General features: G+C 51.9%; 1 protein-coding gene across 1 annotated transcript; it reads left to right on the plus strand.

Annotated features, from left to right (window-relative positions):
- The first annotated feature begins 74,212 nt into the window (after positions 1-74,212).
- On the plus strand, positions 74,213-203,261 carry LOC140395236 (procathepsin L-like). Its single transcript, XM_072482788.1, has 7 exons — positions 74,213-74,350; positions 77,130-77,252; positions 127,898-128,134; positions 144,019-144,243; positions 186,293-186,452; positions 201,337-201,442; positions 202,887-203,261. Exons 1-7 carry the CDS (start codon positions 74,219-74,221, stop codon positions 202,984-202,986), a joined length of 1,083 nt encoding a protein of 360 aa, XP_072338889.1. The 5' UTR covers positions 74,213-74,218; the 3' UTR covers positions 202,987-203,261.
- The last annotated feature ends 11,477 nt before the right edge of the window (positions 203,262-214,738 follow it).

The raw sequence follows: 214,738 nt of genomic DNA on the forward strand, positions 1-214,738 counted from the left end.
GGCATTCAAGTCAAACATTAAAGGTGATATAGTTGGGTACTTCGAGAAACTCAAGGTAATCAGGGAGAATCAGCATGGTTTTGCAAAAAGGAAATTATTTGCAAAAAGGAGTTATTTGAAGGAGTAACCTGTATTGTGGATAAAGGGGAACTTGTGGATGTACTGTACTTGGGTTTCCAGGAGGCATTTGATAAGGTGCTGCATTAAAGGTAATTGCAGAAAATAAAAGCTCATGGGTGTAGGAGTAACATATTAGCATGGATTAGCTGGATGGAAGAAAATGGTGAGTATGCTTAAATGGGTCACTGCCTGATTGGCAGGCTGTGATGCACTAAATGCAGGCATGAGGGTGACCTGACCCTCTAACCCAGCCCCCATCAGACCCCCAACAGAGACCCCTGCCTTCAGGCTTCCCACCAGACCCCCATCAGACACCACTCATCAGACCCCTCTATCAGACCCCAACAAACACCCATATCAGAGAACCCCATCTCGGAGACTCCCAAATAGGATACCCCATATCAAAGACCCCCATAATACCCCATCATCAGGCCGCCCCATCAAACCCCCATATCAAAGACTGCCCCATCAGAGACACCCATATCAGAGGCCCACCACCAGAGAACCGCCCCCCACTAGAGACCCCCATATCAGACCCCCTTATCAGTTACCTGCATATCCGAGATCCCCATACCAAAGAACCCCCCCACCCCCATCAGTCACCACTTCCTGGAAACTAAAGAGCAGCGCAGGCAAATAAATTGCTGCTTTTTCACTTATCAGCCCCTTACCCCTGCTGCCTCAGACAGAAGTGTTGAAAGCAGCAGCCGTTACTTCATAAAAAGCCAAAACACATCACAAAACTTTAAACCTCCTCAGGCCATTTGATCTGTGAGGCTTCTATTCACTTTGAAAGAGAACAAAACAAAGAATAAAGAACAAAGAAAAGTACAGCACAGGAACATGCCCTTCAGCCCTCCAAGCCTGTGCCGAACATTCTGCCCATCTAAACTAAAATCTTCTGCACTTCCGGGGTCTGTACCCCTCTATTCCCATACTATTCATGTATTTGTCAAGATGCCCCTTAAACGTCACTATCGTCCCTGCTTCCACCACCTCTTCCGGCAGCGAGTTCCAGGCACCCACTACCCTCTGTGTAAAAGACTTGAGTGGTACATTTCCTCTAAACCTTGCCCCTCGCACCTTAAACCTATGCCCCCTCTATCATGGGAAAAAGCCTCCGACTATCCACTCTGTCTATGCCCCTCATAATTTTGTAGACCTCTATCAGGTCGCCCCTCAATCTCCGTCGTTCCAGTGAGAGCAAACCGAGTTTATTCAACCTCTCCTCATAGCTAATGCCCTCCATACCAGGCAACATCTTGGTAAATCTCTTCTGCACCCTCTCCAAAGCCTCCACATCCCTCTGGTAGTGTGGCGACCAGAATTGAACACTATACTCCAAGTGTGGCCTAACTAAGGTTCTATACAGCTGCAACATGACTTGCCAATTCTTATACTCAATACCCCGGCCAATGAAGGCAAGCATGCCTTATGCCTTCTTGACTACCTTCTCCACCTGTGTTGCCCCTTTCAGTGACCTGTGGACCTGTACACCTAGATCTGTCTGACTGTCAATACTCTTGAGGGTTCTACCGTTCACTGTATATTCCCTATCTGCATTAGACCTTCCAAAATGCATTACCTCACATTTGTCCGAATTAAACTCCATCTGCCATCTCTCCGCCCAAGACTCCAAACAATCTAAATCCTGCTGTATCCTCCGACAGTCCTCATCGCTATCCGCAATTCCACCAACCTTTGTGTCGTCTGCAAACTTACTAATCAGAAATATCTTTTAGTAGGCTGTAACTGACAGGGTAATAACTTCCAGATAGCCAGGGGTCCAGTTTGTTTATTTTTATCTGGCTTTACACTTGAATGTATCTCAAGCACCCTGCTGTGAAGCTAACCACAATGTTTACAAACATCTGGGAGGTAAGTGCTTTCACTTCCTATTTTTCTCAGCAGAAAGCGCTTGACTTCTTTTGATGTGGTGAGGACCTGGCAGTCATAGCTAGATGTGTATAAACATGTGGCTAACGTCAAAGCAGGTACTTGAAATGCTTTAAATAATGAAGGGAAATTAAAATAAACAATCCAGACAGCTGGCTGTCTAAAAGCTATTGCCTTGTCAGATACAGCCTACTAAAAATATTTATCTTTCAAAGTGGTGAGAAACCTCGCAGATCATAGATTCTGAGGGGGTTTAAACCGCAGTTAACACTGCAGAGTTCAGATAATTGCACAGGGCTAAAGTAAGTTTGGCTGAGGAGATCTGAATCTCAATATCAATCAAGGGGATTAATATCTTCCCCATAATAAAAAATCACCACTAAATAAGGATTTAGAATGAGGAGGGCAACTCAAATGCTGAAAGCAGAATTATTTCATTGCTATGGAAGGAAGGGTTTCAGCCATTAACAGGCAGTGGGAGGAGCTGCAGAGAACATCAATGTAAACAGATTAGAGTCAGTATAAGTTCTCAAAGTTGGAAGAAGTTCAGTGAAACTCACTACAATTTCCATAAGGTCTGGTTTAGCACAGTGGGCAAAACAGCTGACTTGTAATGCAGAACCAGGCCAGCAGCGCGAGTTGAATTCCCATAGCAGCCTCCCTGAATAGGCGCCGGAATGCAACGACGAGGGGCTTTTCACAGTAACTTCATTGAAGCCTACTTGTGACAATAAGCGATTATTATTATGGTAACAATCCTGCCCTTGCCTCTTGCTTACAACAACACTACCCAACCTCACTACTCCCATGATTCCCCTTTCCCCATGATCCACCATTCTCCTAGAACTGTCCATAGGACAGTTACAGTGCAGAAAGAGGCCATTCAGCCCATCGTGTCTGCACTGGCTAGAAAGAGAAAAATGAAACCAGCCACTCATTTCAATCCCATTTTCCAGCACCTTGCAGGTTTCAGCACTGACAGGGTAGACAGTGAATTCCAGACACCCACCACCCAGTGGGTGAAGAAGATTTTTCTCACGCCCCTCTTATCCATCTACCAATCACCATAAATTTATGCTTCCTGGTAATTCATCCCTCAGCTAGGGGAAACCAGTCTTTCCTGTCTACCCTGCCTAGGCCCCTCATACTTTCATTTACCTCAATTAAGTCACCCCTTACCCTCCTCCGTTCTAAGGAAAACAATCTTAGCTTATCCAATCTCTCCTCAGATTTGCAAGTTTTGAGCCCTGGCAACATTCATGGAAATCTCCTCTGCACTCTCTACAGAGCACATATGTCTTTCCTGTAAAGTGGTGATGAGAACTTGTTGTGGAAATTATAATTAAGGCAAATTCTTCGAGGTACGATTTAAGGAAATTTATTTTCACAAATATTTGCGGAGAGAGGAGTGGTCTGGCTGCATAGCTATGCCACAGCACTCTGATTATACACTTGAAAACCATTATATTTATAGTGCGAATTAAACAACGTTGAAGAGATAAACCTTGAGAACATATGCAAGTGGAAATACGAATGTTTTGACCTTGGTTACAAACAATTCTCGAGGACGCATTTTGTTGTCCTTCAGAAGAACAACTTCTCATAATAAGGCCGAGTCCAAAATATTAAGCAGTATTTTGTTTACGTTACCTGACCTACTTATTTTTGTTCAAAAGCAGTGTTAAACTGTAGTCAAGCATTTCCCAGCATGCTTCTAAGTGGGCAACTCATTAATTTCCCTTCCACAGTTCCCTCCTTGTTGATCTTTTGATCAATACCTTTTAGTACCTTATCATGTCCTCCATAGAGAAGGGTGGTTTATAATATAAGGGGAACAAACGTATGACAGTTCCCTGCATGCTATGAGGTTGGTACCAAGGAGGCAATGCAGCTAGGGCTGTTCCCATGTTTGTACAATACCCTGTGCACCATTTAAACAGAGACCATACGACAATTAAGATTATAATGGCGATTATAATCCAGAACACAATCTTCTGTCCTAACGATCCTAACCACCCAAAGACAAAGTCCCATCCCTCATTTTCATGTAACCTTGTTACCTCTCTACGAATGTGATCCACCAGATTATCAATTTTTTCTGAGTTATCAGGGATGTATTTGCAACAGTCACTTCCAATCAGGGCACAGGTACCTCCCTTTTCAGCTAACAAAAATCAAGGGCCATTCTATTCTGCAGGGCAACTGCTGTTACAGCAACCATCTCAGTTTCTATTTGGTTAACAGCTTCTGCAGTATCATTAGCTACCTGCTCAAGGATGTCTTGTAGTTCACGTAGTTCGTATGCATTAGTGGCTATTCCTAATGGTGGTATCATTATTCCCAGCATTTGTGCCCATGTCACAATACTTTGTGTCGTCCTGTGATGAGGATGGTCCTGCAATTGCTGAATGTGATGCACAAAAGGGACTGCATAGCCCAAATAGCAGGAGCCTTCCCAATTTTCTGGTAACCAACCTTATGGCCACAGATAAAATATGTGCCGTTATATGCCATCAGGTTTCCTTTACTATTAGTCATCATTATTCTAATTGGATCCCCTTCCCAGGAGCCTCCACTAGTTCGATTTTCAACTTCTGACCAATCAAAGATGAATAATCCTTTAACTGTAAGGTGAAATATAGGGGGTTGTCAATTCAAGGTCTGGTCACACTGACTCGTGCCGACTAAGTGGTTCCCATATGTTTAATGTTTCTTGAAGCACATACTTCATTTTGGGACTCCAGTATAATTGGGAAGGATCAAACAGGGCGGTTGACGTGTTACATTAAACCTAGGCCACCATCATGCCTCAAACCTATTCATATCGTATCCAGCTGATCTCCAATCTCACATATTCTGTGTACCTTCACCACGTCCTGTACTATTTCATCTTAGGGCCCATTCTGCTATCTCTTTACTGGTGAATGGGATGGGTCGCACAGGGATACCCTCCCCCGAGCATCTGGGAATTTGTGTACAAACCCAACAAATGGATTTATTTACCCTCTCTGCGTTCGAGTGAATCATGTATATTAAGGTGTTAGTATGCAGTTTACCCTCTACATGATGTTGGATTTATATGATAATACATAAGAACAGTAGCGCTGTCATTCTCTTCAGGTCAGCTTTTCACTAGTACTCTCAAAGTTCCGTATGATGTAGTTTACACTGAGTGGCATGGATCCCATCTGACTTTTCTTTTACTTTAACGGCTGTTCGAGTTGTTAGCAGCACTTGGTAGGGTCCTTCCCACCTAGGAGAAAAATAATCTTGGTTTAGTGCTTTCACATGTACTTGATCTCCAGGCTAAAAGGGTGTGTGTGTCCCTCTTTTGGTTGCACCTTTTCATGTATTTTGCCAGCGGTTTCACACATGGCCTGGGCATATTTTAGTGATGCCTCATCTGCCCAGATTAAGGCTATTGCCGCTGGAGTCATTGGGGGTTTTGTTCCAGTTGTCATGGGACGTCCCATTAATATTTCATGCGGGGCTAAGCCCGTATTACGATTTCTCTAATTTCTCAGGGCATACATTACTATGGGTATGTCATCTGGCCATAGCCGCCCATTTTTGTTGACACACTTTTGTAACTGCAGTTTTAATTATTCCATTCGCCCTTTCCACCATTTTTGAGGATTGTGGCTGATATGGTATATGCAATAGAAGACAAAATGATATTTGTGTCCGGCACCAATGGAGCAATAGTGATAACAATTTTATTGATGGCTCTGAGATCTTGCACAAACTACCACCCGTTGGGTCTTCCTATCTTTGGAATGGGGAGTATAGGGGTGTTACAGGGGCTTTGTGTTCTCTTCAGCACCCCTTGCTGTAATAGTGCACTGATCACTCCCTCTATCCCTTTTTCTGCTTCCAGTGCCAACCAGTATAGTTTTAAGCAGGGCAGGGCAATGTTCTTCTGTAACTGCACCCTATGCGCTGTGGCAGAATGTACTTTTCCAACCTGATTTTTATGTTGGGCCCATAGATGTGCCAGTACCTGAGCCAGGATTGAAGAGAGTAAATGATAAAGGCTATGGTCTTTGAAATGTAGCGGGCCATTGCTCCTCTTTCCAGGTCACTCTGCCCTCCTGTTTGCCATAAAATTCTATCAGGCAATTTTGTCCATCTATTTCAATCTCAATCCCATGTATTATTTTTTTCCTTTGGCCTCTTTGGTCAGTTCTATTTGCTTTGCCTTAGCAGGATGTCTTACAGCAAATGTTAAATGGGGTTCTGAAGCTAAACCCATTCTAAAGAGGTCCCTCTGACTATGGGTCAACTGTACTAACATTCCTAATCCCACAGTACCGAAAAAGAAAAAGGAGTGACATGCAATGATGCCTGCTTTCCTAAGTGACATTGCGCTTGTAAATTGTATGTGTGCTCAACCCCACAAGCATACCAAGCCATGCAATGGGTCACTATATTCTCTCGGCTGGACTCTATCACGTGTTTTAATAGCTGTGCCCAAGGGTCATTAACCTTTTGTAAAACTTCCTTCAGTTTTTTTTTTAAGTGATATTGGAAGGGTTAACATTCAGCTGCCAGACTCAGAGTGGGTGCAGACTCAGAAGTTATTGAATTTAGCTCGTATTTGAGGCAGTTCTATAAACATTCCATTATCAGTGCAATGTATTACCGCTCCTAATTAGCAGAGTGTCTGTCTGCCTAATAGGGGAAGGTGTCGCTAGGTGGGGTACATCCTTCCTGGGGGTTAAATGCTCCTTGGCTCCTTGCATGATAGCCTCTTTCCCTCTATTTGCTAACCAGTGTTCGAGGGACTCATTTCCTTCATTCATATGATTATCAATATTTATATCCCCCATTTATGCCGGGTGGGACTGCAATTCCATCCTTCAAAGCTGGCCAAGATGCACCATAGGAGTATTTTAGAAGCAGCAAAACATCCCCTGGGAGGGGGCTATAAATACCACACATTTAAGTCAATTTCCAATGATTGATTTTACAGGCATTAGCTATTCTTAGAGACGTATATTTTTCTTTGTCAATTCAGAAAAGATCAACTGTCTGCTGCAGAACCTAAGGGGGCGGAGAGTGTGCAGAGAACTTGGAATGGTGCCATTTGCATCTCTTCACTTGATCTAAAAACTTATTTTGTTCAATTACTTTTATTCAAGGCATTTTCCTTCTTTTAAACTGATTTGAATTTCCAATGTTCCAGTGCTTTCGAGAAATCTCAACACAAATCACTAAAGTTATAATCTCGGACTCACAATATCAAATTACAAAAATACAACCCACTTAGCACTTCATGCTTTGACTAAAATTAATTGGTGAAACGAAACACACAGATTCTCACAGCTCGCAAATATCACAGTTAACTCACGGCTACAGACAAATCTGAATTCCCTCTTAGACAGGAACCCATCTGTTACATTTTTACCTTAATCTTCTATTTACTTTTACTCCCCTGTTTTTTTTTCGAGAGGGGGTCAGCTTCATTAGATTCCTATGCGGGACATATAGGTTTTCCTACCTCATTCCGTTGCTTTATGATTGTTTCTTTTCATTTTCTTACTCATTTTGATTCCCTTATCTGTCTTCTTTAAGGAGTTCACCTTCTTTCTCGCTCCGGATGTCTTTACCGAGACTTCGGGACGACCTGTGAGGAGATGGTGAGTTTATTGCTCAGCGTTCCTTCTGCAAAATACTTTAGAACATATATATAACAATAGCAACGACCGCGGAAATCATTTACAAGTACTATAGGGAACTCACCCCGGTGTTTATCCTTTCACGAACCTCAAAGTCTCAAAGTTTTTAAAAATCTCTCAGGCACCTTTTTTCTTCCCATGTAGCTATTGTTAATTTATTAATTAAGATAACTCATCCAAGCATGAGTCACCGGCCAGTAATTAAGGCTGCCAAGCGCCGCCTCCTACTTTCAGCTGGTGTCGCGCTATGGCTCTCTCTCTTTCAGCTGAGAGAGTCCTATTTAGAATGTCTTTTCAGTGTTCATGTCTCGTTAAATTAGGGAAACTGCAACGACGACACCAATTTGTTATGGAAATTATAATTAAGGCAAATTCTTCGAGGTTTGATTTAAGGAAATTTATTTTCACAAATATTTGCGGAGAGAGGAGTGGTCTGGCTGCATAGCTATTCCACAGCACTCTGATTATACACTTGAAAACCATTATATTTATAGTGCGAATTAAACAACTTTCAAGAGATAAACCTTGAGAACATACGCAAGTGGAAATACGAAAGTTTTACTTTGGTTTAAAAGCAATTCTCGAGAACGCATTTTGTTGTCCTTCAGAAGAACAACTTCTCATAATAAGGCCGAGTCCAAAATATTAAGCAGTATTTTGTTTACGTTACCTGACCTACTTATTTTCGTTCAAAAGCAGTGTTAAACTGTAATCAAGCATTTCCCAGCATGCTTCTAAGTGGGCAACTTATTAATTTCTCTTTCACAGAACTTGTGGCCAGCTAAAATGGTTTGCTCCAAAGTGTGATGGGAAATGTGGTCAGGCGTGGACACAGACAAACTACAGTTTGTATATTTGCAAACAGCAGCCCAGACTTATGCAGGAATACACACCTGCAAATGGGCCACTTAAAGGTGATTAAAGTAACAATGGGACAATCAGGTCCATCACCTCATCTTCCAGACAAAACAGCACTAAGCTCTTGCTCGGAGCTCTCCCAGGATTGGCCACTGAGTGCCCACCCCAAAAGTGATGTAGCAGCCCCTGAATGGATGTGACTGATCAGAGGATGGAGCCGTGAGGAATTGATTGACAGTGACCCAGAAACCACCCACAAAAGGGGCAGGAGAAACTCAAGCCGGTTAAAAGATAGTGCAGCCATCGTTTCTGTCTCAGTTGGACCGGCTCTACACCTGACCCCTGATCGTAGCTCAGCTCCTGACATCAGCCAAGTTCAAGGACCCACGACAGAAAGATGACCATCAAGCACAACCTACTCGACCTCCAGCCGGCACTCGTGAGGAAACAGATAAGGCCATATCTACCCTGCACTGAGCCGATCATTTGGAAGTCAAGTCAAGGGTGTTTAAATTCATAGTTATAGTCTTAGTGTGCATGAACGCGTGATTACTTAAGTATATAACCTTGTGTCCAATAAATAAACTGATTGAACTGAAATACCTGTGTGATCATTTGTCCTATATACGGGGTACGCTCACATACTTTGGATATTAAAAGAGCAACAAATTGTACACTAAACTCCATCTGTGGCCTAACCAGTGTTATATACAGTTCAACTTACATATCTGCTTTTGCATTGAACACCTCACCCAATAAAGACAAGCTTCCACATGCTTTCTTGACCACATTGTCCACCTATCCTGCCACCTTGAAGGACCTATACACATGCATTCCAATGCCTCTCACTTCCTCAACCTCTCTCAATATTTTCCCATTTATTGGGCATTCCTTTGTTTTGTTACCCTTCCCAAATGCATAAATTAGATCTAATTTGCCATTCATTTTCTGAGTTGAATTCCACTTGCCACTTCTCTGCCCACTCAACCAAACAATTGATATCATTCTGGAGTTGACAGCTTTCCATTTCACCATCAACTACACGGCTGATTTGATTGATTGGTTTATTGTCACATGGACCAAAGTACCGTGAAAATAATTTTTCTGCAGCCAAGGGAGCGTACACAATACGTACATAGTAGACAAAAGAATAATCAACAGAGTACTTTGGCAAATGGTGATTGGAGAGCAGCATAGGGCGTCATGAATAGTGTTCTTATAGGGAACAGATCAGTCTGAGGGGGAGTCGTTGAAGAGTCTAGTAGCTGTGGGGAAGAAGCTATTCCTATGTCTGGATGTGCGGGTCTCCAGACTTCTTTATCTTCTGCCTGATGGAAGGGTCTTGAAGAGGTAAAAGCCTGGGTGTGAGAGGTCTCTGACAATGCTGTTTGCCTTCCTGAGGCAGCAGGAGGTGTAGACAGAATCAATGGGAGAGCTTGTGTGATGCGTTGGGCTGAATTCAACACGCTCTGCAGTTTCTTGCGATCTTGGGCCGAGCAGTTGCCTTACCAAACTGTGATGTGGGTGGATGGGATGCTCTCTATAGCACACGTGTGGATGTTTGTGAGAGTCGATGCAGACATGCTTAATTTCTTTAGCTTCCGTAGGAAGTAGAGATGTTGTTGGGTTTTCTTGACTGTTGCATCAACGTGAGTGGACCAGGACAGACTGTTGGTGATGGTGACCCCCAGGAACTTCAAGCTGTTCACCATTTCCACTTTGGAGCCATTGATGTAGACAGGGGTGTGTGTCATGCTATGCTTCCTGAAGTCTATGATCAGTTCCTTGGTCTTGCTAGCATTTAGAGAGAGGTTGTTTTCGGTACACCATGCAACCAAGTGATCTATCTCCCTTCTGTAGTCTGATTCATCATTGTTTGAGATACGACCCACCACAGTCCTATCATCCGCAAATTTATAGATCGAATTGGAGTTAAATCTTGCCACACAGTCGTGTGTGTATAGGGAGTACAGTAGAGGACTGAGCATGCATCCTTGCGGGGCCCCGGTGTTGAGGACTATTGTGGAGGAGGTGCTGTTACCTATCCTGACAGATTGTGGTCTGTTGGTGAGGAAGTCAAGGATCCAGCTACACAGGGAGGGGTCAAGTCCAAGATTGCAGAGGTTGGTTATTAGTCTTGTTGGGATAATGGCATTGAAGGTGGAGCATGATGGCATGATTTTCATGCCATCTGCAAATGTCCCAATCATGCCACATGCATTCAATATATAAAAGGTAAGAGAAAGGCAAAAATAGACATTGGACCACTGGAAAATGTGGCTGGAGAAGTAATAATAGGAAACAAAGAAATGGCAGATGAACTGAATAGTTACTTTGCATCAGTCTTCATGGTGGAAGACATCAGTGGGATGCCAGAGCTCCAGGAAGCAGAGGTGAATACAGAGGCCGTCACTAAGGAGAAGGTTCTGGGGAAACTGAAAGGTCTGAAGGTGGATAAGTCATCTAGACCGGATGGACTACACCCCAGGGCCCTAAAAGAGATAGCTGAGGAAATTGTGGTGGCATTGGTGATGATATTTCAGGAATCACTGGAGGCAGGAAGGGTCCCTGAGGACTGGCATGTGGTTAATGTAACACCACTGTTTAAGAAGGGAGGGAGGCAGAAAATGGGAAAATATGGTCTGGTTAGCCTGACTTCGGTCATTGGTAAGGCTTTCAAGTCTGTTATTAAAGATGAGATCGCTGAGTACTTGGAAGTGCATGGTAAAACTGGACTGAGTCAGCACGGCTTCGTCAAAGGGAGGTCATGTCTGACAAATCTGTTAGAATTCTTTGAAGAGGTAACAAGGAAGTTAGACAAAGGAGAACCAGTGGACGTGGTTTATTTATGATTTCCAGAAGGCCTTTGACAAGGTGCCGCATAGGAGATTGTTAAATAAGTTAAGAGCCCACGGTGTTAAGGGTAAGATCTCTGCATGGATAGAGGATTGACGGACTGGCAGAAGGCAGAGAGTGGGAATAAAGGGGTCTTTTTCAGCATGGCAGCCGGTGACTAATGGTGTGCCTCAGGGGTCTGTGCTGGGACCACAACTTTATACAATATACATTAACGATCTGGAAGAAGGAACTGAAGGCGCTGTTGCTAAGTTTGCAGATGGTACAAAGATCTGTAGAGGAAGCAAGGGGGCTGCAGAAGGATTTGGACAAGCTAGGAGAGTGGGCAGTGAAGTGGCAAATGAAATACAATGTGGAAAAGTGTGAGGTTATGCACATTGGAAGGAGAAATTTAGGCAAAGACTATTTTCTAAATGGGGAAATGCTTAGGAAATCAGCACAAAGGGACTTGAGAGTCCTTGTTCACGATTCTCTTAAGGTGAACGTGCAGGTTCAGTCGGCAGTTGAGAAGGCAAATGCAATGTTAGCATTCATGTCAAGAAGGCTAGAATACAAGACCAGGGATGTATGTCTGAGGCTGTATAAGGCTCTGGTCAGACCCCATTTGGAGTATTGTGAGCAGTTTTGGGCCCCGTATCTAAGGAAGGATGTGCTGGCCTTGGAAAGGGCCAGAGGAGTTTCACAAGAATGATCCCTGGAAAGAAAAACTTGTTGTATGAGGAACGGTTGAGGACTGTGGGTCTGTACTCGTTGGAGTTTAGAAGGATGAGGGGGGATCTTATTGAAACTTACAGGATCCATCTGCATAGAGTGGACTTGGAGAAGATGTTTCCACTTGTAGGAAAAACTAGAACCAGAGGACACCATCTCAGACAAAAAGGATGATACTTTAAAACAGAGATGAGGAGGAATTCTTTCAGCCAGAGTGTGGTGAATCTGTGGAACTCTTTGCCGCAGAAGGTTGTGGAGGCCACATCACTTTAAGACAGAGATAGATATGTTCTTGATTAATAAGGGGCTCACATGTTATGGGGAGAAGGCAGGTGAATGGGGATGAGAAAATATCAGCCATGATTGAATGGCGGAGCAGACTCGATAGCCCGAGTGGCCTAATTCTGCTCCAATGTCTTATGGTCTCATTTAACTCTAAATCATTAATATACATGCAACAGGGGCCCAACACTAAGCCCTGTGGAACATGAATGGAAGCTGTTTTTCATTTGCGTAAACATTCATCCATCACTATCCATTATTTCTAAGTGTCAGTTTATCCTGTCTCTCAGAATTATTTCCAATAATTTTCCCACCACTGAAGCCAGACTGACAGGCCTATAGTTTTCTGGCCTATCCCTGGCACCCTTTTTCAGTAATGGTACAATGTTCACAGACTTTCAAACCTCTGATATCTCACCTGTGTCTAGTGAAGATTGGAAAATGATCCTCAGAGCATCTGTTATTTCCAATCTGGCTTCCTTCAACAGCCTGGGATACAATCCATCTGATTCTGGTGATTTATCCACTTTCATGGATGCCAGTGACTCAAGTAGTTCCTCTCTTGCTATGCTTATTGTATCTAATATTTCACACTCCTCTTTAAGTGGAATATCTGTATCATCCTTCTCCTTGGTGAAGACAGAGATGAAGCACTCATTGAGAGTCTATTCCTTGGATTGTCACCTTGCCATGGCAGAGAGGGTTGAACATTCTGTTGATCCCGAGAGCAATGTCATCGGCAGTCTTAGCTCCTGGCAGGGTCACCCATGACGGTAAGGTCGGAGGGGAGGAACTAGACAACGTGCAATCCAAAACAAGTCCTCAGTGGCGAATCGGGGGAAGATACCCGTAAAGTATCAATCGCTGTGATGATGGATGAAGGTTGCAGCAGGAGGGAGATCCCCGGTCATCGAGGTTCTCTTGCCACAGGAACTGGACGTACCCTCCTATCAAGGACCGTGTGTGTGCTGATATGCAATGGCATACCCACATTAAAAGATGTCCCACACCAGTGTTGACCGAGAGGAAACCAGCACAACCCGCACACAGACATTCCCTGTGGTGATCGGCAAGAGGTGACGGGGACAGGACCATGAGATCTGGAAGTCCCCAGCTTTAGACGGGCACATCGGTGGTGAAGTCACACAAAGTTTTTCAGTGGACAATTATATTCATGAGCAAGTGATCACCGAAGAAGAAGAAGACTCATTGAGAACCCTGTGCGCATCTTCTGAATGAATCCACAAGTTATCATGTACATCTGTTCTAGACCCTACTTTTAGGGGTGGCACGGTGCCACAGTGGTTAGCACTGCTGCCTCACAGCGCCAGGGCCCCGGATTCGGTTCTGACCTTGGGTCACTGTCTGTGCGGAGTCTGCATGTTCTCCCTGTGACTGTGTGGGTTTCCTCTGGTTTCTCTGGTTTCCTGCCACAGCCCAAAGATGTGCAGTTGAGGTGGATTGGCCATGCTAAATTGTCCCTGCAAGGGTCCTTCCTCTTTATTCCCTTATTTTCCCTTTCTTTTATTTTGCCGTTATTATTTTGATCCATGGGTGATTAATGGGCATGTATCTTTAAGTCAAGCAGCAGGGAGAATGAGGAAGTTACGGGAGAGAATATGCTGCTATTCTTCGCTGTTTTGAACAGGAATTTCAGTCTGTTAGGCACCAGAGAGAGAGAGAGAGAGATAGGGTGGGATTTGGTTTGACTGATTGGCTGGTGGCCAATGAATTACCCAGTAACAGATGGTGACTGGATCTTATTCTAGTTGGATGGTTCTCACAGACCTGAGGGAGCCGCTGAGAGCGAGACACAGAAAATCAAGGATCTGGGGCGGGATTCTCCGACCCCTGCCGTCGGAGAATCGCCGGGGGCTGGCGTTAATCCCGCCCCCGCCGTGTCCCGAAGTCTCCGCCACCAGAGATTCGGCGGGGGCGGGAATCGCGCCTCACCGGTTGGTGGGGGCAGGAATCGCGCCGCGCCAGTCGGCGGACTCACTCCCGCCGATTCTCCGGCCGGCGATGGGCCGAAGTCCCGCTGCTGGAATGCCTGTTCCGCCAGCGTGGATTAAACCACCTTTTGAACGGCGGGACAAGGCGGCGCGGGCGGGCTCCGGGGTCCTGGGGGGGGGCGATCTGGCCCCGGGGGGTGCCCCCACGGTGGCCTGGCTCGCGATCGGGCCCCACCGATCCGCGGGCGGGCCTGTGTCGTGGGGGCACTCTTTTTCTTCCGCCTTCGCCATGGACTTCACTATGGCGGAGGCGGAAGAGACCCCCTCCCCTGCGCATGCGCGGAGATGACGTCAGCAGCCGCTGATGCTCCCGCGCCTGCGCGGACCAGCGAAGACCTTTCGGCCCCGGCTGGCGTGGCGCCAAAGGCCTTTCCCGCCTGCTGGTGGAGCGGAAACCGCTGCGGCGTGGGCCTAGCCGCTCAAGGTGAGGGTTTGGGCCCTAAAGGTGCGGAGACCTCCGCACCTTTGGGGCGGCCCGACGCCGGAGTGGTTCCCGCCACTCCATCAGGCCGGGACCCCTCGCCCGGCCGGGTAGGGGAGAATCCCACCCCTGCTTTCTCGCCCTTTCCAGAAAGGCTGTGATTTCTGTATTCTTGAATCTGCACAAAACCTTAATGAATGAATGAATGAATGAATCTACAGAGGAACCATTGCAGGCTGCAAACAAAGACAAGAACCTGCCCTCTTTTTTTCCAGAAAGTCTGCGAGTGCTGAAACTACAAAGACCTGAATGAATCTACTGTAAAGCCTCAAACGTAAAGCAACGTTTGAAGAGGAGTTAGGTGCTAAAAACCACCACCTGAAACAAATATTCTTTTTCTCTTTCCCTTATGATTTTTTTTTACCCCTTTCATCCCCTCTGTGTTTGCTTGTCTTGTGTGTGTGTGTGTGTGTGTGTGTGTGTAGGGTGGGTGGGGGGCAAGTTAAAGAGTAGAATTGGGAATTATATAATAGTTGATTCATGAGATGAGTAATGTTTATTAATATATTGAGTTAATAAGTCTTTGTAGCATTCATTGAGTTAAAGGGTTTTGTAAGGGCCACGAAGAATCCAGCACGAGTTTTAAGGATACAAAGTAATAACATTTATTCACTATAACATATATACATAACAGTAGCAGTAACTTCCCTTGCTACATATTCCTTCCTCCTGGTTCCTGAACTGGCCAGCTTATTTATACTAGGAGCTTACTAGTAGTTTCTCCGCCCCCCTCATTGGGGAAGCTCATACACCCACAGGATTGTGGGATAGTCATTAGTCCCCAGCCAATGGTAAGTATGCAGGTTATAACATCCCTCCCCCCCCAAAGTCCAAGGAATCCACCGAAGACCCTGGCGAAGGAGGGCGTCGGACTCGTTTGGCCGCAGGCCGGATGCCATTTGCACGCGGCGCTGGATCAGGCGGCGTGTAACGAGACGGAGACCAGCGCTTCCGTGATGAACGGCGCGGTTGTACATCCACGGCCCGTGGACCCGAGGATTCCCCCTCTTATGCATCCTGTGTCGCCATCTCGGAGTCAGAGTCTGCTGCCTCTGTCATGTCAGTGTCTCTATCTCCATTCGGTCCCGTAACGACCTGCGCAGGCTTCGAGTGAGGCACCAGTGGAAGGTTGTGAGGACTACCTTCCCTTGTCTCTGGTCTCTGCGGCTGTTGAAATGAGCTCCGGGGGCGGGGAATCTTTTGAGGGGATGATCTTCTGGACCGAACGTGGTCTACATGTTTTCGCTGGAGACGACCCTGGGCTTGCACTTGGTAAGATATAGGGCCCGTTTGGCGAAAGATTACACCAGGAACCCATTGGGCACCACCAGCAAAATTCCGAACGAATACTGGGTCACCGGGCGCAAACTGCCGAATCAGACAATGCCGAGAAAATCCCTGTCCCTGCCGTTCTTGTGTGCGGCGTACTTTTGTGCCAATGTCCGGGAAAACCATACTAAGGCGGGTGCGAAGTCTCCGGCCCATTAGGAGTTCTGCGGGAGCTACCCCAGTCACTGCATGGGGGGTGGTCCTGTACGTAAACAAAAAGCGAGCCAGTCTCGTGTCCATTGATCCGGAAGACTGCTTCTTTAGGCCTCTTTTGAACGTCTGCACTGCACGCTCTGCCAACCCATTTGAAGCCGGGTGGTAAGGGGCAGTGCGGATATGGCGGATGCCATTCATCTTTGTGAACCTAGCAAACTCCTCACTCGTAAATGGAGTGCCATTATCCGTGACCAGCACCTCGGGGAGGCCATGCGTATTAAACGATAAACGCATCTTTTCAATTGTTGCGCAGGACGTTGTCCCCTGCATCTTATGCACCTCTAGCCATTTGGCCTGGGCGTCAATTAGTAGAAGGAACATGGATCCTTGAAAAAGGCCTGCGAAATCTGTATGCAAGCGTGCCCAAGGCCGCCCTGGCCATTCCCAGTGATGTAGGGGCGCGGCCGGCAGAAGCTTCTGATGCTCCTGGCAAATGGAGCAGTTTTGGGCCACCTTCTCAATGTCGGTGTCGAGGCCTGGCCACCAGACATAACTCCGGGCCAACATTTTCATTTTGGTCATGCCTGGATGCCCATTGTGCAAGTCTGATAGTATCAGCTCCTGGCCTTCTTCCGGGACAATCACACGCGTCCCCCACAAGAGGATGCCGTCTTCCACGCTGAATTCTGACTGCTTGGAGGAAAATGCCCGCAACTCGCCTGGGAGCTGTCTATGCTGTCCACCAGGACTATGTGCCGAACCTTTGACAGGACTGGCTCCATCTGGGTCCACCCACGGATCTGTGATGCCGTGACAGGCAAGGTGTCCATAAAATTTAGGGTTGCAACCACCTCACCTGTCGTGGGGGTCGACATGGGGCCGGTCGATAAAGGCAATCGGCTCAGTGCGTCGGCATTTGCTATCTGCGTACCTGGTTTGTGCTCCAGAGAATACTCGTATGCAGCAAGCAACAAAGCCCAACGCTGGATCCGTGCAGAAGCAATGGGCGGTATTGGCTTGTCAATTCTGAAAAGTCCCAGCATCGGCTTATGATCAGTCACGATAGTGAAATGGCGGCCGTACACGTACTGGTGGAAGCGTTTCACCTCAAAAACCACTGCCAGGCCCTCCTTCTCGATCTGCGCGTACTTTTTCTCCGCTGCAGTCAATGTGCGGGAGGCGAAAGCTATCGGTCGCTCGGCCCCGTTCTCCATCTTGTGGGACAGGACGGCCCCAATACCATACGGGGATGCATCACATGTGACGAGCAAAGGCTTTCCAGGATCATAGTGGGTTAGTAACCCAGACGACGACAATTGTTGCTTTCCCGCCGGATAGCGGTTTCTTGCGGCTGACCCCAAACCCAGGTGTGATTTTTCTTTAGCAGAAGGTGCAAAGGGGCCAGCATAGTTGCCAGATTGGGGAGGAACTTCCCGTAATAGTTTATGAGACCGAGAAAAGAACGAAGATGCGAAGTGTCAGTCGGGGCGGGGGCATGTTGAATTGCACGCACCTTCTCTGCGACGGGGTGCAGACCTTCGCGGTCCACCCGATAACCTAGGTAGACTACTTCCTTTGCCTGAAATACGCACTTTGTGCGACGTAAACGGACTCCAGCCTCCGAAAGGCGTCTAAGGACAGCCTCCAGATTTTCCAAATGTTCTTGCTCCGACGTCCCTGTAATCAAAACGTCATCTAGGTAGGCAGCCACACGTGGTAAACCTCTCAAAATGCCCTCCATAACACGTTGAAAAATTGCGCAGGCAGAGGATACTCCAAAGGGCAACCGTGTATATTCATACAGGCCCCGGTGTGTATTAATCGTTACATATGGTCGGGAGGCAGGGTTCAGCTCCAACTGCAGGTAGGCGTGACTCATATCTAATTTTGTGAACGAGAGTCCACCTGCAAGTTTCGCGTAGAGATCCTCTATGCGAGGCATTGGATATCGGTCGAGTCGGGAAACGGTATTCACTGTAAGTTTATAGTCGCCACACAAGCGAACTGTGGCATCTGGCTTCGTTACAGGTACAATTGGTGCTGCCCAGTCAGCAAAACGGACGGGCCTGATAATACCCAAACTCTCCAAACGAGTGAGCTCCCCTTCTACCTTCTCGAGCAAGGCGTAAGGCACTGGGCACGCCCGGAAATAGCGCGGCGTGGCTCCTGGTTCAACTTGCATACGGGCTACGGCCCCTTTTATTTTCCCCAAACCAGGCTGGAATACATCTGGGTATCGTCCTAGCACCTCAGTCAAACCTTCAGAAACTGTTTGGAGGATGTGCTGCCATTGCAACCGCAAATGGCACAACCAGTCCCGACCCAACAGGCTGGGCCCATGGCCACGCACCACGATAAGTGGGAAACGCACCCCCTGGCGTCCATAGACAACAGGGGTCATTGTAGTTCCTGCAATGTCCAGTGGTTCCCCCGTGTAGGTGGCCAACCTGGCCAGTGAGTCGGTTAATGTAAGGGTCTGTATACCCTGCTTGATGCGGTCGAATGTCCTCTGGGCGATCACGGAGACCGCTGCGCCAGTATCCAACTCCATCTCAAGCGGGTGGCCATTGACCCGTACTGTCACCTTATTGGGGGCCACACGGGGAGCTGCCACACAATGCAGCTGCAGGCAGTCGTCCTCCGTCTCCACGTCCTCAGGAGTAGTCGCCGCAGGTTCATCCACATGGAAGGTACGGCCTCTGGGCTGGTCCCAGTTACGGCCCCTGGGCTGGTCCCAGTTTCGGTCGGAACGACGGCGCCTCTGGCGTCCCCAGGACCGCCGTCCGCGACGGGGTCGCGCCTACATGTCTGACACGGACATGGCTCCTCATCCATTGGCTCTGGAGAAGGCTCCCTTCGGGGAGGAATGTCCGATGGCCACTGGCGTCGGTCCGGACGTTGCCTCACCCAAGGTACCGCAGGAGTGCGGGGGACGTTTTTGGACGGAAAGGGTTGCGCCCCAAGGCATGCACTTCCATTCCCTGTAGCTCCTGTACTCCTCGCTTTGCGCTCTCTCGGGACAATACTATTTGAATGGCCTGTTGAAAAGTCAATGTTGGCTCCGCTAACAACTTTCTCTGGGTGGCTGCATTGTTAATACCGCAAACCAAACGGTCGCGTAACATTTCTGACAAGGTCTCACCATAGTCACAGTACTCCGCAATCCTGCGTAGCCTGGATAGAAAATCGGCAAGGGATTCTCCAGGGGTCCTCTCAGCGGTATTAAACCGGTAACGCTGGACTATCGTGGACGGGGTTGGGTTAAAGTGTTGCCCCACTATATTCACAAGTTCATCAAACATTTTGGTGTCCGGCGCAGCTGGGTACGTAAGGCTCCTAATCACCCCAAACGTATGCGGCCCGCAGGCGGTGAGCAATATGACCATCTGGCGCTCGTTTTCGGTGATATTGTTTGCCCGGAAATAGTAACGCATCCGTTGTGTGTACTGGTTCCAGCTTTCCAGCGCAGCATCAAAAACATCCAAACGTCCGTACAGAGGCATGGTATGATAGAAAACAACTTCCAACCTGTATCCAACAAAAATCCAGGGAGGTGGCTTCAGCAGTGTAGACAGCTATTCACTTTTACCTTCGTCGCCAGTTTTGTAAGGGCCACGAAGAATCCAGCAAGAGTTTTAAGGATACAAAGTAATAACATTTATTTACTATAACATATACACATATCAGTAGCAGTAACTTCCCTTGCTACATACTCCTTCCTCCTGGTTCCTGAACTGGCCAGCTTTATTTATACTAGGAGTTTACTAGTGGTTTCTCCGCCCCCCTCATTGGGGAAGTTCATACTCCCACAGGATTGTGGGATAGTCATTAATCCCCAGCCAATGGTAAGTAGGCAGGTTATAACAAAGGGTTAAATTACATTTATTGAGTTTAAAGTCTGTGTGACATTTCAATATAAATAACGAGTCCTTAAGTGAATCTTATTAGTTTTGTACAGTTTGTGTGATTTATCAGTTGTGAACCCTCAAGCAGTAAGGTGCAACAAATGCCACCCACTATTTGACACAGACTTTCCTTTTAATTGTTGTATCCAGTCCACACTTGCCAACTAACCTTTCAGGTTTGTAAAATGTTTCTACCCCCAATTTCAAACTTTTACTTCTGTTCTATCCTTGTCCTTTTCCATATTACGATGAATATAACTATATTATGGTCACCATCTTCAAAATGGTTCCCCACTGCTAATTCATCCATTTGCCTAGCTTCACTTCTTAATAGTAAATCTAGAATTGCGCCCCATCTTGTTGGGTTTGTTATGTGCTGACTAAAGAAAGTTCCCCTGAATGCAGCTCAAGAATTTTTCACTCTCTGTACCCTTCAGATTTTTCATATTGCAATTAATATTAGGGTGGTTGAAGCCCCCAGTGTTTCGATCCGATGGTGTGTCAGTAATAAAAATTCGAAAGCCTTGACTTCTTCAATTCCGATTATAATGTGTTCTGCTATCACTTCTCATCCAATACACAGTGTCACCTGCCTCCCCTTTATATATGTTCAGTCTATTAACCAATCAGTGTGGCCTATTAAACAACTGAAGTTCCCATTCTGATTTAAGATTTGGGGAACATTAATTATTTTCAAACACCCAACGATTACTGCCCTTATTGTTTTTGCAATCAGAAATCTGTCGACATATGTGTTTACAATCACTCTTACATATTATGGTTCTGCTTTCTCCTCCATGTGCACATTGAGCACTCTTCCAAATTCTAGTGGTTGATACAAAAACTCAACCTTTGTCCCATCATTTGCGATGCGTGCAGACTTCATGCTGCTGTTGATTTAAATTATAATAATGTGCAGCCCACTGCTAAATGTGCTGCTGAGTGTCTGTATACTTCAGCAGGGAGTCCACAAGACTGGAATTGGCTGCAAGAAACATTCTAAGGGAAGGAGAGTGAAAATGGTGCAACTTGGCAAAAAATGTGCCATTATTCTCCGACTCAGTATTGGAGGTTTTGGTGAAGGGAGAGGTTCAACAGGGAATGTAATGTCCCTACGAAAAATATCAGAAACTGTTTAAATCAAATCTTATAGTTTTGCTTATTTAAAAAGTGGGCAATGCTGAGCCAAAAGACGGCTGCCACAGATCCATGATTCTCAAGTTGGCCATGTTTTCTAGAAATCTGCAACAGCAGTTACATGACAAAAACTCAACCCTCTCCTTGTGGAATCTCTCATTATTAGGACAAATTACAATTAACAAAACCAGATACCAGCAGGCGATCTGTCTCTCCAGCCAGGTCCTACAATGGGAGACAATTTAAACTTGTTATACCAGCAGAGGCATTAAAAGTCACCGTCTATCTCCTGTTGTGAACAATGTATTCGACTGGAGCCGTGGAAACTGCTTTTAGCCTGCAATTGATACATTAATGAGCAACATAACATGACCTAAGCGTCATGCTCAAATTAATATTACATTTCTCGAATTGCAACCCAGTCTGCTGTTTAAACACCTGCCTGTAAACATCAAAGCAGGACTCTAGACTGATCAACTTCCTGTATCTAGTCTAACGTTTCTCAGAGTTTGTTTCCCTGGAGGATTCCTACCATTACCTGCCAAACAGACCCACACATCATCTTGCCGTGCCACCATCAACTTTAAAGGAATTCTGCAAATCCTGCTTCAGCTATCGGAACACCCTGAACTGTAACTCCTCCCTGAAGGAAACCTCTCTGGACTCTGACTTTCTGGGCTTCGGAAATCATGTGAACTGCTATCCATGGCCGGGATTCTCCAATCTCACGGCCAAGTTCTGACGCCGGCGTGAAAAGTGGCGGGAGCCACTCCAGCCGGAGTGGTCCCCGCTGCTCCGGTGCCCGAAACCAGGCGCGCCGCGGCAGGCACGGGTTTGCGCCTGCGTGTGGGTTCCCGTCTCTGCGCCGGCCCCCGGGCAATATGGCGGAGCCCTACCAGGGCCCGGCGCGGAGGAAAATAGGCCCCCCACAGAACTAACCCACCTGCCGATCGGTAGGCCCCCCCCCTCCCGGTATAGGATCCCCCCGTCCCCCCACCAGGACGGCCCCCGCAGCCAGAACTCCGAGGTCCCGCCGTGTAGGACCATATGTAACCTACGCCAGCTGGACTCGGCCGAACTCGGCGGGCACTCGGACTGTCGAGGCCCAGAGAATCACCGGGGGTGGGGGGGGCGCTTTCAACGGCCCCCGACTGGCGCGGCGGCGATCCCACGGGCGCACGAGAATCGGCGCCGGAGAATCGGCGGGCCTGCGTGTGAGCCGGCGCAGGGTCGGAGAATACCGCCCATGTCTATGGTGGGTCTTTTTCTTTTAAGGAATTCATTCATATTTGTAAAAACTCTCTTTATTCCTTTCTTCTTATTGCATGCTTGTTTGTGTGTATGCAGTTGTAACCTGGGCCAGGGTTTGAATGTATGAATAAACTATGCTTCTGATGTAACCCTAATGAGAGTTTGTTGTGAGTTCCTTCAAAAATGATATCACAAACAGAGGACGTGGAAAAGACAGCACAGCCTATTCCAAAAATTAAACACATCTGCTTGTGGACAGATGGGGAGAAAAATAAAGGAGTTCAGTTTTGCTTCCCTCCTTTGTCTGTGACAGGGGCAAATGTCCTCAGACAAATACTGAAGATGCTGATTGCTCACTCTCAATGCGAGCAGTTTTGATAAAGCGCAGAAAGAATTTTAATGACTAGAATCCATGCAATCCCCGAAGTGCAGAAGGAGGCCATTTGACCATATATACGGCACCGACCCTCTGAAAGAGCACCCTACCTAGGCCCACTCCCTCGGCCTGGCCTCATAATCTCACCTAACCTATACATTTTTGGACAAAAGAGTCCATTTAAAATGGCCAATCCACCAAACCTGCATGTCTTAGGACTGTGGGGGGAAACCGGACAACCCAGAGGAAACCCATAGAGACACGGGGAGAAAGTGCAAACACCACACAGTCACCCAAGGCCGGAGTTGAACCCTGGTCCCTTGTGCTGTGAGACAACAGTGCTAACCACTGTGCCACCATGCCTCCTCACCCTCACACACGTAGCAGAGCTGCAACTCTTATCACCACCTCTCTCAGCGTTCACAGACTGCTACTATTCAACTATGACAGGTACATCACCCAAACACATGGCAGCATACTCACAGACACACGGCTTTCTCTCTTTCAGGTGAAGTTGGTGAATAATCACACTCAGCAACATGTAACTGGCAGGGGACAGACATGACTGTATGTTCTCATCCCCATGGAGAAGACGGTGCTGGTTAACACTGGAGCAGCCATGACTGTGATCATGGATTGCTGCACAACCTATTGGTTTGATCTCCTTCGGAATCTCTTAATGTGGTAAGTACAGCCGGGAGAAGACTGTGCTATGGATAGAATGTTGAAAAATGATACACAGAGGTACAAGGATCTTGATTGGTTGGTTGCGTTGCGGGAGCAACCAGAGATAGGTCATCTGTGATGTACCCACTGGGATGGGAGACCCAAGCCTCCAATTCAGCTGACCACACGTGGACAATAGCCTTTGGAAAGAAGCTATTGTGACAGCAGGAAAAGAGGGAATAGTGGCAATGTCCAACAGTAAAAATAATGGAGCAGTATGGAATGAAGGGGCAGATGGTGTTAAATCCTCAGTTTCTTTACCCGTCAGTCTGGCCTCAATAAAAGTCGAGATGGATTTGCAGGTACAACATTAGTTATTTTATTCAGCTTGCAAGCTTTCTCAGTTCACAGTAGTACAGAATGCGTCTCGCTCTCTGTACCTCCAGAATCAAGTGCCTTTATCAAACAAAGAGCTCTGTACTGATACATTCAAATGGAATCAAGTTTCACATACTCGACGCCCATAGGTCATCCTATGTCCCTCCTGACCTGTTTGATCTATTCTGATTGGCTCACTTCCAATCCCTTCCTCTGGCCCCTATTATTCAGCATCACTCTCGTAGACACACCTCTTCCTGCTTTTCCATGCGGTCTGCAATCCTTTGTCTGTGAACTAACCAGAATCAAAGTGGCCTATTTTCTACATTACATTAACTAATATCTCTAAAGTAACTATTTTATATCACATTCGTCAATGGTAAAAATAAAAGTTCAGTCAGCAAGGAGATTGTCTGAATTTGTGCTGTAATTTAGTCCTAATAAATTAAATGAGAGAGTAAAAGTGTTGGAGGAATAGCTTAGAAAACAGTAGCTGCAAATTAGAGAAGTCAGAGGGGTAAAGATAAGTGTAATATCGCCATCTCGTGGTCATTTGCATATATTCATTTATGGAAAATTCCTGAATTCACTGGTTTCCTCTAACAGACTGCTATGGTGTGCAGGTGTGATTTTAATAATAATAATAGTCGCTTATTGTCACAACTAGGCTTCAATGGACCGTCAGGAAAGCTGAACAGTTCTGGTAACGAGAAACATTTTAGATTGAAAGAGCTTCCAACTAAACTGAAGGAATTGTGAGTTACTGTTCGTTGAGAAAATGGTTTAAAATCCAGGTCAGAGAGGTGGATTGACTGACAATAAGTGGCTGCAGCTACAGAACTGATCAAGTGACTGGATGGGTACCGTGATCGCAGGTCTGTCGGTACATACAAACAGAGGGACAGTGGATATAGAAGATATATTTCATTCACAGTGCTCAAAGATTCTGAGAATCCAGCTGTCAAACCAGATAGTGTGGGAGAGGGAAAGGCTGACATTTTTGACTGAAGCTGGTCTGCATGCGAATGAGATGTTCAAACAATTTGCTCAGCCCAGCAAAGCAAGAGGACACGCCAATGGAGGACATTTTGATTAAGCCTGAACAACACTGAAGTCTCAAACCCTTAGAGATTGCAGAAAGCTATTGTTTGGATCAAGGAATTAGCTGTACATAGAACATTGGGGAACCTATTGTGGCTTTGAAAAAGCTGTCATTCATCACAATGTTGGGGAATTTCAAGAGAGTGCATTGTGTGACAGATTTATTTGTGGCTTAAGAAATGGGCGCTTTTGCAGTAAATTTCTGTCATTGCCAAAGTTGACTTTTGACATACCTGGGGCGGTATTCTACAACCCCCTGCCCCGCTGGGTAGGGGACAATCCCGCCCCTTGTGTAAGGGCCTTCCTTTTGATTCCCTTATTTCCCATTTCTTTTACTTTGTCCTTATCAATTTCGATCCATGGATGTTTAGTGGTCATGTACCTTTGAATTGAGCAGAGGAAGTGTGGAACTCAAAAGTTGAAAATAGTACACTGTGCTATGGAGATTTAGATTTTTAATAGAAGAACTCAGACTTTCTGGCACCTGAGAGATCAGAAGGATACGGTTCGATTGGTTGGCTGGTGGCCAATGGATTGGCCAAAGACCACATTCTGCCCAGCGACAGACAGTGATTGGGTTCAGCCAGACGGGGGTTTTCAGACAGTGTTGTTGGAGCTGCACTCACCCAGACACTTGTGGCTTGTAGATGGTGGACAGGCTTTGACGGGGGGGGGGGGGGGGAGGGGGGGGGGGGCGTCAGGATGTGAGTTACTCGCTGTCAGATTCCTAGCCTTTGACCTGCCCTGGTAGCCATAGTATTTATATGGCTAGTCCAGTTCAATTTCTGATCAATGGTAACCCCCAGGATGTTGATTGTGGGAGATTCACTGATGGTAATGCCATTGAATGTCAAGGGGAGATGGTTAGATCCTCTCTTGTAGGAGATGGTCATTGCCTGGTACTTATGTGGCGTGAATGTAACCTGCCACTTGTCAGCCCAAGCCTGGATGTTGTCCAGATCTTGGTGCATTTGGACATGGACGGTTCATTTACTGAGGAGTCGTGAATGGTGCTGAACATTATGCAGTCATCCGCAAACATCCCCACTTCTGACCTAATGATGGAAGGGAAGTCATTGATGAAGCTGCTGAAGGTGGTTGGACCTAGGACACTACCCTGAGGAACCCCTGCAGTGATGTCCTGGAGCTGATATGATTGACCTCCAACCAACTGTGTATATCTATGTATATCAACCAAACTGTGTATAACAGCCAAATTAAATTAAACTGGTTTCCTTCTTGCAGCAGACTTCATGTTGCACACAACGAGTGCTTTTGTTCTGTGAAAAGTATCGCATTCAACTGGTTCTCAAAGGCAAATAGGGATGAGCAACAAAGCCAGTCCTCATCAGTGAGTCTCAAATCCTTGAAAGAATAACAAAGTACTTGAAGAGTTGAATAGGTTATTCCTGTCCCTATGTTACCATGGAGTTCCTCAGTTGTGCTGTAGCTGCACAGTGACTATTTAAGATGATAAAATCCCTGACCTGCTCTTGCCTCCATCCTGTCTCCCTGCTCTACATGATGTCCCTTGCCACTTTTCCCTCATTTCACCTCTCTGTCCTTGCGGTGGGCACCAGTCTACCTTGATGAAAGATTGTATGTCAGTTCCCTGAAGGAAGCCAGCACCCTTTTGGCAGACTGCTGGTGCCTGAAATCTAGCCCCTATTCCCTCCCGATGAATCCCGGAAAATTCAAATAAGGGTGGCACAGTAGCACAGGTTAGCACTGTTGCTTCACAGCGTCGGGGACCCGGGTTCGATTCCAGGCTTGGGTCATTGTCTGTGCGGAGTCTGCATGTTCTCCCCATGTCTGCGTGGGTTTCCTCCGGGTGCTCCGGTTTCCTCCCAAAAGTCCCGAAAGACGTGCTTATTAGGTGAATTTGCCAATCTGAATTCTCCCTCTGTGTACCCGAACAAGCACTGGAGTGTGGCAACTGGGGGGATTTTTACAGTGAGTTCATTGCAGTGTTAATGTAAGCCTACTTGTGACACTAATAATAAAGATCATCAAAGCATGATGTAAATATTCAAAGGAGCTAAATTTGTAAGGATTAAAGTATTGACTACCATATGATGATTCCTGATCTAACAGCCATTACAGAGACACGGCAACACAATGACAGAGATTGGGACTTAAACATTGACAGGTTGAGGAAAGGTTGAGGGAGCTAGGGATTTTCTCTTTGGAGCAGAGGAGGATGAGAGGCGACTTAATAGAGGTTTATAAGATGATGAGGGGGATAGATAGAGCGGACGTTCAGAGACTATTTCCTCGGGTGGATGTAGCTGTTACAAGGGGGCATCACTATAAGGTTCAGGGTGGGAGATATAGGAGGGCTGTCCGAGGTAGGTTCTTTACTCAGAGAGTGGTTAGGGTGTGGAATAGACTGCCTGCTGTGATAGTGGACTCGGACACTTTAGGAACTTTCAAGCGGTTATTGGATAGGCACATGGAGCACACCAGAATGACAGGGAGTGGGATAGCTTGATCTTGGTTTCGGACAATGCTCGGCACAACATCGAGGGCCGAAGGGCCAGTTCTGTGCTGTACTGTTCTATGTTCTATGTATGTGACCTTTAGGAAGGACAGGAAGTTAGAAAAAGGTGGAGGGATGATTCTGTTAATTAAAGATGACATTAGCATAATAGTGAGTTTAATAGTCTTCATTCAGGAAACCAGGATATTTGCAATACAAAGACTCTCAGAGTGATTGCTGACAGTGTTTATTATATTGATTGACATTACCAGTACATGCAGCCCATTGTCTCAATGGCGTAGAATGAATCAGCAGCCCTAGAAATAGTAGCTGACCTCTTATACCCAGTGCTGGTTAACGCACAGTCCAGTCACCATTAGGGAACAATTATCCCCAGCTGGATGACTCCCATGCAGGGTTATAACAGTCAAGTTCAAACAGAGGTCATTGCTAACATAACAGCCAGAAACTGAAGAAGGGGTACTAATGGAGTCAAGGCTGGCAGTAAATCTGGGGTACTGACTGGGCCTGGCAGGGGTGGGGGTGGGGGGGTGGGGGGGGCAGAGGATGTTTAATAGTTACGCCATCTCCCCCACAGCCCTTACCCAGCATCTTCCCCTTCAACTATTAGCATCCAGGCGAATAGCCAATGTTGTTCCTCTGTTTAAGAAGGGTGGCAGGGATAATCCCGGGAACTACAGGCCGGTGAGCCTTACTTCAGTGGTAGGGAAATTACTGGAGAGAATTCTTCGAGACAGGATCTACTCCCATTTGGAAGCAAATGGACGTATTAGTGAGAGGCAGCACGGTTTTGTGAAGGGGAGGTCGTGTCTCACTAACTTGATAGAGTTTTTCGAGGAGGTCACTAAGATGATTGATGCAGGTAGGGCAGTAGATGTTGTCTATATGGACTTCAGTAAGGCCTTTGACAAGGTCCCTCATGGTAGACTAGTACAAAAGGTGAAGTCACACGGGATCAGGGGTGAACTGGCAAGGTGGATACAGAACTGGCTAGGCCATAGAAGGCAGAGGGTAGCAATGGAGGGATGCTTTTCTAATTGGAGGGCTGTGACCAGTGGTGTTCCATAGGGATCAGTGCTGGGACCTTTGCTCTTTGTAGTATATATAAATGATTTGGAGGAAAATGTAACTGGTCTGATTAGTAAGTTTGCAGACGACACAAAGGTTGGTGGAATTGCGGATAGCGATGAGGACTGTCTGAGGATACAGCAGGATTTAGATTGTCTGGAGACTTGGGCGGAGAGATGGCAGATGGAGTTTAACCTGGACAAATGTGAGGTAATGCATTTTGGAAGGGCTAATGCAGGTAGGGAATATACAGTGAATGGTAGAACCCTCAAGAGTATTGAAAGTCAAAGAGATCTAGGAGTACAGGTCCACAGATCACTGAAAGGGGCTACACAGGTGGAGAAGGTAGTCAAGAAGGCATACGGCATGCTTGCCTTCATTGGCCGGGGCATTGAGTATAAGAATTGGCAAGACATGTTGCAGCTGTATAGAACCTTAGTTAGGCCACACTTGGAGTATAGTGTTCAATTCTGGTCGCCACACTACCAGAAGGATGTGGAGGCTTTAGAGAGGGTGCAGAAGAGATTTACCAGAATGTTGCCTGGTATGGAGGGCATAAGCTATGAGGAGCGATTGAATAAACTCGGTTTGTTCTCACTGGAACGAAGGAGGTTGAGGGGCGACCTGATAGAGGTATACAAAATTATGAGGGGCATAGACAGAGTGGATAGTCAGAGGCTTTTCCCCAGGGTAGAGGGGTCAATTACTAGGGGGCATAGGTTTAAGGTGAGAGGGGCAAGGTTTAGAGTAGATGTACGAGGCATGTTTTTTACACAGAGGGTAGTGGGTGCCTGGAACTCACTACCGGAGGAGGTAGTGGAGGCAGGGACGATAGGGACATTTAAGGGGCATCTTGACAAATATATGAATAGGATGGGAATAGAAGGATACGGACCCAGGAAGTGTAGAAGATTGTAGTTTAGTCGGGCAGTATGGTCGGCACGGGCTTGGAGGGCCGAAGGGCCTGTTCCTGTGCTGTACATTTCTTTGTTCTTTGTTCTTTGTAATTGCTCACCTAAGTATCACCTTGTGTAAAACAGTGGGCAGAATGGGATGAGCCACATAGGTGGCCAATTTGGGCCTCAATAGGTGCAAAGGTGAGTGGGCTGCCTGACTCTTCCACCATTCCCCATAACATGGGAGATAGGTCGGGGATTGGTGGGTAGATGATGAACCGACACAGACTACATTTTTATGATCCCCACTATCTTCAAACCCGCTGGTGGTGTCTGTTTATATTTCACCCATAAAGTTAGATAAAGTGCCAGGAAGTACTTCACTGTGACCTCTGACATAAGTTGCCAGTCTGGACGTTGAGTGTGGATTCACTGAAAACGTCAAAATGGATTTAGTGGAGATCCTGTGAGTGGAGAGATCTCCAGCTACCGTAGGTAGATGGATAGCACAGATAGTGAGATCAGCTACTGTTGCCTCCTGCAGATCGCCTGCATGTTGAGTAGTAGGGTTTGGAAGGGTTAATGTGTGGGGCTGTGTAAATAACATCTTCCAAACTGATGATGTAAGAGAACACATGACTAGGAGAGGAGGGGGAGAATGTTCATGGCGTCAGTAGCGTAACATCGAGTCAACATCTCAGTAATCATTCTGAAGCTAGACCAACCAGAATACGACATGGTGGCAATGGGGACGGACCCCTGAAAACTTTAAAGAAGATTAAACGTCGGACATGTGAATGTTGAATGTGGCACCAAAGCTGCAGAACTCTGTAAGACGCGGTTAAAGAGCTCCAAAGCTTCTCTGTAGAAACAGTGATGGCTGTAGAATCAGAAAATCATCTTTCAAGGTTATTCAGCATCACAGTGCGTGGTAGTCTGTGAATAAAATCCTGATCCAGTGATCGTAGGCTTTGAGTGGGTGAGCCCAGCATCATCACCGAATTGGTCAACAACCCTTAGAAAGAGTAAAATAATTGCATGGTCGGCACCACCTCCTGCTGTAACACACAGCTGAACTCCTCCAACTGCGCCTGCAGGTGCTGGATGCTCGCCGACAAGCCCTCATGTAGCCCTTGGCTCTGCGACTGCATCTCAGATGGAACTGTCCATTCCAGAAGCCCGAACTCTGTCTGGGTGGCAGCTAGTCCCTGGGGTTGGCTCGCCCTCCGGCCATCCACCCCCTCGGGAGTTCCTACCTCCACCTGCTGTACTGCAGCATGTCCAACTGAGGTGAGTGTCTCTGGGATGCTGGAGGGTATTGGAGACAGCTATGACGGGAATTCTGTGTCATTCCCGGACTCGGGTTCTGGGGTGTCCTGGGATTCAGGATGAGGGCTCCCGCTTGTCAGTGTCGTTTTCGTCCCTGGTTGACACCTGGGGTTCTGGCTCTGGCTGTGGCTGGAGCCGGGGGACACCTGAAGGGCTCGCTCCAACAGCAGCAGCTCTTGCAAGGCACAAGACAAGGCGTTGTTTGCATCGCGGGACGGTGGGGGAGGGGGGGGAATGGTGGAGTGTGTTGGGGAGGAGGGAGGGGTGTGTAGGGCTGGTGGTGGTGGTGGAGCAGGAGCACGGGGGTGGTGTTGGTGTGAGGGTGGTGTGGGTGTGAGGGTGGTGTAGGGGTTGTATGGATGTGAGGGTGTTGAGGTGGTGGGTGTGAGGGTGGTGTGGATGTGAGAGTGTTGTGGTGGTGGGGGTGAGGCTGGTGTGGGGGTGGGGGTTGGGGGCAGGGTGACACACTGCCATTGGGAACTGCAACTCAGTGGGGTCTCACTGCCTCACCCAATGCCAGCCTTCACCCCGGTGATTGCCCTTTCTTCGGGCCCGCCGACTACGTCCACGGTCCTCTGCTCTGCTGTGGTGAGGGGCCACAGGCCCGGCGGTCCCCCTCAAGTCTTTTCCCATTCCCGGCAGTAATGAGTGGCCTTCTCCGTGAGGGGAGGGAAATTAGAAAATGCACAGTGTTAGACAGTCCGACGCATGGCGCCCTGAGGTGGGGAGCTGGTGGCTTCAGTGGCCGGTGCACCCAGCCATGGCGGCCGGTATGGGTGCTGGCATGTGGTGCAGGGTGGGGGGGGGGGGAGGGTGGTAGGTAACAAGTGTGTGGGACAGAGGTTGGTGCCAGGGGCACAATGCTGCCTACTCACCCTGGCCACCCTGTGGAGGATGTGCAGTTTTGCCTGGCGCTGCAGGCTGGTCTGGACGTTGCGCATGGCGCTGACCATCTATGCCACCTCACCTGCATCCTAGCCTGGCGAATGGCAATGGCTGGCAGCCTCCTTCCCACCCCGGGGTACAGGGTCGCCTGCCTCTCCTCGCGGTGTTCAACAGGGTCTCCAGTTCGCATCTGTGAATCTAGGTGCCAGGTATCTTGCTGCCATCTTGTTGGCTGGGATGGTGTGTGTGTGGAGTGAAGTGTGTACATGCAGCTGCAGCTTGTCAGCCTCCTCAATCATGAGTGTCAATCATGGACCCGGCGACTCCCGCACCGTTTCTCATTCAAATTGATAGTGTTCCACGTGGCGCCGGTGCTAACCCCTCAGCGGTCGCTGAATCAGCCTAATGAGACGCCGGTTTTGCTGTCGTAGAATCCCACGAATCCTGCCCGGCATCAACACTCTCAGGAATGGAGAATCCGACGGCTGATCTTCCAAATCTGACAGGAATACGATCGTGGAGAGTCGTGAAGCCTCCCTGATGCACGATCAATTGCACAAAGATGAGAGTTGAATACAACTGAGGCTTTATTGCTCTAGGATGTGTGGCCTCCCACAGCAGCTGGCGAAATGGCTGCTGCATGGAGGACACGCATATTTATACTCCGCCTACTGGGCGGAGCCAGCAGGCAGGGACTACCGCCGTACCTGCAGTACAGGTCCTACCATCCATCACCTAATATAAGTGCAACAGTGGTTTACCACACTCCCCAGAAGGAAAAACAGTAAAACAGTTAAAACGGGATAATGAGAATGCTGGTCTGAACTGTATTTTCCTTCTGTGTCGTGACAGATTGAAGCTGTGGGGTGAGAGATTTGGCTGGAGACGCAGTATGCGTAAATATGAATGTAAAAATATGAATGTAAAAGTATAACTGGAAGAAGACTTGGAGGGAGATGTAGTATTCGGGTTTATCGGAGTTCATACGTGGGACTGTGTGAATAATGATGATGTAAGAGAATGCATGATGGGGAGAGGAGAGAGAGAATGTTCACGGTTTCAGCAGTGTGAACCCCCGGTCATGGAGAGCTTTACGTTCTTCACTTGTAGAAAATAAACAATTGTTTGAACATACCAACATCTCCGTAATCATTCTGAAGCCTCGCACAGGAGATTGTGTGACTGCAGAGGGTGGGGTGATTGAGTGTGCAAATTACTTCCAAATATTACTGCCCCATCCAATGCTTACACAACCCACCTCACTAAACTATCCTGCCGCCCCATTAAACACCGATGTAATCCATCTTATCCAAACATTCTACCACATGTTCCAAAACTGATACCACCTCAACCAAATCTGTCAATCTTCATGTTGTTTATTCGACCAATGAAAAGAACTGCTGCCGCAGTGTTCAGTGCTTGAATACCAGCCCGAGGACCATCAGTAATGCCAGTCCGGGTGTAGGCTGCAGTTTTTAAACTCCTGCTGAATGGTTCCTATTGGCCAAGCCTCCGCCTGCTCGATAGAGGAACTCGTATTCCACAGACCCCACGGGGAGACCTGTCGACCATTCCCCATGGACCTTCATTGTCATCATAACATCCCTCCCCCCTCCAGGTGCTTCCATGTCGAGGAGGCCTCTTCAATTCCTTCACACTCATCTTGAGTCTGCAGTAGGTGGAGCCGGATCAGGAGGTGCGGTACGTGTCTCCAGGGAGCGCCTTGGGGTCACCAAAGTGGGTTTTTCTTTGGCATTGGCTGTTGGGGGAATACCTGTCTTCACAATCCGGGGAGATAGACATCGGGTCCTCTATGTGCGGTAACCCTGCACCAGTAATGGCCACTACTGGAGATGGAAGCGACGCCTCAACGGGGGCAGGTTCCCTACTTCTGAGTGGTCCAGGTGCTTCCTCAGAGCTTTTCCTTGGACCATAACCTGATAGGATACGGCCCTGTTTTCTCTAATATGACTCCAGGGACAAAACTGGAACCATCTCCAAACTTCTCTATGTAGGCTGGGGCACCAGTCTTGAACACTCTCTCGGATCTTATGACCTCATAATTTATTTTTTGACTTTTCTGTGGTGATATGTCTATTGGCTATTTCATAGTTGGAAGGTGTGCGACCTCAAACCAGCAGGTGGTGGTACAGACACACCATGCGCTCTCTAGACTAAGGTCATGTCACCTGTAACTCCGATATAAAGGGAGACACAGCCGGCCATGTGTAGAATAAGATTGCTAGCGTAATAAGATGGACAGGTGAATGGTCAGTGCTAAGTGCAAGTTCTAGAGGAGTAGTTAGCAGAACTCCATGATAATGTGCTCTGTATCAGATTGCTATCTTACCACATGAGACTCAATAAAAGATTCTGGTTTGGACAAGTCGAAATGTTTGGTGAGTTCCTTCGTAAAGTACAAATTGTTGTGTTGGGTGTTCTGGTTCACAAACAAGCCAACAATGCTGGAAGGGCTGTAACGCTATTTTATTAACTGTTCAATTATGCTAACATACTATAAACGTGGGTATAAGCAATACCAGCTTAACTGTGGACCCTTTCCTATCCCTAGCTATGGTGAGGCACTCAGCACATGGTGAATGTCTGTGTTGCAGGCTGTGGGCTCTGTGCTCTGAGCTGGCTGCTGCTAGAATGAACGGGAACTCTCTTGTCCCCTGTCTTTATAGTGCTTGTGCTCTCACTGGTGATTGGCTGCGGTGTTATGTATGCTGGTTGGTCCTACTGCATGTCCATCAGTGTGTGTGTGTGATTGTACCATAATGTATTATGACACAAATGACCAAACACAATATTTTCTATTGGGAGTCCACCCTTCCTGCCAAGTTTGAAAATAACAAATTTAACCTGATGATAAGCTGTCGTCCCATCAATAGTTCTGCTAAGGCGACTCCTGTCATGGTATGGGGAATGGTCTTATCATCAACTATGACCCGTGCAAACCTAATCTCTATAGAAGCTGCCCGTTATTTTTTTCATGCCGCGCTTGAAGGTCTGCACTGCTCACTCTGCCAGTCCATTGAATGATGAGTGATATGGTGCCGTCTTAATGTGCTGGATGCCATTTGATTTCATGAAGGCCTGGGACCACACTGGTGCCCAGCTGTGCCATAGTTGGAGACTAAGACCTCTGGTATGCCGTATGTGCTAAAACTTTGTTGAAGTTTCCCAATAGTGTAGGCGGTCACAGAGGCTATACGATGTACCTGCATCCACTTGGAATGTGCATCCACCATGATCAGGAACATATCCCCCAAGAAAGACCCAGTGAAGTCTGCATGCACCCACACCCATGGCCTGCCTGGCCACCCCCATGGGTGTAAGGAGGCCGAAGGAGGGACATTCTGGTTTTCCTGGTCTAAGTTTTATCAGATCCGCGATGTCCGTGTCGGTCCCTGGCCATAAAACATAGGTCCTGGCAAGCATCTTTGTTTTGGAAACCCCAGGGTGGCCGTTATGTAATTTCATCAGGATTGGGCACCACACTGAACAATCACCCGGGATCGCCACAAGATTATATCCCCCTCGACACTGAGTTCTTCTCTCTTAATTAGGTTTGGTTTCATGTCATCAGAGGGTTGTCCTCGGGTCCCACCGTTCAGGATCATGTGTTTTAGCTTTGATAATGTGGGATCCTTCTGTCTCCAAGCCTTGATTTGCTTTGTCAATACCGGGAGAGTTTCTGAGAAATTCAAGGACATTGTGACTTCTTCGAACGCAGGCAATGGAATCAGGCTTGTGGGCAGCGGGGGATGGCTCAAAGCATCAGCGTTGGCGACTCGTATTCCAGGGCGATGCTCTAAGGAATTTCTGTGGGATGTCAGTAACAAGGCCCAACGCTGTATCAGAGCAGAGGAGATGGGAGGGATTGCCCTATCTTCTTTACAAAGGACCAATAAAGGCGTGTGATCTGTCACTATCACAAAATGCCCTCGATAGACATACTGGTGAAGCTGGGGAAGCTTTCCCTCTCAATTAGTGAGTAGCGACGCTCTGCATCCACAAGAGCCCTGGACACATAGGCTGTCTTTCAAATGATGCGAGAGGAAAGGCCAACTCCATAAGGAGATGTGTTGCAAGTCAATATGAGCTCCTTCTTGGGATCCACAATGGGCCAATAAATTAGACGATAATAGTTGCCATTTGACTCTTTGAAAGGCCTCTTCTTATGGCACCTCCCAGGACCATTTCAGGTATTTCCTCAATAGTAGATGCCATGGTGACAGCAAGGAGGCCAGGTTCGGGATCAATTTTCCATAATAATTGACTAGTCCCAGGAAGGATTTCAATTCCATGGCATTTTGTAGGATTGGCGCTTCCTGAATGGATTTGACCTTGCCCTCAATGGGGTGTAGGACTTTTTTGTCCCCTCTGTAGCCTACATAGGTAATTACTTGCTTGGAAAATGAGCTCAGATTTGCTCCAGTGTATCAGACTGTACCCTTGCTTTTGAAAAGTGTTGCAGGATCTCGCCTAGACTTACTAGGTGCTCCTGCTCAGTAGTCCCTGTGAGCAGAACGTCATCCAGGTACACCACCACCTTAGGTAACCCTTGGAGTATATTCTCCATAACCTGCTGAAATCTGGCACACGCTGATGCGACCCTGAAGGGAAGAATGGTATACTTGTGCAAGCCCTTGTGTCTTAATTGTGGCATATTTATGGGAGGGAACATCCAGTCCGAGTAGAAACTAGGCGTGGCTCATGTCTAATTTTGTGAATGACTGGCCACCTGCCAGTTTGGAGTCCAAGTCCTCTATGCATGGCATGGCACACCTGTCCAATGTTGAGACCTGATTAACTGAGTTTATAATCCCCGCAACGGTGGAGTGATTTGTCAGGTTTGAGGACGGATATGGCGGGTGCAACCCATTCCATGAATTGCATTGGTCTTATTATCCCCAGGCTTTCCAGATACCCAAACTCAGTTTCTACTTTCTCTAGAAACAAGTATGGTGCCGGTTGTGACCTGAAGTGTTTTGGCATGGCTTTGATGTCGACATTGATTCTGGCTCTGACTCCTTTCATTTTTCCAAGCCCCTCTTGGAAGACTTCAGGGTATTTACTGATAATTTTGTATGGTCCTCCAAAGCCCAATGTGAAAATTTTCAGTCAATTCAGTCTGATACATTGGAGCCAATCTCTGCCCATAAGACTCGATCCCTGTCCTCACACGACAATGAGTAGACGTCAGGCTGACTGTTGTCTGTAGGTCATTGGGGTCAAACGTTAAAGGGTTTTCATGGTCTTCACGTCGCAAATGATTGACTTGCCAGCTGATTCACTGGGACCACGCCCGGCAGCTCCCTGAAACCGATCCCGCAAAGCTAAACCCACACTGCCATGCCACCGAGCAGACCAGCCTCATGATTCAGGGATGCTGATCTGGCAAGCCTGTTGGCCGTGGTCGAGACCAGATGTCCAGTTCCCCTGAGGGCCTTGTAGGGTCAGCCACAGGGAAGCCAGTGTCACCTGGGAGGAAGTGTCAGCGGCTGTCAGCTCAGGGAGCGTCACCAGGAGGACTGGCACCCAATGCCATAAGAAGATCAACCACCTCCACCGGGCCACACAGGAGAGTTGGCACCGGCCTCCGGCACTTGTTCTGCATGCCCTCCCCGCCCCCAACAACCATGCCCCGGCACCGCCCCAACCAGTACCATACTGTGTCCAGCCCACCCAAGTCCAGCAGTGCTGCCCATGCCTGCCTCCAACCCCAGTTCCACCCCCTCCACCCCCAGCGATGCACAAAGTGTGTGGCCCACAATGCCCTCTCCGTGTCCCCACAGGAGAAGTTGGCCCACAGCAGCTGGGAGAGGGCCCAGACAGGCGGTAGGGCGCCGGATATCAGAGTCCTCACCCCTGTAAGGAATGGGCCCTGGTGGTCGCGAGGGTGGCCAAGGACAGATCGGTCATCAACGTAGAGGTTGGCGGATGGCGCAAAGGTGAGGATCCACTGACCCCCATATCACCTGTCACACGTGAGTTGTTAATGCCATACAGACCGACCTATCCCTCCCACTGACAACATGGCCATTATCCAGCAGATCTCCATCTGGTGATGCCGGCCAATTCAGGGTGGTCCTTCCCCCTGCCTCTCGTGAGGGGAGCTCCGAGGAGACCACCATTGATACGTCACAGCTGTCAACCCCACTATCCACCAGTGCTGAGACACACACCTTACTGGATAAAGTTATTGGACAGGCTTCTACGGCACAATCTTCTGAGCACCACACAGTTGCTGATGCACATCAAGTCAAGGCAGGAACGTCTGGGGCCCAGTCAGATGCTGAGCCTCTGGACCAGGTTTACCCAATGCTGATGGGGCATGGCATGAGATTCAGAGGGGGATGTCAGCAACACACAAGTGGGTCCATAGCTCATTGGACAAGTCCCAAAAGCTATTTGTGCAATATAAGGTGCAGGCAATGCTTGGCACCGAGGCCAACACTGCTAGAGTGGCGACCGCAATGGCGAGCCTGGAGCACAATGTCAGTTCCATGAGTTGTGGTGTCCAAGGCCATTGCTCAGACAGTAATGGCAATGCTTGAGGGCCTCAACAGCATGTCCCTGTCACTGGGGGACGTGTCCCAGACACAGGTGGGCCTTGCTGAGATGCTCCAGGGCATGTTCCAGTTTTTGAGGACCATGTCCCAGGTGCAGGTGCAGATTGGCGAGGCACTGCAGAACATGGCCCAGGCACAGAAGGGTATCAGTGAGGGCATCAACACCATGGTGCAGGCAACGGGGAGCCGTCAGACCTGGCAGAGCCTGATGACGCAAGGGCCTCTGAAGTTCAATCCAGCTGCCCTTCCATCCAAACGGGTGGCACGGTAGCATAGTGGTTAGCATTGTTGCTTCACAGAGCCAGGGTCCCATGTTCGATTCCCACTTGGATCACTGTATGTGCCGAGACTGCACGTTCTCTCCGTGTCTGCGTGCGTTTTGTCCAAGTGCTCCAGTTTCTTCCCACAGTCCAAAGATTTGCAGGTTAGGTGGATTGACCATTCTAATTGCCCTTTGTGTCCAAAAAAAAGGTTAATTGGGGTTACGGAGGTATGGGGATATGGGGATATGGGTGGAGTTGTAGGCTAAGGTAGGGTGCTCTTTCCAAGGACCAGTGAAGACTTGACTGGCTGAATGGTCTCCTTCTGCACTGTAAATTCTATGGTTCTATTATTTTATGATCCCAAGGTGACTCCCAGGACCCTACGGACATTGACCGGGAGGACGGAGCACTGGAAGTCAACCCGGTGGTCACCAGCTCTCCTGAGTGTGTGTGTCCTGTCCCCCCCACTCGTGCCAACAGCATGTCTTGGGGTCAGTGGACGGGACAGCGTGGCATGGCGAGACATGTGCCACCGGCAAGTCGGCCTGGTCCATCAGTTCCCAGACCCTCCAGAGGACGGTTGCCAGGGGCATAAAAGGCCACAGGAGGCAGCGGTAAGCAGCAGGCTGCCTCCCCTCTGATGTGCATCCTGGGGACATACCTAGATATTTTGGCTAAGCACAGAAGGCTAAGAGGATGGAGAATCACTGTGAGGTTTGGTGGTGGGGGGGGGGGGGGTGGGGTGGGGACCATCGCTCGCTGGAGATAGTGAGGGTCACTATTGTACACCATTAAAATACGTTACACCCGAGACGTGTGAAGCTTCTGTCACGTAATTCTGCACTGTGGGCCAGCCTGCATCCTTTGCCCTCTCCCTGTCCCCCCCCCCCCACATCCCCAGGCACTAGAGTCCTTGATCTGCACCCCCCCCCACCCCCGCCATGGCATACCACATGTAGGTGATTGGTATGAGTGTGCTGGCATCATTGGAGTCAGACTATGGCACAGATTGAGGAGCACCAGAGCTCAGCTCACAGCAGGTTATCGTCACCCTGCTGCCTTGAATATTGACCAACTGACAGTCCCAACACAGGCCCATCACCCTCGAATGATGTAGTACAGACATTGGGAGGGTTGAACAAGGCGATCGGAAGTTGGGTGGGGTGGGGGGGGAAATGTTTTTTCGGGGGGGGGGCAGTGAGAGGTGGGATAATATTGCAATTGATGAACTGGATAGTGGAGTAACTAAACCTGAGGGCAGAGATCGGTATTTAGCATTTAGTTTTACAGTAAAAATTTAGCGTCAGGGTCAGATAGTTAATTGTAACTCAATCTAACAATAATTCAAGTGTTTATTTTAAATTAATTAACTAGTGCTTAAATGTCACTCAGGGGGGTGCAGTGCTCCAACTGTGAGATGTGGCAGATCTGTGACGCTTCCAGCGTTCAGGTCGACTACATCTGCAGCAAGTGTAACCAATGGCAGCTCCTCACAGACCGCGTGGTTCGCTTGGAGCAGCAATTGGATGCACTTAGGAGCATGCAGGTGGCAGAAAGCATCATAGATAGGAGTTATAGAGATGTGGTCACACCCAAGGTGCAGGCAGAGAGATGGGTGACCACCAGAAGGGACAGGCAGTCAGTGCAGGAATCCCCTGTGTTTGTCCCACTCTCAAACAGGTATACCGCTTTGGATACTGTTGGGGGGAATAGCCTATCAGGGGAAAACAGCAGCAGCCAGAGCAGTGGCACCACGGCTGGCTCAGATGTTCAGCAGGGAGGGTCAAAGCGCAGGAGAGCAATTGTCACAGGGGACTCTATATTCAGTGGCACAGATAGGCGCTTCTGTGGACGTGAAAGAGACTCCAGAATAGTATGTTGCCTCCCTGGTGCCAGGGTCCAGGATGTCTCAGACGGGTAGCGGACATCCTGAAGGGGGAGGGCAAACCTGGGGTCGTGGTACATATTGGTACTAACGACATAGACAGGAAGGGGGATGAGATCCTGCAGCAGGAGTTCAGGGAGCTAGGCAGAAAGTTAAAAGACAGGACCTCTAGGATTGTAATCTCGGGATTACACCCTGTGCCACATGCCAGTGAGGCTAGAAATAGGAATATAGAGCAGCTAAACACGTCGCTAAACAGCTGGTGTAGGAGGGAGGGTTTCAGTTATCTGGACCACTGGGAGCTCTTCCGGGGCAGGTGTGACCTGTATAAGAAGGACGGGCTGCATCTAAACAGGAGAGGCATAAATATTCTGGCCGCAAGGTTTGCTAGTGTCACACGGGAGGGTTTAAACTAGTATGGCAGGGGGGTGGGTACCGGAACAATAGGTCAGAAGGTGAAAAAATTGAGGGAGAACGAGGGAATAGGGCCAGTATGGCTCTGAGGAAGAGCCGGCAGGGAGATGTTGCTGAAAACAGCAGGACTGGTGGCCTGAAGTGCATATGTTTTAATGCAAGTATAACGGGTAAGGCAGATGAACTGAGAGCTTGGATTAGTACTTAGTACTATGATGTTGTTGCCATTACAGAGACCTGGTTGAGGGAAGGACAGGAATGGCAGCTAAACGTTCCAGAATTTAGATATTTCAGGCGGGACAGCGAGGGATGTAAAAAGGGTGGAGGAGTTGCGCTAATGGTTAGGGAGAATATCACAGCCGTACTGCGGGAGGACATCTCAGAGGGCAGCGAGGCTATATGGGTAAAGATCAGGAATAAGAAGGGTGCAGTCACAATGTTGGGGGTTTACTACAGGCCATCCAACAGCCAGCGGGAGATAGAGGAGCAGATAGGTAGACAGATTTTGGAAAAGAGTAAAAGCACCAGGGTTGTTGTGATGGGAGACTTTAACTTCCCCAATATTGATTGGGACTCACTTAGTGCTAGGGGCTTGGACGGGGCAGAGTTTGTAAGGAGCATCCGGGAGGGCTTCTTAAAACAATATGTAGATAGTCCAACTAGGGAAGGAGCTGTACTGGACCTGGTATTGGAGAATGATCCCGGCCAAGTGGTAGAAGTTTCAGTCGGAGAGCATTTCGGGAACAGTGACCACAATTCAGTAAGTTTTAAAGTGCTGGTGGACAAGGATAAGAGTGGTCCAAGGGTAAATGTGCTAAATTGGGGGAAGGCTAACTATAACAATATTAGGCAGGAACTGAAGAACCTAAATTGGGGGCGGATGTTTGAGAGTAAATCAACATCTGACATATGGGAGACTTTCAAATGTCAGTTGAAAGGAATTCAGGACCTGTGAGGAAGAAGGATAAATACGGCAAATTTCGGGAACCTTGGATAACGAGAGATATTGTAGGCCTCGTCAAAAAGAAAAAGGAGGCATTTGTCAGGGCTAGAAGGCTGGGAACAGACAAAGCCTGTGTGGAATATCAGGAAAGTAGGAAAAAACTTAAGCAAGGAGTCAGGAGGGCTAAAAGGGGTCATGAAAAGTCATTGGCAAATAGGGTTAAGGAAAATCACAAGGCTTTTTACATGTACATAAAAAGCAAGAGGGTAGCCAGGGAAAGAGTTGGTCCACTGAAGGACAGGGGAGGGAATCTATGTGTGGAGCCAGAGGAAATGGGTGAGGTATTCACCAAAGAGAAAGAATTGGTGGATGTTGAGTCTGGAGAAGGGTGTGTAGATAGCCTGGGTCACATTGAGATCCAAAAAGACGAGGTGTTGAGTGTCTTGAAAAATATTAAGGTATATAAGTCCCCAGGTCCTGATGGGATCTACCCCAGAATATTGAAGGAGGCAAGAGTGGAAATTGCTGAGGCCTTGAAAGAAATCTTTGGATCCTTACTGTCTTTAGGTAATGTCCCGGGGGACTGGAGAATAGCCAATGTTGCTCCTCTGTTTAAGAAGGTTAGCAAGGATAGTCCAGGGAGCTACAGGCCGGTGAGCCTTACGTCAGTGGTGGGAAAATTACTGGAGAGAATTCTTCGAGATAGGATCTACTCCCATTTGGAAGCAAATGGACGTATTAGCGAGAGGCAGCACGGTTTTGTGAAAGGGAGGTTGTGTCTCACTAACTTGAAAGAGTTTTTCGAGGAGGTCACAAAGATGATTGATGCAGGTAGGGCAGTGGATGTTGTCTGTACGGACTTCAGTAAGGCCTTTGACAAGGTCCCTCATGGCAGACTGGTACAAAAGGTGAAGTCACACGGGATCAGAGGTGAGCTGGCAAGATGGATACAGAACTGGCTTGGTCACAGAAGGTCGAGAGTAGCAATGGAAGGGTGCTTTTCTGATTGGAGGGCTGTGACTAGTGGTGTTCCGCAGGGATCAGTGCTGGGACCTTTGCTGTTCGTAGTATATAGCAATGATTTGGAGGAAAATGTAACTGGTCTGATTAGTAAGTTTGCGGATGACACAAAAGTTGGTGGAATTGCGGATAATGATGAGGACTGTCAGAGGATACAGCAGGATTTAGATCGTTTGGAGGCTTGGGCGGAGAGATGGCAGATGGAGTTTAATCCGGACAAATGTGAGGTAATGCATTTTGGAAGGTCTAATGCAGGTAGGAAATATACAGTGAATGGTAGAACCCTCAAGAATATTGACAGTCAGAGAGATCTAGGTGTACAGGTCCACAGGTCACTGAAAGGGGCAACACAGGTGGAGAAGGCAGTCAAGAAGGCATATGGCATGCTTGCCTTCATTGGCCGGGGCAATGAGCATAAAAATTGGCAAGTCGTGTTGCAGCTGTATAGAACCTTAGTTAGGCCACACTTGGAGTATAGTGTTCAATTCTGGTCGCCACATTGCCAGAAGGATGTGGAGGCTTTAGAGAGGCTGCAGAAGAGATTTACTAGAATGTTGCCTGGTATGGAGGGCATTAGCTATGAGGAGAGGTTGAATAAACTTTGTTTGTTCTCACTGGAACGACGATGGTTGAGGGGCGACCTGACAGAGGCCTACAAAATTATGAGGGGCATAGATAGGGTGGATAGTCAGAGACTTTTTCCCAGGGTAGAGGGGTCAATTACTAGGGGGCATAGGTTTAAGGTGCGAGGGTCAAGGTTTAGAGGAGATGTACAAGGCAAGTTTTTTACACAGAGGGTAGTGGGTACCTGGAATTCGCTGCCGGAGGAGGTGGTGGAAGCAGGGACGATAGTGACATTTAAGGGGCATCTTGACAAACACATGAATAGGATGGGAATAGAGGGATACAGACCCCGGAAGTGTAGAAGATTTTAGTTTAGACGGGCAGCATGGTCGGCACAGGCTTGGAGGGCCGAAGGGCCTGTTCCTGTGCTGTACTTTTCTTTGTTCTTTGTTCTTTGAGAGGTGGACTGGAAGGCTGGGGAGGGGGAAGTGGGTGGGGCGGGACAGTGGGTGGGGAGGGGAGGGAGGGTGAGATGATGGACGGAGCCCCATCCTATGAGAAACCGGTGAGGATGAAGGCCTCCCCTAGCCCTCCAGGCATGTTGGATCCTCACCGCCCCCTATCCTACATTCTCTGGCTGCTCCCACGGGTCTTCCCCGGGCTTGTCTTCCTACCCCTCCTGGTCCAGATGCTCCTTGTCCTCCTCCTCTGGCGAGCAGCATGTTCCTCCTCCTCCGCCTCCAGCACATTGCCCCGATTCTGTGTCAGGTTGTAGAGGGCACAGCAGACCATAACAAATCTGGCGACTCTCTGGGGGGTGTACTGCGGTGTGCACCAGAACGGTTGAGGCATCGGAACCGCATTTTCAGCAGTCCGATGCAACACTCAATAACAGCCCGGGTGGCCACATGAACCTCGTTATATTGGGTCTCTGCATTGGTCTTCGACCTCCACACTGGAGTCATGACCCAGGATCAAAGTGGCTGCCCCCTATCCCCCAAGAGCCAACTGGTCATCCTGGGCTGCACCTCAAAGACGCTGTGGACCTCCCACTGCCCCAGGATGTAGTTGCCATGCACACTCGTGGGGAAGCATGCACACACATGCATTATCTTCATGTGGTGGTCGCATTCAGCCTTGCCAGTTCCATTATGTGATTGGCACAGTTGGGAGCCAGCTGCAAGGCTGCCCCAATTTGAAATGTTGGCAGAGCTGCCTCCAAATTTTTTAGCGTGGCTGCCAACCCTGGATTTGGTGAATATTTCGTCAGCGACGCCAGAAGTGATGCCGTTACCAAAGCTCCCAAGCTCGGCTCCTAAACTGATTCAGATTCCTTCCGTACCCAGTGGGCCATTGGGACCCCGCACCACCCCAGCACCTTCTCCGCGTTAGCCGGCCAATGGTAATATAACAAATTTGGCAGCATGAGGCCCCCTCCCCACCTGTCTCTCTCTCTGAAGCACTCCCCTTTCAATCCTCGGGACCTTGCCCACCCAGATAAATCTAGCAGTAAGCCGGTCCACCTCTTTAAAACATGATTTGGGCAGAAATACCAGGAGGCACTGGAATAGGAATAGGAATCTAGGCAATATATTCATTGCAACCGACTGAACTCGGCCTGCCAGCGATAGCGGGAGATTGTCCCACCTCTACAGGCCTGCCTTGACCCACCCCGCCAAGATCACATAATTCAGCTTCTGTAGCCGTCCCCATCCTGCCAATCGAAACGGCAACCCCCTCAGTTTAGTTCCCTCTACACCTGCCCCAATACAAAATAGTTACTTTTCCCTTTACTCTGCTTATACCCAGAGAAAGCTCCAAATTGCCAAGATGTTCCCAATAGGTGTCTTTGGATCCCTTACATATAACATCAAATCGTTATCATATAATGATACCCTGTGCTCCAAACCCCCCTCCCATTCCATTCCTTTGAGGCACTCAACGCCATGGCCAATGGCTCAGTTGCCATTCCAAACAGCAAAGGAGATAGTGGCTATCCTTGCTTCGTGCCCCGATCTAACCGAATGGTCTCAGAGGTCATAATATTAGTACAAACACTACAAACAGGCCACATACAGCAGTCATAACCAGGGCACAAATCCCAGGCTCAGCCCAAATACCACTCCTTGGGGTCTTTGTCTTTTTTCAAAATCAGCGAGATGGACGTCTGCCCCAATGTCCCCGGAAGAGCTCACCGCTGCAAGGAGTCCCTAAACATGCCCGCAACAATAGACCCAACTAATCAATGAATGTTTCATAGAACTCCACCAAGAACCCACCCGGGCCCGGTGCCTTCCGTGATTGCATCTGCTTCAATATACCCTGGAACTCCTCCAACCAAAGCGGGGCCTCCATCCCCTCCTGCAGCTCCTCCCCCACCTTGGGAAACTCCAGATTCCCCAAAACCTCTCCCCTGGATGTGCGAATTAGATATAGGCTGGGATTCTCCAAAACCCCGGCTAAGTGTTTCACGGCGGCATCAACGGGACTCTTGGCCCAGCGATTCAGTGGCCGGCCCACAGGGGGCCAGCACGGTGGCCTCTTTCAATGGCCCCTGACCGGCGGCGGGTCGACCGCGTGCGCATGACTGGCGCCGAATCTCCAGTCGCCAGAGAATCGCGTCCCGGCATCGGAGCGACGTGGCGGGAATTTTCAGCGTCAATGGCGCTTCTCCGACCCGGCGCAGGCTCGGAGAATCCTGGAAATAGTTTCCGGGGCTAAAGGGATCCAAGGGTATGGGGGGAGAACACGGGAACAGGTTACTGAGTTGGATGATCAGCCATGATCATAATGAATATAGGAGCAGGCTCAAAGAGCCTCCTCTTTCTCCTATTTTCTATTCCCCAGTGTCTCAGAAAATCCTCTGCTGAAAATGTGAATAAAATAGTTAATTTGGTAAATTGAACCAGATCATCTCCAACTCTGCTCAGTTACTGAAGTTCCAGGACTGGTTAACCTTCAGAGTCAATCACGACCGGCAATAACCAATTGTGTAATTGGATGAACAAGACAATTTTGATCAACTTTCAGCGTAGGAATGCTGTATTACCAAGAAACAGTCAATAATTGTGCAGATAACTCAATAAGTGCTCAATATATTTTGCTGCAATTGTTGTGCTGATTTTCAATCTGTATTTCTATCCGGTTATGGGAAACGGCTACACAAAACAGTGGCAGAAAGTGCAGATTGGACAACGGGTCTATTTCTTAATCCAAAGCTGGTTTCAACCACACATTTAAGATAAAGTGGTAGATGAACTGAAGTAGACAATGACTATTCCCAAGAGGGCCATCTGGATCTCGGGTGGCTCTTTCCTGAAGAAGGTTGTGAAAAAGACACCGTTGCAGCAATGAGTGATCTATTGGAAGGTGAGGGGTGGGATTCTCCGATGGCTGACATCGGGAAACACGATTGGGCGGAAAATAGGTTCCAACGCTGGAATCACGGCGGGCGCGATTTGATACCAAATCGCAATTCTCTGTCACCTTGACAGCGCCGTCCATGCGTTCCAGAACGCATGTACAGTAAACACCGTTTGCATGTCATTTGCGGGCCTAACCCGGTTTTCTTCGGGACCTCTGTGATTTTCCGCCTCCGATGGGCCGACTCCCGACGGCGTGATTCCCTTGTGCTTTTACAAGTTGTGAAACTGGCGCCGTGGCTGATGAGGGAGAGAGAGGAGGGAGGACATGGAGAGGCGCAACTGTGGGCTTCCGGGCCAGACACTGGGCTGGCTGAGGTGGGGTGGGGGGGAGGCGGTGGGGGGGAGTGGGGGGGGGGAACGGGCCGAGTGGCTGGCTTGCCTCTCCCCCATGGGACGAGAGCCGTGTCCATTGCTGCGGCCTGCTGGGCAGTCACCTTGCTGTGCATCCCACTGACCACCCACCTTGGCCCCTGGTTCTGCAGAGTGACATCGGCTGTATGGGTGCCCTCACCCCCCACCCGCACCACACCCTCTGCCATTCTCCCCCCCCCGAACATCACCTGCCAGCAGGGCATCAGGCAGCCCACCATGGGCAACGGCCACTGTGACCCCTACAGGGGTGCTGGACGGGGGCTGCAGAGAGTACCGCTGGCATGGGCAGCGCCAGCCAAGGGTACCCCTGACGCAAGGATGGGCACCTGGGCCTGAGTCCCCACTGTGACGGGCAATGACGGGGCCAGAGGTGCGGTGATGAGGGGGGCGAACATGCCGGGGAAGAGCCTGCAGTGCTAACCGGGGCCAGCATGCAGCCCGTGGGCCTGGTTGTGCACGGGGGTACGCACCATGCTAACATATCAGCCTTTAACCCACTGCAGACAATGGATATTGGAATTTAACCAGCAATGGTGGCCTTCCTGCTAGTCACCGCAGCCCTGGGGGATGCCCTGCGGCTCTACGAGCTGGAACTGCTCGAGGAGGAGGAAGCTGCAGCAGTGACGCATGAAACAGTGCAGCGTGCAGCAGCAGAGTGTGCCTCAGAGCAACAGGAGGCAATGACCAGGTTGGAGAGCCGGCCGCCAAACAGGCCAAGGAGGAGGAGGTGCCAAGAAGGTGCCACATGAGGCCTCGTGTGTACCGGTAGCACTTATCATTCGAGGATCTGCTGGTCCGGGCATTCTGTCGAAGACTCCGGCTGAGCAGGGGGACAGTGCAACATATCTGCCAGATCATGGCGCACCTGGCACCGCGGGGGTATGGGGGAGATCACCCGCTCCCAGTGGCCATTAATGTGACGTCGCCCTGAACATTTACGTGATGGGGTCTTTCCAGGTGCTGGGTGGGGACCTGTCCGGGATCTCACAGAGCTCGGTGCACTGGTCCATCCACGCCGTCACGGAGGCCCAATATGCCCAGTTCAGCTCAATACATCCATTTCAATGTGGACTGAGCCCACCAGGATGAGCGAGCAGCGGGGTTCGTTGCCATTTCTGACATATCCTGGGTCCAGGGGGTGATCGACGCCACCACCGGACTCGTGGTGCACCTAATCGGCGGGAGCAGCAGCGGTGCTGTCACCAGCGCTCCCAGACTCATGCCCACACAGGACGCCATCTCCAGCCTCTTCCACGCCGCCCCCTCCCCCTCCATTACCCATTTGCGTAGCATTGCCACATTCGCAGCTCAGTAATACCCACACAGATTAGGTAACGCTAACCTTACTCTGTCCCTACTCCACTCCAGAAACACCCTTCTCACCCTCAGGGTCTTTTTCACCCACACGAATCCCATGATGCTCCTACTGACCCGCTTAAAAAAAGCCTTAGGGTTCAGGATGGGGAGGCACTGGAATATAAAAAGGAACCTCGGGAGCACCGTCATCTTCACCGACTGTACCCTACCCGCCAGGGAGAGTGGCAGCATATCCAACCTTTTAAACTCCTCCTCCATCTGCTCCACCAGCCTCATCAAGTTGAGCTTGTGTAGGGCCCCCCAGCTCCTGGCTACCTGGTTCCCTAAGTACCGAAAACTCCTTTCCGCCCACTTCAGTGCAAGCTCGTCGATCCCCCTTCCCTGGTCCCCTGGGTGTACCACGAAGAGCTCACCCTTCCCCACGTTGAGCTTATACCCGGAAAAGTCCCCAAACTCCCTGAGGATCTGCATCACCTCCGGCATCCCCCCCACTGGGTCCGCCACATACGGTAACAGGTTATCGGCATACAAAGATACCCGGTGTTCCTCCACGCCCCGGACCAGCCCCCTCCAGCACCCTTAGAGCCATAGCCAAAGGCTCAATTGCCAATGCAAATAGCAAGGGGGATAGGGGGCACCTCTGCCTCGTCCCCCGGTACAGCCGAAAGTATTCCGACCTCCTCCGATTCGGGGCCACGCTCGCCACCGGGGCTGGTTAGGCTCAGACCTATACAGCCCCTCATAAAAGTGTCTAAATACTCCATTTATTCCCACCGCATTCCGCACTGTGTTCCCCCCTTTGTCCCTAACTCCCCCAATCTCCCTTGCTGCCTCCCGCTTCCGAAGCTGGTGTGCCAGCATCCGGCTGCCTTCTCCCCATATTCGTACACCACCCCTTGCGCTTTCCTCCACTGCACCTCTGCCTTCTTGGTGGTCAACAGGTCAAACTCGGCCTGGAGGCTTCGTCGCTCCTTGAGTAGTCCCTCCTCGGGGACCTCTGCATACCTCCTATCCACCCTTAAAATCTCCCCCACCAATCTCTCCCTCTCTCTCCTCTCCTTCTTCTCCATGTGGGCCCTAGTGGAGATTAGCTCTCCCCTAATCACCGCCTTCAGCGCCTCCCAGACCACCCCCACCTGCACCTCCCCATTATCGTTAGCCTCTAGATAGCTTTCAATGCACCCCCGGATCCGCCCGCTCACCCCCTCATCCGCCAGCAAACCCACATCCAGGCACCACAGCGGGCGCTGGTCCCTCTCCTCCACTAGCTCCAGCTCCACCCAATGCGGGGCATGGCCTGAGATGGCTATGGCCGAATACTCCGTGTCCTCCACCCTCGGGGTTAGTGCCCTGCTCATAACGAAGAAGTCTATCCGGGAGTAGGCTTTATGTACGTGGGAAAAAAAAGAAAATTCCCTGGCCCCCGGCCTGACAAACCTCCACGGGTCCACTCTTCCCATCTGGTCCATAAACCCCCTCAGCACATTGGCCGCTGCCGGCCTCTTACCCGTCCTGGACCTGGAGCGTTCCAATGCTGGATCCAGTATCGTGTTGAAGTCCCCCCCCATTATCAAGCTCCCTGCTTCCAGGTCCGGAATCCGGCCCAACATGCACCACATAAATCCGTAATCGTCCCAATTCGGGGCATATACATTCACTAATACCACACGCACCCCCTACAGCTTACCACACACCATCACATACCTACTTCCATTGTCTGCCACGATGTTTAGCGCCTCAAACGACACCCGCTTCCCCACCAATATCGGCACCCCTCGATTCTTTGCGTCCAACCCCAAGTGGAAAATCTGCCCTACCCACCCCTTTCTCAGGCTAACCTGATCTGCCACCCGCAAATGCGTCTCCTGGAGCATAACCACATCTGCCTTCAGTCCCTTCAGGTGCGCCAACACACGGGCCCTCTTGACCGGCCCATTCAGGCCTCTCACATTCCAAGTTATCAGCCGGATCAGGGGGCTTCCCGCTGCCTCCCCTGCCGATTAGCCATCCCCTTTTCAAGGCCAGACACGTGCCCGCGCCTCCCGCACTCTCCATTCCCCCCAACGGCAGACCCCCGCCCCGACTCTCTCCCCGAGTTCCAGCTCCCCTTTGGGCAATGCAGCAGCAACCCAGTCTCCCCACCCCCCTCCCACCCAGCTAGGTCCCCCTTAGCTTCATTGCTCCCCCCATAGCACTCACGTAAGTCAGCTGACTCCTGCTGACCCTGGCCACACCCGCCACTCCATCGACCCCCAGTGTGGTAGTTTCCCCCCCACCCACCCCTCCTGTCCATCAGCGGGCGCTCCTTTCCAACACCGCCCTTCCCTCTTGGCCCCGCCCCCTTCATTCCCTAGCGCAGGAAAAAGCCCGCGCTTTCCATCAAACCGGCCCCGCCCTCTCTGGCGCAGCTCCCTTTTGTGGCCTCATCCCAGCTCCCCCACCTCGGGCCTCCCATCTCCCCTTCCCCCAACGGGGCCCAGTCCTTCCAACCACCGGCGCCCACACTCTCACAAAATCCCCACTTCGAACCATTTCACCCTATCCCACCCAGCACCCAAGGAAACAATACAGAACAGAACAGAACATCCCCCAAAGCACAGTAATCACAGTAGCCCCCCGCGACCTCCCCTCTCAACCGACCCTCAGTCCGTGTCCAACTTTTCGGCCTGAATAAAGGTCCACGCCTCCTCCGGCGTCTCAAAGTAATGGTGCCGGTCCTTAAACGTGACCCACAGTCGCGCCGGCTGCAGCATCCCGAATTTCACCCCTTCCGATGCAGAACCGCCTTAGCCCGATTGTACCCGGCCCTCTTCTTGGCCACCTCCGCGTTCCAATCCTGGTATATACGGACTTCTGCATTCTCCCACCTGCTGCTCCGCTCCTTTTTTGCCCATCTTAGGACACACTCCTTGTCCACCAAGTGGTGCAATGGCACCAATACCGCCCGCGGCGGCTCGTTAGACTTGGGTCTCCTCGCCAGGACTCGGTGGGCCCCATCCAGCTCCAGGGGCCTCGGGAAGGCACCCGCGCCCATCAACGTGTTCAGCATCGTGACCACATATGCTGCAGTATCCGACCCCTCCACTCCCTCCAGGAGACCCAGAATCCACAGGTTCTTCCTCCTCGACCGATTCTCCATGTCCTCAAACTTCTCCTGCCATTTCTCATGCAGCGCCTTGTGCGCCTCCACCTTCACCGCCAGGCCCAATATCTCGTCCTCATTCTCCGTGGCCTTCTGCCGCAACTCCCGGATCGCCGCCCCTTGGGCCTTCTGGGTCTCGACCAGCTTGTCGATCGAAGCCTTCATCGGCTCCAGCAGCTCTGCTTTCAATTCCGTGAAGCAGCGCTTGAGAAACGCCTGCCGCTCTTGCGACCACTGCGCCCATGCTGCCTAGTCTCCACCCGCCGCCATCTTGGCTTTCCTCCCTCGTACTTTTCGCTGCACCAGAATTACTTTTTCCACCACTCCACTCCTGGTCCAATCCATACAGTGCCGGGGAAATCGTACTGTCACCTTCCCACACTGCGAACCGTCGAACAAATGCCGCTGGGGCCCCTAAAAAGAGCCTAAAAGTCCGTTTCTGGCAGGAGCTGCCGAACGTGCGACTTAGCTCAGCATAGCCGCAACCGGAAGTCTCCTGGTTTCTTTATCATCAACTCATCAGACCATTCTGGATCACAAGGCAAAGAATAATGACATATTACCACAAAGTGTAATATAACAATGGTATGTTGGCCTTCATTGCGAGCGGTTTCAAGTACAGGAGCCGGAATGTGTTGTTGCAATTATACAGGGCCTTGGTGAGGCCACATCTAGAATATTGTGTGCAGTTTTGGTCTCCTTTTCTGTGGAAGGATGTTCTTGCTCTCGAGGGAGTGCAGCGAAGGATTACCAGGGATGGTGGAACTGTCATATGAGGAAAGATTTACTAGGTTGGGATTGTTCTCGCTGGAGTTCAGAAGAATGAGGGGGGATCTCATAGGGACTTATAAAATTCTAACAGGACTAGACAGGGTAGATGCAGGGAAGATGTTCCCAATGTTGGTGTGTCCAGAACCAAGGTTCACAGTTTGAGGATTCAGGGTAAATCATTTGGGACAGAGGTGAGGAGAAATTTCTTCACCCAAAGAGTGGTGAGCCTGTGGAATTCCTGATCAAGGAAGTAGTTGGTGCTAAAACATTGAATATATTCAACAGGCGGCTGGATATAGCACTTGGGGCGAATGGGAACAAAGGCTATAGGGAGAAAGCAGGATTAGGCTTTTGAGTTGGATGATCAGCCATGATCATGATAAATGGCGGAGCAGGCTCGAAGGGCCAAAAGGCCTCCTTCTGCACCTATCTTCTATGTATGCATGTATCTATGTCCTGCGATCCAGCAGACCTCCGACTGCTGACTCCCTTGGATATACCTGCCTCCACCGGATGTGAATCAGCAACTGTGTGATGCTGACCAGATTGTGCCCTGAAGCCTGTCCACTACTGTTGCCCACCGAGGGGTGTGTCTCTGTGCTGGTGGATTGTGGGGATGACAACCATGACGCATCGATGGTGGCATCCTCAGAGAGATCATGCGGGAGAATGGACATTGGTCAGTGAGAGGGAAAGATTGTCTGACATGAACAACTCATTTGCAACAGGTCACCTGGGTGGGGGTGCGCTGGATACTCACCTCTGCAGCGCAGGCCAACCTCGCTGTTGCCGACCGATCTGTCCTCGGCCACCCCAGCGATCTCCAGGGCCCGTTCCTCAGAGGGAGCGAGGACTCTGATATCCGGCTCCCAGCCCCTGTCTGGACCTTTTCCCACCTGTTATGCACCAACTTCTCTTGTGGGGACAAAGAGAGGGCATTGTGGACCGCACAGTTCAAGCTTCATGGGGCAGGGGGGCATGGTGGGTGCCAGGCGTGGGCACCACTGCTGGGCATGGGTAGGCTATGCTGGTGGATGCCAGGGTGTGCTGGAACACAGGTGTGATATTGTGCTGTAGGGGGGAGAGGCGTGTGATGTGTTGGGTAGGCTGGGTCGGTGTGGACTGCACTTGATGCAGTGTAGCGAGAGACAGACCTCCAACACTTGATAAGATGCAACACAATTTTATTTAACATCTAAACTATTATACATGTTCAACTGTGGGCTGACACTATGCTGACCTGACTGGAGACCTGATACTAGCCTAACCAGACTTACTAGCTATCACATGGTGTTTGCACTGGCCAGCTCAATAACTCTGACTGTCTCAGAGGCTGGGTCCCGAAAGAGAGCGAGAAAACTGGTGCCCTCTGGCTTTATAGTGGTTGTGTCCTGTCTGGTGATTGGCTGCTCTGTTCTGTGTGGTTACTGGTCATCCTGTGTGTCACTCACTCCCTGTCTGCACTCCACTATACACATAGATGTATATTATGACATCTCCCTTTTCTTTTGTATTGTGTGTGTTGAGATAATAAATGTTAAGGTGCATGAGCGTGTGGATGAGTATATGTGCGTGACTATATAAAGAATGTGCTAACATGACCTTATGTACACAGGAGGGTGTCGATAGTGCAGACATAGGGCAGATGAAATGGTAAAAAACAATATTTACAGAGGTCAAAACGATAAGGTAACACAGTTGTGCAAAAGTTCAGTCTATAAGTTTACTCTCTGCGGCGGGTGACAAATTCTGGTTGACCGCCTCAAGGGTGGATCAGGGGCCGCCTGCACTTGGATAGGCAGGACCGCTGCCAATGCGGTGGTCGCAGAGGTCGGCAGGATTGCTGGTAGATCAGTGGCCGCGTGGTAGGGCACGTCTGGAGGAAGCATTGTGTGAGGCGGGACATCATGGTTAGCTGGCGGGCGTGGAACTCTGCGCAGCGCCCGTCTGTTGCGTCGTAGGAAGGAGCCATCAGCCATGTGGACGAGGAATGATCTCAGGGCCACTTGCTTGACCACCACAGCTGTGGCGGACCAGCCGCCGTCAGGCAACTGCACACGAACACGATCAGTTGGGACCAGCTCGGGGAGGTCCATGGCATGAGCATCGTATGCTGATTTCTGTTGGGCCCGAGACTGCTGCATCTTTTGTATGACCGTGAGGTGGTCAAGGTCTGGAACATCGATGGCTGGAACCGTGGTTCGCAGAGTGCGATTCATGAGCATCTGCGCGGGAGACAACCCAGTGGACAGCGGGGATGCTCTGTATGCCAGCAGCGCTGAAGTCGGAGCCTGTGTCTGTAGCCTTGCATAGTAATCTCTTGACGATATAGACCCCTTTTTCGGCCTTCCCGTTTGACTGCGGGTAGTGGGGGCTGGAGGTTACGTGACAAAAGTTGTATAGGCGGCCAAATTAGACCATTCCTGGCTGTAAAAACAGGGACCGTTGTCACTCATCACCGTGAGCGGTATCCCATGCCTGGCAAACGTTTCTTTGCATGCTTTAATCACCACCTTCGACGTGAGGTCGGACTGTTTCACCACTTCTGGGTAATTGGAGAAGTAGTCGACCAAGAGGATATAGTCACGCCCCTTGGCATGGAAAAGGTCAACACCAACTTTGGACCATGGGGAGGTCACTATCTCATGTTACTGCAGAGTTTCTTTGGGTTGAGCTGGCTGAAATTTCTGACATGTGGGGCAGTTGAGGACCGTGTTGGCAATGTCCTGGCTGATGCCCGGCCAATAGACTGCCTCTCGAGCTCTGTGTCGACATTTCTCGACCCCCAGGTGACCCTCATGGAGTTGGCCAAGCACCATAGCTCGCATGCTCTGCGGAATCACAATCCTATCGAGCTTCATGAGGATGCCGTCCACCACCATCAGGTCGTCCTTGACGTTGTAAAACTGGGGACACTGTCCCTTCTGCGAGCCATTTGTGAGGTGCTGCATCACACGCTGTAGCAGAGGAGCTGTGGCCATTTCCGCACAAATTTGAATGACCCTCTCATCAGTGGCTGGAAGGTTGGAGGCACAAAATTGCACCTGCACATCAATTTGGCAGACAAAGTCAGTTTGTTCACACGGTGTGGTGATAGACCTGGAAAGGGCATCTGCAACAATGAGTTCTTTGCCTGGCGTGTCGACAAGCTCAAAGTCATAGCTGCGTAGCTTGAGAAGGATTTGTTGTAACCGAGCCGTCATGTCATTCAAATCCTTCTCAATTATGTGGACTAGTGGCCTGTGGTCCATCTCAACCGTGAATTTTGGGAGGCCATACAGATAATCGTGAACTTTGTCGATTCCCGTTAGGAGGCCCAGGCATTCCTTCTCGATCTGAGCGTACCGCTGCTCAGTGGGCGTCATGGCTCTGGAGGCATACGCAACTGGGGCCCATGAGGAGGAGTCATCCCGTTGGAGGAGCACCGCCCCTATACCGTCCTGGCTCACGTCAGTGGATACTTTGGTCTCTTTGGTAGGGTCGAAGAACGCCAGAACCGGGGCTGTGGTGAGTTTTGCCCTCAGCTCACGCCATTCGTTCTCATGAGTGGGCAGCCACTGGAATTCCGTCGACTTTTTGACGAGATGGCGGAGGGCTGTGGTGTGTGCCGCCATGTTGGGAATGTCCTCTGGGGTCAATCTGGCATTGATCGCTGAGACCTTGTCAGCATCTGGCCGCACGCCTTGCTGCGAGATGTCATCACCAAGGAGTTTGGTTTCTGATTGACCGAACGAGCACTTGGCTCTGTTGAGTCCGAGGCCATTCTCATGGATTCTGTGGAATACCTGCTTGAGGCGATCGATGTGTTCTTGAGGAGTTGAGGACCAGATTATGACATTGTCAACATACACGCGCACCCCCTCGATACCCTCCATCATCTGTTCCATGATGCGGTGAAATACCTCTGAGGCAGAGATGATGCCAAAAGGCATCCGGTTGTAGCAGTAGCGACCGAACGGGGTACTGAATGTGCACAGCTTGCAACTGGATGCATCCAGCTGTATTTGCCAGAACCCCTTGGAGGCGTCCAGCTTCGTAAAGAGTTTGGCATGAGCCATCTCGCTGGTCAACTCTTCTCATTTTGGTATCGGGTAATGTTCCCTCATGATGTTGCGGTTTAAATCCTTGGGGTCGATGCAGATTCGAAGCTCCCCTGACGGCTTCTTGACGCAGACCATGGAGCTGACCCAGTCTGTTTGTTCTGTGACCTTTGATATGATGCTCTGGTCCTGGAGGTCCTGTAACTGCTGCTTGAGGCGGTCCTTGAGGGGTGCCGGCACCCGACGTGGTGCGTGGATCACAGGGGTGGCGTTTGGTTTGAGCAGGATTTTGTATCGATATGGGAGTGTGCCCATTCCGTCGAACACGCTTTGGAACTGCATGATGATGTCATCAATTTCAGCCTGGAAGTTCTCATCAGGTGAGGCTGTCGCCTGTGAGGACGACATGATGTGGACTTGCTGAACCAAGTTCAGGAGTTTGCAGGCCCGGGCACCGAGCAGGGATGCTCTGTCAGGTCCCATGATCTCAAATCGCAGTGTCGCTTTAAATGACTTATTGGAAACTCCGGGTTGGCATGAGCCACTTGCAGCTATGGCATTGCCATTGTAGTCAAGGAGCTGGAAGGCCGGTGGAAGAATGCCTGGTCTGACGCGGATGGTGTCGAGATCGGATTTGGAGATGAGGTTCGCCAATGCGCCGGTGTCCAGTTTGAACCGGATGCGAGCCTTGTTAACTGTGAGGACAGCACACCACCCGTCGACGAGATCCACACTGAGGATCGGGAGGTGCTTCGCTGTCTTAGAGAAAGGCAGCACATGCTTTGTAATGATGCCCACCCAGTATTGAGATTTGAGGCACGCAGCATCAGGATCTGTTGGGCTGTTGGGGTCAGAGTCTGGCATGGCCTGCTGTATTGAACGGACACTTCTGCGCCGCGGCTGGGATTGCTGGATGCTGGGCAATGGAGCAGATCTGCAAAGGGCTGCGTAGTGGCCAAGCTTGCCACACTTTAGACACGGTCGTGATTTTGCCGGACATTGCCGCTTTAAATGGGCGGAGCCACAATTCGGACATGTCATGACGCCAACGTCAGTACGTTCCGTGCGCCATCGCGCATGCGCAGTGTGGTCGAACGACGTATGCACCTGCACAGTCTGGTTGTCGGTCTCACCATCCCCTCGGTCGTGGCGCGCATGCGCAGGGACCCGGGAAAAGGGCGTGGAATGGCCACTCTCGTCGATACTTAGGCCCTGCATTTGTGCGATGGCCTGCACCCGTTCCGCCTCGTGGGAGGTTACCTTTGCCGTTTCTGCCGCCTGATGTGGGAGTACCGATTGTTAGCATGTTCGTGGAGAACATCGATGGCGATGGTGAGGGTGAGCTGCTTGACTTTCAGGAGCTGCTGGCGAAGGGAATCGGAGTGGACCCCGAAAACGATCTGATCCCAGATCATGGAATCAGTGGTCGAGTCATAGTTACATGACTGCGCGAGGATGCGGAGATGGGTCAGAAAGGATTGAAAAGGTTCATCCTTACCCTGAAGCCTCTGCTGGAAAACGTACCGTTCAAAGCTCTCATTCACCTCAATGTCGCAGTGGCTGTCGAACTTCAGTAGGACTGTTTTAAATTTCTTCGCCTTCAGCGAATGTAAGGGAGTTGTAGATGTGGATGGCGTGGTCCCCGGCTGTGGAGAGGAAGAGTGCGATCTTCCTGGCGTCCGATGCGGCCTCGAGGTCGGTGGCTTCTAGATAGAGTTGGAACTTTTGTTTGAAGATCTTCCAATTTGCACCGAGGTTGCCGGCGATGCGAGCTGCAGAGGAGGGCGGTCGTTTTCCATGTCGCCGGATGGCTGTTTGCTGGTCAACGCTGATTCACTCAAGGTAGGTCCGTCAATTTTCAGCATCACTCACTGGTACCATGATGTGCTGGGTAGGCTGGGTCGATGTGGACTGCACTTGATGCAGTGTAGCGAGAGACAGACCTCCAACATTTGACAAGATGCAGCACAATTTTATTTAACATCTAAACTATGATACATGTTCAACTGTGGGTTGGAACTATGCTGACTAGACTAGAGACCTGGGGCGAGATTCTCCGACCCCCCGCCGGGTCGGGGAATCGCCGGGGGCTGGCGTGAATCCCGCCCCCGCCGGTTGCCGAATTCTCCGGCACCAGAGATTCGGCGGGGGCGGGAATCGCGCCGCGCCGGTTGGCGGGCCACCCCCCCCCGGCGATTCTCCGGCCCGGATGGGCCGAAGTCCCGCTGCTAGAATGCCTGTCCCGCGGCGTGGATTAAACCACCTCTCTTACCGGCGGGACAAGGCGGCGCGGGCGGGCTCCGTGGTCCTGGGGGAGGGGCGCGGAGCGATCTGGCCCGCGATCGGGGCCCACTGATCCGCGGGCGGGCCTGTGCCGTGGGGGCACTCTTTCCCTTCCGCCTTCGCCACGGTCTCCACCATGGCGGAGGCGGAAGAGACCCCCTCCACTGCGCATGCGCGGGGATGCCGTGAGCGGCCGCTGACGCTCCCGCGCATGCGCCGCCCGGCAATGTCATTTCTGTGCCAGCTGGCGGGGCACCAAAGGCCTTTCCCGACAGCTGGTGGGGCGGAAATCAATCCGGCGCGGGCCTAGCCCCTCAAGGTTAGGGCTCGGCCGCTCAAGATGCGGAGGATTCCGCACCTTTGGGGCGGCGCGATGCCGGACTGATTTGCGCTGTTTTTGGCGCCGGTCGGCGGACATGGCGCCGATTACGGAGAATTTCGCCCCTGATACTAGCCTAACCAGACTTACTAGCTACCACATGGTGTTTGTACTGGCCAGCTCACTAATCCTGACTGTCCCAGAGGCTGGGTCCCAAGAGAACAGGAAAACTGGTGCCCTCTGGCTTTATAGTGGTCGTGTCCTGTCTGGTGATTGGCTGCTCTGTTCTGTGTGCTTACTGGTCATCCTGTGTATCACTCACTGCCTGGCTGCACTCCATTATATACATAAATGTATATTATGACAGCGTGTGCGGTGACAGCCGCCAATTCGGTTGGGGATCAGGAGGGCAGGTGCGGGAGTGGCATCTGGGTCCGGTGCCACAGGGCCGATGCCAAGTCACCCATGCAGCCTGATGGAACTCGTTGAGCTTCGTACGACATTGAAACACTCCCCTACCTGACACCACTGCCTCCCAGGTGCCACTGGCTGACCTGTGGCGGACCCTCCGACCCCGTTGGGGGAACAGGGTGTCCAGTTTCATCTCCACCGCATCCAACAGTCTGACCAGGTTGGTACCTCCGAAACGTGGGGCAGGCCTGCGTGGTGGCATGGCTACGTGCTGTCTGGGGTTTGCTTGGAGGGCACAGTTTATGTGCCGCTTCCCCTTGTTACCATGGAGCCGCCGGGCACGGTCCAGGCAAATCAGCTAGTGGGACAGCCATTGCTGCCGTGAAGGATCATTACCAGTCTAATTGATGTTAGATATCGGTTGCGGTCCCACCTGATCGGCTACTGGGAAGCACTCGGCAAGTCGTGTTCGCCACCACACTTAGTGCTACTCCTGTTAGATCTGCTGACATGGGGAGGCTCCTAGATGCAGTGGAGACCAGGAGCTCTGTGTCCCCGAGGGTCCCGGAGGGTGAGCCACAAGGCAGTCAGTTATGCCTGGGATGAGGTGGCGGCAGCTGTCTGCCTGGAGAGTACACCTTCAGGGCAAGAAGAAGGTCAATGGCCGACACTGGGCAGCATGAGTGAGTAGACACCAATGCCACCCCCCACCCCTCCCAAGAGAACATCCATCCCCCAATGCACCAAGTGACCCCCCCAGCTCTACTTCCATCCCCCCTTCACCCCTCTACCAACCCCTCCTTCACACCCTCTCTCAGCAAAAGCTCTCTCATAATCATTGGGAGAGGGCCAAGACCGGCGGTGGGGTGCCAGACATAAGAATCCTCACTTCCTTCAAGGAGTGGACCCTGAAGGTAACGGGTGGCCGAGTACTGATCGGTCACCCACACGGAGGCTGGTGGACGCCACAGAGGTGAGGAACCACCAGGCTCCACCTGGGTGACCTGTCCAATATGAATTGTTACTGCCTTACTGACTGACCCATCCCTCCCACTGACCACATGTCCATTCTCCCACAGGTCCTCTAACCGACAGCACCTGCCCATCCTGGGTGGCCCCTATCCTTACTCCGAGGAGAACACAGCTGTCATCCCCAGCGCGGATACTCACACCTCGGTAGCACATGCTAGTGGACAGGCTTCTGGGGCACAATCTGGTGAGCACTACAATGCTGATGATGCACATCAGATGAAGGCAGGAGCCCCCAGGCGAGGTAGCGGTCGGGGGTCTGCTGCATCTCAGGACAGGTGCCAGGTGCCAAGCCGGACCCTTCCCATGGAGTGGTGACGGTGGCCACCAGCTTCCCCGAGCTCCACCCCTCTGGTGAGATGGTGTCTTGCAGTCAGCACATGGGGCAGGGCGGCAGGGCATGTGCCGCCTGTAGTGGTATGCCTCTGAATAATATTGTACATAGTTACCAATGTTGCCTCCAACCAGTTGGTGGCTTCAGACATCGGTCATGTGCCATCCGACTCATGCAGTTGGCAGTAAGGCGTACAACAGGACAGTCGCACATAGGGTAGTTCCAGGAGAGTTCACGGAATTCAAATAGTAACTGAGTCTATATAGGATTATGTCTGTTATCTTTCCATGTGTTCACCAGTAAATGATCATTCTAGTTGAGCCACCAGCAGTACTGTGTGCATCATTGAAATGGCAAGGTCACAGAACACAACACCGCCACCAAGTAAGCCGGGGCCCTCCAGCCCCAGAACCCCCAGAGGACACCCGCCAGGGGCATCGAAGGCCACGGGACAAGGTAAGCAGCTGGCTGCCTCCATCTCTGATGTGTATCCCGGGGAAACACGAAGACGTAGTGGTAGAGCTAGGGGGGCAGAGCATGTCGAGGATCACTGAGAGCACTGGGGGAAGGCGAGGGGGTGGGGAGAGGGAACTGGGAGGGGGGGGCGCGGCACCACCAGGAGTGGGGTTTGTACAACACATTAAACACCTTTTCGCAAAATCATTATGATGTCTCTGTCACTTTCTCATACAATGACCTTTGCCCATCTCTCCAGGCATCCCCCGCCCCTCTTCCATGGTGTTCACCCACCCTCCAGCCATAGACAGGTCCCCGGAGCTGTGTCCCAACCTCTGGGTGTTCGGATGTTGCATGTGTGGTGTTACCTCCCGCAGTGTTCAAGCACAGTGTCCATGCATCAAGGTGTGGTTGGGATGCTATCAATGACTCACACATGCTACATGGTCCGCCCATCCAATGGAATCCACTTGGCATCTGTGAAATGCTCACTTAACCACGATTTCCAATTCCCTATTAGCGATAGCCTTCAGCCACGCAACCAGAGGTCTCGACAGTTGGGGGGGGTTATGGGTGGTCATTGGGGCAGACAGGCAGGGGCAAGGGTTGCCCCCGGAATGGGTAAATGATCCAGGGGTTGGCATGGTGTAGCCACGAGTGGTTGCCCCCCCTGTCGCCCCTCCCCCCCCCAGCAACCCCCCCCCCCACATCCCCATGGCAGCCCACCCCTGCAGAAGGTCCCCCACCCCCAGCTGAGGGTCCACCAACCCCCCACTGGGGTGGCAAGCCCAGTGTCCCCGGGCTCTTTGCCCGTGAGCAAAGATGGATACTCATCTCCTCGGCTCTCCATCGAAGCCCTTCCGCCAGGTTAACGTTTTTCAAAAGGAGAACTAATCGGTGCCAGCGTGAGCACTTGCTGGGGTGGCAGCTGAAAGATGGGAGGCCGTTGAGTATGGGTCGCTCTCATTAATTGTATGGAAATGGGGCTTGAGTGGTGATAATTGGTTTCTCGTCACGCTAAGGCAGGATCCCGATTTCACCTGTGGGACCATGCTGGCTGTATCGCAAACTGTTTGGCACCTGGTGCGGATCCTCTCCCACTATTCACCGGCCTCGTTACGCTTGAGCGAGAGCTTAACAAGGCCGGAGAATTGGGCCCTTGAAGTTCTTTGGTTGAATTCCACCCTAGAATATGAGAGGAAGCTAAACATAGAAATAAGATTGGATAGCAGAGATTCTACAGGTATTTATAAAAGAAAAGAGAAAGTATAATCAGTTGTGATCTGTAGATAGTGACAATGGAGAGTTAATATTCTACTAGGGGTTGGTTAGCACAGTTGGCTGGACGGCTGTTTCGTGATGCAGAGCAAGGCAAACAGTGCAGATTCAATTCCTGTACCGGCTGAGGTTATTCTGAAGACCCCCACCTTCTCAACCTTGCCCCTTGCCTGAGGTGTGGTGACCATCAGGTTAAATCACCACCAGTCAGCTCTCTCTCAAAAGGGGAAAACAGCCTGAGCGGGATTCTCTGCTGCCGGCGTGATTCTCTGTTTTGCCGGCGCCCAGGGGTTTCCCGATGGCATGGGGCTGCCCCACAATGGGAAACCCCATTGACCGGCCGGTGTAACGGAGAATACCGCCGGCGGGTCGGGGCAGAAATGTGGTGGGGCGGAGAATCCAGCCTCCCATGTTCCTTGGGGACTATGGTAACTTTCAACAGTGGATGATAAGTGACAGGTGAAATAAATAAATCCCATAATTGTTACAGTGCAGAAGGAGGCACATTGTTCCTGCACCAGCTCTCATTGTTCCTGCACCGGCTCTCATTGTTCCTGCACCGGCTCCCATTGTTCCTGCACCGGCTCTCATTGTTCCTGCACCAGCTCTCATTGTTCCTGCACCGGCTCTCATTGTTCCTGCACCGGCTCCCATTGTTCCTGCACCGGCTCTCATTGTTCCTGCACCGGCTCCCATTGTTCCTGCACCGGCTCTCATTGTTCCTGCACCGGCTCTCATTGTTCCTGCACCGGCTCCCATTGTTCCTGCACCGGCTCCCATTGTTCCTGCACCGGCTCCCATTGTTCCTGCACCGGCTCCCATTGTTCCTGCACCGGCTCTCATTGTTCACCGGCTCTCATTGTTCCTGCACCGGCTCTCATTGTTCCTGCACCGGCTCTCATTGTTCCTGCACCAGCTCTCATTGTTCCAGCACCGGCTCTCATTGTTCCTGCAACGGCTCTCATTGTTCCCGCACTGGCTCTCATTGTTCCCGCACCGGCTCTCATTGTTCCCGCACCGGCTCTCATTGTTCCCGCACCGGCTCTCATTGTTCCTGCACCGGCTCTCATTGTTCCTGCACCATCTCTCATTGTTCCTGCACCAGCTCTCATTGTTCCTGCACCGGCTCTCATTGTTCCCGCACCGGCTCTCATTGTTCCTGCACCAGCTCTCATTGTTCTCGCACCGGCTCTCATTGTTCACCGGCTCTCATTGTTCCCGCACCGGCTCTCATTGTTCCAGCACTGGCTCTCATTGTTCCTGCACCGGCTCTCATTGTTCACCGGCTCTCATTGTTACTGCACCGGCCCTCATTGTTCACCGGCTCTCATTGTTCCTGCACCGGCTCTCATTGTTCCCGCACCGGCTCTCATTGTTCCTGCACCGGCTCTCATTGTTCCTCCACCGGCTCTCATTGTTCCTGCACTGGCTCTCATTGTTCCAGCACCAGCTCACATTGTTCCTGCACCGGCTCCCATTGTTCCTGCACCGGCTCTCATTGTTCCTGCACCGGCTCCCATTGTTCCTGCACCGACTCTCATTGTTCCTGCACCTGCTCTCATTGTTCCTGCACTGGCTCTCATTGTTCCAGCACCAGCTCACATTGTTCCTGCACCGGCTCCCATTGTTCCTGCACCGGCTCTCATTGTTCCTGCACCGGCTCCCATTGTTCCTGCACCGACTCTCATTGATCCTGCACCTGCTCTCATTGTTCCCGCACCGGCTCTCATTGTTCCTGCACCGGCCCTCATTGTTCACCGGCTCTCATTGTTCCCGCACCGGCTCTCATTGTTCCCGCACTGGCTCTCATTGTTCCTGCACCGGCTCTCATTGTTCCTGCACCGGCTCTCATTGTTCCAGCACCGGCTCTCATTGTTCCTGCACCGGCTCTCATTGTTCCTGCACCGGCTCTCATTGTTCCTGCACCGGCTCTCATTGTTCCTGCACCGGCTCTCATTGTTCTCGCACCGGCTCTCATTGTTCCTGCACCGGCTCTCATTGTTCCTGCACCAGCTCCCATTGTTCCTGCACCAGCTCCCATTGTTCCTGCACCGGCTCTCATTGTTCCTGCACCGGCTCTCATTGTTGCTGCACCGGCTCCCATTGTTCTTTCACCGGCTCTCATTGTTCCTGCACCAGCTCTCATTGTTCCTGCACCGGCTCTCATTGTTCCTGCACCGGCTCTCATTGTTCCTGCACTGACAAGGAAATCAAAGTTGACAGAGTTGATAGGAATTTGGAATTCAAAACACACACAGATCAGTCGTGATCCTATCGAACGGCAGACAGGCTTGATGGGCTGAATGGCCTACTCCTGTTCCTTTTGTGCATTCCTCATTGGATCAAACCACGAGAGAAAATGCAGAGCTTATTAGTTTGTATGAATGGGAGCTTCCGCTTCGTTGCAGAAGCAAAGATGGCAAGACAAGAATATGTTGGTTACAATAAAACCGCAACAAACCTCTGCACCGACTCGAAACCAAAACTGTGCACAAAACCTTCCCGTCCGACCTCTGGAACCTTTCCTACTGATAATGTAAAATTCAGAAAAGAAACAAAATTACATTTTTGACCTGTGGTTCCTGGAAATCTGTGTGCTGTGTGTGCCTGTTGTGTAGTGAGCTGACTCTGGGGCGGGGGCACACACTCAGCTCACTCACATTCCATCATCCTGGTCTCAACACACAGCAGGGTGAATGGACAGAATCATTGACATCATTGGCTTCTAAAATCCTCAGGTGACACCCAGTGAACGAGACAAACAGAAAATTAATCAAAAATAATTAAAAGAGGAATTTGATTCTTGAGCAACATTCTGAGAGTCATGAGACAATCCCACATCATTTGTTCGTTACTGTCCTCCATTTCCCAGTCAATGATGTGTCCATAGATCTGAAGGATGGGTCCTGGGAGGCTGTGTGTGTATATAATGTGGGAGGACACCCGCCGTTCAGTCGAGCTGCTCGGGGGATCTCTCCAAGGCGAGTTTGTTAATACAAAGTTTCTGTCTCATTCCTTCCAGTGTTCATTGATAAGTGACAGGTGAAATAAATGGGTGGAGTGGGATGGGTTCAGTTCCCATTCTGAGTGTTCGTCCAGATGGAGCGGGGGATAAATTCACCGGTTTCAGTATTCTGGGAAAGTGTTTGAACATGTTTGGAATCACCAAGTTAATTAACTCCTCCTCCTCTGTGTTATATTTTAAATATCTATTTTCAGATTATGATTGATGCCGGTAAGTTTGGCATTTATAACTAGCTGTCCCGAGCTACTTTGAGAAGGTTGTGGGGAACCTTCTGTTTAAACTGTTGCAGTCCTTGTAGTGAAGGTGCTCCCACAATCCCATTCAGTAGGAATTCCCATGACAATGACGAGAGAGCAGCAATATATGTCCAAGTCCGGATGGTGTGTGGCTTGGAGAGGAATGTGGAGTTGGAGATGTACCCAAGACACTGCTGCTCTTGTTCTTGGTGTTAGAGGTTGTAAAGGAAGAAATAGCCTTGTTAATTTGTTGCAGTACATCCTGTAGATAGTACGTACTGCAGCTGTAGTGTGGTAGACGGTGCAGGAGAAACTGAGTCTCGTAGCAGGAGCACCAATCAAGTGAAATGCTCCGTCCTGGATGGTGTGTTGTTGTGGCTGCACCTTCCAGGCGAGTGGTGATGATTCCATCACACTCCTGACTTGGAGCTTGGAGATTTAGGAGAGACTGAATGGTCAGGAGGTGAGACACTTGTCTCGGAATACCCAGCCTCTGCCCTGCATGTACAGCCAGAGTGTTGATACGGCTGCTCCAGTCCAGCTTCTGCTCAATGCTGTGCACTAGAAATTGGCAGTGAGAGCATAAAGGGGATTTTATTTTTAAATAGAGAAACCAAGGTGCAAGGTCAATGGCCAACAAAATGACAAATTTGTAAAAAAATTGGAGGAAAGGGAAACTAAATTAAGGCGTTCTTGGCAATGTCAAATTTACAAGTATTACAATGGCCCACAACTTCCTTTAGAATAATAATCTTTATTGTCACAAGTCGGCTTACATTAACACTGCAATTAAGTTACTGTGAAGATCCCCTAGTCGCCACACTCCGGCGCCTCTCCGGGTACACTGATAGAGAAATCAGAATGTCCAATTCATCTAACAAGCACATCTTTCGGGACTTGTGGGAGGAAACTGGAGCACCCAGAGGAAACCCACGCAGACACATGGAGAATGTGCAGACTCTGCACAGACAGTGACCCAAGCCGGGAATTGAACCTGGGACCCTGGTGCTGTGAAGCAACAGTGCTAACCACTGTACTACCGTGCCACCGAGCATTGCATTTAGGGGGAACCCCAATAATGCGCTGGGAAATCCTTCTAGGAAGTTGCCATGTAAGGGCTTACCTGGCAATTGTCCAGAAGTGCTAACTACCTCTGGACAATTGCAATGGGCTGGGAGCCATCTGTCAAGAAGTGATGTAAATCACTAACTGTGATGAATGGGTATTGTGCCTTTAAGATCATGCATGTAATGTCCCTTTAAGACCAGGTTTGGAACCCTGGGGGACTCCGCCTCAGGCTCCACCTCCCAGGGGCCGGATATAAGGTGACGTCCTGTGGGCGGCGCTCAGTGAGCACTCATCTCTCTGGCTGGTGAAGTTCTCTGTTTATTAAAGCCTTTGTTTCACGAGTACACTCTCTCGTGTCATGATTGAGGGTATATCACTAACCTTGGATGGCTCTGCCAGTTCTAACTTGATGTTTGCTCTGAATAAGTTAGAAGAAACAAAAATCACTTCTAACCCCAGGAAAACCAAAATCCAGCCTTGCGTGGAACACCCCCAATGCACATGACCCCGCAGGGGACCCAGCACACCACCCACGCCCCCGACCCGACCAAACCCCCCCTTCCAGAACCCTCCTCCTCGCCCATCCGATCCTCCCCCCCTCCTGTTCGACCCAAGCTTCCTCCCGGATTGACCACGCCGCCCCTCATGCCAATCAGTGTATCTATGCTCCACATGAACCTCCTCCCACCTCTCTTTATCTCATCCCATCAGCTTCTCATCCAGTTCCGCTTTTCATCATCTGCTTATCGAGCTTACCCTTATACTTCCTGCTTCCTGTTCTATCGGTGAGTCCCTCATTCCAACCACTCTGCGGATAGAGACGTGTCCCCTGAACTCTCCATCCGATTTGTTAGTGAATATCTTATATTTATATTTATCACTAGGCTATCAAACTTTTTCATAATCTGGAGGCCATCCATTAGGTTACCCATTAGCCTTCTCTTCTCCTGAGAAAATAGTCCCAGCTTAATCGATATTCCTTGTTCTGAGCAACCTCTCAGTTTTGGCATCATTCGAATAAATCTTTTTTGTACTTTCTCCAGTGACATTTTTTGGCACTTTAAGGGTTGCGTAATGTTACACCAGCTTTCCTGACCAGAATGGAGTTAATTGGATAATTCTCCAGTCAATCACTTCTGAATAGCCCAATTATCTTTTATTGGCAGATACAGAAAATAAACCCTGGTCAAATTTGAACAATCATTTGCTGGATGTTCAGTATAAGTTTTTGAAGTACTAACCCCGTGACATAATAATTACACTGTACTTTAGACATTGAGAGGTTGGTGATGTGTTAGGCAGGTCGGTTCGGTGTGGACTGCACTTGATGCAGTGATGCGAAAAACAGACCTCTAACACTGTAGAAGATCCAACACGGTTTTATTGAACGATAGAACTAACATACATATTTAACTGTGGGTCGACACGATACTGAACTGACTGGAGACCTTGTACTAGCCTGACCAGACTTACCAGCTACCGCATGGTGTTTGCATTGTGCTAGCTCGTGGACTCTGACTGTCTCAGTGGCTGGGTCTAGAGAGAGCGGGAAACCTCGGGCCCTCTGGCTTTATAGTGGTGGTGTCCTGTCTGGTGATTGGCTGCACTGTGCTGTGTGCTTACTGGTCATCCTGTGTGTCAATTACTGCCTGTCTGCATCTCATTATATACATGCGTGGATATTATGACATCTCCCCTTTTGTAAAAACTAACGTGTGGATGCTTATAAATATATATATATATGTGCCTGACTATGTACAGAAAGATGTCTAGACGAACGTATATACATAGGAAGGTTGTGATAGTGCAGATACATGGCTAACGAAACGATATTTACAGAGGTCCAATTGGTGAAGTCACAAAAATGTACAAAGCTCAGTCTATAGATTTAGTCTTTGTGGTGGGTGACGAATTCTTGTTGATCACCACAGAGGCGGATTAGGAGCCGCCTGCGCTTGGAGAGGTGGGATCGCTGGCATCGCGGTGGGCGCGTGGACCGGCAGGATTGCTGGTAGGTTGGTGGCCTCGTGGGCGGGTACGTCCGGAGGAGGCATCGTAGGCGGCGGGGCACACTGGTCAGGTAACGGGCGTGGAACTCTTTGCAGTGCCCGTCTGTTGACCTGTAGCAGGGAGCCATCAGCCATGTGGACAAGGAATGATCTTGGGGCCACTTGTTTGGGCACAACAGCTGTGGCTGACCAGCCGCCCTCAGGCAACTGTACGCGAACATGATCAGTTGGAGCCAGCTCGGGCAGATCCGTGGCATGGGCATCGTACGTGGCTTTCTGTTGGGCCCGTGACTGCTGCATTTTCTGTAGGACCGTGAGGTGGTCTAGGTCGGGAACCTGGATGGCTGGAACTGTGGTCCTCAGAGTGGGATTCATGAGCATCTGGGCTGGAGACAATCCAGTGGACAGTGGGGTGGCCATGTATGGCAGCATCGCCAGGTTAAAATCGGAGCCTGAGTCTGCAGCTTTGCACAGCAGCTGCTTTACAATGGGGGCCCCCTTTTTCGGCCTTCCCGTTTGACTACGGGTAGTGGGGACTGGAGGTAACGTGACAGAAGTTGTAGGACTGTGCAAAGTCAGAACATTCCTGGCTGTAAAAGCAAGGACCGTTGTCGTTCATTACCGTGAGCGGTATCCCATGCCTGGCGAACGTTTCTTTGCAGGCTTTGATTACCGCCTTCGACATGAGGTCAGACAGTTTCACTACTTCTGGGTAACTGGAGAAGTAGTCGACCAGGAGTACGTAGTCACGCCCCTTGGTGTGGAAAAGGTCTACGCCTACTTTGGACCACGGAGAGGTCACAATCTCGTGCTGCTGCAACGTTTCTTTGGGTTGAGCTGCCTGAAACATCTGACAGGTAGGGCAATTGAGGACTGTGTCGGCAATGTCCTGGCTGATGCCCGGCCAATAGACCGCCTCCCGAGCTCTGCGTCGGCATTTCTCGACCCCAAGGTGACCCTAATGAAGTTGGCCCAGCACCATAGCTCGCATACTCTGAGGAATTATGATTCTGTCGAGTTTCAGAAGGATTCCCTCCACCGCCATCAGGTCGTCTTTTACGTTATAGAGCTAGGGACATTGTCCCTTCTGCCAGCCATTGCTGAGGTGCTGCATCACGCGCTGCAGCAGAGGATCCTTGGCTGTCTCCTCACGAATTTGGACCACCCGTTCGTCGGAGGCCGGAAGGTTCGAGGCACACAACTGCACTTGGGCTTCTATATGGCAGATGAAGTCACTTTGTTCATGCAGTGTGGTAATGGACCTGGAGAGGGCATCTGCAACGATCAGCTCTTTACCTGGTGTGTAAACCAGTTCGAAGTTGTAGCGGCGTAGCTTTAGAAGAATACGCTGTAGCCGAGGTGTCATATCTTTTAAATCCTTCTGGATTATGTGGACTAGAGGCCTGTGGTCCATCTCTACCGTGAATTTCGGCAGGCCATAAACATAGACGTGGAACTTGACTATGCCTGTTAGGAGGCCCAGACACTCTTTCTCAATCTGAGCTTATCGTTGCTCAGTGGACGTCATGGCCCTGGAGGCATACGCCATTGGAGCCCAGGACGCAAAGTCATCCCGCTGGAGGAGCACCGCCCCAGTGCCGTCCTGGCTTGCATCAGTTGATTGGATTGGTTTCCTTGATTGGATTGAAGAGTGCTAGGACCGGGGCTGTCGTGAGTTTCGCTTTCAGCTCGCGCCATTCCTCTTCATGCGTGGGCAGCCACTGGAATTCCATTGACTTTTTGACGAGATGGCGGAGGGCTGTGGTGTGGGATGCCATATTGGGAATGAATTTCCCGAGGAAGTTGACCATTCCGAGCAAGCGGAGGTCCGCCTTTTTGTACTTCGGTGTCCTCGTGGCGTTGATCGACGAGACCCTGTCGGCAACTGGCCGTACGCCCTGCTGCGAGATGTGGTCACCTAGGAATTTGATCTCCGATAGACCAAATGAGCACTTGGCTCTGTTGAGCTGAAGACCATGTTCATGGATTCTTTGGAATACCTGCTTGAGGCGAGCGATGTGTTCCTGGGGCATTGTGGACCAGATAATGAATTGTCAACGTACACTCGCACTCCCTCGATGCCCTCCATGATCTGTTCCATGATGCGATGAAATACTTTGGAGGCAGATATGATGCCAAAAGGCATCCGGTTGTAGCAGTAATGACCAAACGGGGTGTTGAACGTGCACAGCTTGCGACTGGACGCGTCCAGCTGTATTTGCCAAAAACCCTTGGAGGCATCGAGCTTAGTAAAGAATTTGGCATGAGCCATCTCACTGGTCAACTCTTCTCATTTTGGTATCGGGTAATGCTCCCTCATGATGTTTCGGTTTAGATCCTTAGGGTCAATGCAAATGCGAAGCTCCCCTGACGGCTTCTTGACACAGTCTGTGGGCTCTGTGACGTTTGATATGGTGCCCTGGTTTTGGAGGTCCTGTAATTGCTTCTTCAGACGATCCTTGAGGGGTGCCGGCACCCGGCGAGGTGCATGAATTACAGGGGTGGCGTTCGGCTTGAGCAGGATTTTGTATCGGTATGGGAGCGTGCCCATTCCGTCGAACATGCTGTGGTACTGCCTGATGATGTCATCTATGCCGGCTTGCAAGTTTCCAATGGGCGAGGCCGTCGCCGGTGATGATGACATGGTGTGGATGCGTTGAACAAGGAGCTTGCAGGCACGAGCACCGAGCAGAGACACTCTGTCAGGCCCGACGATTTCAAACCGCAGCGTCGCCTTGATCGCCTTATTGGATACCCCCAGTTGGCACCGGCCACTGGCAGCTATGGCGTTGCCATTGTAGTCAAGGAGCTGGCAGGCTGGTGGAAGAATGTTCGGTTTGGTGCGGATGGTGTCGAGGTCGGATTTCGAGATGAGGTTAGCCGACGCGCCGGTGTCCAGTTTGAACCGGATGCAGGCCTTGTTCACTGTGAGGACTCGTCGTCGGGATCCACACTGAGGATCGAGAGGCATTGCGTAGGTGTGGTGGAAGGCAGCGCATGTGTCATTATGATGCCCACCCGGTATGGGGACTTGAGGCACTCAGCATCAGGGTCCATTGGGCTGTTGGGATCGGAATCTGGCATGCCTTGTTGTATTGAGCGGACACTTCTGCGCCGCAGCTGGGATCGCTGGCTGCTGAGCAGTGGAGCAGATCTGCAAAGGGCTGCGTAGTGGCCAAGCTTGCCACACTGTAGACACCGGCATCATTTTGCCGGACATTGCCGCTTTAAATGAGCGGAGCCACAATTCGGACACGTCATGACGTCGATGCCAGTGCGTTCCGTGCGCCATCGCGCATGCGCAGTGCGGTCGGTCGACATACGCACTTGCGCAGTTAGGTTGTCGGGCTCGTCGTCCACTCGGTCGTGGTGCGCATGTGCAGGGACCCGGGAAAAGCGCGTGAAACGGCCACTCTCCTCGATGCTCAGGCCCTGCATCTGTGCAATGGCCTGCACCCGTTCCGCTTCGTGGGAGGGCAGCTTCGCAGTTTCTGCCGCCCTGATGTGGGAGTAACGTTTCTTATTTTTTTAATTTAGAGTACCCAATTCATTTTTTATTTCTTTATTTTTTTCCCAATTAAGGGGCAATTTAGCGTGGCCAATCCACCTAGCCTGCACATCTTTGGGTTGTGGGGGCGAAACCCACGCAAACACGGGGAGAATGTGCAAACTCCACACGGACAATGACCCAGGGATGGGATCGAACTTGGGACCTCGGCGCCGTGGGGCATCAGGGTTAACCCACTACGCCACCGTGCTGCCCTGAGTAACAATTCTTAGCATGCTCATGGACAACGCATGTCTCGATAGCAACAGAGAGGGTCAACTGTTTGACTTTCAGGAGCTGCTGCCGAAGGGAGTTGGAGTGGACCCCGAAAACGATCTGATCCCGGATCATGGAATCAGCCGTCGAGTCATAGTTACATGACTGCGCTAGGATGCGGAGATGAGTGACGAAGGACTGAAAAGGTTCATCCTTACCCTGAAGCCTCTGCTGGAAAACGTACCTTTCAAAGCTCTCATTCACCTCAATGTCGAGTGGCTGTCAAACTTCAGCAGGACTGTTTTGAATTTTGTTTTGTCTTCGCCGTCAGCAAACGTGAGGGAGTTGCAGATGTGGATGGCGAGGTCCCCTGCGGTGGAGAGAAATAGCGCGATCTTCCTGGCATCCGATGCTGCTTCGAGGTCGGAGGCCTCGATGTACCAGAGGAACTTTTGCTTGAAGAGCTTCCAATTTGCGCCAAGGTTGCCGGAGATGCGGAGGAGGCTGGATGTTTTCCATGTCACCAGCTGCTTGCTGGTCAATGCTGATTCACTCGAGGTAGGTCCGTCAATTTTCAATATCACTCCGTGGTACCATAATGTGTTAGGCAGGTCGGTTCGGTGTGGACTGCACTTGATGCAGCGATGCGAGAAACAGACCTCTAACACTGTCGAAGATCCAACACGGTTTTATTGAACGATAGAACTAACATCTTTAACTGTGGGTCGACACTATACTGAACTGACTGGAGACCTAGTACTAGCCTGACCAGACTTACTAGCTACCGCATGGTGTTTGCACTGTGCTAGCTCGTGGACTCAGACTGTCTCAGTGGCTGGGTCCAGAGGGAGTGGGAAACCTAGTGCCCTCTGAGTTTACTCGGCAGCTGGCTCCTGATGCAGAACTGACACCAACAGCACAAGTTCAATTCCTGCAACATCTGACGTTACCAGGAGGCCCCGCTTTCTCAACCTGATGTGAGACCCCTAGGTTAAATCAGCACCAGTCAGCTCTCTCTCTCCTGTGAGACTATGGTGATTTTCATTTTAGATATTACCTTCCTGACTGAGGCTAGAATGTTAGTACTGAGCACAGACCACCACATCAGCACAATTTAAATTAATTTCACAAGTTTTCTGCTCTTCACAACACTTAGTCTTAACTATTGATTAATTTTAATTCAATAGATTTAATGGCAGGAAGATTCCGATCCACTGACAATGAGCAAGAAATATATTATCTGTTCAATGAAGCTAAAATGCAAAAAGGTGACAGCAATTGATTGAGCAGGATAATATTGGCAGCATATCTATACCAAACAGCTATTTTCCCAGTAATCTGTGAGTATTGTCCGCTCCATGTCTGATGCCATTGGTTTTGCTCCATTAGATTGTCCATCATGAAGCTCTCTCTGTTTCTGGGCTGTGTGCTGCTGTCGATTCTGGTTGTAGCTTCAGGTCACACATTCGATTCAAAACTGGATGAAGACTGGAAGAGCTGGAAATCTCAATATAAGAAGCAGTACACTGAGGTAAAAGGGGAATTTGTTCTAGTGTGGAGCCTATTCCAAACATTCAGCTCACTGTGATGGGGGAAGGGGTTCCACACACTCACTAAATATTGACAATTCGTAATTGAAGTTAACATGGGAGAGGAGGGCTATTTGTTGGGTGGAATGGATATGTGCAGTGAAATAAAAAACATAATTCCATGGCAATTCTCCCAGTCTTTGACCCCAACAGATGGCTGACAGATTTCACAGTGAAACAGTAGAGCCTTACGGAAGAATTTAATGTAGATGACAATGAACCATTGGCTGGCGAGCCGGTGTCAGACAACCGTCACCTAATTTCCGAAGGCCTATATGAGGCTGGCAGGTGTGCATTGCTCCGTAGTGCCACTGGGCAGGTGCTGCTGCTGCCAGTGATGAGCCCTCCCAAGGTGATTTTGAAATATATCACCATTCCTTCACTGTTGCTGGGTCAAAAACCTGGACCTCCCGATCCTAACTGCATCGTGGGTCTACCTGCACCACATAGACTACTGTATTTCAAAAAGGCAGTTCACCACACCTTCTCAAGGGCAATTAGGGATGTGTAATCAACGCTGTCCTAGCCAGTGATCTCTACATCCTGTAAGTGAAATTTTAATAGGTTACAGGCCGCAGGTGAGTAACAGTGGACTGGGGGAGGGGGAGATGACCGCGCAGCAAGGGAAAGGGCTTGGCTCCCAACGGGGCCCCCACCTCATTGATGCTGCGTGACCTGATGAGGCACTGAGTTCCTCTGAACAAGTGACACATTTCTGGAAGCCTGTCACCAACGCAACAAGGTTTGCTTCACGGGCTTCCTGCATGGTGGACCCCTGTCTACCACTGGGTGAACGCCAGTGGTGATGGGATGAGGCCTTTAATTGGGCATGAACTGCCCACCTAAGTGGTTGAATAGCCATTGGGGTCGGAAGGCTGTTCATGAGTGTTCCTTCCTAGGTTTAACTGGGTTTAGACAGAAAGGCATAGGGATTCCCACCAATTTTAAAAACCATCTTGCCACCAAGCTCACATGAATGAAATGAATGAAAATGAAAATCTCTTATTGTCACAAGTAGGCTTCAAATGAAGTTACTGTGAAAAGCCTGTAGTCACCGCATTCCGGCGCCTGTTCGGGAAAGCTGTTGCGGGAATTGAACCGTGCTGCTGGCCTGCCTTGGTCTGCTTTCAAAGCCAGCGACTTAGCCCTGTGCTAAACAGCCCCTGCAGGGAGGGCATTAAATTTACGCCTTTGGTGTCACTCAGTTTACTAGACCCCTGCCGAAGCTACTGTAGAAACCATGGGCACGATCCAATTGCCACATTGTATCTCAAAAGCAGCTCACCACGACGCAGCATGGCTGATGAATGCCGAGAGACCCCGCTCCCAGGATGTACCCGGCTCGCAAGGCACAAATGATGTAATGCGATCTTGCGAGATGCTGTGACGTAAATCCCGCTGATTGTGGGTGGGATCATGTTTTGGTAAAACTGCATATTAAAGCGAGACAGCTCGCCTCACTTTAATGTGCAGATTCTCAAGGTAGCTGAGGCTTTGTGATTTAGCCCCTTCGCCTTGAAGATCACGGGTGAGTGCAGTTTGGTACTGGTCTCCACAAATGGGGACCAGACAGAATGGCACTTGTGGGGGTCTCCCAGGGGATTGGAGGCACCCAGCTGCATGCCCTATGGGCAGGGTGGTGCCCTGGCACTGCTGGCACCACCTAAGCACCTTAGCAGTGCCAGCCTGATACTCTGGCTGTGCCAACCTGGTATCATGGCAGTGTCACCAGGGTGTCAGCCTGGCACTGCCATAGTGCACAGATGGCACTGGCATAGGCCGGGGGTGTCCTGCGTGGTTGTTGGGGGGCTTCATGGAGGGCCCAGGACCCTCCCATAGTGTGTTCGGGCTGGGTGGTGTTGAGGGTCGCTTCAGGGGCTTTGGAGATCAGGACGCCATTTAAAAACGGCCCCTCAATCTCTCACTACACCGGAGAGCTCTGCTCACTCGAACAAAACGGGTCTACGTGCGGCCTCGGCCACGGGTTCCCGCTGAGGCCCCTTGTACACGCTCGTTATGGGACTTTCTTCCCAATTAGTTGAATCGCGCCCCATAAATACACCTTGAGCAGCTTCCGGACCATCCCCTTTCAATAAAAGTAAAGTCGCCATAGTCCCAGATGACCATAGACTGCTTTCCCCTTTGAGGGGGAGAGCTGACTGGTGGTGATTTAACCCGAGGATCACCGCACCTCAGACGAGGGGCAAGGTTGAGAAGGTGGAGCCTTCACGAAGAACCTCAGTCGGTATGGGAAGTGAACCCATGCCATTGGCCTGGCTCTGCAGCACAAACCAGCTGTCCAGCCAACTGAGTTAAACCAACCCTCTTTTTCCATCTATTGACATTGTCATCATGTTCACCAATCAGAACATAGCTGTAAAATTAACGGGATAGCGGAGGCAAATCTGATCTATAAAATGCATGAACTATATTGTCCCACTGCTACCTTATTTTCTGTTGTTTGTTCCAATGTTGAGGAATAAAGATGTTGATCTTGTTCAGCTGTTTACTCCTACCATAATTCTGTCACTCTCTCAGAGATTGGTTTATTTTTCTGTATCTGTGGGAAAAGGAGTAAGTGTAACTTCTCCGTTATGAAAGGATAGAAACCCAACTATAAACTTTTATTTCAGCTTTACTACAGGAATCTTTAAAGCCAACGCACAATTTTATGAAGGACAAAAGATACTAGAATCTGACTGTCTTCATGTCTTTATTCAGGAAGAAGAGACCTACAGGAGAAAGGTATGGGAGGACAATGTGACATACATCGAACAGCACAATCTGGAGTACTCAATGGGGAAACACACGTTTACCGTGGGAATGAACCAGTTTGGAGACCTGGTGTGTACAAGATGTCTAGTCTGAGGGATCTAGATATGAGTTATTGTGGTGCTATTACTGAATGTGGTGTGATTGTGGTTCGTGACATCAGAGCACCTCATTATAACAAAGAAACCAACCTCCTTTACCAATATATAAGTGGGTATTGTGACTAAGTATTGTGTCAAGGTTCAAGTTCCATTCCAGGTCTTGCTGGGCAAGAAAGAGGCACTCCTAAAGTAACCAAATGGGTTCCATATCAATATATAAATTCTTCCACCATGTGCCAACGGCAGGAGGTAAGAGCAGGAGCCTCCACAATCACCATTCATAGCTCCAGCCGACAACATGCATGGACATGAGTGTGTTACCTGAACAACTTAGTCTCCTTTGGGTGGGGTGGTTGGCTGGACACCAACAAGAAGGATTTTGATCCCGGCTCTGGACTGGGTGGATTTGGGATCTTCCTCCCTGCCCTACCTAAGGTGGAGGTCGTAGCACTATGGGTTGGACCTGCCTTCGGACAGAGAACTCAACAAGACCAAGGTATGTTTTTGTCAAGATAAATTCTCCTGTCCTTTTAATACCCAAATTAATTGGGTGCGATTGAAGATTAAATGCTCTTGCCAGCGAGAAAACTGGAATGATTCCAACTGGTGCTAGTAGCAAACCTGACCTGCCATGCAAGGTACCTGCTCTTTCTAGGAAGCTCTTCAGAACAAAGAGACAACCTCTTTATAAAAATACTCCAGTTAGAAAAGCAACTGCCCCTCAGAGTTAATGGCCCCCTCTGGAGCTGTATGAATAAACATCGGTAATCCTTCCTTTTACACTGCTGGACCTGTCAATTAAAAGGTTTTTAAAAGGCAATGAAATTGAATGCAAACAATGCAGTTCAAAGCGTTTTGGCTTCTGGGCATGCACACAGGCTTGAAAAAGATAAAGGGCAATGAAATTAACATTGAACAAAACCACTTCAAAGGTTTCACCACATAAAGGGAATACTTATACCTTCATCTCACAGCTCTTTGAAATTGGCATGCTGATAGACAGTTGAAAGGATTTAAAGGCTGCAAATGGGAAGACCAATCAAATAAACCCCCACCCCAGGAAAGACCCCTGACCTGAGCCCACCAGCCCAATACAAGCTCCCGATCTCCACTTTCCGTGAAGAACCTGGAGGCAATTGTAGGGAGGGTAGTCACCCCCTTGCCAACCCTTGAACTGCAAGCCGCCAGTTCCCCATTTGTCAGGACTTGCACCAATTCACACCAACGGGACTCCCGGTTAGCAAATGAGATTCAAATTAGCGATAATTGCTTGCATGTTCTCACGGGTCTGTCAAGGAGTGACATGGTGGCTCAGGGGTTAGCAATGCTGCCTCACAGTGCCAGGGAACAGGTTCAATTCTGGCCTTGGGGGGACTGTCTGTGCGGAGTCTGCACATCCTCCCCGTGTGTGCATGGGTTTCCTCCGGATGCTCCGGTTTCCTCCCACACTCCAAAGATGGGCAGGTTAGGTGGATTGTCCATGCTAAATTGCACTTAGTGTCCAGGAATGCGCAGTTTAAGTGGGGTTAAGGGGATAGGGCAGGGGACTGGGCCTGGATAGGATACTCTTTTAAAGGGTCAGTGCAGACAAAATGGGCCGAATGGTCCCCTTCTACACTGTAGGATTTCTATGATTCTAAGTTCAGGGACGCTAGCAGGGCCGGTGGGGCAGGCTAAGAGACTCACAACGGGTGTCACAACCTGTTCAAATCCATTTTTTGCCCAATGTCCGATTTTAAAAAAACATCAGGGTTGGTGTTTGGCGCCGTCATTCGGGTGGGGCGGAGATCGAAGTGTCATTTGTAAAGAGTGACCCGATCTCAAAGTCAAAGTAAAAGCCCCCTTTCCACACCCTGCCATTTACATCGGAATCCCGGAAAGCAGGGGAAACACCCTAACCCTAGAAGACAGAAGTGTACACTCCCCCCACCACACAGGTTACCCCCCTGCCCCACACCCCTTACACACCATGCAGGCATCAGGATGACCCAACCCCCCACCCATCATCGCCAGCACGGGGTATCATCTCCCCCATCATTTCCGCCCATCCCTCACATAACAGGAAGATCTCAAACTGAGATCCCGCGGCAAAAATCCCATTATGGCCCTCTCACAAGAGTCAGCGGCCATGACGGGATCTGGGCCCGTGGCAAAGCGGCCCAGGAAATCACAGCCCTGATCTTTGTGTAACAGTTACTTTCCAGTATGATCAGAAATGGGAATACTGTCCAATTATCTCTCTAAGTCCAAGGGTCCTGAGGTCAATTCTAGACCAACTGCCGCCTGAGCCGTGAGCAGGGAATTAAAACTGGACTGGTGATGGAACCTGAGAGACTCCTGATCGGGATGGTTCAGTTATTGGTGGACTTTATCCACTCTCCTCACTGTGATACTCTGAAAGCGATCTGGAAGATTTTACCAAAAAATTATTAAATTATTTCACACAACTGAGGCACAAAATGCATAATCACTGCTGCCATTTTGATTGTTGAACCTGAGAGATACTTTATCACCTTCAAGTCCTGCACCCACCTGGAGAGTGAAGAAATGGATGGACCATTTACCAGCAGTCCTTTAATTTAGTCGAACGTTAGGCATGAGTATGGGGTGTGATCGCTGCTTGATACTTTGATCTGTCTATTTATTTAGCATTTATTTTGCATCCCTTGAGAGAGTATTTAAGAACCAACCACCTTTGGTCCGGAGTCACATAAAATCACAGAATTTACAGTGTAGAAGGAGGACATCAGTCCATCGAGACTGCACTGGCCCTTGGAAAGAGCACCCCACTTAAGCCCGCTCCTCCACCCTATCTTCGTAACCCAGCAACCACACCCAATCTTTAGACACTAAGGAGAACTTTATCATGGCCAATCCACCTAACCTGAACATCTTTGGACTGTGGGAGGAAACTGGAGCACCTGGAGGACACCCACGCAGTCACAGGGAGAACGTGCAAACTTCATACAGGCAGTCACCCGAGGCTGGAATTGAACCTGGGTCCTTGGAGCTGTGCGGCAGCAGTGCTAACCACTGTGCCACCGCGCTGTAAGGAAGATAGATTTCTTTCCTCAAAGGACAACACAGTTGACAATGGTCATCATTAGACTTTTCAATTCCAGTTCTATTTTTAATTGAACTCAAATCCCACCACCTGCCAGAGGATTACCTTGAGCCTCTGAATTGTTCGTCCAGTGATAATATCCCTGTGTCATTGCCTCTTCACTCAGCAATGGATGAGAATGTAGCCCTGTGAGCTTATCAACCCTCCTCCTACACATTCTCCACAAAAGGTCAGGCAGTTCATTAATGAATGTCCATATATGTTTGACTTTCTAGACTGATAAAGAGTTCAATGATTGCATGAATGGATTCCTCCCAATTGAATCTGATAACGCGACTAAAGAAGTTGAAGAAGATGAAGAATTTGATGATGCTCTGCAAGGTTTAACTGTCAACTAATGTAAAAACAGGCTATGTTACTTCAGTGAAGGATCAGGTAAAAATCGGTCAGGACCCTTCAAGTCTTCATTAAGTGTAAGGTTCTGGAGAAATTTAAAAGTTATGATGGGCATGGAGAAACCAAGATTGAAGGTTTTGCTACAGTTTTAGTTCCTATTTACCTGAAAATGCCTGCCCTGCTTGCTGGTTGATATTGTTTCTACACATTGCTTGTGGTCTCCCCTTTGCTTTAGATTTTAACAAAAATATAACATACATCATTTCAACCAATTATCATACATATGATGTGCACAGCATAACAATTCAGATTATTTCCAATTACAGTGTCCACTACAGATTCAGTCTGTCAGGCTTCTTTCGATGTCTCGTTGACCTTCTAAGCTTTTGTTGATCTGCCGAATCTGCTTGACATTCTAGTGGCTCTGAAGATTCCTCTATTGGAACTGCATTACTCTGTGCATCTTCAGGTGCTACACTTGATTCTTGTTCAGGTTGCGTTGGTTTGGAGAGACAGAAATTTTCACACACATCATCTGCTGACAGTGAAGTAACAGGTTGCTGAATTTTTAACAAAGCTCTTCAGTTCCTCCTGTGTGCCTGTCCTTGTTCTGTGATGACTGTGTAGGATCTTGGACCTATCTTCTGTATCACTTTTACACACTTTGACCAGCCATCAGGATCCTCCACCCTTATATAGCATTGTATTCTAAAGGTTGTAGAGACCTGGTTGACCTGTCATAGATTCTCTCCTGCTTCCTCTTTTGAGACTGCAGTTGATGTTTTATTTTGTGACTTGCTTGTTGATATGAAGGGCATGGAAATGTTGTTCTTGTCTTCCTTTTCATCAGTAATTGTGATGATGACAAACCATTACTCAAAGGTGATGCTCGATAACAGAGCAATCCAAGATATGGATCATCCTGGCTGTCCATCGATTTTTTTAAGTAATTGTTTTACTATCTGCACACCTTTCTCTGCCTTTCCATCTGACTGTGGATATAAAGGACTGGATGTGACATGCTTGAAGTCGTACTTCTGTTCAAATTCCCTCCATTCCAGACAACTGAAACATAGAACATAGAACATACAGTGCAGAAGGAGGCCATTCAGCCCATCGAGTCTGCACCGACCCACTTAAGCCCTCACTTCCACCTTATCCCCATAACCCAATAACCCCTCCAAAAGTATTCATCTTCTTGATAACTTCTCTCAGACACGTTGTCTTGGCTGACAAATTCGGAATAAATTTGCCTATAAACTTGACCATTCCTAATATCCTCAGAACTCCTTTCTTGTCTGACGGTCGTGGCATATTCATTATTGCCTGTATTTTCATTTGATCGGGTTATACGCCTTGAGCAGACAATCTGTCTCCCAGAAACGTAATTTCCTTAATGCCAAATTGATACTTGGCTTTGTTCAATCTTAGCCCATACCTCTTAATACTCTGCAGTACTTTGATAAGTCGGTCGTGTGTTCTTCCTTCATAGAACCCCATACTATTATATCGTCAACATACACACAAATTCCTTGAATACCTTCCACAATGTGTTCCATTGACCTGTGAAAGATTTCAGATACGGATATTATCCCAAAACACATTTGAAGAAAACAGAAGCGCCAAATGGAGTGTTAAGCGTACAATACGTTGTACTCTCTTCATCCAATTTGAGTTGCCAAAAACCCTGCGATGCATCCAGTTTACTGAAGCACGTCCCACCTGACATTTCACTCGTTATTTCTTCACGTTTTGGTATTGGATAGTGTTGTCGTTTGATGTTGGCATTGAGGTCTTTAGGATCCATGCATATTCTTACATCGTTATTGCATTCTTTAATACATTTAATTTACCCAATTTGTTGGTTCTTCGATTTTATTACTGTGGTAAATCACTGTTGCACCTCTATCAGTTGATGTATGGTAGGACCTGTACTACAGGTACGTTGGTAGTCCCTGCCTGCTGGCTCCGCCCAGTAGGCGGACCATAAATATGTGTGTCCTCCATGTTGCAGCCATTTCGCCAGCTGCTGTGGGAGGCCATACATCTTAGAGCAATAAAGCCTCAGTTGTCCGGAACTCTAGTCTTTGTGCAATTGATCGTGCATCAACTTATTGCTCAAAAGATTGACCTCCGTATCAAACCGGATCGCCTGCAGCTGGATCCGCATTCAAGCAACACCAAAAAGGACTTTCAACACTGGCTGACTTGTTTCGAGGCGTACATCAACTCGCCGCCCAGCCCTGTCTTGGAGGCTCAGAAGATACAGATCCTGTACTCAAGGTTGAGCTCCAGCGTCTTTCCGCTAATCCAGGACGTGCTGAACTACGCCGAAGCCATGCCGCTTCTCAAAGAGAATTACGCTCAGAAGACGAACACGCTCTTGACCAGGCACGAACTCGCCACTCACTCTCAACTCCCTGGTGAGTCCATAGAAGACTTCTGGCGGGCCCTAATCCCACTCCTCCGGGACCGGGACTGTCAGGCATTACGGCCACTGAACATTCAAACCTCCTAATGTGGGACGCATTTGTTACGGGGATTGGGTCGGACCTCATACGCCAGCGACTGTTAGTAGAAGGGGCCACGCTCGACCTAGCAGAGACAAAGAAACTAGCGCTCTCTATGACAGTTGCATCGCGCAACATTCAGGCCTACACCCCTAGCCGTGTGGCCCACCTCTCCTACGCATCGTGTACCCCACAGACAGCCGCCCCAGCGGGGGCCTTACCCAGTCAATACGCCTGCGCCACGCACCAGCCAGCGAACCCCGGGGGTCCCCGATGTTACTTTTGCAGCCAGCAGAAACACCCCCGCCAATGCTGCCCGTCCCGCGCTGCCCTTTGTAAGGCTTGCGGCAAGAAGGGGCACTCCGCCGTGGTGTGCCAGGCCCGTGCAGTCGCCGCTATTGCACCCACATCCCTCATTTACGGACAATGGGCGCCGCTATCTCTCCCCCCCGTCAGACCAAGCGCGGCCAGTGGGTGCTGCCACCTTCCCTCCCGAGCAACACGTGCGGCCCATGGGCGCTGCCATCTTGTTCAACCCCCGCCACGTGCAGCCCATGGGCGCCGCCATTTTGTCCTCCTCAAGATCTTCAGGCGCCGCCATCTTGGCTCCCCCACGGCACATGGGCACCGCCAACGTTCCAGGACCCGTGCCCCCCCCCCCGGGCACCCCATCATCTGACACCAGCTACGATCGGCCACGACTCGCCTCAGTGACCATCGACCAGTCTCGTCCGCACAACCTGGCCACCGCATCGACCAGCATTAAAATCAACGGACACGTGACCTCTTGCCTGCTGGACTCCAGGAGCACTGAAAGCTTCATCCACCCAGATACGATAAGGCGCTGCTCCCTCGCGGTACACCCCGCCAACCAAAGAATCTCCCTGGCCTCCGGATCCATTCCGTGGCGATCCGGGGGTACTGTACAGTCACACTCACGGTCCAGGGCGTAGAATTCTGCGGCTTCCACCTCTACATCCTCCCTAACCTCTGTGCTGCCCTACTACTCGGCCTGGACTTCCAGTGCAACCTCCAGAGCCTAGCCCTGAAATTCGGCGGGTCCCTACCACCCCTTACTGTGTGCGGCTTCGCAACCCTAAAGGTCGATCCGCCTTCCCTCTTCGCCAATCTAACCCCGGATTGCAAACCGGTCGCCACCAGGAGCAGACGGTACAGCACCCAGGACAGGACCTTCATCAGGTCCGAGGTCCAGCGGCTGCTTCGGGAAGGCATCATCGAGGCCAGCAACAGCCCATGGAGAGCCCAAGTGGTAGTAGTTAAAACTGGGGAGAAACACAGAATGGTCGTGGACTACAGCCAGACCATCAATCGGTACACGCAGCTCGACGCGTACCCCCTCCCACGCATATCTGATATGGTCAATCAGATTGCACAGTACCGGGTCTTCTCAACGGTAGACCTCAAATCCGCCTACCACCAGCTCCCCATTCGTAAAGCGGACTGTCCATACACTGCCTTCGAGGCAGACGGTTGCCTCTATCACTTCCTCAGGGTTCCCTTCGGCGTCACCAACGGGGTCTCGGTCTTCCAAAGGGAGATAGGCCAAATGGTTGACCGATACGGGCCACCTTTCCGTACCTAGACAATGTCACCATCTGCGGTCATGATCAGCAGGACCACGACGCCAACCTTGCCAAATTTCTCCGCACCGCCCCTCTCCTAAACCTCACTACAACAAGGAGAAGTGTGTGTTTAGCACAAACCGCTTAGCCATCCTCGCCTATGTGGTCCAGAACGGCGTTCTGGGGCCCGATCCCGACCGCATGTGCCCCCTCATGGAGCTTCCCCTCTCCCCACTGCCCCAAGACCCTCAGACACTGCCTGGGGTTCTTTTCGTACTACGCTCAGTGGGTCCCAAACTATGCGGACAAGGCCCGCCCACTCATACAGTCCACCCATTTTCCCCTGACGGCCGAGGCACAACAGGCGTTCGCCCGGATCAGAGCCAATATCGCCAAGGTCGGGATGCACGCAGAAGACGAGAAACTGCCCTTTCAAGTAGAGAGCGACGCATCAGACGTCGCCCTAGCCGCCACCCTCAATCAGGCAGGCAGACCCGTGGCATTATTTTCCCGCACCCTTCATGCCTCAGAAATTCGGCACTCATCCATCGAAAAAGAGGCCCAAGCTATCATTGAAGCTGTGCGGCATTGGAGGCATTACCTGGCCGGCAGGAGATTCGCTCTCCTCACTGATCAACGGTCGGTAGCTTTCATGTTCAATAACACACAGCGGGGCAAGATCAAGAATGATAAGATCTTGAGGTGGAGGATCGAGCTTTCCACCTATAATTACGAGATTTTGTATCGCCCCGGCAAGCTCACCGAGCCCCCAGACGCCCTATCCCGAGGTACATGTGCCAGCGCACAAGTAGACCAACTCGGGACCCTGCATGACAGCCTTTGTGACCCGGGAGTCACATGGTTGTACCATTTCATAAAAACCCGCAATCTGCCCTACTCCGTCGAGGAAGTACGGACATTCACCAGGGACTGCCAGGTATGTGCGGAGTGCAAGCTGCACTTCTCCCGGCCGGACCATGCGCGCCTGGTGAAGGCCTCCCGCCCCTTTGCAGCCTCAGCGTGGATTTCAAATGGCCCCTCCCCTCCACCGACCGTAACGCGTATTTTCTCAGTGTGGTCGATGAGTACTCCAGATTCCTCTTTGCCATCCCATGCCCCGATATGACGTCTGCCACCGTCATCAAAGCCCTCAACACAATCTTCGCTCTGTACGGTTTCCCCGCCTACATCCACAGTGACAGGGGATCCTCATTCATGAGTGATGAGCTGTGTCAGTTCCTGCTCAGTAGGGGTATCGCCTCCAGCAGAACGACAAGCTACAACTCCCGGGGAAACGGACAGGTAGAGAGGGAGAACAGGACGGTGTGGAGGGCTGTCCAACTGGCCCTATGGTCCAGAAACCTCCCGGCCTCCCGCTGGCAGGAGGTCCTCCCTGATGCACTACACTCCATTCGGTCACTATTGTGCACCGCCACTAACAACACACCCCATGAACGTCTTTTTGCCTTCCCCAGGAAGTCCACATCCGGGGTGTCGCTCCCGACTTGGCTCGCAGCTCCAGGACCCGTCCTAGTCCATAGGCATGTCCGACTCCACAAGGCGGACTCGTTGGCGGAAAGGGTGCAATTGCTCCATGCAAACCCCCAGTATGCCTACGTGGCGTACCCCGACGGCCGCCAGGATACTGTCTCCCGCAGGGACCTGGCACCAGCAGGTTCCACACACACACACACACACACGCCCCCGGCCCGGCACCACCCTCCCCTCCCCCAGCGCTCCCAGTAGCAACCCCCCTGGGACCATCCGTCCTCCCCCTGCCCACGCCCGAGGAAGAAGAGGATTTCGGCACGCTCCCGGAGGCACCGTACATCAGACCAGCATCGGCATTGCCGCCACCACTACATTGCTGCCAGCGGCACATCAAGGCCCCGGACCGGTTAAACCTCTAACTGGTCCACTGAACTTCAAAAGACATTTTTTTCTCTCTATCAAATATTGTAAATGTAAATGTAAAAAAAAAGAAAAACATTTGTTGTATATATATGTATGCCGGACTCAATTTTAACAGGGGGTGAATGTGGTAAACCACTGTTGCACCTCTATTAGGTGATGTATGGTAGGACATGTACTACAGGTACGTTGGTTGTCCCTGCCTGCTGGCTCCGCCCAGTAGGTGGAGTATAAATATGTGTGTCCTCCATGCTGCAGCCATTTCGCCAGCTGCTGTGGGAGGCCACACATCTTAGAGCAATAAAGCCTCAGTTGTACCCAACTCTAGTCTTTGTGCAATTGATCGTGCATCAATTACTAACGCACAGATTCAGCATTCTGTCAAGTTCAGCTTTCAATCGATCCCTTAATGGTGCTGGCACTCTCCTAGGAGCATATATTATGGGTTGCGCATTATCCTTTAGTTGAATTCGGTAAGTAAATGGCAAGACACCCAAATCTTGAAAAATCTCCGGAAATGCTTGTACTATTGAATCCACCAATCTACTGTGTGCATTCAAAGCATAGTCAGCACTATATATTCTCTTGACTGACTGAAGTGTTTCACATCTCGTGACTATTCACGATCCGTGGCTACAATTGAAAATTTCACTTTATGGATTCATCTTTGATTTGAACTTCAAGCTCACACACATCTAAAGAATTAATCCTTTGACCATTGTAATCTTTTAAAAATGCTGGTCTGTTCAAAATCTTGGGCTTGATTCTCATTGCTTCAATATCTCTGATACTGATGAGATTCGCTCTCGCTCCCGTGTTGAGTTTGACATTCAGAAACATTTGATTTATAAGTAAAGAAACTGTCCAGTTATCTTTATTTACAGTAGATACTTCATTATTACTACTTCTCATTTTAGTAGAAGACATTTCACTTCATTTGGATTGGTTGGCCCTGTCTGCATTAGAAATGGCATCAATGAAGAATGTATCCTCTAAATTAGTTTCATCAATGGTGTTAATGGATTTTTGTGAGTCGATTTTCTTGTTGGAAAAACATTGCTTGGCAAAGTAGTTTTTGCCCTTGCACTTCGCACAGATTTTCCCAAAGGCTTCTGTAAGTGCCGATTTTCACACTGCTTACAAAATGGTGGTGTCTGGCAATTGCTTAAAATGGCCTCTGCTGTTGAGACCACATTTTACTTTTTGGAGCGTCACAACATTTATGGTGCCGGCTTAATTCCCAATTTTCGCGCCTAAACATCTCATGTTTAACGTGTTGATGTCCTGCGCAGCTAACATACTGGCATGGCAAATTTTTATTGCATCTTCGACCTGGAGTTCATTCTCCCTCAAAAGACATTCACGCACTTTACCATTTTTTATGCCAAATACGATTTGATCCCTGATCATTGATGATTTTAATATGGCAAAATTACAAGTCTGAGCCTTTAATTTTAGATCCATTAGAAAACTGTCGAACGACTCACCTGTCTGCTGTGTGCATGTTCTGAAAATGTACCTTTCAAAAGTTTTGTTCTTCTTCGGGGTACAATCAAACTTTTTAACAATAGCATCAAAATCTCACTATCTGCCTTTCGCTCAAATACAAATGTGTTTAAGATTTTGATTGTCTGTGGACCTGCTACAGTGAGCAGCAATGCTATTTTTCACTCATCAGGCTGTGCATGTAGACCTAAGGCTGCCACGTACAAAGTAAACTGCTGCTTGAAAATGCGGCAATTTGCATCTACGTTGCCAGTTACATGAAGACTTTGTGGTATTTTCAAGCCATCCATCTTTTTCTTCGGTGACTAGTTGAGTGTTGAGATGTGTTCTTTTGATGTTCTTCATCGATTAGTAGATTATTTTAGTAGTACCGTTTCCTAGGTTCTTTACTTCAGATCTTCAATTCCTAGATCACCACTTCTGGTACCATGTTACGTTCTAGTGTATTGCAATGATTGAGTCAGTACACCAAAGAATGTCTAGTTCGTGAGTAGTTAAGATTTATTAAATTACAATAATGTGGGGAGAAAACAATACTAATACTGCTAACGAACTACAAACTGTTAACAACTAGAATATGAGAGCTAATACTAAACACGACTATCCACGCCAACTCCTCACTCACTCCACAAAGTTGCAGTGTCATGTGGTGCAGTTCTACTGCCATCTGCTGGTTGGAGATCTAACATGTTAACATACAGAATTGCTTCTGCATATCTTTGCACAGCCCTCGACAAGCCAACCACTCTACTCAAGGTTCACACCCTTCTGAAGGACCATGTAGTGGAGAGCACAGCTGACCATCACAAAGACCACGACCTTTGTAGGTGATGTGAGAGTGACTGTCTTTGACATCAAGGCAGCATTCGACCAAGTAATGCATCAATGATTTCAAGCAAAATGGGACTCAATGGGAATCAGGGGGTAACACTCTGCTGGTTGAAGTCATACTTAACACAAAGGTTGTGGTGGTTGGAGGTCAATCATTTCAGCTATGGGACATCATTGTTGGACTTCCTCAGGGCAAAGTCCTGGGTCCAAACATTTTCATCTGCTTAATCAATTACCTTTCTTACATCACAAGGTCAGAAGTGGGGATGTTCGCTAATGGTTGCACAATGTTCAGCACCATTCAGAACTCCTCAGACACTGAAGCAGTTCACATGAAAATGCAGCAAGACTTGGACAATATCCAGGTTGGGGCTGACAAGTGACAAGTGGCATTCACGCCACACAAGTACCAGACAGTGACCATCTCCAACAAAAGAGAATCTAACCATTACCCCATTACATTCAATGGCATTACCATTGACGAATCCCCCACTATCAATATCCTGGGGGTTACTGTTGACCAGAAACTGAACTGGACTAGCCACATTAATACTGTGCCTATGAGAGCGGGTCAGAGGCTCAGAATCCTGCGATGAGTAACTCACCTCAAGCTACCTCAAAGCCTGTCCAAGTCAGTTGTGTGATGGAATACACTCCACTTGCCTGATGAGTGCAGCTTCAACAATACTCAAGAATGCTCGACAACATCCAAGAGAAAGCAGCCGCTTGATAGGCACCGCTTCCACAAACACTCACTCCCTCCACCAGTGACATACAGCGGCAGCAGTGACTCTTTTTCAGAGCTGAAGAGAGGGAGGAGTCGTATCGACTCAAAAACTCTGTTTTCTCTCCCTACAGATTAGTGATGGGAAACCTGCAGCCCGAGGGCAGCACGTGGCCCATCAGGGCTCTAAGTGCGGCCCGCTGACTACTGCTCAAGCAGAGGAATCGTGCTCCTGCAGTTCATGCTGGAATAATTCAGCCAGTGGCCGATTTACTGTGAAACTTTGGCCCAGACTCCCAACCGATCAAAATTGTGGTCACAGCTTGGAAAGCTTGGAAGGGTGGCACGGTGGCACAGTGGTTAGCTCTACTGTCTCTCAGTGCCAGGGACCCGGGTTCAATTCTGGTCTTGGGTCACCGTCTGTGTGGAGTTTGTACATTCTCCCCGTGCCTGCGTGGATTTGCTGCGGTTTCCTCTCGCAGTCCAAAGATGTGCAGGTTAGGTGGATTGGCCATGATAAAATTGCCCCTTAGTGTCCAGTGATGTGCAGGTCAGGTTACGGGGATGGGGGGGGGGGGGGGGGAGTGGGTATGGGTTGGTGCAGATCGATGGGCTGAATGGCCTCTTTCTGCACTGCAGGGATTCTATGATTCTATGAAGGATGACAAACGTCCTGCAGGCACTAACAAAAAAAAAAATCCATTTCCCCACAAACACCTTCAGCCCTACATGATAAAAGTTGTATAAGTGTCAGGAGTAACTTATTCCTGGACTCCCAACTAGGGTAAAACTTTGTACCTTAAACTTTGAAGCAAAAGTGTGGTCATTGCTCTACTCGACAGTAAAGACTTATGTATCAAAAGCAATTTTTTCGGGACTTCCGGTGGTGACCATGGTGTGAGGGGTCACACACCGGGCAGCTCCTGCTTGAAGACACAGAAAATAGCTCTTTTTACCTGACACTGGGTGGAATTTTGATGAAAATGCGTAGGTGAAGTTGGAGGAGTAGTTTCCCCAGGTGTGGTATGCCTGCTGGTTATCAAACCCGGTAGAATACAGTGAGAGAACATAAGGCCATAAGACCATAAGACATAGGAGCGGAAGTAAGGCCATTCGGCCCATCGAGTCCACTCCACCATTCAATCATGGCTGATTTCAACTCCATTTACCCGCTCTCTCTCCATCGCCTTAATTCCTCGTGAAATCAAGAATTTATCAACTTCTGTCTTAAAGACACTCAACGTCCCGGCCTCCACCACCCTCTGTGGCAATGAATTCCACAGACCCACTACTCTCTGGCTGAAGAAATTTCTCCTCATCTCTGTTCTAAAGTGACTCCCTTTTATTCTAAGGCTGTGCCCCCTAGTCCTTGTCTCCCCTGCTAATGGAAACAACTTCCCTACGTCCACCCTATCTAAGCCATTCATTATCTTGTAAGTTTCTATTCGATCTCCCCTCAACCTCCTAAACTCCAATGAATGTAATCCCAGGATCCTCAGACGTTCATCGTATGTTAGGCCTACCATTCCTGGGATCATCCGTGTGAATCTCCGCTGGACCCGCTCCAGTGCCAGTATGTCCTTCCTGAAGTGTGGGGCCCAAAATTGCTCACAGTATTCTAAATGGGGCCTAACTAATGCTTTATAAAGCTTCAGAAGTACATCCCTGCTTTTATATTCCAAGCCTCTTGAGATGAATGACAACATTGCATTTGCTTTCTTAATTAAGGACTCAACCTGCAAGTTTACCTTTAGAGAATCCTGGACTAGGACTCCCAAGTCCCTTTGCACTTCAGCATTATAAATTTTGTCACCGTTTAGAAAATAGTCCATGCCTCTATTCTTTTTTCCAAAGTGCAAGACCTCGCACTTGCCCACGTTGAATTTCATCAGCCATTTCTTGGACCACTCTCCTAAACTGTCAAAATCTTTCTGCAGCCTCCCCACCTCCTCCATACTACCTGCCCCTCCACCTATCTTTGTATCATCGGCAAACTTAGCCAGAATGCCCCCAGTCCCGTCATCTAGATCATTAATATATAAAGAGAACAGCTGTGGCCCCAACACTGAACCCTGCGGGACACCACTCGTCACCAGTTGCCATTCCGAAAAAGAACCTTTTATCCCAACTCTCTGCCTTCTGCCTGACAGCCAATCGTCAATCCATGTTAGTACCTTGCCTCGAATACCATGGGCCCTTATTTTACTCAGCAGTCTCCTGTGAGGCACCTTATCAAAGGCCTTTTGGAAGTCAAGATAGATAACATCCATTGGCTCTCCTTGGTCTAACCTATTTGTTATAACTTCAAAGAACTCTAACAGGTTTGTCAGGCATGACCTCCCCTTACTAAATCCATGCTGACTTGTCCTAATCCGACCCTGCACTTCCAAGAATTTAGAAATCTCATCCTTAACAATGGATTCTAGAATCTTGCCAACAACCGAGGTTAGGCTAATTGACCTATAATTTTCCATCCTTTTCTTTGTTCCCTTCTTGAACCGGGGGGTTACAACAGCGATTTTCCAATCCTCTGGGACTTTCCCTGACTCCAGTGACTTTTGAAAGATCATAACTAACGCCTCCACTATTTCTTCAGCTATCTCCTTTAGAACTCTAGGATGTAGCCCATCTGGGCCCGGAGATTTATCAATTTCTAGACCTCTTAGTTTCTCTAGCACTTTCTCCTTTGTGATGGCTACCATATTCAACTCTGCCCCCTGACTCTCCTGAATTGTTGGGATATTACTCATGTCTTCTACTGTGAAGACTGACGCAAAGTACTTATTTAGTTCCTCAGCTATTTCCTTGTCTCCCATCACTAGATTACCAGCGTCATTTTGGAGCGGCCCAATGTCAACTTTTGCCTCCCGTTTGTTTTTAATGTATTTAAAGAAACTATAATTCTTAATGTTACTGGCTAGCCTACCTTCATAATTGATCCACTCTTTCCTTATTTCTCTCTTTGTTATTCTCTGTTTGTTTTTGTAGCCTTCCCAATCTTCTGACTTCCCACTACTCTTTGCCACATTATAGGCTTTCTCTTTTGCTTTGATGCATTCCCTAACTTCCTTTGTCAGCCATGGCTGCCTAATCCCCTCTCTGATAACCTTTCTTTTCTTTGGGATGAACCTCTGTACTGTGTCCTCAATTACTCCCAGAAACTCCTGCCATTGCTGTTCTACTGTATTTCCCACTAGGCTCTGCTCCCAGTCGATTTTCGTCAGCTCCTCCCTCATACCCCTGTAGTTACCTTTATTTAACTGTAACACCTTTACATCTGATTCTACCTTCTTTCTTTCAAATTGGAGATTGAATTCTACCATATTATGATCACTGCCTCCTAAGTGTTCCCTTACTTTTAGATCTTTAATCAACTCTGGCTCATTACATAACACTAAGTCCAGAATGGCCTGTTCCCTCGTGGGCTCCATCACAAGCTGTTCCAAAAAGCCCTCCTGTAAACATTCAATGAATTCCCTTTCCTTGGGTCCACTGGCAGCATTAGTTTCCCAGTCCACTTGCATATTGAAGTCCCCCATGATCACTGTGACCTTGCCTTTCTGACATGCACTTTCTATTTTGTGGTGCATTTTGTGCCCCCGGTCCTGACCACTGTTAGGAGGCCTGTACATAACTCCCATTATGGTTTTTTTGCCTTTGTGGTTCCTCAACTCTACCCACACAGACTCCACATCATCTGACCCTATGTCGTTTAGTGCTATTGATTTAATTTCATTCCTAATTAACAAGGCAACCCCGCCCCCTCTTCCCACCTCTCTGTCTTTTCGAAAGGTTGTGAATCCATGGATGTTTAAATGCCAGTCCTGAACCCCCTGCAACCACAGGCTAAAGAGTTGGAGGAAGCCTGTACTTCGGCAGCCAATGCAAGCATGGAGGCAGGGGAAGGGCTGATGCAAGCTGGAAGGCCCCAGCAGGAGTAGTTGATGGCTTTTATTAAGGAGGAATTCCGGCCACAGAGGAAGGAAATGCAGGAGGATTACTCAAAGGCCATCGAAGGAGCTGTGGCACCCATAAAGACTTCAATGGAACGGGTGGAGAAATGTTTGGAGGTGCAGGGGTTGCAGATTCAGGAGATCAAAGGAGTGATCTCAGACCACAGCGATCATGTGGTGGTTCTGGGGGCGGAGGTGGGGCTCCTAGGGGACCTCTGTAAAAAGTAAGGGCAAAGGTGGAGGAGCAAGAGAATGTCTCGAGAAGGCAGAACCTGCGAATAGTGGGCCTGCCTGAAGGAGTGGAAGGTGTGAGTGCCGCGAGGTACGTGTCGAAGATGCTGGCGGGGCTGGTGGCAGAAAGGGTGCTAGATAAGGCGCTTGAAATGGACCAATCTCATAGGTCCCTGAGGCAGAAGCCTACAGCTGGGGAGCCACCACAGGCGGTGATCGTGAGACTCCACACATTTGTGGCGAAAGAGAAGATTTTGCCATGTGCCAGGGAGAAGTCTACCTGCAACTGGGAGGGGAATAAGGAGCAAATTTATCTCCCACCCTGAACCTTATTGTGATGCTTCCACATCCTTCCTATAGTGAGGTGACCAGAACTGCACACAATACTCCAGATGTGATCTCACCAGGGTCATGTACAGTTGCAGCATAACCCCACTGCTCTTAAACTCAAGCGTTAATAAACGCGAACACACTATAGGCCTTCTTCACGGCTCTATCCACTTGAGTGGCAACCTTCAGAGATCTGTGGACATGAACCCCAAGATCTTTCTGTTCCTCCACATTCCTCAGAACCCTGCCGTTGACCCTGTAATCCGCATTCAAATTTTTTCTACCAAAATGAATCACCTCGCACTTATCAGGGTTAAACTCCAACTGCCATTTTTCGGCCCAGCTCTGAATCCGATCAATGTCTCTTTGCAGCCTACAACAGCCCTCCACCTCACCAATCTTGGTGTCATCAGCAAATTTACACTGAATTTTGTGTGGAATTTTATGAAGCTGACAGGGGCCTTGTTCAATGGCTGGAGAGTCGGCAAGAGAGTCCCACTACTTCCTTTGGGGCATGTCCACCAAATTAGTGGTCAATCAGGCAGTTGAGAGGTCATTGGCAAGCCTTCTACAGGATCAGGACATATGGGTGGGTGGTGGGAAGTCCCGTCCCCTTGAAATTGCCAGCCAGTCAGAAGGTTTTTGCTTCATAGTACTTTGGGGACTCAGTGGCTGGTGCCGGTATGACAGCTACCAGAGGCCCAGAATCAAAGAGAAACGCAGGTCGGAGGTAAGTGATGGCGGGAGGCATTTGGTGGGGGAATGTTTGTAATGGTCAGAATGGAGGAGTATGGTGGGATTCAGCAGTAAGGGTGAGTGGTGGCTCTCAGTGACCACAGCTCCCCCCCCTCCTTTCCCATGACCAAGAACTGAATGCCTTTGAGCTGTCTGTGTGGAGTCTTCATGTTCCCCCCCCCCGTGTCTGTGTGGATTTCCTCCAGGTGCTCTGGTTTCCACCAGTCCAAAGATGTGCAGGTAAGGTGGATTGGCCATGTTAAATTTCCCCTCAGTGTCTGGGATGTGCAGGTTAGGTATTGTTATGAGGTTGGGGGTGGGGGGGGTGTGGGGGGGGAGCTGGTTTTAGGCAGGGTGCTCTTTCAGAGGGTAGGTTCAGACTCGGTGGGCTGAATGGCCTCCATCTACACTGTAGGGAGTCTATGATTCAGGGTCTTCCCTGTGAGACCACAAGTAACATGCACAGGTTTGCTCATCATGCTGGTGACAGGCCTGCCTTCTGCTGGATTAATAGCAGTGGTGTACATGAGCCTTTCCTTCACAGACTTCAATGGTGTGCAGGCAGGAAGGTGGCAGAGTCCTTAGTTGGCACCTTCATACCTGATTAAATGGCCTCTCCACCTCCATACGAACATTGGAATTGGAAGCAGGAATAGGCCTCTCGGCCCCCAAGCCTGCTCCACAATTCAGTAAGATCATGGCTGTTCCGATTGGAACCTCAACCCCACATTCCTGACTACTCTTTTGATTGTAACCTTTCACCCCCTTGCTTATCAAGAGTCTAAACAATTCAAATCCGCCTATACCACTATAACCCAATATTCGAGTGCTGCATTGAAGATAAGCCTAAAGCAATCCAACAATCTGTACACCCACAGATTACTCGGATTACTGAGGCACAGCCCTCTGGCGGTGCTGCTACCTCCATGAAGCATGAAGTTGGATCTGGATATTGTGATGGGGCCGGGAGGGATGCATTCTGGTCTTGTATGCCTTAAAATGGGACACCAGTAAAAACTAGGACATAAGAATACTGATCCAAAGTGTTTTTTTCCTTCTGGGAACATGGATAACTTCACATTTTCCACATTCCATCTGCCGATTTTGCCCATCATTTAACCTATCTAAATCCCTTTGTGGACCCTGTAGTGCTTCTGAGAACTTAGTTGCCTATCTACCTTTGTGTCATCAGCTAATTTAGAAATCATACATTGGGCCCCTTTGTCCAAATCAATAATGTTGATTGTAAATAGTTGAGGCCCCACCACTGATCCCTCGGGCACTCCACTAGTTACAGCTTGTCAACCCACAAATAACCCATTTATTTCAATTCTCTGCAGCCTGTTAGCTAATAAATCCTTGATCCATTCGAATGTGACCCCCCAACAGCATGAACTCTTAATTTGTGCAGACCCTTCCGAGGTGTTTATTTTATTTCAGCCAGGAGGAGGGATGGTGAGGTGTGAGGTTGAACATTGTGTTCACAGGAACTGGAGACAAATGAGGCAAATACGGAAAGCTCGGCTGGACTCCTCTTCTCCCTCCTCCCCAGTTTCCACTTGTATCCCTGATGGAAAGTCTGTGCCCTCAGGAGGGCCAGGCTGTGGAGGATACAGCAGATCCCCATGAATTGGGTCACAGGCTCCAGTGGGAACTCCAGGCAGCACCTCAATGACACAATCACAGAATACTACAGTGCAGAAGAGGCCCTTCAGCCCATCGGGTCTGCACCCATGCATGACCTGCCCAACTAATCCCACTTGCCTGCACTTGGCCCATAGCCTTGAATGTTATGGCGAGCCAAGTACTCATCCAGGAACTTTTTAAAGGATGTGAGACATCCCGCCTCTACCACCCTCATATTGTTATTCCTCTTCAATGTATCTGTGTTATTACCTCGTGGTGGCACTTTCCACAGTTCCACCACTCTCTGGGTAAAAAGGTATTTCCTGAATTTCTGATTGGATATATTAGTGACGACCTTATATTGATCATCCCTAGTTTCAAACACCCCCACAAGTGGAAACATTTTCTCTCCACTGACCGCATCAAATCGTTTGATAATCTTAAAGACCTCGATCAGGTCACCTCTCTCCAAGTTGACCACCCTCGCCAACAATGTCGTATCCACCACAAAAAAGTAAGTCCGGAAATACACCTGGAGCACATGCGAAAAAAGTGAACATTCCTCCACCCTCGGCCTCCCAAACCTTCACGGGTCCAACGCCCCCCCCCACCCCCCCCGCCCCCAATATGCTCAATAAACCTCTGCAGCTCCTTCCCACTGCCGACACCTTCCCCAACCTCGGGCTCAACCGGCCCAAACGTGGCCCCGTAACCGTCTTAAAATCCCTCTCCCCCATCCGCATGATCAACCGGTGCAAGTCCAGGTCAGGGATCTTCCCCAGTACCCGGCCCAATTTGGGGCCGAAACGTTTACCAGGATACCGACAACCCCTCCAGTTTCCCACTCACCATCACTAACTTCCCACCCAGGTCTGCCACAATGTTCCCCACCTCGAACATCACCCGCTTATTCGCCAGCACCACCACTGTGCCCCTCTCGTCTTCATGTCCCGAGTGGAACACCTGCCCCACCCATCCTTTCCTCAACCTCATCTGATCCCCTATCTTTAAGTGTGTCACTTGTAAACAGGACAACAAGGCCGGAGTGGGGGGGTGGTCAGTGCCTGCGGTGGAGGCTGGATGTGGGGTTGTTGACGGATGCAGAAGTGTGCGAGCGACTGAGCGACGCCATCCGAGCGTATGTGGAGCTCCATGACACAGAGGAGGTCACGGACGCCACACTGTGGGAGGCACTCAAGGTGGTGATTCGGGGGGAGTTTATTTCAATTCGGGTGCATAGCGAGAAGGCTGCTATTTTACCTCTGCCCAGGCTAAGCACCTGTAAAAAGCCTCGATCCTCCAATCCTGTCAGTTCAACAGAAATGTGATGGAACACTTTTGTTTCCTTTACAGTTATGGAAAAAGCTGGGATGCGGCTCAAAATGGCTGCGGATGTGAGGAATGACTGTGGAATTTCCAGTTTTGGAGTCTATCCAATAGTGTAAGGAACCCATGTTAAACCAGAGCTTCATGGAACTCCCCTTGAAAGAATGACAGAAATGTTCCTGCTGCTGCTTACTCATTCTACGCCATTGCTTTAACTTCCTGCTGCAAGTTTAAAAAGTGGATTAATAACAGCTTCTACATATTTGTATAACTTTACATGAAGACCAAACCCATTGTGTATTTAATGTATGTAACCACATCATCCAACTGGTGTAGAGACAATGGGCTGCATGTACTGGTGATGAAACATAATAAACATTGTCTGCAATCACTTTCAGAATCCTTTTATTGCAAATAGCCCGGTTTCTTGAACGTACGTCAGCCCTCACTATTGTGCTAATGTCATCTTTAATGAACAGAATCACCCCTCCACATTTTTCTAACTTCCTGTTGTAGAACATAGAACATACAGTGCAGAAGGAGGCCATTCGGCCCATCGAGTCTGCGCCGACCCACTTAAACCCTCACTTCCACCCTATCCCCGTAACCCAATAACCCCTCCTAACCGTTTTTTGGGCACTAAGGACAATTTATCATGTCCAATCCACCTAACCTGTGTCATGATATTCAAACACACACATCATGATGGACACACTAACAGGCAAATCAGAGTACACAACACCACAACCAATCACAGACAAGAACACCAACCACATAAAAAGCACGAGCACGACACCTGGAAGTCAGTAGGTCTGGGGAGAAGGAAACAAGAAAGAGCTGTTGAAACACCACAAGCAGGGAGCCCCCCACGTGCAGAGTGCAAAGACCAAGTTGTAAATAGTGAGTTTAAATAAAGAAGCGTTGTACCATATGCAACTGTGTTGGCTCATCTGTGTGTCAGAACACCCAACACCACATGGTACAGGAGTGGATCGATACCTGCCTACCAACCTGCCATTCTGGACATGGACCACACCGGCAAACCGCAGCCGATGCAAGTCACGGGGAACCTAGGCACCAACTGGAAGCTCTACAGGCAGCGATTTGACCTGTACATCCGTGCCACCGAAAAACAGAATGCCTCGGATGATTCGAAGATTGCAATGCTCCTCTTCTACGCAGGCCCCCACCCAAACGATGTCTTTAATTCACTGGTGTTCGAAGAAGGCGAAAACCAGGCCAAATATGACACGGTCATCCTCAAACTGGACCAGCACTTTCAAACTGAAGTAAACAAAACTTTCGAAAGATACATCTTTCAGCAACGCCTGCAAGGTAAGGAGGAGCTTTTTCAACCCTTTTTGACGCACCTCCGGATTCTAGCGCAGTCCTGCGGTTACGGCACCACTACAGAGTCCATGATCAGGGACCAGATTGTTTTTGGCGTTGCCTCTAGTGGCCTACGCCAGCAGCTTCTTAAAATAAAGAGCCTCACCTTAGCGTCTGCTGTGGAAGCCTGTGTCCTCCATGAAAATGCTACCTGCCGTTTTGCCCGATTTCAGGCGTCCGAGTTGGCACGGAGGGGGTCCCCAGCCGTCGAATCGGCAAGCCAGGCCGCCCACGACGTTGAACGCATCCAGGCCGTCGATTTCTTCCCGCCCCACGGCCCGGACGACAGCGGCCGCTTCCCGCGCTTTTCGCGGTCTCCCGCGCAGGTGCGCGCCAAAAATAACGGCCACAACGAGGGACGCACTGCGCAGGCGCGCCCACCGCAAGATCGCACTGCGCATGCGCAGTGGCGCAACGAACGTCGTGACGTCATGACGTGCAGCAATTGTGGAGGTCTACACTTAAAAGGGCAATGTCCTGCAAAATACCGACAGTGCAACAGATGTGCCATGATGGGCCACTACGCAGCCCGCTGTCGTGCGGCTCAACCCATGGATCCGGCGCATCCTCGACAACCTCGCACACGAGTCAGGACCGTCCAGCCCACGCATCAAGACTTCCAGTTAAGTGATGCAGATGACCAGGATGACTTCCGAGTTGCCGTCATTGATGTCAACAAGGTCAATGCCATCAATCCAGACGATGAGTGGTGTGCCACCCTGACGGTCAACCGATCGCGCGTCGCCTTCCGTCTGGACACCGGCGCATCCGCCAACCTGATTGCTTACTCTGCAGTCCAGGCCATGAAGGTCAAACCACCCATCACACCATCCCGGCTTAAGATGGTTGACTATAACGGGAACGTTATCCCGTCCGTAGGATCTTGCCAGCTACAGGTGACTCACAAGAGGTACACGGCAACACTCCCCTTCGAAGTTGTGGGCTCATCAAAGGACTCGTTACTGGGCGCACAAGCGTGTAAGGTCCTTCACCTGGTACAGCGCATCATGTCTCTCTCTCCAGATGAGATATCCGACTTCCCGGATGCTGAGTTCCACGCGAATCTCCATTCCCTCCTCGCTCACAACCAGGAGGTTTTTGAAGGCATGGGGACATTGCCACACACGTACAAGATTCGACTCAGACCGGACGCCATCCCTGTCGTTCACGCACCTCGCAGGGTTCCTGCGCCTCTCAAAGACCGCCTCAAGGCACAACTGCAGATTCTTCAGGACCAAGGGGTCCTATCCAAGGTCACGGAGCCCACGCCATGGGTCAGCTCCATGGTCTGTGTAAAGAAGCCCTCTGGCGAGCTCCGTATATGTATAGATCCAAAAGATCTGAACAACAACATCATGCGGGAACACTATCCCATCCCGAAACGAGAAGACCTCACCAGCGAGATGGCACGAGCCAACATATTCACTAAATTGGATGCGTCCAAAGGATTCTGGCAGATCAAACTGGACCCGGCCAGCCGAAGACTATGCACATTCAACACCCCTTTTGGCAGATTCTGCTACAACCGGATGCCATTCGGCATCATTTCGGCATCTGAAGTATTCCACCGCATTATGGAGCAGATGATGGAAGGCATCGAAGGGGTACGTGTATATGTGGACGATATCATCATTTGGTCCACCACTCCGCAGGAACACATGCATCGTCTTCGACGTGTCTTCACCCGCATACGGCAAAATGGCCTGCGTCTCAACCGTGCGAAGTATGCTTTCGGCCAGACGGAGCTGAAATTCCTCGGGGACCACATCTCAAGGTTCGGGGTCCGTCCCGATGCAGACAAGGTTAGCGCCATCACAGCCATGCCACGACCGGCTGACAAGAAGGCTGTCTTAAGATTCCTGGGCATGGTCAACTTCCTTGGGAAGTTCATTCCCAACCTGACTTCTCATACAACAAACATGCGCCATCTCGTAAAAAAATCGACGGAATTCAACTGGCACCAGTCGCATCAGCGGGAATGGGAGGAGCTCAAGCACAAACTGGTCACGGCACCAGTGCTGGCCTTCTTTGACACGACTCGCCCTACAAAGATCTCAACAGACGCCAGCCAATCTGGTATTGGAGCGGTACTCCTGCAAAAAGACAGCACGTCATCATGGGCCCCGGTTGCGTATGCCTCACGAGCCATGACCCCTACCGAACAGCGCTACGCGCAAATCGAAAAAGAATGCCTGGGCTTGTTAACTGGACTGGACAAGTTCCACGACTATGTGTATGGCCTGCCACGATTCACGGTCGAAACTGACCACCGCCCCCTGGTCAACATCATTAACAAAGACCTGAACGACATGACTCCTCGCCTCCAGCGCATCTTACTTAAACTCAGGAGGTACGATTTTGAACTGATCTACACTCCGGGGAAGGAACTCATAGTGGCGGACACTCTTTCCCGAGCAGTGAGCACACCACCAGATGCGGAGGGGTTCGTGCGTCAAATTGAGGCACACGTGACTCTGACAGCAGCAAATATGCCAGCTGATGATCCTAGTCTGGCCCACATACGCGCAGAGACGGCGACTGACCCTCTGCTGCAGCGAGTTATGCGCCACATGACGGAAGGGTGGCTAAAAGGGCAGTGCCCCCAGTTTTATAATGTGCGAGATGATCTCACCAATATAGACGGGGTCCTTATGAAATCGCATAGGATCGTCATTCCACACAGTGTGCGCCAGATGATTCTTCGTCAACTACACGAAGGCCACTTGGGCGTCGAAAAATGCAGACGAAGGGCCCGGGAGGCGGTATATTGGCCGGGTATTAATGAAGACATAGCCAACATGGTGCTCAACTGCACAACCTGTCAGAGGTTTCAGCCAGCGCAACCTCCGGAAACACTTCTGCCACACGAGATGGTGACGTCCCCCTGGGCGAAGGTGGGTGTTGACCTATTTCACGCGCTCGGCAGAGATTACATTGTTATTATAGACTACTTCTCAAACTACCCGGAAGTCATGCCTCTCCATGATCTGACGTCGTCCGCAGTCATTGGGGCCTGCAAGGAAACGTTTGCTCGCCATGGCATTCCAAGGACTGTCATGTCAGACAATGGACCTTGTTTTGCCAGCCGTGAATGGTCGTCCTTTGCCGCAGCATATGGTTTCACTCATGTGACATCCAGCCCTCTGCATCCACAATCGAACGGGAAGGCTGAAAAGGGTGTCCACATCGCAAAGCGGCTCCTGTGCAAGGCGGCTGATGCCGGATCGGACTTTAACCTTGCCTTGCTGGCCTATCGATCGGCCCCGTTATCCACGGGCCTCTCGCCAGCGCAGCTACTAATGGGTCGCTCCCTCAGGACGACGGTACCTTCCGTCCTGGCACCGACAACAGACCATGAGGCGGTTCTTCGGAACATGCAACTGCAGCGTGATCGCCAGAAAGGTCGGTACGACACACGAGCGACGGACCTGCCCCCCCTGTCCTCCGGAGACAAAGTACGCGTCCATCAACCGTATGGTGGCTGGTCAGCACCGGCCGAAGTCCTCCGACAAGTGGCTCCCCGCTCGTTCCTGGTTCGCATGCCGGATGGTTCCGTGCGTCGGCGCAATCGGCGCGCCCTTCGCCGACTTCCACGCTCACAGCCACACAACACGCCAGATCCTCAACAGGCTTCCGAGGATGACTTTGTGGAGCTGCCGCACATCACGCCCTTTCCATCGCCACCCATGGCCATGCCTGCCAGCAGCCGGTGGTTCTTGATCCACCCTTAAGGCGGTCAACCCGAATTCGTCGCAAACCCATTAGAATGGACTTATAATACAGTTCATATGTTTAATAAGTTGGACAATTTTACATGATAACCTGTTGTTGTTTATCGTTCCAGATGTCGTCTGACTGGACAACTGTTCAAATTTTTTTTCTTCTTCTCTCGTTCGCATTTCTGTTATGTTATGGTACAACTGGATTCATGTGACGCACTCGACATCGCCCCATGTACATAGTTCCGTCATAGACACATGCTGCACACGACACACACACACTCTTAGATGCACTCACGTCACGATCATATTTATTACCACGTAGGCACATATCTTTGTAAAAAGGGGGGATGTCATGATATTCAAACACACACATCATGATGGACACACTAACAGGCAAATCAGAGTACACAACACCACAACCAATCACAGACAAGAACACCAACCACATAAAAAGCACGAGCACGACACCTGGAAGTCAGTAGGTCTGGGGAGAAGGAAACAAGAAAGAGCTGTTGAAACACCACAAGCAGGGAGCCCCCCACGTGCAGAGTGCAAAGACCAAGTTGTAAATAGTGAGTTTAAATAAAGAAGCGTTGTACCATATGCAACTGTGTTGGCTCATCTGTGTGTCAGAACACCCAACACCACAACCTGCACATCTTTGGACTGTGGGAGGATACCGGAGTTCCCGTAGGAAAGCCACGCAGACACGGGGCGAACGTGCAGACTCCGCACAGACAGTGACCCAGTGGGGAATCGAACCTGGGACCCTTGCGCTGTGAAGCCACAATGCTATCCACTTGTGCTACCGTGCTGTCCTCCCAATAATTGACAGGAAACTGTATTGAACAACGGAACAGGAAACCTCTAGGGTTCAGGATAGAGGAAAAGATTGGGGAGGGGGAGGGAAGCAGGAAAGGTGTTTCCTTTTATATGAAATAACATTTTCTGGTAAGTGGAATTAAACCCGCATTACTGGTGTCCATTTGGTGGGTTTCCCAGGAATGAACTGAGAGGACTACAATGGGAGTAGAGTCTCTCTGTCAGTGCAGAGGTCATCCAGCAACCTGTTCAGAACAGGACACCTGAATCCTGAAGCGCTGGAGCTCAGGGATGTGTCCGCTCCTCATTGTCACATTCCCCAGGTGTCCTTCCATTTTGTGACTCACCCAGAGATAAACCATCATCCCAATTATCCCATTCTCCCCAAACCACTCCCATCACTCCCCACCTGGGTGGATTTTCCTGGGCTGGGGGAGTGGGAGTGAAATGGCAAATGAATGTGTGAGTGATAAGAGCATTGTTAGGGAAGAGGTAAAAGATTGCTGTTGACTTCCTCCTCCAGCTCTGCAATTGCATCTTGCCGTGATACAGAAAACTAAAGGAAAAGATAGAAGCTGGGTTGTTGATCAGAAGTCTCATTGATTGCATTTCCACAAGTCCAAGCAGGCTTCTTTGATGGGTTCACTATTAAACAATTTTTCAGTGTAGATAGATGTTGCTCACAGACAACACTTTACAACATAGATTTCATAGATTTCATAGAATTTACAGTGCAGAAGGAGGCCATTCGGCCCATCAAGTCTGCACCGGCTCTTGGAAAGAGCAACCTACCCAAGGTCCACACCTCCACCCTATCCCCATTACCCAGCAACCCCACCCAACACTATGGGCAATTTTGGACACTAAGGGCAATTTTGGACACTGAGGGCAATTTATCATGGCTAATCCACCTAACCTGCACATCTTTAGACTGTGGGAGGAAACCGGAGCACCCGGAGGAAACCCACGCACACACGGGGAGGATGTGCAGACTCCGCACAGACAGTGACCCAAGCCGGAATCGGTTGGTGTGAAGCAATTGTGCTATCCACAATGCTACCGTGCTGCCCCTATGACATGACAGAATGTAGCTCTTTATAAATTAAAGATGGCCACAAACCTTCAGCGATATGTTGTTGCTTTACAATCTTGGTGTAAATGGGCTGCTCAACCAAGGGTTGAAGTTCCAGATGGTGAGGCTTAACCCTGCCTCTCATTCTGATATCATTGTATTGTCCTGATCTCAATTGCATCCTCCAAGCCCAACCCTTGGTTTAATCACAGTTTCCCACCCACAACAAGTAAATCACAGACGGGAGAGCAGGGTGCAGAGTTCCAGCATCCATTCTGCCCATCTGTTATAACCTGCCCGGATCCTATTGGCTGGGGACAATTGGTTACCCCACGTTTTATTTTAGGGATCAATCAACTAAATCGAATAACAGAAATTAACTGAGGAACAAATTAAAAGGGGTTTCTCCTGGCAGGGGCAGTGCCACAAAACAACAGAGAACAACAGAAGCTTATCAACATCAAATCATAAAGTGAAAAGAGGGGTTGATCAAGCAATCCAACCCCTGCAGTGCCCACCGGGCATGGAAAGACTCGAGAGTGAACACTGCATACTCCCTTTCCAGGGACACCCGGCCGCAACTAAAGCCGTGGACGAGGTGCAGACAGTCTGGCCTGACGACCCCCTCGGTCACCCGCTGCCTGGACCTGTTAATGGCGGGTTTCGCCAGACCCAGGAGCAGATTCATGAGGAGGTTCTCTGCCTTCCCTGCCCCTCTCCGCACCGGGTCCCAGTAGATCAGGAGCGTGGGACTGAACTGCAAACAAAACCTCTGATGTACGATCAATTGGACAAAGACAGAAGTTGGATACAACTGTGGCTTTATTGCAGTAAGATGTGCGGCCTCCCACAGCAGGTGGCGAAATGGCTGCTGAATAGAGGACACGCATATTTATACTCCTCCTTCTGGGCGGAGCCAGCAGGCAGGGGCTACCAGCGAACCTGTAGTACAGGCCCTACCTTACATCACCTAATACAGGTGTAACAGTCGTTTACCACATTCACCCCCTGTTAAAATGAGTCCGGCGGGGGTGGTGGAGAACTATCTACAGTAGTGAATTTATGTACAGTGTTTTATCAGGGGAGAAAAAAATGTCCTTTGAAAGTCCGGTGCCAGTTAGAGATTCAACCGGTCTGGTGCCTTGACGTTCCGCTGGGAGCGACATAGCGGTGGCGGCGATGTCGATGCTGGCGATGTCGATGCTGGCCTGATGTTGGATGACTCTGGGAGCGTGCCGAAATCCTCTTCATCCTCTGGCGTGGGCAGGGGGAGGAGGGATGGTCCTGGTGGGGTTAATGTTGGGAGCGCCGGGGGAGGGGAGGGTGGCGCCGTGCCGGAGAAGTGTGTATGAGTGGAACCTGCTGGTGCCAGGTCCCTGAAGGAGACAGTATCACGGCGGCCATCGGGGTACGCCACATAGGTATACTGGGGGTTGGCATGGAGCAAGTGTACCCTTTCCACCAACGGGTCCGCCTTGTGGAGTCGGACGTGCCTACGGAGCAGGACCGGTCCTGGAGCTGCGAGCCAAGTCGGGAGCGACACCCCGGATGTGGGCTTCCTGGGAAAGGCAAAAAGACGTTCATGGCGTGTGTTATTCATAGCGGTGCACAGTAGTGACCGGATGGAATGTAGTGCATCAGGGAGGATCTCCTGCCAGCGGGAGGCTGGGAGGTTCCTGGACCGTAGGGCCAGTTGGACAGCCCTCCATACCGTCCCGTTCTCCCTTGCTACCTGCCCATTTCTCCGGGGGTTATAGCTGGTCGTCCTGCTGGAGGCGATACCCCTGCTGAGCAGGAACTGACGCAGCTTATCGCTCATGAATGAGGATCCCCTGTCACTGTGGATGTAGGCGGGAAACCGAACAGAGCGAAGATTGTGTTTAGGGCTTTGGTGACGGTGGCAGACGTCATATCGGGGCATGGGATGGCAAAGGGGAATCTGGAGTACTCATTGACCACACTGAGAATTCACATGTTTTGTTCGGTGGAGGGGAGGGGCCCTTTGTAATCCACGCTGAGGCGCTCGTACAAAGACTGAAGTTGGATACAACTGTGGCTTTATTGCTACATGTGTAGCCTCCCACAGCAGCAACGAAATGGCGGCTGAATAGAGGACACGCATATTTATACTCCTCTTACTAGGCGGGGCCAGGAGGCAGGGGCTACCGGCGAACCTGTAGTACAGGTCCTACCTTACATGACCTAATACAGGTGTAACAGTGGTTTACCACAGCGTGGGGGGCCCAGGTCGTAGAATGCTGTTGGTGTCCATGCCCTGTGGGGAAGACAAGATGGCGGCGCCTGAAGATCCTGCGGGGGAAAAAATAGAGGCGCCCATGGGCCGCACGTTGCGGGGGCTGGACAAGACGGCGGCACCCATGGGCAGTACGTTGCGGGGGCTGGACAAGATGGTGGCTCCCATGGGCCGCACGGGTCTGAGGGGGGGGGAGATGGCGGCGCCCACTGGCCGCTCGTGGCCCCGGGAGGTGAAGATGGCGGCGCCCATTGTGTGTAGGTCAGGGGGGAGGGGGCGATAGCGGTGACTGCGCGGGTCTGGTACACCGCGGCGAAGTGCCCCTTTTATCTGCAAGCCTTGCAAATGGCAGCGCGGGCCGGGCAGCGTTGGCGAGGGTGCTTCTGCTGGCCAATTAAGTAACATCGGTGACCCCCGGGGTGGGCGGGTCGGCATGTGGCGCAGGCGTACTGGCTGGGTAAAGCCCCGGCTGGGATGGCCTTCTGTGGGGTCCACGAGGTGTAGGAGGGATGGGCCGCACGGCAGGAGGGGTAGGCCTGAACATTACGTGAGGCGACCGTCATGGAGTGCGCTAGCTTTTTAGTCTCCGCCAGGTCGAGCGCGGTCCCTTCTAGCAGTGTTTTGCGTATGAGGTCCAACCCAATCCCAGTTACAAACGCATCGCGCTTAAGAAGGTTGGAATATTCGGTGGCTGTAACGGCCTGACAGTCACAGTCCCGGACGAGTGGGATTAGGGCCCGCCAGATGTCTTCTATGCACTCAGCAGGGAGTTGAGAGCGAGTGGCGAGTATGTGCCTGGCGAAGAGTGTGTTTGCTTTCTGCGCGTAGTTTTCTATGAGGAACGCCATGGCTCCTGCGTAGTTCGGGGCATCCTGGATCAGCGGAAACACGCTGGAGCTCAACCTTGAGTACAGGATCTGTATCTTCTGAGCCTCCGGAATAGGGGTGGTCGCTGAGTTGATATAGACCTTGAAGCAAGCTAGCCAGTGATTAAAGTCCTTTTTGGCATCGCTTGCGGATCCAGCTGCAGGCGATCTGGTTTGATTCTGAGGTCCATCTTTTAGAAAATCTTACAGCAATAAATTGATGTAACAGTGGTTTACCACAACCTCAACAACAACATTGTCATAAAACTAAAATGGGAATGCAGCCTAGGACATTCAACATAGACATGGCTCACGGACTCCACAAGACCGCAATAACGGCATGGTTCTTGGGTGTCCATGAAGCGATGCATCCGGTGAATGCACGGCACTGCTGCGTGCATCACCCTCCACCCCAGGTCCGCAAACGTAAGGGCGAGGATGGCTCCGTAGAGGGACCTCCAGTGGGAACCTCTGCCAGCAGATGGCAACAAGGCACGTCCAGGCATGTCCGGATGGCAGGCGAGGGCCAGGAGGTGGAAAGTGTGCAGCAGCAGCCCGTACAGGAAACCCCTCCGCGCGGTGCGAAAAGGCACGGAGGGCATTTCTGCGAGGCAGCTAGGATTGTGGGGCACCGGCACCTGAGGGAGGATTTGGGGCTTGGGGCCAATGTGGAATTCCGTCCGAGCATAGGTCCGCACCGACAGGATACCACCGCACACCTGTGTCGCCTCAAGACCGAGTGTGCCCTCGGGTCTGAGCACGACCATTTTGAGACCTTGGATGGCTTTGGCTGCAAGCCGGGCAGACACCGCAGTGCACTCCGCAAACTCGTAGGGCATCCACCAGCCCACTCCTCAGCCACCCAGCATGTCCACGATCTTGGTCACCCCGGCAGCCACAGCCCTCCGCTCCACCAGTTACCGGAATGGTTAGTGGCAGAGGAGCGGATTCCTGAATAGCAGCTCCCTGACGACAGCTACTACCGACGGGGGAGAACTGTTGTGCATGGCGACCGTGCTCCAGACTTTGAGAAGGCCCTGGTACAAGACGGGCAGCACCAGCAAGGAGTTACGAAGACCCCGCAGGTCAACAAACAGGAGCTGCACGGCCTAATTCAGGCTGTACACCTGACAGAAGAAAACGTCGCCAAGGCACACCATCGTGGAGGAGGCTCAACGTAAAGGTATCGCGACATGGTCTGAAGGTGGAAAATCGCCACCTGGATGCGAAGGCAAACCAGCGCCTGGCAGCTCTCCCTGAGCGAGAGACTCAGAACCTACGGAGTGACCCAGCGCAGTCCCTTGTCCCAGAAGAACCTCAAGAGTTCTCTGTATGCGTGTGACAAAGTCAGGGGGAGGGGTCAAAATGACCAGCCAATACCACAGCATGGAGGCGATCAGCTGGTTTATAAGGAGAACTCGACCCCTGTAGGACAGCACTCAAGAGCTGTCCCGTGTTCTAGGCGAGCGGTGACCTTGGCCTCAGCCGGGCAAAGATGGGCTCCCACGTAAAGAATGTTGGTCCTGCTCCAGCTGAAGGGCCTGAGCTCCTCAAGGAGGGGTTCCATCTGCCACGGAGCGACCAGGAGTCCGGAAAGCTTGGCCCAGTTGATCCTTGCAGAGGACGCGGTGGAGTACACAGCCTTTCATTCTCGGCATCAGCGTAAGCCGAAACGACCACTGCGATGCACAGCCCGCGCAGAACCTGATCTGGTATCCTCCTCCGCAGGGGGCACAGGAAAGACTCCATGCACAGGGAATAAGGTTAGCCGGACAGAGGACAGCCCTGTCCTCACCCAAAGTGAAGGGGCACCGTCGTGGACCCGTTAATCGTAACCAGACACTCTGCGGCAGTGTACAATAATTGGATCCGGGCGACAAAATGCGACCTGAACCCAAATACCCACAGAGCCCCAAGTAAATACTCATGTCCCACAGCCTGATCAAGAGACAGTAAGGCACTCGACAGACCAGTCCTCAGGCAGTGATAGATTATGTCGCGGAACAGATGGATGGTGTCATATATGGTGCGGCCCAGGACCACGTAGGACTGGTCAGGAGAGATGATGTGTTCCAGCACGGGCCGAAGGTGCAAAGGCATCGCCTTGGCAAAGGTTTTATAGTCTGTGCTGAAGGAGACTAGTCGCCAATTTTTAAGAAGGCAGAGATCCCTCTTCTCTGGCAGTCGGGCAATAACAGTCCTGCGCCACGAAAGGGGATCTCCCAGTTGCGATACATTGCCCCAGCATCCTGCATAGTTGCTCCTCAGGGCGCCACAGAATGCCCTGAAGAACTCCATGGTCAGCACACCTAGCCCTGGGGTGGTGCCTTTTCATCGGCTGTCGAGGGCATCGGTCAGCTCTCGGAGATTAATTGGAGCGCGAGCTTTCTGGCGTTCTTCGGACCGACCTTTGGTAGGTCCTCCCACAGAACTCTGAAAGCATCCTCGCTGGATGGATCCAGAGAGAAAAGGGTGGCATAAAAGTACCTGGTTCAGGCCTGACCCCGTCCGGACCAGAGACAGGGGACCCTTCATCGGCCAGCAGCATAAGGAGCTGCTGACGGGCCCCGTGCACTTTTCCAGCGAGTAGACAAATGGGGAGACATGGTCCATGTCCATCAGGAGATGGATCCGCGACTTCATATACGCGCTGCGGGACCCAACGGGTTGCAGGTCCCACAGCGTGACCTTCTTCTCTCTGTACACCAGCCGCAGGGCCGGGTCCTCATCGGGCTGAGTGAGACGTGATTCCAGGTCGAAGATTTCTTCGGCCAATTGCTTGATCCTGGATTTCCGCCTCGCTGTCGACCCCATCGCATACCCCTGACAGAAGGCACAGGTGTGACTCTTGCCTACGTACCACCATAGCCTCAAGGAGGGGAAGCCTCCCCGCTTCCTTCTTCAGCCGGCCCAGAGTGATGAAACGAGGCCACAAACTCTTTGTCCTCCAGCAGTAGGTTGTTAAAGTGCCAGTATGCAGACTATGTCTGAGCACGGGCGGGCGAGTGTCGCCCCCACCAGGCGGTGGTCCGAGCCTGGCACCTGCTTGGAGCCCGTCGGAATGCTGGCCAAGTACGCCCTGGAAATGCAGAGGTGGTTAATTCTAGACGCTCCAACCCCAGGGCGCTCAAAGGTGTTCACTCTGGAGTCAGGATGGAGAGTTCACCAGATGTCCACCAAGTTGAAGTATTCAACCAGATTCCTCAACTTCATCATCCCCGGCGAGCCAGTTCCTTTCCTAGAGGGTGCACTTAAAATCCCCTCCGAGGATGATACACTCATCTGCCGGGATGATGCCGAGAAGAGTGGATGCTTTATCAAAGAGGATTGTTTGGTGTAGGCCAGCCTGGGGATCGTAGGCATTCACAAAGTGAAGCACCATTCCCCCATCATGCAAACTCCCTGGCACTGGTTCCTTGACCCCCAAGATCTCCGCTTGAAAATGTTGGGCCAACAAATGGCCAGCCCACGTGAAAGCGAGGTCGGGTATCTCATGAAGACCCTGCCTCTTCAGGAGCTACTCCAGGATGGTGTGGGTTTCCTGCAGGAAGCACACCGCATGCTTCCCATCCTGGAAGACCAAGAAGCACAGGAATCTGTGTCCCTCCTGCCATTGATGTTGAGGCTAGCTATGGTGTGGAGGGGAAAGTAATGTGAGGATAGAGTTACCCGCTTAAAGCATTCATTAATATCTAGTTGCTATTAATGAAGACACTTGCTAAAGCATGATGGGGTTGCTTGACTATATTTTAACACTGCTTTTAGCCACATCTTAGGATATCGGGTAAATGTACCAAAATAATGCTTAGAAACATTTGGCCTTATTATGCTGACAAGTTTTTTTTAGCCAAGGGCAAGAACTACGTACTTTGCCAAGGTGTATTTAATATAAACATGGCCAGCCAGATGCGGTTTACTTCTAGAGCTGTTTATTTCAGACTATAAAGATATGCTTTCTTCTGTCTAATGTCAGAGTGCTGTGGAATGGCTATTAACCATTTATAGAGATCTATCATGCGGTTCTAGGAAGTCTCGCAACACTAGAACGCATTAGAAATTTGAGTTACCATTCTCGGATGCAAGTAAGAATCTTTTATTGCCTCTATTGGTTACAATTGAGAAAAACTTAAATCTATTCTCAATAAAGTCTTGCCAGCAAAAGATTTAAAGAGAAGTAATTTATAAAACAATTTAACTTTCAAAATAATACATAATAATAATGGTTTCTTGCTTACGGCAAAACAGCTTGCGCGAACTTCAAGAGTTGGAGTGGAAAAGTGAAAATATGAAAATAAGGATAGCGAATAGAGCAAAGTATACATAGAACATAGAACATCGAACGATACAGCGCAGTACAGGCCCTTCGGCCCACGATGTTGCACCGAAACAAAAGCCATCTAACCTACACTATGCCATTATCATCCATATGCTTATCCAATAAACTTTTAAATGCCCTCAATGTTGGCGAGTTCACTACTGTTGCAGGTAGGGCATTCCACGGCCTCACCACTCTTTGCGTAAAGAACCTACCTCTGACCTCTGTCCTATATCTATTACCCCTCAGTTTAAAGCTATGTCCCCTCGTGCCAGCCATTTCCATCCGGGGGAGAAGGCTCTCACTGTCCACCCTTTCTAAACCCCTGATCATTTTGTATGCTCTATTAAGTCTCCTCTTAACCTTCTTCTCTCCAACGAAAACAACCTCAAGTCCATCAGCCTTTCCTCATAAGATTTTCCCTCCATACCAGGCAACATCCTGGTAAATCTCCTCTGCACCCGCTCCAAAGCCTCCACGTCCTTCCTATAATGCGGTGACCAGAACTGTACGCAATGCTCCAAATGTGGCCGTACCAGAGTTTTGTACAGCTGCAACATGACCTCCTGACTCCGGAACTCAATCCCTCTACCAATAAAGGCCAACACACCATAGGCCTTCTTCACAACCCTATCAACCTGGGTGGCAACTTTCAGGGATCTATGTACATGGACACCTAGATCCCTCTGCTCATCCACACTTCCAAGAACTTTACCATTAGCCAAATATTCCGCATTCCTGTTAGTCCTTCCAAAGTGAATCACCTCACACGTCTCTACATTAAACTCCATTTGCCACCTCTCAGCTCAGCTCTGCAGCTTATCTATGTCCCTCTGTAACCTGCTCCATCCTTCCACACTGTCGACAACACCACCGACTTTAGTGTCGTCTGCAAATTTACTCACCCACCCTTCTGCGCCTTCCTCTAGGTCATTGATAAAAATGACAAACAGCAACGGCCCCAGAACAGATCCTTGTGGTACACCACTTGTAACTGAACTCCATTCTGAACATTTCCCATCAACCACCACCCTCTGTCTTCTTTCAGCTAGCCAATTTCTGATCCACATCTCTAAACCACCCTCAATCCCCAGCCTCCGTATTTTCTGCAATAGCCTACCGTGGGGAACCTTATCAAACGCTTTACTGAAATCCATATACACCACATCAACTGCTCTACCCTCGTCTACCTGTTCAGTCATCTTCTCAAAGAACTCGATAAGGTTTGTGAGGCATGACCTACCCTTCACAAAGTCATGCTGACTATCCCTGATCATATTATTCCTATCGAGATGATTATAAATCTTGTCTTTTATAATCCCCTCCAAGACTTTATCCACTACAGACGTGAGGCTCACCGGTCTATAGTTGCCGGGGTTGTCTCTGCTCCCCTTTTTGAACAAAGGGACCACATTTGCTATCCTCCGGTCCTCTGGCACTATTCATGTAGCCAATGATGACATAAAAATCAAAGCCAAATGTCCAGCAATCTCTTCCCTGGCCTCCCAGAGAATCCTAGGATAAATCCCATCAGACCCCGGGGACTTATCTATTTTCAGCCTGTCCAGAATTGCCAACACCTCTTCCCTACGTACCTCAATGCCATCTATTCTAATAACCTGGGTCTCAGCATTCTCCTCCACAACATTATCTTTTTCCTGAGTGAATACTGACGAAAAATATTCATTTAGTATCTCGCCTATCTCTTCAGACTCCACACACAACTTCCCATCCCTGTCCTTGACTGGTCCTACTCTTTCCCTAGTCATTCGCTTATTCCTGACATACCTATAGAAAGCTTTTGGGTTTTCCTTGATCCTACCTGCCAAATACTTCTCATGTCCCCTTCTTGCTCATCTTAGCACTCTCTTTAGATCCTTCCTCGCTACCTTGTAACTATCCATCGCCCCAACTGAAACTTCACACTCCATCTTCACATAGGCCTCCTTCTTCCTCTTAACAAGAGATTCCACTTCTTTGGTAAACCACGGTTCCCTTGCTCTACGCCTTCCTCCCTGCCTGACCGGTACATACTTATCAAGAACACGCAGTAGCTGACCCTTGAACAAGTTCCACTTATCCAGTGTGCCCAACACTTGCAGCCTACTTCTCCAACCTATCCCCCCCCAAGTCACGTCTAATGGCATCATAATTGCCCTTCCCCCAGCTATAACTCTTGCCCTGCGGTGTATACTTATCCCTTTCCATCATTAAAGTAAACGTCACCGAATTGTGGTCACTGTCCCCAAAGTGCTCTCCTACCACCAAATCCAACACCTGGCCTGGTTCATTACCCAAAACCAAATCCAACGTGGCCTCGCCTCTTGTTGGCCTGTCAACATATTGTGTCAGGAAACCCTCCTGCACACACTGTACAAAAAACGACCCATCTAATGTACTCGAACTATATCTTTTCCAGTCAATATTTGGAAAGTTAAAGTCTCCCATAATAACTACCCTGTTACTTTCACTCTTATCCAGGATCATCCTCGCCATCCTTTCCTCTACATCCCTAGAACTATTTGGAGGCCTATAGAAAACTCCCAACAGGGTGACCTCTCCTTTCCTGTTTCTAACCTCAGCCCATACTACCTCGGAAGATGAGTCCCCATCTAGCATCCTCTCCGCCACCGTAATACTGCTCTTGACTAGCAGCGCCACACCTCCCCCTCTTTTGCCTCCTTCTCTGAGCTTACTAAAACACCTAAACCCCGGAACCTGCAACATCCATTCCTGTCCCTGCTCTATCCATGTCTCCAAAATGGCCACAACATCGAAGTCCCAGGTACCAACCCATGCTGCCAGTTCCCCTACCTTATTTCGTATACTCCTGGCATTGAAGTAGACACACTTCAAACCACCTACCTGAACACTGGCCCCCTCCTGCGACGTCAAATCTGTGCTCCTGACCTCGATACTCTCATTCTCCCGTACCCTAAAACTACAATCCAGGTTCCCATGCCCCTGCTGCATTAGTTTAAACCCCCCCAAAGAGCACTAACAAATCTCCCCCCCAGGATATTTGTGCCCCTCAGGTTCAGATGTAGACCATCCTGTCTGTAGAGGTCCCACCTTCCCCAGATAGAGCCCCAGTTATCCAGAAATCGGAATGCCTCCCGCCTGCACCATCCCTGTAGCCACGTGTTTAATTGGTCTCTCTCCCTATTCCTCATCTCACTAGCACGTGGCACGGGCAACAACCCAGAGATAACAACTCTGTTTGTTCTAGTTCTGAGCTTCCATCCTAGCTCCCTGAAAGCCTGCCTGACATCCTTGTCCCCTTTCCTACCTATGTCGTTAGTGCCAATGTGGACCACGACTTGGGGCTGCTCCCCCTCCCCCTTAAGGACCCGGAAAACACGATCCGAGACATCACATACCCTTGCACCTGGGAGGCAACATACCAAATGTGAGTCTCTCACGCTCCCACAAAATCTCCTATCTGTGCCCCTGACAATCGAGTCCCCAATTACTAATGCTCTGCTCCTCTCCCCCCTTCCCTTCTGAGCAACAGGGACAGACTCCGTGCCAGAGGCCCGTACCCCATGGCTTACCCCTGGTAAGTCCCCCCCCCCCACAAGTATCCAAAGCGGTATACTTGTTTCTCAGGGGAACGACCGCAGGGGATCCCTGCACTGACTGCTTCTTCCCAGTCCCTCTTACAGTTACCCATCTATCTCCAATCTGTGGTGTAACTAATTCCCTCAAGCTGCTAGCTATGACCACCTCTGCCTCCCGAATGATCCGAAGTTCTTCCAACTCCAGCTCCAGTTCCCTAACTCGGTCTTGGAGGAGCTGAAGATGGCAGCACTTCCTGCAGGTAAAATCAGCAGGGACACTAACGGCATCCCTCACCTCAAACATCCTGCAGGAGGAACATTGCACTCCCTTCCCTGCCATCGCTCTAACTTTCTACCAAGATCTGGCTAACAACTAAATTAAATTTTTAAAAAATAATAATACAATATGGTACTTACCTCACACCAATGGGTTTTATTATTAGGTTAGAGGAGGAGGGCGGATGGGAGACACTCCACCAGAATTTATTGGTGAGGGACTTCCCAGAAGTCCACAGGTCGAACTTCCTGTTCCCGCCTTAAAAAATATTTTTTTTTTAAAAACAACAGCAAAGAGGGACAGAAGCGGGACCAGGTAAGTGTTTACTTAAATACTCACCCAGCAGCAGCCCCCGCACTCCGCTCCCACTGAATCTCCAAGAGATGCCCCTGTAAGGTAAGTTAATTTAAACTGCAATACTCACCCACCAGCTGCCTCTGCGCTCCGCTCCCGCTGAAACTCCAAGAGCTGCTCCTGTAAGGTAAGTTACTTTAAACTTCAGTACTCACCCACCAGCAGCCTCTGCACTCCGGTCCCGCTGACGTCGAAGTTTCTAACTGACGGTTCGAAACATATTCACAGAGGGCAGATTAGCAAAGCTGGGGGAACTTACGGACAAGCACCAGCTCCCGAAAGAGAACAAATTCAAATACAACCAAGTCCAAAACATTGCAAGGAAATGACGACATTCCCCCAGGTACCGGGACACACACTACTGGGCGGGCTACTGACTGCGGATGAACTAGGGTAGGGGGACTGTGCGGACATGTGTGGACGACTGCTAAGGAGGTATGATCACCCCTAGATGAGACAAGAAGGAAGTGGGAGGAAGAATGAGGCAGGTAGATAGGGGGAGGACTCTGGGTCGAAGACCTGCACAGGGCAAACCTCACCTCCATGTGTGCTGGGCTGAGCCTAACGCAACTAAAGGTGGTGCACAAGGCGCACCTAATGCAGATAAGAATGAGCGGGCTCTTCCTGGAGGTGGAGGACAAGTGTGAACGGTGGCATGGAGGCGTGACCAAACACATCCATAAGTTCTGGACCTGCCCCAGGCTTGTTTGTTAAAGGTCATCTTTCTTCAAGGCCATGTTCAGGGTTGTGGGGGTGAGGGTGGAGGCATGCCCACTGGTGGTGGCCTTCAGGGTATCAGACCAGCCAGAGCTCTTCATGGGGAGGTGGTCGACGCCTGGCCTTTGCCTCCCTGATTGCCTGCCGGAGACTCCTGCTGGGCTGGCAGTCGGTAGGACCACTCAAGACTGCATACTGGCTGCCCGACCTGGGAGAATTTCTCAGGCTAGAGAAGATAAAGTGTGCCATCAGAGGGTCTGAGGAAGGTTTACACAAAACATGGAGGCTATTCATCAACTTGCTCCAGGACCTGTTCGTAACCAGCGCCCAGTAAAGCAAGGTGGGGGGGTGGGGTGGGGGGGGGTGGGGGGGGGGGGGGGGGGGGGTGGGGGGGGGGGGGAGAGGGGGGGGGGGGAGGGAGAGACACAGGTCAGCTCACAAAATGGGGAAGAGGATGGGGGGGTGAGTGGGTGGGGGGAGGACAGGAAGGGAAGGGGTATAGCAGAGTGGGGGGGGGGGGGGGATAAAAGCACCAAGGGCAGAGCAAGTCGGAAAAGGTGAGAACCACAAGTCGAAAAGTGCAACAAGAGCCCACCCAGTGGATGCCCCCCCCCCAGCACGGCTAAGCTGCAGGTGACCAGGGTGGGGGCCAGCTGTACAGCGGCGATAGCGATGGCCGACCACCAGGGGCTCTCACACAGCCTCCTTTGCTGCACGGAGGCTCACCCCCAGGGGAGCACAGACAGCTACTAGCCCCCACATGACTGGGTGGACGTACTCCGGGCCAAAGCGTGGCCCAGCCAGCGCTCAACAGCAGTTTGTCTCTTTGTGCAAGCCGCTTCTTTCTGTATCTCTCTCGATCACCTTGCAACCTCGACTCTGAACATTATATGAATGGCCCTGCGGATCGAGATGATCCACCCACTGCAGGATTCTCCAGTCCGCCAGCCGTGAGTTCCTCGGCGCGGCCTCACCGTCTGCTGGATTCTCCATCCTGGTCACCTGACTATGGGATTTCCCACTGTGGCCACCTCACACCACCGGGAATCCCACAGGCGTGAGAGCGCTACCGGCAGAATGGATAATCCTGCCCCTCTGTAGAATAGTAAAAACTACAGTGGCTGTAAAATTCTTGTAAATACATGTCTTGACCCTGTCTTATGTAAAGTATGTTATGAAATGCTAAGACCTGAACAAAAACATTTAAAAAACAGAAGGTGATGGACATGGACCAAAGAGGAACAATGACTGACGTACATTTAACCACTGTACCCCTTACATCCGTGGAAATGGCCGACACAGCCATGGCGGAGAAAACACGCAGACCACGCTGGTCCAGTGGAAGGACACATGTTCCTAGTGACTGTAGATGCACATTCTAAATGACCGGAGTAGTGATTCTAAAATCCACGACTGCAGAACAAACGTTTGAGTAGTTGGATGAAATATTTGCGAGATTTGCCGGACCGGAGCAGGTTGTAAGTGACAATGGAACACCAGCTCATTTCTAAGGAGTTCAAAGGTTACTTAAAAGGAAATGGTTTACAGCAGGGTTGCAAAGTCAGGGTCACGACTTGCAGGTGGGTCATTGGTGGGTGTCAGGATGGTCGCGGAGCGACTGGTCCTGCCATTCCCGTGCTGATTGCAATGGCGGGAACAGCAACCAACAGCCATTACCAGCTTTTACATCGAGAATTGCGGCCACTGTACCTTTTAAATGGAGACACATTAAGCTGTGTGGAGTGGGCCGTGTGGAGTCTTACAGCCAGAAGCAGCAGCAGAGAGCAGGTCACTCACCTGCACCCAAAATTGATGTGAAGCGCCAAAGTAGGGAGCAGAGTTGTTTCAATTTTGCAGCTGCTGGCAAGCAAGGCAAGTGAACTGTGAAGATCAATGTGGTTTTCTGAAAAGGAAGAGATGGCCAGAGACTTAATTAGGAAGTTTACCTATTGGACAGGATTGCACAATAGAATCTGCATGAGAGCTGTCAGGAGAGTCCAGGCAGGTTGGATCAATGGTAGTGTTAGAGCTCCAGGGACTCTGGTTAACGTCCCTGAGAAAAGAAACTTAACTCGGAACAAAGAAGTATAAAGATGATTTCTTGAAGTACGGTTTTGTCAATTGTGACAATTCAAACAAAGAGGCAAAGCCCATATTTGTTATATGCAGGGAAGTACTGCAAATGAGAGAAGTTTCAGAATTTGAAAGAGAGGTGGTGGTGAAAAATACATTTTCAGGTTGAGACTGCAGAGTCAGTTGTTAAATTAGAGCTAACTCCAAATTAAAACATTATGCTGCTGTAGCTGACATGTAATACCACATTAAAAGCACATCAAAAGCCCATGAGATTGTCAACATTCTGGTGTAGCATTTCACAGGAGTATCCAGTGCTGAGTAAAACAAGCATTTTGATGCTATTGTCCTTCACAATGAGCTACATCTGCGAGATTGGATGTTCTGTTTACATAAAGATGAAGACGGCACAAGGGAACTGACTGGAGTCGGCACCTGATGTGTGAATTGTCCTCTGCTCCTTTGAACCTGATTCAAGTGATATCGTGAGGACAAAGCAGGCTCCCCTTTCGCATTAAAAGGTAAGCAAACATGGCGTGTGTTGCGAAGGCCGATCAGCATGTGTCCCAAAGTTTTGCCGCCGTGGGTCCCGAAGGCTGACCGGTTGCCAAAAGTGAATCCCAGGAAAAAAAGTTTGAAAAACACTGGTATACAACACATCTAGTCAGCTTCCTACCAGCCTGGAAAAAATGTATTGGTTGACCAGTTTGCAGGGTCACTTAAGCGTTCAATCAAGGCATCAAAGGACCAAGGTATATTGTCAAGACAAGCAAATAACGTCTTGATGTCATATTGAAACACCACACACGGAACGACACAGAGTTCACCAACAATGCTGCTTTTCAAAAGAAAGCGAAGCTTGACCTTTTGATACCACCTGGTACTTCAGCGATTGTCAAATCACAACAACAAGCTCAGATTGCTAGGAGGGAACTAAACATAGATTATTCACTCAGGGAGAGCGAGTGCTGACAAGAAGTTAACAAGAACAATGAGAAATGGGTACCTGCTGTGATCCCAGCAAATACAAATCCATATCATACACCATACAGACCCATGAAGAAAGAATTTGGCGACATCATACTGACCAATTACTGGTTTCACAAAGTGAAATCGCTGAAACTTCCCAAGAAGCATTTCCATTGAAAAATCTAAACAGCGATACTTCATTTTTAAGGCATTTGTATAGATAAATCAAACACAACAAAACAGAGAGCAAACAGGAATTCAAATAACAAATAAAATTCCAACACTCCACCGTCTACCCTCCCTGCCACCACCCTCCACCTCCCCACGTCCCCACCTCCTTTTTTAAACCCTCCCCCACTGCTGAGATCTTAATTATTCTCAAAGTAGTCGATGAACAGTTTCCATCTCCGAGGCAAAGCCCTCCACAGACCCTCTCAAGGCGAACTTGGTCTGAGGAATTCCGCGAGGTCAGTCAACCACACCCCCAGTTTCAGAGGCCCCAAGTGCCTCCATTCCAGCAAGATCCGTCTTCGGGTACAGCAGCGAGGCAAAGGCCAGCACATTGGCCTTTCTCGCCGCCTGGACTCCCAGGTCTTCTGACACTCCACAGATTGCTACTTCTGGACTCGGGACCACCTTCACCCTCAACACCTCAGACATAACAGGCTTAATTCTCCAATTTCCAGACTAAGTGCTGACGGCGGCGTGGGAACAGTGGTGTTTTATGCCAGAACAAACGCACAACATATGCACCAAATCCAAGACCTTTGAGGGGCTAGCAGCCACGCCGGGTAAAGCTCCCAGCTCCCACAACTAAAACGGCTGAAGAATGGCCGGGTGTGTGGCCCTACGGACGCATGGTGGCAGCCTCGCCGTGCAACATGGCGCCGGACGCGTGCGGACCCGGCCTGACAAATAATGGCCCCCATTAATCCCCCTCGCCACCCCCGGACTACCCCCCACCAGTTCCCCCAGCCCTTGCTGAAGTCCCCCCGGCCAGCAGTATGGCTCCCCGCTCCCCCACTGTCTGTGGCGGCGCTGGACACAGTCTGCAACTGCCATGCAGGGTCGACGAAAATAAATAGCATAATCATAGAATTTACAGGGCAGAAGGAGGCCATTCGGCCCATCAAGTCTGCACCGGCTCTTGGAAAGAGCACCCTACCCAAGCCCTCACCTCCACCCTATCCCCATAACCCAGTAACCCCACTCAACCAACACTAAGGGCAATTTTGGACACTAAGGGCAATTTATCATGGCCAATCCACCTAACCCGCATATCTTTGGACTGTGGGAGGAAACCGGAGCACCCGGAGGAAACCCACGCACACACGGGGAGGACGTGCAGACTCCGCACAGACAGTGACCCAAGCCGGAATCGAACCTGGGACCCTGGAGCTGTGAAGCAATTGTGCTATCCACAATGCTACCGTGCTGTATTCTGCGCCATCGGGAACTCGGCCCATCGGGGCCAAGCATCGGGGGAGGGACTTCCGATGATGCACCAACGCCATTCCAATGGCATGCGCTGCACAACGGGATGATGCCATTTTGCGGGGGTGGGCGGAGACCCGAAAACCGGCGTCAAACCGGCGCCGCCCCCAATTTAGGCGTTGGAAGGGATTCTCCACCCGATCGCCGATTATGATATCAGCGTCAGGCAACGACGAATCCCGCCCAACATCAGTAAACTCCCGCCAGAATTCCTCCAGCTTCAAACAGGCCCAAAACATGTGGACATGGTTCGCAGGCCCACCCGCGCACCACCCACACCTATCCTCCACCCCCTCAAAAAAACTACTTATCATGGCCACCATCATATGTGCCTTGTGTACCTTGAACTGAATCAGGCTCAGCCTCGCACATGAAGAGGATGCGTACACTCTTCTCAAAGCCTCCCCACACAGCCCATCCTCCAACTCCCTCCCCAGCTCTTCCTCCCACTTGCTCTTGACATCTCCTATCGGGGTGCCCTCCCAGTCCATTAGTTCTTTGTAGATCTCTGACACTCTGCCCTCAGGCCCCCCTGTTTTCAACACCACCTTGTCCTACATCCCTGAGAACAGTGATATTTCTCAGCCGAGCCTGAACACAGAGACGAGTTCAGAACCTGTTTCTGACGACTTTCCAATATCTATTGAGACGGACGCTGGAGTAACTGCCCAGGAAATACCACCTACTGAATGAACAGAGGACACTTCCAAGGTCTCGCGTAGCCAAGTTCCAGAATGTCGAATACAACCCAAAAGGAATAGATATCCGCCTGAGAGGCTATCTTATTAAGTTGTATACATTGTTAAGAGATAATACATAAGTTAGCCTATTGTAATAATGTTCAGAAAGTTGTCGTCATACTAAAGAAGCAAAGAGGGAGGGGTGTTATGTATCAGAGAATACATTCCTGCTGGCTTCGGTTCTCCATCCTAACCGTCTTTGAGCAACATCTCCTGACAAACCTCGCATTGTTTTTGTAAAAGATCATTGTGGCACTCAGAGATATGCCACCTTTTTAATGAATTTCTGACATTCCTTTCCTCGTTTTCACTTTCTCTCCATCTCTGTGTTTCCAAATGGGACTTTAAACGGCTATATTAATGTCTTGTTTCACTAGTCACTACCACAGATGACTTAACCTTGTGGTGCCTCTGTTCATGATCAGCCACAGACAGACAGATGTCTGCTCCATCCATTCATTCCCCACTGTCTGGGAAAATTCTTTGCTTAAAATGTAACCGTGAGAAAAATCGACTTCAACTCTGCCCAGTTAGTGTAGAGAAGATACAGGGCTGGTTACGCTTTGGAATCGATGACTCAGATTTTCACTGGTGTACAGAGAGGGGAGAATTCCAAGCTCTGCAAAGCCAATCTTTACAAATAGCAGGTCTGCAGTTCCAATTTTTGTTCCGGGATTTCAGATCAGGCCCACTTCCCTGGAACAGGTGCAGAGGTTGCCGGGTGTGGAGGGAGGCAGGGTGGAAGGCCCACCTCTCTACTCTGGCACATTGTTTATTTTATTTTAAAATATAATTAAAACAAAACAGAGTTTTCCAGTTCTCACGCATCCCCTCGCATTCCCCAATCCCCATCCATGTGTCAATTCATGCTTGTGGTGAACGTATTGCATTAACCATTCACCATGTATGTCACTGTTTCTCGCTGTTGCCCATGTGGGTTCCACCTATGGACCATTGTACGATATTTTTTCACACTGGCTCCGCTGTTTCGAGGCCTAGCTCGCCGCCTCCTCCTCGCCTTCCGTCTCCGACGATCAGAAGCTGAGCCTTCTCCACGCCAGGGTGAGCCATCGAATCGCTGTACAACTCGAGGAAGTCTCCACCGACGCAGACGCCCTCGCGATGCTGAAGCGTCTATACGTAAGGCCGGTGAACGAGGTGTACGCACGGCATCTCCTCACTAATTGCCGTCAACGCCCCGGGGAATCGCTGGAGGAGTTACTACGCGAACTCAAAGTCCTTGAGCGAAGTTGCAACTACCAGGCCGTTACGGCCACTCAACATATGGACCTCGCCGTCCGGGACGCCTACGTGGCTAGAGTCAGGTCCAACTACATGAGACAGCGCCTACTAGAGAAAGGTGCCCTAGACCTGGAAGAGACAGTAAAGCTAGTCTCCTCCCGAGAAGTAGCGTTCCAAAGCCTCAACGCGTTCCCGTCAGATCACGCGACCCCCTCGTGGACCCCCGACCAAAGAGTACCCCAGGCCTGTGCCGCGCCACTGCCCGCCCAACACGGGGGGCTACCCTGCTATTTCTGCGGCCAGCATCAGTGCCCCAGGCAGCGATGCCCGGCCCGGAATGCGAACTGCAGCGACTGCGGTAAAAAGGGACATTTTCCTAAGGTTTGCCTGGCCAGGTCCAAATCCTCAAAATCACAAGCCCGACTCTCGGACTCACAGGCCCGCAGACCCCGCAGTGTGGCAGCGTGTCTGCCGGCTCCGCCCCCCCCCCCCGGATGCGTCATCGGCCTCGTGTTGTCCGTGGGGGCAGCCATCTTCAAGCCCGCACAACGTGTGCGACTCACAGGGGCCGCCAGCTTGGCCATCCTTGCCCACGCGGCCCGCCACGTGCGACTCATAGGGGCCACCATCATGGACGCCATCTTTCTCATCGCCCGACACGTGCGACTGACGGGGGCCACCATCTTGCCCGCCATCTGCAACGCTGCCCGACTTGTGCGACCGACGGGGGCAGCCATCTTGGTACCATCCCAGCACCTTCGGCCACGCCAGCTACCCGCAACTCAGCGCGGTCACCCTTGACCAGTCGCGACCCAGACACCTCCGGAGATCCATGATGGTGTCCGGATAAATGAACATGAAACGCCTTGCCTGATTGACTCCGGGAGCACGGAGAGCTTCATTCATCCCAACATGGTAAGGCGCTGCTCGCTCCCAATCTTCCCTGCACATCAAACCATCTCCCTCGCTTCTGGGTCGCACTTGGTGCAGATCCGGGGGTGCATTATAGCAACCCTCGCAATACAGTGCGCCGAGTACGCTGATTTTACGTTATCTGTACTCCCCGACCTCTGCGCTCCTCTCCTGTTGGGACTGGACATCCAATGTAACCTCAGGAGCCTAACTCTGAAGTTCGGTGGGCCCCTACCCCCACTCACCGTATGTAGCCTCACGACCCTAAAGGTCGACCCTCCCCCACTCTTCGCAAATCTCAACGCCGACTGTAAGCCAGTCGCCACCAGAAGCAGGCGGTACAGCATCCAGGACAGGACTTTTATCAGGTTCGAGTTCCAGCGACTCTTGTGGGAGGGGATCATCAAGGCCAGCAATAGCCCCTGGAGAGCTCAGCTGGTGGTCGTCAGGACCGGGGAAAAGATCCGGATGGTTGTAGACTACAGCCAAACCATAAACCGCTACACGCACCTCAATGCGTACCCCCTTCCCCGGATCGCAGACATGGTTAACCTTGATGTGGAGATGCCGGCGTTGGACTGGGGTGAGCACAGTATGAAGTCTTACAACACCAGGTTAAAGTCCAACAGGTTTGTTTCGATGTCACTAGCTTTCGGAGAGCTGCTCCTTCCTCAGGTGAATGAAGAGGTATGTTCCAGAATCACATATATAGACAAATTCAAAGATGCCAAACAATCTTTGTTTGGCATTATTTGGCATCTTTGAATTTGTCTATATATATGTTTCTGGAACATACCTCTTCATTCACCTGAGGAAGGAGCAGTGCTCCGAAAGCTCGTGACATGGTTAACCAGATCGCACACTGCCGGGTGTTCTCCACGGTGGATCTGAAGTCTGCCTACCACCAGCTCCCAATCCGCCCGGACGACCACCACTACACAGCCTTTGAGGCAGACGGCCGCCACTTCCACTTCCTCCGGGTCCCCTTCGGTGTCACAAACGGGGTCTCGGTCTTCCAAAGAACGATGGACCGAATGGTGGACCAGTACTGGCTGCGGGTCACATTTCCGTACTAGGACAACTTCACCATCTGCGGCCATGATCAGCAGGACCACGACGCCAACCTTCAGAGATTTCTCCAAACCGCCCAAACCCTTAGCTTCACTTATAACAAGGAGAAATGCGTTTTCCACACTACCAGACTGCCCTCCTCGGCTACATTGTGGAAAACAGAGTTCTAGGACCCGACCGTATGCGCCACCTCCTGCAACTCCCCTTCCCCACGGCCCCAAGGCCCTGAAAAGGTGCCTCGGGTTCTTTTCCTATTACGTCCAGTGGGTCCCCAACTATGTAGACAAAGCCCGCCCACTAATCAAGTCCACCATCTTCCCTCTGGCGGCTGAGGCCCGCCAGGCCTTCAGCTGCATCAAGGCGGATATTGCGCGCGTGGTGGATGTGTCCGTCCCTTCCAGGTGGAGAGCGATGCTCGGCCCATCCCGGGCGGAGAATCCCTGTAGAGCGGCCCCCACCTGCCAACGCGCCGACAGCGCCAGTGCCAATGGCACCAATTCTCCGCTCTCCGGAGAATCGGCAGATTGACGTCGGGGTGGCCCTGGGTTTCACGCCCGGCCCCGGGGTGAGGGAATCCCGCCTACTGTGTTCCTTGGACAAGTACCTCGAATCCCTTAGTATTATTGCTTTCTGCTATTCAATAATACCCTGTGTTTTTGTTCTCCCTTCCAAAATAGCCAACTTGATTAGTGGTATCACAGCACTTCATTATGACAAAGAATTTACCGTCCATTCCCAATGTTTCTGTCAAAATAGATTCTTCTCTCCTTTTGATATCTAAGTGCTTAATATTTGCTCTTGTCAGTCAGCCAGCACCATGGGCTTGTGTGTCTGTTGTACTTTCTGAATAAAAAGCATGGGATGGGTTCACTGGCACCAAACCAAGTGACAATTTAAAAATGATGACACAATGTTGACAGTGTTCAAAAGACCAGCTGCATTAACTCTCCATGGCCCTAATCTCCCCGCAGTGATGGACTAAAATCCAACACTGGGACCAATGGCAATTTCTTTTCTTTTATAAATTTAGAGTACCCAATTTGTTTTCCAATTAAGGGAAAATTAGCGTGGCCAATTCACCTACCCTGCACATCTTTTTGGGTTGTGGGGTGAGACTCGCGCAGACACGGGGAGAATTTGCAAACTCCACACGGGATCGAACCCGGGTCCTCGGCGCCTTGCGGCAATTTTAACTCCATTCTGATATCTTGGCATTCAAATCATTGGAAAATTGATTGGACTGTGAATGTGAAGTAATAAAGACATGAAATGTTTGATCCCGGTTCAAAATGGCACCATTCCCACCCCCAAAAGAGACTAAACTGATTGGAGATCGGCCCATGGACATCCTCTGTTTTCTCAGATTTGATGTGTGAACCTCCACAATTTATGTGGGCAGGATATTCGACCATGGGCATCATCAAAATGAAACCTGATCTTTGTGTAACAACTACTTTCCATTGTGATCAGAAATGGAAATGCTGCCCGACTTTCTCCTCTAAATCCCAGGGCTCTAAGGCCAATTCTAGACCAACTGCAGCCTGAGCTGCGAGCAGGGAATTAAGACCAGGCTGGTGATGGAATCTCCGAGCCTCCTGATCGGGATTTTTCAGTTAAACCCCAATAAACTCAGCCATAATGGAGGACTTTACTCACTCTCCTCACTGTGAAAGTGCTCTGGAAGTTTGTAAGACCAGAAGCTTATCAAATTATTTCACAAAAAATCAGGCATCAGTGCTGCTATTTTGTTTGTTGTACCCTAGACCAGAGAGATTCTTTATCACCTTCAGGATCTCCACCCACCTTTATCCTGGAGTGTGGCGAAATGGATGGACCATTTTCCTGCAGTTCTTTACTTTAGTCAAACATTAGCCATGAGAATGGAATGTCAGTGCTGCTTGATACTTTAATCGCTCTTTTTGCTAAACTCAGTGAATGGGTGAGAATGTGGCCCTGTGCGGTTATCTACTCTCCTCCTGAACCTTCTCCATTAAAAATCCATCAATTCATTAATGAATGCCTGATGTGTTTTCCTTTCTAGACTGATAAAGAGTTCAATGAACGCATGAACGGATTCCTCCCAATCGAAGCTGATAACTCGACTGAAGAATTTGAAGGAGACGAATTTGATGAAGATGAAGAAAGTGATGGAGATGATGAACTTGATAAAGAAAGTGATGGAGCTGATGATGAACTTGATGAAGAAAGTGACGATGATGTGACACCTGTAAATGTCGATTGGCGTAAACGTGGCGTTGTAACTCCAGTGAAGAACCAGGTAAAAATCAGGAGCAGCCAATCTCGTCATTATTGGGGTGAGATTTTAATAGTCAGCTGCTCTCCAAATTTCTCGTCCCGCTCATGACGATGCCCACCGGTGTCAGGGCGGGAAAATCCCACCACAAGTGTGAGGTTCTAATTGGCTTTGAGTTTCGGTCCTTTTTGCCTGAAAATGCCGCTGCTGCTTACTCACAGCAGCTGTTTATGTGCATTGGTTATGGTCAGGCATGGAATCATGGTGGGAATTGTCGAAGTTAAGTTCATTTTTTTACGTAAAAAGGCTGTTAAATGTTGTACTCCAAAGTATAAAAGGTTTATTAAGCTGTTAAAATAGATTTAAAATTGAAGTGTAGAAGTACAATTGTTCCAAGCTAAATAAGAATTTCAGATCTAACCTGGCCAAACTCAAACCGGACAAGTTTCCGAGATGTGCTCTCCAAGCTCCTTATCAGATTATGTCCAGTCTCACTTCATGAGCATTCCATTGTATACTCCAATTATGCACTGTTTAATTATTCAGATGCCTAATGAAAAGTGAATGGGATACATAATTTATATAGAAAACACCAACCAACCTAGATATAAGTTGTGTAGGTCGGAGGAATGAGTTCCTGTCCCCGTCATCTTTTGATCAAAGCAGCCAATTCCATGTTGTGGCTTTTCTATGATAGTGTCTGAATCATTTAAACCGACACATTGTACCAATTAGAATTATCAGGATAATTATCTGGATAATGACAAAATCCATTGATATTATTCTAACCCTTAGTCGATGACCCCATCACTAAATTGTCTCTCATCATGTGAGATGTCCCCTTTTAAATACAGCATTACATTGCTTCATATACATGACATTAGAACGTAAGAAATGGAAGCAGGGGTCACCCACTCAGCCCTTCAAGCCTGTTCCATCATTCAATATGACAATGACTGGTCTTTCAACTCAACTTGTATAGAACTTTGGTGAGGCCACTGTGGGCAATTCTGGTCACCACATTATAGGAAGGATGTGATTGCACTGGTGGGGGTGCAGAGGCGATTCACTGGGATGTTGCCTGGGATGGAAAATGTGATTTATGAAGAGAGGTCAGATTGGCTTGGATTGTTTTCGCTGGAGCAGAGAAGACTGAGAGGTGACCTGATCAAGGTGTACAAGATTATGAGAGGCATGGACAAGGTGGATGGGAGCAGCTGTTTCCCCCAGTTGAAGGGTCAGTTACAACGGGACACAAGTTCAAGGTGAGGGGTAGGAAGTTTAAGGGGGATATGAGGGAAAACGTTTTTACCCAGAGCGGGGTGACGGTCCGGAATGCACTGCCTGAGAGGGTGGTAGAGGTGGGTTGCCTCACGTCCTTTAAAATGTACCTGGATGAGCACTTGGCACGTCATAACATTTAAAGCTATGGGCCAAGTGCTGGCAAATGGGATTAGGTAGACAGGTCAGCTGTTTTTCAAGTGTCAATGTCGACTCGATTGGCCGAAGGGCCTCTTCTGCATTGTATGATTCTTTGATTCTGTGATTCTGCAAACTATTGGGTCCAATCACTTAGTTTTCTCAAACTCATTTGGCACATGCCCTGAATGGCATTCATAATCAATGAAGCAATTAACGTAGTGCCCATTTGATGATGTATTTTTGCTGTTTCCCTGTTGTAGCCTCAACCACTTCCTGTCATTTAATTCTCCACATCCCATTAAATATCATTTAATCTCCATTCTAATCCCAGGACGAACTTTGACACCCAATACACTGTCATCAAACCTTAAAACATATACTGAACATCCACAAATCAGTCCAAATTCTCAGCACAATTTTGTATATATTTCTTAACCTCTTCTGAGGTCTTTTATTTTCCAAAACAGCAATCAATGTTGTACTTGTGTCCAATTATTATTTCAAAATGACTCCAAAGGCAAAGATCAGTATTTTTGGAATATCAGGACTGGTCAATTAATTTCATAATCCTGATGAAAGTTTGTTCTTTAATAGACAACATGAGCGGGATTCTCCGACCCCGCCAGGTCGGAGAATCACCGGGGGCTGGCGTGAATCCCGCCCCCGCCGGTTGCCAAATTCTCTGGCACCGGATATTCGGCGGGGGCAGGAATTGTGCCGCGCCGGTCGGTGAGCCCCCCCCGGCGATTCTCCGGCCCGCGATGGGCCGAAGTCCCCTGCTGGAATGCTTGAGCTGGCGAGGATCAAACCACCTCTCTTCCCGGCGGGACTAGGCAGCGTGGGCGGGCTCCGAGGTCCTGGGGGGGACGATCTGGCTCTGGGGGGTGCCCCCATGGTGGCCTGGCCACCGCGATCGGGGCCCACCGATCCGCGGGCGGGCCTGTGCCGTGGGGGCACTCTTTTCCCTCCGCCTCGGCCACAGACTTCACCATGGCCGACGCGGAAGTAACACACCCCCTGCGCATGCACGGAGATGATTCAGCAGCCGCTGATGCTCCCGAGCATGCGCGGACTTCCACCGATCGGCGAAGTCCTTTCGGCCCCAGCTGGCGTGGTGCCAAAGGCCTTTCCCGCCGGCTGGCGGCGTGCCAATCACTCCGGCGCGGGGCTAGCCCCTCAAGGTGAGGGCTTGGCCCCTTCTCCGCACCTTTGGGGCGGCCTGATGCCGGAGTGGTTCACGCCACTCCATCCCGCTGGGACCCCCCGCCCCGCCAGGTGGGGGAGAATCCCGTCCATGAGTCAGACGTTACTTGGATTCAGTCAATATTGCATTTAGAAATTGCTCAATGTTCATAATATGAATTATGAATTATTTCAGTGTTCTCACAGAAGATGGTGGCACAGTGGTTACCACTGCTGCCTCACAGTGCCAGGGACAAGGGTTCGATTCCAGCCTTGGATGACTGTGTGAAGTTTGCTTCTCCCAGTGTTTGGTTTCCTCCGGTTGCTCCAAATATCACCACCTAAGGGTCCGGTCCACCTCCTCCTCCACTATCCTGGCTAAGACTGTGAACACTCTCGCCCAGAATCTTCCCAATTTTTCGCAACCTCAAAACATGTGCATGTGGTTCACTGGCCCCCGTCCTACACTTCTCACACTCACCCGCTACCCCCTGAAAGAACCCTCATTCTCGCCGGAGTCATATGCACCCTGTGCACCACCTTAAACTGTATCAGGCTCATCCTTGCACAAGAGGAGGTCCCGTTTACCCTTCAGAGTGCCTCACTCCATATTCCCCAATTGATCGCCCCTCCCAACTCCGCTTCCCATTTCTCCTTGATCTTCAATGGGCGAGGTACTAAATGAATACTTTGCCTCAGTATTCACCAAAGAGGAAGAATTGGTAGATGTTGAGTCTGGAGAAGGGGGTGTAGATAGCCTGGGTCACATTGTGATCCAAAAAGGCGAGGCGTTGGGTGTCTTAAAAAATATTAAGGTAGATAAGTCCCCAGGGCCTGATGGGATCTACCCCAGAATACTGAAGGAGGCTGGAGAGGAAATTGCTGAGGCCTTGACAGAAATCTTTGGATCCTCGCTGTCTTCAGGGGATGTCCCGGAGGACTGGAGAATAGCCAATGTTGTTCCTCTGTTTAAGAAGGGTAGCAAGGATAATCCCGGGAACTACAGGCCGGTGAGCCTTACTTCAGTGGTAGGGAAATTACTGGAGAGAATTCTTCGAGACAGGATCTACTCCCATTTGGAAGCAAATGGACGTATTAGTGAGAGGCAGCACGGTTTTGTGAAGGGGAGGTCGTGTCTCACTAACTTGATAGAGTTTTTCGAGGAGGTCACTAAGATGATTGATGCAGGTAGGGCAGTGGATGTTGTCTATATGGACTTCAGTAAGGCCTTTGACAAGGTCCCTCATGGTAGACTATTACAAAAGGTGAAGTCACACGGGATCAGGGGTGAGCTGGCAAGGTGGATACAGAACTGGCTAGGCCATAGAAGGCAGAGAGTAGCAATGGAGGGATGCTTTTCTAATTGGAGGGCTGTGACCAGTGGTGTTCCACAGGGATCAGTGCTGGGACCTTTGCTCTTTGTAGTATATATAAATGATTTGGAGGAAAATGTAACTGGTCTGATTAGTAAGTTTGCAGACGACACAAAGGTTGGTGGAATTGCGGATAGCAATGAGGACTGTCGGAGGATACAGCAGGATTTAGATTGTCTGGAGACTTGGGCGGAGAGATGGCAGATGGAGTTTAATCCGGACAAATGTGAGGTAATGCATTTTGGAAGGTCTAATGCAGGTAGGGAATATACAGTGAATGGTAGAACCCTCAAGAGTATTGAAAGTCAAAGAGATCTAGGAGTACAGGTCCACAGGTCATTGAAAGGGGCAACACAGGTGGAGAAGGTAGTCAAGAAGGCATACGGCATGCTTGCCTTCATTGGCCGGGGCATTGAGTATAAGAATTGGCAAGTCATGTTGCAGCTGTATAGAACCTTAGTTAGGCCACACTTGGAGTATAGTGTTCAATTCTGGTCGCCACACTACCAGAAGGATGTGGAGGCTTTAGAGAGGGTGCAGAAGAGATTTACCAGAATGTTGCCTGGTATGGAGGGCATTAGCTATGAGGAGCGGTTGAATAAAATCGGTTTGTTCTCACTGGAACGAAGGAGGTTGAGGGGAGACCTGATAGAGGTATACAAAATTATGAGGGGCATAGACAGAGTGGATAGTCAGAGGCTTTTCCCCAGGGTAGAGGGGTCAATTACTAGGGGGCATAGGTTTAAGGTGAGAGGGGCAAGGTTTAGAGTAGATGTACGAGGCAAGTTTTTTACGCAGAGGGTAGTGGGTGCCTGGAACTCGCTACCGGAGGAGGTAGTGGAAGCAGGGACGATAGGGACATTTAAGGGGCATCTTGACAAATATATGAATAGGATGGGAATAGAAGGATACGGACCCAGGAAGTGTAGAAGATTGTAGTTTAGTCGGGCAACATGGTCGGCACGGGCTTGGAGGGCCGAAGGGCCTGTTCCTGTGCTGTACATTTCTTTGTTCTTTGTTCACCACCCGCTCACCCCACTGCTCCCCCAGCCACTTATATATATCCCCAATTCTTGTCTCCCCTTCCACTTCTGGAAGTAGCAATCGCTCCAGCAGTGTGTATCCCGGCAATCCAGGGAACCCTCTCCAAACCTTTCGCACAAAGTCCCTAACTTGCAAATACCTGAACTCACTGCCCCTCAGCAGCTCTACCCTCTCCCTTTGCTCCTCCAGACAAGCGAACTCGTCCTCCAAATACAAATCCACTTCCCTCCACCTCCTGTATACACTATCTATCCACCCCCCCCCCCCCCGGCTCAAACCCATGATTCTCGCACAGCGGCATTGCACCGACATCCCTTCCATCCGAAAATGCCTCCTCAGCTGATTCCACATCTTCACCGTGGACTGCACCACTGGGATCCCCGAATACCTACTCGGAGCCATTGGCAATGCTACCGTCACCATAGCCTTCAAACTAGACCTCTTACAAGATTCCTCCTCCATTCTAACCCACTCTACCCCTTGTCCTTCCCACCACCGCCCCACCTTGCCCACATTCGCCGTCCAATTATAATGAAGCAAGTTCGGCAACGCCAACCCCCCCCTGCTGCCTCTGCCTCTGTAGCAGGGTCCTGATAGTATTTTAGTTTATCTCATTTTTAAAGATGGTTTTCCCCGTTCTTTATTTACAATTCAGATTAAACCGTTCAATAATTTCTCCATTATTTAAGCACTGTTCAAGGTTCATTAGCTCTTAAAGAGTGAACAGACCAATCAGAGGATTTCTCAACGTTATTGCTATAAAGAAACAAAAGATCTGCCAGATATTTATTGCACACAGGACCCTTTTAACTTCCATCAATCCTAAGTTAGAAAGATGCTGACAGTTTGCTAATGGCTATCGCATTCCAGTAGAACCAATAGCAATAAAGAATATATATCCAATTATTCAACAGAATTCCACAAACACCAATTACTCTCAACATTCAATTTTTAATAAACTCATATCAAATAATGATTTTCACCTCATTTATAATCACAAGAATTTCACTGTGGTTAACATCAAAGTCTAGTTTTCACAATTTAATAATTTGGTTAACTTCAATAACCCCGATTCCATTCCGTAATATTTTAAACTGGTAAAAGGAGCAGACGTAAATTTATCAAAACCACGCTTGCTTACAAGAAGCCATTGAATTAAATAATTTTATTCTTCAGGTACCTTTTGAAATGACTGCAAAAATACTCAGTATAACTGAAGAAAATATTAGTCTCACAGTTAAACACACATTCTGACTTGAAAAAGATAGAGAAATAAAAAGGACATTCCATCTTGAATTCGGAATTCATGTTCTCACTCAAACCTTTTACCTCCTACACAATCCTTGATATTCTCCTCTATTGGGATATCAAAGGGGTGTTACAGGCACTGCTTGGGCACTTGACACAATTGGTTCCTGAAATCCAGGTTGTAACTCGAATAGTCATAAGTTTGAACCGATTTTCTTGTAGGAATAATAGTACAACTGGGGAATTGGTTCTTGAGCCCGGGCTGGAAATCCTTTGTGGGCACCCGGTGTAAAATACTCTCAACACTTGCCCTGTAATGCCTGCACGCCTCAGCACAAGTTCCTCGATTGCGTGGGGGATATACTGAAGCCATTCGATCACTGTCAGTTGCCTGTTTAACCTTGAAGTTCTGTGAGTCTGAGCACATATTAAATAGAACATGAGTATGTAAAAGCATTAAAATCACGACAGTTGGGCAAAAATAATTAAACAGAATAAAACACCTGTTTATAACCTAATAAAGATAGTTCGACCTGTCCAGTGAAACAGGTAGAATGGAAGAATAGAACCATAGAATTCCTACAGTGCAGAAGGAGGCTATTCAGCCGAAAGAGTCCGCACCAACCCTCTGAAAGAGCACATTACACAGGCCCACTCCCCTGCCCTATCTCCATAATCCCAGCCAACCTTTAGACACTAATTGGCAATTTAGTAAGGTTAATCCACCTAACCTGCACATCCTTGGACTGTGGGAGGAAACCGGAGCACCCGGCAGAAACCCACGCAGACATGGGGAGAAAGTGCAAACTCCACACAGACAGTGACTCAAGGCCGGAATGGAGCCCGGGCCCCTGGCCCCTGGTGCTGTGAGGCTGCAGTGATAACCACTGTGTCACCATGATACTCTAAAGGACAGCACGGGATGTCAATGTGCATTTATGAATGTGTTGCCGTGGCATCATGAACATAGAACATTATAGTGCAGAAGGAGGCCATTTGGCCCATCAAGTCTGCACCGATGTGGCGCGATCGAGCAGTTTAGGCCTTTACTCTCTCGAGTTTCGAAGAACGAGAGGAGATCTAATTGAGGTATATAAGATGGTAAGAGGTATTGACCGAATAGACGTCGAACAAATGTTTCCTCTTGTGGGACAATCGAGAACGAGAGGTCATAGTTTTAGGATAAGGAGTGGCAGATTTAAAAGAGGTGAGGAGAAAATACATCTGTCAAAGGGTCGTGAGTCTGTGATATTCACTACCCCAGAGTGTGGTGGATGCTGGGATATTGAATAAATTTAAGGAGGAGATGGGCAGATTTTTAATTAGTAATGGGGTGAAGGGTTGTGGAGAACAGGCAGGAAAGTGGAGTTGAGGCCGAGATGAGCCATGATCGTATTGAATGGCAGATCGAGCTTGAGGAGCTGAATTGACAACTTCTGCGCCGAGTTCTTGTATTCTAAATTACTGCAATCTCATTTAATGCCTGATCTGTTACACAGACTCCAGAGGGTGTTTCATTCTAAAACTCAATTAGATTAATCCAGCATCTTTTTTTTCCAAGGCTGGCTCTCCTTAATTAACTCTCCAATGCAGTTAATTGGCCTTCAGTTCATTGTTTCTCAGCCCCGACACCAGCTGAGTGAGCCGACACCAGTAACTAACTTGCTGCCATTCTTTCATCTTTTCTTGGGCAAGGGTGTCACATTTATCACTCTAGTCTTTTGGAACGTCCCCGACATTTGGGGAAGATTGGATAATTCTCTTCACTCCCATTCCCTTTAGAATTCAGACTGAAAGCTGTCAGACACGGCAATTATCTATTCTAAACATAACCAGCCTTTCCCATACAGCCTGCCCAACAATTATTGCCCCCATATCCATTTTCTCACCTGACATGCATCATACAATCTCTTTAATTGTTTCATCATAATCTCCCATCTCCCCTTCATCCGAGGAGCCCTGGCTTTGGATCCTATCTTTCCCTCTGGTTGTAATGTCCCTCGCCTGTATCTGAAACATCAATGCATTAATGGTCACCCATTATCTCTTCTAGCTTTTCTTGTCAGTTTTTGGTTCGGTTTGGTTGCCCCATTAACACTTCATTCACTTGCTCCATCTCTGTGATGAACGGTTACTGTATTACTGTACCCTTATCATCATGTAAGGTGATGTCCCCTTTAAAACCGGGCTTGGAACCCTGGGGGACTCTGCCTCTGGCTCCGCCCACCTGGGAGCCGTATATAAGGGGCCGCCTTGTGGGCGGCACCTAGTAAGCACCCGTCTCGGCACCAAGCTAGTTCCTAGCTTATTAAAGCCTTCTTTACCGTTTACTCTCTAAGCATCGCTATTGAGGGTACAACAATTAATAAGCTAAACTACATCAGGATGGACGCAGGCCTTAAACCAGAGAAGCTCAACCCGGAAGCACGGACACTGGAGGCAAAAGAAATGTTTTAATACTGGCTCCGATGTTTCGAGGCCTACCTGGACTCCTCAGAGACTCCCATCCTGCGGCCACGCAAGCTGCGCCTACTCCACTCCCGGGTGAGTCACAGAATCTCCGCCACGCTCGAAAAGGCAACTACCTACGAAGAGGCGGTCTAGTTACTACGCAAGCGGTTTGTCAAACCCATCAACGAGGTACATGCCCGGTATCTGCTCTCTACCTGCCAGCAGCGCTCGGGGGAATCGCTAGACGAATTTTTCGAAAAACTCACCGCGCTCGCCAGGGACTGTGACCATCACGATGTGACGGGGGAAATTCATATGAACCTGCACATCAGAGACGCTTTCGTGTCCTGCAAAGCTCGACCTACATCCGGCAGCAGCTACTCGAAAACGGGGCAAAAGACCTCCAGGACACGCTAACGCTCGCCTCCTCGCTGGAAGTGGCCCGACATAATTTGGGCACGTACCCCGCGGACCCTGCGAGCCCCCCTCTGACTTCCTCAGACTTGGCCACGTTACGAGCCTGCGCCGCATGGTGACCCGCTCAGACCGGGGGGGCACACCGTGCTACTTCTGCGGGCAGGGCCAGCATCCACGCCCACGCTACCCAGCCCACTCAGCCATCTGCAGCTACTGTGGGAAAAAGGGGCATTTTGCGAGGGTCTGCCTGGCCAGGTCCAAGGGCCAGAAACACAAAGAACAGCAGGCCCGAAAATCAGGCTTACAGGCCCGCAGGCCTCGCAATGCGGCTGCGCATCGACCCGACACGCCCCCTTCTGACACCGTCATCCGCCTCGTGCGAATCACAGGGGCGGCCATCTTGTCGGCGGCCATCTTCTCGACCCAACACGTGTGACCGATGGCGGCGGCCATTTTACGAATCCGACTCGGCTGAGGACTCGGACTACCCGCAACTGGGAGCGATCACCCTCGACCAAACGTGGCCAAAACATCTGCAGAACTCGATGATGAAGGTCCAGGTCAACGGGCGCGACAATCCATGCCTTTTCGACTCCGGGAGCACGGAGAGCTTTATTCATCCTGAGATGGTAAGGCGCTGCTCCTTGCGAACCCATCCCACATCCCAAACCATAGCCATCGCATCCGGGTCCCACTCGGTACAAATCATGGGGTATTGTATTGCGGATCTCTCGATCCAGGGCACCGAATACACCCGTTTCAAACTGTATATCCTCCCTCACCTCTGCGCCCCCCTGCTGCTCAGACTGGATTTCCAGTGCAGCCACCGAAGCCTGACACTGAAGTTCGGTGGACCCTTGTCCCCCCCCCTCATGGTATGCAGCCTTGCGACACTGAAAGTCGCACCCCCCTCTTTATTCACGAACCTCACTCCCGACTGTAAGCCCGTCGCCACCACGAGCCGGCGGTACAGTGCCCAAGACATGACTTTCATCAAGTCAGAGGTCCCGCGTTTACTGGGAGAGGGGGTCATCGAGGCTAGCAACAGCCCCTGGAGAGCACAAGTGGTGGTAGTCCGGTCCGGGGAAAAGAAATGAATGGTCGTGGATTATAGCCAGACCATAAACCGCTTCACACAGCTCAATGCGTACCCACTTCCTCGCATAGCAGAAATGGTAAATCGGATCGCCCAATATCGGGTATTTTCCACGGTCGATCTCAAACCCGTCAACCACCAGCTCCCCATCCGACCAAAAGACCGCCCCTATACTGCCTTCGAAGCAGCCGGCCGTCTCTTCCACTTCCTCAGGGTCCCCTTCGGCGTCACAAATGGGGTCTTCATCTTCCAAAGGGCGATGGACCAAATGGTGGACCAGTACGGTTTGCGGGCTACATACCCGTACTTGGACAATGTCACCATCTGCGGCCATGACCAGCAGGATCATGACGCGAACCTCAAAGTTCCTCCAGACCGCCCTAGCCCTTAACCTGACCTATAACGAGGAAAAATGCTCTTTCCATACAACCCGGCTAGCCATCCTCGGCTATGTCATGGAAAACGGGGTCCTAGGTCCCGACCCCGACCGCATGCGCCCCCTAAAGAAACTTCCCCTCCCCTGCAGCCTCAAGGCCCTCAGACAGTGCTTGGGGCTCTTCTCCTATTACGCCCAGTGGGTCCCCAAATATGCGGACAAAGCCCGCCCACTCATAAAGACCACGATATTTCCCCTGTTGGCTGAGGCTCGATCGGCCTTCAACCACATCAAGGCCGACATCATCAAGAACGCTATGCACGCGGTGGACGAAACTATCCCCTTCCAGGTAGAGAGCGATGCATCAGACATCGCCCTGGCTGCTGCCCTCCACCAGGCAGGCAGACCAGTAGCGTTCTTCTCCCGGACCTTCACCGCCTCCGAGATTCGGCACTCTGCAGTCAAGAAGGAGGCACAAGCCATTGTGGAGGCTGTGCGGCACTGGAGGCACAACCGAGCCGGTAGGAGGTTCACCCTCGTCACCGACCAACGGTCGGTAGCTTTTATGTTCGACAACGCACAACGGGGCAAAATAGAAAACGATAACATTTTGAGGTGGAGGATCGAACTCTCCCTACACGTACGATATCAAGTATCGTCCAGGGGAGCTCAACGAGCCCCCAGATGACCTGTCCCGCGGCAAGTGCGCCAACGCGCAGGAGCCATGCACAATGACCTCTGTCACCCGGGGGTTACCCGGCTACTTTATCAAGTCCTGCTACCTACTTTACTCAACAAATGAGGTCAAGGCCATGACCAGGGCCTGCCAGATCTGTGCGGAGTGCAAACCGCACTTCTACCGACCAGACAAGGCTCGGCTCGTGAAAGCCTCGGGGCCCTTTGCGTGACTAAGCGTGGACTTCAAGGGCCCCCTCCCATCCACCAACTGCAATGGCTATTTCCTCACCATTATCGACGAGTTCCCCGCTTCTCATTCGCCATCCCCTGCCCCGACATGATCTCAGCCACCGTGATAAAGGCACTGCACAGCATCTTCACCCTGTTTGGTTTCCCCGCTTATATCCACAGCGACCGGGGTACATCATTCATGAGCGATGAACTGCGTCAGTATCTGCTCAGCAAAGGCATCACCTCGAGCAGAACGATCAGTTATAACCCACGGGGAAACGGGCAGGTGGAGAGGGAGAATGCGACAGTTTGGAAGGCTGTCCTTCTGGCCCTACTGTCGAGAGGTCTCCCAACCACCCGCTGGCAGGAGGTCCTATCCGATGCCCTGCACTCCATTAGGTCGTTCCTCTGCACGGCCACGAATGAGACCCCTCAAAACCGATTGTTTGTCTTCCCCAGGAAGTCCACCTCCGGGGTTTTGCTTCCTCCTTGGCTGACGGCTCCGGGACCGGTTCTTCTCCGGAGGCACGCAAGGAGCCCCAGGTCGAGAAGGTCTGATTACTACATGCGAACCCCAGTTACGCCTACGTCGGGTACCCCAACGATAGGCAAGATACGGTTTCCCTCCGGGATCAGGCACCTGCTGGTTCCCCACTACAGATGCCCCTTCCCTCACAGCTCCCCTGAGGGACCCGGCACCCACAACAACCCCTCCCCCCGGACCCACTCCCCGTCGGTGGACACCGACCGCGTGTGCCCCCTAGCGCCCCCTCTTCTACACACCCCGCTGGCGCCGGCACCACTACCCCCAGCCCCAGCTATTTCCCCTGCGCCCCGATCCCCTACCCCGAGCTGGACCAAGGCTCCGACCACCGTGCTCCCGGACGTACCCTCAACTAAGACGTCCGTGTCCGCCCCACCACCGCCCGAGCTGAGGAGGTCGATGAGGACGATCAGGCCGCCGAAACGAACGGACTTATGATGGTACTTCACCCCCGCCGGACTTTTTTTTAAAAACAAGGGGTGAATGTGATGAACGTTTACTGTATTACTGTACCCTTATCATCATGTAAGGAGATGTCCACTTTAGGATCGGGCTTGGAACCCTGGGGGACTCCGCCTCCGGCTCTGCCCACCTGGGAGCCGTATATAAGGGGCAGCCTTGTGAGCGGCACCCAGTAAGCACCCGTCTCGCCATCAGGTTTGTTCTTAGCTTATTTAAGCCTTCTTTGCCGTTTACTCTCTAAGCGTCGTTATTGAGGGTACAACAATCTCATTTCGCAGCACCAGATTCAGCAAAGCCTCCTCCCTCATTGGACCAGAAGCATTCTGGGAAAGGAAATTCTCATGAACACATTTCAGAAATGCCTCCTTCCGTTTCCCTTTACTATAACACTTTCCCAATTGATGCTTATCTCAGTAACATCCCCCAATATCATCACTCCCTACTTTTGCACTTCTTTGTGATTTCCCTGCACATTTTCCCTTCTGTCTCACATTCCATATCTGGAAACTTAGATAATACCCCTCTCTCCTAGAAAATCACCCCCCGCCCCCCCACCCCCCCCCCCCGCCCCCCCACCCCCAGTTGTGTAATCATACACGTTTTGCCTCCATGTCTAATGAGTAGATTCTGTCCTTGTTACCTCCAGGACATCCTACCTTTGCAACACAACATCAACCTGGTAGCACAGTGGCTAGCACTGTGGGTTCACAGCACCAGGGTCCCAGATTCGAATCCCCACTGGGTCACTGTCTGTGCGGAGTCTGCATGTTCTCCCCGTGTCTGCATTGGTTTCTTCCGGGTGCTCCGGTTTCCTCTCACAGTCCAAAGACGTGCAGTTTAGGTGGATTGGCCATTCTAAATTACCCTGTGTCCAAAAAGGTTACGAGGGGTTATTGGGTGGCAGTGAGGGCTTACGTGCAGTCTCAATGGGCTGAATGGCCTCCTTCTGCACTGTATGCTGTATGTATGTTCCCTAATTGCTGCCATCCTACCTCCCCCTTCCTATCCCCATTTTTTCTGAACATTTTGTATAATTGAATATTCGCAGCCTTGTCCGCACCATTAACCACATTTCTATTATTGCTACTACACCATATTTCCACTTTGATCTTTGTGCTTGTAACTCACCAATTTTATTCACTACTCTATGTGTTAATGTATTCTTAACCTGGCTTTGCAGCCATGCTTAGTCGACTCCTGTCGAATGTGGTACTATTTCCTTCTAGGATTAAGGTAAAGTCACCATAGGCCAAAGATGACCATAGGCTGCTTTCCCTTTGAGGGGGAGAGCTGACTAATGGTGATTTAACCTGAGGGTCACCACACCTCAGGCGAGGGTCAAGATTGAGAATGCAGGGCCTTCATGAATAACCTCAGCTAGTACAGGAATTGAACCCACGTTGCTCACCTTGCTCTGCATCATGAACCAGCTGTCTAACCAAGTGAGCTCAGGCTCCCGAGGAGTATCCAACACTCTCACTTGAAGCACCTTGTTCCACTTTACTACTTTCTTGTGCCTACCCCACTGTCAATTAAATTGAAACCCTCCCCAACCAGAGTGGTGAACTTTTGTTTGAGGAAATTGGTCCCAGACCGAATGGGATGTGACGTGTTCTTTTCGAGTAGGTGCCTCCTGTACCAGAGCTGGTCCCAATGCCCTGAAGCCCTCATTTACTGCACTTCAAGCCACACGTTGATCCTCCCGATTTTCCTATTTCTACTCTCGCTAGTCGGGAGAGTAATCCGGAGCTGTTACCATTCTCCATGATTCCTGAAACTCTGACCATTGGCCCACAATCCCTATCCACTCGATGTCATTGATACTGACTCAATTTCTGGCTCACCCCCTTCATCCTGCAGAATATTCTTAATGATATCCTTTACCCTGACATCAGTGAGGCAACTTACCTCGCAGGACTCCCGACAACATTTACAGAAACACCTAACTATGGAATCTCCTGTATCAATTACATTTCTATTCCATAGTGTTCTTCCTCTCTGGAGTCCCTTGCCCAATGATGCCATAATCTGGTCTGCATCCCTTTGAGGTGTTGTCGCTCCCAGCCATCACCAAAGCTGTGTATCTGTTTGAGAGTGACTCCCCGAAAATACTTGTACTTTCTGCTTCTTCCTACTTCTCCAGATAGGCACCCACCTCCCATCCTTAACTCTCCTTGGCTGGGGAGTGACCATGTCCTGGAACACAGGAAACTCCCATCCTCCCTGATGTTAAGCTTCCCCTCCAGCTCGGCAACCCTGAGCTCCAGCTGAAACAGCTGGAAACACTTCCTCCACACGTGGATTGAAACCTGGGTCACAAGCAGCGGGCTGACTTACTTTACCCATGATTCCATCCCCAATCTTTCTTCTCTAATTATTCCCCGCTTAATCAGAATCAGCACTAAAGAGTAAGAGTGAAATCCATACCCTCTCAAACCTGCCACACAGACACTCACTGATCCCATGTGTCTTCTAGAAATCTCATCAAAAAGATGAACTAACTTCCTTGGTGTAAATCTGTATTGCACCTGCCAATGCAAAGATTTTGGGCGCGATCTGCTGACCGGGTGGTGCGCCAGAACAGGGGATCTTGCAAAATGTTGCAATCTGAATCCTGCCCATTGTAGACAGGATCAGTATTCGGCACATTTGTGTATTAGAGTGAGACAGCTGGACTCACTCTAATATGCAGCTCGCCTGATCTGCCAAGGCCTTGGGTTCTGACCTCTTCACCTTGGAGAACTCAGGCGAGAGCTGTTCACTGTTGGTTCCCACAAATGGGAACAAGGAGGAATGGCAGTTGAGGCAGGGGATCTCCCAGGGGATCCGACAGGTGGTTGCCCTCGAGATAGGCCGACACCCTGGCACTACTGGTGCCACCTTGGCAGTGCCAGCCTGGCAACCTGGCAGTGTGACCTGGGTGCCAGCCTGGCACTGCCCACATTGCACTGCTAGTTGTCAGGGGCACTGACAGGGATGGCATTTTTCCCACACTAGGTATCGGGCTGGGGATGCCCTGCATGTCTGGGTAGGGTGCAGGGGCTCAAGAACCCCCATATTTGTGACCTAGTACTTTGGGGGGGTGAGATCCAGGGATGGGTCAGGTCGGGTGGGGGGGGGGGTCTATCTCCTCCTGCACTGAGGAGTTCTGGCGAGCAGAGTTCCTCAGTGCAGGAAATGGGACTAACTGCGGCCTCGGTGGGGTGTTCACCGCTGAGGCCCCGGATTGAAACAAAGTCCAGTTAGATAGAATGATGATTCTCGGCGCTGTGAGTGCAGGGAAACACCCGGCTAAACGCGCTCGACATGGGGCTCTGTTGCAAATCGGTTAGATCACACCCGGAATTTTTAATCAGAATGTTATTTTATTTCTGTCATGACCAGGGAAGCTGTGGTTCTTGCTGGGCTTTCAGTGCGACCGGTGCCATTGAAGGGCAGTGGGCTCGGAAACATGGAAAACTGATTTCCCTGAGTGAACAGAACCTGGTTGATTGTACCAAACTATATAATAACTATGGATGTGAAGGTGGATGGATGAAACGTGCCTTTACCTATGTGATCGACAATAAAGGCATCAACACGGCTGCAGATTATCCATATACTGCTCGGGTAAATCTCTTTTAATTGCTTTTCCAATTCTCCAGTTACAAAATGTTTACAATATTCATGGTAGACTACAGAGCCCAGTCCAAATAGAATGGAAGCTGACATCCAGCTTTGGATCAATTCTTCCCTGAGAAGCTGCTCCCAGGTTTCCACCAATGTCACTGTCTAACCAACATGAGGGAGGGTGAGGGAATATCACTTTTCAGGAAGGGACTAGTTCTCTCTTTCATTTCTCCCCTTATCTTGTAATTGATACACGATCAATTACTGCATAACTGAAGGCTTTAATAGATTAGAACTGTTCCCCAGCAGCTCAGGTACAGAATGAGGACTGCTGGGACGGCACCGACTCTTAATACTCCACCTATCTGGGCGGAGCTACATACTATACAGCCAATGGTAAACCCCCAGGTTTGACCAATGGAACTTCAGCCTCTCGGGTGCTGCAATACCTGATAATACCACATTCACCCCCTGTTAAAAAGTCCGGCGTGGGTGGTGGCCAGTGGCTACAACTGTATTCAACATGGTATGATCAGATATGGAGGTACCGTGATACCTCCTTACAGTGCTTATAGGGTATTTACAGTCATGGCAGATATATACAGTCAGTGTTTATTATTTACAGTTACAGATCGGTTAAGATGAAGCAATCAGTCGGTCGGGTGCCCTGGTCGTCCTCTGGGATCGTCTGGGCCTCGGTGGTGATTCCGGTGGGGGTCCAGGCGCCTGCGACTTCGGGAGCATGGCTTCGGCCTCCATGGCAGTTTCGTCACCCCTAGACGGCGCTGGTGGGGAGAGCGTTGACCTGGGAGGGTGTTGCCTGTAGTGGGTGGGTGGGAGGGCCCAGGCAGGAGCGGCGGGAGGACTGACCCCCCTTTTGAAGTGCTGCAGAGTGGTGGGGTGCGGGTGGTGGTTGGGGTGCGTGTGGGGATCCGACGGGCGCCAGTTTCCATAGGGAGACCGTATCTTGTCGGCCGTCAGGGAACGCCACGTAGGCGTACTGGGGGTTAGCGTGCAGCAAGTGGACCCTCTCGACCAACGGGTCCGACTTGTGCGCCTGCACGTGTTTTTGGAGCAGGATGGGTCCAGGTTGGGAGCGAGGTCTCGGAGGAGGACGTCCTGGGGAAGACAAGGAGACGTTCATGAGGTGTCTGATTGGTGGTCGTACAGAGCAATGACCGGATGGAGTGGAGGGCCTCCTGGAGGACTTCTTGCCAGTGGGAGACTGGGTGGTTCCTGGACCATAGGGCCAGTAGGACGGTCTTCCAGACCGTTCCGTTCTCCCTCTCTACTTGCCCGTTTCCCCGGGGGTTGTAACTGGTCGTCCTGCTTGAGGCGATGCCCTTGCTGAGCAGGAATTGACGCAGCTTGTCGCTCATAAAGGAGGACCCCTATCACTGTGTATGTAAGCGGGGAAACCAAACAGTGCAAAGATACCATGGAGGGCCTTGATGACGGTGGTGGCGGTCATGTCGGGGCAGGGGATGGCGAAGGGTGGCAGAGGTCCTCGTGGAGGGCTCGGAGGCAGTCCACTTGTGCGGTGACACATGTGCCGCGGGACAGGGCGTCAGGAGGCTCGTTTAGCTTCCCGGGACGATACAAGATCTCGCAGTTGTAGGTGGAGAGTTCTATCCTCCACCGCAAGATCTTGTTGTTTTTTTATCTTGCCCCGCTGTGCATTATCGAACATGAACGCTACCGACCGTTGGTCAGTGAGGAGAGTGAATCTCCTGCCAGCCAGGTAATGCCTCCAGTGTCGCACAGCTTCTACTATGGCTTGGGCCTGCTTTTCGACTGAGGAGTGGCGGATTTCGGAAGCATGGAGGGTACTGGAGAAGAAGGCCACGGGTCTGCCCGCTTGGTTGAGGGTTGCCGTCAGAGCTACGTCGGATGCATCGCTCTCGAGCTGGAAGGGGAGGGACTCGTCGATGGCGTGCATCGTGGCCTTTGCAATGTCTGCTTTGATGCGTCTGAAGGCCTGGCGGGCCTCCATCGACAGGGGGAAGGTTGTGGACTAGATCATGGGACGGGCTTTGTCTGCGTAGTTAGGGACCCACTGGGCGTAGTAACTAAAAATCCCAAGGCAGCGCTTCAGGGCCTTGGGGCAGTGAGGGAGGGGGAACTCCATAAGGGGACGCATGCGTTCAGGGTCGGGGCCTATAACTCCATTTCGCACTACGTAGCCGAGAATGGCTAGACGGTCGGTGCTAAATACGCATTTATCCTTATTGTACGTTAAGTTAAGGATTTTCGCGGTCTGGAGGAATTTTCGGAGGTTGGAGTTGTGGTCCTGCTGGTCATGGCCGCAGATGGTGACGTTATCGAGATACGGGAACGTTGCGCGCAAGCCGTACCGGTCAACCATTCGGTCCATCTCGCGTTGGAAGACCAAGACCCCGTTAGTGACACCGAAGGGAACACTTAAAAAATGATAGAGCCGCCCATCTGCCTCGAAGGCAGTGTATTTGCGGTCGCTCGTGCGGAGGGGTAGCTGGTGGTAGGCAGACTTGAGATCCACCATGGAGAAGACCTTATAATGCACGATCCTGTTTACCAGGTCGGATATGCGGGGGAGAGGGTACGCGTCCAGCTGCGTAAACCTGTTGATGGTCTGACTGTAATCAATGACCATCCTATGTTTCTCCCCGGTCTTTACCACCACTACTTGGGCTCTCCACGGACTGTTGCGAGCTTCAATGACCCCTTCCCTTAGTAGCCTTTGGACCTCCGACCTAATGAAGGTCCGGTCCTGGGCACTGTACCGTCTGCTCCTGGTGGCGACGGGTTTGCAATCCGGGGTGAGGTTCGCAAACAGGGAAGGCGGGTCGACCTTAAGTGTCGAGAAGCCGCAGACAGTAAGGGGGGAGGGGGGGGGAAGGTTTGCTAGGCAGGACCCCTTTATCTCCACTGAGTAGGAACTGGAGGCCAGGGAGAGTCTTTGATTTATAGGGTGGGTAAAAAGTGAACAGCGCCTTACCGTGTCGGGGTGTATAAAGCTCTCCGTGCTCCCAGAGACGATCAGGCAGGGAGCCTCGTGGCCATTGATGAAGACCGTTGTCGTTGCTGTTGAGAGTGTTCGATGTCAAGTTTGGTCCAGAGTTACCGAGGCCAGACGCAGTAAATTTTGATCGGACAGTGTATAGTCGGCCGGGCTGGGGTCCTGGGCCCCATCCAAGATGACGTCTCCCATGGGTCGCACATGGTGGTCGGAGATGGACAAAATGGCGGCGCCGATCCGTCCAGTGCGGTGTCCGGGGAACAAGATGGCGGCGCCCAGGGGCCGCACGTGGCCCGAGGATACGGGGGTGCTGGTGACTGCTGGCCGCCTGGGGCCCGAGGGGAAGTTCGCTGTGGCAGCCCGGAGTCACCGCTCGTGCCTGGCAAACCCCCACAAAATGGCCCTTCTTGCCGCACCCTTTGCAGGAGGGTTGGCCGCATCGTTGTGGTCTGCTGCAAACCTCCACAATATATCCTAGCAGAGGGGCGATGTGCTGGAGGAGGATGAGGATCAAGGGCAGGCCTTGTCAGACGAGGAGGATGAGGGGAGTGAGGGGGACAATGAGCGGGACATGGGGGCTAGCCATGCACGGAAGGTTGCACGACACTATCGGCAGGGTCAGCGAGCACGGGATGCTTTAGTCGACAGGCGTTTCACCAACTGGGGGGTGGGTGAGTTACTCGGCAGGGGCCCGGACATCACAATACCGCACCCCCTCACCACCGACCACCCTCGCCTCCCGCACCACCGACAACCCTCGCCTCCCGCACAACCCACCATCCTCACCTCCCACACCACCCACCACCCTCACCTCCCACATCACCGAATACCTTCACCTCCCACCGAACACCCTCGCCTCCCGCACCACCGAATACCTTCACCCCCCTCACCACCGACCACCCTCGCCTCCCGCACCACCCACCATCCTCACCTCACACACCACCCTCACCTCCCACACCACCCTCCACCCTCACCTCCCACACCACCCTCCACCCTCACCTCCCACACCACCGAACACCCTCGCCTCCCGCACAACCCACCATCCTCACCTCCCACACCACCCACCAACCTCACCTCCCACACCACCCACCACCCTCACCCCCCACACCACCCACCATCTTCACCTCCCACACCAACCCCCACCCTCACCTCCCACACCACCCTCACCTCCCACACCACCGAACACACTCACCTCCCACACCACCCACCACCCTCACTTCTCACACCACCGATCACCCTCACCTCTCACACCACCCAACACCCTCACCTCCCACACCACCGACCACCCTCACCTCCCACACCACCCTCCATCCTCACCTCGCACACCACCGAACACCCTCACCTCCCACACCACCGAACACCCTCACCTCCCACACCACCCACCACCCTCACCTCCCACACCACCCTCCATCCTCACCTCGCACACCACCGAACACCCTCACCTCCCACACCACCGAACACCCTCACCTCCCACACCACCCAACACCCTCACCTCCCACACCACCCACCACCCTCACCACCCACACCACCCACCATCCTTACCCCCAACACCACCGACCACCCTCACCTCCCACACCACCGAACACACTCACCTCCCACACCACCCAACACCCTCACCTCCCACACCACCCAACACCCTCACCTCCAACACCACCCACCACCCTCACCTCCCACACCACCGAACACACTCACCTCCCACACCACCGATCACCCTCACCTCCCACACCACCGATCACCCTCACCTCCCACACCACCCACCACCCTCACCTCCCACACCACCCCCTACCCTTACCTCCCACACAACCCACCATCCTCACCTCGCACACCACCGACCACCCTCACCTCCCACACCACCGAACACACTCACCTCCCACACCACCCAACACCCTCACCTCCCACACCACCCACCACCCTCACCTCCCACACCACCGAACACACCCACCTCCCACACCACCCAACACCCTCACCTCCAACACCACCCACCATCCTCACCTCCCACACCACCGAACACACTCACCTCCCACACCACCGATCACCCTCACCTCCCACACCACCCACCACCCTCACATCCCACACCACCCGCTACCCTTACCTCCCACACAACCCACCACCCTCACCTCCCACACCACCGACCACCCTCACCTCCCACGCCACCCACCATCCTCGCCTCCCACACCACCGACCGCCCTCACCCCCCACACCACCCACCACCCTCACCTCCCACACCACCGAACACCCGCACCCCCCACCACCCTCACCTCCCACACCACCCATCATCTTCACCTCCCACACCACACACCACCCTCACATCCCACACCACCCACCACCCTCACCTCCCCCACCACCCACCATCCTCACCTCCCACACCACCCACCACCCTCACCTCCCACACCACCGACCACCCTCACCTCCCACACCACCCACCATCCTCACCTCCCACACCACCCACCACCCTCACCTCCCACACCACCCACCATCCTCACCTCCCACACGACCCACCACCCTCACCTCCCACACCACCGAACACCCTCATCTCCCACACCACCCTCCATCCTCACCTCCCACACCACCCTCACTTCCCCCACCACCGACCACCCTCACCTTCCACACCACCGAACACTCTCACCTCCCACACCACCCACGATCCTCGCCTCCCACACCACCGACCACCCTCACCTCCCACACCACCCACCACCCTCACCTTCCACACCACCGAACACTCTCACCTCCCACACCACCCACGATCCTCGCCTCCCACACCACCCACCATCCTCACCTCGCACACCACCGACCACCCTCACCTCCCACACCACCCACCACCCTCACCTCCCAGACCACCCACCAACCTCACCTCCCACACCACCCACCACCCTCACCTCCCAGACCACCCACCATCCTCACCTCCCACACCACCCACCAACCTCACCTCCCACACCACCGACCACCCTCACCTCCCACACCACCCACCATCCTCACCTCGCACACCACCGACCACCCTCACCTCCCACACCACCGACCACCCTCACCTCCCACACCACCCACCATCCTCACCTCCCACACCACCGACCACCCTCACCTCCCAGACCACCCACCAACCTCATCTCCCACACCACCCACCATCTTCACCTCCCACACCAACCCCCACCCTCACCTCCCACACCACCCACCACCCTCACCTCCGACACCACCCACCATCCTCACCTCCCACACCACCGACCACCCTCACCTCCGACACCACCCACCATCCTCACCTCCCACACCACCCACCATCCTCACCTCCCACACCACGGACCACCCTCACCTCCCACACCACCGAACACCCTCACCTCCCACACCACCCACCACCCTCACCTCCCAGACCACCGACCACCCTCACCTTCAACACCACCGACCACCCTCACCTCCCACACCACCGAAAACCCTCACCTCCAACACCACCCACCACCCTCACCTCCCACACCACCGAACACCCTCACTTCTCACACCACCGAACACCCTCACCTCCCTCACCACCCACCACCCTCACCTGCCACACCACCGATCACCCTCACCTCCCACACCACCCACCACCCTCACCTCCCACATCACCCCCTACCCTTACCTCCCACACAACCCACCATCCTCACCTCGCACACCACCGACCACCCTCACCTCCCACACCACCCACCACCCTCACCTTCCACACCACCGATCACCCTCACCTCCCACACCACCCACCACCTTCACCTCCCACACCAAACCCCACCCTCACCTCCCACACCACCGATCACCCTCACCTCCCACACCACCCACCACCCTCACCTCCCACACCACCGAACACCCTCACCTCCAACACCACCCACCACCCTCACCTCCCACACCACCGAACACCCTCACTTCTCACACCACCGAACACCCTCACCTCCCCCACCACCCACCACCCTCACCTCCCACACCACCCCCTACCCTTACCTCCCACACAACCCACCCTCCTCACCTCGCACACCACCGACCACCCTCACCTCGCACACCACCGATCACCCTCACCTCCCACACCTCCCACCACCCTCACCTCCCACACCACCCCCTACCCTTACCTCCCACACAACCCACCATCCTCACCTCCCACACCACCGACCACCCTCACCTCCCACACCACCCACCATCCTCACCTCCCACACGACCCACCACCCTCACCTCGCACACCACCCACCATTCTCACCTCCCACACCAACCACCACCCTCACCACCCACACCACCCACCACCTTCACCTCCCCCACCACCCACCACCTTCACCTCCCACGCCACCGACCACCTTCACCTCCCACACCACCCACCACCCTCACCTCCCACACCACCCACACCACCCACCATCCTCACCCCCCACACGACCCACCACCCTCACCTCCCACACCACCGAACACCCTCACCTCCCACACCACCCACCATCCTCACCCCCCACACGACCCACCATCCTCACCTCCCACACCACCGAACACCCTCACCTCCCACACTAACCCCCACACTCACCTCCCACACTACCCACCACCCTCACCTTCCACACCACCCTCCACCCTCACCTCCCACACCACCCACCACCCTCACCTGCCACACCACCCTCACCTCCCACACCACCCACCACCCTCACCTGCGACACCACCCACCACCCTCACCCCCCACACCACCCACCATCCTCACCTCCCACACCACCCACCACCTTCACCTCCCACACCACCGACCACCCTCACCTCCCACACCACCCACCATCCTCACCTCCCACACCACCGACCACCCTCATCTCCCACAACACCCACCATCCTCACCTCCCACACCACCCACCAACCTCACCTCCCACACCACTGACCACCCTCACCTCCCACACCACCCACCACACTCACCTCCCAGACCACCCACCAACCTCACCTCCCACACCACCCACCACCCTCACCTCCCACACCACCCACCATCCTCACCTCCCACACCACCCACCATCCTCACCTCGCACACCACCGACCACCCTCACCTCCCACACCACCCACCATCCTCACCTCCCACACCACCCACCAACCTCACCTCCCTCACCACCCACCAACCTCATCTCCCACACCACCCACCACCTTCACCTCCCACACCAACCCTCACCCTCACCTCCCACACCACTGACCACCCTCACCTCCGACACCACCCACCATCCTCATCTCCCACACCACCCACCATCCTCACCTCCCACACCACCCTCCATCCTCACCTCCCACACCACCCACCACCCTCACCTCCCACACCACCCACCACCATCACCTCCCACACCTCCCTCACCACCGAACACCCTCACCTCCCACACCACCGAACACCCTCACCTCCCACACCACCCACCACATTCACCTCCCACACCAACCCCCACCCTCACCTCCCACACCACCCACCACCCTCACCTCCCACACCACCCACCACCCTCACCTCCCACACCACCGAACACCCTCACCTCCCACACCACCCACCACCCTCACCTCCCACACCACCGAACACCCTCACTTCCCCCACCACCGAACATCCTCACCTCCCACACGACCCAACATCCTCACCTCCCACACCACCCTCCACCCTCACCTCCCACACCACCCACCACCCTCACCTCCCAGACCACCCACCAACCTCACCTCCCACACCACCCACCAACCTCACCTCCCACACCACCCACCACCCTCACCCCCCACACCACCCACCATCTTCACCTCCCACACCAACCCCCACCCTCACCTCCCACACCACCGACCACCCTCACCTCCGACACCACCCAGCATCCTCACCTCCCACACCACCCACCATCCTCACCTCCCACACCACCGAACACCCTCACCTCCCACACCACCCACCATCCTCACCTCCCACACCACCCACCATCCTCACCTCTCACACCACCGAACACACTCACCTCCCACACCACCCAACACCCTCACCTCCCACACCACCCACCACCCTCACTTCTCACACCACCGATCACCCTCACCTCCCACACAACCCACCATCCTCACCTCGCACACCACCGACCACCCTCACCTCCCACACCACCCTCCATCCTCACCTCGCACACCACCGAACACCCTCACCTCCAACACCACCGACCACCCTCACCTCCCACACTACCGAACACCCTCACCTCCCACACCACCCACACCACCCCCCATCCTTACCCCCAACACCACCGACCACCCTCACCTCCCACACCACCGAACACACTCACCTCCCACACCACCCAACAGCCTCACCTCCAACACCACCCACCACCCTCACCTCCCACACCACCGAACACACTCACCTCCCACACCACCCATCATCTTCACCTCCCACACCACCCACCACCCTCACCTCCCACACCACCCCCTACCCTTACCTCCCACACAACCCACCACCCTCACCTCCCACACCACCGACCACCCTCACCTCCCACGCCACCCACCATCCTCGCCTCCCACACCACCGACCGCCCTCACCCCCCACACCACCCACCACCCTCACCTCCCACACCACCGAACACCCTCACCCCCCACCACCCTCACCTCCCACACCACCCATCATCTTCACCTCCCACACCACACACCACCCTCACCTCCCACACCACCCACCACCCTCACCTCCCACACCACCCACCATCCTCACCTCCCACACCACCCACCACCCTCACCTCCCACACCACCGACCACCCTCACCTCCCACACCACCCACCATCCTCACCTCCCACACCACCCACCACCCTCACCTCCCACACCACCCACCATCGTCACCTCCCACACAACCCACCACCCTCTCCTCCCACACCACCGAACACCCTCATCTCCCACACCACCCTCCATCCTCACCTCCCACACCACCCTCACTTCCCCCACCACCGACCACCCTCACCTTCCACACCACCGAACACTCTCACCTCCCACACCACCCACGATCCTCGCCTCCCACACCACCGACCACCCTCACCTCCCACACCACCCACCACCCTCACCTTCCACACCACCGAACACTCTCACCTCCCACACCACCCACGATCTTCGCCTCCCACACCACCCACCATCCTCACCTCGCACACCACCGACCACCCTCACCTCCCACACCACCCACCACCCTCACCTCCCAGACCACCCACCAACCTCACCTCCCAGACCACCCACCAACCTCACCTCCCACACCACCCACCACCCTCACCTCCCAGACCACCCACCATCCTCACCTCCCACACCACCCACCAACCTCACCTCCCACACCACCGACCACCCTCACCTCCCACACCACCCACCATCCTCACCTCGCACACCACCGACCACCCTCACCTCCCACACCACCGACCACCCTCACCTCCCACACCACGCACCATCCTCACCTCCCACACCACCGACCACCCTCACCTCCCAGACCACCCACCAACCTCACCTCCCACACCACCCACCATCTTCACCTCCCACACCAACCCCCACCCTCACCTCCCACACCACCCACCACCCTCACCTCCGACACCACCCACCATCCTCACCTCCCACACCACCGACCACCCTCACCTCCGACACCACCCACCATCCTCACCTCCCACACGACCCACCATCCTCACCTCCCACACCACCGACCACCCTCACCTCCCACACCACCGAACACCCTCACCTCCCACACCACCCACCACCCTCACCTCCCAGACCACCGACCACCCTCACCTTCCACACCACCGACCACCCTCACCTCCCACACCACCGAAAACACTCACCTCCAACACCACCCACCATCCTCACCTCCCACACCACCGAACACCCTCACTTCTCACACCACCGAACACCCTCACCTCCCCCACCACCCACCACCCTCACCTGCCACACCACCGATCACCCTCACCTCCCACACCACCCACCACCCTCACCTCCCACATCACCCCCTACCCTTACCTCCCACACAACCCACCATCCTCACCTCGCACACCACCGACCACCCTCACCTCCCACACCACCCACCACCCTCACCTTCCACACCACCGATCACCCTCACCTCCCACACCACCCACCACCTTCACCTCCCACACCAACCCCCACCCTCACCACCCACACCACCGATCACCCTCACCTCCCACACCACCCACCACCCTCACCTCCCACACCACCGAACACCCTCACCTCCAACACCACCCTCACCTCCCACACCACCGAACACCCTCACTTCTCACACCACCGAACACCCTCACCTCCCCCACCACCCACCACCCTCACCTCCCACACCACCCCCTACCCTTACCTCCCACACAACCCACCATCCTCACCTCGCACACCACCGACCACCCTCACCTCCCACACCACCCACCACCCTCACCTCCCAGACCACCCACCAACCTCACCTCCCACACCACCCACCACCCTCACCTCCCAGACCACCCACCATCCTCACCTCCCACACCACCCACCAACCTCACCTCCCACACCACCGACCACCCTCACCTCCCACACCACCCACCATCCTCACCTCGCACACCACCGACCACCCTCACCTCCCACACCACCGACCACCCTCACCTCCCACACCACCCACCATCCTCACCTCCCACACCACCGACCACCCTCACCTCCCAGACCACCCACCAACCTCATCTCCCACACCACCCACCATCTTCACCTCCCACACCAACCCCCACCCTCACCTCCCACACCACCCACCACCCTCACCTCCGACACCACCCACCATCCTCACCTCCCACACCACCGACCACCCTCACCTCCGACACCACCCACCATCCTCACCTCCCACACCACCCACCATCCTCACCTCCCACACCACGGACCACCCTCACCTCCCACACCACCGAACACCCTCACCTCCCACACCACCCACCACCCTCACCTCCCAGACCACCGACCACCCTCACCTTCAACACCACCGACCACCCTCACCTCCCACACCACCGAAAACCCTCACCTCCAACACCACCCACCACCCTCACCTCCCACACCACCGAACACCCTCACTTCTCACACCACCGAACACCCTCACCTCCCCCACCACCCACCACCCTCACCTGCGACACCACCGATCACCCTCACCTCCCACACCACCCACCACCCTCACCTCCCACATCACCCCCTACCCTTACCTCCCACACAACCCACCATCCTCACCTCGCACACCACCGACCACCCTCACCTCCCACACCACCCACCACCCTCACCTTCCACACCACCGATCACCCTCACCTCCCACACCACCCACCACCTTCACCTCCCACACCAAACCCCACCCTCACCTCCCACACCACCGATCACCCTCACCTCCCACACCACCCACCACCCTCACCTCCCACACCACCGAACACCCTCACCTCCAACACCACCCACCACCCTCACCTCCCACACCACCGAACACCCTCACTTCTCACACCACCGAACACCCTCACCTCCCCCACCACCCACCACCCTCACCTCCCACACCACCCCCTACCCTTACCTCCCACACAACCCACCCTCCTCACCTCGCACACCACCGACCACCCTCACCTCGCACACCACCGATCACCCTCACCTCCCACACCACCCACCACCCTCACCTCCCACACCACCCCCTACCCTTACCTCCCACACAACCCACCATCCTCACCTCCCACACCACCGACCACCCTCACCTCCCACACCACCCACCATCCTCACCTCCCACACGACCCACCACCCTCACCTCGCACACCACCCACCATTCTCACCTCCCACACCAACCACCGCCCTCACCACCCACACCACCCACCACCTTCACCTCCCCCACCACCCACCACCTTCACCTCCCACGCCACCGACCACCCTCACCTCCCACACCACCCACCACCCTCACCTCCCACACCACCCACACCACCCACCATCCTCACCCCCCACACGACCCACCACCCTCACCTCCCACACCACCGAACACCCTCACCTCCCACACCACCCACCATCCTCACCCCCCACACGACCCACCATCCTCACCTCCCACACCACCGAACACCCTCACCTCCCACACTAACCCCCACACTCACCTCCCACACTACCCACCACCCTCACCTTCCACACCACCCTCCACCCTCACCTCCCACACCACCCACCACCCTCACCTGCCACACCACCCTCACCTCCCACACCACCCGCCACCCTCACCTGCCACACCACCCACCACCCTCACCCCCCACACCACCCACCATCCTCACCTCCCACACCACCCACCACCTTCACCTCCCACACCACCGACCACCCTCACCTCCCACACCACCCACCATCCTCACCTCCCACACCACCGACCACCCTCATCTCCCACAACACCCACCATCCTCACCTCCCACACCACCCACCAACCTCACCTCCCACACCACTGACCACCCTCACCTCCCACACCACCCACCACACTCACCTCCCAGACCACCCACCAACCTCACCTCCCACACCACCCACCACCCTCACCTCCCACACCACCCACCATCCTCACCTCCCACACCACCCACCATCCTCACCTCGCACACCACCGACCACCCTCACCTCCCACACCACCCACCATCCTCACCTCCCACACCACCCACCAACCTCACCTCCCTCACCACCCACCAACCTCATCTCCCACACCACCCACCACCTTCACCTCCCACACCAACCCTCACCCTCACCTCCCACACCACTGACCACCCTCACCTCCGACACCACCCACCATCCTCATCTCCCACACCACCCACTATCCTCACCTCCCACACCACCCTCCATCCTCACCTCCCACACCACCCACCACCCTCACCTCCCACACCACCCACCACCATCACCTCCCACACCTCCCTCACCACCGAACACCCTCACCTCCCACACCACCGAACACCCTCACCTCCCACACCACCCACCACATTCACCTCCCACACCAACCCCCACCCTCACCTCCCACACCACCCACCACCCTCACCTCCCACACCACCCACCACCCTCACCTCCCACACCACCGAACACCCTCACCTCCCACACCACCCACCACCCTCACCTCCCACACCACCGAACACCCTCACTTCCCCCACCACCGAACATCCTCACCTCCCACACCACCCACCAACCTCACCTCCCACACCACCCACCACCCTCACCCCCCACACCACCCACCATCTTCACCTCCCACACCAACCCCCACCCTCACCTCCCACACCACCGACCACCCTCACCTCCGACACCACCCAGCATCCTCACCTCCCCCACCACCCACCATCCTCACCTCCCACACCACCGAACACCCTCACCTCCCACACCACCCACCATCCTCACCTCCCACACCACCCACCATCCTCACCTCTCACACCACCGAACACACTCACCTCCCACACCACCCAACACCCTCACCTCCCACACCACCCACCACCCTCACTTCTCACACCACCGATCACCCTCACCTCCCACACAACCCACCATCCTCACCTCGCACACCACCGACCACCCTCACCTCCCACACCACCCTCCATCCTCACCTCGCACACCACCGAACACCCTCACCTCCAACACCACCGACCACCCTCACCTCCCACACTACCGAACACCCTCACCTCCCACACCACCCACACCACCCCCCATCCTTACCCCCAACACTACCGACCACCCTCACCTCCCACACCACCGAACACACTCACCTCCCACACCACCCAACAGCCTCACCTCCAACACCACCCACCACCCTCACCTCCCACACCACCGAACACACTCACCTCCCACACCACCCATCATCTTCACCTCCCACACCACCCACCACCCTCACCTCCCACACCACCCCCTACCCTTACCTCCCACACAACCCACCACCCTCACCTCCCACACCACCGACCACCCTCACCTCCCACGCCACCCACCATCCTCGCCTCCCACACCACCGACCGCCCTCACCCCCCACACCACCCACCACCCTCACCTCCCACACCACCGAACACCCTCACCCCCCACCACCCTCACCTCCCACACCACCCATCATCTTCACCTCCCACACCACACACCACCCTCACCTCCCACACCACCCACCACCCTCACCTCCCACACCACCCACCATCCTCACCTCCCACACCACCCACCACCCTCACCTCCCACACCACCGACCACCCTCACCTCCCACACCACCCACCATCCTCACCTCCCACACCACCCACCACCCTCACCTCCCACACCACCCACCATCGTCACCTCCCACACAACCCACCACCCTCTCCTCCCACACCACCGAACACCCTCATCTCCCACACCACCCTCCATCCTCACCTCCCACACCACCCTCACTTCCCCCACCACCGACCACCCTCACCTTCCACACCACCGAACACTCTCACCTCCCACACCACCCACGATCCTCGCCTCCCACACCACCGACCACCCTCACCTCCCACACCACCCACCACCCTCACCTTCCACACCACCGAACACTCTCACCTCCCACACCACCCACGATCTTCGCCTCCCGCACCACCCACCATCCTCACCTCGCACACCACCGACCACCCTCACCTCCCACACCACCCACCACCCTCACCTCCCAGACCACCCACCAACCTCACCTCCCACACCACCCACCACCCTCACCTCCCAGACCACCCACCATCCTCACCTCCCACACCACCCACCAACCTCACCTCCCACACCACCGACCACCCTCACCTCCCACACCACCCACCATCCTCACCTCGCACACCACCGACCACCCTCACCTCCCACACCACCGACCACCCTCACCTCCCACACCACGCACCATCCTCACCTCCCACACCACCGACCACCCTCACCTCCCAGACCACCCACCAACCTCACCTCCCACACCACCCACCATCTTCACCTCCCACACCAACCCCCACCCTCACCTCCCACACCACCCACCACCCTCACCTCCGACACCACCCACCATCCTCACCTCCCACACCACCGACCACCCTCACCTCCGACACCACCCACCATCCTCACCTCCCACACGACCCACCATCCTCACCTCCCACACCACCAACCACCCTCACCTCCCACACCACCGAACACCCTCACCTCCCACACCACCCACCACCCTCACCTCCCAGACCACCGACCACCCTCACCTTCCACACCACCGACCACCCTCACCTCCCACACCACCGAAAACACTCACCTCCAACACCACCCACCATCCTAACCTCCCACACCACCGAACACCCTCACTTCTCACACCACCGAACACCCTCACCTCCCCCACCACCCACCACCCTCACCTGCCACACCACCGATCACCCTCACCTCCCACACCACCCACCACCCTCACCTCCCACATCACCCCCTACCCTTACCTCCCACACAACCCACCATCCTCACCTCGCACACCACCGACCACCCTCACCTCCCACACCACCCACCACCCTCACCTTCCACACCACCGATCACCCTCACCTCCCACACCACCCACCACCTTCACCTCCCACACCAACCCCCACCCTCACCTCCCACACCACCGATCACCCTCACCTCCCACACCACCCACCACCCTCACCTCCCACACCACCGAACACCCTCACCTCCAACACCACCCACCACCCTCACCTCCCACACCACCGAACACCCTCACTTCTCACACCACCGAACACCCTCACCTCCCCCACCACCCACCACCCTCACCTCCCACACCACCCCCTACCCTTACCTCCCACACAACCCACCATCCTCACCTCGCACACCACCGACCACCCTCACCTCGCACACCACCGATCACCCTCACCTCCCACACCACCCACCACCCTCACCTCCCACACCACCCCCTACCCTTACCTCCCACACAACCCACCATCCTCACCTCCCACACCACCGACCACCCTCACCTCCCACACCACCCACCATCCTCACCTCCCACACGACCCACCACCCTCACCTCGCACACCACCCACCATTCTCACCTCCCACACCAACCACCACCCTCACCACCCACACAACCCACCACCTTCACCTCCCCCACCACCCACCACCTTCACCTCCCACGCCACCGACCACCCTCACCTCCGACACCACCCACCACCCTCACCTCCCACACCACCCACACCACCCACCATCCTCACCCCCCACACGACCCACCACCCTCACCTCCCACACCACCGAACACCCTCACCTCCCACACCACCCACCATCCTCACCCCCCACACGACCCACCATCCTCACCTCCCACACCACCGAACACCCTCACCTCCCACACTAACCCCCACACTCACCTCCCACACTACCCACCACCCTCACCTTCCACACCACCCTCCACCCTCACCTCCCACACCACCCACCACCCTCACCTGCCACACCACCCTCACCTCCCACACCACCCACCACCCTCACCTGCCACACCACCCACCACCCTCACCACCCACACCACCCACCATCCTCACCTCCCACACCACCCACCACCTTCACCTCCCACACCACCGACCACCCTCACCTCCCACACCACCCACCATCCTCACCTCCCACACCACCGACCACCCTCATCTCCCACAACACCCACCATCCTCACCTCCCACACCACCCACCAACCTCACCTCCCACACCACTGACCACCCTCACCTCCCACACCACCCACCACCCTCACCTCCCAGACCACCCACCAACCTCACCTCCCACACCACCCACCACCCTCACCTCGCACACCACCGACCACCCTCACCTCCCAGACCACCCACCAACCTCACCTCCCACACCACCCACCACCCTCACCTCCCACACCACCCACCATCCTCACCTCCCACACCACCCACCAACCTCACCTCCCACACCACCCACCAACCTCATATCCCACACCACCCACCACCTTCACCTCCCACACCAACCCTCACCCTCACCTCCCACACCACTGACCACCCTCACCTCCGACACCACCCACCATCCTCATCTCCCACACCACCCACCATCCTCACCTCCCACACCACCCTCCATCCTCACCTCCCACACCACCCACCACCCTCACCTCCCACACCACCCACCACCATCACCTCCCACACCTCCCTCACCACCGAACACCCTCACCTCCCACACCACCGAACACCCTCACCTCCCACACCACCCACCACATTCACCTCCCACACCAACCCCCACCCTCACCTCCCACACCACCCACCACCCTCACCTCCCACACCACCCACCACACTCACCTCCCACACCACCGAACACCCTCACCTCCCACACCACCCACCACGCTCACCTCCCACACCACCGAACACCCTCTCTTCCCCCACCACCGAACATCCTCACGTCCAACACCACCCACCATCCTCACCTCCCACACCACCCTCCACCCTCACCTCCCACACCACCCACCACCCTCACCTCCCAGACCACCCACCAACCTCACCTCCCACACCACCCACCAACCTCACCTCCCACACCACCCACCACCCTCACCCCCCACACCACCCACCATCTTCACCTCCCACACCAACCCCCACCCTCACCTCCCACACCACCGACCACCCTCACCTCCGACACCACCCACCATCTTCACCTCCCACACCAACCCCCACCCTCACCTCCCACACCACCGAACACCCTCACCTCCCACACCACCCACCATCCTCACCTCCCACACCACCCACCATCCTCACCTCTCAAACCACCGAACACACTCACCTCCCACACCACCCAACACCCTCACCTCCCACACCACCCACCACCCTCACTTCTCACACCACCGATCACCCTCACCTCCCACACAACCCACCATCCTCACCTCGCACACCACCGACCACCCTCACCTCTCACACCACCCTCCATCCTCACCTCGCACACCACCGAACACCCTCACCTCCAACACCACCGACCACCCTCACCTCCCACACTACCGAACACCCTCACCTCCCACACCACCCACACCACCCCCCATCCTTACCCCCAACACCACCGACCACCCTCACCTCCCACACCACCGAACACACTCACCTCCCACACCACCCAACACCCTGACCTCCCACACCACCCACCACCCTCACCTCCCACACCACCGAACACACTCGCCTCCCACACCACCCAACACCCTCACCTCCAACACCACCCACCACCCTCACCTCCCACACCACCGAACACACTCACCTCCCACACCACCCATCATCTTCACCTCCCACACCAGCCACCACCCTCACCTCCCTCACCACCCACCACCCTCACCTCCCACACCACCCACCATCCTCACCTCCCACACCACCCACCACCCTCACCTCCCACACCACCGACCACCCTCACCTCCCACACCACCCACCATCCTCACCTCCCACACCACCCACCACCCTCACCTCCCACACCACCCACCATCCTCACCTCCCACACGACCCACCACCCTCACCTCCCACACCACCGAACACCCTCATCTCCCACACCACCCTCCATCCTCACCTCCCACACCACCCTCACTTCCCCCACCACCGACCACCCTCACCTTCCACACCACCTACGATCCTCGCCTCCCACACCACCGACCACCCTCACCTCCCACACCACCCACCACCCTCACCTTCCACACCACCGAACACTCTCACCTCCCACACCACCTACGATCCTCGCCTCCCACACCACCGACCACCCTCACCTCCCACACCACCCACCACCCTCACCTTCCACACCACCGAACACTCTCACCTCCCACACCCCCCACGATCCTCGCCTCCTACACCACCCACCATCCTCACCTCGCACACCACCGACCACCCTCACCTCCCACACCACCCACCACCCTCACCTCCCAGACCACCCACCATCCTCACCTCCCACACCACCCACCAACCTCACCTCCCACACCACCGACCACCCTCACCTCCCACACCACCCACCATCCTCACCTCGCACACCACCGACCACCCTCACCTCCCACACCACCGACCACCCTCACCTCCCACACCACCCACCATCCTCACCTCCCACACCACCGACCACCCTCACCTCCCAGACCACCCACCAACCTCATCTCCCACACCACCCACCATCTTCACCTCCCACACCAACCCCCACCCTCACCTCCCACACCACCCACCACCCTCACCTCCGACACCACCCACTATCCTCACCTCCCACACCACCGACCACCCTCACCTCCGACACCACCGACCATCCTCACCTCCCACACCACCCACCATCCTCACCTCCCACACCACCGACCACCCTCACCTCCCACACCACCGAACAACCTCACCTCCCACACCACCCACCACCCTCACCTCCCAGACCACCGACCACCCTCACCTCCCACACCACCGAAAACCCTCACCTCCAACACCACCCACCACCCTCACCTCCCACACCACCGAACACCCTCACTTCTCACACCACCGAACACCCTCACCTCCCCCACCACCCACCACCCTCACCTGCCACACCACCGATCACCCTCACCTCCCACACCACCCACCACCCTCACCTCCCACACCACCCCCTACCCTTACCTCCCACACAACCCACCATCCTCACCTCGCACACCACCGACCACACTCACCTCCCACACCACCGACCACCCTCACCTTCCACACCACCGACCACCCTCACCTCCCACACCACCGAAAACCCTCACCTCCAACACCACCCACCACCCTCACCTCCCACACCACCGAACACCCTCACTTCTCACACCACCGAACACCCTCACCTCCCCCACCACCCACCACCCTCACCTGCCACACCACCCACCACCCTCACCTCCCACACCACCCCCTACCCTTACCTCCCACACAACCCACCATCCTCACCTCGCACACCACCGACCACACTCACCTCCCACACCACCCACCACCTTCACCTCCCACACCAACCGCCACCCTCACCTCCCACACAACCGATCACCCTCACCTCCCACACCACCCACCACCCTCACCTCCCACACCACCGAACACCCTCACCTCCAACACCACCCACCACCCTCACCTCCCACACCACCGAACACCCTCACTTCTCACACCACCGAACACCATCACCTCCCCCACCACCCACCACCCTCACCTCCCACACCACCCCCTACCCTTACCTCCCACACAACCCACCATCCTCACCTCGCACACCACCGACCACCCTCACCTCGCACACCACCGATCACCCTAACCTCCCACACCACCCACCACCCTCACCTCCCACACCTACCCCTACCCTTACCTCCCACACAACCCACCATCCTCACCTCCCACACCACCGACCACCCTCACCTCTCACACCACCCACCATCCTCACCTCCCACACGACCCACCACCCTCACCTCCCACACCACCCACCATTCTCACCTCCCACACCAACCACCACCCTCACCACCCACACCACCGACCACCCTCACCTCCCACACCACCCACACCACCCACCATCCTCACCCCCCACACGACCCACCATCCTCACCTCCCACATCACCGAACACCCTCACCTCCCACACTAACCCCCACACTCACCTCCCACACCACCCACCACCCTCACCTGCCACACCACCGACCACCCTCACCTCCCACACCACCCACCACCCTCACCTGCCACACCACCCACCACCCTCACCTCCCACACCACCGACCACCCTCACCTCCCACACCACCCACCATCCTCACCTCCCACACCACCCACCACCCTTACCCCCCACACCACCCACCATCCTCACCTCCCACACCACCCACCACCTTCACCTCCCACACCACCGACCACCCTCACCTCCCACACCACCCACCATCCTCACCTCCCACACCACCCTCACCTCCCACAACACCCACCATCCTCACCTCCCAAACCACCCACCAACCTCACCTCCCACACCACTGACCACCCTCACCTTCCACACCACCCACCACCCTCACCTCCCAGACCACCCACCAACCTCACCTCCCACACCACCCACCACCCTCACCTCCCACACCACCCACCACCCTCACCTCCGACACCACCCACCATCCTCACCTCCCACACCACCCACCATCCTCACCTCCCACACCACCGACCACCCTCACCTCCCACACCACCGAACACCCTCACCTCCCACACCACCCACCACCCTCACCTCCCAGACCACCGACCACCCTCACCTCCCACACCACCGAACACCCTCACCTCCCACACCACCCACCACCCTCACCTCCCACACCACCGACCACCCTCACCTCCCACACCATCGAAAACCCTCACCTCCAACACCTCCCACCACCCTCACCTCCCACACCACCGAACACCCTCACTTCTCACACCACCGAACACCCTCACCTCCCCCACCACCCACCACCCTCACCTGCCACACCACCGATCACCCTCACCTCCCACACCACCCACCACCCTCACCTCCCAGACCACCCCCTACCCTTACCTCCCACACAACCCACCATCCTCACCTCCCACACCACCGAAAACCCTCACTTCTCACACCACCGACCACCCTCACCTTCCACACCACCCACCATCCTCACCTCGCACACCACCGACCACCCTCACCTCCCACACCACCCACCACCCTCACCTGCCACACCACCCACCACCCTCACCTCCCACACCACCCACCACCCTCACCTGCCACACCACCCACCACCCTCACCTCCCAGACCACCCCCTACCCTTACCTCCCACACAACCCACCATCCTCACCTCCCACACCACCGAAAACCCTCACTTCTCACACCACCGACCACCCTCACCTTCCACACCACCCACCATCCTCACCTCGCACACCACCGACCACCCTCACCTCCCACACCACCCACCACCCTCACCTGCCACACCACCCACCACCCTCACCTCCCACACCACCCACCACCCTCACCTGCCACACCACCCACCACCCTCACCTCCCACACCACCCCCTACCCTTACCTCCCACACAACCCACCATCCTCACCTCCCACACCACCGAAAACCCTCACTTCTCACACCACCGATCACCCTCACCTCCCACACCACCCACCACCTTCACCTCCCACACCAACCCCCACCCTCACCTCCCACACCACCGATCACCCTCACCTCCCACACCACCCACCACCCTCACCTCCCACACCACCGAACACCCTCACCTCCAACACCACCCACCAGCCTCACCTCCCACACCACCGAACACCCTCACCTCGCACACCACCGATCACCCTCACCTCCCACACCACCCACCACCCTCACCTCCCACACCACCCCCTACCCTTACCTCCCACACAACCCACCATCCTCACCTCCCACACCACCGACCACCCTCACCTCCCACACCACCCACCATCCTCACCTCCCACACGACCCACCACCCTCACCTCGCACACCACCCACCATTCTCACCTCTCACACCAACCACCACCCTCAACACCCACACCACCCACCACCTTCACCTCCCCCACCACCCACCACCTTCACCTCCCACGCCACCGACCACCCTCACCTCCCACACCACCCACCACCCTCACCTCCCACACCACCCACACCACCCACCATCCTCACCCCCCACACGAAGCACCACCCTCACCTCCCACACCACCGAACACCCTCACCTCCAACACCACCCACCATCCTCACCCCCCACACGACCCACCATCCTCACCTCCCACACCACCGAACACCCTCACCTCCCACACTAACCCCCACACTCACCTCCCACACTACCCACCACCCTCACCTTCCACACCACCCTCCACCCTCACCTCCCACACCACCCACCACCCTCACCTGCCACACCACCGACCACCCTCACCTCCCACACCACCCACCACCCTCACCTGCCACACCACCCACCACCCTCACCCCCCACACCACCCACCATCCTCACCTCCCACACCACCGACCACCCTCACCTCCCACAACACCCACCAACCTCACCTCCCACACCACTGACCACCCTCACCTCCCACACCACCCACCAACCTCACCTCCCACACCACTGACCACCCTCACCTCCCACACCAACCACCACCCTCACCTCCCAGACCACCCACCAACCTCACCTCCCACACCACCCACCACCCTCACCTCCCACACCACCCACCATCCTCACCTCCCACACCACCCACCATCCTCACCTCGCGCACCACCGACCACCCTCACCTCCCAGACCACCCACCAACCTCACCTCCCACACCACCCACCACCCTCACCTCCCACACCACCCACCATCCTCACCTCCCACACCACCCACCAACCTCACCTCCCACACCACCCACCAACCTCATCTCCCACACCACCCACCACCTTCACCTCCCACACCAACCCTCACCCTCACCTCCCACACCACTGACCACCCTCACCTCCGACACCACCCACCATCCTCATCTCCCACACCACCCACCATCCTCACCTCCCACACCACCCTCCATCCTCACCTCCCACACCACCCACCACCCTCACCTCCCACACCACCCACCACCATCACCTCCCACGCCTCCCTCACCACCGAACACCCTCACCTCCCACACCACCGACCACATTCACCTCCGACACCAACCCCCACCCTCACCTCCCACACCACCCACCACCCTCACCTCCCACACCACCCACCACCCTCACCTCCCACACCACCGAACACCCTCACCTCCCACACCACCCACCACCCTCACCTCCCACACCACCGAACACCCTCACTTCCCCCACCACCGAACATCCTCACCTCCCACACCACCCACCATCCTCACCTCCCACACCACCCTCCACCCTCACCTCCCACACCACCCACCACCCTCACCTCCCAGACCACCCACCAACCTCACCTCCCACACCACCCACCAACCTCACCTCCCACACCACCCACCACCCTCACCCCCCACACCACCCACCATCTTCACCTCCCACACCAACCCCCACCCTCACCTCCCACACCACCGACCACCCTCACCTCCGACACCACCCACCATCCTCACCTCCCACACCACCCACCATCCTCACCTCCCACACCACCGAACACCCTCACCTCCCACACCACCCACCATCCTCACCTCCCACACCACCCACCATCCTCACCTCTCACACCACCGAACACACTCACCTCCCACACCACCCAACACCCTCACCTCCCACACCACCCACCACCCTCACTTCTCACACCACCGATCACCCTCACCTCCCACACAACCCACCATCCTCACCTCGCACACCACCGACCACCCTCACCTCCCACACCACCCTCCATCCTCACCTCGCACACCACCGAACACCCTCACCTCCAACACCACCGACCACCCTCACCTCCCACACTACCGAACACCCTCACCTCCCACACCACCCACACTACCCACCATCCTTACCCCCAACACCACCGACCACCCTCACCTCCCACACCACCGAACACACTCACCTCCCACACCACCCAACACCCTCACCTCCCACACCACCCACCAACCTCACCTCCCACACCACCCACCACCCTCACCTCCCAGACCACCCACCATCCTCACCTCCCACACCACCCACCAACCTCACCTCCCACACCACCGACCACCCTCACCTCCTACACCACCCACCATCCTCACCTCCCACACCACCGACCACCCTCACCTCCCACACCACCGACCACCCTCACCTCCCACACCACCCACCATCCTCACCTCCCACACCACCCACCACCCTCACCTCCCAGACCACCCACCAACCTCATCTCCCACACCACCCACCATCTTCACCTCCCACACCAACCCCCACCCTCACCTCCCACACCACTCACCACCCTCACCTCCGACACCACCCACCATCCTCACCTCCCACACCACCGACCACCCTCACCTCCGACACCACCCACCATCCTCACCTCCCACACCACCCACCATCCTCACCTCCCACACCACCGACCACCCTCACCTCCCACACCACCCACCACCTTCACCTCCCCCACCACCCACCACCTTCACCTCCCACGCCACCGACCACCCTCACCTCCCACACCACCCACCACCCTCACCTCCCCACCACCCACCACCCTCACCTACCACACCACCCACCACCCTCACCTTCCACGCCACCGAACACCTCACCTCCCCCACCACCGACCACCCTCAACTCCCACACCACCCTCACTTCTCACACGACTGAACACCCTCACCCCCACACCACCCACCACCCTCACCTCCCACACCACCGACCACCCTCACCTCCCACACCACCCACCACCCTCACCTCCCACACCACCCACACCACCCACCATCCTCACCCCCCACACGACCCACCACCCTCACCACCCACACCACCGAAAACCCTCACCTCCCACACCACCCACCATCCTCACCCCCCACACGACCCACCATCCTCACCTCCCACACCACCGAACACCCTCACCTCCCACACTAACCCCCACACTCACCTCCCACACTACCCACCACCCTCACCTTCCACACCACCCTCCACCCTCACCTCCCACACCACCCACCACCCTCACCTGCCACACCACCGACCACCCTCACCTCCCACACCACCCACCACCCTCACCTGCCACACCACCCACCACCCTCACCCCCCACACCACCCACCATCCTCACCTCCCACACCACCCACCACCTTCACCTCCCACACCACCGACCACCCTCACCTCCCACACCACCCACCATCCTCACCTCCCACACCACCCACCACCCTCACCTCCCACACCACCCACCACCCTCACCTCCCAGACCGCCCACCAACCTCACCTCCCACACCACCCACCATCCTCACCTCCCACACCACCCACCACCCTCACCTCCCACACCAACCCTCACCCTCACCTCCCACACCACTGACCACCCTCACCTCCGACACCACCCACCATCCTCATCTCCCACACCACCCACCATCCTCACCTCCCACACCACCCTCCATCCTCACCTCCCACACCACCCACCACCCTCACCTCCCACACCACCCACCACCATCACCTCCCACACCTCCCTCACCACCGAACACCCTCACCTCCCACACCACCGAACAACCTCACCTCCCACACCACCCACCACCCTCACCTCCCACACCACCCACCACCCTCACCTCCCACACCACCCACCACCCTCACCTCCCACACCACCCACCACCCTCCCCTCCCACACCACCCACCACCCTCACCTCCCACACCACCGAACACCCTCACCTCCCACACCACCCACCATCCTCACCTCCCACACCACCCACCACCCTCACCTCCCACCCCCCCCACCCTTACCTCCCACACCACCCACCACCCTCACCTCCCACACCACCGATCACCCTCACCTCCCACACCACCCACCACCCTCACCTCCCACACCACCCCCCACCCTTACCTCCCACACCACCCACCACCCTCACCTCCCACACCACCGAACACACTCACCTGCCACACCACCGATCACCCTCACCTCCCACACCACCCACCATCCTCACCTCCCACACCACCCACCACCCCCACCTCCCACACCACCCACCACCCTCACCTCCCCCACCACCGACCACCCTCACCTTCCACACCACCGAACACCCTCACCGCCCACACCACCGAACACCCTCACCTCCCCCACCACCCACCACCCTCACCTCCCACACCACCGAACACCCTCACTTCTCACACCACCGAACACCCTCACCTCCACCACCACCCACCACCCTCACCTCCCACACCACCCACCATCCTGACCTCCCACACAACCCACCACCCTCACCTCCCACACCACCCACCATCCTCACCTCCCACACCACCGACCACCCTCACCCCCCACACCACCCACCATCCTCACCACCCACACCTCCCACCACCCTCACCTCCCACACCACCCACCATCCTGACCTCCCACACCACCCACCATCCTGACCTCCCACACCACCCACCATCCTCACCTCCCACACCACCCACCATCCTGACCTCCCACACCACCCACCACCCTCACCTCCCACACCACACACCATCCTCACCCCCCACACCACCCACCATCCTCACCTCTCACACCACCCACCATCCTCACCTCCCACACCACCCACCATCCTCACCTCCCACACCACCCACCATCCTCACCTCTCACACCATCCACCATTCTCACCTCCCACACCACCCACCATCCTCACCTCCCTACACCTCCCACCACCCTCACCTCCCACACCACCGACCACCCTCACCTCCCACACCACCCACCACCCTCACCTCCCACACCACCCACCATCCTCACCTCCCACAGCTCCCACCACCCTCACCTCCCACACCACCGAACATACTCACCTCCCACACCACCCCCTACCCTTACCTCCCACACTACCCACCATCCTCACCTCCCACACCACCCACCACCCTCACCTCCCACACTACCCACCATCCTCACCTCCCACACCACCCACCACCATCACCTCCCACACCACCCACACCACCCACCATCCTCACCTCCCACACCACCCACCACCCTCACCTCCCACACCACCCACCATCCTCACCTCCCACACCACCCACCACCCTCACCTCCCACACCACCGAACACCCTCATCTCCCACACCACCGAACACCCTCACCTCCCACACCAACCCCCACCCTTACCTCCCACACTACCCACCACCCTCACCTCCCACACCTCCCACCACCCTCACCTCTCACACCACCCACCACCCTCACCTCTCACACCACCCACCACCCTCACCTCCCACACCACCCTCACCTCCACACCACCCACCATCCTCACCTCTCACACCACCCACCATCCTCACCTCGCACTCCACCCACCACCCTCACCTCCCACACCACCGACCACCCTCACCTCCCACACCACCCACCATCCTCACCTCCCCCACCAGCCTCACGTCTGACACCACCGAACACCCTCATCTCCCACACCACCCACCATCATCACCTCCCACACCACCCACCATCATCACCTCCCACACCACCCACCATCCTCACCTCCCACACCACCCACCATCCTCACCCCCCACACCAGCGAACACACTCACCTCCCACACCACCCACCATCCTCACCTCCCCCACCACCCACCATCCTCACCTCCCACACCACCCACCATCCTCACCCCCACACCAGCGAACACACTCACCTCCCACACCACCCACCATCCTCACCTCCCACACCACCCACCATCCTCGCCTCCCACACCACCCACCACCCTCACCTCCCACACCACCGACCACCCTCACCTCCCACACCACCCACCATCCTCACCTCCCACACCACCCACCATCCTCACCTCCCACACCACCCACCATCCTCACCCCCCACACCACCCACCATCCTCACCTCCCACACCACCCACCATCCTCACCTCCCACACCACCCACCATCCTCACCTCCCACACCACCCACCATCCTCACCCCCCACACCACCCACCATCCTCACCTCCCACACCACCCACCATCCTCACCTCCCACACCACCCACCATCCTCACCTCCCACACCACCGAACCACCCGCATGCACAACTCCCTTCGTTATGTATACCTGCGGTACAATGAGCTGGGAGCACTGGGTTGTCAGTAACGGCGGGTCTGGTCCATGGGATGGAGGATGATGACAGCCCGCTCTGCGATGAGCTCCATGCTCCACATCGTTAGACAATGTCTGACTCATTCCCACAGTAGCACCTTCCACCTGGATGATCACTGCGTGTGAGATGGCCCGTCCATCGCACGGTCCTGTTGAATAGCTGGGGACGGGGTGATGGGAACGGTCGGGGAAGGGGGGGGCTGCATGGTCCACCCAATGGGCTTCACTCGTCCACCACCCCTCACCCACAGTGACCATCACTGACTGCCCCACCCCCACACCCATCAGACAGAGTAGGTTTGAACGTGGTAACAGGTGTTTAATGTGAAGAGGTTGATGCGCAATCAATTACTCTCAAGACAAAGTGATTCATAACTGAAGGCTTGAATCTGCTAGAACTCTTCCCCAGCAACTTCGATACAGAAAGTGAAGGCTGCTGGGACGGCACAGGCTCTTATACTCCGCCTCTCAGGGCAGAGCTATGTACAATAGCCAATGGTAGACTCCTGGTTCTAACCAATGGTCATCCACCTCTTAGGTACCGCAATACATAGTACTACCACAGAGGTATATACAATCTGTGCCCTAGCCCCTGCAACTAAACTGTGCCCGACACCCGTGCCAACTTAACTGGTGTCTAGCTTTCTGGCCTTACGGACCCTAACACTCCACCAAGGTGGTTCCCCAGACGGTACAGCAGGAGTGAAGGTGGACTGCTTGGACTCCTGCCCTGCGGCGAGAGTCCCCGTTGGTGCTCGTCTCCTGGGGCGGCCTGGCCTGGATGGGCTCGGCTGCTCCTCGGAAGTGCCAGGAGGCGTGGTGCTGCCCTGTTCTGTGCGTTACCCACTAGATGTACCAGGAATAGTAGGGAGGGGGGAGTCCGAGGTGCTGCAGTGTCCGGGACCTCCCCTGCAGGTGTCTCCGGCACCAGCACCTCCTCCTCCCTCGGGGTGCCCGATGGCCCCCGTGCTTCTGCATGGGACAGGGGTGTGAGAGGAGCCAACCCACGAGGCCCCCTCGACACCTGGCGCTGCCAGCCCTGGATGCCCATTCTGGTATCAACAGGGGTCTGCACGTTAGCAGCCATGGAGCACGGCTCCATGTCCGTCTGGGACTGCGCCGCCTCCCTCTGGGTCTGTGCGATGCCGGCCAGCACCTGGGCGATGGCGCCGATGCTCTCAGCCATGGCCTGCTGTGACTGGGCCACACTGAGGAGCACCACTTCAACCTGCAGCTGGCTCTGATACATGGTTGCATGTGAGAGGGCGGCCTTGTCCTGGGCCACGGCCCCAGCCTGCACGGAATGCCCCAGGCCTTGCAAAACCTGACCCATGTCTGATATTGCCACCTCCATTGCCTCCACCGCGGATGCCACCCGTGCAGTTTTGGTTTGGGTGGCACGCTGTAGCACCATCGATCACACACGAGGCGAGATTTAGAGAACTTCAATCGAGGCTTTATTGAGCAGACTTGTTCAGACTTGTTTCCCAGCAGCTCAGTCACAGAATGCAGCCGCGGGGAGTAAACCGGGTTCTTATACCCCGCCTATCTGGGTGGAGCCCAGTAGGCAGGTGGACCCAGCATCTGTCCTCCAATAGCTCCTCGGCATTCGTGGTGTACCGTATTACCCCTAATACATACCACCACATTCTCCCCTTGTTAAAAAGGAACCCGGCGGGGTGGTGGGTGGTGGGTGGTAGGGGTTTACAGGGTCGGTACCTTAACCATTGAACTATATACAATCATGCCGCTTTTACTGGGCCACCAAATTATTCACATTTTACCCGATTTGCAGCGTTAATTATTTACAACAATGCCGCTTTACTGGGCCACTGAATTATATACATCTTAAGTTGATTTGATGAGTCGAGATGGTGCTCTGGTCGCCCTTTCCAATTGCCTCAGCCCGGGTGGTGGTGGTGGTGCAGGCTCGGGTCCAGTCGACTCTGGGAGCATTGCGCTGTCCCCCTCTGTTTCCTTACTCCTGGACGGGCCTGGGAGGAGAACTGATCCCCCCGGGAAGGGGGTGGCTGTGGGGTGCACCGGCGGGAGTGAGGGGGAGGTGATTGGTGTTGGGGGGGTGTGGGGAGCTCCGGCGGGAGTCAGGTCCCGCAGAGAGACCGTGTCCTGTCGGCTGTCTGGGTACGCCACGTAGGCGTACTGCGGGTTTGCGTGGAGTAGATGTACCTTCTCCACCAGTGGGTCTGATTTGTGCGCCCGCACATGTTTCCGGAGCAGGATGGGTCCCAGGGCTGCCAGCCAGGTCGGAAGTGACGTTACAGAAGCGGACTTCCTAGGGAAGACAAGGAGGCGCTCGTGAGGCGTTTGGTTAGTGGTGGTACACAGCAGGGACCGGATAGAATGAAGAGCATCCAGGAGTACTTCCTGCCAGCGGGAAGTTGGGAGACTCCTAGACCGTAGGGCCAGTAGGACGGTCTTCCAGACCGTTCCATTCTCCCGCTCTACCTGCCCGTTCCCCTGGGGTTGTAGCTGGTCGTCCTGTTCGAGGCTATGCCCTTACTGAACAGGAATTGACACAGCTCTTCACTCATGGAGGAGGACCCCCTATCGCTATGGATGTCGGCGGGCAAACCGAACAAGGTAAAGATGGTGCATAGGGCTTTAATGACCGTGGCCGCAGTCATGTCGGGGCAGGGGATGGCGAAGGGGAAACGGGAGTATTCGTCAACGACGTTAAGAAAGTACGCATTGCGATCGGTGGAGGGGAGGGGGCCTTTGAAGTCCAAACTGAGGCATTCAAAGGGACGGGAAGCCTTTATCAGGTGCACTCTATCTGGCCTGAAAAAATGCGGTTTGCATTCTGCGCAGATTTGGCAGTTCCTGGTGACTGTTCGGACCTCTTCAATGGAGTACGGGAGGTTGCGGGCCTTTATGAAGTGGTAGAAACGAGTGACCCCCGGGTGGCAGAGGTCCTCGTGGAGGGCTTGGAGACGGTCCACTTGTGCGTTGGCACAAGTGCCGCGAGATAGGGCATCGGACGGCTCGTTCAGCTTTCCGGGACGATACAAGATCTCACAATTGTAGGTGGAGAGTTCGATCCTCCACCGCAGGATCTTGTCGTTTTTTATCTTGCCCCGCTGTGCATTATCGAACATGAAGGCTACCGACCGTTGGTCAGTGAGGAGAGTGAATCTCCTACCGGCCAGGTAATGCCTCCAATGTCGCACAGCTTCCACTGTGGCTTGGGCCTCCTTTTCTACTGATGAGTGGCGAATTTCTGAAGCGTGAAGGGTCCGGGAGAAAAAAGCCACGGGTCTGCCGGCTTGGTTGAGCGTGGCCACCTGAGATACGTCGGACGCGTCGCTCTCGACTTGGAATGGGAGGGACTTGTCGATGGCGCGCATCGTGGCCTTTGCGATATCCGCTTTGATGCGGCTGAAGACAGGGGAAAGGTAGTGGACTGGATTAGTGGGCGGGCCTTGTCTGCGTATTGAGGAACCCACTGGGCGTAATAAGAAAAGAAGCCCAGGCAGCGTTTCAGGGCTTTGGCACAGTGGAGGAGAGGGAACTCCATGAGGGGGCGCTTGCGTTCGGGGTCGGGGCCTATCACTCCATTACGCACTACGTAGCCAAGGATGGCTAGACGGTCGGTGCTAAACACGCATTTTTCCTCGTTGTAGGTGAGGTTGAGGGCGTTAGCGGTCTGGAGGAATTTGTGGAGGGTGGCGTCGTGGTCCTGCTGGTCGTGGCCGCAGATGGTGACGTTGTCGAGGTACGGGAACGTGGCCCGTAATCCGTGCTGGTCAACCATTCGGTCCATCTCCCGTTGGAAGACCGAGACTCCGTTCGTGATGCCGAATGGAACCCTTAAGAAGTGGTATAGCCGCCCGTCTGCTTCGAAGGCAGTGTACTTGCGGTCACCGGGGCGAATGGGGATCTGGTGGTAGGCGGACTTAAGGTCCACGGTGGAGAAGACCTTGTACTGTGCAATCCGATTGACCATGTCGGATATGCGGGGAAGAGGGTACGCATCTAGCTGCGTGTACCTGTTGATGGTTTGACTGTGGTCTACGACCATCCTTTGCTTCTCCCCTGTCTTCACTACTACCACCTGGGCTCTCCAGGGACTATTGCTGGCCTGGATTATGCCTTCCTTCAGCAGCCGCTGGGCTTCGGACCTGATAAACGTCCGGTCCTGGGCGCTGTACTGTCTGCTCCTAGTGGCGACGGGTAGCAATCCGGGGTGAGGTTCGCAAACAAGGAGGGCGGTTCGACCTTGAGTGACGCGAGGCCGCAGATAGTCAGTGGGGGTATAGGGCCGCCAAATTTGAATGTTAAGCTCTGGAGGTTGCATTGGAAGTCCAACCCCAGGAGGGTGGGAGCGCAGAGGTAGGGAAGGACGTACAGCCGGTACTTTTTGAACTCTCTCCCCTGCACTGTTAGGTTTGCGATGCAGAACCCTTTGATTGCAACGGAGTGGGACCCCGCCGCCAGGAAAATGTTTTGGGTGCTTGGCCAAATTACAAGGGAACAGCGTCTTACCGTGTCCGGGTGAATAAAACTCTCCGTGCTCCCCGAGTCGATCAAACACGGCGTCTCGTGCCCGTTCACCAGCACCTTTGTCGTTGTCGTCTGGAGCGTCCGGGGCCACTGTTTACGGGCCACCGGTCAAGGGTCACTGATGCCAAACGTGGTTGGTGCATCAGATCGTTGTCTTCAGGCAGTGTGGAGCCGTCCACGCTGGGGTCCTTGCCTGTCAGCCAAGATGGCGGCGTCCATGGATCGCACGCGGTCGGGGGTGGACACAATGGCCGCTCCCATGGATCGCACGCGGCCCATGGGTAGTAAGATGGCGGTGCCCGTCCCCCCCTGGTGGTGTCCGGGGCCCAACATGGCAGCGCCCATTGGCCGCCCGTGGGTCGCTGGGGGGGTTGAGTCCGTGGTCCCATTTCTACCCCGGAGATAGCGGCGACCCCATGGGACTGGCATACCGCTGCGTAGTGCCCCTTTTTACCGCAATTTTTGCAGGTGGCCGAGTGGGCCGGGCAGCGCTGGCGGGGGTGTTTTGGCTGCCGCAAAAATAGCAGCGGGGCCCCCCCGGGTGGTCTGGTATTCTGGCTGCGTACGCTTGCGGAGGGGTGGGGTGTTCCAGGGGGTCGGTCGCGGGCAGGGGTCCACGGAGCCCAAGGGGCTGCAGCGCAGTCAGGGGCAGAGGCGCAGGCGTTTTGGGAGGCCACGTCGAGGGAGGCTGCAAGGGCCCGTACCTCTGTGAGTCCGAGAGAGTCTTTCTCTAAAAGTCTCTGGCGAATTTGCGACGATGCCAAACCTGCTACGTAAGCGTCTCTGATCAGGAGGTCCGTATGTTTGTTCGCCGTAACCGCTGGGCAGGTGCAGTTTCTTTCCAGGTTGTTAGAGCATTGAAGAATTTGTCTAGCAATTCCCCGGGGATTTGTCGTCTCGTCGTGAGCTGGTAGCGTGCGTAGACCTGGTTGACGGGCCTAATGTAGATCTCCTTCAGCAAGTTGATCGCCGCTGGGAATTCTTCCGCGTCCTCGATGAGGGAGTAGATTTCGGGACTCACCCTGGAATGCAGGACCTGCATCTTCTGGTCTTTTGTTGGTCTGCCGGGGGCCGTTCGGAGGTATCCCTCCAAGCACGCCAGCCAGTGCTTAAACGTCGATGTTGCGTTAGCTGCTTGGGGGCCGATTCGCAGGCACTTTTTAAGTCTGCTCAATAAATTGTAGCACCATCGATCACACACGAGGCGAGATGTAGAGAACTTTAATCGAGGCTTTATTGAGCAGACTTGTTCAGACTTGTTTCCCAGCAGCTCAGTCACAGAATGCAGCTGCGGGGAGTAAACCGGGTTCTTATACCCCGCCTATCTGGGTGGAGACCAGTAGGCGGGAGATCCAATCGGGACCCAGCATCTGTCCTCCAATAGCTCCTCGGCATTCGTGGTGTACCGTATTACCCCTAATACATACCACCACACACGCATGACCGGCACCACTCCCTGCTCCTGCAGGCAGTTGGACTCCTCCACCTACACCAGCAGGTGCTGGACGTTGGCCGCCATCCCCTCCTCTTGTCCCTTGGTCACTGCCTGCACCTGCACTGCAGGTGGTAATTGATCATCCAGGTGCCCGGGACCCATCTGGGTGTGTCTGTCCCCTGTGTGTCTGTCCCCTGTGTGTCTGTCCCCTGTGTGTCTGCCCCCTGTGTGTCTGTCCCCTGTGTGTCTGCCCCCTGTGTGTCTGTCCCCTGTGTGTCTGCCCCCTGTGTGTCTGCGCCCTGTGTGTCTGTCCCCTGTGTGTCTTTCCCCTGTGTGTCTGTCCCCTGTGTGTCTGTCCCCTGTGCGTCTGTCCCCTGTGTGTCTGTCCCCAGTGTGTCTGTTCCCTGTGTGTCTGTCTCCTGTGTGTTTGCCCCTGTGTGTCTGTCCCCTGTGTGTCTGCCCCCTGTGTGTCTGTCTCCTGTGTGTCTGTCCCCTGTGTGTCTGTCTCCTGTGTGTCTGCCCCCTGTGTGTCTGTCCCCTGTGTGTCTGTCCCCTGTGTGTCTGTCCCCTGTGTGTCTGGCCCCTGTGCGTCTGTCCCCTGTGTGTCTGTCCCCTGTGCGTCTGTCCCCTGTGTGTCTGTCCCCTGTGTGCCTGTCCCCTGTGTGTCTGTCTCCTGTGTGTCTGTCCCCTGAGGTGTGGTCCCCTGTGTGTTTGTCCCCTGTGTGTCTGTCCCCTGTGTGTATGTCCCCTGTGCTTCTGCCCCATGTGTGTCTGTCCCCTGTGTGTCTGTCCCCTGAGGTGTGGTCCCCTGTGCGTCTGCCCCCTGTGTGTCTGTCCCCTGTGTGTCTGTCTCCTGTGTGTCTGTCCCTGTGTGTCTGTCCCCTGTGTGTCTGCGCCCTGTGTGTCTGTCCCCTGTGTGTCTGTCCCCTGTGTGTCTGTCCACTGTGTGTCTGTCCCCTGAGGTGTGGTCCCCTGTGTGTCTGTCCCCTGTGTCTCTGTCTCCTGTGTGTCTGTCCCCTGTGTGTCTGCCCCCTGTGTGTCTGTCCCCTGTGTGTCTGTCTCCTGTGTGTCTGTCTCCTGTGCATCTGTCCCCTGTGTGTCTGTCTCCTGTGTGTCTGTCCCCTGTGTCTCTGTCTCCTGTGTGTCTGTCCCCTGTGTGCCTGCCCCCTGTGTGTCTGTCCCCTGTGTGTCTGCCCCCTGTGTGTCTTTCCCTTGTATGTCTGTCCCCTGTGTGTCTGCCTCCTGTGTGTCTGTCTCCTGTGTGCCTGTCCCCTGTGTGTCTGTCACCTGTGTGTCTGTCTCCTTTGTGTCTGTCCCCTGTGCGTCTGCCCCCAGTGTGTCTGTCCCCTGTGTGTCTGTCCCCTGTGTGTCTGTCCCCTGTGTGTCTGCCCCCTGTGCGCCTGCCCCCTGTGTGTCTGTCCCCTGTGCGTCTGCCCCCTGTGTGTCTGTCCCCTGTGTGTCTGTCCCCTGTGTGTCTGTCCCCTGTGTGTCTGTCCCCTGTGTGTCTGCCCCCTGTGCGTCTGTCCCCTGTGTGTCTGTCCACTGAGGTGTGGTCCCCTGTGTGTCCGTCCCCTGTGTGTCTGTCCCCTGTGTGTCTGTCCCCTGTGTGTCTGTCTCCTGTGTGTCTGCCCTCTGTGCGTCTGTCTCCTTTGTGTCTGTCTCCTGTGCGTCTGTCCCCTGTATGTCTGTCTCCTGTGTGTCTGTCCCCTGTGCCTCTGTCTCCTGTGTGTCTGTCCCCTGTGTGTCTGCTCCTGTGTGTCTGTCCCCTGTGTGTCTGCCCCCTGTATGTCTGTCCCCTGTGTGTCTGCCCCCTGTGTGTCTGTCCCCTGTATGTCTGTCCCCTGTGTGTCTGTCTCCTGTGTGTCTGTCTCCTGTGTGTCTGTCCCCTGTGTGTCTGTCCCCTGTGTGTCTGTCTCCTGTGTGTCTGTCCCCTGTGCGTCTGCCCCCAGTGTGTCTGTCCCCTGTGTGTCTGTCCCCTGTGTGTCTGTCCCCTGTGTGTCTGCCCCCTGTGCGTCTGCCCCCTGTGTGTCTGTCCCCTGTGTGTCTGCCCCCTGTGCGTCTGTCCCCTGTGTGTCTGTCCCCTGAGGTGTGGTCCCCTGTGTGTCTGACCCTGTGTGTCTGTCCCCTGTGTGTCTGTCCCCTGTTTGTCTGTCTCCTGTGTGTCTGCCCCCTGTGCGTCTGTCTCCTGTGTGTCTGTTTCCTGTGTGTCTGCCTCCTGTGTGTCTGTCCCCTGTGTGTCTGCCCCCTGTGTGTCTGTCCGCTGTGTGTCTGCCCCCTGTGTGTCTGCCCCCTGTGCGTCTGTCCCCTGTGTGTCTGTCCCCTGTGTGTCTGTCTCCTGTGTGTCTGTCCCCTGTGTGTCTGTCCCCTGAGTGTCTGTCTCCTGTGTGTCTGCCCCCTGTGTGTCTGCCCCCTGTGCGTCTGCCCCCTGTGCGTCTGCCTCCTGTGTGTCTGCCCCCTGTGTGTCTGTCTCCTGTGTGTCTGCCCCCTGTGCGTCTGCCCCCTGTGCGTCTGCCCCCTGTGTGCCTGTCTCCTGTGTGTCTGTCCCCTGTGTGTCTGTCCGCTGTGTGTCTGCCCCCTGTGTGTCTGCCCCCTGTGTGTCTGTCCCCTGTGTGCCTGTCCCCTGTGCGTCTGTCCCCTGTGTGTCTGTCCACTGAGGTGTGGTCCCCTGTGTGTCCGTCCCCTGTGTGTCTGTCCCCTGTGTGTCTGTCCCCTGTGTCTCTGTCTCCTGTGTGTCTGTCCCCTGTGTGCCTGCCCCCTGTGTGTCTGTCCCCTGTGTGTCTGCCCCCTGTGTGTCTTTCCCTTGTATGTCTGTCCCCTGTGTGTCTGCCTCCTGTGTGTCTGTCTCCTGTGTGCCTGTCCCCTGTGTGTCTGTCACCTGTGTGTCTGTCTCCTTTGTGTCTGTCCCCTGTGCGTCTGCCCCCAGTGTGTCTGTCCCCTGTGTGTCTGTCCCCTGTGTGTCTGTCCCCTGTGTGTCTGCCCCCTGTGCGCCTGCCCCCTGTGTGTCTGTCCCCTGTGCGTCTGCCCCCTGTGTGTCTGTCCCCTGTGTGTCTGTCCCCTGTGTGTCTGTCCCCTGTGTGTCTGTCCCCTGTGTGTCTGCCCCCTGTGCGTCTGTCCCCTGTGTGTCTGTCCACTGAGGTGTGGTCCCCTGTGTGTCCGTCCCCTGTGTGTCTGTCCCCTGTGTGTCTGTCCCCTGTGTGTCTGTCTCCTGTGTGTCTGCCCTCTGTGCGTCTGTCTCCTTTGTGTCTGTCTCCTGTGCGTCTGTCCCCTGTATGTCTGTCTCCTGTGTGTCTGTCCCCTGTGCCTCTGTCTCCTGTGTGTCTGTCCCCTGTGTGTCTGCTCCTGTGTGTCTGTCCCCTGTGTGTCTGCCCCCTGTATGTCTGTCCCCTGTGTGTCTGCCCCCTGTGTGTCTGTCCCCTGTATGTCTGTCCCCTGTGTGTCTGTCTCCTGTGTGTCTGTCTCCTGTGTGTCTGTCCCCTGTGTGTCTGTCCCCTGTGTGTCTGTCTCCTGTGTGTCTGTCCCCTGTGCGTCTGCCCCCAGTGTGTCTGTCCCCTGTGTGTCTGTCCCCTGTGTGTCTGTCCCCTGTGTGTCTGCCCCCTGTGCGTCTGCCCCCTGTGTGTCTGTCCCCTGTGTGTCTGCCCCCTGTGCGTCTGTCCCCTGTGTGTCTGTCCCCTGAGGTGTGGTCCCCTGTGTGTCTGACCCTGTGTGTCTGTCCCCTGTGTGTCTGTCCCCTGTTTGTCTGTCTCCTGTGTGTCTGCCCCCTGTGCGTCTGTCTCCTGTGTGTCTGTTTCCTGTGTGTCTGCCTCCTGTGTGTCTGTCCCCTGTGTGTCTGCCCCCTGTGTGTCTGTCCGCTGTGTGTCTGCCCCCTGTGTGTCTGCCCCCTGTGCGTCTGTCCCCTGTGTGTCTGTCCCCTGTGTGTCTGTCTCCTGTGTGTCTGTCCCCTGTGTGTCTGTCCCCTGAGTGTCTGTCTCCTGTGTGTCTGCCCCCTGTGTGTCTGCCCCCTGTGCGTCTGCCCCCTGTGCGTCTGCCTCCTGTGTGTCTGCCCCCTGTGTGTCTGTCTCCTGTGTGTCTGCCCCCTGTGCGTCTGCCCCCTGTGCGTCTGCCCCCTGTGTGCCTGTCTCCTGTGTGTCTGTCCCCTGTGTGTCTGTCCGCTGTGTGTCTGCCCCCTGTGTGTCTGCCCCCTGTGTGTCTGTCCCCTGTGTGCCTATCCCCTGTGCGTCTGTCCCCTGTGTGTCTGTCCACTGAGGTGTGGTCCCCTGTGTGTCCGTCCCCTGTGTGTCTGTCCCCTGTGTGTCTGTCCCCTGTGTGTCTGTCTCCTGTGTGTCTGCCCCCTGTGCGTCTGTCTCCTTTGTGTCTGTCTCCTGTGCGTCTGTCCCCTGTATGTCTGTCTCCTGTGTGTCTGTCCCCTGTGCCTCTGTCTCCTGTGTGTCTGTCCCCTGTGTGTCTGCTCCTGTGTGTCTGTCCCCTGTGTGTCTGCCCCCTGTGTGTCTGTCCCCTGTGTGTCTGCCCCCTGTGTGTCTGTCCCCTGTATGTCTGTCCCCTGTGTGTCTGTCTCCTGTGTGTCTGTCTCCTGTCTGTCTGTCCCCTGTGTGTCTGTCCCCTGTGTGTCTGTCTCCTGTGTGTCTGTCCCCTGTGCGTCTGCCCCCAGTGTGTCTGTCCCCTGTGTGTCTGTCCCCTGTGTGTCTGTCCCCTGTGTGTCTGCCCCCTGTGCTCCTGTCCCCTGTGTGTCTGTTCCCTGTGCGTCTGCCCCCTGTGTGTCTGTCCCCTGTGTGTCTGCCCCCTGTGCGTCTGTCCCCTGTGTGTCTGTCCCCTGAGGTGTGGTCCCCTGTGTGTCTGTCCCCTGTGTGTCTGTCCCCTGTGTGTCTGTCCCCTGTTTGTCTGTCTCCTGTGTGTCTGCCCCTGTGCGTCTGTCTCCTGTGTGTCTGTTTCCTGTGTGTCTGCCTCCTGTGTTTCTGTCCCGTGTGTCTGACCCCTGTGTTTCTGTCCCCTGGGTCGTGGTCTCCTGTGTGTCTGTCCCCTATGTGTCTGTCCCCTGTGTGTCTGTCCCGTGTGTCTGTCCCCTGTGTGTCTGTCCTCTGTGTGTTTGTCCCCTGTGTGTCTGTCCCCCGTTAGAACAGTTTAAGTTTGGGGTGTGACCTATTCACAGTTATTAATGTTTCATGGGCCATTTCAAAGTTGGTGTGAAATCTATTTGAAAGATCGGCCTGTATATCAACCTGGTCATTTGGTCAGAGAGGTGTTTACTCTTTAGGAATGTAATTGAAGCTGCAACTTGATTTGAATATTGGGCTGTAATTAAGAAGCAATTTGGTTTGAAACAGTTCTCTGTGAATATTTGTGTAAACTGCCTTTCGTGCTGGTGTTGTTTCTCTCGCAGTCACTGTTCTCACTGTTACACTGAGACAATGCGCCAGTGTACGTGTGTGCGTGAGCAGCCGTTCCGCACTGGGGACGTGCTGGGGGCAATGCTAACTCTCCTTTATCTAAAGTGGCATTGAGCAGCAAGGAAATGCAGAGTGGCAGTGAGGACGATGCAAAATGTAGCAATCCATCCTCACCATCCTGTGCTAAGAATTGTAGAGAGGGGTGATGAGGGTCTCGAGAGAGAGAGATACAGAAAATCCTGTGCTCAGGAGAGTATCATAGGATCCCTATATTGCAAAGGAGGCCATTCGGCCCATCGAGTCTGTACTGATCCTCTGAAAGAGCACCCTACCTAAGCCCGATCCCCCACCTTATCCCCGCAACCCCTCCTAGGGGCAATTCAGCATAGCCAACCCACCTAACCTGCACATTCTTTGGTCTGTGGGAGGAAACCGGCGAACGTAAAGGAAACCCACGCAGACACGGGGAGAATCTGCAAACTCCACACAGACAGTTGCCCAAGGTCAGATTCGAACCCGGGGCTCTGCCACTGTGAGGCAGCAGTGCTAATCACTGTGCCACCATGCCACCCAAAACAAAGCTGAGAAGTTTGAGAGTATCATTATGAAAATTGTTTCTCAGATTTGTTAATTTTTTAAAAAATGGAATTGCTGCTAATTGTTTCTTGAATTTTGGATTGGGGAGTTGAGCAGTTTCGTTCCCAAGGATAAAATCGCACTGCAGTTTCTGATTCTGGGCACTGAACGGATCATTTACAAGTGTCACTGTTTCCCATTGAAATGGAGTCAGTGTGAGGGTATTACAAGAGCTGCTCATTCTAATACAGGGCAACGTAACACACTCGGGTCTGTTTTATACATTGGGAGCCGTCTAACGCTTATTCTAACAACAGGCTTTGAACACCTGGCCAAATTTTCCATTTTCTCTTCGAAATGCTGGCTCAGATGGACAAAGAGGCGTGCAGCTCACTGGCAGTGCAGCTGGCCTTTCTCACCCTATTGTCCCGCACTTCAGAAGAAATAAATACTGCATCCGCTTCCCATGCTAAGGGGGAGGGGGACCTGAAAAAGCCAATAAGTCCGAGTTACGATAGCCCCAGTTAAGAAAAAGAGGAATCCCCCCACCCCCACCCTATGCACACAGGAACACCCACACCATGGTAACGCCCAGCATGGAGAGAGAATGCCATCCCGTGGACATGGGAACCCCCCAATGGAGTTCCCAGGACAAAAAGCCCACATGGCACTGCCAAGTGATGTTGTGGGACTTCTTAAATCTCCTGAGCAATACAGCGGTGAAAGCCACTGTGCAATGTCCCCCTTCACGCTCACTGTCACACTCTGCAATTTTTTTCACAATTTGTTTGACTCTTAGGAGGGACCATGCAGATTTCAGAGAGATAAGTTTGTTGTCACAATCAGAGGCTTGAGAAAAATCGAACGAAGCGCACGGCATTTGCAGAAAGCAGTGAAAAAGACTGGACCAATAGCTGTTGCAATTGATGCAAGTGAACCTTTCCGCTGGTACAAACGAGGTAAGAGGCAGAAACTTTTTTATTATTAATTATTTCTCAATATTCAGAATGGAAATGACTGCACCCCTTCACCTCGTTCATGTTTTCCACCTCCAGTTCTCCATACTCTCCAGTGCTGTCAAACACCATGGGGTAAAAATTATCGGGATGGACAATTTATCTGCACCCATTCGCAGTGATACAGGCAGCTCAGAAACTTGGTGCTGCTGCTAATTTAACTGATAGTGATGAGTAGCTCAGTGCTGACGTGCTGCTGAATGTCTGTTACCCTCAGCAAAGAACCAGGCTTGTCTGAGATTAGCACCATTTAAAGCGAGTTTGGACGACTTAAACCCAACCTGCAGCTCTGAAAGGAGCAGGTGCTGGAACTCAGGCAGAGACTCTGAGCACAAAGAGAAGTGGAAATGGTGCAACAGGCCAGGCAGCAGCCCCGAGTGTTGTCTTGGGTGTTTCCGATGCACAAATGATCCAACACGGCTGTAGATGGTACAACTCTGTTTTATTGTCTTAAACAATGACAACTACTAACTGCTGGCTTGGGTACGTGCTTCACCAGCTAACCTGTGGACCCAGCCCTATTACTATCTTGGTGAGGCACTCAGCACATGGTCTATGTCTGAGTGGCGCGCTGTGAGATCTGTGCTCTGAGCTATCTCCTGGTAGAATGAGTGGGAACTGTGGTGTTCGCTGTTTTATAGTGCGTGTGAGGTCCCCGTCCTTCAGGGGACCAGGAGACCCTCTAGACAGACATTGAGAAGGCAGTGGGAGCAGGCAGTGTCACAGTCAATGCCAGCAATCTAGTTCCGAGGACCTGGAGGCAGAGACACAAAATGTTCGATGACCCCAAATGAGTGGTCAAGGTGAGTGAATTTGTTACTTGCTGTATACATACAAAAGCACCACTAGCCTCACACACTGCCCCACTCACCACACCTACTTCACTCACCTCCTAAAAACATCCAACACAATCATAGCTCACATGTCTCCACCCCACCCGCACACAGTTAACACCAATGCAAACATCACACCCACATCTCACAGCTTGCACACACTGCCAGATATTCAACCATGAAAGCCACATCACCCAAACAGATTGCAACAAACTCAGTGACACACCTCCCTCTGTCTTGCAGGACAAGGTGGCCCATAACCAGAGGCAACAGCACCAAACCGGCAGAGACTAGCCTGGCAGTATGGGGGCCCGATACCGGAAATAATTGGTGCAGCCACAACTGAGGCTGTGGCCAGTGGTGGGGGTGAAACAATAGAGGATGATGGCTTCTTCCTCCCAAATCCACCTCACATCCCATTTCTCCCTCATCCCACAACCTCTGGTGGTTTACAAGCTGCAGATGGTATATTTGTGAACCTCTTGCTTTCCTCCACTTGCTTCACCCGAACCCTACCCCTGCCCCTCTATCATAGAACATAGAACATAGAAAATACAGCATAGAACAGGCCCTTCGGCCCACGATGTTGTGCCGAACCTTTGTCCTAGATTAATCATAGATTATCATTGAATTTACAGTGCAGAAGGAGGCCATTCGGCCCTTTGAGTCTGCACCAGCTCTTGGAAAGAGCACCCTACCCAAACTCAACACCTCCACCCAACACCAAGGGCAATTTGGACATTAAGGGCAATTTATCATTGGCCAATTCACCTAACCCGCACATCTTTGGACTGTGGGAGGAAACCGGAGCACCCGGAGGAAACCCACGCAGACACGGGGAGGACGTGCAGACTCCGCACAGACAATGACCCAAGCCGGAATCGAACCTGGGACCATGGATCTGTGAAGCAATTGTGCTATCCACAATGCTAACGTGCTGCCCTTAAGAACAAATAAATCTACACTATATCATTTAACCGTAATCCATGTACCTATCCAACAGCTGCTTGAAGGTCCCTAATGTTTCCGACTCAACTACTTCCACAGGCAGTGCATTCCATGCCCCCACTACTCTCTGGGTAAAGAACCTACCTCTGATATCCCTCCTATATCTTCCACCTTTCACCTTAAATTTATGTCCCCTTGTAATGGTGTGTTCCACCTGGGGAAAAAGTCTCTGACTGTCTACTCTATCTATTCCCCTGATCATCTTATAAACCTCTATCAAGTCGCCCCTCATCCTTCTCCGCTCTAATGAGAAAAGGCCTAGCACCCTCAACCTTTCCTCGTAAGACCTACTCTCCATTCCAGGCAACATCCTGGTAAATCTTCTTTGCACCTTTTCCAGAGCTTCCACATCCTTCCTAAAATGAGGCGACCAGAACTGTACACAGTACTCCAAATGTGGCCTTACCAAAGTTTTGTACAGCTGCATCATCACCTCACGGCTCTTAAATTCAATCCCTCTGTTAATGAACGCGAGCACACCATAGGCCTTCTTCACAGCTCTATCCACTTGAGTGGCAGCTTTCAAAGATGTATGAACATAGACTCCAAGGTCTCTCTGCTCCTCCACAATGCCAAGAACTCTACCGTTAACCCTGTATTCCGCATTCATATTTGTCCTTCCAAAATGGACAACCTCACACTTTTCAGGGTTAAACTCCATCTGCCACTTCTCAGCCCAGCTCTGCATCCTATCTATGTCTCTTTGCAGCCGACAACAGCCCTCCTTACTATCCACAACTCCACCAATCTTCGTATCGTCTGCAAATTTACTGACTCACCCTTCAACTCCCTCATCCAAGTCATTAATGAAAATCACAAACAGCAGAGGACCCAGAACTGATCCCTGCGGTACACCACTGGTAACGGGGATCCAGGCTGAATATTTGCCATCCACCACCACTCTCTGACTTCTATCGGTTAGCCAGTTCGTTATCCAACTGGCCAAATTTCCCACTATCCCATGCCTCCTTACTTTGTGCAGAAGCCTACCATGGGGAACTTTATCAAATGCCTTACTAAAATCCATGTACACTACATCCACTGCTTTACCTTCATCCACATGCTTGGTCACCTCCTCAAAGAATTCAATAAGATTTGTAAGGCAAGACCTACCCCTCACAAATCTGTGCTGACTATCCCGAATCAAGCAGTGTCTTTCCAGATGCTCAGAAATCCTATCCTTCAGTACCCTTTCCATTACTTTGCCTACCACCGAAGTAAGACTAACTGGCCTGTAATTCCCAGGGTTATCCCTAGTTCCTTTTTTGAACAGGGGCACGACATTCGCCACTCTCCAATCCCCTGGTACCACCCCTGTTGACAGTGAGGACGAAAAGATAATTGCCAACGGCTCTGCAATTTCATCTCTTGCTTCCCATAGAATCCTTGGATATATCCCGTCAGGCCCGGGGGACTTGTCTATCCTCAAGTTTTTCAAAATGCCCAACACATCTTCCTTCCTAACAAGTATTTCCTCGAGCTTACCAATCTGTTTCACACTGTCCTCTCCAACAATATCGCCCCTCTCATTTGTAAATACAGAAGAAAAGTACTCATTCAAGACCTCTCCTATCTCTTCAGACTCAATACACAATCTCCCGCTACTATCCTTGATCGGACCTACCCTCGCTCTAGTCATTCTCATATTTCTCACATATGTGTAAAAGGCCTTGGGGTTTTCCTTGATCCTACCCGCCAAAGATTGTTCATGCCCTCTCTTAGCTCTCCTAATCCCTTTCTTCAGTTCCCTCCTGGCTATCTTGTATCCCTCCAATGCCCTGTCTGAACCTTGTTTCCTCAGCCTTACATAAGTCACCTTTTTCCTCTTAACAAGACATTCAACCTCTCTTGTCAACCATGGTTCCCTCACTCGACCATCTCTTCCCTGCCTGACAGGGACATACATATCAAGGACACGTAGCACCTGTTCCTTGAACAAGTTCCACATTTCACTTGTGTCCTTCCCTGCCAGCCTATGTTCCCAACTTATGCACTTCAATTCTTGTCTGACAACATCGTATTTACCCTTCCCCCAATTGTAAACCTTGCCCTGTTGCACGTACCTATCCCTCTCCATTACTAAAGTGAAAGTCACAGAATTGTGGTCACTATCTCCAAAATGCTCCCCCACTAACAAATCTATCACTTGCCCTGGCTCATTACCCAGTACTAAATCCAATATTGCCCCTCCTCTGGTCGGACAATCTACATACTGTGTTAGAAAAGCTTCCTGGACACACTGCACAAACACCACCCCATCCAAACTATTTGATCTAAAGAGTTTCCACTCAATATTTGGGAAGTTAAAGTCGCCCATGACTACTACCCTATGACTTCTGCACCTTTCCAAAATCTGTTTCCCAATCTGTTCCTCCACATCTCTGCTACTATTGGGGGGCCTATAGAAAACTCCTAACAAGGTGACTGCTCCTTTCCTATTTCTGACTTCAACCCATACTACCTCAATAGGGTGATACTCCTCGAACTGCCTTTCTGCAGCTGTTATACTATCTCTAATTAATAATGCCACCCCCCCACCTCTTTTACCACCCTCCCTAATCTTATTGAAACATCTATAACCAGGGACCTCCAACAACCATTTCTGCCCCTCTTCTATCCAAGTTTCCGTGATGGCCACCACATCGTAGTCCCAAGTACCGATCCATGCCTTAAGTTCACCCACCTTATTCCTGATGCTTCTTGCGTTGAAGTATACACACTTCAACCCATCTCCGTGCCTGCAAATATCCTGTCAGATAGACAAGAACTGCCACCTGGTCAAGAACTGGTGCAGGATCCTGAAGTGCAAGAGGAACAAGAGATGAAGAAGGAACACCACCATTCAATCTCACACTCACAGGCAGCAGCTCAGATACTGGCACTGAGTGAACGATAGAGGGTGGCACAGGGACAGGATCTGCACGGGGTGAGTCACTGGGCTGTAGCCAGGACAGTGGGAAAGGATAGTGTGGGTGCCAGCTCACCTGCGGTTTCAGATGGTTTCTGCTGCGGAGAACTTAGACTCAACCAGGAAACAAAGAAGAAAAAGTTGACAGGCGTGTGCATCAGGATACTTGGTGCATTGTCAGACCTGGTCTGCTGTCAGTGTGAATGGACATGGATGTGGTCCAATTCCATCCTCGGACAGGACTCTACACAAAACATGGTGCCCAACCTTTCCAGCATGGAATTGCTGACCAACCCCATGAGAACCCCTGTGGCCTGACCGTGATACAGGCTCTGATCGCTGGTGATTGCTGAATAGTCAGAGGCCAATGCACATTGGAGGGTATTTTATGCAGGTGACAGGGGTCTTGGCTGTTTGCTGCAGAGACCCACGTTGTTCCCTTTGAGGAAAGCGTGCCGAATAATGGACCAATCAGGCCATTGGTGGGCGCTCCACAGGACTCCAAGCTCAGGAAGCCCCTCCCACCAACACCTGCCAGCCAATCAGTCGTAAACATTATTTTTCCCCTCAGTACCCCCTAGAAGGCAGCAGTGTCTCAGAGCGACTCAGGGAAGTCACAGGAAGGGGTTGTGGGGGGAGTTTGTGGAGTAAGGAACAAGAGCAGGTCGTTGGCTTTCAGCGGTCTTGCCCCACGTGCCCTTCCTGATGCTGGGTCACTCGATTAAGCACTGAGTGCCTCTGAATGAGGAATTCCCCCTGGGAGACCACAAGAAGCCGGCACAGGTTTGCTCATCGTGCTCCCCGCTTGGTGACAGGTCCGCTTGCGTCTGGATTAATACCAGCGATAGCAGAATGAGACCCATCAGTTGGCATCAGTAACCCAGTTAAGGGCCTGAATGGGCAAGGGGATGGGAAGTTTGTCCACCAGCTTTCCTACCTCAGAGTTGTTCAGAGCGGAGGTGGGAAGTGGGCAGGTTCCCCACCCCACCCCTCTGATTAAATGCCATCCCTTCTTGTAAACGCACCTCAGGGAGGGTACAAGGTACTGCCGAGTATCTGAGCGCTGCCGTGGAAGCTCAGACTGATGTCATGGCATCTCAGCTTGTTGCTGAGCAAGGTCAGCGCTGTCTTCCCCAGTGAAAGACTGTATCCTCCCAGCAGCCACGCTACAGCCACTGGGATCGCAATGAGGAGGAGAGCTCTGGCAGTCCAGGGAAATAGTAAGGCGGGCAGTCAGGGAATTCACCCTTCGTATGGATTGGATTTGTACCGAGGTACAGTGAAAAGTATTTTTCTGCGAGCAGCTCAACAGATCATTAAGTACATGGAAAAAATGAAATAAAAGAAAATACATAATAGGGCAACACAGGGTACACAATGTAACTACATAACACCGGCATCGGGTGAAACATACAGGGGTGCAGTATTAATGAGGTCAGTCCATAAGAGTGTCGTTTAGGAGTCTGGTAATAGCGGGGAAGAAGCTGTTTTTGAGTCTGTTCGTGCGTGTTCTTAGACTTTTGTATCTCCTGCCCGATGGAAGAAGTTGAAAGAGTGAGTAAGCCGGGTGGGAGGGGCCTTTGATTATGATGCCCGTTTTCCCCAGGCAGCGGGAGGTGTAGATGGAGTCAATGGATGGGAGGTAGGTTCGTGTGATGGACTGGGCTGTGTTCACGACTCTCTGAAGTTTCTTGCGGTCTTGGGCCGAGCAGTTGCCATACCAGGCTGTGATGCAGCCAGATAGGATGCTTTCTATGGTGCAATTGTAAAAGTTGGTAAGAGTTAATGTTAACATGCTATTGACTTCTACATTTCTATGTGAACCACAAGCTGTTTCTTACATTGGCCGAATGACCACACAACTAGTATATTAGTTTAAAGACAGTTTATTAACAAACACAAGAGCTTTCTCTATGCAATGATACATGCGACTATGCACTAAACTAGACCTAATAACTAAGATGACCTTTACTTAACTTCGGGGTGATCGGCTCTGTGCGAGAGATAAGGCCACTGTGTCCACGTTGGTCGGTTGGAAGTCTTCAGGTTCGTCACGGCTGGGCTCGTCCTTCAGGTAGCGATCGCGGGTCCTTGAACTTGGCTAGTCGAAATGCTGCAACTGGTCGCACACAGGCCGGTCCAAAAGAGGCTGATCCCTAATGTGCAGGGCTTCTTATCCTTCTTCTCTTTCGCACACTTTTGGGCGGTCCTATCTCTAGCTCCAATGGATCGATAGGGTTTTGATCACCCTCATTGATCCTGGCTAATTAGGGGGCGAATACCTCATTGGCTGGGCGGGTCCCAGCTAACATTATCCTAGTCACGTAGGCCTTTCCAAATCAGGGGTAGTGGCGCCGGTTAGTCTGCTACTGTTCTAAGTCCTTGATTCAAACTCTATTGTCCTGGGGGAAATGGCAATTGACTCTTAATGAATACAAGTTTCAGTAAGGTCTGGCTTCTTTGCACAATACACAGAGGCTGTGTACTTGTCTGTGTCCAAGCTGACCACAATTCCCATGGTCCTTTGCAGGTGGCCATTTTAGATGGCGACAATGCCGAATTTCCTTAGTTTCCTGAAGAAGTATAGGGGCTGTTGTGCTTTGTGGTGGTAGCATTGACCTGGGTGGACCCGGACTGATTTTTGGAGACATGTACCTTTTGTAAGGGCCACGAAGAATCCAGCACGAGTTTTAAGGATACAAAGTAATAACATTTATTTACTATAACAATATATACATAACAGTAGCAGTAACTTCCCTTGCTACCTTCTCCTTCCTGCTGGTTCCTGAACTGGCCAGCTTATTTATACTAGGAGATTCTCCGCCCCCCTCATTGGGGAAGTTCATACTCCCACAGGATTGTGGGATAGTCATTAGTCCCCAGCCAATCGTAATTAGGCAGGTTATAACATCCCTCCCCCCCAAAGTCCAAGGAATCCACCGAAGACCCTGGCGAAGGAAGGCGTCGGACTTGTTTGGCCGCAGGCCGGACGCCATTTGCACGCGGCGCTGGATCAGGCGGCGTGTAACGAGACGGAGACCGGCGCTTCCGTGATGAACGGCACGGTTGTACATCCACGGCCCGTGGACCCGAGGATTCCCCCTCTGATGCATCCTGTGTCTCCATCTCGGAGTCAGAGTCTGCTGCCTCCGTCATGTCAGCGTCTCTATCTCCATTTGGTCCCGTAACGACCTGCGCAGGCTTCGAGTGAGGCACCAGTGGAAGATTTTGAGGACTACCTTCCCTTGTCTCTGGTCTTTGCGGCTGTTGAAATGAGCCCCGGGGGCGGGGAATCTTTTGAGGGGATGATTTTCTGGACCGGACATGGTCGACATGTTTTCGCTGGAGACGACCCTGGGCTTGCACTTGGTAAGATATCGGGACCGTTTGGCGAAAGATTACACCAGGAACCCATTGGGCACCACCAGCAAAATTCCGAACGAATACTGGGTCACCGGGCACAAACTGCCGAATCGGACGATGCCGAGACAATCCCTGTCCCTGCCGTTCTTGTGTGCGGCGTACTTTTGCGCCAATGTCCGGGAAAACCATACTAAGGTGGGTGCGGAGTCTCCGGCCCATTAGGAGTTCTGCGGGAGCTACCCCAGTCACTGCATGGGGGGTGGTCCTGTACGTAAACAAAAAGCGAGCCAGTCTCGTGTCCATTGATCCGGAAGACTGCTTCTTTAGGCCTCTTTTGAATGTCTGCACTGCACGCTCTGCCAACCCATTTGAAGCCGGGTGGTAAGGGGCAGTGCGGATATGGCGGATGCCGTTCATCTTTGTAAACCTAGCAAACTCCTCACTCGTGAATGGAGTGCCATTATCCGTGACCAGCACCTCGGGGAGGCCATGCGTACTAAATGATAAACGCATCTTTTCAATTGTTGCGCAGGACGTTGTCCCCTGCATCTTTTGCACCTCCAGCCATTTGGACTGGGCGTCAATTAGTAGAAGGAACATGGATCCCTGAAAAGGGCCTGCAAAATCTGCATGCAAGCATGCCCAAGGCCGCCCTGGCCATTCCCAGTGATGTAGGGGCGCGGCCGGCGGAAGCTTCTGATGCTCCTGGCAAATGGAGCAGTTTTGGGCCACCTTCTCAATGTCGGTGTCGAGGCCTGGCCACCAGACATAACTCCGGGCCAACATTTTCATCTTGGTCATGCCCGGATGCCCATTGTGCAAGTCTGATAATATCAGCTCCTGGCCTTTTTCCGGGACAATCACACGCGTCCCCCACAAGAGGATGCCGTCTTCCACGCTGAACTCTGACAGCTTGGAGGAAAATGCCCGCAACTCGCCTGGGAGCTGTCTATGCTGCCCACCATACAGGACTATGTGCCAAACCTTTGACAGGACTGGGTCCACTCACGGATCTGTGATGCCGTGACAGGCAAGGTGTCCATAAAATTTAGGGTTGCAACCACCTCACCGGTCGTGGGGGTCGACATGGGGCCGGTCGATAAAGGCAATCGGCTCAGTGCGTCGGCATTTGCTATCTGCGTACCTGGTTTGTGCTCCAGAGAATACTCATATGCAGCAAGAAACAAAGCCCAGCGCTGGATCCGTGCAGAAGCAATGGGCGGTATTGGCTTATCCTCTCTGAAGAGTCCCAGCAGGGGCTTATGATCAGTCACGATAGTGAAATGGCGGCCGTACACATATTGGTGGAAGCGTTTCACCGCGAAAACCACTGCCAGGCCCTCCTTCTCGATCTGCGCGTACTTTTTCTCTGCTGCAGTCAATGTGCAGGAGGCGAAAGCTATCGGTCGCTCGGCCCCGTTCTCCATCTTGTGGGACAGGACGGCCCCAATACCATACGGGGTTGCATCACATGTGACGAGCAAAGGCTTTCCCGGATCATAGTGGGTTAGTAACCCAGACGACGACAATTGTTGCTTTACCCGCCGGAAAGCGGTTTCTTGCGGCTGACCCCAAACCCAGGTGTGATTTTTCTTTAGCAGCAGGTGCAAAGGGGCCAGCGTAGTTGCCAGATTGGGGAGGAACTTCCCGTAATAGTTTACGAGACCGAGAAAAGAACGAAGATGCGAAGTGTCAGTCGGGGCGGGGGCATGTTGAATTGCACGCACCTTCTCTGCGACGGGGTGCAGACCCTCGCGGTCCACCCGATAACCTAGGTAGACTACTTCTTTTGCCTGAAATACGCACTTTGTGCGACGTAAACGGACTCCAGCCTCCGAAAGGCGTCTAAAGACAGCCTCCAGATTTTCCAAATGCTCTTGCTCCGACGTCCCTATAATCAACACGTCATCTAGGTAGACAGCCACACGTGGTAAACCTCTCAAAATGCCCTCTATAACACGTTGAAAAATTGCGCAGGCAGAGGATACTCCAAAGGGCAACCGTGTATATTCATACAGGCCCCGGTGTGTGTTAATTATTACATATGGTCGGGAGGCAAAGTACAGCTTCAACTGCAGGTAGGCGTGACTCATATCTAATTTTGTGAATGAGAGTCCACCTGCAAGTTTTGCGTAGAGATCCTCTATGCGAGGCATTGGATATCGGTCGAGTCGGGAAACTGTATTCACTGTAAGTTTATAGTCGCCACACAAGCGAACTGTGGCATCTGGCTTCATTACTGGTACAATTGGTGCTGCCCAGTCAGCAAAACGGACGGGCCTGATAATACCCAAACTCTCCAAACGAGTGAGTTCCCCTTCTACCTTCTCGAGCAAGGCGTAAGGCACTGGGCGCGCCCGGAAATAGCGCGGCGTGGCTCCTGGTTCAACTTGGATATGGGCTACGGCTCCTTTTATTTTCCCCAAACCAGGCTGGAATACCTCTGGGTATCGTCCTAGCACCTCAGTCAACCCTCCAGAAACTGTTTGGAGGATGTGCTGCCATTGCAACCGCAAATGGCGCAACCAGTCCCGACCCAACAGGCTGGGCCCATGGCCACGCACTACGATAAGTGGGAAACGCCCCTCCTGGCGTCCATAGACAACAGGGGTCATTGTAGTTCCTGCAATGTCCAGTGGTTCCCCCGTGTAGGTGGCCAACCTGGCCTGTGAGTCAGTTAATGTAAGGGTCTGTATACCCTGCTTGATGCGGTCGAATGTCCTCTGGGCGATCACGGAGACCGCTGCGCCAGTATCCAACTCCATCTCCAGCGGGTGGCCATTGACCCATACTGTCACCTTAATGGGGGCCACACGGGGAGCTGCCACACAATGCAGCTGCAGGCAGTCGTCCTCCGTCTCCACGTCCTCAGGAGTGGTCGCCGCAGGTTCATCCACATGGAAGGTACGGCCTCTGGGCTGGTCCCAGTTACGGCCCCTGGGCTGGTCCCAGTTTCGGTCGGAACGACGGCGCCTCTGGCATCCCCAGGACCGCCGTCCGCGACGGGGTCGGCGCCTACAAGTCTGACACGGACATGGCTCCTCATCCATTGGCTCTGGAGAAGGCTCCCTTCGGGGAGGAATGTCCGATGGCCACTGGCGTCGGTCCGGACGTTGCCTCGCCCAAGGTACCGCAGGAGTGCAGGGGGACGTTTTTGGGCGGAAAGGGTTGCGCCCCAAGGCATGCACTTCCATTCCCTGTAGCTCCTGTACTCCTCGCTCTGCGCTCTCTCGGGACAAGACTATTTGTATTGCCTGTTGAAAAGTCAATGTTGGCTCTGCTAACAACTTTCTCTAGGTTGCTGCATTGTTAATACCGCAAACCAAACGGTCGCGTAACATTTCTGACAAGGTCTCACCATAGTCACAGTATTCCCCAATCCCGCGTAGCCTGGATAAAAAATCGGCAAGGGATTCTCCAGTGGTCCTCTCAGCGGTATTAAACCGGTAACGCTGGACTATCGTGGACGGGGTTGTGTTAAAGTGTTGCCCCACTATATTCACAAGTTCGTCAAACATTTTGGTGTCCGGCGCAGCTGGGTACGTAAGGCTCCTAATCACCCCAAACGTACGCGGGCCGCAGGCGGTGAGCAATATGACCACCTGGCGCTCGTTTTCAGTGATATTGTTTGCCCGGAAATAGTAACGCATCCGTTGTGTGTACTGGTTCCAGCTTTCCAGCGCAGCATCAAAAACATCCAAACGTCCGTACAGCGGCATGGTATAATAGAAAACAACTTCCAACCTGTATCCAACAAAAATCCAGGGAGGTGGCTTCAGCAGTGTAGACAGCCATTCACTTTTACCTTTGTCACCAGTTTTGTAAGGGCCACGAAGAATCCAGCACGAGTTGTAAGGATACAAAGTAATAACATTTATTTACTATAACAATATATACATAACAGTAGCAGTAACTTCCCTTGCTACCTTCTCCTTCCTGCTGGTTCCTGAACTGGCCAGCTTATTTATACTAGGAGTTTCTCCGCCCCCCTCATTGGGGAAGTTCATGCTCCCACAGGATTGTGGGATAGTCATTAGTCCCCAGCCAATCGTAAGTAGGCAGGTTATAACAGTACCCCTCGGAATTTAAAACTGCAAACCAGCACCACCTCGGCCCCATTGATGCTGACAGGGGTGTGTACAGTACTTTGCTTCCTGAAAACAATGACCAGCTCTTTAGTTTTGCTGGCATTGAGGGATAGATTGTTGTCGCTTCACCACTCCACTAGGTTCTCTGTCTCCCTCCTGTATTCTGACTCGTCGTTATTCGAGATGAGGCCCACTATGGTTGTATCATTAGCAAACTTGTAGATGGAGTTGGAACCAAATCTTGCCATGCAGTCATGTGTGTACAGGGAGGATAGTACGGGGTTAAGTATGCAGCCTTGCGGGGCCCCGGTATTGAGGACGATTGTGGAGGAGGTGTTGTTGTTTATTCTTACTGTTTGTGGTCTGTGGGTTAGAAAGTCGAGGATCCAGTTGCAGAGTGAGGAGCCAAGTCCTAGGTTTTGGAGCTTTGATATGAGCTTGTCTGGGATGATGGTGTTGAAGGCGGAGCTGTAGTCAATAAATAGGAGTCAGATGTAAGAGTCCTTGTTGTCGAGATGCTCTAGGCATGAGTGTAGGGCCAGGGAGATGGCGTCTGTTGTGGACCGGTTGCGGCGGTATGTGAATTGCAGTGGATCAAGGCGTTCTGGGAGTATGGACGTCTTGCGCTTCATGACCAACCTCTCACAGCACTTTGTTACGACTGAAGTCAGGGCCACCGGACGGTAGTCATTGAGGCACGTTGCCTGGTTTTTCTTTGGGGCAGGTATGATGGTGGTCTTGTTGGGACTTAGGAGTGGAGTAGGGACAGGTTAAAGATGTCCACGAACACATCTGCCAGCTGATCCATGCAGGCTCTGAGTGCCTGACCAGGGATCCCGTCTGGGCCCGTCGCCTTCCGAGGGTTCACTTTCAGGAAAACCGATCTGACTTTGGAAGCTGTGATGGTGGGTCTGGGTGTGTTATGGGCTGCTGGGGCACTTGACAGTGGATCATTGGTTTCCTGCTCGAACCAAGCACAGAATACATTGAGTTCATCGGGGAGGGGTGTGCTGCTGCTGGAGATACTGCACTGCTTCGCTTCGTAGCCCGTTATGTTGTTTAGGCCTTGCCACAACCGCCGAGAGTCTGTAACACTAGTCTGTGACTCTAGCTTGGTCTGATATAGAGGGTTTGATGGAATGGGATGGTTATTTACTGGTGATTTTTATTTGTGATGTGGAGATGCTGGTGTTTTATTTGAGCATTGTAACCAGCAGGATGGTTATTAACAGAGGGATGGTGAGGTGTGAGATGGTTGAACAATGGGGAATTGGGGTTGTGTTCACAGGAACCAGAGTCAAATGAGCCAATCACAGAAAGCTCGGCTGCACCAGGGATGTGTCAGCTATCTCCTCCTCTTCTCGCTTCTCCCCGTATCCCTGGTGGAAAGTCTCTGCCCTCATGATGTTCATGTTGTGTAGGATCCAGCAGATCACCATGAATTGGGACACAGGCTCCAGCAGGAACTGGCTGATCTTCTAGAACAGTCCGGGCAGCACCTCAATGATCAGCTCTGTGATCTATCAGAGGGCAGCATGGCTCTCACTGTGCACACACTGCTCACATGTGTTTGGGATGTGGAACAAAGTCATGGTGTAGAGAGGTTAACCCTTGTCGCCTAGCAACCATTCTCTGGTTTGACATGTGACTCGAATACTGAGGGGACAGTGGCTGGGTGCAGAATGAAAGCACCACGATCGCTGTCAGGGTAACGGACATTCACCAGCATGATGTGCTCAGCATGTTGCACACCACTCATAACACTGAAAGTCCAGACACTTTGGAAGCCAGCTTTGAGGCTGACAACTCTATCCCAGAATTCACATACCCCACAACTTTTCTATCGGGGTCAGTACCTCCCAACCCAATTGGCATATTCAGTGTGATCCTTTTTCATTCCAGGGTGTGGTGGAGCTTACAGAAACCAATATTGAAACAAAAAACAAAAAAAATTATCCAAAAGTAAACAAATGTTTATTGATTATTTCATAAATTTACCGGGACTGCTGTTTGCAAGGACTTTTAATAGGTCCCCAGTAAATTGCCCCAGTGCTGTCTATGGTCAGTTGATGAATATAATGTGCACAATGGAGTTGCGAGATTAAGAAAAGGCACTCCACAGAACTCTGAGTGATCAGGGCCCAGAACCCAGGCTAATTGTGATGTGTGACAGGAAAACTGAATGGAAAATGTGAGCAATGGTAAACATTGACACAAAAACATGAACAAACTTACGGCAATTGGAAATGTGCAATGCAGGCATGATTTGTAATAACATTCCAGTCAATACAAATGCTGAATTTGGCTAAAAATGGGGTAAAAGTTGTAAATAGGCTGAAGGTTGAAGATTAAATGACAAACAGATCTACTGGTGGAAGGCCAAAGGAGTGGTACTGGAAGAAATAAAGAAACTAAAGCTGTGTCCAGAGGAGGTGGGAATGGCAGACGCGAGGAGATTGGGATTTATAATGTGAAAAGCCAATAAAAGTGACAAAATAATGTGACAAAAGGAGTTGAGTTTTGTAGAGTGGATTGTATTCCAGAAGATAATTAGACGGAAAAGATGATGAAAAGTAAATCTCTTTAGAAAGGGAAAAATAATTATATATTTTACAATCTATCTACAGGAATCTACAAGAATAGTCGGTGCAGGAACCTCAGAGTAAACCACGCAGTCTTGGTGGTTGGATATGGACATGAGAGAGGAGGGAACTATTGGCTGGTTAAAAACAGGTATGTACTTTATAAAAACAACAAATAACTGGTCACAGCTGAAGCAGTGACAGGAGAACTGGATTTACTCTCAGTCTTCCTGGGACAGGGAGGGAAGCATCCACCAAAATTCCCCCTGCTGATTACTATCCAAAGGGGAGGTGCAGAAAAAATTCACAAGGATGAAACTGGAACTGAGGAGAAATTTCTCAGAAAAAGCTGAACAGGCCGGAGCTCATCTCTTCAGAAAAGGGAAGGTTGAGAGGTGACCTGATCGAGGTCTTTAAGATTATGAAAAGATTTGATGCTGTCGGAATGGAGAAAATGTTTCCACTTGTGGGGGCGTTTGAAACTAGGGGCGATCAATATAAGATAGTCACAATATGGGTGGCATGGTTGCACAGTGGTTAGCACTGCTGCCTCATAGTGTTAGGGACCTGGGTTCAATTCGGGCCTTGGGTGACTGTGTGGAGTTTGCACTTTCTCCTCATCTCTGCATGGGTTTCCTCCGAGTGCTCCGGTTTCCTCCCACAGTCCAAAGATGGGCAGGTTAGGTGGATTGGGCAAGCTAAATTGCCCCTTAGTGTCCAAAAGATTAGGTGTGGTTACTGCATGATGGGATGGGGGTGGGTGGACCTAGATGGGGTGCTCTTTCAGATGGTTGGTGCAGACTCGATATGCCGAATGGCCTCCTGCACTGTCGTAATTCTATGATTGTATGAATAAATCCAATCAGAAATTCAGGAGAAATCTCCTTATCCAGAGTGGTTGAATTTGGGAAATGTTACCACGAGGAGTTTGAGCTGAATAACACAGATACATTGACGGGGAAGATAAGAACATGAGGGTGAAAGGAATGGAAGGATATGTTGATCGGGCTTGATGAAGCGGGATAGGAGGAGGCTCATGTGGACAAGGAATGACAGCACAGAGCAGTTGGATTGAATTTCCCATTTCCGTGTTGCAGTCCATGAGTCTATGTCAGCAACGCTAAATGATGGGTGAGATTACCCGGCCCTTCCCACTGGCAGATCTTGCAGCCCCGCCGTCGGTGACCCCTCGCTCTCGGAATCACCAGTGGCGGGAAACCCCATTGACAATTAAAGGACAGGAAGATCTCACCGCTGACCAATGGCAGGCTGCTTCCATTGGTGGAATACTCACCGCTGGGTGGGGGAAATCTCCCCCAATATGTTTATGTAGATGCGAAGGGTTAATGGTAGAGTTGGGTAACAACTTCAATGGAAATACATTTTTTGAGTGCTGACAGGGGTACTGGGGGTTTATTGCTGATGGCACTGGACAACTGTGAGGTTGGGGGAGGGGGGATGCTTTGCTATCGGTTGAAGGACTGCACAACCAGCCATCAAATTTGATGTATTTCCAGTGTGAAGTGCCTCAGTTTTCCAAATCTGTCACTTCAATAGAACCGTGATGTTAATATACTTTCTTTCTTATTTTCCAGTTGGGGAACACGCTGGGGGAATAGAGGTTACATCAAAATGGCAAAGGGTGTGCAGACTAACTGTGGAATTACAAGACATGCAATCGTTCCAATCGTGTGAGGAGCCACATGTTAATCCAGAGATTCATGGAACTCCCCTTGAAAGAATGACGGAGACATTTCTGCTGCTGCTTACTCATTCTACGCCATTGCTTTAACTTCCTGCTGCAAGTTTAAAAAGTGGAATAATAACAGCTTCTACAAATTTTTATAGCTTCACTTAAAGACCAAACCCATTGTGTATTTAATGTATGTAACCACATCATCCAACTTGTGTAGAGACAATGGGCTGCATGTACTGGTGATGTCGAGCAAAATAATAAACATTGCAATCACTTTGAGAATCTTTTTATTCCAAATGAACAATTTAGATTGATGAAAAGTGTCTAGGGTTTTACATGAGGTGGCTCGTGAGGTAGTAAATGCATTGGTGTTAATTCTCCAAACTTCCCTCGATCCTGGAACATTTCCATCCGACTGATAACTCCTCTATTGAAGAAGAAAGTGAGCCGAAAACAGTAAACTACAGGCCTCTTAGCTTGACGTCTGTCATGGGGATGGCATTCAAGTCAAACATTAAAGGTGATATAGTTGGGTACTTCGAGAAACTCAAGGTAATCAGGGAGAATCAGCATGGTTTTGCAAAAAGGAAATTATTTGCAAAAAGGAGTTATTTGAAGGAGTAACCTGTATTGTGGATAAAGGGGAACTTGTGGATGTACTGTACTTGGGTTTCCAGGAGGCATTTGATAAGGTGCTGCATTAAAGGTAATTGCAGAAAATAAAAGCTCATGGGTGTAGGAGTAACATATTAGCATGGATTAGCTGGATGGAAGAAAATGGTGAGTATGCTTAAATGGGTCACTGCCTGATTGGCAGGCTGTGATGCACTAAATGCAGGCATGAGGGTGACCTGACCCTCTAACCCAGCCCCCATCAGACCCCCAACAGAGACCCCTGCCTTCAGGCTTCCCACCAGACCCCCATCAGACACCACTCATCAGACCCCTCTATCAGACCCCAACAAACACCCATATCAGAGAACCCCATCTCGGAGACTCCCAAATAGGATACCCCATATCAAAGACCCCCATAGTACCCCATCATCAGGCCGCTCCATCAAACCCCCATATCAAAGACTGCCCCATCAGAGACACCCATATCAGAGGCCCACCACCAGAGAACCGCCCCCCACTAGAGACCCCCATATCAGACCCCCTTATCAGTTACCTGCATATCCGAGATCCCCATACCAAAGAACCCCCCCACCCCCATCAGTCACCACTTCCTGGAAACTAAAGAGCAGCGCAGGCAAATAAATTGCTGCTTTTTCACTTATCAGCCCCTTACCCCTGCTGCCTCAGACAGAAGTGTTGAAAGCAGCAGCCGTTACTTCATAAAAAGCCAAAACACATCACAAAACTTTAAACCTCCTCAGGCCATTTGATCTGTGAGGCTTCTATTCACTTTGAAAGAGAACAAAACAAAGAATAAAGAACAAAGAAAAGTACAGCACAGGAACAGGCCCTTCAGCCCTCCAAGCCTGTGCCGAACATTCTGCCCATCTAAACTAAAATCTTCTGCACTTCCGGGGTCTGTACCCCTCTATTCCCATACTATTCATGTATTTGTCAAGATGCCCCTTAAATGTCACTATCGTCCCTGCTTCCACCACCTCTTCCGGCAGCGAGTTCCAGGCACCCACTACCCTCTGTGTAAAAGACTTGAGTGGTACATTTCCTCTAAACCTTGCCCCTCGCACCTTAAACCTACGCCCCCTCTATCATGGGAAAAAGCCTCCGACTATCCACTCTGTCTATGCCCCCATAATTTTGTAGACCTCTATCAGGTCGCCCCTCAATCTCCGTCGTTCCAGTGAGAACAAACCGAGTTTATTCAACCTCTCCTCATAGCTAATGCCCTCCATACCAGGCAACATCTTGGTAAATCTCTTCTGCACCCTCTCCAAAGCCTCCACATCCCTCTGGTAGTGTGGCGACCAGAATTGAACACTATACTCCAAGTGTGGCCTAACTAAGGTTCTATACAGCTGCAACATGACTTGCCAATTCTTATACTCAATACCCCGGCCAATGAAGGCAAGCATGCCTTATGCCTTCTTGACTACCTTCTCCACCTGTGTTGCCCCTTTCAGTGACCTGTGGACCTGTACACCTAGATCTGTCTGACTGTCAATACTCTTGAGGGTTCTACCGTTCACTGTATATTCCCTATCTGCATTAGACCTTCCAAAATGCATTACCTCACATTTGTCCGAATTAAACTCCATCTGCCATCTCTCCGCCCAAGACTCCAAACAATCTAAATTCTGCTGTATCCTCCGACAGTCCTCATCGCTATCCGCAATTCCACCAACCTTTGTGTCGTCTGCAAACTTACTAATCAGAAATATCTTTTAGTAGGCTGTAACTGACAGGGTAATAACTTCCAGATAGCCAGGGGTCCAGTTTGTTTATTTTTATCTGGCTTTACACTTGAATGTATCTCAAGCACCCTGCTGTGAAGCTAACCACAATGTTTACAAACATCTGGGAGATAAGTGCTTTCACTTCCTATTTTTCTCAGCAGAAAGCGCTTGACTTCTTTTGATGTGGTGAGGACCTGGCAGTCATAGCTAGATGTGTAGAAACATGTGGTTAACGTCAAAGCAGGTACTTGAAATGCTTTAAATAATGATGGGAAATTAAAATAAACAATCCAGACAGCTGGCTGTCTAAAAGCTATTGCCTTGTCAGATACAGCCTACTAAAAATATTTATCTTTCAAAGTGGTGAGAAACCTCGCAGATCATAGATTCTGAGGGGGTTTAAACCGCAGTTAACACTGCAGATTCCAGATAATTGCACAGGGCTAAAGTAAGTTTGGCTGAGGAGATCTGAATCTCAATATCAATCAAGGGGATTAATATCTTCCCCATAATAAAAAATCACCACTAAATAAGGATTTAGAATGAGGAGGGCAACTCAAATGCTGAAAGCAGAATTATTTCATTGCTATGGAAGGAAGGGTTTCAGCCATTAACAGGCAGTGGGAGGAGCTGCAGAGAACATCAATGTAAACAGATTAGAGTCAGTATAAGTTCTCAAAGTTGGAAGAAGTTCAGTGAAACTCACTACAATTTCCATAAGGTCTGGTTTAGCACAGTGGGCAAAACAGCTGACTTGTAATGCAGAACCAGGCCAGCAGCGCGAGTTGAATTCCCATAGCAGCCTCCCTGAATAGGCGCCGGAATGCAACGACTAGGGGCTTTTCACAGTAACTTCATTGAAGCCTACTTGTGACAATAAGCGATTATTATTATGGTAACAATCCTGCCCTTGCCTCTTGCTTACAACACTACCCAACCTCACTACTCCCATGATTCCCCTTTCCCCATGATCCACCATTCTCCTAGAACTGTCCATAGGACAGTTACAGTGCAGAAAGAGGCCATTCAGCCCATCGTGTCTGCACTGGCTAGAAAGAGAAAAATGAAACCAGCCACTCATTTCAATCCCATTTTCCAGCACCTTGCAGGTTTCAACACTGACAGGGTAGACAGTGAATTCCAGACACCCACCACCCAGTGGGTGAAGAAGATTTTTCTCACGCCCCTCTTATCCATCTACCAATCACCATAAATTTATGCTTCCTGGTAATTCATCCCTCAGCTAGGGGAAACCAGTCTTTCCTGTCTACCCTGCCTAGGCCCCTCATACTTTCATTTACCTCAATTAAGTCACCCCTTACCCTCCTCCGTTCTAAGGAAAACAATCTTAGCTTATCCAATCTCTCCTCAGATTTGCAAGTTTTGAGCCCTGGCAACATTCATGGAAATCTCCTCTGCACTCTCTCCAGAGCACATATGTCTTTCCTGTAAAGTGGTGATGAGAACTTGTTGTGGAAATTATAATTAAGGCAAATTCTTCGAGGTACGATTTAAGGAAATTTATTTTCACAAATATTTGCGGAGAGAGGAGTGGTCTGGCTGCATAGCTATGCCACAGCACTCTGATTATACACTTGAAAACCATTATATTTATAGTGCGAATTAAACAACTTTGAAGAGATAAACCTTGAGAACATATGCAAGTGGAAATACAAATGTTTTGACCTTGGTTACAAACAATTCTCGAGGACGCATTTTGTTGTCCTTCAGAAGAACAACTTCTCATAATAAGGCCGAGTCCAAAATATTAAGCAGTATTTTGTTTACGTTACCTGACCTACTTATTTTTGTTCAAAAGCAGTGTTAAACTGTAGTCAAGCATTTCCCAGCATGCTTCTAAGTGGGCAACTCATTAATTTCCCTTCCACAGTTCCCTCCTTGTTGATCTTTTGATCAATACCTTTTAGTACCTTATCATGTCCTCCATAGAGAAGGGTGGTTTATAATATAAGGGGAACAAACGTATGACAGTTCCCTGCATGCTATGAGGCTGGTACCAAGGAGGCAATGCAGCTAGGGCTGTTCCCATGTTTGTACAATACCCTGTGCACCATTTAACCAGAGACCATATGACAATTAAGATTATAATGGCGATTATAATCCAGAACACAATCTTCTGTCCTAACGATCCTAACCACCCAAAGACAAAGTCCCATCCCTCATTTTCATGTAACCTTGTTACCTCTCTACGAATGTGATCCACCAGATTATCAATTTTTTCTGAGTTATCAGGGATGTATTTGCAACAGTCACTTCCAATCAGGGCACAGGTACCTCCCTTTTCAGCTAACAAAAATCAAGGGCCATTCTATTCTGCAGGGCAACTGCTGTTACAGCAACCATCTCAGTTTCTATTTGGTTAACAGCTTCTGAAGTATCATTAGCTACCTGCTCAAGGATGTCTTGTAGTTCACGTAGTTCGTATGCATTAGTGGCTATTCCTAATGGTGGTATCATTATTCCCAGCATTTGTGCCCATGTCACAATACTTTGTGTCGTCCTGTGATGAGGATGGTCCTGCAATTGCTGAATGTGATGCACAAAAGGGACTGCATATCCCAAATAGCAGGAGCCTTCCCAATTTTCTGGTAACCAACCTTATGGCCACAGATAAAATATGTGCCGTTATATGCCATCAGGTTTCCTTTACTATTAGTCATCATTATTCTAATTGGATCCCCTTCCCAGGAGCCTCCACTAGTTCGATTTTCAGCTTCTGACCAATCAAAGATGAATAATCCTTTAACTGTAAGGTGAAATATAGGGGGTTGTCAATTCAAGGTCTGGTCACACTGACTCGTGCCGACTAAGTGGTTCCCATATGTTTAATGTTTCTTGAAGCACATACTTCATTTTGGGACTCCAGTATAATTGGGAAGGATCAAACAGGGCGGTTGACGTGTTACATTAAACCTAGGCCACCATCATGCCTCAAACCTATTCATATCGTATCCAGCTGATCTCCAATCTCACATATTCTGTGTACCTTCACCACGTCCTGTACTATTTCGTCTTAGGGCCCATTCTGCTATCTCTTTACTGGTGAATGGGATGGGTCGCACAGGGATACCCTCCCCCGAGCATCTGGGAATTTGTGTACAAACCCAACAAATGGATTTATTTACCCTCTCTGCGTTCGAGTGAATCATGTATATTAAGGTGTTAGTATGCAGTTTACCCTCTACATGATGTTGGATTTATATGATAATACATAAGAACAGTAGCGCTGTCATTCTCTTCAGGTCAGCTTTTCACTAGTACTCTCAAAGTTCCGTATGATGTAGTTTACACTGAGTGGCATGGATCCCATCTGACTTTTCTTTTACTTTAACGGCTGTTCGAGTTGTTAGCAGCACTTGGTAGGGTCCTTCCCACCTAGGAGAAAAATTATCTTGGTTTAGTGCTTTCACATGTACTTGATCTCCAGGCTAAAAGGGTGTGTGTGTCCCTCTTTTGGTTGCACCTTTTCATGTATTTTGCCAGCGGTTTCACACATGGCCTGGGCATATTTTAGTGATGCCTCATCTGCCCAGATTAAGGCTATTGCCGCTGGAGTCATTGGGGGTTTTGTTCCAGTTGTCATGGGACGTCCCATTAATATTTCATGCGGGGCTAAGCCCGTATTACGATTTCTCTAATTTCTCAGGGCATACATTACTATGGGTATGTCATCTGGCCATAGCCGCCCATTTTTGTTGACACACTTTTGTAACTGCAGTTTTAATTATTCCATTCGCCCTTTCCACCATTCCTGAGGATTGTGGCTGATATGGTATATGCAATAGAAGACAAAATGATATTTGTGTCCGGCACCAATGGAGCAATAGTGATAACAATTTTATTGATGGCTCTGAGATCTTGCACAAACTACCACCCGTTGGGTCTTCCTATCTTTGGAATGGGGAGTATAGGGGTGTTACAGGGGCTTTGTGTTCTCTTCAGCACCCCTTGCTGTAATAGTGCACTGATCACTGTAGAAGCCAAGTATTTCAAATACAACTAGTATAGGTAAAAGATAGCTGTTTAAGCATAAATGTTGAGCCCCAGTTTTTAATACCCATTTATACAGCATAATTCACTTTTACTGAAGTCCGTTGTTCTGGCAAATGCATATTTTCAAAGACAGTGTGACATTAAAACAGCAAGATAATTTGACACTGCTTGTGCTAATTGTCAAGGACAGGGACTGAATACACAGCACCATTGTTCACAATGCAGATAACAGCTAGGTCAGAAAAGCTGATGTTGCACATTGAAGATGGACGGCTTGCCATCAAATCAAATGTGTTTGAGTCTAACCCAAACCAATTAGGATTATATTGGGGTGTAATTAGACGACTTAAGACAGATATGAAAGTGTATAACTAAAAAGTTTCTCCGGGCCATTTTAGGTTAGGTTAGGTTAGGTTAGGTTGGGTTAGGTTAGGTTAGGTTAGGTTGGGTTAGGTTGGGTTAGGTTAGGTTAGGTTGGGTTAGGTTAGGTTAGGTTAGGTTGGGTTGGGTTAGGTTGGGTTTTGTTGTCTTTGTGAGTATTGTCATTGTAAGTTTTGTTTTAGCTTAAGTTTTGTCTTTCTGTTAGTTTAGTCAGTTTTTGCCTTTGATTCTAGTCTCCATTTTAGAGATGTCTTTTGGGGGTTGTCAGTTTAACAGTCTGTGTCAGTGATGTTAGTCCACTTTTGACTTTGAGTTTGAGTTTAGCTGAAGATTAGCTTTCTCTCTCTCTTCATGTTTCATTGCCAGACTTTGACCTTTAAAAAGTTACTTTCGAGCTGTCTGCCTAAGCAAAGAAAGATAATGTCTGTAATTCTCTGAAAGCTTCGAATTGTCTACGAATTGCCTTTTAAATGACTTTCAAATTGTAATCAAGCGACTACAAATAAAACAATTATTTTTGGCACCTGAGGAGTTTATACTGCAAATTTCTGCTGAGTTCCAGTATTCGCAAAGTGCTACTGATAACCGAATAGCAGAGATGATATAAATTCCTTCAACTATACACAGTCGAATAATACAAGGAATCAAACAACTTTACACAGTCTAAAAATAGTACAAATCTTACAACTTGTCGTATTGCGCCAGGACTTGATTCATCAACTAAGCTTCATCCAAACTTGGCGTGGTTCGACAGGTTAAGGTTCCCATAAATTAAAGATTCCTTTAATCACTCCCTCTATCCCTTTTTCTGCTTCCAGTGCCAACCAGTATAGTTTTAAGCAGGGCAGGGCAATGTTCTTCTGTAACTGCACCCTATGCGCTGTGGCAGAATGTACTTTTCCAACCTGATTTTTATGTTGGGCCCATAGATGTGCCAGTACCTGGGCCAGGATTGAAGAGAGTAAATGGTGGGGGTTGTTGTCTTTGAAATGTAGCAGGCCATTGCTCCTCTTTCCAGGTCACTCTGCCCTCCTGTTTGCCATAAAATTCTATCAGGCAATTTTGTCCATCTATTTCAATCTCAATCCCATGTATTACTTTTTTCCTTTGGCCTCTTTGGTCAGTTCTATTTGCTTTGCCTTAGCAGGATGTCTTACGGCAAATGTTAAATGGGGTTCTGAAGCTAAACCCATTCTAAAGAGGTCCCTCTGACTATGGGTCAACTGTACTAACATTCCTAATCCCACAGTACCGAAAAAGAAAAAGGAGTGACATGCAATGATGCCTGCTTTCCTAAGTGACATTGCGCTTGTAAATTGTATGTGTGCTCAACCCCACAAGCATACCAAGCCATGCAATGGGTCACTATATTCTCTCGGCTGGACTCTATCATGTGTTTTAATAGCTGTGCCCAAGGGTCATTAACCTTTTGTAAAACTTCCTTCAGTTTTTTTTTTAAGTGATATTGGAAGGGTTAACATTCAGCTGCCAGACTCAGAGTGGGTGCAGACTCAGAAGTTATTGAATTTAGCTCGTATTTGAGGCAGTTCTATAAACATTCCATTATCAGTGCAATGTATTACCGCTCCTAATTAGCAGAGTGTCTGTCTGCCTAATAGGGGAAGGTGTCGCTAGGTGGGGTACATCCTTCCTGGGGGTTAAATGCTCCTTGGCTCCTTGCATGATAGCCTCTTTCCCTCTATTTGCTAACCAGTGTTCGAGGGACTCATTTCCTTCATTCATATGATTATCAATATTTATATCCCCCATTTATGCCGGGTGGGACTGCAATTCCATCCTTCAAAGCTGGCCAAGATGCACCATAGGAGTATTTTAGAAGCAGCAAAACATCCCCTGGGAGGGGGCTATAAATACCACACATTTAAGTCAATTTCCAATGATTGATTTTACAGGCATTAGCTATTCTTAGAGACGTATATTTTTCTTTGTCAATTCAGAAAAGATCAACTGTCTGCTGCAGAACCTAAGGGGGCGGAGAGTGTGCAGAGAACTTGGAATGGTGCCATTTGCATCTCTTCACTTGATCTAAAAACTTATTTTGTTCAATTACTTTTATTCAAGGCATTTTCCTTCTTTTAAACTGATTTGAATTTCCAATGTTCCAGTGCTTTCGAGAAATCTCAACACAAATCACTAAAGTTATAATCTCGGACTCACAATATCAAATTACAAAAATACAACCCACTTAGCACTTCATGCTTTGACTAAAATTAATTGGTGAAACGAAACACACAGATCCTCACAGCTCGCAAATATCACAGTTAACTCACGGCTACAGACAAATCTGAATTCCCTCTTAGACAGGAACCCATCTGTTACATTTTTACCTTAATCTTCTATTTACTTTTACTCCCCTGTTTTTTTTTCGAGAGGGGGTCAGCTTCATTAGATTCCTATGCGGGACATATAGGTTTTCCTACCTCATTCCGTTGCTTTATGATTGTTTCTTTTCATTTTCTTACTCATTTTGATTCCCTTATCTGTCTTCTTTAAGGAGTTCACCTTCTTTCTCGCTCCGGATGTCTTTACCGAGACTTCGGGACGACCTGTGAGGAGATGGTGAGTTTATTGCTCAGCGTTCCTTCTGCAAAATACTTTAGAACATATATATAACAATAGCAACGACCGCGGAAATCATTTACAAGTACTATAGGGAACTCACCCCGATGTTTATCCTTTCACGAACCTCAAAGTCTCAAAGTTTTTAAAGATCTCTCAGGCACCTTTTTTCTTCCCATGTAGCTATTGTTAATTTATTAATTAAGATAACTCATCCAAGCATGAGTCACCGGCCAGTAATTAAGGCTGCCAAGCGCCGCCTCCTACTTTCAGCTGGTGTCGCGCTATGGCTCTCTCTCTTTCAGCTGAGAGAGTCCTATTTAGAATGTCTTTTCAGGGTTCATGTCCCGTTAAATTAGGGAAACTGCAACGACGACACCAATTTGTTATGGAAATTATAATTAAGGCAAATTCTTCGAGGTTTGATTTAAGGAAATTTATTTTCACAAATATTTGCGGAGAGAGGAGTGGTCTGGCTGCATAGCTATTCCACAGCACTCTGATTATACACTTGAAAACCATTATATTTATAGTGCGAATTAAACAACTTTCAAGAGATAAACCTTGAGAACATACGCAAGTGGAAATACGAAAGTTTTACTTTGGTTTAAAAGCAATTCTCGAGAACGCATTTTGTTGTCCTTCAGAAGAACAACTTCTCATAATAAGGCCGAGTCCAAAATATTAAGCAGTATTTTGTTTACGTTACCTGACCTACTTATTTTCGTTCAAAAGCAGTGTTAAACTGTAATCAAGCATTTCCCAGCATGCTTCTAAGTGGGCAACTTATTAATTTCTCTTTCACAGAACTTGTGGCCAGCTAAAATGGTTTGCTCCAAAGTGTGATGGGAAATGTGGTCAGGCGTGGACACAGACAAACTACAGTTTGTATATTTGCAAACAGCAGCCCAGACTTATGCAGGAATACACACCTGCAAATGGGCCACTTAAAGGTGATTAAAGTAACAATGGGACAATCAGGTCCATCACCTCATCTTCCAGACAAAACAGCACTAAGCTCTTGCTCGGAGCTCTCCCAGGATTGGCCACTGAGTGCCCACCCCAAAAGTGATGTAGCAGCCCCTGAATGGATGTGACTGATCAGAGGATGGAGCCGTGAGGAATTGATTGACAGTGACCCAGAAACCACCCACAAAAGGGGCAGGAGAAACTCAAGCCGGTTAAAAGATAGTGCAGCCATCGTTTCTGTCTCAGTTGGACCGGCTCTACACCTGACCCCTGATCGTAGCTCAGCTCCTGACATCAGCCAAGTTCAAGGACCCACGACAGAAAGATGACCATCAAGCACAACCTACTCGACCTCCAGCCGGCACTCGTGAGGAAACAGATAAGGCCATATCTACCCTGCACTGAGCCGATCATTTGGAAGTAAAGTCAAGGGTGTTTAAATTCATAGTTATAGTCTTAGTGTGCATGAACGCGTGATTACTTAAGTATATAACCTTGTGTCCAATAAATAAACTGATTGAACTGAAATACCTGTGTGATCATTTGTCCTATATACGGGGTACGCTCACATACTTTGGATATTAAAAGAGCAACAAATTGCACACTAAACTCCATCTGTGGCCTAACCAGTGTTATATACAGTTCAACTTACATATCTGCTTTTGCATTGAACACCTCACCCAATAAAGACAAGCTTCCACATGCTTTCTTGACCACATTGTCCACCTATCCTGCCACCTTGAAGGACCTATACACATGCATTCCAATGCCTCTCACTTCCTCAACCTCTCTCAATATTTTCCCATTTATTGGGCATTCCTTTGTTTTGTTACCCTTCCCAAATGCATAAATTAGATCTAATTTGCCATTCATTTTCTGAGTTGAATTCCACTTGCCACTTCTCTGCCCACTCAACCAAACAATTGATATAATTCTGGAGTTGACAGCTTTCCATTTCACCATCAACTACACGGCTGATTTGATTGATTGGTTTATTGTCACATGGACCAAAGTACCGTGAAAATAATTTTTCTGCAGCCAAGGGAGCGTACACAATACGTACATAGTAGACAAAAGAATAATCAACAGAGTACTTTGGCAAATGGTGATTGGAGAGCAGCATAGGGCGTCATGAATAGTGTTCTTATAGGGAACAGATCAGTCTGAGGGGGAGTCGTTGAAGAGTCTAGTAGCTGTGGGGAAGAAGCTATTCCTATGTCTGGATGTGCGGGTCTCCAGACTTCTTTATCTTCTGCCTGATGGAAGGGTCTTGAAGAGGTAAAAGCCTGGGTGTGAGAGGTCTCTGACAATGCTGTTTGCCTTCCTGAGGCAGCAGGAGGTGTAGACAGAATCAATGGGAGAGCTTGTGTGATGCGTTGGGCTGAATTCAACACGCTCTGCAGTTTCTTGCGATCTTGGGCCGAGCAGTTGCCTTACCAAA

The sequence above is a fragment of the Scyliorhinus torazame genome, chromosome 18 (assembly GCF_047496885.1).
Source record: "Scyliorhinus torazame isolate Kashiwa2021f chromosome 18, sScyTor2.1, whole genome shotgun sequence".
Lineage (NCBI taxonomy): Eukaryota > Metazoa > Chordata > Chondrichthyes > Carcharhiniformes > Scyliorhinidae > Scyliorhinus > Scyliorhinus torazame.

Excerpts from the sequence above, each read along its gene's own strand:
- LOC140395236 (XM_072482788.1), top strand. The coding sequence starts at position 74,219 with ATGAAGCTCTCTCTGTTTCTGGGCTGTGTGCTGCTGTCGATTCTGGTT. Across the intron at positions 77,253-127,897 it reads TGAACCAGTTTGGAGACCTG|ACTGATAAAGAGTTCAATGA; the intron begins GTGTGTACAAGA and ends TTTCCTTTCTAG. Across the intron at positions 144,244-186,292 it reads ATTATCCATATACTGCTCGG|GAGGGACCATGCAGATTTCA; the intron begins GTAAATCTCTTT and ends TTTGACTCTTAG.